The sequence below is a fragment of the Anser cygnoides genome, unplaced genomic scaffold (genome assembly GCF_040182565.1).
Source record: "Anser cygnoides isolate HZ-2024a breed goose unplaced genomic scaffold, Taihu_goose_T2T_genome scaffold_43_1, whole genome shotgun sequence".
NCBI lineage: Eukaryota > Metazoa > Chordata > Aves > Anseriformes > Anatidae > Anser > Anser cygnoides.
Genome location: NW_027103067.1, coordinates 834,405 through 1,074,512, shown reverse-complemented (window position 1 = coordinate 1,074,512; position 240,108 = coordinate 834,405). Strand labels below are relative to the sequence as shown.

The following is a 240,108-nucleotide window of genomic DNA, read 5'->3' as shown; positions in this document are numbered from 1 at the left end:
GTTTCTCCCCCTCCCCGCTCTCCACCGAGGCAGGATCGCAGCGACCCAAAACGGCCTCAAAACGGCCCAGAGAGGACAAATTGCTAAAAATGACTAAAAATTTAGAAAACGGGAACCAAAACCAAAAAAAAAGGCACAAAAAAAAAAGCCTAAAACCAAAAAAAAAATACGAAAGGCAGAAAAAAACCCAAGTGAGAGGAGTAAGTACCCGCGGCGCGGTCACGCAGCGCCGGCCCGACCCAAAACTCCGCTTTCTGAGCCCATTCCCGCGCCGGGGGTCGGGAGCCTGCCCCCAAAATCCCGCTTTCTGAGCCCGTTTCGCGACGGGCGAGCGCGGCGCCGGCCCCAAAAAGCCGTTTTCTGAGCTCGTTTTGCGCTGGGGGAGCATGCCGGACCCGAAAAAACCCGCTTTCCCGCGCCTGTTCAGCGCCGGGGACGCGTGCCGGACCCCAAAAACCCCTTTTCTCAACCCATTTGACGCTGGCGACGCGTGCCTGACCCAAAAAGCCGCTTTCGGAGCTCGTTTTGCGCCGGGACGCGTGGCTGCCCCCAAAATCCCGCTTTCTGAGCCCGTTTTGCCCCGGGGGAAGCGGGCCCGACCCCAAACCCCGTTTTCCGAGCCCGTTTTTGCGCTGGGGGCGTGAGCCTGACCCCAAATCCCGCTTTCTGAGCCCGTTTAGCGCCGGGGAAGCACGCCGGACCCAAAATCCCGCTTTCCGAGCCCGTTTTGCGCTGCGGACACGAGCGCGAACCCCAAAATCCCGCCTTCCGAGCCCGTTTTGCGCCGGGGACGCCGCGCCACCGGAACCCCCCCCCCCCCCCAAAAAATCCCCCAAAACCCCTAAAGCGCCCCAAAACACGCGGGGCGGGGGCGGGGCGCGCGCCTCTTCCCGTGCGGCCGTAGGTACCGAAATCGGCGATTTTCCACCCAAAAAAAAACCCTCCAAAAGCACCCCAAAGCGCGCACCGCCTCGGAGCACCGCCAGCGACGCCGCCAGGTAGATTTTTTGGGGCAGTTTCTCCGGTATTTGGGTACTTCGGGGGCCTCGCCCCCCCCCTTACGGTGGTGTAGGGAAACTGTCGGTTTTTGGTTTTGCCGGAAACCCCCGTTTTTCGGGGCGGTTTTTGGGGTGTGGGGGGGGTGGTGTCGCGATTGCCTTCCAGGGAGCGGCGCGACGCGGCCGGACCCGCGGCGGAGCCAGCAGGTGACTTACGCTTTTCTTGACCCCCCCCTTCTCCCAAAACCTCACAGATTCACCCCAAAACGACATTGGAGCTCAAACGCCCCCCCCCAAAATCGAACCAAAACCCACGAAATCGCCCAAAAAGACCCAAAACCGTGGGGTTTTTGCCTCCCCACTGTCAAAAACCCCACAAAAATGGGGTTGCGGGGCCCCCCCCGGCTTCACGCCGCGCCCCCCCCCCCCCCCCCCTCGATTTATAAATCCACAAATCGGGTGAAAACGCAGCAAAAAGCGGGTCGGGGCCGAGGGGGGGGGGACCCCGCTGCGATGCCCGGGGGGGCCCAAAATCGCCTGAAATTGCCCCAAAATCCATCTCCCCGCCCCCCCCCCGGGCCAGGTTTTCTTTTCCCTGAGAGAACGCCGTTGTCTCAGGTTTTGCTTTTCTCCTGCGGCCCCCCCCCCCCCAAAAAAAAAAGTGAAAAAAAGGACAAAACGGCCAAAAAAAAAAGCAAAAGGCGCCGGTGGCGGCACTCCCGACGGACGGGGTTCGAGTCCCCGCGGCGCCTGCTGCTGGCCGGGGCGCGTCGCGACGGGGGGGGCTTCGGGTCCCGCTGCCCCCCCCCCACGCACACACGGGGCTCTGCGCCTCCTCCCTTTCCGCACGACCCTAATCCTAAACCCCGCAATCCCAATCCTGACCCCTCAATCCCAATCCTAAACCCCCCAATCCCAATTCTGATGCCCTAAATCCCAATCCTAAACCCCGCAATCCCAATCCTGACCCCCTAAACCCCGATCCTGACCCCCGAATCCCAATCCTAAATCCCCCAATCCCAATCCTGACCCCCCCAATCCCAATCCTAAACCCCCCAATCCCAATTCTGACCCCCGCAATCCCAATCCTAAACCCCCCAATCCCAATTCTGACGCCCTAAATCCCAATCCTGACCCCCCAATCCTAAACCCCGCAATCCCAATCCTGACCCCCTAAACCCGGATCCTGACCCCCCCCAATCCCAATCCTGACCCCCCCCATCCCAATCCTGACCCCCCAATCCCAATCCTAAACCCCCCAATCCCAATCCTAAACCCCCCAATCCCAATTCTGACCCCCCCCAATCCCAATCCTGACCCCCCAATTCCAGTCGTAAACCCCCCAATCCTAAACCCCACAATCCCAATCCTGACCTCCTAAACCCCAATCCTAAATCCCCCCAATCCCAATCCTGACCCCCCAATTCCAATCCTAAACCCCGAATCCTAAACCCCCCAATCCCAATTCTGACCCCCTAAACTCCAATCCTAACCCCCCCAATCCCAATCCTGACCCCCTCAATCCCAATCCTGACCCCCGAATCCCAATCCTGACCCCCCCAATCCCAATCCTGACCCCCCAATTCCAGTCGTAAACCCCCAATCCTAAACCCCGCAATCCCAATCCTAAACCCCACAATCCCAATCCTGACCTCCTAAACCCCAATCCTAAATCCCCCAATCCCAATCCTGACCCCCCCAATTCTAATCCTAAACCCCCCAATCCTAAACGCCGCAATCCCAATTCTGACCCCCTAAACTCCAATCCTAAACCCCCCAATCCCAATCCTGACCCCCCCAATCCCAATCCTGACCCCCCCCAATCCCAATTCTGACCCCCGCAATCCCAATCCTAAACCCCCCAATCCCAATTCTGACCCCCGCAATCCCAATCCTAAACCCCCCAATTCCAATCGTAAACCCCCCAATCCTAAACCCGCAATCCCAATCCTAAACCCCACAATCCCAATCCTGACCTCCTAAACCCCAATCCTAAATCCCCCAATCCCAATCCTGACCCCCCAATTCCAATCCTAAACCCCCCAATCCTAAACGCCGCAATCCCAATTCTGACCCCCTAAACTCCAATCCTAAACCCCCCAATCCCAATCCTAAAACCCCCCAATCCTAAACCCCCCAATCCCAATCCTAAACCCCCCAATCCCAATCCTAAACCCCCCAATCCCAATCCTAAACCCCCCCAAACCCCAATCCTGACCCCCCTCAATCCCAATCCTGACCCCCCTCAATCCCAATCCTGACCCCCGCAATCCCAATCCTGACCCCCTAAACCCCAATCCTAAATCCCCCAATCCCAATCCTGACCCCCCCTAAACACCAATCCTGACCCCCCAATCCCAATCCTAAACCCCCGAATCCCAATCCTAAACCCCCACTCCCAGTTCTGACCCCCTAAACTCCAATCCTAAACCCCCCAATCCCAATCCTAAACCCCAATCCCAATCCTAAACCCCCAATCCCAATCCTGACCCCCTAAACCCCGATCCTGACCCCCGAATCCCAATCCTAAACCCCCCACTCCCAATTCTGACCCCCTAAACCCCAATCCTAAACCCCAATCCCAATCCTAAACCCCCCAATCCCAATCCTGACCCCCTAAATCCCAATCCTAAACCCCCCACTCCCAATTCTGATCTCCTAAACTCCAATATTAAACCCCCCAATCCTAAACCCCCCAATCCCAATTCTGACCCCCCTAAATCCCAATCCTGACCCCCAAACCCTAATCCTAAACCCCCCAATCCCAATCCTAGCCCCCGAAACTCCAATCCTGACCCCCCTAAACCCCAATCCTAAGCCCCCTAAACCTAATCCTCACCCCCCAACCCCTCAACCCCAATCCCAACCCCCTAAACTCATCCTAAACCCCCTAAACCTGATCCCAACCCCCTCAACCCCAATCCTAACCTCCTAATCCCAACCCTAATCCCCCTAAACTCACCCTAACCCCCCAACCCTATTAAGCAATAGCGTATTTTTCATCCTCTATTACCAACAGTTTGACCCGGTTCCCGGGGTCTGAGGGGCCCCAGATATCTGGGCTTTCTTTTAATTAAATTAAAAAATTCTTTAATGTAATTTAAAAAATTCTTTTATTTTAAAAATTCTTTAATGTAATTTTAAAAATTATTTAATTTAAAAATTATTTAATATAAAAAATTCCTTAATGTAATTTAAAAAATTCTTTATTTTAAACATTCTTTAATTTAAACATTCTTTAAATTCTTTTATTTTAAAAATTCTTTAATGTAATTTTAAAAAATCTTTTAAAAAATCTTTTAAAAATTCTTTAATGTAATTTTAAAATTCTTTAAAAAATTCTTTAATGTAATTTTTAAAAATCTTTAAAAATTCTTTAATGTAATTTAAAAAAATCTTTATTTTAAACATTATTTTTAAAAATTATTTTGAAAATTCTTTAATTTAAAAAATTCTTTAATGTAATTTTTAAAATTCTTTAAATTAAATTTGGCGTTCTTTTAGTCTTTAATTTAAAAAATCTTTAATTTAATTTAAAGAATTCTTTAAATTAATTTTAAAAAATCTTTAATTTTAAAAAATCTTTAATTTAAAAAAATCTTTAATGTAATTTAAAAAATTCTTTTAAAATTCTTTAATGTAATTTAAAAAATTCTTTTAAAATTCTTTAATGTAATTTTAAAAATTCTTTAAAAATTCTTTAATGTAATTTTAAAAAATTCTTTTAAAAATTCTTTAATGTAATTTAAAGAAGTCTTTAATTGAATTAAAACGTTAGGGGAAGGTAGGGCGGGGGGGCTCCCTATAGCGCCCGCCCGCCACCGGGAGCGCGAAGAACGCAGCCCCGCGGGACGCCCCCTGCGAAGGGCGGGATTGGGGATTTTTCGCGGGGGGCCTGGGGGGGTTGGGGGTTCCGAGGGTCGGGGGGGGGGGCGCGGAGCCCCTGGGATCGTGCCCCGAAACGGCCCTTTGGGGGGGGAGAGGAGGATTTGGGAGAAAAAACAACCCGGAAAATGGGGGAAAAGATTGAAAAATAAATAAATGAAGAAATAAATCGATAAGCGGTTCGATGGCGTGTCATTGTTCTTGGATTTGGGGAAAAAACAACCCGAAAAACAGGGAAAAAGATTTTTAAATAAATAATTGGTTTGAAAGCGTGCAATTGTCTGGGATTTGGGGGGAAAAAATTTAAAAAAACCTAGGGAAAAAAGATTGAAAAATAAATGAATGAATGAATAAATAAATAAGTGGTTTGATGGCGTGTGATCGTCTGGGATTTGAGGAAAAAACAACCCGAAAACTGGGGGAAAAGATTTATAAATAAATAAGTGAATAAATAAATAAATAAGTGGTTTGATGGCGTGTAATTGCCTAGGATTTGGGGGGGGGGGGAACTAGGGAAAAAGATTAATAAATAAATAAATAAATGAATGAATAAATAAGTGGTTTGATGTCGTGTAATCGTCTGGGATTTGGGGAAAAAACAACCCGAAAACTGGGGGAAAAGATTGAAAAATAAATAAATAAATGAACAAATAAATAGATAAGTGGTATGATGGCGTGTGATCGTCTGGGATGTGGGGGAAAAAAAAACAATCCGAAAACTAGGGAAAAAGATTTAAAAATAAACGAATGAATAAATAAATAAGTGGTTTGATAGCATGCGATCGCCTGGGATTTGGGGAAAAACAACCCGAAAAACAGGGAAAAAAGATTTTTAAAGTAAATAAATAATTGGTTTGATAGCGTGCAATTGTCCGGGATTTGGGAAAAAAAAAAAAAGAAAAGAAAACTAGGGAAAATGATTGAAAAATAAATGAATGAATGAATAAATAGATAAGTGGTTTGATGTTGTGTAATCACCTGGGATTTGGGGAAAAATCAACCCGAAAACTGGGGGAAAAGATTTAAAAATAAATAAATGAATGAATAAATAAATAAGTGGTTTGATGTCGTGTAATCGTCTGGGATTTGGGGAAAAAACAACCCGAAAAACAAGGAAAAAGATTTTTAAAGTAAATAAATAATTGGTTTGATAGCGTGTAATTGTCCAGGATTTGGGGGAAAAAAAAAACAACAAAAAAATGAAAACTAGGGAAAATTATTGAAAAATAAATAAATGAATGAATAAATAAATAAGTGGTTTGATGTCGTGTAATTGTCTGGGATTTGGGGAAAAAACAACCCCAAAATAAATAAATAAATAAATGAATAAGCGGTTTGATATCGTGTAATCATCTGGGATGTGGGGGAAAAAAAACAAAAACAACCCGAAAACTAGGGAAAAAGATTTAAAAATAAACGAATGAATAAATAAATAAGTGGTTTGATGTCGTGTGATCGTCTGGGATTTGGGGAAAAATCAACCCAAAAACTGGGGAAAGAGATTTATAAATAAATAAATAAATAAATACGTGGTTTGATATCGTGTGACCGTCTGGGATTTGAGGAAGAAAAAAAAAAAAAAACAAAAAACAACCCAAAAACTAGGGAAAAAGATTTAAAAATAAATAAAGGATTTGGGGGAAAAAAATAGGGAAAAGGTAAATAAATAAATAAATAAGTGGTTTGATGTTGTGCAATCGTCTGGGGGAGAACGAGAAGGATTTGGGGAAAAAAAAAAACTAGGGGAAAAGATTTATAAACAAACAAATAAATAAATAGATAAATAAATAAATAACCGGTTTGATATCGTGAATTCGTCTCGCCTAAGAAGCCCAGAAAAGGACCTTGGGTATTTTGGCCCAAATATGGGTCTGATGAAAATTGGGGGGCGGTCGTCCTTTGGGGGAGAACGAGAAGGATTTGGGGAAAAAGAAAAAAAAAATATAGGGAAAAAGATTTATAAATAAATAAATAAATAAAAAGTGGTTTGAAAGCGTGTAAATCATCTGGGATTTGGGAAAAAAAAATAGGGAAAAAGATAAATAAATAAATAAATAAATAAGTGGTTTGATGTCGTGTAATCGTCTGGGATTTGGGGAAAAAATCAACCCAAAAACTGGGGAAAAAGATTTATAAATAAATAAATAAATAAATAAGTGGTTTGAAAGCGTGTAATCGTCTGGGATTTGGGAAGGAAAAAAAAAGAAAAACAACCCCAAAACTAGGGAAAAAGATAAATAAATAAGTGGTTTGATATCATGTAATCGTCTGGGATTTGGGAAAAAAAAACGACCCAAAAACTGGGGAAAAAGATTTATAAATAAATAGATAGATAGATAAATAAATAAATAACCGGTTTGATATCGTGAATTTGTCTGGCCTAAGAAGAAAATTGAGGGGGGGTCATCTTTTGGGGGAGAACGAGAAGGATTTGGGGAAAAAGAAAAAAAAATAGGGAAAAAGCTTTATAAATAAATAAATAAATAAATAAATAAATAAATGGTGGTTTGAAAGCGTGTAATCGTCTGGGATTTGGGGGAAAAAAACTGGGGAAAAAAACTGGGGAAAAAGATAAATAAATAAATAAGTGGTTTGATGTCGTGTAATCATCCGGGATTTGGGGAAAAATCAACCCAAAAACTGGGGAAAGAGATTTATAAATAAATGAATAGACAGATAGGTAGATAGATAGATAAATAAATAAATAGATAAATAAATAACTGGTTTGATATAGTGCAGGGGGAGAACGAGAAGGATTTGGGGAAAAAAAAACCTAGGGGAAAAGATTTATAAACAAACAAGCAAATAAATAAATAGATAGATAAATTGATAGATAGATAGATTAAATTAATTAATTAATTAATTAATTAATAACCGGTTTGATGTCGTTAACTCGTCTGGCCTAAGAAGCCCAGAAAAGGACCTTGGGTATTTCGGCCCAAATACGGGCCTGATGAAGATTTACCTAACTTTTATGTACCAATACGGGGCTGGTGAAGATTTACGTAAGGTTTTATGCGAAAAATAAACCAAAATAAGTCTTTTTTTTTGGGGGGGGGGAGGAACGGAGCCGCGCTCCCTGTGAGCCCCAACGCCGCGCCGGGGGCCGGGGCTGGAACCGAGGCTGAGCCTGAGGCAAAAAATTAGAATAATGTGGAGGAAATATTGGGAATTTCGCCCCCTTTTCATAATAATTGTACTTATAATTAATAATAATTAATGATTAATAATAACAGCACTAGCTGTGTGTCCTCTCGGGGAGGTTTTAGGGGGACAAACGCTTTATTTGAACGTGCGTTAGGTGACGAACACGTTTTGTGACCTCCCCCTTACCAGCAGACACGGAATTTTATTTATTTTTTTAAATTATTTTTATTTTTTTAAGAAATAAAGCCTCGCTGGGGGCCCCGCAGGCCCTCAGCTCCGTTTCGGGGGCTCAGCGTGTGTTTCAGAGGGGGGGGGGGGGAATGTCAAAAACCACTGGGGGGCGGCTCCTGAGGGCCCGGCAGCCCTTAAAAGTTTATTTTTTTTTTGGTAATTAAAACCTCGGCAGGCCGCAGCCCCCCCCCCCCCCCCTCCCGGAAGCGGCCCCTCCGCGCCGCGCCACGTCACATCCGCTCCGCTGGCCCCCACGTGACGCCGCTGACGCGCTCAGCTCCCCCCTCCCCTCCCCTTCCGCTCGCCCCGCCCACCGCCACCCTCAGAGCCCCGCCCACCACCCTTAACCCCGCCCACCACCCTTAACCCCGCCCACCACCCCCTTAACCCCGCCCACCACCCTCGGAGGCCCCGCCCACAACCCCGTAACCACGCCCACAACCCCTTAACCCCGCCCACTCCAGCCCCAAGCCACGCCCACACCCCCATTAACCCCGCCCCTAACCCCGCCCACCCCCGGCCCCTCCCGCAGCCACGCCGCCGCTCTCGGGCCACGCCCACCCCAGGCCACGCCCACCCCCAGGCCACGCCCACCCCAGGCCACGCCCACCCCAGGCCACGCCCACCCCAGGCCACGCCCACCACCAGGCCACGCCCACCCCCGAAGCCCCGCCCCCTCCCGGTGCCCGCCGCGGCCCCTCCGCTCCGCTCCCGCTCCCGGCGCCCCCCCGGTGCCCCCCCGGTGCCCCCGGTGCCCCCCGGTGCCCCCCCCGCCCCCCGCCCCCCCCCCCCCCGCGCCCCCCGGCCCTCCCTGCCCCCCCCGCCCCTCCGGTCCCCCCCTCGGCCCCCCCCAGCCCCTCTCGCCCCCCCCCCGGTGCCCCCCGGTGCCCCCCCCCCCCCCCGCCATGTGGCTCTTCTCCCGCGACCCCGTCCGGGATTTCCCCTTCGAGCTCGGCCCCCCGAGCCCGGCCCCGACCCCGAGCAGGGCCCGGCCCCGCTCTGGAAGCTGCTGAGGGGGCGCCGCAAGGTAACGGGGGGGGGGGGGGGCGCCGGGGAGGGGGCACCGGCGGGGGGAGGGGGAGGGGAAGGGGGAGGGGGAACCGGGAGGGGGAGGGGGGCGCTGGGGGGAGCGGGGCGGGCCCTGGGTTCCCCTCCCCCCCCCCGGTCTCTCTGGCCCTGAACCGCTCCGCTGCCCCCCCATGTCCCCAAATCCCCCATCCCCAAATCCCCGTCCCCCCTGACCCCAAATCCCCGTCCCCAAATCCCCATCCCCATGTCCCCCCGTCCCCTTATCCCCCTGTCCCCCTGTCCCCATATCCCCATGTCCCCCTGACCCCAAATCCCCCCGTCCCCAAATCCCCCCGTCCCCCTGTCCCCATATCCCCCTGTCCCCCTGACCCCAAATCCCCGTCCCCAAATCCCCATCCCCATGTCCCCCCGTCCCCTTATCCCCATGTCCCCCTATCCCCATATCCCCTGTCCCCCTGACCCCAAATCCCCCCTGACCCCAAATCCCCCCGTCCCCCTGTCCCCATGTCCCCAAATCCCCCCGTCCCCAAATCCCCCCGTCCCCCTGACCCCCTGTCCCCCTGTCCCCATATCCCCAAGTACCCCCGTCCCCATATCCCTGTGTCCCCAAATCCCTGTCCCCCTGTCCCCATCTCCCCCGTCCCCAAATACCCCATCCCCATGTCCCCCTGTCCCCATGTCCCCATATCCCCCTGTCCCCCCGTCCCCATATCCCTATGTCCCCATCTCCCCCATCCCCAAATCCCCCATCCCCATATCCCCCTGTCCCCCCATCCCCAAATCCCCCCGTCCCCAAATCCCCGTCCCCATAACCCCATATCCCCCGTCCCCCCATCCCCAAATCCCCCCATCCCCAAATCCCCCCGTCCCCCTGACCCCCTGTCCCCCCGTCCCCAAACCCCCCATCCCCAAATCCCCCTGTCCCCAAATCCCCGTCCCCATGTCCCCATATCCCCGTCCCCGTATCCCTGCCCCCATATCCCCCTGTCCCCCTGACCCCCTGTCCCCATATCCCCCGTCCCCAAATCCCCCATCCCCATCCCCCCGTCCCCACATCCCCCCGTCCCCACATCCCCCCATCCCCATCCCCCCGTCCCCACATCCCCCCGTCCCCGTGTCCCCGTCCCCACATCCCCGTATGCCCTCATATCCCCCGGATGTCCCCACACCCCATGCCGTGTCCCCACGTCCCCCTGTCCCCACATCCCCATGACCCCGTGCCCCACGTCCCCCCGATGTCCCCCCGTGTCCCCATATTTCCCTGTCCCCGTGCCCCACGTCCCCCCGCTGTCCCCACGTCCCCATAGCCCCGTGTCCCCATATTTCCCTGTCCCCATGTCCCATATCCCCCCAATGTCCCCGTGTCCCCCCGATGTCCCCTCATCCCCCAACGCCCCCCAATGTCCCTATACCCCATATCCCCCCAATATCCCCATATCCCCCCAATGTCCCCGTGTCCCCCAATGTCCCCACATCCCCCCGATGTCCTGACACCCCCCAATGTCCCGACGCCCCCCGATGTCCCCGTGTCCCCCAGATGCCCCCCGATGTCCCCCAGTGATGTCCCCATGTCCCATATCCCCCCGATGTCCCCCGATGTCCCCCTGTCCCATATCCCCCCAATGTCCTGACACCCCCCGATGTCCCCGTGTCCCCCCGCTGTCCCCATGTCCCGTATCCCCCCGATGTCCCCTCATCCCCCGACGCCCCCATATCCCCCCAATGTCCCCACGCCCCCCAATGTCCCCATGTCCCGTATCCCCCCGATGTCCCCCAATGTCCCTCCGCCCCCCGATGTCCCGACACCCCCTGACGCCCCCGTGTCCCCCGCTGTCCCCGATGTCCCCCCGCTGTCCCCATGTCCCCCTGATGTCCCGACGCCCCCGTGTCCCCCCGATGTCCCAACGCCCCCTGACGCCCCAGTGTCCCCCCGCTGTCCCCATGTCCCATATCCCCCAATGTCCCCCCATCCCCCGATGTCCCCCCATGTCCCCATGTCCCGTATCCCCCCAATGCCCCCCGCTGTCCCCATGTCCCCCCGATGTCCCGATGCCCCCTGACGCCCCAGTGTCCCCCCGCTGTCCCCATGTCCCGTATCCCCCCAATGCCCCCCGCTGTCCCCACGTCCCCCCGACGTCCCCATGTCCCATATCCCCCCGATGTCCCCCAATGTCCCCGTGTCCCACGCTGTCCCCATGTCCCGTATCCCCCCAATGTCCCCCGCTGTCCCGACGCCCCGACGTCCCCGTGTCCCCCCGACGTCCCCGTGTCCCCCCGACGTCCCCGTGTCCCCCCGCTGTCCCCATGTCCCGTTTCCCCCATATCCCCCAATGTCCCCATGCCCTCCAATGTCCCGATGTCCCGTATCCCCCTGTGTCCCCCGCTGTCCCCGTGTCCCCCTGATGTCCCCATATCCCCCCAATGTCCCCCCATCCCCCGTGTCCCCCCGCTGTCCCCGTGTCCCCCCGCTGTCCCCGTGTCCCCCCAATGTCCCCATATCCCCCCAATGTCCCCCCATCCCGCGACGCCCCCCAATGTCCCTATACCCCATATCCCCCCGATGTCCCCATATCCCCCCGATGTCCCCCCATCCCCCAATGCCCCCCGCCGTCCCCGTGTCCCCCCGCCATCCCCGTGTCCCCCCGACGTCCCCGTGTCCCCGTGCCCCCAGGCGGACGGGCAGCCGGTGTCGGTGTTCGTGCACGCGCTGGGGGCCGGCGACCCCGAGGGCAGCGCCCGCGCCCGCTGCGCCCTGCGGCGCCTGCGCACCCTGCGGCACCCCAACGTGCTGGCCTACCTCGACAGCCTCGAGGTGGGGGCGCGGGGGGGATTGGGGTCGGGGGGTATTGGGGTCAGGGGGGGACACGGGGGGTATTGGGATTGGGGGGTGAATGGGGATCAGGGCGGGTATTGGGATTGGGGGGTGAGTGGGGGGATATGGGCACTGGGGGGTATTGGGATCGGGGGGGACATGGGGACGGGGGGTATTGGGATTGGGGGGCTGAATGGGGATCGGGGGGGACATGGGGACTTGGGGGGTATTGGGATTGGGGGGTATTGGGGTCGGGGGGGGACATGGGGACTTGGGGGTATTGGGATCGGGGGGATGGGGATGGGGGGACATGGGGACAGAGGGGGGACATGGGAGTATTTGGATTGGGGGGTATTGGGATTGGGGGGTGAATGGGGATCGGGGGGACAGGGGGACTTGGGGGGTATTGGGATCGGGGGTATTGGGATTGGGGGGTATTGGGATCGGGGCGGGGACATGGGGATGGGGGGGACACGGGGACTTGGGGGGTATTGGGATTGGGGGGTATTGGGGTCGGGGGGGACATGGGGGGGTATTGGGATTGGGGGGTATTGGGATTGGGGGGGACATGGGGATCGGGGGGACATGGGGACGGGGTGGGTATTTGGATTGGGGGGTATGGGATTGGGGGGGTATTGGGATCGGGGGGGACATGGGGGTATTGGGATCGGGGGGTATTGGGATTGGGGGGGACATGGGGATCAGGGGGGAGATGGGGGGGTATGGGATTGGGGGGCTATTGGGGTCGGGGGGGACACGGGGATTTGGGGGGTATGGGGATCGGGGGGACATGGGGATCGGGGGGGACATGGGGGGGTATTGGGATTGGGGGGTATTGGGATTGGGGGGGGACATGGGGTCAGGGGGGACATGGGGATCGGGGGGAGATGGGGGTATTGGGATGGGGGGTATAGGGATTGGGGGGTATTGGGATTGGGGGGACACGGGGATCGGGGGGTATTGGGATTGGGGGGGACATGGGGATCAGGGGGGGATACGGGGGGTATTGGGATTGGGGGGGATGGGGACGGGGGGACATGGGGATCAGAGGGGGGATATTTGGATTGGGGGGTATTGGGATTGGGGGGTGAGTGGGGGGATATGGGCACGGGGGGTATTGGGATCGGGTGGGGTATTGGGGCTGGGGGGGACATGGGGAGGTATTGGGATTGGGGGGTATTGGGATCAGGGGGGACATGGGGTCGGGGGGGACATGGGGGGTATTGGGATTGGGGGGTGAATGGGGGGATATGGGATTGAGGGGGATCTGGGGGGGGGGTCATGGGCATGGGGGGGTAAATGGGGGGCACAAGAATGGGGGGTAAATGGGGGGTCAGGGGGGTGGGGGGGACATGGGGGGGGACACGGGGGGACAGAAGGCAGTGGGTGAACTTTGGGGGATGGGGGGTCACGGGGGGGGGGCACAAGGGGATGGGGGGGGGACATGAAGGGATGGGGGGGCCACGGGGGGATGGGGGGGGCCACGGGGGGGCCACGGGGACGTGTTGGGGCCGCCTCCATGGGACGGGGCCATGGGGCTGGGGGCACGCGGCGGGGGGGGGGCATGCGGTGAAGGGGGGCTGAGGGGTGGTCCCGGGGGGGGGGTCATCCGCCGCCCCCCCCCCCCCAGACGGAGCAGTGCCTGTACCTGGTGACCGAGGCGGTGACGCCGCTGCGCTGCCGCCTGCGTGACCCCGGGGGGGCCGAGCGAGGACGAGGTGGCCTGGGGGCTGCACCAGCTGCTGGTGAGGGGGGGGGGCACAAAATGGGGGGGCACAGGGTTGGGGTGGGCACAAAATGGGGGGGCGGGGCACAAAATAGGGGGGGCACAGGGTTGGGGGGGTCCACAGGATTTGGGGGGCCCACAGGGTTGGGGGGGGCACAGGGTTGGGGGGGCCCACAGGGGTTGGGGGGCACAAAATGGGGGGGGGCACAAAATGGGGGGGCACAGGGTTGGGGGGGGTCCACAGGATTTGGGGGACCCACAGGGTTGGGGGGCACAGGGTTGGGGGGGCCCACAGGGTTGGGGGGGCACAAAAGGGGGTCCACAGGGTTGGGGGGTCCACAGGGTTGGGGGGGGGCACAAAATGGGGGGGGGCACAAAATGGGGGGCACAGGGTTGGGGGGGGTCCACAGGATTTGGGGGGCCCACAGGGTTGGGGGGGCACAGGGTTGGGGGGGGCACAAAATGGGGGGCACAGGGTTGGGGGGGCACAAAATGGGGGGGGGGCACAAAATGGGGGGGCACAGGGTTGGGGGGGTCCACAGGGTTGGGGGGGCACAAAATGGGGGAGCACAGGGTTGGGGGGGCACAGGATTTGGGGGGGCACAGGGTTGGGGGTCCATGGGTCCTGGAGGGGGACCCAAGTGATGGGGGGGGGGGTCCCAGTAATATGGGGGGGAATTGATGGGGGGTCCCAATGATGAGTGGGGTCCAAGTAATATGGGGGGTCCCATTAATGGGGGGGTCCCTGTGATGGGTGGGGGTCCCAATTAAGGGGGGGGGGCAACTAATTGCGGGGGGGGATCCCAGTAATGTGGGGGGTCCCAGTGGTGGTGGTGGGGTCCCAGTAATATGGGGGGGGGGCAATTGATTGGGGGGGGTCCCAGTAATATGGGGGGTCCCAGTGGGGGGGGGTCCCAATAATATGGGGGGGTCCCAGTGGGGTGGGGGTCCCAGTTATGGCGGGGGGGCATTAATTGAGGGGGGGGGGGTGTTCCCCATGCGGGCAGGATCCCAGCTCTGGGGGGGGTCTCCCCGTAGTTACGAGGGGTCCCAGCGATCTGGGGGGGGGGGGTCTCTGCGTTATTTGGGGGGGGGGGGGTCCCAGAATTGTGTCCCCCCCCCCGCAGACGGCGCTGGCCTTCCTGTACCGCTCGGGGCTGGTGCACGGCGCCCTGGGGCTCGACGCCGTCTTCGTCGACCCGGGGGGAGTGGAAGCTGGGGGGCTCGAGCGGGTGGCGGCCAGCGGCGAGGAGCCCCCGCCCCCCCGGGGAGCCCCCAGCCCCAGGACCCCCCGAGCTCAGCGGGGGCGGGCACGGCCGCGGGGAGCCCTGGTGAGTTTGGGGGGGGGGGGGGGGATTTGGGGGGGCTGGGGGGGGGGTACTGGGGGGGATATTTGGGGGCTGGGGGGGGGCGTGGGGGGTATTGGGGGGTATTGGGGGGCTGGGGGGGCTTGGGGGGTATTGGGGGGCTGGGGGGTGTGGGGGGTATTGGGGGGGAACTTGGGGGGGTGTTGGGGGGGTATTGGGGGGCTGGGTGGGACTTGGGGGGGTATTGGGGGGGAACTTGGGGGGGGTGTTGGGGGGGGTATTGGGGGGCTGGGGGGGACTTGGGGGGGGGGTGTTGGGGGGGGGTATTGGGGGGCTGGGGGGTATTGGGGGGCTGGGGGGCTTGGGGGGTATTGGGGGGCTGGGGGGGGTTTTGGGGGGCTGGGGGGTGTGGGGGGTGTTGGGGGGGTATTGGGGTGATATTGGGGGGCTGGGGGGGGTTGGGGGGTATTGGGGGGCGGGGGGACGTGAGGGATGTTGGGGGGATATTGGGATATTAAGGGGGGTGGGGGGGGTATTGGGATATTGGGGGACTGGGGGGTATTGGGGGGCTGGGGGGGTCGCGGGGGATATTGGGGGGCTGGGGGGGGACGTGGGAATATTGGGGCAATACTGGGGGGTATTGGGGCTGGGGGGGCTTGGGGGGATATTGGGGGGTGGGGGGGGGGGACGTGGGAATATTGGGGGGGCTGGAGGGGTCGGGGTTATTGGGGGGCTGGGGGGGGATTTGGGGGGGCTGGCGAGGACACGGGGACACTGGGGGGACATGGGGGGATATTGAGGGACCGTGGAGGGGGGGGGTCCGGGAGCCGTGTCCCCGTGCCCCCCCCCGCTGCCACCGGTGTCCCCAGGGCGGGGGACATGTGGCGCCTGGGCTGCCTCATCTGGGAGCTCTTCAACGGGCCCCTGCCCCGGCCCGGCGCCCTGCGCAGCTTCGGCAAGGTGGGGGCGGCACCGCGACCCCCCCCCGGCACCGGGACCCCCCCCGGGCACCGGGACCCCCCCGGGCACCGAGATCCCCCCAAGTCACTGGGACCCCTCCCCCAGGCACCAGGACCCCCCCCTCGGCACCGAGATCCCCCCAAGTCACTGGGAGCCCCCCCGGCACCGGGACCCCCCCCCGGGCACCGAGATCCCCCCCCCCGGGCACCGAGATCCCCCCTCGGGCACCGAGATCCCCCCAAGTCATTGGGACCCCCCAGCACCGAGATCCCCCCCAAGTCACTGGGACCCCCCTAAGTCACCGGGAGCCCCCCTCGGGCACCGAGATCCCCCTCGGGCACCGGGACACCCCCCCCCCCGGGCACTGAGATCCCCCCCCGGGCACCGAGATCCCCCCGGGCACTAGGACCCCCCTCGGGCACCGAGATTCCCCCCCAGTCACCGGGACCCCCCTCCCAGGGCACCGGGAACCCCCCTGGCATCAGGACTCCCCCAATACCTGGGGTCCCCCCAAACACCTGGGTCTCCCCCCCCCCCAACACCTGGGTTCCCCTTGGCCCCCTGGGGTTCCCTCTGCCCCATAACCCCCCCATAACCCCTCATAACCCCCCATATAACCCCCCCCATAACCACCCATAACTAATTCCCCCTAATTCCCCCATTTCCCCCCATAACCCCCCGTACCCCCCCATAACCCCCCATAACACCCCTATACCCCCATAACCTTCTATAACCCCCTATACCCCCCCATAACCCCATATACCCCCCCGTACCCCCCCCCCCATATAACCTCCCCATACCCCCCATAACCCCATATAACCCCCTATACCCCCCTATACCCCCTCATAACCCCCATACCCCCTTATAACCCCTATACCCCCATAACCCCCATATAACCCCCCTATGCCCCCTATAACCCCCTATAACCCCCATATACCCCCATATACCCCCCATAACCCCATATAACCCCCCATACCCCCCCATAACCCCCTATACCCCCCCATACCCCCCATATACCCCCCATAACCCCCCTATACCCCCCATAACCCTCCTATACCCCCCATACCCCCCATAACCCCTCATAACCCCTCATAACCCCTCATAACCCCCCATAACCCCTCATAACCCCCCATAACCCCCATATAACCCCCATAACCCCCCTATACCCCCCATAACCCCCCTATACCCCCCATACCCCCATATAACCCCCCATAACACCCCTATACCCCCCTATAACCCCCCATATACCCCCATAACCCCCTATAACCCCCCCATAACCCCATATAACCCTCCCATAACCCCCCATAACACCCCCATAACCCCATATAACCTCCCTCATAACCCCCATAACCCCTCATACCCCCCCATACTCCCCTATAACCCCCCATAACCCCCCCATACCCCCCCATACCCCCCATAACCCCTATAACCTCTCATAACCCCCATAACCCCCATATAACCCCCATAACCCCCTATAACCCCCCCATAACCCCCCATAACCCCCCCATACCCCCCTATACCCCCATACCCCCATATAACCCCCCATAACCCCTCCGTAACCCCCCATAACCCCCCCATAACCCCATATAACCCCCCATACCCCCATATAACCCCTCCATAACCCCCATATAACCCCCCATACCCCCCCCCATAACCCCCCCATAACCCCATATAACCCCCCCATACCCCCCAATAACACCCCCGTGCCCCCCCAGATCCCCCGGCGCTGGTGGCCCCGTACTGCGAGCTGGTGGCCGCCGACCCCGGGGCGCGGCCGGGCCCCGAGCAGCTGCTGGCGCGGGGCGCAGCCCCGGGGGCTTCCTCGCCTGCGGGCTGGTGGACACCGCGCTCTTCCTCGAGCAGCTCCAGGTGCGTGGCCACGGGGTCCCCGGGGTCCCCAGTGTCCCCAGTGTCCCCAGTCCCAGTGTCCCCAGTGTCCCCAGTGTCCCCAGTCCCAGTGTCCCCAGTGTCCCCAGTGTCCCCAGTCCCATTGTCCCCATCCCCGCAGTCCTGGGCCCTTCCCTGGCCTCGTCCCGTCCCCGACCCTATAAGTTCCCATCCCGTCCCTGTGCCCGTCCCTGTGCCCGTCCCTAACCCTATAAGTTCCCATCCCATCCCATCCCCATCCCCGACCCTATATAAGTTCCCATCCCGTCCTATCCCCGTCCCTGACCCTATATGTTCCCATTCCGTCCCTGACCCTATATGTTCCCATCCCATCCCTGTTCTTTCCCATCCCCAGTGTCCCCAGTGTCCCCAGTCCCATTGTCCCTTTCCCCGCTGTCCTGGGCCCTTTCCTGGCCCCATCCTGTCCCTGACCCTATATAAGTTCCCATCCCATCCCCGTCCCATCCCCGACCCTATATAAGTCCCCATCCCATCCCTGTCCCCATCCCTGACCCTATATAAGTCCCCATCCCATCCCCGTCCCGTCCCCGACCCTATATAAGTCCCCATCCCATCCCTGTCCCTATCCCTGACCCTATAAGTTCCCATCCCGTCCCCGTCCCGTCCCCCGACCCTATATAAGTCCCCATCCCGTCCCTGTCCCTATCCTGTCCCCATCCCTGTCCGTGTCCCCATACCCCCCCTCACCCCCCCCCATATCCCCCCCTTACTTCCCCATATCCCCTCCCAAACCCCCTCTGACCCCCCCCGTGCCCCCCCAGGTGCAGGACCCCCCGCGTGCCCCCCCCCATCCCAATTCCCCCCATACCCTCCTCTCCCATCCCCATTTCCTACCCGTTACCCCCCATATCCCCCCAGACCCCCCAATCCCCACGTAGCCCCCCCTCTGACACCCCCCGTGCCCCCCCCCCAGGTGCAGGACCCCCCCGCGCACCCCCGCACCCTAATTCCCCCCCATATCCCCCCCCATACCCCCCTTCCCACCCCATATCCCCTCCCATACCCCCCCATATCCCCCCCAGCCCCCCAATCCCCACGTAGCCCCCCGTCTGACCCCCCCGTGCCCCCCCCAGGTGCAGGACCCCCCTGCGCACCCCCCACCCCAATTCCCCCCCGATTTCCCCCCTTACTCCCCCCATACCCCCCAGACCCCCCCCCAATCCCCATGTAGCCCCCCGTCTGACCCCCCCCCGTGCCCCCCCGTGCCCCCCCCCCAGGTGCAGGACCCCCCCGCGCGCCCCCCCCCCCACCCCAATTCCCCCCATACCCTCCTCTCCCATCCCCATTTCCCCCCTTACCCCCCATATCCCCCCAGACCCCCCCATATCCCCCAGACCCCCCCAATCCCCACGTAGCCCCCCCCCCCCCGGACCCCCCCGTGCCCCCCCCCAGGTGCAGGACCCCCCCGCCCGCCGCACCTTCCTGCAGGAGCTGCCCCCCCGCCTGGAGGCGCCTGCCCCCCCCCTTCCAGCGCCACAAGCTGCTGCCGCGCCTCCTCGACGCCCTCCGCTGGCAGCGCCGACGCCGCCGCCCTCGCCCCCTGCTCAAGGTGCGACCCCCCCCTCCCCAAACACAGACCCCCCGGACGCCCCCCCCACCCAGACACCCCTTCTGACCCCCCCGCAGGTGGCCAAGGCTCTGGACCCCCCGAGTACCAGGAGCGCGTGGTGCCCGTCCTCGTCCGCCTCTTCGCCGCCCCCGACCGGGCGCTGCGCATGCGGCTGCTGCAGCAGGTGGGGCTGGGGGGGTCCTGGGGGGGTCCTGAGGGTCCCTGGGGGGTCCTGAGGGTCCCTGGGGGTCCTAGAGGGGTCCTGGGGGGTCCTGGGGGTCCCTGGGGGGTCCTGGGGCGCCCTGGGGGTCCTGAGAGTACTTGGGGGGTCCTAGAGGGGTCCGGGGGGTCTGGGGGTCCTGGAGGGGTCCTGAGGGTACTTGGGGGGTCCTGAGGGTCTCTGGGGGTCCTAGAGGGGTCCTGGGGGTTCCTGGGGGTCCTGAGGGTACTTGGGGGTCCGGGGGGTCCTGGGGGGTCCTGAGGGTCCTGGAGGGGTCCTGAGGGTACTTGGGGGTCCTAGAGGGTCCCTGGGGGGTCCTAGAGGGTCCCTGGGAGGGTCCGGGGGTCCTGAGGGTCCCTGGGGGGTCCTGGGGGGTCCTAGAGGGGTCCTGGGGGTCCTGAGGGTCCCTGGGGAGGTCCTGGGGGCGCCCTGGGGGTCCTGAGGGTCCCGGAGGGGTCCTGGGGGGTCCTGAGGGTCCCTGGGGGGTCCTGAGGGTCCTGGGGGGTCCTGAGGGGTCCTGGGGGGGTCCTGAGGGGTCCTGGAGGGTTACTGAGGGTCCTGGGGGTCCTGAGGGTCCCTGGGGCGTCCTGGGGGTCCCTGGGGGTCCTGAGGGTACTTGGGGGGTCCTGGGGGTCCTGGGGGGTCCTGAGGGGTCCTGGAGGGGTCCCTGGGGGTCCCTGGGGGTCCCTGGTGGGTCCTGGGGGTCCCTGGGGGGTCCTGGGGGATCCTGAGGGTCCCTGAGGGGTCCTGGGGGGTCCTCTCATCATCTGGGGGTCCCTGGGGGGCACCTGCGGTGTCCTCTTATCACCTGGGGGTCCCTGGAGATCTCCTGGGGGTCCTGGGGGGTCCTTAGGGTCTCTGGGGGTCTCTGGGGGCACCTGGGGTGTCCTGGGGGGTCCTGGAGGGGTCCTGAGGGTCCCTGGGGAGTCCTGCAGGAGTCCTGAGAGTACTTGGGGGGCCCTGGGGGGTCCTGAGGGTCCCTGGGGGGTCCTGGGGGGTCCGGGGGGGGGGTCCTGAGGGTCCCTGGGGGGTCCTAGAGGGGCCCTGGGCAAGTCTGGGGGTCCTGGAGGGGTCCTGAGGGTCCCTGGGGGGTCCTGGGAGGGTCCTGAGGGTCCTGGGGGGTCCTCTCATCATCTGGGGAGCACCTGGGGGTCCCTGGGGGTCCTGGAGGGGTCCTGGGGGGGACCTGAGGGTCCCTGGGGGGGTCCTGGGGGTACTTGGGGGGTCCTGGGGGGTCCTGGGGGGCACCCGGGGGTCTCCTCATCTCCTGGGGGGTCCTGAGGGTCCCTGGGGGTTCCTGGGGAGCACCTGGGGGCCCCCCTCACCACCTTCAGGTCCCCTGGGGGTCTCCTGGGTGGTCCTGGGGGGGTCCGGGGGGTCCGCTGGAGGCCACCGGTGTCCCCATGCGCCCCCCCTCCCCGTGCCCCTCCCCGTGCCCCCCCCCCGTGCCCCCCCCCAGCTGGAGGACTACGTCGAGTTCCTGCCCGAGGCCACGGTGAGCGCCCAGATCTTCCCCCACGTCGCCCACGGCTTCCTCGACACCAACCCGGCCATCCGCGAGCAGACCGTCAAGGTGCGCCCCCCCGGCACGGGGACCCCCCCGGGGACGAGACCCCCCGGGGACAGAGACCCCCGGGTCACCTCCCCCCCCCCAAATAACACCCGGGTACCCCCTTGGCTGCCTGGGAGCTACCCCAAGACCTGGGTCCCCCCGCCTCAAACACCTGGGACCCCCCCCCAAAAAAAATTTGGACCCCCCCGAACATCTCAGACCCCCCGAACATCTCAGACCCCCCGAACATCTCAGACCCCCCCGAACATCTCAGACCCCCCCCAAAACCTCAGAGCCCCCCAGCACCTCAGAACCCCCCCCAAAAACACCTGCCCCCCTCCCCAGCCACCTGGGACCTCCCCCCCCCAAAACACCCGGGTTCTCCCCCTAAATATCTGGGACCCCCCCCAAATTTTGGACCCCCCAATATTTTGGCCCCCCCCCCTTATTTTTTTGCCCCCCCCAGCCCATGGTGCTGCTGGCCCCCAAGCACACATCCCCCCACCCTGACCCCTTTCCCCTGTGTCTCCCCCAATACTTTGCCCCCCCCCAATATTTTAACTCCCCCCCCCAAATATTTTGACCCCCCCATATTCTGACCCCCCCCCTTATTTTTCTGCCCCCCAGCCCATGGTGCTGCTGGCCCCAAGCACACATCCCCCCACCCTGACCCCTTTCCCATGCCCCCCAATATTTTAACTCCCCCCCAATATTTTAACTCCCCCAATACTTTGACCCCCCAATATTTTGACCCCCCCAATATCTGACCCCCCTTATTTTTTTGCCCCCCCAGCCCATGGTGCTGCTGGCCCCAAGCACACATCCCCCCCCAACCCCTTTCCCCTGTGTCTCCCCCAATATTTTGACCCCCCAATATTTTAACTCCCCCAATATTTTGACCCCCCCCAAATATTTTGCCCCCCCCCCCCATATTCTGACCCCCCTTATTTTTCTGCCCCCCCAGCCCATGGTGCTGCTTGCCCCAAGCACACATCCCCCCACCCTGACCCCTTTCCCGTGTCTCCCCCAATATCTTGACCCCCCAATATTTTAACTCCTCCCCCAATATTTTGACCCCCCAATATTTTGACCCCCCCATATTCTGACCCCCCTTATTTTTCTGCCCCCCCCCCAGCCCATGGTGCTGCTGGCCCCAAGCACACATCCCCCCCCCCGACCCCTTTCCCCTGTGTCTCCCCCAATATTTTGACCCCCAATATTTTAACCCCCCCCAATGACCCCCCCCCAATATTTTGACCCCCCAATATCTGACCCCCCTTATTTTCTGCCCCCCCAGCCCATGGTGCTGCTGGCCCCCAAGCACACATCCCCCCATCCCCCACACCCCCCACCCCTGCCCCCTCTCCACTGGCCCTCTCCCATCCCGGTGCCCCCCCAATATTTTGACCCCCCCCCCAAATTCTGACCCCCCCCTTATTTTCTGCCCCCCCCCCCAGTCCATGGTGCTGCTGGCCCCCAAGCTGCCGGAGGCGACGCGGGGCCGGGAGCTGCCGCGGTTGCTGTGCCGGGTGCAGGGGGGACGCCCTGGGCCCCCTGCGCTGCAACGCCACCCTCTGCCTGGGGCGCCTCGCCCCCTGCTGCCCCCCAGGTGAGCCCCCGCAGGACCCCCCCCCCGCACCCACGGGACCCCCCCCACCCCTGGGACCCCCCTGGAGGTGCTCACCCCCACCCCCCCAGTGAGCACCCATGGGACCCCCCGCACCCACGGGATCCCCCCCCACCCCTGGGAACCCCCCTGGAGGTGCTCACCCCCCCCCCAGTGAGCACCCATGGGACCCCCCGCACCCACGGGACCCCACCCCCACCCCTGGGAACCCCCCGAGATGCTCACCCCCCCCCCCCCCAGTGAGCACCCCTGGGACCCCCCACCCCCACCCCTGGGACCCCCGAGGTGCTCATCCCCCCCTGCTGCCCCCTGCCCCCCCCCCCCCCACCCCTGGGATCCCCCCAACCCCCCTGGAGGTTCTCACCCCCCCCCCCATGAGCACCCATGGGACTCCCCCGCACCCATGGGACCCCCGCTGGAGGTGCTCCCCCCAGCCCTGGGACCCCCCGGAGGTGCTCATGCCCCCCGCTGCCCCCGGGTGAGCACCCATGGGACCCCCCGCACCCATGGGACCCCTCCCACCCCTGGGACCCCCCAACCCCCCTGGAGGTTCTCACCCCTCCCCTGGTGAGCACCCAAGGGACCCCCCCACACCCCTGGGACCCCCCAGAGGTGCTCACCCCCTCCCCTGCTGCCCCCTCCCAGGTGAGCACCCACGGGACCCCCTGCACCCATGGGACCCCCCAACCCCCTTGAGGTGCTCACCCCCCCCCCCAGTGAGCACCCATGGGACGCCCCCCGCACCCCTGCACCCCCCCACACCCCTGGGACCCCCCCCCGAGGTTCTTACCCCCGCCACCACCCCTGGGACCCCCCAACCCCTCTGGAGGTGCTCACCCCCCCGGTGAGCACCCATGGGACCCCCGCACCCATGGGACCCCCCTGGAGGTGCTCATCCCACCCCCCAGTGAGCACCCATGGGACCCCCCCACACCCTTGGGACCCCCCCCGAGGTGTTCACCCCCTCCCCTGCTGCCCCCCCAGGTGAGCACCCATGGGACCCCCCGCACCCCTGGGCCCCCCCACCCAAGTGCTCACCCCCCCCCCCCATAGGTGCGGCAGCGGGTGCTGGCCCCCGCCCTGGCGCGGGCGACGCGGGACCCCTTCGCCCCGGCGCGGGCGGCCGCCGTCGCCGCCTTCGCCGCCACCCATGGGTGCTACTCGGCCCAGGAGTGCGCCGGCAGGGGTGCTGCCCGCCCTCTGCGCCCTCACCGTCGACCCCGACCGGGGGGTCAGGGAGCAGGTGGGGGGGGGGGTGGGTGCTGGGGGGGGGTGGGCACGGGGGTTGGGGGTCCCGCTGCAATGGGTGCTGGGGTCTGGGGGTCCCGCTGCAATGGGTGCTGGGGTCCCATTGCATTGGGTGCTGGGGGGTCTGGGGTCCTGGTCCCATCACAGTGGGTGCTGGGGGGGGCTGGGGGGTCCCACTGCAATGGGTGCTGGGGTCCCATTGTAATGGGTGCTGGGGGGTCTGGGGGTCCTGGTCCCATTGCAGTGGGTGCTGGGGGGGTCCCATTAAAGTGGGTGCTGGGGGTGGGTGCTGGGGTGGGGGGCCTTGGGTCCCACGGCAGTGGGTGCTGGGGTCCCATTGTAATGGGTGCTGGGGGGAGGGGACTGGGGTCCCATTGCAGTGGGTGCTGGGGGGTCTGGGGTCCTGGTCCCATCACAGTGGGGGCTGGGGGGAAGGGGGCTGGGGTCCCATTGGAATGGGTGCTGGGGGGTCTGGGGTCCTGGTCCCATCACAGTGGGTGCTGGGGGGGGGTCCCATTAAAGTGGGTGCTGGGGGTGGGTGCTGGGGTGGGGGGCCTTGGGTCCCACTGCAATGGGTGCTGGGGGGGGGTCTGGGGGTCCCATTATAATGGGGTGGGGGGCTGGGGTCCTATTGCAGTGGGTGCTGGGGGGGGGTCGGGGGTCCCATTGCAGTGGGTGCTGGGGGTGGGTGCTGGGGTGGGGGGCCTTGGGTCCCACGGCAGTGGGTGCTGGGGGTCCTGGTCCCATTGTAATGGGTGTTGGGGGGTCTGGGGGTCCTGATCCCATTATGGGGGGCTTGGGGGGTCCCACGGCAGTGGGTGCTGGGGTCCCATTGCATTGGGTGCTGGGGGGGGGGTCGGGGGTCCCGTTGCAATGGGTGCTGGGGGTCCTGGTCCCATTACAGTGGGTGCTAGGGGGGTCGGGGGTCCCATTATAACGGGGTGGGGGCTGGGGTCCCATTGCATTGGGTGCTGGGGGGGGCGTTGGGGGTCCCATTGCAATGGGTGCTGGGGGAGCTGGTCCTGTTACAATGGGTGCTGGGGGGGGGGGTCCCCTCATTGTCCTGCTTTGCCCCCTCCCCGAATTGTGCCCCCCCTTTCTTCCCCCCCCCCCCAGGCGTTCCGGGCGATCCGCAGCTTCCTGGAGCAGCTGGAGGCGGCCGCCGAGAGCGGGGGGGCACGGAGGGGTGAGAAAATGGGGGGGGCACGAAGGGGGGGTGAGAAAATTGGGGGAGTGAGAAAATTGGGGGGGGCACGGAGGGGGGTGAGAAAATGGGGAAATTGGGGGGGGGCATGAAGGGGGGTGAGAAAATGGGGGGTGAGAAAATTGGGGGGGAAATGGGGGGTGATAAAATGGGGGGTGAGAAAATTGGGGGGGCACGGGGGGGAGAAAATTGGGGGGGGGGGTCCTAAGGGTGGGGGAGGGGTCTGGGGGGGGGGGAGAAAATGGGGAGAGGGAAGGAATGGGGGGGGTCCAGGGGGGTTGGAAGACACGGGGGGGCACAGAGGACTCAGGGTCCCAGCCCCCCCCCCCGCTGCTCCCTCCCCAGCCCCCCCGGTGCAGCCGAACCCCCCGAGGCCGGGGGGGGGGCCGGGGGGCGGGCTGGGGGCGGCCGTGTCCTGGGCCGTCACCGGCGTCACCTCCCTGACGGCGCGGCTCATGGGCGCCGAGGCCGGGACCCCCCGGGACCCCCAGGAGACCCCCCCGGAGACCCCAGCGCCCCCCCCGCAGGGTGAGTGCCCCCCCCGACCCCCCCCCGGGACACCCCCAAAAAAGCTCTGGGGGGGGGTCCCCAACCCCTCCCCCTGCTCTCCCTGACCCCCCCCCCTTGACTCCCCCCCTTGTGCCCCCCCCCTTGTGCCCCCCCCAGCAGAGCCCCCCCCAACAGAGCCCCCCCCGAGCCGACCCCCAGACGACTTCGACCGCTGGGACGATGACTGGGGCAGCCTGGAGGTGAGGTTTTTTTTTTTTTGGGGGGGGGGGGGCATTACTTTGGGGGAGGGGGGGTCACGGAGTGAGCTCCCCCCCAACCTAATGCCCCCCCCCCCAATATTCCCCCCCCTCCCCCAGGACGTGGAGCCCCCGCGGCCCCCCGCAAGCAACCAGGACAGAGGAGGGGGGCCCCCGGCCGGGCTCTCCCCCCCCGGCGGCCCCCCCGCGCCCCCCCGGCCCAGGAGGGGGACGGGGACGAGGGGTGGGGGGCGGGCACCGAGTGGGGCACCGACGACGCCTGGGAGGCGCTGCCCAGCCAGCGGGGTGAGACCCCCCCCGAGACCCCCCCCCGAGACCCCCCCCCATCTCCCCCCCCCCAAAAAAAAACCCCTGGGGCATCCCCCTGCCCCCCAGGACCCCCATCCCCCCCCCCCCCCCCATTCGTCTCATTTACTCCCCAGACCCCCCAGCCACCCCCCCGAACCACCCTGACCCCCCCCAGGACCCCTCCAGCCCCCCCCCGACCCCCCCAGGACCCTTCCAGCCCCCCCGCCCTCCCCCAGCACCCTCTGACCCCCCCCCTAGAGCCCCCCGACAGCCCCCAAGACCCCCCTGACCCCCCCCGACCCCCCCCCCTTATAACCCCCTGACCCCCTAGGACTCCTCCAGCCCCCCTGGCACCCCCCCGACCCACCCAGCGCCCCTCTGCCCCCCCGACCCCACTTGTCTCCCCAGGCCCCCCGTTCCCCCCCTTGCCCCCCCCCCCCCCCCCAGGCCCCCCCGGTCCCTCCCTTGCCCCCCCTAGCCCCCCTGACCCCCCCCTTGTGATCCCAGGCCCCCCCCGGTCCCTCCCTTGCCCCTCCCAGTCCCCCCAGCCCCCAGCCCCCTTGCCCCCCTCCTTGTCTCCCCAGGCCCCCCCCGCCCCCCCTTGCCCCCCCCAGTCCCTCCCTTGTCTCCCCAGGCCCCCCCTTGCCCCCCCCAGCCCCCCTGACCCCCCCCCTTGTCTTCCCAGGCCCCCCCGGTCCCCCCCTTGCCCCCCAGTCCCCCCTGACCCCCCCCTTGTCTCCCCAGGCCCCCCCTTGCCCCCCCCAGCCCCCCCTGACCCCCCCCTTGTCTCCCCAGGCCCCCCCCCGAACGCCGCCCGGCGGCAGCGGGAGCAGCAGCGGCGCCGGGAGCTGGAGGCCCGGCGGGCCGAGCGCCGGGGGGCCCAGGGCCCCCCGAAATTGGGCACCCGCAAACTCGACTGAACCTTGGGGGGGGGGGGGGGGGGGAACACAATAAAAGCGCATCGAGAACTACAACTCCCATCGGGCCGCGCGGCTGGCCACGTGGCGCGGCGGGTCACGTGGTGGCGCGGGGGGGGGGAGGAGCGGTCACGTGGCGGCGCATGGCGGCGCGCGGCGGCGGGCGGCGGCGGCGGGCAGAGGTGAACGGGAGGGGGGCGGGGGCGTGGCCGGCACGTGGCCGGCACGTGACAGGCACGTGACCGCCTGGCCCCGCCCCCCCCGCAGGCCCCCACGTGCGGCTGTCGAAGGCGCTGAGCTGGGCGCTGCGGCACGGGGCGGGGGAGCTGGGGCTGCCCATGGGGGCGGGTACGTGACCCCCCCCCCCCATGGAACCCCCCCCCCGGACACCCCCCCCCAACCCCTCGGATTCCCCCCCCCCCGGACCCCCCAGGTGCCCCTTGGGGTCCCCCAGCCCCCCCCCAATCCCCCTCCCCCATGGACACCCCCAAATGTTCCTGGGACCCCCCCCCAATTTGCCCTCCCCCCCTTTGATCTCCCCCCCCCGGGCCCCCCAACTGATCCTGGGAGCCCCAAATGTCCCCAGAACCGCCCCCCCCCCGAAATCCCCCCCAACTTCCCGCTGCCCCCTGGCCCTCCCCAGGTACACCCAGGATCCCCTGCCCCCCCAGGACACCCCCCACACCCCCAAGTACCCCCAAGCCCCCCAACTGCCCCCTGGGACCCCCCCCCACATAGCCCAGGACCCCTCCAATTGCCCCCAAGACCCCCACCCCCACCCCCTGGGTCCTTCCCCGGGACCCCCAAGCCCCCCCAAATAGCCCCAGGACCCCCCCCCCCCAGTTGCCCCCAAGCCCCCCAACTGCCCCCTGGGACCCCCCTAAGTCCTCCCAGGTGCCCCTTGGGACCCCCAGGCCCCCCCAACTGCCCCTTGCCCCCCCCCCCAAATACCTCCAGGATACCCCCCCCCCAGTTGCCCCCAATTTCCCCCAATCCCCCCCCCCAACTGCCCCCTGGGACCCTCCTGAAGCCCCCCCCCCCAGCTGGCCTCCAGACCCCCAAGCCCCCACATACCCCCAGGACCCCCCTCCCCAGTTGCCCCCAATTTCCCCCAATCCCCCCCCAACTGCCCCCTGGGACTTTATCTGGGACCCCCCCCAAGCCCCCCAAATGGCCTCTGGGACCCCCAAGCCCCCCAAATGCCCCCAGGACCCCTCCAATTGTCCCCAATTGCCCCCAATCCCCCCAACCGCCCCCTGGGACCCCCCCTGAAGCCCCCCCCCCCAACTGGCCTCCAGACCCCCAAGCCCCCCAAATACCCCCAGGACCCCCTCCCCAGTTGCCCCCAATTTCCCCCAATCCCCCCCCCCCCAACTGCCCCCTGGAACTTTACCTGGGATCCCCAAGCCCCCAGATACCCCCAGGACCCCTCCAGTTGCCCCCAATTTCCCCCAATCCCCCCCCCCCAACTGCCCCCTGGGACTTTACCTGGGACCCCCAAATACCCCCAGGACCCCTCCAATTGCCCCCAATCCCCCCCCAACCGCCCCCTGGGACCCCCCCCCCCAAGCCCCCCCAACAGGCCTCCGGACCCCCAAGCCCCCCCAGATACCCCCAGGACCCCTCCAATTGCCCCCAATTGCCCCCAATCCCCCCCCCCAACTGCCCCCTGGAACTCTACCTGGGATCCCCAAGCCCCCCAAATACCCCCAAGACCCCTCCAATTGCCCTCAATCCCCCCAACTGCCCCCTGGGACCCCCCCCCCAAGCCCCCCCCCACTGGCCTCTGGGACCCCCAAGCCCCCCAAATACCCCCAGGACCCCTCCAGTTGCCCCCAATTTCCCCCAATCCCCCCCCCAACCACCCCCTGGGACTTTACCTGGGACCCCCAAGCCCCCCCAGATACCCCCAGGACCCCTCCAATTGCCCCCATTGACCCCATTTCCCCTCCCCCCCCCCCCAAATGCCCCCTGGGACTTTACCTGGGACCCCCGCCAAGCCCCCCTAACTGGCCTCTGGGACCCCCAAGCCCCCAGATACCCCCAGGACCCCTCCAGTTGCCCCCAATTTCCCCCAATCCCCCCCCCCCAACTGCCCCCTGGGACTTTACCTGGGACCCCCAAATACCCCCAGGACCCCTCCAATTGCCCCCAATCCCCCCCCCCAACCGCCCCCTGGGACCCCCCCAAGCCCCCCCCCCCAACAGGCCTCCGGACCCCCAAGCCCCCCAAATACCCCCAGGACCCCTCCAATTGCCCCCAATCCCCCCCAACCGCCCCCAGGACCCCCAAGTCCCCCCAGGTGCCCCCGAGACCCCCCCAGTGACGGCTTTGGGGGGGGGGGCCGGGGGGTTCCCAGACGGCTTCGTGGAGGTGGGGGCCCTGCTGCGGCTGCCGCCCTTCGCGGGGGTCTCGGAGGAGGACGTGCGGCGCGTGGTGGCCGCGGACCCCAAGGGGCGCTTCGCGCTGCGCCCCCACCCCCTCTGCATCCGCGCCAACCAGGGCCACTCGCTGCAGGTCCCGGGGGCTTCGGGGGCTGGGGGGGGGGTCCAGGAGGGATTTGGGGGGTCCAGGGGGATTTGAGGGGCCCTGAGGTGCTCCAGAGAGGGCTCTTGGGGGGTCGGGGGGGTTTGGGGGGCCCTGGGGTTGGCAAGAGGGGGATTTGGGGGTCCCCGGGGATCTGGGGGGCTTGGGGTGGTCTAGAGGGGGATTTGGGGGGGTCCCCGGGGATCTGGGGGGGTTTGGGGTGGTCTAGAGGGGATTTGGGGGTCCCCGGGGATCTGAGGGGGCTTGGGGTGGTCTAGAGGGGGATTTGGGGGTCCCGAGGGGATTTGGGAGGGGCTTGGGGTGGTCTAGAGGGGGATTTGGGGGTCCCCGGGGATCTGAGGGGGCTTGGGGTGGTCTAGAGGGGGATTTGGGGGTCCCCGGGGATCTGAGGGGGGGCTTGGGGGTGGTCTAGAGGGGATTTGGGGGTCCCGAGGGGATTTGGGAGGGGCTTGGGGTGGTCTAGAGGGGGATTTGGGGGTCCCCGGGGATCTGGGGGGCTTGGGGTGGTCTAGAGGGGATTTGGGGGTCCCGAGGGGATTTGGGAGGGGCTTGGGGTGGTCTAGAGGGGATTTGGGGGTCCCCGGGGGTCTGAGGGGGGCTTGGGGTGGTCTAGAGGGGATTTGGGGGTCCCGAGGGGATTTGGGGGGAGTTTGGGGTGGTCTAGAGGGGGATTTGGGGGTCCCGAGGGGATCTGGGGGGGCTTGGGGTGGTCTAGAGGGGATTTGGGGGTCCCGAGGGGATTTGGGGGGGCTTGGGGTGGTCTAGAGGGGATTTGGGGGTTCCCAGGGGATCTGGGGGGGGGCTTGGGGTGCTCCCTGGGTTAATAATTGGGGTTTTGAGGGGGGTTATTTGGGGTTTCAGGGAGGATTTTGGGGGTCCTGGGTTAATATTTGGGGTCCCTGGGGTGAACATTTGGGGTCCCTGAGGGAGGGGATGTTTGGGGTCCCGGCAGGATTTGGGGGTCCCGGGGAGGATTTTGGGGTCCCAGCAGGATTTGGGGGTCCCGGATAGGAAGATTTTGGGGTCCCGGCAGGATTTGGGGGTCCCAGCAGGGTTTGGGGTCCCGGCAGGATTTGGGGGTCCCGGGGAGGATTTTGGGGTCCCGGCAGGATTTGGGGTCCCAGCAGGATTTGGGGTCCCGGGGAGGATTTGGGGGTCCCGGCAGGATTTGGGGGGGTCCCGGCAGGATTTGGGGTCCCAGCAGGGTTTGGGGTCCCGGCAGGATTTGGGGGTCCCGGGGAGGATTTTGGGGTCCCAGCAGGATTTGGGGGTCCCGGCAGGATTTGGGGTCCCAGCTCACGGCGGGGGGGGGGCTGTGTCCGCAGGTGCCGGCGCTGGAGCTGACCCCCCTGCGGAGCGCGGGGGCGCTGCCCCCACCCTGGCCCACGGCACCCGGCGCCGCTGCTGGGGGCCCATCCGCGCGGGGGGCTGTCGCCCATGGGGCGGACCCACATCCACCTGGCCCCCGGGCTGCCCGGGGACCCCGGCGTGCGCAGCGGTGAGGACCCCCCAAATAAATATCCCATGGGACCCCCCCCCAAATAAATATCCCATGGGACCCCCCCAAATAAATATCCCTTGGGACCCCCCCCAAATAAATATCCCATGGGACACCCCCAAATAAATATCCCTTGGGACCCCCCCATATGACACCCCCCCCCCCCAAAATAAATATCCCATGGGAACCCCCAAATAAATATCCCTTGGGACCCCCCCCAAATAAATATCCCATGGGACCCCCCCCAAATAAATATCCCATGGATCCCCCCCAAATAAATATCCCATGGGACCCTCCCCCATATGACACCCCCCCAAATAAATATCCCTTGGGACCCCCCCCCAAATAAATATCCCTTGGGACCCCCCCCCAAATAAATATCCCATGGGACACCCCCCAATGACCCCCCCCCAAATAAATATCCCTTGGGACCCCCCCCCCAAATAAATATCCCATGGGACCCACCCCCCAAATGACCCCCCCCAAATAAATATCCCATGGGACCCCCCCCCCCCCATATGACACCCCCCAATAAATATCCCATGGGACACCCCTCCACACCCAAATAAATATCCCTTGGGACCCCCACCCCATATGACACCCCCCCCAAATAAATATCCCTTGGGACCCCCCCCCAAATAAATATCCCATGGGACACCCCCCAAATAAATATCCCTTGGGACCCCCCCCATATGACACCCCCCCCCAAAATAAATATCCCATGGGAACCCCCAAATAAATATCCCTTGGGACCCCCCCCCCAAATAAATATCCCATGGGACCCCCAAATAAATATCCCATGGATCCCCCCCCCAAATAAATATCCCATGGGACCCTCCCCCATATGACACCCCCCAAATAAATATCCCATGGGACCCCCCCCCCATATGACACCCCAATAAATATCCCATGGGACACCCCTCCACACCCAAATAAATATCCCTTGGGACCCCCACCCCATATGACACCCCCCCAAATAAATATCCCATGGGACCCTCTCCCTCCATATAACCCCCCCCCCAAATAAATATCCCATTGACCCCCCCCCCCAGCACAGCCTGGGGACCCCCAGAATCAGCCCATGCCCCCAACCCCCCCCCCCCCCCAAAACTCCCTTCCCAGGGCCCCCTCTGACCCCCCCCAGCACCCCCACCTCCCCCTGACCCCCCCCGCCCCCCCAATCCCCACCCCCCCCCCCAGTAAATATCCCATGCCCAAACCCCCCCCCCCCCCCGGGGACACCCAGTATCAGCCCATCCCCAACCCCCCCCCCAGAAACCCCCTCCCAGGGACCCCCCCCAACACCCCCCAGCCCCCCCCGACCCCCCCAACCCCCTTCCCCCCCCAGGCCCCCCCCCAACCCCAAAATCCCCCCCCCGCCAAGGGATGCGTCCGGACTCGGAAATCGCCATCCTCATCGACGGACCCCGGGCGCTGGCGGGTGAGCGGGGACCCCAATATTTGGGGGGGGGGGGGGGGGGCAACCCCCATATTGTGGGGGGGGGGGGTCCCACTGACGCCCCCCCCCAAAAAAAACCAGACGGGATCCCCTTCTTCCGCTCGGCCAACGGCGTCATCCTGACCCCAGGGGGACGCGGGGGCGCCTGCCCCCGTTACTTCCTGCGGGTGCTGCAGCTGCGCCCCGTCCGTAAGCACCCCCCCCTTTTTTTTGGGGGGGTCCCCAACATCACACAGGGACACGGGGGGGGCAGGGCACGAGCTGTTTATTTCCTTCCCCCCCCCCCAAGGGTGTCTGCTGCCGCTGGAGGGACCCGCGCACGAGGACACGAGCCCCTCGCACGAGGATGGGGGGGGGGCACGAGCCCCTCGCACGAGGATGGGGGGCACGAGCCCTCGCACGGGGGGGCCCCCTCCTGCCCCCAGCCATTAAACCGTTAGCGCGCGAGCGTTGCACGAGGACCTTGCACGAGGATTTGGGGGGGGGGCACGGGCCCTTTGCACGAGGACATGAGCTCCTCGCACAAGGATTGGGGGCACAAGCCCCTTGCACGGGGGGGGCTCCTGACCCCAGCTGTTAAACCGTTAGCACACGAGCGTTGCACGAGGACCTTGCACGAGGATTTGGGGGGGGGGGGGGGGCACTGAGCCCTTGCACGAGGACATGAGCTCCTCGCACAAGGATTTGGGGAGGGGGGCACAAGCCCCTTGCACAAGGACACGAGCCCCTCGCACAAGGATTGGGGGGGGCACAAGCCCCTTGCACTGGGGGGGCTCCTGACCCCAGCTGTTAAACTGTTAGCGCACGAGTGTTGCACGAGGACCTTGCACGAAGATTGGGGGGGGGCACGAGCCCCTTGCACAAGGATTGGGGGGGGGGGGGGGGCTCCTGACCCCAGCCATTAAACCATTAGTGCACAAGCATTGCACGAGGATTGGGGGGGGGCACGAGCCCCTTGCACGAGGACACAAGCCCCTCGCACAAGGATGGGGGCACAAGCCCTTGTACGCCCCCTCCCCCCCCAACCCCAGCCATTAAACCGTTAGCACACGAGTGTTGCACGAGGACCTTGCACGAAGATTTGGGGGGGGAGGGGGCACGAGCCCCTTGCACGAGGACAAGACCCCTTGCACAAGGATTGGGGGGGGCCCCTGACCCCAGCCATTAAACCGTTAGCGCACGAGCGTCACACGAGGGGGCGGTTGCACAAGTGCGGGTGGGGGGCACAAAGCTGGTGCTGGTGTCACACGAGGATTTTTTTTTTTTGGGGGGGGGGGGCGCTCAGGGCTCCTCGTGCCCCCCGTGAGCTTGTAGAAGAGGTCGAGGTCGAGGGGCTGCCCCTGGCGGCGCCCCCCAGGCAGATGTACCCCCAGGTACTCGTGCACCGTCTGGCACGAGGCCGACACCACGCTGAAGGCCACGTTCACCTGCTCCTCGAACTCGATCGCCACCTGCGGGGGGGGCAAATTTTGGGGGGGGGGGTAAATTTTGGGGGGTGGGGGCAAATTTTGGGGGGCAGGGGGGGGTTGGGGGGGCGGGGGGGAAATTGGGGGGGGGGGGTGGAGTGCGGGGGAATTTGGGGGGAATTGGGAGTGGGGGGGCAAATTTGGGGGGGGGGGGTGGGGGGGGGAAAATTGGGAAAATTAAATTGGGGGGGGGGGCAAATTGGGGCAAATTGGGGTGGGGGGCAAATTGGGGGGGGGAATTTGGGGGGGGGCAAATTGGGAAAATTAAATTGGGGGGGGCAAATTGGTGGGGGGCAAATTGGGGTGGGGGGGCAAATTGCGGGGGGAATTGGGGGCAAATTGGAGTGGGGGGCAAAAGGGGGAAAGTTTGGGGGCAGGCAAATTGGAGTGGGGGGGAAAATGGGGGGGGCAAATTGGGGGGGCAAATTGGGGGCAAATTGGGGGGCAGGGGGCAAATCGGAGTGGGGGGCAAATTGGGGGGGGCAAATTTGGGGGGGGGGTGGAGTGGGGGGGCAAATTAGGGGGAATTGGGGGGCAAATTGGGGGGCAAATTTGGGGGGCAAATTGGGGGGCAAATTGGGGGGTAAATTGGAGTGGGGGGCAAGGGGGGCAAATTCGGGGGGGGCAAATTGGAGTGGGGGGCAAATTGGGGGGGGGCAAATTGGGGGCAAATTGGGGGGCAGGGGGCAAATTGGAGTGGGGGGGCAATTTGGGGGGCAAATTTGGGGGGGGGGTGGGTGGGGGGGCAAATTGGGGGGGGGCAAATTGGGGGGGGGGGGTGGAGTGGGGGGGCAAATTGGGGGGGGGGAAATTGGAGTGGGGGGCAAATTGGGGGGGGGGGACTGGGGGGCAAATTTGGGGGGCAAATTTTGGGGGGGGGCAAATTGGAGTGGGGGGCAAAGGGGGAAATTTGGGGGGCAAATTGGAGTGGGGGGCAAATTGGAGTGGGGGGGGCAAATTGGAGTGGGGTGGGCAAATTTGGGGGCAAATTGGAGGGGGCAAATTGGAGTGGGGGGGCAAAGGGGGGGGAAATTCGGGGGCAAATTGGAGTGCGGGGGCAAATTGGAGGGGGCAAATTTGGGGGGGCAAATTGGAGTTGGGGGGCACGCAGGGGAACCCCAACCCCACCCAGTCCCTTCCCAGTAACCCCCAGTGCCCTCCCAGTAACCCCCAGCACCTCCCAGTAAGACTTAGCCCCTTCCCAGTGTCTCCCAGCACCCCCCAGCCCTCTCCCAGTGCTCCCAGTAACCCCCAGCGCCCTCCCAGTGCTCCCAGTGCCCACCTGCTGGCTGGCCCAGTTGACGTTCCACTGGCGCACGGAGCTGTAGCGCCCCCCAGTAACCCCCCAGTGCCCCCCAGCCCCCTCCCAGCGCCCCCAAAGCCCCCTCCCAGTGCCCCCATCCCCCTCCCAGTGCCTCCCAGTGCCTCCCAGTGCTCCCAGTGCCCACCTGCTGGCTGTCCCAGTTGACGTTCCACTGGCGCACGGAGCTGTAGCGCCCCCAGTAACCCCCAGTGCCCCCCAGCCCCCTCCCAGCGCCCCCAAAGCCCCCTCCCAGTGCCTCCCAGTGCCTCCCAGTGCTCCCAGTGCCCACCTGCTGGCTGTCCCAGTTGACGTTCCACTGGCGCACGGAGCTGTAGCGCCCCCAGTAACCCCCCAGTGCCCCCCAGCCCCCTCCCAGCGCCCCCAAAGCCCCCTCCCAGTGCCTCCCAGTGCTCCCAGTGCCCACCTGCTGGCTGTCCCAGTTGACGTTCCACTGGCGCACGGAGCTGTAGCGCCCCCAGTAACCCCCCAGTGCCCCCCAGCCCCCTCCCAGCCCCCCAAAGCCCCCTCCCAGTGCCTCTATCCCCCTCCCAGTGCCTCCCAGTGCCTCCCAGTGCTCCCAGTGCCCACCTGCTGGCTGTCCCAGTTGACGTTCCACTGGCGCACGGAGTTGTAGCGCCCCCAGTAACCCCCAGTGCCCCCCAGCCCCCTCCCAGCGCCCCCAAAGCCCCCTCCCAGTGCCCCTATCCCCCTCCCAGTGCCTCCCAGTGCCTCCCAGTGCCTCCCAGTGCTCCCAGTGCCCACCTGCTGGCTGTCCCAGTTGACGTTCCACTGGCGCACGGAGCTGTAGCGCCCCCAGTAACCCCCCAGTGCCCCCCAGCCCCCTCCCAGCGCCCCCAAAGCCCCCTCCCAGTGCCTCCCAGTGCTCCCAGTGCCCACCTGCTGGCTGTCCCAGTTGACGTTCCACTGGCGCACGGAGCTGTAGCGCCCCCAGTAACCCCCAGTGCCCCCCAGCCCCCCAAAGCCCCCTCCCAGTGCCTCTATCCCCCTCCCAGTGCCTCCCAGTGCCTCCCAGTGCTCTCAGTGCCCACCTGCTGGCTGGCCCAGTTGACGTTCCACTGGCGCACGGAGCTGTAGCGCCCCCAGTAACCCCCCAGTGCCCCCCAGCCCCCTCCCAGCGCCCCCAAAGCCCCCTCCCAGTGCCTCCCAGTGCCTCCCAGTGCCTCCCAGTGCTCCCAGTGCCCACCTGCTGGCTGTCCCAGTTGACGTTCCACTGGCGCACGGAGCTGTAGCGCCCCCAGTAACCCCCCAGTGCCCCACCAGCCCCCTCCCAGCGCCCCCAAAGCCCCCTCCCAGTGCCTCCCAGTGCCTCCCAGTGCTCCCAGTGCCCACCTGCTGGCTGTCCCAGTTGACGTTCCACTGGCGCACGGAGCTGTAGCGCCACGTGCGGGTGACGGCGCCGGTGGCGGGCTCCGAGGCGCACCAGGCGGGTGGCGCCGATGCCCAGCACCTCGTCCCGGCGGCTGCCCTTGAACCTGGCGGGACCCCCCCACGCCCCCCCTCGGGGTCACGGAGGGGGACGAAAATAGGGGGACCCCCCACCACCCTCCTCAAAGCAGAGGGGACCCCCTAAAAAAACACCCCCCCGGGGACCCCTCCCCTAAAGAGCCGGCATCCTCCTGGATGTTTAGGACCCCTCCCAAAACACCTGGGACCCCCCCCCCCAAAAAAAAACTTGGACCCCCCCGAACCCCAAAGACCCCCCAAACCCCCCCACCTCCCCTCCCAGCCACCAGGGTCCCCCCATCCCCCCATTATCCCCCCCATACCCCCCATTATCCCCCCCCCAGCCCCCCAACCCCCCATCCCGGGTCTGCCCCCCCCAAAAAGAACCTTAGACCCCCCAGACCCCCCAGACCCCCAAAGCCCCCCCGCGCCCCCCAATCTCCCCTCCCAGCCACCAGGGTCCCCCCATCCCCCCATTATCCCCCCCATACCCCCCATTATCACCCCCATACCCCCCATTATCACCCCCCCCAGCCCCCCAGCCGCCCCCCCCGGGTCAGTGCCCCCCCCAGCGCCCCCCGCGCCCCCCCCTCACCGCACGAGGAAGCAGGCGAGGCCGAAGCCGGGCAGGGCCCTCCAGGCCTGCAGGAAGCGGAGCCGAGCCTCGGCCGCCGGCAGCGCCGCCACGTGCTGGTGGGCCTCCAGGATGCGGGGCACCAGCTGGGGGGGGGGGCATCAGAAAATGGGGGGGGGCATTAGAAAATGGGGGCAAAAGGAAATGGGGGGCATCAGGAAATGGGGGGGCAACAGGAAATGGGGGGTGGGAGGGGGGCATGGGGGAGCAAGGCACGAGGGCCCCAGGATGCGGGGCACCAGCTGGGGGGGGGCATCAGAAAATGGGGGGGGGGGCATTGGAAAATGGGGGGGCAAAAGGAAATGGGGGGCACCAGGAAATGGGGGGGGGCACCAGGAAATGGGGCATGGGGGGGGGGGTCATGGGGGAGCACGGCACGAGGGCCTCAGGATGCGGGGCACCAGCTGGGGGGGGGGCATCAGAAAATGGGGGGGGGCAAAAGGAAATGGGGGGGGCATCAGAAAATGGGGGGGGCATCAGAAAATGGGGGGGGCAAAAGGAAATGGGGGGGCATCAGAAAATGGGGGGCACCAGGAAATGGGGGGGGGCATCAGAAAATGGGGGGGCACCAGGAAATGTGGGGGGCACCAGGGCACAAGGGCCCCAGGATGCGGGGCACCAGCTGGGGGGGGGGCATCAGAAAATGGGGGGGGGCATTAGAAAATGGGGGGGCAAAAGGAAATGGGGGGGGCAACAGGAAATGGGGGGGCACCAGGAAATGGGGGGGGGGCATCAGAAAATGGGGGGGGCACCAGGGCAATTAAGGGGCCCCCAGGGATGGGGGCGGGCAATTAGGGGGGGTCCCTACAGATGGGGGCAACTAGGGGGTCCCCATGGATGGGGGGGGCAATTAGAGAGTCCCTATAGATGGGGAGGGCAATTAGAGGGTCCCCATCGATGGGGGGCATTAGGGGGGGGTCCCCATTGATGGGGGGGCAATTAGGGGGTCCCTACAGATGGGGGGGGGCAATTAGAGGGTCCCCGTTGATTGGGGGGGCAATTAGGGGGTCCCTATAGACGGGGGGGGATTAGAGGGTCCCCATCGATGGGGGGGGTAATTAGAGGGTCCCCATGGATTAGGGGCAATTATGGGGTCCCCAGGGATGGGGGGGGGTGCAATTAGAGAGTCCTCATTGATTGGGGGGGGCATTAGAGGGTCCCTACAGATGGGGGGTGCAATTAGAGAGTCCTCATTGATTGGGGGGGCATTAGAGGGTCCCTACAGATGGGGGGGCAATTAGAGGGTCCTCATTGATTGGGGGGGCATTAGAGGGTCCCTACAGATGGGGGGGCAATTAGAGGGTCCCCATTGATTGGGGGGGCAATTAGGGGTCCCTATAGATGGGGGGCAATTAGGGGGTCCTCATGGATTGGGGGGGGCAATTACAGGGTCCCCGTTGATTGGGGGGCAATTACGGGGGTCCCCGTAGAATGAGGGGGCATTAGGGGGTCCCTACAGATTGGGGGGGCAATTAGGGGTCCCCATAGACGGGGGGGCAATTAGGGGGTCCCTATAGACGGGGGCGGGCAATTAGGGGGGGGGTCCCGATCGATGGGGGTAATTAGGGGTCCCCATTGATTGGAGGGGGCAATTACGGGGGTCCCCATGGATTGGGGGGGGGGCATTAGAGGGTCCCCATCTATGGGGGGTAATTAGAGGGTCCCTATAGACCGGGGGGGCAATTAGGGGTCCCCATCGATTGGGGGGCAATTAGGGGGTCCCTATAGATTGGGGGGGGGGCAATTTGGGGGGGGGCAATTTTGGGGGGGGGGGGGATCCCTTCACCTGCTTGGCCTTGAACTTGCGCTGGAAGCGGGGGCGAGCAGCAGCCGGGGGTCCGGGGGCGGCGCGGGGGCCGGCGGCGGCGGCGACCGGGGGGGGTTTTGGGGGGCGTCGGCTTGGGGGGGGGGGCACGGGCGCGGCCCCCCCGGCTGCAGCCCCAGCACCCCCAGCACCCCCCGCGCCTCGGCCCCGAAGCGGCGTCGGCCAGGGAGCGCCCGCGGGACGCCAGGCGGCAGCCGGCCACCCAGCGGGCGTACTGGGGGGCCTGGTTTTTTGGGGGGGGGGGGCAAAGTCAGGGACCCCCACACACCACGGAATAGGTGGGGTGGGTCTGGGGGGGCCCTGACACCCCCCACCCCCGTGATTTTCCTCCTCCTTTTCTCCTAAATGGCTCCTTGGGGATCCCCCCCCCAAAAAAATGGGGTGGGGGGGGGGATATATGGGGGGGTGTGGTTCTGGGACCCCCCCCAGACCCCCAAAAGTCCCCCCCACACACACACTCTGTGACACCCCCCCCCCCCCCCCAGTAAAGGCCCCAGGACCCCCCCTAAATCCCCCCCCCCGACTGCAAAAGCCCCCCAGGGCCGGCCCCCCCAAAGTCACTGGACCACCCCCCCCCCCCAAAAAACTTACTGGGACCCCCCAGCCCCCCCCCGAAACTATGGGGATATATTGAGGGGACCCCCCCCAAAGCCCTAAGCCCCCCCCCAACCCCTCTCTCCATCACCCCCATGTCCCAAGGAGGACCTGCAGGACCCCCCAGACCCCCCGGGACCCCCCGGGACCCCCGGGACCCCCGAACCCCCCAGGACCCCCCCCCGGTGCTCCCCGCCCCCCCCGGGCCCCCCCAGCCCTGTCCCCCCAGAGCCCCCCCAGGCCCCCTAACCCCCCCCCCCCTTTCTCCATCACCCCATATCCCAAAGAGGACCTGCAGGACCCCCCAGGACCCCCCGGGACCCCCCAGGACCCCCGGGACCCCCCAGGACCCCCCCGGTGCTCCCCGCCCCCCCCGGGACCCCCCCAGTGCTCCCTGCCCCCCAGTACAGCCCCCCCCAGAGCACCCCCCACCCCCTTTCTCCATCACCCCATATCCCAAAGAGGAGCTGCAGGACCCCTCGGGACCCCCAGGACCCCCCGGGACCCCCCCGAACCCCCGGGACCCCCCGGTGCTCCCCGCCCCCCCGGGACCCCCAGCCCTGTCCCCCCCAGAGCCCCCCAAACCCCCTAAACCCCCCCCCCAACCCCCCCTTTCTCCATCACCCCATATCCCAAAGAGGACCTGCAGGACCCCCCAGGACCCCCAGGACCCCCCGGGACCCCACCAGAACCCCCAGGGACCCCCCCCAAGTACTCTCTGCCCCCCCCCGGCCCCCCCCAGCCCTGTCCCCCCCAGAGCCCCCCCCGCCCCCTAACCCCTCCCCCCCCAACCCCCTTTCTCCATCACCCCATATCCCAAAGAGGACCTGCAGGAACCCCCAGGACCCCCGGGACCCCCCCAAGACCCCCAGGGACCCCCAGGACCCCCCCCCGGTGCTCCCCGCCCCCCCCGCCCCCCCCCCGGCGCTGCCCCCCCCCCCACTCACGTCTCGGCACCGCAGCTGCACCTCGCTCATGCCCTCGGGGGCCGCCACCAGGAGGCGGATGCAGAATTTCTGCGCCCCCACGTTGACGTCGGGGGTCACCTCGCAGCCTGGGGGGGGGCAAGGTTGGGGGGGGGGGGGGGTGGGGGGGGGGGGGGGGGGGCAAGTGGGGGGGGGGGCTGGGGACCCCCCGGGGGTCCCCACGTGTAGGGGATTTGCGATTATCCCCCAAAAATGGGGTGTTTGGGGGGGGGTGGGGAGGGGGTTTTGGGGGGTGGGGAGGGGTTGGGGGGGGGTAGGAAGGGGGGCGTTATGGGGGTCTTTGGGGGGGTCGTGGGGGCATTTAGGGGGCTGGGGGGGGGTCAAGGGGGGTCATGGGGTATTTAGGGGCCGGGGGGGGGCCTTGGGGGGGTTCAGGGGCATTTAGGGGGCTGGGGGCGGTGTTATGGGGGTCTTTGGGGGGGGGGGGTCGTGGGGGTGTTTATGGGGTTTGGGGGGGCTGTGGGGGCATTTAGGGGGCTGGGGGGGTCATAAGGGGGGGAGTCATGGGGCATTTGGGGGCCGGGGGGGGGGGGTCTTGGGGGGGGTTCAGGGGCATTTAGGGGGCTGGGGGGGGGGCGTTATGGGGTCTTGGGGGGGTCGTGGGGTGTTTATGGGGTTGGGGGGCTATGGGGGCACTTAGGGGGCTGGGGGGTTATAGGGGGCATCTATGGGGTTTGGGGGGGGGCTATGGGGGCATTTAGGGAGCTGGGGGGGGGGGTCATAAGGGGGAGTAATGGGGCATTTGGGGGCCGGGGGGGGTTCCTGGGGGGATTCAGGGGCATTTAGGGGGCTGGGGGGGGGTCATAAGGGGGAGTCATGGGGTATTTAGGGGCCGGGGGGGGGGCCTTGGGGGGGGGGGGGTTCAGGGGGCATTTAGGGGGCTGGGGGGTTATGGGGGTCTTGGGGGGGGGGGGGGTCGTGGGGTGTTTATGGGGTTGGGGGGCTATGGGGGCATTTAGGGGGCTGGGGGTTATAGGGGGCATCTATGGGGTTTGGGGGGGGGTATGGGGGCATTTAGGGGGCTGGAGGGGTCATAAGGGGGGAGTCATGGGGCATTTGGGGGGCGGGGGGGCTTGGGGGCTATGGGGGCATTTAGGGGGCTGGGGGGTTATAGGGGGCATCTATGGGGTTTGGGGGGGGGGCTATGGGGGCATTTAGGGAGCTGGGGGGGGGGTCATAAGGGGGGGGAGTCACGGGGCATTTGGGGGCCGGGGGGGTTCCTGGGGGGATTCAGGGGCATTTAGGGGGCTGGGGGGTCATAAGGGGGGAGTCATGGGGTATTTAGGGGCCGGGGGGGGGGGGGGCCTTGGGGGGGGTTCAGGGGCATTTAGGGGGCTGGGGGGGGTTATGGGGGTCTTTGGGGGGGGGGGGTCGTGGGGTGTTTATGGGGTTGGGGGGCTGTGGGGACATTTAGGGGGCTGGGGGGGTCATAAGGGGGGAGTCATGGGGTATTTAGGGGCCGGGGGGGGGGCCTTGGGGGGGGGGTTCAGGGGCATTTAGGGGGCTGGGGGCGTTATGGGGGGGTCTTTGGGGGGGCTGTGGGGGCATTTAGGGGGCTGGGGGTTACAGGGGGCATCTATGGGGTTTGGGGGGCTATGGGGGCATTTAGGGAGCTGGGGGGGGGGTCATAAGGGGGGGTCATGGGGTATTTAGGGGCCGGGGGGGGCCTTAGGGGGGGGGGTTCCAGGGGCATTTAGGGGGCTGGGGGGCGTTATGGGGGGGTCTTTGGGGGGGCTATGGGGGCATTTAGGGGGCTGGGGGGGGGTTATGGGGGTCTTGGGGGGGGTCGTGGGGTGTTTATGGGGTTGGGGGGGCTATGGGGGCATTTAGGGGGCTGGGGGGGTCAAAGGGGGGTCATGGGGTAGTTAGGGGCCAGGGGGGGGGGCCTTGGGGGGTTCAGGGGCATTTAGGGGGCTGGGGGGGTCATAAGGGAGGAGTCATGGGGCATTTGGGGGCGGGGGGGGGGTCTTGGGGGGGATTCAGGGGCATTTAGGGGGAAGGGGGGCGTTATGGGGTCTTGGGGGGGGGGTCATGGGGTGTTTATGGGGTTGGGGGGGGGCTATGGGGGGGTCGGAGGGCATTTATGGGGTTTGGGGGGGGGGGGTTCAGGGGGGATTTGGGGGCATTTAGGGGGCTGGGGGTTATGGGGGTCTTGGGGGGTTAATGCGGATTTTGGGGTCTGGGGGAGTCTTGGGGGGTTCAGGGGAATTTAGGGGTGTGGGGGGTGTACTTTGGGGAGAAAAGGGAAGGATTTGGGGCTAACAGGGGGGTCGGGGGGGGGGCGGGTTGAGGAGGGGTCCGGGGTGAATTTGGGGGGGGAATTTGGGGGGGGGGATTTAGGAGGGGGAATTTGGGGGGGGATTTAGGAGGGGGAATTTGGGGGGGGGGGATTTGGGGAGGGGGGGGGATTTGGGGGTCCCTCAGTGTTGGGCGGGGGGAGGAACAAGGGGGTTGGGAGCAACTTGGGGGGGGAGGATTGGGGGGGGGGTTATGAGGAGGGGGGGGGGTCCCGGGGGGGGGGGGTCCCGGGGGGGGGGGTCCCGGGGGGGGGTCTCACCCTTGAGGCTGAGCTGCTGCAGGGGCTCCCCGCGCCCCCGGCCCCCCCCCCCCCCGCCTTGTAGCAGGCCAGGGTGGTCCCGCTCAGCACGGCCCAGTGGGGGCGGAAGCCGCGCAGCGCCAGCCTGCGGGGCCTGGGGGGGCACAAACGGGGCCGGGGGGGGCCCGCCGTTAGCCGGGGGGGGCCCCGCCAGGGCCGGGGGGGCCCGAAAGGACCCCGCTATAGGGGGCGGGGGACCCCCCCCCGGTTATCCCCCCCCCCCCACCTGTAGATCTCCAGCTCCTCTGCCAGCTCGGGGATGGCCGCCAGGTCCTCCTATGGGGGGGGGGTCCAGTATGGCCCAGTATGGCCCAGTATGGCCCAGTATGGTCCAGTATGGCCCAGTATGGTCCAGTATGGCCCAGTATGGCCCAGTATGGTCCAGTATGGCCCAGTATGGCCCAGTATGGCCCAGTTTCACCAGACCCCCTCCAGTCTCCCCAGTGACACCAGGGGAGCCCCCCAGTACCTCTCAGTGCCCCCCAGTACCTCCCAGTGCAGCCAGGAAAGCCCCTGAGTTTCTCCCAGTGTCCCCCAGTACCTCCCAGTACCCCCCAGTACGGCAAGAAGACCCCCCAGTACACCCTGATGGGTCCAGAAGACTCCCCCAGGTACGTCCCAGTGCCCCCAAGTACCTCCCAGTACCCCCCAGTCCCTCCCAGTATGGCAAGAAGACCCCCCCCCCCAGTACCTCCCAGTGTCCCCCAGTACCTCCCAGTACCCCCCAGTACGGCAAGAAGACCCCTCCCAGTACCTCCCAGTACCCCCCCCAATACCTCCCAGTATGGCAAGAAGACCCCTCCCAGTACCTCCCAGTACACCCCAATGGGTCCAGAAGACTCCCCCAGGTACCTCCCAGTGTCCCCCAGTACCTCCCAGTGCCCCCCTATACCTCCCAGTATGGCAAGAAAGACCCCCCAGTACCTCCCAGTGTCCCCCAGTACTTCCCAGTGCCCCCCAGTACCTCCCAGTATGGCAAGAAGTCCCCCCAGTACCTCCCAGTGCCCCCCAATACCTCCCAGTATGGCAAGAAGACCCCCCCAGGTACCTCCCAGTGTCCCTCAGTACCTCCCAGTACCCCCCAGTACCTCCCAGTGCCCCCAGTACCTCCCAGTATGGCAAGAAGACCCCCCCAGTACCTCCCAGTGCCCCCCAGTACACCCCCATGGGTCCAGAAGACCCCCCAGGTACCTCCCAGTGTCCCCCAGTACCTCCCAGTGCCCCCCAATACCTCCCAGTATGGCAAGAAGACCCTCCCAGTACCTCCCAGTGCCTCCCAGTACACCCCGATGGGTCCAGAAGACCCCCCCAGTACCTCCCAGTGTCCCCCAGTACCTCCCAGTATGGCAAGAAGACCCCCCCCCAGTACCTCCCAGTGCCTCCCAGTACACCCCAATGGGTCCAGAAGACCCCCCCCAGTACCTCCCAGTGTCCCCCAGTACCTCCCAGTACCCCCCAATACCTCCCAGTATGGCAAGAAGACCCTCCCAGTACCTCCCAGTACACCCCGATGGGTCCAGAAGACCCCCCCAGTACCTCCCAGTGCCCCCCAGTACCTCCCAGTACCCCCCAATACCTCCCAGTATGGCAAGAAGACCCTCCCAGTACTTCCCAGTACACCCCGATGGGTCCAGAAGACCCCCCCCAGCACCTCCCACTGTCCCCCAGTACCTCCCAGTACACCCCAATACCTCCCAGTATGGCAAGAAGACCCTCCCAGTACCTCCCAGTATGGCAAGAAGACCCTCCCCAGTACCTCCCAGTGTCCCCCAGTACCTCCCAGTACACCCCGATGGGTCCAGAAGACTCCCCCAGGTACCTCCCAGTGCCCCCAAGTACCTCCCAGTACCCCCCAGTCCCTCCCAGTATGGCAAGAAGACCCCCAGTACCTCCCAGTACACCCCGATGGGTCCAGAAGACCCCCCCAGTACCTCCCAGTGTCCCCCAGTACGGCAAGAAGACCCCCAGTACCTCCCAGTGCCTCCCATTACACCCTGACAGGCCCAGAAGACCCCCCAGTACCTCCCAGTGCCCCCCAGTACACCCCCATGGGTCCAGAAGACCCCCCAGGTACCTCCCAGTGCCCCCCAATACCTCCCAGTATGGCAAAAAGCCCCCTCCCAGTACTTCCCAGTGCCCCCCAGTACACCCCGATGGGTCCAGAAGACCCCCGGACCACCTCCCAGTGTCCCCCAGTAGCTCCCAGTGCCCTCCCAGTCTCACCAGCGGGCTGGGGGTGCCGCCGGGGTCCCCCCCCCAGTTTCACCTCCAGGTTGTTGAGGGCGGCGTCGAGGTCGTCCAGGGCGGGGTCGCCCCCCCGGGCTCCGACAGCTCCCCCGCCCCCAGCTCGTCAATGTGGTACTGGGGGGGGGGGGTGTCAAAATTGGGGGGGTCAGAACGGGGGGGGGGTCGGGGAGGGGCCCCCAAAGCGGCTGGGGGTCTGGGGGGGGGGCGGGGGGTATTAGGGGGTCGTGGAAGGGGGATTTGGGGGGCAGGATTTTGGGGGGGGGGGGTTTGGGGGTGGGGGGGTCCTGGGGGGCAGGGTTTTTTGGGGGGGGGATTTGGGGCCCCCAAACCAGCTGGGGGGGTTGGGGGGGCAGGGGTATTAGGGGTTGGGGCAGGGGGGATTTGGGGACTGGGGGGTCCTGGGGGCAGGTTTTTTTTTGAGGGGGGGGGGGGGATTTGGGGGCCCCCAAACCAGCTGGGGGGTTGGGGGGGCAGGGGGTATTAGGGGGTTGGGGCAGGGGGGGATTTGGGGACTGGGGGGTCCTGGGGGCAGGTTTTTTTTTTGAGGGGGGGGATTTGGGGCCCCCAAACCAGCTGGGGGTTGGGGGGGCAGGGGGTATTAGGGGGTTGGGGCAGGGGGGGATTTGGGGACTGGGGGGTCCTGGGGGGCAGGTTTTTTTTTGAGGGGGGGGATTTGGGGGCCCCCCAAACCAGCTGCAGGGTCTGGGGGGCAGGGGTTGGGGGGGCAGGGGGTATTAGGGGGTGGCGGAAGGGGGGATTTGGGGGGGGGGGTCCTGGGGGGCAGGTTTGGGGGTATTTTGGGCTGGGGGGGATTTGGGGACCCCCAAACCAGCTGGGGGGGTTGGGGGGGGCAGGGGGTATTAAGGGGTTGTGGAAGGGGGGGGATTTGGGGGCTGGGGGGAGGTGCTGAGGGGCAGTTTTTTTTGGGGGGGGGATTTGGGGGCACCCCAAACCAGCTGGGGGTTTGGGGGGGGGGGGGCAGGGGGTATTAGGGGGTCGTGGAAGGGGGTTTTGGGGGCTGGGGGGTCCTGGGGGGCAGGGTTTGGGGGTATTTTGTGGTGGGGGGGGATTGGGGGTATTCTGGGGGGATTATGGGGGTACATTTGGGGTCTCTGCAGCACTTCGGGAGCATTTTGGGGTATATTTAGGGACTTTTGGGGGGAAAACCGGGGAATTTCGGGGGGGGGGGGGGGGCTGGGGGAGATGAGGCTGGGGGGGGCAGCATCTCAGTACAGTTTTGGGGCATTTCAGGGCAGTTTCAGGGCAGTTTCGGGGCATTTCAGGGCATTTTGGGACATTTCAGGGCAGTTTTGTGGTATTTTGGGGCAGTTTTGGGGTGTTTCGGGGCATTTCAGGGCAGTTTTGGGGTATTTTGGGGCATTTCGGGGCATTTCAGGGCAGTTTCGGGGTATTTTGGGGCATTTCAGGGCAGTTTCAGGGCAGTTTTGGGGTATTTTGGGGCAGTTTTGGGGCATTTCAGGGCAGTTTCAGGGTGTTTCAGGGCATTTCACATAAATTTTGGGGTGTTTCAGGGCAGTTTGGGGGTGTTTCAGGGCATTTCAGGGAAATTTTGGGGTGTTTCGGGGCAGTTTGGGGGTGTTTCGGGGCATTTCAGGGCAGTTTCAGGGTGTTTGGGCATTTCAGGGCAGTTTCGGGGCGTTTTGGGGCATTTCAGGGCAGTTTTGGGGCATTTCAGGGCAGTTTCGGGGCGTTTTGGGGCATTTCAGGGCAGTTTCGGGGCGTTTTGGGGCATTTTAGGGCAGTTTCAGGGCATTTCAGGGCAGTTTCGGGGCATTTCAGGGCAGTTTAGGGGCGTTTTGAGGCATTTCAGGGCAGTTTCGGGGCAGTTTTGGGGCATTTCAGGGCAGTTTCGGGGTGTTTTGGGGCATTTCAGGGCAGTTTCGGGGCGTTTTGGGGCATTTCACGGCATTTTTGGGGCATTTCAGGGCAATTTCGGGGCGTTTCAGGGCATTTCACAGCATTTTTGGGGTATTTTGGGACATTTCAGGGCAGTTTTGGGGCATTTCAGGGCATTTCACAGCATTTTTCGGGTATTTTGGGGCATTTCTGGGTAGTTTTGGGGCATTTTGGGGGTCTTTTGGGCCACCTGCAGCGCGGCGAAGAGCATCATCTCCTCCTCGGTGCAGTCGATCTCCTCCAGCAGCAGCGACCAGCGCGCCTGCTCGTACAGCTGGGCCACGCGCACCGCGTCCACCTGGGGGGGGGCACGGGGGGGGGACAGGGGGTTATCGGGGGGGGGGCACGGGGGGACGAGGGGGACACCGGGGGGGGTAAAACGTGCCAGGGGCATGGGGATGACACGCTAAGGGGGTGCCGGAGGGGTTTTGGGGGGGCCATGGGGGATTTTGGGGGGGCTATGGGGGGGTTTGGGGGGCTATGGGGCGATATCAAGGAAGTGGGGGGGGGGGGCAGGTTTTGGGGGTGCCACGGGGGGGGGGGAGGGCATTTTGGGGAGATTTGGGGCTGTTTTGGGGGTGACGATAACGAAGCAGCGGCGCCAGAGGTGAAGGTTTTTGGGGGGGCTATAGGGGGCGTTGGGGGGGGGCTATGGGGGGGGGGATATCAAGGAAGCAGCAGCGGGGGGGGGGGATGAGGTTTTGGGGTGCAGCGGGGGGGTGGGCGAGGTTTTGGGGTGCCATTTTGGGGAGATTTGGGGCTTTTTAGGGGGCGCCGGTAAGGAAGCAGCGAGGTTGAGGAAGGGGCTTGGGGGGGGGGGGGGGGTCAGGGCGGTTTTGGGGGGCTCTGGGGGGGGGGGGGGGCAGGGGGGTTTTGGGGTGCCCTGGGGTTTTGGGGTGCCGGGGGGGGGTTTTGGGGTGCCGGGGGGGGGTTTGGGGTGCCGGGGGGGGCACCTGGGGGTCGATGTCGAGGAAGCAGTAGTACTTGAAGCGCAGCAGCAGCTCCTCGTCGTCGGCCACGTCCTGCTGCATCAGCGAGCGCGACGACACCAGCCACCTGGGGGGGGGCACCCCAAAATTAGGGGACCCCCCCCAGAAAAAATTGGGACCCCCCCCCCCCCCAAAAATTAACCCCCTCCAGACCTCCGCCCCCAAAACCCGCAGCTCAAAGCTGGGCCCCCAAAACTGACCCCCCCCCCCCAAAAGCGGAGCCCAGCAGCCCCCACACGGCCCCCCCCCCCCCAAACACCCCCCCAATTTGCCCCATTGCCCCCCCCAAATACCCCAATCCCCCTCGAGACCCCCCCCCAATCCACCCCAATCCCCCCCAATCCCTTAATCTGCCCCCCCCAAGCCACCCTAAACCACCCCAATCCCCCCCAAGTTGCCCCCCAGCCCCCCCACCCACCCCATTGCCCCCCCAATCCCCTAATTTGCCCCCCCAGCCCCCCAATCCACCCCACTGCCCCTCCCAATCCCCTAATCTGTCCCCCCAGCCCCCCAAACCACCCCAATCCCCCCAGTTGCCCCCCAATCCCCTAATCCCCCCCAATTCCCCCCGCCCCCCAATCGACCCCATTGCCCCCCAATCCCCTAATCCGCCCTCCAGCCCCCCAAACCATCCCAATCCCCCCAAACTGCCCCTCCATCGCCCTCCCCAATCCCTAATCTGCCCCCCCCCAGCGCCCCTAAACCACTCCAATCCCCCCAGTTGCCCCCCAGCCCCCCAATCCACCCCATTACCCCCCAATCCACCCCAAACCACATCCCAATTGCCCCCCAGCCCCCCAATCCACCCCAAACCACATCCCAATTGCCCCCTAGCCCCCCAATCCACCCCACTGCCCCCCAATCCCTAATCTGACCCCCCCCAGCCCCCCAAACCACCCTAATCCACCCTACTGCTTCCCCAATCCCGTAATCTGCCCCCCAGTCCCCCCAAACCACCCCAATCCCCCCCAACCTGCCCCCAATTGCCCCTCAGCCCCCCCAATCCACCCCATTGCCCCCCCAATCCACCCCAATCCCAAAAATCTGCCCCCCAGCCCCCCTAAACCACCCCGATCCCCCCCAAACCGTCCCCCATTGCCCCCCAATCTCCTAATCTGCCCCCCAATCCACCCCAATCTCCCCCAAACTGCCCCCAATTGCCCCTCAGCCCCCCAATCCACCCCATTGCCCCCCAATCCACCCCAATCCCAAAAATCTGCCCCCCAGCCCCCCTAAACCACCTCGATCCCCCCCAAACCGTCCCCCATTGCCCCCCAATCTCCTAATCTGCTCCCCAATCCACCCCAATCTCCCCCAAACTGCCCCCCAATAGCCCCCTTGCCCCCCAATCCCCTAATCTGCCCCCCAAGGCCCCCAATCCACCCCATTGCCCCCCCCAATCTCCTAATCTGCCCCCCAATCCACCCCCAATCTCCCCCAAACTGCCCCCCTGCCCCCCAATCCCCTAATCTGCCCCCCAAGGCCCCCAATCCACCCCATTGCCCCCCTCAAGCCCCCCAATCTGCCCCCAGCCCCCCAAATCCCCCCCCTTACCTCGCATTGATCCGGGTGCGGTGCAGCAGGGGGTTCCCGCGGGGGGGGGCCGGGGGGGGGGCGCAGGGCCCCAGCCCCCCCCGGGGGGGCCACCAGCATCTGGTAGCAGTTGGGGGTGCCCGGGGGCCCCCCGGCGGGGGGAGCAGGTGAGGGGGACCCCGCCATGGCCCCTCCTGGCCTAAATAACAGGGGGGGGGGGTGTGTCACATTGGGGGGGGGTTCCCCTATTTTTGGGGGTCCCAATTTTTTGGTGGGGGGTCCCATTCTTTTTAGGGGGGTCCCCCATTCTTGGGGGTCCCCATTTTTCATTGGGGGGGGGGTCCCACTTTTTTGGGGGTCCGATTTTTCAGTGGGGGGTCCTCCATTTTTTGGGGGTCCCAATTTTTCGACTGGGGGTCCCATTTTTTGGGGGGGGGTCCCCCATTTTTGGTTGGGGGTCCCCCATTTTTGGGGTCCCAATTTTTGTGGTGGGGGTCCCCAATTTTTGGGGGGGGGGTCCCCTTTTAATTTTTTTTTTTTTTGGGGGGGTGGGCACTCACCGGGGGCAGCACAACAGAGCTGAGGTCGAAGTCGACCCCTCCTCCCGGGGGGGGTCGCCGCGCTTCTTGCCCCCCCTTCCTCCTCCTCCTCGTCCTCGGGGGCCGCAGCAGCGACAGCTCCTCAGGGTGCCGGATGCCTGCGCCCCAAAACCACGGTGAGGGTGCCCCAAAGCCCCCCGGAGCCCCCCCCAGACCCCTCCAAGACCCCCCAACCCCCCCAGCCCCTCTAATCCCCTCCAGACCCCCCAGACCCCCCCAAGCCCCTTCTAACATCCCCAAGCCCCCCTCAGACCCATCTAACACCCCCCCACGCTCCCCGAACCCCCCCGTGACCCCTCTAATACCCCCCAGACCCCCCCAGCTCCCCCTAGCCCCCCAAACACACCCTCAGACCCCTCTTAGACCCCCCCAGCTCCCCCCAGCCCCCTCTAACACCCCCATAGCCCCCCCAGCCCCCTCTAACACCTCCCCTATCCCCCCCAGCCCCCCAGCCCCCTCTAACCCCCCCCAGCACCCCTCACCCCCCAGCTCCTCCCTAGCCCCCTCTAACACCCCCTAGCCCCCCAGCCCCCTCTAACACCCCCAGGCCCCCTCTAACACTCCCCTAGCCCCCTCTAACCCCCCCCCCCAGGCACCCTCTAACCCCCCACAGCTCCCCCCTAGCCCCCTCTAACACCCCCCCCCCAGCCCCCTCTAACACCCCCCCCAGCTCCCCCCAACACCCCCCAGCTCCCCCCTAGCCCCCTCTAACAACCCCCAGACCCCCCCAGCTCCCCCCTAGCCCCCTCTAACCCCCCCAACACCCCCCAGCTCTCCCCAGCCCCCTCTAACACCCCCTAGCCCCTCCAGCCCCCTCTAACACTCCCCTAGCCCCACCAACACCCCCCATCTCCCCCCTAACCCCCCCCAACACCCCCCAGCTCCCCCTAGCCCCCTCTAACAACCCCCAGACCCCCCAGCTCCTCCCTAGCCCCTCTAACACCACCCCAGCTCCCCCTAGCCCCCCCAGCCCCCTCTAACACCCCCAGTTCCCCCTAACACCCCCCAGGCCCCCCAGCCCCCTCTAACCCCCCCAGCTCCCCCCTAACATCCCCTAGCCCCCTCTAACCCCCCCAACACCCCCAGCCCCCTCTAACACCCTCCCAGCCCCCTCTAACACCCCCCAGCTCCCCCTAACATCCCCCAGCCCCCTCTAACCCCCCCAACACCCCCCAGCACCCCCTAGTCCCCTCTAAACCCCCCCAGCCCCCCCAGCCCCCCTAACCCCCTCTAACACCCCCCAGCTCCTCCCTAATCCCCTCTAACACCCCCTAGCCCCCCCAGCCCCCTCTAACACCCCCCAGCTCCCCCTAACATCCCCCAGCCCCTCTAACACCCCCCAGCCCCCCTAACCCCCCCATACCCCCCCTGGGACGCACCCAGCAGGCGGCAGGCCTCGGCCACCACCCTGCAGAGGGGCTCGGCGAAGGAGAGGCGCAGGCGCAGGCGGCGGCGGTTGGGCAGGCGGAGGCGCAGGGCCCGGTGCTGGGGGGCGAAGCGGAGCTGCGCGTCCGCCCCCACCCCCAGGGCGTCCAGCGTGCGCCCGGGCCGCAGCAGCCACTGCCGCCGCTGCGCCCACCACAGCGCGTGGTCCGACCAGTCCCGCTGCACCCCTGGGTGGGGGGGGGGCACGGGGGGGGTCAGGGGGGGTCGGGGGGGGGGTATGGTGAGGTATTGGGGGTCCTCCACCCCCCCGTCACCTGTAAATCCCCTAATAGAGACCCTACCCCCCACACATCTCCCCGAACTCCCCCCGTGCTGCACCCCTGGGGGGAAGGGACATGGGGGGGGGGTCAGGGACATGGGGGGGTCAGGGACATGGGGGGGGTCAGGGACATGGGGGGGTCAGGAGGAGGTATGGGGTGGTATTGGGGGTCCTCCGCCCCCCATCATCTGTAAATCCGCTAATAAAGACCCTACCCCCCCCACATCTCCCCGAACTCCCCCCGAGCTGCACCCCTGGGGGGGGGGGGGGGGGGGGGGGGGGTCGGGGGGGGGTCAGGGGGGGTCGGGGGGGGGGGTATGGGGTGGTATTGGGGGTCCTCCACGCCCCCGTCATCCGTAAACCCCCTAATAGAGACCCTACCCCCCACCTCCCCAAAATCCCCCCTTGACCCCCATCGCCCAATATCCCCCCCCAATAGCAACCCTAACCCCCCCATGCCCCCCCATCGCCCAATCCCCCCCAATAGCAACCCTAACCCCCCCAAATGCCCCCCACTCCCCTCATTCCCCCCACCCAATAACCCCCCCAATATCCCCCCAGCCCTTCCATGTCCCCCCCATCACCCGTAACCCCCCCGAAGGCAACCCTAACCCCCCCCAACTGCCCCCCATCACCCCTAACCCCCCCAACTGCCCCCCATCACCCCTAACCCCCCCAACTCCGCACCCAGCCCCCCCACGCTCCCCCATCACCCATCACCCCCCACCCCCCCAAATACCCCCCACCACCCCAACCTCCCCCCAATACCCCCCATCACCCTAAACCCCCCCCAATACTCCCCCATCACCCCAAACCCCCCCCAAAATACCCCCATCACCCTAAACCCCCCCAAACACCCCCCATCACCCTAACCCCCCCCCATGGCACCCCTTGACCCCCCAAATAATCCCCCAGCCCTTCTACGCCCCCCCCCCCACCCTAAAGCCCCCAATGGCACCCCAGAGCCCCCCAACACCCCTCCCCTGCCCCCCCCCCGTACCCCCCAACCCCCAAATTGGGGGGGGGGCAGAGAGAGGCTGGGGGGTTTTGGGGGTCCGGGACAATGGGGGGGGGTCATTGGGTGGCTGGGGGCAATGGGGGTTAGGGGTGATGGGGGGCACAGAGGGGGTGGGGGGGATATTGGGGGGTTATGGGGGGTTAGAGAAGAAGGGGGGGCACAGAGGGGTATTGGGGGTTAGGGGTGCCGGGGGGGTATTGGGGGTGCTATGGGGGGGTAGGGGTGATGGGGGTTATTGGGGGTGAAGTAGAGGGGCTGAAAGGGATTATAGGGTGCTGGGGGGGGCAGGATGGCTGGGGGGCAGGACGGCTGGGGGGGCAGGATGGCTGGGGGGAGGCCTGGGGGTGCCACGGAGGAATTTGGGGGTGCTGGGGGGGCTACAAGGTGCTGCTGGGGGTTAGGGGCACTATGGGGGGGCTGCGAGGTGTTACGGGGGGGCTACGAGGGCCCTGCTGCCCCCCTAAACCGCGGGGTGGGGGGGGGACACGAGGGGGGGCCCTGGGGGTATTTATAGCCCGCGGTTTCCTTATCGCCCCGGCCAGGGGGTGACACGGAAACGGGGGGGGGTTGCGGGGGGGCCCTGGGACCCCCGATAAGGGCTGGGCCCCCCCCGGCCACATCCTGCCCCTCCCCCCCCCCCAGCAGCAGCCACTCAGCACCGCGTGATGGAGGGAAGGACGGGGTGGGGGGGGGGAAACCCTTTCCGACGGGGCGGGGGGGGTCAGGGGGTGCCCCCACATTTCGCTATGGGTCAGAGGGACCCTAAAAGGGTGGGGGGGGGGCCAAATTTGCCCCCCACCCCCACCCCCAGACCCCCCCGGGGGCGCTCACCGACGGTCTCCACGATGAGCAGCATGAGGCCGCCGACGTGCAGGTCCCCGGTGACGCGGAGGGCGACGGTGCGGGTGGGGGTGCCCCCTGCCGCCCCCGGGATGGAGGGGGGGTCTCCGGGGGAGTCGGGGCCCCCCCCGGCCCCCTCCACCTCCACCTGCAGCTCGAAGGAGCCGTCGATGGCCTCCCCCGTGGCCGTCTTCAGCCCCGCCATGGCGCCGGGTGCCACCGCGCCACCCCTGGGTGTCAGGGCCCCCCCCGGCCCCCCCCCCCCACGTAGAGGAAGTGGAGCAGGGGAGGGGACAGCGCCGTGATGTCACCCCCCCCCCAAAAAAGGCCACGCCCAGGTCCCCATTTCCCCCCCCCTCCAATCTTTGGGGTGCCCCCAATATCCCTGCCCCCCCCCCCCATGGATTTGTAACCGTTACATTCAGGGTGACCCCCCCCCAAAAAAAATTTAGGGTCCTTTTTGTCCCCAAAATCGAGGGGGGGGGGCACAGCCTTCCGGGGCCGGGCAGGAAGCGGAAGCCAAGGCCCCGCTTTGGGAGCCACGGCCCCAATTTGGGGACCCCCCCCAAAAAAAGGCAGGATTTGGATGCGTGTTGTCCCCCCCCCCAAAATCCCCCCGATCAGAATAGGTCCCACGATAGCGGCGCCCCCCACCATTAAACCCCATTACCCCCCTGCAGCATCCCAAAATCCCCCCCCCAAAAATAGACCCATCCCCCCCCAAAACCCAAGCACCCCCTTTTTACCCCCCCCCCGTGCCCCCCCCCATTTGACCACGGTGCCTGCCCCCCCCCGCCCCCAAATCCCCCCCCCCCTCGCCCCACAAGAGGCTGGGCCTGGGCAACTGCTCCGCTCTTTATTGGGGCCGCGGCGACCCAAAACCGAGACAATTTGAGTGGGGGGGGGGGCGGTGGGGGGGCAGCACCCCACGACCCCCCCCCCCCCAGGGACCCCAAACACCCTCTGGGGGTACCCTGAGACCCCCGGCCACTCTCCGCCCCCCCCACGGGGCTGCAGCATCTCCGGTGTCCCCACGGCCTCGCGATGTGTGTGGGGGGGGTCCCTGCTTCCCCCCCCCCCGGGGCAGGGGGGGGGTGGGAGGCGAGCAGGGCCCTCCAACGCCCCCCCCCCTTAAATTTTAAAGGGGGGGGTCCCCAGGGGGTGTCGGGGGGGGACACGGGGTCGGTGACATCACCGGATGGCAATCAGCCCAACGTCCATCAGCTTCTGGATCTTCTGGGCGATGACGGGGTTCTTGAGGTGCCTGGGGGGGACAAGAAGGTTGGGGGGGGGCACGGGGACCCCCGGGCACCCCCCCATGCCCCCAGACCCCCCCCCCCCGCCCCCCTCGTGGCCCCAAGGGAGGTGGTGACGGGGAGGGGCCTCAGGGACCCCGGGACTTCACGCAACAGCAGGGCAGGGGGACAAGCGTGGGTGTTATGGGGGGGGTGGCTGGGGACCCGGTGACATGTTGGGGACCCTGGGGGGCCCCCACAAGGTGCTGGGGGCACCCGGTGACACCCCAGGGACATGCTGGGACACCCTGGGGACACCTCCACGAGGTTTGGGGGACCCTCCCCACGACCCCCCCGAAGCAGCTGCGGGCAACGCCAGGGTGACCAGAGCGCAGCGTGGGGCACTGGGGACACACGGGGACACCTTGGGGACCCCCTGTGGCACCTCGGGGACCCCCTGTGACACCTCGGGGACATGTGGGGACACTTTGGGGACCCTTGGTGACACCTTGGGGACGCCCAGGGGTGCCCCACGAGGTTCTGGGGACCCTCCCCATGACCCCCAACCAGCTCTGAGCAACACCAGTATGGCCAGAGCACAGCGTGGGGCACCCCGTGGAGCACCGGGGCCACCCAGTAACACCCTGTGACACCTCGGGGACCCCCTGTGACACCTCAGGGACACATGGGGACACTTTGGGGACCCCCAGGGGCACCCCAAAATGTTCTGGGGACCCTCCCCACCACCTCAAAGCAACACCACCGTGGCCCCCCGTGGAGCACCGGCGGGGCCACCCGGTGCCGCCTCGGGGCCACCTGGGGACCCCGGTGTGACACTTTGGGGACACCTGGGGACCCCCTGTGACACCTCGGGGACATGTGGGGACACTTTGGGGACCCCCTGTGACACCCCACGAGGTTCTGGGGACCCTCTCCATGACCCCCCAGCAGCTCTGAGCAACACCAGGACAACCAGAGCACAGCACGACAACCCCCATGGACCACTGGGGACCCGCCTGTGACACCTCGGGGACCCCTGTGACACCTCAGGGACATGTGGGGACACTTTGGGGACCTCTGGTGACACCTTGGGGACCCCCAGGGGCGCCCCACGAGGTTCTGGGGACCCTCCCCACGACCCCCCACCAGCTCCGAGCAACACCAGCATGACCAGAGCACAGCGTAGGGCACCCCGTGGAGCACTGGGGACACCCTGTGACACCTCAGGGACACCCTAGGGCCCCCCTGTGACACCTCAGGTACCCCCTGTGACACCTCAGAGCCCCGTGGGGACACTCTGGGGACCCCTGGTGACACCTTGGGGACCCCCAGGGACACCCCACGAGATTCTGGGGACCCTCCCCACCACCTCCAAGCAACAGCAGCGTGACCAAAGCACAGCGTGGGGCACCCCATGGACCACTGGGGACCCCCTGTGACACCTCAGGGACCCCCTGTGACACCTCAGGGACGTTGGGGGACACTTTGGGGACCCCCAGGGGCACCCCACGAGGTTCTGGGGACCCTCCCCACCACCCCCCACCAGCTCCGAGCAACACCAGGACGACCAGAGCACAGCGTGGGGCACCCCATGGAGCACTGGGGACCCCCTGTGACACCTCAGGGACCCCCTGTGACACCTCGGGGACGTGTGGGGACACTTTGGGGACCCTTGGTGACACCTTGGGGACCCCCAGGGACACCCCAAGAGGTTCTGGGGACCCTCCCCACAACCCCCAGCAGCTCCAAGCAACACCAGGACAACCAGAGCACAGTGTGGGGCACCCTGTGGAGCACCGGGGACACCCAGTAACACCCTGTGACACCTCGGGGACATGTGGGGACACTTTGGGGACCCCTGGTGACACCTTGGGGACACCCAGGGACACTTTGGGGACCCCCTGTGACACCCCACGAGGTTCTGGGGACCCTCCCCACGACCCCCCACCAGCTCCGAGCAACACCAGGACAACCAGAGCACAGTGTGGGGCACCCTGTGGAGCACTGGGGACCCCCTGTGACACCTCAGGGCCACCTCGGGGACCCCTGTGACACCTCGGGGACATGGGGGGACACTTTGGGGACCCCCAGGGGCACCCCACGAGATTCTGGGGACCCTCCCCACAACCCCCACCAGCTCCGAGCAACACCAGGACAACCAGAGCACAGCGTGGGGCACCCCGTGGAGCACCGGGGCCACCCGGTGCCGCCTCAGGGCCACCCGGGGACCCTGGTGTGACACTTTGGGGACACGTGGGGACCCCCGGGGGGCGCAGGGGGGGCGGGGGGTCCGCACTCACTCGCTGAGGGCCTGGGGGTCCTTCTGCATCTGCTCGAGGATGAGGCGCATGGCGGGGTCGCTCATGATCTGCTGCACCTCGGGGTCGGCCATGGCGCGCCGCTTCACCTCCTCGGGGTTGTCGTTGCGGTTGTACTGGGCCAGCAGGCAGCGCTGGTAGCCCTCGGCGGCCTCCTGGGGGGGGGGAAACGGGCATAAAAACGACGGGGGGGTCACCGTCAAGCCCCCCCGGGACAATTTGGGGGGTCCCCGGGGCTGGGGGCAGGGGGTCTCACCTTACAGGCGGCGTCGAGGTCGAGGGCGCGCTGGTAGACGTCCATGGCTTTGCTGTAGTCCTTCATCGCCTCCAGCGCCGCCGCCTTGCGGGTGTAGCCCTTGACTGGGGGGGGGCACGTAAATTGGGGGGGTCAGCACCCCAAAAAGCCCCCCCCGGCTGGATAAGCCCCCCCACACGCACTCACTCCAGCTCAACCCCCGCCCCCCCCCAACCCAGGGTGCAACTCACTGAAGGTGGGCTCCAGGCGGATGCATTCCTCGCAGTCCTGGGGGAGGGAGGGAAAAATGGGGGGGGGCACCGCAAAAATCGTGGGGGGCACCCCAGAATTTCATGGGGGCACCCCAAAAATTCGTGGGGGGCACCCCAAAAATTCGTGGGGGGCATCAAAGCCCTCAGGCACCTGCTAGGGTGAGCCCAGAGTGGCCAAGGGCACCCCAAGACCCTGAGCTGAACCCCAAAACACATCCCCAAACCCCTTGGGTGACCCCTGAACCCCAAAACCAGGCCCTCAGACCCCCTTGGGTGACCCCTGAACCCCCAAACCAGGTCCTCAGACCCCCTTGGGTGACCCCTGGACCCCAAAACCAGGTCCTCAGACCCCCTTGGGTGACCCCTGCACCCCAAAACCAGGCCCTCAGACCCCCGTGGGTGACCCCCGAACCCCAAAACACACCCCCAAACCCCTTGTGTGACCCCTGAACCCCCAAACCAGGTCCTCAGACCCCTTTGGGTGACCCCCAAACCCCAAAACCAGGTCCTCAGACCCCCAAACCCCAAAACACATCCCCAAACCCTTTGGATGACCCCCAAAGCCCCCAAACCAGGCCCCCAAACTCCTTGGGTGACTCCTGAACCCCAAAACCAGGTCCTCAGACCCCTTGGGTGACCCCTGAATCCCAAAACACATCCCCAAACCCTTTGGATGACCCCCAAACCCCCCAAACCAGGCCCCCAGACCCCTTGGGTGACCCCCGAAGCCCCCCAAAAGGAGCTCGTGGTGCCCCCCAGCCCCCCGGCACCCCCAGCACCCCCAAACCCCCCCCGGCGCCCCCCACCTTCAGCGCCAGGGGGAACTCGAGCAGCTTGGTGTAGCAGGCGGCGCGGTTGCTGTACAGCTTGGCGTCGTGCGGGTTGCGCCGGATCGCCTCGCTGTAGTGCTTCATGGCGCGGGGATAATCCCCTGGGGGTGAGGGGGGGACACCAGGGGTCAGCCCTGCGTTTTGGGGACCCCCGGCCCCCAAAACCCCCCCAACTCACCTTTCTGGAAGCATTCGTTACCCTTGTTCTTCTCCTCCAGCGCCAGGTCGGGGTCGATGTACGCCAGCCGCTCCTGCTCCTTTAGGATCTTCTCCGCCTGCACGACGCGAGGAAGGGGGGTTCGAGGGGGGGCCCGCGCCCTATTTAACCCCCCCCCAAGCCCCCGAGACCCCCAGGGGTACCTGCTGGCACTTCTTGAGCACGTCGGGCGTGCGGTGCTCGGCCAGGGACTTGTTGTAGAAGTGGACGGCGTCCTTGTAGCGCTCCTCCTTGAAGTACGAGTTGCCGATGCGGGCGTACGCCCTGCGGTTGGGGGGGGGGGTGGGGTGGGGGCACGGCGACGTTTTGGGGGTGCCGAGGGTCTCCAAAAACGCCCCCCCGCCTCGTTAAAAAAAAAAAAAAGCAGAGGGCTCCCCACTCACTTAGCGATCTGCCTGTAGTCCTCTCTGTTCTCCCTGCCCACCTCGATGGCCTTCTCGCACAGCTCGCGGCACCGGTCGTAGTCGCCCTTCTCGAAATAAACGGCTGCGGGGGGGGGAAATTAGGGTGTGGGGGGGATTTGGGGTCCCAAAGCCCCCCCGGGGCGGCACTCACCCGCCTGGTTGGTGATGTAGGTCATGTTGGTGGGGTCCAGCTCCTGGGCGCGGTCGTAGTGCGCCAGGGCGGCGGCGAAGTCCTTGCGCTTGTAGGCGGCGTTGCCCTGCTCCTTCTCCTGCTGCGCCTGCGGGTGGGGGCGGTGGGTACGCAGCCCCCCCCCCCAAATTAATTTGGGGGATTTTGGGGGGTCCTGACCTGCTTCTTGTTCTCCGGGAGGTCCTGCTGCATGGGTTCGGGGCGCGGGTCGGGCCGGGGGCTGCGGGGGGCGGGGGGGACATGGCTTCCTCCTCTTCCTCGGCCCCGCTCAGGTCCACCCCCAGCAGCACGCTCAGCGTCGTCATCACCCGCGGGTCCTGCAGCTTCCTGGGGGGTGGGGGGAAATGTGGGTGGGACCCCCCAAAAACCCCCTCGGGTCCTGCGGCACACCCCCTCCGGCACCCCCCCCAGACTGCTCGGGGTCTCGGGGAGGGGGCCGATCCCCACCGCGGCAGCCCAGCCCCAAAAACCTGCCCCAAACCCCACGTCAACAGCCCCAAAACTGTTCCAAATTCCGTGTTAATCCCCCCAAACCTACCCCAAATCCCCCCAAACCCACCCCAAATCCCCCTTGGCACCCCCAAAACCTGCCCCAACCCCCCCAAAACCTGCCCCAGCTCCTCCTTGGCACCACAAAACTTAGCAAAACCCCCCAAAAACCTGCCCCAAATCCTACCCCAACTCCCCCCAGCCCCCAAAATCTCCCCCAAACCCCATCCTAACCCCCAATCCCCCCAAACCCCACCCTAACACCCCCAGTTCCCCTCCAACGCCACCATAGCACCCCAAATCATCCCCTAACACCCCCAGCTCCCACCCTAACCCCACCCCAACTCCCCCAACCCCACCCCAACTCCCCCCAATCCCCCCAAACCCCATCCAAACCCACCCCCAATTCCCCCCAATCCACCCCCCAAACTCCCCCTAACACTCCCCAACGGCCCCAAATCCCCCAAATCTCCTCTAAACCCCCCCAATGCCCCCCAAACCCCACCCCAACTCCCCAAATCCCCCCAATACCCCCCAACTCCCCCAATCCCCCCCCAACGCCCCCCCACTGCCACTCCAACTCCCCCAATCCCCCACCGAACACCCCCAAAACCCCCCCAATCCCCCCCCAACTCCCCTAATCCCCCCCAATGCCACCGCAACTCCCCCAATCCCCCAACTCACCCCCGAACGCCCCCAAACCCCCCCCCAAATGCCCCCAAATCCCCCCAACCACCCCCCAACTCCCCCAAACCCCATCCAAACAACCCCAACTCCCCCCAACCCCCCCCGCCCCAACCACCCCCGCCCCGATTCCCCCCGAACGCCCCCGAATCCCCCAACCCCCATCCAAACACCCCCCAATACCCCCCCAACACCCCCCAACTCCCCCCGAACGCCCCCAAACCCCCCCCGGCCCCCCAACCCCCCAGCTCCCTCTCTCCGGCCCCCCACGCACGTGCCGAGCTCGGCGGGCTGGGTGCGCAGCTGCTCCAGCAGCTCCCGGTAGCTGGGGTCCCCCAGCAGCGCCCGCGTCCGGGGGTCCGCCTCCAGCTTGGCGTACAGGTTGGGCACGCTGAAGGGGTTCAGCAGCTTCCGCTCTGGGGGGCACGGGGGGGCACATCAGGGGACGGGACCCCCAAAACCCCCCAACAGATCCCACTCTGGGACCGGAGTCCTCCGTTCAGGATCCGTCAGCCCCGCTCTGGGACCCCAAAACCTCATTTTGGGACCCCAAAACCCTTCCCTGGGACCTCCCCAAAACCTCATTTTGGAACCCAAAACCCCGCTCTGGGACCCCCCAAAAACCTCATTTTGGGACCCCAAAACCCTGCCCCGGGACCCCCCAAAACCTCATTTGGGACCCCAAAACCCCGCCCTAGGACCCCCCCCCCCAAAACCCTGCTCTGGGACCTCCCCAAAATCCCATTTTGGGACCCAAAACCCTGCTCTGGGATGACCCCAAAACCTCATTCAGGGACCTCAAAACCCCACTCTGGAACCTTCCCAAAACCCCATTTTGGGACCCCAAAACCCCACTCTGAGACCCCAAAACCTCATTTCAGGACCCAAAACCCTGCCCTGGGACCCCCTCAAAACCCTATTTTGGGACCCAAAACCCCGCTCTGGGACCCCCAAAAACCTCATTTGGGACCCCAAAACCCTGCTGCTGGGACTCTAGGACCCCCCCCCCAAAACCCCGCTCTGGGACCTCAAAACCCCATTTTGGGACCCCAAAACTTGGCCCTGGGACCTCCCCCCCCCCCCCCAAAACCCCATTTTGGGACCCCCCCCAAAACCCCGCTCTGGGACCCCCCAAAGCTCCTCACGGAGCCCCCAGCCTCATTCTAGAACCCTAAGGTGTCCCAAAGTTCCCTCTGACCCGCTCTGGGACCCCAAAACCCCCTCAGGGTGCCCCCAGACCCACTCTGCGACCCCCAACCCCCCCCCAGCCCACTCTAGCACCCCAAAACCCCTCAGGGAACCCCCCAATCCCGCTCTGGGACCCCCAAACCGTCTCAGAACCCCCCCCGTCCCATTCTAGGACCCCCAGACCTGCTCAGGACGCCCCCAGCCCCATTCCAGGACCCCCAAAGCCCCTCAGGACACCCCCATCCCTACTCTAGGACCTCCAAACCCCCTCAGGAACCCCAAAATCCACCCAGAACCCGCAAACATCCTCGGGTGCCCCCAACCCCACAATGGGACCCCGAAATCCACTCAGAACCCCCCCAAGCCCTCTGATGGGACCCCAAAACCCCCTCGGGAAACCCCATTTTGGGACCCACTCCAGGACCTCCCCCCAAACCCCCTCAGAACCCCCCCAACCCCACAATGGCACCCCCAGACCCCTCAGGGTGCCCCCAGCCCCACAACGGGACCCCCCAAACCCCCTCAGAACACCCCCAACCCCTCTCTAGAACCCCAAAACCCCCTCAGGACACCCCCAGCCCCACAATGGGACCCCCAAACCCCACTCCAGGGCCCCCAAACCCCCTCAGGGTGCCCCCACCCCCACTCTAGAACCCCGAAATCCCCTCAGGATGCCCCCAGCCCCACTCCACGACCCCCAAACCCCCCCAGAACACCCCCACCCCCACTCCATGACTTCCCAAACCCCTTCCAGCCCCCCCCACTCCAGGACCCCCAAGACTCCCCAGAACCCCCCAGCCCCACTCCAGAACCCCCAAACCCCCTGAGAACCCCCCCCAGCCCCACTCCAGGGCCCCCAAACTCCCTCAGAACCCCCCACCTCCACTCCAGGACCCCCCAAACCCCCTCAGAACCCCCCACCTCCACTCCAGGACTCCCCAAACCCCCTCAGGGTGCCCCCAGCCCCGCTCTAGGACCCCCAAACACCCTCAGAACCCCCCAGCCTCGCTCTAGAACCCCGAAATCCCCTCAGGGTGCCCCGGCCCCACTCCAGGACCCCCAAACCCCCTCAGAACCCCCCACCCCCACTCCAGGACCCCCAAACCCCCTCAGAACCCCCACCCCCACTCCAGGACTCCCCAAACCCCCTCAGAACCCCCCCAGCCCTGCTCTAGGACCCCAAACCCCCTCAGAACCCCCCAGCCCTGCTCTAGGACCCCCAAACCCCCTCAGGGTGCCCCCAGCCCCACTCCAGGACCCCAAACCCCCTCAGGGTCCCCCCCCCACTCCAGGACCCCCAAACCCCCTCAGAACCCCCCACCCCCACTCCAGGACCCCCGAAACCCCCTCAGGGTGCCCCGGCCCCACTCCAGGACCCCCCAACCCCCCCCCAGAACCCCCCATAGCCCCTCCCCGAGCCCCCCAGCCCCCTCACCGGCCAGCCTGGCCTCCATGTTGTGCAGCCCCTCGCGCAGCTGCGCGTTGCCCGGCTCGTGCTTCAGCCCCTCCTCGTACGTGGCCTTGGCCTCCTCGAAGCGGTTCAGGAACTCCAGCGCCGCCGCCTTGCGCGAGTAGCCCTGCGCGGGGGCGACACCGGCGTTACAAAAACCCCCCCCGAAACCCCCAAACCCCCGAAACCCCCAAAACGGGCTCACCTTGGCCCAGTCGGGGCGCAGCTCGACGGTGCGGCAGGCGTCGGCCAGCGCCCGGCCGTAGTCGCCCTGGCGCGCGTAGGCGGCCGGCGCGGTTGCTGTAGAGGACGTGGTTGCGGCCGTCCAGGGCGATGGCGGCCGTGTAGTGCCGCACGGCCCCCCGATGTCCCCGCCGCCAGCGCCCGGTTGCCCCGCTCCTTCAGCGCCTGCGCCTGGCGGGGGAGGAGGAGGAGGAGGAGGAAGGGGAGGAGGAGGAGGGGGGAAGGAGGAAGGGGAGGGAGGAGCGAGGAAGAGGATGGGGAGAAGGAGGAAGAAGAGGAGGGAGTGAGGATGAAGAGGGCAGGGTGAGGGAGGAGGGGAGGAAGGGGATGGGGAGAAGGGGAGGAGGAAGAGGAGGAGTGGGGATGAAGAGTACAGGGTGAGGGAGGAGGGGAGGGAGGAGTGAGGAAGAGATGGGGAGAAGGGGAGGAAGAAGAGGAGGGAGTGAGAATGAAGAGGGCAGGGTGAGGGAGGAGGGGAGGAAGGAGTGAGGAAACGATGAAGAGGACAGGGTGAGAGAGGAGGAGTGAGGAAGAGCACGGTGAGGGGGAAGATGGAGTGAGGAAGAGGAGGAAGGAGTGGGGATGAAGAGGACAGGGTGAGGGAGGATGAGGAAGGGGAGGAAGGAATGAGGAAGAGATGGGGAGAAGGGGAGGAAGAAGAGGAGGGAGTGGGGATGAAGAGGGCAGGGTGAGGGGGGAGGAAGGGCAGTGAGGAAGAGGATGGGGAGAGGATAGGGAGGAAGAGGAAGAGGAGGGAGTGGGGATGAAAAGAGCACAGGGTGAGGGAGGAGGGGAGGAAGGAGTGAGGAAGAGGATGGGAAAAAGCAACAGGCGAGGAAACGAGGATGAAGAGGACAGGGTGAGAGAGGAGGTGAGGAAGAGCACGGGGAGGGGAAAGATGGAGTGAGGAAGAGGATGGGGAAAAGGCGAGGAAGAGGAGGAAGGAGTGAGGATGAAGAGAGCAGAGTGAGGAAGGAGAGGAGGAAGGGCATAAGAAAGTAAAATGAGCGAGGAAGAGTATGGAAAGAAGGGGAGGAAGAAGAGCATGGAGTAAGCATGAAGAGCACAGGGTGAAGGAGGAGGAGAGGAAGAGCATGAGGAGGTAGAAGATGGAGTGAGGAAGAGTATGAGCAGAAAATGAGGAAGAAAAGGAAAGCGAGAATGAAGAACGCAAGGTGAGGGAGGAGGTGAGGAAGGGCGTGAGGAAGTAAAAGGAGTGAGGAAGAGTATTGAGAAAAGGGGAGGAAGAGAACAAGATGAGGAAGGAGATGAGCAAGAAGCGAGGAAGAGAATGGGGAGAAAGTGAGGAAGAAGAAGGGAGGATGAAGAGCACAGGGTGAGGGAGGAGGTGAGGAAGGGCATGGGGAGGTGGAAGGAATGAACAAGAGTATGGGAGGAAGGAGGAGGGGAGGAAGAAGAGAAGCAAGCGAGGAAGAAGAGGAGTGAGCGAGGAAGGGCACGGGGAAGTGGAAGAAGGAATAAGGAAGAGTATGGGGAGAAAGAGTAATGGGGAGAAGAGGAGGGGATGAGGATGAAGAGCATGGGGAAGTGAGGAAGGGCACCATAAGAAGACAAAAAGGAGTGAGGAAGAGTATGGGGACAAGGAGGAGGTGAGGAGGAAGAGGAGGGGATGAGGATGAAGAGAGCAGGGTGAGGGAGGAGGTGAGGAAGGGCGTGGGGAGGTGCAGGGAGTGAGGAAGAGTATAGAGAGACGGTGAGGAAGAAAAAAGAAGGGAGAATGAAGAGCATGAGGTGAGGGAAAAGATGAGGAAGGACGTGGAAAAAGGAAAAGGAGTGAGGAAGAGTATGGGGAGAAATATTAAATGGGGGAGAAAAATGAAATGAAAAAGAAAAATAAGAAGCAAAGATGAAAACCACGTAAAGAACAATGAAATAAAAATAATAAAAAAAAATATAAAAAGTTAAAAAAAAAGGAGAAAAAGCAAAATAAAAAGTGATGAAATAGAAAAAAAAACAGAGAAAAACAGAATGAAAAATGGCAGAAAAGGAAAAATAAAATAAAGGGGAAAGAGCCCAGGGAGAGGATTGGGAAAAGGAGCAGGCCGACGGCGAGGTGAGGAAGAGGAGGCAGCGAGGATGAGGAGCGGGGAAAAACAGAAATATGGGGAAAAAATGGTGAAAACCAAGAAAAACGCAGCGTAAACGTAAGGCACGGGGAGGGACCCTCCCAGTGCCCCCAACAACCCCCGGCCCCACTCAGGGACCCCAGACGCCTCAGGACCCCCTTCAGGACCCCCCACAACACCCCCAGACCCCTCAAACCCCCCAGCCCCGCTCTGTGGCCCCCAACCCCCCCCCCCCAGGACCCTTTTCAGCAGCCCCCAGGCCCCCCAGATCCACTCTGGGACCCCGAACCTCCCCAGGACCCCTTTACAAAGCCCACCAAGACCCCAGACCCGCCTCAGGACACCCCCAGACCCGTTCTAGGACCCCAAACCCCCTCAAACCCGTTCTGGGACCCCAAAACCCCCTCGGGACACCCCCAGACCCGTTCTAGGACCCCAAACCCCCTCCTCCCGGACCCCTCCGATCCCTCCCTGCCCCACTGCCTGGCCGCAGGACCCCGGAAGCCCCCTCAGAAGCCCCCAAAGCCGCCCCCAGCCCCTCAGACCCCCCCCCCCCCGGACCCCCAAAGACCCCCCAGGACCTTCTTAGGATCCCTCAAGACCCCTCGAACGCCCCCCGGGCCGTCCCAAGACCCCCGGAGCCCCCTCAGGACCCCCCGAAGGCCCCTCAGATCCGCCTCAAAACCTCCAGATCCCCCCAGAACCGCCCCAGGACCCCTCTAAGCCCCCCAGGCCCCCTCAGGGCCCCCCAGGATCCGCGGAGAGCCCCACTGCTTCTTTAAGGCCCCTTAGTAGCCCCCGAAGCCCTTCCAGAACCCCCATGGCCCCCGAAGCCCCCCCCCGAAGCCCCCAGGGCCCCTCAGAACGCCCCGGAGCCCCCCAGAACCACCCCAGGACCCCCAAAGCCCCCTCAGGACCCTCCGAAGCCCCCAGCCACCCTCAGAGACGCCCCTGGACCCCCAGAGCCCCCTTAGGACCCCCTGAAGCCCTCCAGGCCCCCTCGGAACCTCCCCCCGGGCCCCTCAGAACCCCCGAAGCCCCCCAGAGCCACCCCAGGACCCCCACGTCCCCCTCAGGCCCCCCAGCCCTCTCAGGACCCCTCACAGCCACCTCAGGACCCCTAGAGCCCCCCGGAGCCCCAAGGACCCCTTCAGGACCCCCCGAAGCCTTCCCCCGGCTTCCTCACGACCCCTCGGAGCCCCCCGAAGCCCCCCAGGCCCCCTCAGAACCGCCCCAGGACCCCAGAATCCCGTCAGGACGCCCCGAAGCCCTCAAGACCCCCTCAGAACCCCCCAGGCCCCTCAAGACCCCCCGAAGCCCCCCAGAACCCCCGCAGCCCCCTCAGGACTCCTCAGAGCGCCTCGCAGCCCCCCAGAGCCGCCCCAGGGTCCCCAGAGCCCCCCAGGGCCCCCTCGGACGCCCCCCGCCCCCACCTCCTCCATGGCGGCGCCGGTTCCGCTCCGCTCCGCGCCCGCCGCCTCGCGCCGCCTTCTGGAAGCTGCTAGAAGCCTCGCGCCCCGCCCCCCGCCGCCCATTGGCCGCCGGCCCCGCCCGCCCGCGCCCACGCGCCCTCCCATTGGCCGCCGCCGAGGAGCGCGCCCCGCCATTGGCTGAGCCCGGGAGCGGCGCCCGCCCCTCCGCGCCCCGCCTCCTCGCCGGAAGCCGGCGGCGAAGGCCCGCCCCGCGCGCTGATTGGCCGCGGCGGGCGGCGGCTCGCCGCCCCATTGGCGAGAGCCCTGCCTGGCCTTCTGGAATTTTCCACCCCTCCCATTGGCTGCGAGCGGTGCCAATCAGAAGGGAGGGGGGCGGGGCTGGGGCGCGAGGGCGCCGCCCCGCGGCGGGGCGGCCTCGGGGAGGGGGGCGGGGCTTAAACAAGGGGCGGGGCTTGAGCCCAACGGGGGCGGGGCTTGCACGAGGGGGCGGGGCTTGCACCAGGGGGGCGGGGCTTGCCCGCCAGGGGGGCTTGCACACGGGGGGGGGGGGGGGGGATTTAAAGGTGTCTCTCCCCCCCCGCCCGGGCCTTCCCTGCCCCTTTTTTGGGGGGGCAGGATGGGGGGGGTGTCACGTGACCATCACATGACCGTCACGTGACCCCTCGTGTAACACAACTGTGCCCCCCCCCCCGTGTCCGCCCCCCCCGCCCCCCCCCCCCCCCCCAAGACCCATCCCCAAAAACCTACGGACCCCCCCCGCCCCTCGTGCACCCCCCCAATTGTGCAAGCCCCGCCCCTCGTGCAAGCCCCGCCCCCTGCCTTCACACCCCCTTGCACGCGCGTGTGCCCCCCCCCCCCCAATAGCCCAGGAAGGAGGCACCGCAGGGAAAAGGAGCCGCCGCTTTTATTTGGGGGGGGGGCCCGGCCCCTCGGGGCGCTTTTGCCCATTTTCGTCCTTTTCGCCCCAAAATTTCCCCGCCGGCCCCTGGGGGGGGGGGGGGTGAAGGCACCTCGGGGGGGGGGGGCACTTTGGTAGGCGCGGATCTGGTTCGGGGGGGGGCCTGTCCTGTGTGTGTCCCCCCCCCCAGCCCCGCACCAAAATCCGCCTTTTTACCCCCAAAGCGGCGTCGAAAAAAAACTAAAATCAACCCAAAAGCTGCTTAAAAAAAGTCAAACTGCCCCAAAAAGGGAGGTTGGGGGGAGGACCCCACAAATGTCCTTGGCGGGGTGGGGGGCAGCCCCAAATGTCCTTGAAGTGGGGGGGGGGGGGGCGTGGGGGTCCCCAAGGGGGGGCCACAAAGGGGGAGGGCCCAAAGTGTCCTCGTGGGGGACCCCAATGGGGGGGGGCAAAGCATCCTTATGGGACCCCCCCCCAAAATGCCCCTTAAGGGGGGGTCCCCAAAATATCCCCTAAAAGGGGGTCCCCTAAGTGTTCCTTAAGGGGGGGGCCCGAATTGTCCCCTAAAGGGGGGGGTCCCCAAAATGTCCCCTAAAGGGGGGCCCCAAATTGTCCCCCAAAGGGGGGGCCCCAAAGGGTTCCTTAAGGGGGGGTCCCCAAAATGTCCCCTAAACGGGGGGCCCAAAGTGTTCCTTAATGGGAAGGTCCCCAAATTGTCCCCTAAAAGGGGGGTCCCCAAAATGTCCCCTAAAGGAGGACGCCCCCAAAGTGTTCCTTGAGGGGGGTCCCCAAATGTGTCCCAAGCAGGGGGGGGACCCCAACGCGCCCCAAACTGGGGGGGGGGGGTCCCCAGATATCCCCTAAGGGGGTCCCCGAAGCGGGGCAGTCCCCGAAACGCGGGGGCGGGGGCGCCAAGGCCCCCCCTCCCCCCCCCCTTTCACGACCCCCCCGCCGCCGCCGTGGGGCACCCGCCCCCCCCCCGGTGCCCCCTGGCCCCGGGGGGGGGCGGCGGCGGGGGGGGGCGGCGGCGGCGGCGGCGGGGGGGGAAGACGGTGCGGATGCCGCCCTCGTCGGGGGGGCCCGGAGGGGTCGCAGCGCCAGCCCCCCCCCGCCTCCCCCTATTTTAGCAGCCCCCCCCGGTGCGTGGGGGGGGGCCCCCCGCGCCCCCACCTCCTCCTCCGCCTCCTCTGCCAGCACCCCCCAGCACCCCCAGGGCCAAAACCGCCGCCGCCGCCGCTCCCCCGCCGCCGCCCGGGGCAAACCCGGGGGTTGGCACGGGGCGGGGGGGCCCTCGGGGTCCCCCCGGCCCGAGCTTGGGCGCAGAGCGGGGGCGCCCCGGGGCGTCCAGGGCCGAGAGGCAGACGCGGTAAGCGGCGTGGGGCTGCAGCGCCGTCACCACGTACTCCCCCTCTCGCCTCGCACCAGGGTCTCGGTCACCGCGCCCCCCGGGCCGAAGCCAGCTGAGCCGTAAGGAAGCGCCGGGGGGGGCCGGCGGCCATCGCACCTTCAGGGCCCCCCGGGGGCCGACTGCACCCAGAGCCCCGCCGCCAGCCCCGGCGACGCCGCCGCGGCCCCCGGCGATGCCCCCGAGCCCCCGGCGCCTCCGCCGCCCCCGGCACCGCCGCGGCCCCCGCCGGCGACGCCGCCGCCACCCCCGGCGCGGGGGTCCCGCAGGCGTCCATCTCCCCCTCAGCTCCCCCACCGGCAGCCCCCGCAGGCGGGCGGGCGCCTGGCACAGCAAACCCCGCACCTCCAGCCCCGGCGGCGCCCGGCGCCGCAGCCAGTCCCGCAGCCAGGCCAGGTTGCAGCCGCAGAACCAGGGGTTGTTGCGCAGCCCCAGGTGGCTCAGGCTCCCCAGGTCGTCGAAGAGGCCCCGCGGCAGGGTGCTGAGGTTGTTGTCCGAGAGGTCGAGGCGCTCGAGGGCCCTCATGCGCGCCAGGGCGCCGGCGGGCACGTGGCTGATGGCGTTGGCCGCCAGCGAGAGGCGGCGCAGGCGGGCGCGGGGCAGGTTGGCCGGCGGCGCCGCCAGGGCGTTGCGGCCCAGCGAGAGCTCGCTGAGGTTGTGCAGGCGGCTGAAGGTGTCGTCGGCCATCCGCTGGTTGGCCAGCAGGTTGCCGTCCAGCACCAGGCGCCGCAGGGCCGGCAGGCCCTCGAAGGCCCGCAGCGGGATGGTGTGGATGCGGTTGTCGTCCAGCCGCAGCTCCTCCAGCGCCGGCGGCAGCCCCGGCGGCACGCTGCTCAGGTGGTTGCGCGAGAGGAAGAGGAGGCGCAGGCGGCGGCTCTCGGCGAAGGCGTCCTCCTCGATGCCCGCCGCCGACACCGAGTTGTCGTCCAGGTGCAGGCGCTCCAGGAGAGGGGCGCGGGCCAGGGCCCGCCGCCCGAGCCCCCGCACGTTGTTGTCCTGCAGGTGCAGCTCGCGCAGCGCCGGCGGCAGGTGGGCCGGGAGCTGCTCCAAGGCGTTGGCGTAGAGGTAGAGCACCCGCAGCGCCGGCAGGCGGCCCAGCCGCGGCGGGATGCCGGCGTCGCCGATGCGGTTGTTTTGGAGGAAGAGGGTGGTGGCCCCCGGGGGGAGGCCCTCCGGGACGGCCGTCAGCCCCCGGTCGTTGCAGTAGACTCGCCCGCCGGCGCAGCGGCACACCGAGGGGCAAGGGGCGCAGCCCCCCAAAGGGAGGCCAGCAGAGCCAGCGCCCAGGCCGGGGGGCCCCGCGGGGAGGGGGGCCATGGGGGGGCCTGGAGGGAAAAAGGGGAAAAGGGGGGCGGGGGAAAAAGGGGTGGGAGCGGCACCCCCCACCCCGAGCTGTAGACACACGTCGGGTTCCTGGAGGGGTTTTTGGGAGGGGGGCACTCTAAGGGACCCCCACCATAGGGGACCCCACCGTCGCCCCCCCACACTGTAGGGACCCCGGTGTTGTCCCCATAATAGGGGACCCCAGTGCTACCCCGTAATATGGGACCCCACCGTCACCCCCACACTCTAGGGGACCCCAGCGTCACCCCCATAATAAGGGAACCCAGTGTCACCCCCTAATACGGGACCCCAAAATCATCCCCATAATAAGGGACCCCAATGTCACCCCCGTAACACAGGACCCCAATGTCACCCCCATAATAAGGGACCCCGATGTCACCCCCATAATAAAGGACCCCAATGTCACCCCCATAATAAGGGACCCCAATGTCACCCCGTAATATGAGACCCCAATGTCACCCCTGTAATACAGGACCCCAATGTCACCCCCATAATAAAGGACCCCAATGTCACCCCCATAATAAAGCACCCCAATGTCACCCCCATAATAAGGGGCCCCAATGTCACCCCGTAATATGAGACCCCCGATGTCACCCCCACCATAAGGGACCCCCCACCCTAGGGGACCCCAGTGTCACCCCATAATATGGGACCCCGATGTCGCCCCCACAATAAGGGACCCCACTGTCACCCCCATAAGATGGGACCTCAGCGTCACCCCCCCCTCACTACAGGGGACCCCAATGTCCCCCCATAATGGGGGCCCCCAGTGCCACCCCCATAATACGGGACCCCAATGTCACCCCCATAATATGGGACCCCAAAATCACCCCCTCACTATAGGGGACCCCACTGTCACCCCCATAATAAGGGACCCCATTGCCACTCCCCTCCCCCCAGGACCCGGCAGCCCCCCCCCATACCGTGCACCCCAATGTGCCCCCCCGTCCCATCCCAGGTGTCCTGGTGCCCCCCCGATGTCACCCTAAGGACCCCTGGGGACCCAAACACCCCCATAGGTGTCCCCAGGGCCCCCCCCCAACAAAAGGTGACCCCAGTGGTGCCCCCCCCCCCCACAATAATTGGGCCCCCCCCCCCCAGCAGCCCCTACCTCGGTCCTCAGGGTGCTCCCGGTGCGCGATGTCCCCGTGCGACGTCCCCGTCCCCGTGCCCCGCTACCGGCTCCGGGGCCCCATGGCGGCGCCGCGCGGCCGCTCCCGGGGGGGGCCGGGGGGGGCCGGGGCCGCTGTAGAGGGGGGAGGGGTGTGTGTGAACAGGGCGGGGCTTGCACGGCCTCGTGCAACACCCACGCTCGTGCAATGCACGTGCTCGTGCAGACGCTTGCATGCAGTAACCACCCTTGTGCGAGGAGCACGCTTGCGCAGCACTATCGTGCAATGCGCACCCTTGTGCAACGCACTCTTGTGCAGTGCACACCCTTGTGCAACGCACTCCCGTGCAACGCACACCCTCGTGCAACACAGTCTCGTGCAATGCACGCCCTCGTGCAGCACATTATTGTGCAAAGCGCACCCTTGTGCAGCACACTCTTGTGCAGCGCAAACCCTTGTGCAGTGCACTCTTGTGCAAAGCACGCCCTTGTGCAGCACACTCTTGTGCAGTGCAAACCCTTGTGCAGTGCACTCTTGTGCAAAGCACGCCCTTGTGCAACGCACTCTTGTGCAATGCAAACCCTCGTGCAATGCATTCTTGTGCAATGCACACCCTCGCGCAGCAACCTCCCTCGTGCAATGCACACCCTCGTGCTACACAAGCCCTCTGCGACGCTTGCGGTCATGCAACAACTGCCCTCGTGCAACACGCTCCCTCGTGCAATGCACACTCCCTCTGCAATACCCATTATCCTGCAAAAAACACCCTCGTGCAATGCACGCCTTTGTGCAACACACGCTTGTGCAAGCACCATTCCCGTGCAACAGTCACACGTGCAACAACCGCCGTTGTGCAACACACACTCTCGTGCGACGTGCGCCCCTTGTGCAATGCACACCCTCGTGCAACACGCATGCCCCTGCGCAACACGAGTGTCCTCGTGCAACGTGCGCCCTCGTGCAACGCATGTCCTCGTGCAACGCGTGCAACACGCATGCCCTCGTGCAACGCGTGCCCTCGCGCAGCCCCGGCCTTGCACTCCCCCCCCCCCCCCAGTGCCCCATGCTCCCTTCCCCGGGGGGCTAATTAGCAGCAGCGCTAACGAACCTCTCGTCCCGTGCACTAACGAGCCCCCCGAGACCCCCCCCGGCCCAGCGTCCCCCGGGAGGGGGGGGGGGCTGTGACTTTGCACGAGGACGCTCGTGCGAGGCCCCTGGTGGGGTGAGGGGGGGGGGGGGGCAGGTGCTAATTAGCAGCAGCTCGTTAGGGATCTCCCCCCCCCCCAGCCCAGGGCCTTTGTGCCCCCCCTCCCCCCCAGGGACCCCTTGCGTCAGCCGCAGCCTCGCACGAGGACTCACGGGGGGGGGGGGAAACTGAGGCACGCCCTCCCTGCCCCCCCCCATCTCAGCGCCCACCCCCCAATATCAGGACCCCCCCCCCAAATGTCGGGACCCCCCCCCCCTCAATGTTGGGACCCTCTCCTTAATTTTGGGACCCCCCCAATATCAGGACCCCCCCCCAGTGTCAGGACCCTCCCCTTAATAATGGGACCCCCCTCAGTGTCAGGACCCCCCTTAATACGGGACCCCCCCAATCTCAGGACCCCCCAATCTCAGGACCCTCCCCTTAATATCAGGACCCCCCCCCAATATAAGGACCCCCCAATCTCGGGACCCTCCCCCAATATAGGAACCCCCCCCCAATATCAGGACCCCCTCAATATAAGGACCCCCCCCCCTCAGTTTCAGGACCCCCCCCCCTTAATATGGGGACCCCCCTCAATCTCGGGAACCCCCTCCAATGTCAGGACCCCCCTCAATATAAGGACCCCCCCCAGTTTCAGGACCCCCCTTAATATAAGGACCCCCTCTTAATATCAGCCCCCCCCCATTAAAGCCCCCATACCCTGGAGGGGGGGTCCCTTCCCTGCCCCCCCCCCAGCTCCCTGGAGCATCCCTATGAGATGGGGGGGTCCTGGGGGGTCCTGGGCCTTTCTGGGGGGGGGTCCTGAAGGTTTTTTTGGGGGGGGGCTGTTTTTTTCTGGGGGGGGGTCCAAGGGGGGACCTGGGGGGCTCTCCGGTGGCTGGAGCCGGGGGGGGGGCGGGCCCTGCTGTCCCCCCGGTGCTGGGGGGGGGGGGGGGGGGGGGGGGGGGGCTACCGGTGGGGGGGGGGGCTGAAGGGGGGGGTCCGGGGGGGTCCGGGATGGGGGGGCGGGGAAGGGTAGAGGAAGGGGGGGGGGCGCTGGGTCCTTGGAGCATCACTGGGGGGGGGGCGGGGGGGGCTCAGGGGGGTCCGGGGGGGGTCCGGGGGGTCCGGGGGGGGGGTCTGGGGGGGGGGGTCCCCGATGCTACCGGGGGGGGGGGCCGGTTCCCGTCCATCCCCGCGGCCGGAGCATTCCTGGGGGGGGGGGGGGAGGAAGGAGGGGGGCGATGGGAGGCGGGGGAGGAGGTGGAGGGGGGGGGGGTCCGGGGGTTGGGGGGGGGGGGGGGTCCGGGGGGCCTTTACCGGGCTCGGGGCCGGGCGGCGCGGTCCGGGCCCGGTGCTGGCGGCGGCGGCTGCGGGCGTGGGAAGGCGGCGGGGCGGGGAGGGGGGGGGGGCAGCGCCGCCTCCCCGGTGCGCGGGGGGGGCCCGGGGGGGGGGGGAGGCCCGGGGGGGGGGGCCCTGGGGGCTGGGGGGGGGTGTGGAGGGGGGCAGGGAGGGGGAGGGGAGGGGATGGGGGGGGGAACACCCAACGGGCAGCGGCACCGGGCGGGGGGCGGGGGGGGCGGGGGGGGGCGGGGCTTGCACGGGGGGTGCAAGGGGGGTGCAAGGGGGTGCACGGGGCTTGCACCTGCTTTGCACGGGGGTTGCACGGGGCTTGCACCTGCTTTGCACGGGGGCTGCATTGGGGTTTGCACGGGGCTTGCACGGCGCTTGCATCTCCTTTGCACGGGGCTTGCACGGGGCTTGCACGGTGTTTGCACGGGGCTTGCACCTGCTTTGCACGGGGGTTGCATTGGGGTTTGCACGGGGCTTGCACGGCGCTTGCATCTCCTTTGCATGGGGCTTGCACCTGCTTTGCACGGGGTTTGCATCTCCTTTGCACAGGGCTTGCACGGGGCTTGCACGGGGCTTGCACGGCGCTTGCATCTCCTTTGCACGGGGCTTGCACGGGGCTTGCACGGTGTTTGCACGGGGCCTTGCACCTGCTTTGCACGGGGGTTGCATTGGGGTTTGCACGGGGCTTGCATCTCCTTTGCACGGGGCTTGCACCTGCTTTGCACGGGGTTTGCATCTCCTTTGCATGGGGCTTGCACGGGGCTTGCACCTGCTTTGCACGGGGTTTGCATCTCCTTTGCACGGGGCTTGCACGGGGTTTGCACGGGGCTTGCATGGGGGCTGCATCGCCTTTGCACGGGGTTTGCACAGCGCTTGCACAGGGCTTGCATCTCTTTTGCACGAGGCTTGCGTGGGGCTCGCACGGCGTTTGCATGCCCTCGCTTGCATCTCCTTTGCACGGGGTTTGCACAGGGCTTGCACCTTCTTTGCACGGGGCTTGCACCTGCTTTGCACGAGGCTTGCACAAGGTTTGCAGGGGTGCACAGGGCTTGCAGGGTTTGAACGGGGCTTGCATCTCCTTTGCACGGGGTTTGCACAGGGCTTGCACGTGACTTGCGCCTGTTTGTGCAGAGTTTGCACGGGGCTTGCATGGGGCTTTCATCTCCTTTGCATGGGGCTTGCACGGGGCTTTGCACGGGGTTTGCACGGGGCTTTCATCTTCTTTGCACGGGGCTTGCATTGGGCTTGCAAGGGCTTTGCACAGGGCTTGCACAAGGAGCTGTGCAGGGCTTGCACGAGGACTCACGTGTCCACATGGGGCACTGCAGGGGCGTGCACGGGGCCCCACAGGGCTTGCACGAGTGCTTGCACAAGGGCTGCTGCTCCTCTGCTCCCTGGGGGGCGCTCTGGGGGCTCCCGGGGGCAGTTTTGGGGCTGGGGGGGGGCAGTCGGGGGTCCCGGGAGGCAGAGGCATGTGTGCAAGGGCTGTGCACAGGTGTGCAAGGACTGCACATGGGCAGGGCATGCTCACACAAGGACGTCTTGCACGAGGACCACATCTTGCACGAGGACCACATCTTGCACGAGGACGTCTTGCAGAGCTCTCCTGGCACGAGGGCTGTCCCCCGTGCGTGCCCTCTTGCACACGCGTGTGGCAGGCGGAGCAGGCTCCCCACAGCCCCCCTCAGTCCCGCCCCCCCCCCCCCAATAAAAACGTGCAAGGAGTGTGGGCCGCGTCTTTATTCAGGAACCGGGGGGGGAGGGAGGGGCGTGCAAGGCTGCACGAGGAGGGGGGCTGGGAGCCTCGTGGGACTTGTGCAAGGCCGCACGAGGGCCGTGCAAGACCAGAGGGGACTGCAGCGGCGGCAACGCCGCACGAGGCCCTCGTGCACCCACCGGAGGCCCCGCAGGTACTCGTGCGAGGCTGTGCAAAAGCCCCCAAGGAGGGGAGGCTCACACGAGGCTGGTGCGAGGCTCACAAGAAGCTGGTGCGAGGCTCACACGAAGCTTGTACGATGCTCACACGAGGCTGGTGCAAGGCTCCCACAAGGCTGGTGCAAGGGTACTATGAGGTTCACACGAGACTGGTGCGAGGCTCCCACGAGGCTCGTGCGAGGCTCCCACGAGGCTGGTGCGAGCCCCCTCCCGAGGAGGGGAAGCTCCCACGAGGCTGGTGCAAGGCTCCCACGAGGCTCCCACGAGGCTGGTGCAAGGCTCCCACGAGGCTCGTACGATGCACACACGAGGCTGGTGCAAGGCTCCCCACGAGGCTCGTGCGAGGCTCCCACGAGGCTCGTGCGAGGCCCCCAGGGAGGGGAGGCTCCCACAAGGCTCCCCCCCGAAGCTGACGCGAGGCTCCCCCGAGGCTCACGGGGGGCTCCCCACGAGGCTCGTGCGAGGCCCACGAGGCTCGTGCGAGGCCCGTGCGAGGGCCGGCTCACTTGTAGAGGATGTCGTAGTGGCCGGGGGCGGTAGAGGAGGCAGACGCGGGGCTGCGAGCCCTCGGGGAAGACGTGCGGGTTGGTGGCGCCGCCCCTCGCCCCGGTCCATGTACTCCACCAGCACCGGCACCTGCAGGCGCCCGCGCCAGCGCGATGATGTGGATGTGGTCGCTCTCCTTGCACATGGGCTCCACCTCCTGCACGGGGGGGGGGGTGGGGGGCACACGGGGAGATGGCGTGCGAGGCCGTGCGAGGCCGTGCGAGGGGTATGGGGGGGGGGGTTGGGGGGTCGCGAGGGCGGGACAAGGGGAGGGGAGGCTGTGAAAGGCGGGGGGAAGGCGTGGAAGAGCAGCGCGAGGGGCGCTGGGGGACGTGCAAGGCTGTGCAAGGGCGTGCAAAGCTGGGCAAGGGCAGTGCAGGGGCCATGTAAGGCTGTGCAAAGCTGTGCAAGGGCGTGCAAAGCTGTGCAAGGGCAGTGCAAGGGCCATCGGGGCCACGTAAGGCTGTGCAAAGCTGTGCAAGGGCGTGCAAAGCTGGGCAAGGGCAGTGCAGGGGCCATGTAAGGCTGTGCAAAGCTGTGCAAGGGCGTGCAAAGCTGGGCAAGGGCAGTGCAGGGGCCATGTAAGGCTGTGCAAAGCTGTGCAAGGGCCATTGGGGGATGTGCAAGGCTGTGCAAAGCTGTGCAAGAGCAGTGCAATGGCCACTGGTGGGCGTGCAAGGCTGTGCAAAGCCACGCACGGCCGTTTAGGGGCCGTGTGAGGCTGTGCGAAGCTGTGCAAGGGCCACTTCGGAGCCGTACAAAGCCGCAGAAAGCCATGCAAGGGCCGTGTAAGAATGCAGAAAGCTGTGCAAGGGTTGTGTAAGGGCCGTGCAAGGCCATTTAGGGGCCGTGCAAGGTTGCAGGAAGCCGTGCAAGGGCCGTGCAAAGGCGTGCAAGGCCATTTAGGGGCCACGCAAGGTTGCAGAAAGCCGTGCAAGGGCGGTGCAAAGCCATGCAAGGCTATTTAGGGGCTGTGTAAGGCTGCAGAAAGCCGTGCAAGGGCCGTGCAAAGCCGTGCAAGGGCCGTGCAAATCCCTGCAAGGCCATTTAGGGGCCATGCAAGGTTGCAGAAAGCCGTGCAAGGGCCGTGCGAGGCTGCAGAAAGCCACGTAGGGGCCACGCAAGGCCGGAGAAAGCCTTGCAAAGGCCGTGCAAGGGCCGTGCAAAGCCGTGCAAAGCCGTGCAAGGGCCGTGCAAAGCCGTGCAAGGCTATTTAGGGGCTGTGTAAGGCTGCAGAAAGCCGTGCAAGGGCCGTGCAAAGCCCTGCAAGGCCATTTAGGGGCCGTGTAAGGCTGCAGAAAGCCGCTTAGGGGCCACGCAAGGCTGGAGAAAGCCTTGCAAAGGCCGTGCAAGGGCCGTGCAAAGCCGTGCAAAGCCGTGCAAGGGCCGTGCAAAGCCGTGCAAGGCTATTTAGGGGCTGTGTAAGGCTGCAGAAAGCCGTGCAAGGGCCGTGCAAAGCCCTGCAAGGCCATTTAGGGAGGCCGTATAAGGCTGCAGAAAGCCGCTTAGGGGCCACGCAAGGCTGAAGAAAGCCTTGCAAAGAGCCGTGCAAAGCCGTGCAAAGCCGTGCAAAGGGCCGTGCAAAGCCGTGCAAGGCTATTTAGGGGCTGTGTAAGGCTGCAGAAAGCCGTGCAAGGGCTGTGCAAAGCCCTGCAAGGCCATTTAGGGCCAGTGTAAGGCTGCAGAAAGCCGCTTAGGGGCCATGCAAGGCCGGAGAAAGCCTTGCAAAGGCCATGCAAGGGCCGTGCAAAGCCGTGCAAGGGCCGTGCAAAGGGCCGTGCAAAGGCGTGCAAGGGCCGTGCAAAGGCGTGCAAGGGCCCCGCGGGGCGCCCACCTGCTGGCAGAACTCCTTGATGCTGCGGCCGCCCTCGAGGAACTGCTCGAAGAAGCGGCGGTGGCGCTGCAGGCAGCCCGAGGTGAGCAGGCGCAGGTAGACCACCAGGTAGTCCGACGTGCCCGGCTCGTTGAAGGCCGCCAGCAGCTCGGGCAGCGGCACGCGGCGCTCCACGCGCTCGATCAGCTCCATGAACTGCGGGGGGACCGGGTTATGGGGTCAGACAGGGGGGTATGGGGTCACACGGGGGTTATGGGGTCACACAGTGGGTTATGGGGTCACACGCTCCACGCGCTCGATCAGCTCCATGAACTGCGGGGGGACCGGGTTATGGGGTCACGCGGGGGGTTATGGGGTCACGCGGGGGGTTATGGGGTCAGACACACCGTTAGGGGGTCAGACAGGGGCTATGGGGTCACACACACCGTTACGGGGTCACACGCTCCACGCGCTCGATCAGCTCCATGAACTGCGGGGGGGACCGGGTTATGGGGTCACGCGGGGGTTATGGGGTCACACAGGGGGTTATGGGGTCAGACAGGAGTTATGGGGTCACACACACCATTAGGGGGTCACACAGGGGGTTATGGGGTCACACGGGGGGTTATGGGGTCAGACAGGAGTTATGGGGTCACACACACCGTTAGGGGTCAGACAGGGGGCTATGGGGTCACACGGGGGGTTATGGGGTCACACGCTCCACGCGCTCGATCAGCTCCATGAACTGCGGGGGGACCGGGTTATGGGGTCACGCGGGGGTTATGGGGTCACGCGGGGGGTTATGGGGTCACACACACCGTTATGGGGTCACACACACCATTAGGGGGTCACACAGGGGGTTATGGGGGTCACGCAGGGGGTTATGGGGTCACACAGGGGGTTATGGGGTCACACGCTCCACGCGCTCGATCAGCTCCATGAACTGCGGGGGGACCGGGTTATGGGGTCACGCGGGGGGTTATGGGGTCACGCGGGGGTTATGGGGTCACACACACCGTTAGGGGGTCACACAGGGGGTTATGGGGTCACACACACCGTTAGGGGATCAGACAGGGGGCTATGGGGTCACACACATCGTTATGGGGTCACACGCTCACACGCGCTCGATCAGCTCCATGAACTGCGGGGGGACCGGGTTATGGGGTCACGCGCGGGGGTTATGGGGTCACACGGGGGGTTATGGGGTCAGACAGGGGGTTATGGGGTCACACACACCATTATGGGGTCACATGGAGGGTTATGGGGTCACACACACCATTAGGGGATCACACAGGGGGCTATGGGGTCACACACACCGTTATGGGGTCACACGCTCCACGCGCTCGATCAGCTCCATGAACTGTGGGGGGACCGGGTTATGGGGTCAGACGGGGGGTTATGGGGTCACACACACCATTATGGGGTCACATGGAGGGTTATGGGGTCACACACACCATTATGGGGTCACATGGAGGGTTATGGGGTCACACACACCGTTATGGGGTCACACGCTCCACGCGCTCGATCAGCTCCATGAACTGTGGGGGGACCGGGTTATGGGGTCAGACGGGGGGTTATGGGGTCACACGGGGGGTTATGGGGTCACACACACCATTATGGGGTCACATGGAGGGTTATGGGGTCACACACACCATTAGGGGGTCACACAGGGGGTTATGGGGTCACACACACCGTTATGGGGTCACACAGGAGGTTATGGGGTCACACACACCATTATGGGGTCAGACACGGGGTTGTGGGGTCACACGGGGCATTATGGGGTCAGACGGGGGGTGACACACACCGTTATGGGATCACACAGGGGGTTACGGGGTCACACGCTCCACCAGCTCCATGAACTGTGGGGGACGGGGTTATGGGGTCACGCGGGGGGTTATGGGGTCAGACAGAGGGTTATGGGGTCACACGCACCGTTATGGGGTCACACGGGGGGTCATGGGGTCACACGCACCATTGTGGGGTCACACAGGGGGTCATGGGGTCACACACACCATTATGGGGTCACACACACCATTATGGGGTCGCACACGGGGTTATGGGGTCACGCACACCGTTATGGGGTCACACACGGGGTCACACGTGCCATTATGAGGTCATGGGGGGGTCACACGTGCCGTTATAGGGTCGTACACACCATTATGGGGTCGCACACACCATTATGGGGTCACACACACCATTATGGGGTCACACACACCATTATGGGGTCACAGAGGGGGTTATGGGGTCACACACACTGTTATGGGGTCACACGGGGTCACACGTGCCATTATGAGGTCATGGGGGGTCACACGTGCCGTTATAGGGTCGTACGCACCATTATGGGGTCACACATGTCGTTATGGGGTCGGGGTCACGCACACCGTTATGGGGTCACACGCCCCAGTGTCCCCCCAGTGTCTCCCCCATATCCCCAGTGTCCTCCCAGTGTCCCCAATGTCCCCCCAGTGTCCCCTGCCATGTCCCCAGTGCCCTCCCAGTGCCCCCCCGCGTCCTCCCGGTGTCCCCCAGGTGTCCCCCCAGCGTCCCCCAGGTGTCCCCCCATGTCCCCAGTGTCCCCAGTGCCCTCCCAGTGTCCCCAGTGCCCTCCCAGCGTCCCCCCGTTCCCCCAGTGTCCCCCACCAAGTCCCCACTGTTCCCCTTGCCCTCCCAGTGTCCTCCCAGTGTCCCCAATGTCCCCCCAGTGTCCCCTCTATGTCCCCACTGTCCCCCCATATCCCCCAGTGTCTCCCAGTCCGCCCAGTGTCCCCACAGCGTCTCCCCAGTGTCTCCCAGTTGCCCCAGTGTCCCTGCAGCATCTACCCAGTGTCTCCCCAGTGTCTCCCAGTCCGCCCAGTGTCCCCACAGTGTCTCCCCAGCGTCTCCCCAGTATCTCCCAGTCCACCCGGTGTCCCAGCTGTGTCTCCCCAGTATCTCCCAGTCCCCCCAGCATCCCTGCAGGGTCTCCCCAGTATCTCCCAGTCCCCCAAGTGTCCCCGCAGTGTCTCCCCATTATCTCCCAGTCCCCCCAGCATCTCCCCAGTATCTCCCAGTCCCCCCAGCGTCCCTGCAGCATCTCCCCAGTGTCTCCCAGTCCCCACACTGTCCCCCCAGCGTCCCAACTGTCTCCCCAGTATCTCCCAGTCCCCGAGTGTCCCCGCAGTGTCCCCCCAGTGTCTCCCAGTCCCCCCAGCGTCTCCCCAGTGTCTCCCAGTCCCCCCAGCGTCCCTGCAGCATCTCCCCAGTGTCTCCCGGTGTCTCCCCAGTGCCTCCCAGTTCCCCCCAGCGCCTCCCAGTTCCCCCAGCATCCCTGCAGCATCTCCCCAGTGTCTCCCGGTGTCTCCCCAGTGCCTCCCAGTTCCCCCCAGCGTCCCTGCAGCATCTCCCCAGTGTCTCCCAGTCCCCCCAGCGTCCCCGCACTGTCTCCCCAGTATCTCCCAGTCCCCCCAGTGTCTCCCCAGCGCCTCCCAGTTCCCCCCAGGGTCCATGCAGCATCTCCCCAGTGTCTCCCGGTGTCTCCCCAGTGCCTCCCAGTTCCCCCCAGCATCTCCCCAGTGCCTCCCAGTCCCCCCAGCGTCCCCGCACTGTCTCCCCAGTATCTCCCAGTCCCCCCAGCGCCTCCCAGTCCCCCCAGTATCCCCCACCGTGTTGTGGAAGTCCTCGATCGTGAACTCGGTGAAGCCCTGCGCCACCAGCTCGTCCTTGCTGCGCGCCGAGATCTCCTTGAACCTGGGGGGGGGGGGGGGGGACACAAAGCGGGTGGCACCGCGGAAGGGGGGCTTTGGGGACACCGGGGGGGTCCCGGGGAGGGGACGGGGGCCACGGGGGGGCCACGCACCGCTGCAGCTCCTGGCCGTCCTCCAGCAGGGCCTCGAGGTGCGCGAAGCCGAAGGCGCGGTAGAAGCAGTTCCCGTCCGGCCGCGTCTTGCGGATGTAGGAGTACTTCTGGAGCAGGTCCTGGGGGGGCGGGGGGGACAAAAGGGACGTTTGGGGACATTTGGGGACACCTGGGGACGTCTGGGGACACCTGGGGACGTTTGGGGACGCGGCAAGGGCGTGGGGACATGGGGGTAGCACGGGGCAGGGGGACAGGGGGACACGGTGGGGATGTTGGGGGGATGTCAAAGGGATGAGCTGAAAGGAGGTGGCCCTAAGGGACAGCCTGGGGACATTTGGGGACACCTGGGGACATTTGGGGACAGCCTGGGGACGCGGCAGGGACGTGGGGACACGGGGCAGGGGGTACGGGGGTGGCACGGGGCAGGGGGACACGGTGGGGATGTTGGGGGAGGTCAAAGGGATGAGCTGAAGGGAGGTGGCCTTAAGGGACAGCCTGGGGACACTTGGGGACACCTGGGGACGTCTGGGGACACCTGGGGACATTTGGGGACACCTGGGGACACGGCAGGGACGTGGGGACACGGGGCAGGGGGCACGGGGGTGGCGTTGAGGGGATGTCAAAGGGATGAGCTGAAGGGAGGTGGCCCCAAAGGACAGCCTGGGGACACTTGGGGACACCTGGGGACACTTGGGGACACCTGGGGGGACGTGGGGACACCCCAAAGGGACAGCAGGGACACGCCGAGGGGACGTGGGGACACCCCGAAGGGACACAGGGACACCCCGAGGGGACACGAGGGAGGTGCCAAGGGGTTGTGGGGACACCCCGGGGGACACGGGGACACCCCAAAGCCTCCCAGCCCTACAACGGTGCTCCTAAAAGGCTCCCAGTGCCCCCCAAAGGCTCCCAGTGCCAAACCAGTAACCCCAACACCTTCCCAGTACCAAACCAGTAACCCCAAAAGCCTCCCAGTATCAAATTGGTCGTCCTAAAAGGCTCCCACTGCCCCCCAAAGCCTCCCAGTGCCCCCCAAAGCCACCCAGTGACATCCTGGTGGCCTTAAAAGCCTGCCAGTGCCCCCTAAAGCCTCCCAGTGCTGTACTGGTGGCCCTAAAAGCCTCCCAGTGCCAAACCAGTAGCCCCAAATCCTCCCCATCCTACAACAGTGCTCTTAAAAGGCTCCCCAGTGCCAAACTGGTTTCTCTTGAGGCTTCCCAGTGCCAAACCAGTAACCCCCAAAGCCTCCCAGTGCCAAACTGGTGCCCCCAGAGCCTCCCAGTGCCATACTGGGCGCCCCCTTCAGAGTCCCCAGCACCATACTGGCGCCCCCAGAGCCTCCCAACCCTACAACGGTGTTCCTAAAAGGCTCCCAGTGCCAAACCGGTTTCTCTTGAGGCTTCCTAATTAACCAAACCAGTAACCCCCAAAGCTTCCCAGTGCCAAACCAGTAACCCCCAAACCTTCCCAGTGCCAAACCAGTAACCCCAAAAGCCTCCCCAGGGCCCCCTAAAGCCTCCCAGTGCCTTACTGGTGGCTCCCAGAGTCCCCCAGAGCCCTACTGGCGCCCCCAGAGCCATACTGGTGTCCCTCAAAGCCTCCCAACCCTACAACGGTGCTCCTAAAAGGCTCCCAGTGCCAAACTGGTTTCTCTTGAGGCTTCCTAGTGCCAAACCAGTAACCCTCAAACCTTCCCAGTGCCAAACCAGTAACCCCAAAAGCCTCCCAGAGCCTCCCACTGCCCCCTAAAGCCTCCCAGAGCCCTACTGGTGGCCCCCAGAGCCCCCCAGAGCCTCCCAGTGCCATACTGGTGCCCCCCAGAGCCTCCCAGTGCCATACTGGCGCCCCCCAGAGCCTCCCAGTGCCATACTGGTGCCCACCTTGATCTTCTGCTGGTAGACGTGGTCGTCCTGCGCGTACTCCTTGTAGAGCACGGCCAGCTCCAGCCGCTCCGACACCAGCGGGTTCTGCACCGCAATCTGGGACGGGGGGTTAATGTAACGGGGGGGTTAATTAACAAGGGGGGGTTAATTAACAAGGGGGAGGGTGTTAATGAGCCCCCCCCCCCCCCAATTAAGGGGGGCGCTCACCTCCTGCTGGATGCGGTCCTGCTGCGCCATGATGGCCTCGTCGTAGGCCAGGCAGTTCACGCCTGGGGGGGACGCGTTTAGGGGACCCCCCCCCCAAAAATATTGGGGGTGGTGGGTGAGACCCCCCACGGCCATGGGGGAGGGGGGGGGGGCTGGGGGGGGGGTGGGGGACTTTTTTTTGGGGGGGGGGGGTTGGGGGGTCTGGGGGAGACTTTTGGGGGGCTGGAGGGGTTGGGGGCTTTTTTGGGGGGGGGGTTGGGGGGGTTTTGTGGGGGGTATTGGGGGGCATTTTTAGGGGGCTGGGGGGTATTGGGGGGGGTTGGGGGGTATTGGGGGGTATTGGGGGCTGGGGGACTGGGGGGGTTGGGGGGGTGTTGGGGGGACTTGGGGGTTGGGGGGCTTTTTGGGGGGGTTTTTGGGGGGTTGGGGGGACTGGGGGGGCTTGGGGGCTTTTTGGGGGGTTTTGGGGGGTCTGGGGGAGACTTTGGGGGGGTTGGGGAGGTATTGGGAGGACTGGGGGTGTTGGGGGGCTTTTTTGGGGGGGTTGGGGGTTTTGGGGGGGGTTTGGGGGGTCTGGGGGAAACTTTTTTGGGAGGTATTGGGGGGGCTAGGGGGGTTGGGGGGACTTTTGGGGGGGGTTGGGGGGTATTGGGGGGGCTGGGGGGCTTTGGGGGATGTTTGGGGGGTATTGGGGGGATATTGGGGGGTATTGGGGGCTGGGGGGACTTTTTGGGGGTATTGGGGGGAGACTGGGGGGTTTAGGGGGTTTTGGGGGGTATTGGGGTGACGGGGGGGGGTTGGGGCTTTTTTTTGGGGGGTTGGGGGGTATTGGGGGGAGACTTTGGGGGGTTTGGGGGGGGGACTTTTGGGGGGGTTTGGAGGGGTACTGGGGGTTTTGGGGGGGGTTGGGGGGGGACTGGGGGGTTGGGGGTTTTTTTGGGGGGGTGGGGGGACTTTGGGGGATTTTGGGGGTTTGGGGGCATATTAGGGGCCTGGGGGGGGGCTTGGGGTTGCGGGGGGACTTTTTTGGGGGGGGGGCCTGGGGGCCTGGGGGCTTTCTTGGGGAGTGTTGGGGTGTGGTTTGAGGAGGGGACCTGGGGGGGGGGTTGAGGGTGTTGAGGGGGCTTTTGGGGGGTATTGGGGATTGGGAGGACTGGGGGATTTGGGGGCTTTTATGGGGATTTGGGGGGACATTTTTGGGGGAGGCTTTGGGGGGCTATGGGGGTGTTGGGGGCTTTTTGGGGCCTTTTTGGGGGGGTGGGGGGCCCTTGGGGGGTATTACGGGTCTGGGGGGGCTTGGGGGGGGCTTTTTGGGGTTGTTGGGGGCCTGGGGGGCTTTTGGGGTGTTGGGGGGCATTGGGGGGCCGGGGAGGGGGTTGGGGGGTATTTGGGGTCGAGGGGGGGCATTGGGGGGTTTTTGGGGGGATTTGGGGGGTATTACAGGTCCGGGGGGAGCTTTGGGGGTGTGGGGGGCTTTTTTGGGGGGGAATTGGGGGGGGGGGCTTTGGGGGGGCATTAGGGGGGCTTTGAGGGTTACGGGGGGATTATAGGGGGCTATAGGGGGCTGCAGAGGTCTACAGGGGGGCACTACAACGCCACGGGGGGGGGGGCTGGGGGGGGGTCGCAGGGGGGCTATAGGGGGCTTTGGGGGTCCACAGCGGTTATATAGGAGCCTATAAGGGTTTTGGGGTGGGGTCCACAGGAGGCTTGGGGGGGCTATAGAACGCTTTAGGGGGGTCCATAGGGGCTTGGGGGGGCTTTTAGGTAGGCTTAGGGAGCCTGTAGGTGCTTTAGGGGATCTATAGGGGCTTGGGGGGGTGTCTATAGGGGCTTTAGGGGATCTGTGGGGATATATGAGGGTCTATAGGGGCTTTGGGGGGCTCATACAGAGACTTAGGGGTTCTATAGGTGCTTTAGGAAATGTATAGGGGGCTTTGGGGGAGCTTATAGGGCGGTCTGAGGGTCTATAGGGGCTTTGGGGGGGTTCATGGGGGCCTTTAGGGAGCCTGTAGGTGCTTTAGGGGATCTATAGGGAGCCTTGGGGGAATCTATAGGAGGCTTTGGGGGATCTATAGGGGGATCTGGGGGTCTGTGGGGGCTTTGGGGGGTTCACAGGGAGACTTATGGATTCTATAGGGTCTTTAGGGGGCCTATAGAGAGCTTTGGGGGGGGGGCTATGGGGCTTCGGGGGGTTCATAGTGAAATTTAGGGACTCTGTAGGTGCTTTAGGGGATCTGTAGGGGGGCTTTAGGGGGCCTATAGGGGCTCTGGGGGGTTCATAGTGAGATTTAGGGACTCTGTAGGTGCTTTAGGGGGCCTATAGAGAGCTTTGGGGGGCCTATGGGGGCTATGGGGGGTTCACAGTGAGATTTAGGGGATCTATAGGGAGCTTTAGGGGCCTATAGGGGCTTTGGGGGTCCATATGCAGATTTAGGGACTCTATAGGTGCTTTAAGGCGCCTATAGGGGGCTTTAGAGGGCCTATAGGGGGCTTTGGGGGCCTATAGGGGCTCCGCGGGGCCTATGGGGGGTTCCATAGGGTCCTCAGGGGCCAGTAGGGGGCTGTGGGGGGTTCCTCGCCACCCCCGGACCCCTCCTCCCGCCCTCCGCCGGGGCCGGGCGCTGCGGGCGGCTCGGGGCCCGCCGGTCCGGGCGCTCCGTTACCGTCCGCGTCGCCGCCGAGCGGCTCCGGCTTCTGCTGAGGCTCCTCCGCCGCCATCTTCCGCCGCAGCCCCGCCCCGCGCACCGCTTCCGGGGCACCGGCGGCAGCCGCAAGCGCTTCCGGGGCACCGGCCGCCCCGCCGGAAGCCAGGCCGCGGCAACGGCTCCCGCACCGGGGGCCCGCCCCCTAGCAACCGCGCGGGGGAGTGGCCCCGCCCCTAGCAGGCCCCGCCCCCGGCGACAGGCCACACCCCTAGCAACCATCCTGGATGCGGGGTCGCCACGCCCCTAGCAACAGGCCCCTCCCCTTAGCAGGCTTGGAGGCGGGATGGCCCCGCCCCTAGCGACTGGAAAGGGTCGGTGGGAACGGCCCCGCCCCTACAGCTGGCCCCGCCCCCGGCAACCAGCCCTCCCCTAGCAACCAGGCCACGCCCCCTAGCAACCAGGCCACGCCCCCCAGCAATCAGGCCAGTCCCTAGCAACCAGCCCGCGCCTCCTAGCAACCGGGTCACTCCCTCCCCAGCAACCAGGCCACACCCCTTAGCAACAAGGCCCTCCTCCCCTAGCAACCGGAACCGCCCCTAGCAACCAGGGGCTCCTCCCCCTAGCAACCGGATCCGACCCGTAGCAACCGGGGCTCCATCAGCCCCCAAGCAACGAGCAGGTAAGCTGGCCGTGACGTCACCTGATGACCTCATCGACCCCCGAGCCCCCCGGTGCCCCCCGAGCCCCCCCCCCCCAGCCTCCCGCTGCTCCCCCGCACCCTCCGGTGCCCCCCGAGCCCTCAGGTTCTCCCCCAATCCCCCCCGGTCCCCCCTGCCCCTCCCCGTGCCCCCCGTTATCCCGCACGAGCTCCCCTGTGTCCACCCTGAACCCAGCGGTGCCACCCCCCGGTCCCTCCGGTGCTCCCCCGAGCCCCAAGGTGCCCCCCTGGTCCCTCAGGGCCCCCCCCCGAGCCTCTCGGTGCCCCCCCGTGACGGACGGAGGCGGGGAGAGCATCAACGGCCTTTATTGGGGCGCGGGTCCCGGGGGCCCGGGGGCGCTGGTCCCGTTCGTGGTCCCGTTCCTGGTCCCCTTCGTGGTCCCGGTGCTGGTCCCGTTCGTGGTCCCGGTGCAGGCCCCGGCTCACTCCCGCTGCTTGTAGTCCTCCAGGTGCGCCAGCACCCAGGCGGCGGGGCCCAGGCACACGGCGAACATGGCGGCGAAGCCGGCGGCGGTCTCCTACGGGCACAGCGGCGTCAGCGGACGGCAAGGTCACCCCGCCCGGTCCCCCCAAGCCCCGAGCCGCTGCCCCCGCGCTCACCGCGGGGCCCAAGGGATCCTGCGGAGGCCCCGTGACGAGGCCGCGCCGGGCCGGGCCGGGCCGGGCCGCGGGGCGCAGCAGGGCGCGGGCCAGGCGAACTGCGAGCGACATGGCGGCGGCGGCGGGGACGCAGCGGAAGTGACGCCCTGCCTCACTTCCGGGGGAGGAGTCGGGAGACCACGCCCCCAGCCCTGACAGGTCCGCGGGAGGCCCCGCCCCTCGGGGCCAGCCCTATGGCCCCCGCGGTGCATGCCGGGAGCTTTCTTTCATTGCTCAAAGCGCGGCCGCGGGGGCTGCTGGGAAATGTAGTCCTGCACACCCCCACACCCCCCGGGAACTGGTGCGAACTGGTGCGAATTGGGGGGGGGGGGTCACCCCATCCAGACCAGGCTCCGTTTATTTCTCGTGAACGATTTATTTGTGATGTACAAACCGAAGCGATCAAAAAAGGGGAGTCCGTGGCTGCCCGGAGGCACTAGAAACAGCACCGGAAACATCCAAAACGGGCAAAAACCCTCATTGTGCCCCAAAAATATGAGCCCTGCCCCCCAGCGCGGGACACCCCCGCTGCAGGGAGGGGACCAGAACCCTCCCTGACAGCACCCAAAACTCCGGGGGTCACAGTAGGGCGACAAGGGGGGGCACAGCCGGGCCGGACACCCGTACACGGCACAGAGCGACGAGCCCGTTTTGGGGTAAAAACCTTCAGATTTGGGTAAATCTGCGTCGGGGGGGGGGGTGGGCTCAGTGGCAGCAGCCCCCGCAGTGCCCCCGGGGTGCGCGTGCTGGCTCTCGCCGAACTTGGTGCGCCGGCTGAGGATCTCGTAGGAGCAGTCGTCGCCGCAGCAGCCCGAGACGCTGGGCGAGGTGTCGTCGATGTCGAACCTGGGGGGCGGGGAGGGGGTAAAAAAATAAATAAAAATGGGGCGGGGGTCAAAAATAGGGTGGGGGGGTCAGCGCCACCCCCCGACCCCGATATAGGGGAATATGGGGGGTGAGCTGCCTGCCACACAAGGGGGGGGGGGTGGAGAGGTGACCCCGACAGGCACAAGGAGGGGGGATGGTGCTGGGCGAGGCGGGGGGTCAAAACACCCGGGGAAAATTCGGGGGGGGGGGGGAATAAAAGGTGGGGGGGGGAAACGGGGGGGCTGCGGGGGCACCCGGACACCCACCTCCGGCAGCCGGGCGAGCACCAAACCCTTCCCCGCCTGCCCCGTCACGTCGCCAGCGCGCTGCAAGAGGGGGCGTGAGCGGCGGGTTACGGAACCACCGCCCCCCACAAAAGAGAGGGGGTTCCCCCCTCCCCCCGTGCCCCCACCCCCCCCGGGGGGGGGAAAAGGGTGGGAAACGGGGTGAAAAACGAGGGGTTTGGGGTTTTGACTTACTGTAAGGCGTCCCGGAAGAAGTGGTAGGCGCCGTGGTTGTGTTTGAACACCGTCAGCATCACCTTCTTCATCTGGGTGCTGGGGGGGGGGGGCAGGAAAAAGGGGTGAGGGGGGGAAAAAAGCCCCGAAAACCCCCGCTTTTGCCCCGAAAAAGGCGCCGTCACCTGTTGGCCACCAGCTGTAGGATCTGCAGGAGGAATTTGCCCAGCCCTCGCCGGCGCACCCGGCTCTCCAGCTGCACCTCGTAGCTGCGGGGGACAGGAACCCCAAATCACCGCGGCCCCGTTCCCAGGGCTTTTGCCCCATTCCCAGGACCCCCTTTTCGCCCCTATTTCGAGACCCTTTTGGCCCCCCATTCCCAGCCCCCTTCCGCCCCCATTCCCAGACCCCTTTCTGCCCCATTCCCAGGACCCTTTTGGCCCCCCATTCCCCAGCCCCTTTCCGCCCCATTCCCCGGACCCTTCTCGCCCCATTTCCAAGCCCTTTTTGCCCCATTCCCAGCCCCTTTCACCCCATTTCCAAGCCCTTTTTGCCCCATGCTCCATCCCCTTTCCGCCCCCATTCCCAGACCCATCTCACCCCATTCCCAGAACCCTTGCTGCCCCCATTCCCAGGGCCCTTTTGGCCCCCCATTCCCCAGCCCCCTTTCCACCCCCGTTCCCAGACCCCTTTCACCCCACCCCCAGCCCCTTTTGCCCCCATTCCCGACCCCCTTTCTGCCCCCATTCCCAGACCCCTTTCACCCCATTTCCAAGCCCTTTTTGCCCCATTCCCAGACCCCTTTCTGCCCCATTCTCCAGACCCCTTCTCGCCCCATTCCGACCCCTTTTTGCCCCATTCCCAGCCCCCTTTCACTTCATTTCCAAGCCCTTTTTGCCCCATTCCCCAGCACCCTTCTCACTCCATTCCCAGCCCCTTTCACCCCCATTTCCGGACCCCTTTCACCCCATTTCCAAGCCCTTTTTGCCCCATTCCCAGCCCCTTTCCACCCCCCATTCCCCAGCCCCCTTCTTGCCACATTCCCCAGCCCCTTCCCACCCCCATTCCCCGGACCCCTTCTCACCCCATTCCCAAGCCCTTTTTGCCCCATTCCCAGCCCCTTTCCGCCCCCATTCCCCAGCCCCTTTCACCCCATTCCCAAGCCCTTTTGCCCCATTCCCAGCCCCTTTCGCCCCATTTCCAAGCCGTTTTTTACCCCATTCTCACAGCCCCTTTTGCCCCCCATTCCCCAGCCCTTTTTGCCCCATTCCCAGCCCCCTTTCCGCCCCCATTCCCGGACCCCTTTCGCCCCAGCCCCTTTCACCCCATTCCCAGCCCCTTTCCGCCCCATTTTGAGCCCTTTCCGCCCCCAGTTTTTCCACCCACCAGTAGAGAACCTCGTCGCCGCACTCGACGTCGAAGCGGAAATGGGAGAAGGCGACGGGGCCGGCGGCGGCGTCGCGGGCGATGAGGTACCAGGCGCGGTCGTCCGCCAGCTCCTCCCGCTTCTCCCGCTCCTTCCAGCCCCACTCGCTCTGCTCGTACCTGCGGGGAAACACCCCCCGGGGGGTTCGTCCCCCCCCCAGCCCCGTCCTCGTTTTTAGGGCAAAACACGGGGGTTTCGGGGCTCGCAGGGGCGCACTTACAGCGTCTGCATGTTGCTCTTGGTCAGCTCGAAAGCCCACTCGAGGGTGGCTGGCTCCAGGCCGGCGCCGCGCCGGCACTCGATGGCAACATCGAGGCTGGGGGGAGAAAAGGGAAGGCGACGGCACCGTTGGCCCCCCCGGGACCGGCAGCGCCACGGTTTTACCGCGCCGGGGGCGGGGGGCAGGCACTCACCCGTTGCGGTCGTATTTCTTGAACACCGGGAAGGCTTCGAGGGGATCTTCGAGCTGGGAGGAAGCAAACATCGCCCCCAAAAAATTAAGAAGGGGGTGGGATTTGCCCCCCCCCCCCCCCCACGGGGCCAATTTTGCCCTTTTTGGCCCCGTTTTGAGGCTGGGGCGCTCACCTTGTTGGCTGCCTCCACCTTGGCGCAGACGGCATCCATCGCCGCCCGCTCCTCCAGGCGCTTCTGCTTCTTCTCCTTGGCCTTGCTCGATTTCCTCTGCAGGAAGAGCAGAATGGGGTGATTTTGCGCTAAATCCGCGATTTTTTTTTTTTTACATGAAAATCCCTGCCCAGCAGGGACGCAAGATTCCCAACGAGAGATAAAAAAAATAAAACGGCCCCCAGGGAAAGAAAAATAAGCGGCTAACAGCGGGCTGCCAAAGCTGAGCTCACCCAAACCCCCTCACAAAAAAAAAAAAGTGGGTTTTGGGGGAGAAAAGTGTGGTTTTTTGATAAAAACACGGGCAGAGGGGGGACGTAGCGGCTCCTTGAACCCCACCGGTCACCTCGGAGCAGGACAAGAACTTTTTCTGTGTCCCAATCCCTGCCCGATGGGAAATTCGTGGAGTTTTCCCCCAAATCTTTGGTTGTGTGGCGAAGCGTGCGGTAGAACACGGCTTCTCCACATCCACACGGAATTATCCCTTTTTATTTCTATTTCTTTTATTTCTGTTTTCATTTCTGCTGCTGGTTAAAAGCCCCCTGTTGAAGATAACCCAAAACCAGGCCATTTTCCCCCAAAACCCTGGCAATTTCCCCCCAAACCCTGCCGGCATCCCCTCAGGATCCCCAAATGACAACAAATTTACGTGGGAAAAAGCTTCGCTTCCACAAAAACTACACAAAAAAAGGGCAAACACACGATTTTACAACGCTCTGCCTGCGCCCTTCCCCTAAATAACACTCTCCCCCCTCCCCCCCAAGTTTGGGGAACTTCAGGTGGTTTCAGTGTTTTTCCCCAGCGCTCGCTGCCGGCTGGGACAGGGACTCCAAAAGCTCTGGTATTGGCTCATTTTGGGGAGAAAGGCGCGCTTTTCCACCGCCAGGGAGAAAATCACCCCGTTTCCCAGCAGTTTGCACACGCATTTGGGTAAAATAGGGGGGACAATGTCACCAAGGGTCCCCGAAGCACCCCAGAGGGCCCCCAAATCCCTTCAGAGATCCTCTAAAGCCCCTCAAAGACCCCAAATCCCCTCAAAGATGCCCCAAAACCCCTCGAAAGGACCCAAATCCCCTTAAAGGGACTACAAACACCCCAGAGAGCCCCAAGTCCCCTCAGAGAAGCCCCCTAAGCCCCCGAAAGACCCCAAATCCCCTCAGAGCTGCCCCAAAATCCCTCAAAAGGCCTCAAATCCCCTCAGAGATGTCCCAGAGCCCTTCAAAGGGACCCCAATTCCTCAGGAAACATCCCCAAGCCCCTTCAAAAAGCCCCAAATCCCCTCAGAGATACCTTAAGTACCCCGAATCCCCTAAGAAATGCCCCAAATGCTCTCAAAAGCCCCAAAGTCCCTCAGAGATGCCCCAACCCCTCTCAAAAGGCCCCAAATCCCCTCAGGGATGCCCCCAAAGCTCCTCAAAGGCCTCAAATACCCCCAGGAATGCCCCAGAGCCCCTCAAAAGGCCCTCAATCCCCTCAGAGATACCTTAAGTGCCCCGAATCCCCTCAGACATACCCCAAATCCTCTCAAAAGGTCCCAAATCCCCTCAGAGGCGCCCCCAAAGCTCTTCAAAGGCCCCAAGCCCCCTCAGTGATGCCCCAGAGCCCCTCAAAAGGGCCCCAATCCCCTCAGAGATGCCCCAAATCCCCTTAAAGGGACTACACACATCCTCAGACAGTCCCAAATCCCCTCAGAGAAGCTCCAAACTCCTCCAAAGGCCCCCATTTCCCTCAGAGACGCCTTAACCCCCCTCAAAAGGCCCCAAATCCCCTCAGAGAAGCACCCGAAACCCCTTACGGGCACCAAATCCCCCTCAGGAACGCCCCGGGGTCCCTCGAGAAGCCCCCAATCCCCTCAGAAATACCCCGAATCCTCTCAAAAGGCCCCAAATCCCTTCAGAGGCACCCCCAAAGCTCCTCAAAGGCCCCAAACCCCCTCAGGGATGCCCCAGAGCCCCTCGAAAAGCCCCCAATCACCTCAGAAACGCCCCCAAAGCCCTCAAAGGCCCCTAAACCCCTCAAAAGGCCCCCAAAGCCCTCAAAGGCCCCCAAACACCCCCGCCTCCCCGCTCCAGGCTCCCCCGCCTCCCCACTCACCCCCATGGCGGCGCCGAGCGCGGCCGCGGCAGCTCCTGGCGGCGCGGGGGCGCGGGGGGCTCTGAGGGGCCGCGCGGGGAGCGCGCCCTATTTATAGGGGGGGAGGGGCGCGGGGCGCGCGAGCCTGCGGCCGCCCGGGGACACTGCGCCTGCGCAGAGCCCGCGCTGGGCGGGGGAGGGCCGAGCGGGAGCGAACGGAGCGCATGCGCGTTGTCAACGGAGGCGCCCGGCCTCGTCGTGCGCATGCGCGGATGGAGAGGCGGAAGCGGGGGGAGGGCGGTGCCGACCGTCGTGCGCGTGGCGGCGCCGCGAGGCGCGAAGGCAGGCGGGCGCTGATTGGCTGAGGGGGCCTTGGGCGGGAAGGCGGCGAGGCCACACCCTGCGCTGAGGGGAGCCTGCCTCAGAGCGGCCCCAGAGCGGGCCCGAGGCGCTGGCCCCCCCGCGCTGCCCCGCGGTCGCCTCACGGCGGCCTCGTAGCGACCTCACAGCGCTGCCCCACGGCGATGGGCTCCAGCCGGACCCCCCGCCTGCCCCCCGTGTCCCCCACGGCGGTGAGCGGCCCCCACAGCAGGGGGATGGGAGGTACGGGGCAGGCCCACGGTGTGGCCTGTGGTGAGAGGGGCCCCCGTGGCTGCCCTCCAGCCCCACAGCAGCCCCCCCCCAGTGGGACCCCCAGCCCCACACCTCTCCTGCCCCACAGCAAGCCCTGGGGAGGCCCTTTTGCCCCCCCCCGCTGCCCCCCAGCCCTTTGCCACACTGGGGGGGGACACCCAGCCCTGCATTCCCCCCCCCCCGTAATGCTGTGGGGCCCAGCCCCAGACACCCCATGGCAGGGCTGGGACCCCCGTGCCCCCCCCCCATGTCCCTGTGTCCCCTCCCATGCCCCCCCATGTCCCTGTGCCTCCCCATGACCCCCCATATCCCCGTGTCCCCCCCATATCTCCCCCACGTCCCTGTGCCCCCCCATGTCCCCCTAAATCCCTTGTGCCCCCCAATGTCCCCATACCCCCCATGTCCCTCTCCCCCCATGTCCAGGTGTCCCCCCCATATCCCTGTGCCCCTCCCTTGTCCCCCCAAGTTCCTGCCCCCCCATGTCCCCGTGTCCCCCCTGTTTCCCCCCACGTCCCCGTGTCTCCCCATGTCCCTGTTTCCCCCACGTCCCCATGTCCCCCCATGTCCATGTCCCCCCGTATCGCCTCGTGTCCCTGTGCCCCCCATGTCCCCTCCACATCCCCATGTCCCCCCCACATCCCCATGTCCCCCCCCGTGTCCCTCCCCATATCCCCGTGCCCCCCCACGTCCCCGTGCCCCCCCACATCCCCATGTCCCCCCCACATCCCCATTTCCCCCCGTGTCCCTCCCCATATCCCCGTGCCCCCCACGTCCCCGTGCCCCCCGCATCCCCACGTCCCCCCGTGTCCCCCGTCCCCATCCCCTTCACGCCCCCCTTTGCGTCCCCACGTCACCCCCATCCCCTCCCGCTTCCACCCCCCACGCCCCCCCGCCCCCCCAGCGCCCCCACCCCCCACCCTTGCACACCCCTTACACTCCCCCTCCCCCATACCCCCCGTCCCCCCCCCCCCGTTCTCCCGCGTCCCCACGTCACCCGTGCCCCCCCCCGCCCCCCCCCCCGCCCCCGGCCTGCCCCCGCCCTCCCGCCGTGCCCCCGCGGCCGCCCCCCGCGCCGGCGGAGGGGTACGCTCGGGGGGGGGGGCCGTGCTGAGGCCGGGGGAGCTGGAACTACTTTGGCACCGGCGGGCGGCGGGAGCGGCCGGCGGCGCTTTGTGTGGGCGCGGGGTGGGCTCCGGGACCCCCGCCCCCCCCCCCCCACTTCCCTTTGCCCCCCCCCCTTCCTTCACCCCTTCACCCACCCCGCGCACAGCGCCGCCGCGCCCCCCCCCCCCCCAAAAAAAAAATAATTAAAGGGGCTGGATCCTGCGGGCATGGGGTGCCGGTGCTGAGCACCCCGGGGTGCTGGGGGGGGGGGCACGCCGTGCGCCCCCCCCCTCGGGGCCGGCGATGCCCTCGGTGATGGAGAAACCCTCGGGGATCCTGTCCCGCAGCCGCGCCAAGTCGGCCGCCGGCGGCCCCCTCGGAGGACGAGGGCAGCGAGGACGAGCACGCGCACGGTGAGTGCCCCCCCCCCCCCAAATACACGTGCGGCCCCGGGGGGGGGGGGGGCCGCCCGGCGGGGGGGGGGGGGGGGGGAACAAAGCCCCGTCCCCCGGCCGCGGCCCCATTGTCCCCGGCCGCCGCCGCGTGTGCGCCGGCCTCCGGCTTTGTTCGCCCGCGCCCCCCCCCGGTGTCACCCCGCCGCTGACCCCCCCCCCCCCCATTTTCCTATTTTTTATCCCCCCCCCCAAACAGACAGCATGATCCGCGTGGGGGCCGACTACCAGGCGGTGATCCCCGACTGCAAACCAGGTAGGGCAGGGTGGGCGCGGGGGGGGGGGGGGTGGGCGGGGGCCCATTTGTGTGTGTCCCCCCCCCCCCCAAACACCCTCACCCCCCCCCCCCCCCCCGTGTCGCCCCAGAGAGCCCCGCGCGCTACAGCAACAAGGAGCTGAAGGGGATGCTGGTGTGGGCGCCCAACCACTGCGTCTCCGACGCCAAACGTGAGCGACACCCCCCCGGAAGGGATGGGACCCCCACCGCCACCTTTGGCCCCCCCCGGGGTTTGCCCCCCCCTGACACCGCTTTCCTCCCCCCCCCCGCAGTGGATAAATACATCGCCATGGCGGGGAAGGACAAGCACGGCTACAACATCGAGCAGGTACCGCCGGGGCGCTCCGGGTGCCCCCCGGCGCCCGGTACCCGCTGAATCCCCCCCCCGCGCCTTTCCCCGTGCCCCCCCCCGCTCTATGTCCCCCCCCCCCGCAGGCGCTGGGCATGCTGCTGTGGCACAAGCACGACGTGGAGAAGTCGCTGGCCGACCTGGCCAACTTCACGCCCTTCCCGGACGAGTGGACGGTGGAGGACAAGGTGCTCTTCGAGCAGGCCTTCAGCTTCCACGGCAAGAGCTTCGCCCGCATCCAGCAGATGGTCAGCCCCCCCCGCGCCCCCCCCCCCATTGTCCCCCCCCGGCACCCCAAAACGCCCCCCCGGGGGGACTCCCCCCGCCCCCAACCCAGGCAGGAGCCGCCTGAACCCCAACCCCCCTTAAGGCCATGGGACGCGCCAGCCCCTGCTCCCCCCCCCGCAGCAGATGGCCCCCCCCAGGAAGTTGTGCCCCCCCCCCCCAGCAGATGGTACAAACACCCCCCTCACCCCCCCCCATAGGCCATGGGATGTGCCCCCCACCTGTCCCCTGCAGGTGGCACCCCCCATCACCTCCCAGTCCTCCTTTTTTGGGGTGACCCCCCACTTTTGGGGTGCCCTCTGTTTTTGGGGTGCCCCCCCCGGTTTTGGGGTGCCCCACTCTCATTTTACACCCCCTCTGCTTTAGGGGTGCCCCCCCCCTTTAGGGGTGCCCCCCTTTAGTGTTGCCCCCACTTATTTAGGGTGCCCCCCAGTTTTATGGGTTCCCTCCCCATTTTGCGTTGCCCCCATTTTATGTCCGTCCCCCAGTTTTATCGGTTGCGCCCCATTTTATGGTGGCCCCCCATTTTATAACGCCCCCCCCATTTTATGGTGCCCCCCGTTTTACACCTGCTCCCCCCCATTTTATGTCCGTCCCCCAGTTTTATCGGTTGCCCCCATTTTACGGTGGCCCCCCCATTTTATAACCCCCCATTTTATGGCGCCCCCCGTTTTACACCTGCACCCCCCCCCCATTTTACACCTGCCCCCCCCTTCCAGCGCCACCCCCAGCAGCCCCACTGCTCCCCCCATCCCCGCTCCTGCAGCCAGGGGGGCCCCAAACCCCCTCCAAGCTCCCCCAAACCCCTCCAACGCCCCCCAAACCCCCTCCAACGCCCCCCAACCCCCCCCCAGCGCCCCCCCCCACGCCCCGTGCCCCCCCCCCCCGCTCACCCTTTCCCCCCCCCAGCTGCCCGACAAGCTGATCCCCAGCCTGGTCAAGTACTACTACTCCTGGAAGAAGACGCGCAGCCGCACCAGCGTCATGGACCGCCAGGCCCGGCGCCTGCTGGGGCGCAAGGAGCGGGACGACAGGTGCCCCCCCCAACCCCCCCGGACCCCCCCCCCCCAAATCCCCCAGCCCCCCCCTCCCTCCATTGACCCCCCCCCCCCCTTCCAATTTCACAGCAACGACGAGATGGAGGAGCACCGCCCCGCCAGCGAAGGGGAACTGGAAGCGGCCGACCCCAAAAAAGACCCTTTTTACCCCAAAAGCGGCTTGGGGGGCGCAAGGAGGCGCAGTACCGGCACCACCCCCGGCAGCGCCGGCGGCCCCCCGCGGCATGCACCTGAGCCGCGAGGACGTGGCCGGCGTCACCGCCAACCCCGACCTGGGCGCCCTGGCGCTGCGGCAGCTCGACTGCCAGCTCGTCTCCCTCAAGCGCCAGGTAGCCGCGCCCCGAAGGGATGGGGTGGGGGGGACGAGGAGCCCCCCGAAACGTCGGGGAGCCCCCCAAACGTCGGGGAGCCCCCCAAACGTCGGGGACCCCCCCGATCGATGTGTCCCCCCCCCCCCCATGCCGCAGGTGCAGTGCATCAAGCAGATCAACAGCGGGCTGAGGCAGGCGCTGGAGGGCGGCGTGGAGGCGTTGCGGCCGCCCGAGGTGTGTGTGGGGGGGGTCGGGGGGGGGCTTTTCTGTCCTTCTGTCCGTCCCTCTGTCCGTCCCGCTGTCCCCTGGGTCCTCGGGGTGTCCCCAGCGGCGGGGGTGAGGCCCCCCGGTGGCAGCGCGTGCCCCTTTGTGTCCCAGCGCGTCCCCGTACGCCCCGTTGCGCCCCCATACACCCCATCGCCTTGCGTCCCCAGTGCCGCAGCGTGTCCCCGCGCGTCCCCTCGTGTCCCCGCACGTCCCCTCGTGTCCCCGTGCGTCCCCTCATGTCCCCGTACACCCCATCGTGTCCTCTCGTGTCCCTGGTGTCACCCCGCGTTGCTCCGTGTCCCCGCGTGGCCCACGGTGTCACCGTGTCCCCATACGCCCCGTTGTGTCCCGCGGCGTCACGCTGTGCTCCACGGTGTCCCCCCGGTGTCCCATGGTCCCATAGCGTCCCCCAGTGTCCCCTCCAGTGTTCCCTCACCCCATAACATCCCCCGGTGTCCCCCAGTGTCCCCCAGTCCTGCAGCATCCCCCTGGTGTCCCACAGTCCCATAATGTCCCCCCGGTGTCCCCTGCCCCTGTGGTGTCCCCGTGGTGTCCCATGGTCCCATAGCATCCCCCGGTGTCCCCTTGGTGTCCCATGACCCCGCAGCATCCCCTGGTATCCCCTGGCCCCATAGCATCCTCCAGCGTCCCCCCAGTGTCCCGTGACCCCATAGCGTCCCCTGGTGTCCCCCAATGTCCCCTGGTGTCCCCCAGTGTCCCCCGGTCCCATAACATCCCCTGGTGTCCCCCCAGTGTCCCACGACCCCGTAACATCCCCTGGTGTCCCCCAATGTCCCCTGGTGTCCCCCGGTGTCCCCCAGTGTCCCATGACCCCATAGCACCCCTGGTGTCCCCCAATGTCCCCCGGTGTCCCCCAGTCCCATAGCATCCCCTGGTGTCCCCCCAGTGTCTCACAACCCCGTAACATCCCCTGGTGTCCCCCAGTGTCCCATGACCCCATAGCGTCCCCCGGTGTCCCCCAATGTCCCCCGGTGTCCCCCAATGTCCCCCAATGTCCCCCGGTCCCATAGCATCCCCTGGTGTCCCCCTAGTGTCCCACGACCCCGTAACATCCCCTGGTGTCCCCCCAGTGTCCCATGACCCCATAGCGTCCCCCGGTGTCCCCCCGTGTCCCCCGGTGTCCCCCAGTGTCCCCCAATGTCCCCCGGTCCCATAGCATCCCCTGGTGTCCCCCTAGTGTCCCACAACCCTGTAACATCCCCCGGTGTCCCCCAGTGTCCCCCCAGTGTCCCATGACCCCATAGCGTCCCCTGGTGTCCCCCAGTGTCCCCCCGTGTCCCCTGGTGTCCCCGGTGTCCCACGACCCCATAGCGCCCCCCGGTGTCCCCCGGTGTCCCACGCCGTCCCCTCTCCCCGCAGGCCACCAGCAAATTCAGCTCCCGCTGGACCACGGACGAGCAGCTGCTGGCGGTGCAGGGTGAGTGCAGGATGAGGCCGCAATGTGGGGGGGGACGACACCCCCGGAGGGGGGACAACACCCCGTTGGGGGGGGGGGGGGGCCTCCCGTTAACCCCGCGCCCCCCCCCCCCGGCAGCCCTGCGGCGCTACGGCCGCGACTTCCCGGCGGTGGCGGCGGTGCTGGGCACCAAGACGGCGGCGCAGGTGCGGAGCTTCGTGGCCAGCGCCCGCCGCCGCTACGGCCTCGACCGGGTGCTGCGCGAGTGGGAGGCCGAGCGGGGCGGCGGCGGCGGCGGCGGCCCCCCCGCCGCCGCCGCCGCCCCCCCGAGGAAGAGGAGGAGGAAGACGAGGAGGAAGAAGAGGTGAGCGCCCCCCCCCGCCCGCTCCCCCCCCCCCGCCGCCGCCGCCGACCCGCCGCCTCTCCCCGCAGGTGCAGATCACGGCGGTGTCGGCGCCCCCCCCGCCGCCGCCGCCGTCGCCCTCGCGGCCCCCGCAGCCCCCGCTGCTGCGCCCGGCCCTGCCCCAGCCGCCCCCCGGGACCGCCGCAAGCCCCGGGGCTGCCCCGGCCGCCCCCCCCCTGCAGCCCGGCCGCGCGCTGCCGCCGCGCCCCGCCCCGCCCCCGCTCGTCCGCCCCGGCCACGCCCACGCCGCCAGGCCACGCCCACCCGCCGCCGGACACGCCCCGCCCCTCTGAGCGGCGGGGCCACGCCCCCCTCCGGGGAAGCCACGCCCCCCAGAGACCACGCCTCCTCCCGCGGAAGGCTCGGCCTCAGAGGCCCCGCCCCTCATTCAAGAGGCCCCGCCCACCCCCGGAGGCCACGCCCACCCCCGGAGGCCACGCCCCCCGCTGGGTGGGGGAGAGGCGGCCCCGGGGGGGGGGGGGGGGGGGGGTCCGGCCGCGTTTGCAATAAAGGTATTTTACTAGAGAGGCTGCGTGCTGGGGGGGGGGGACGGACTGGGGGCACTGGGCTGTACTGGGAGGGTGCTGGGGGGGGGGGGGTTACTGGGTTGTACTGGTTCATACTGGGAGCACTGGCGCGGAGGCGGCGGCTCTTTGTGGAAAGATTTTAATCTAGAACCTGGAAAATCGACAGCGAGCGCCGGCCGGGGGGCAGAGGGCGGGGGGCCGGCGGTGCTGCGGCCCCGCCCCCCCTCCCCAAAATCCCCCCCCCCCTTTCAAAGCCCCCTCCCCAGGCAGCAGCACCCCAGGGTGCCCCCCCCCGGGGGTGCCGCCCCGCCCCTTGCTGGGGGGAGGTGGGGGGGTTCAGCAGGTCAAAGGGGGCGACCCCCCCCGGGTGGGGGGCTGAGGAGGGGGGGGAACCGCCCCCGGCAGCAGCAGAGCCCCCCCCCCCACGCGGCGGGGCCCTTCCTGAGTGAGGGGCGGGGGCGCGGGGACGGCTCCGCGACCCCCTGGTGGCCCTGAGGGGGGGTGGGGGGGACACGGGGACACCCCCGCGACCCCCAAGGTCACGGGGTGCCACCCCAAGGTCATGGGGTGTCCCCGTGTCCCCATAAGGCCACAGGGTGCCACCACGGGGCGTCCCCACGGGCCCGGGGCGCCCCCGTAAGGCTTGGGGACACCCCCCCCCCCCGCTGTCCCCCTGTCCCCGTAAGGCTCCGCGTCCCCAAAAGGATGGAAAGGCCCCAAAGTGTCCCCACAGGGTGTGGGGGGGACACGGTCGGGGTGTCCCTGTGTCACCGCAGGGACAGGAAGGCCACCACCACCGTGTCCCTTCGTGACCTGGGGACCCCCCAGGACGTCCCCGTAAGGCTCTGGGATGTCCCCGCCTGACCCCGCGGGTCTCGGGGGACGTCCCCTGTCCCCAGAGGGTTCGGGGGCCGTCCCCAGGTCCCTGCAGATCTGGGGGTGACGCCGCAGGTCTCGGGGCCGCGTCCCTGGCCGCAGAGGGTTTGGGGCCGTCCCCGGAGGTTTTGGGGCCGTCCCTGGAGGTTTTGGGGCCGTCCCCAGAAGTTTTGGGGCCAACCCCAGAAGTTTTGGGGCTATCCCCGGAGGTTTTGGGGCCACCCCCAAGAGCTTTCAGGGCCGTCCCCAAGTCCTCTCTTTTAGGGCCGTCCCCACGTCCTGCACCGACCCCACACCGCCAGGGGTCCGACCCCCCTCAGCTCCATCCCCCACAGGTCCCGGGGTTCGGGGGCGTCCCCGCAGCAGGTCCCCAGCCTGACGCCGCCCCCCACAGCATCCTGGGGCCCCCAGGGGGAGCGGGACCGGAGGCGTCGGCGGGGGGGGGGGCAACAGGGGGGCTGAGTCCGTGCCCCCCCCTCCACGGGAGAAGCCCCCCGCCAAGGGGAGGAACCCCCAAACGGGAGGAGCCCCTGCTAAGGGCAGCAGCCCCCCCAAACAGGAGCAGCCCCCTGCTAAGGGGGAGCAGCCCCCGCTAGGGGGAGAAGCGCCCCTGCCAAACAGGAACAGCCCCCCTCCCCAACAGCCCCCCACACACGGGAGAAGCCCCCTGCCGAGGGGAGAAGCACCCCTGCTCAAACGGGAGGAGCCCCCCGCCAAACGGGAAGAGTCCCCCCCCCCAACTGGGAGGAGCCCCCGCCAAACAGGAGGAGCCCCCCACCAAGGGGAGAAGTGCCCTGCTAAGGGGAGAAGCCCCCCCCAAACAGGAGCAGCCCCCTGCCGAAGAGGAGGAGGCCCCCAAAACAGGAGCAGCCCCCCCCGGGGAAGGGGGGGGCGGTTTCCGCGCTCAGAGCTTGAGCTCGTTGGCCACCTTGGAGGCAATGTTCTTGAAGGCCATGGAGGTGCCGGCGATGCGCTTGAAGCGGACGCCGTTGAGCGAGAGGCGCGGCAGCTTGCACACCTCCATCTCCCACTGCACGAAGGAGTCGTGGCCGGGGCGCCGTGGGCGCAGAGCAGCACGAAGCGCTCCTGCAGCTCGCAGCGGCAGCTGTTGGCGTCCAGCACCTTGCGGATCTCCCGCATCATCTCGCCCGGCTCCAGGGCGCTCGTCGTCTTCATGCTCCACGTGAAGCGCAGCGAGCGCGGCTTCGCCTCCCGGCCGCCGCCGACACCGCCCACGACGCCCCCGACGCCCATGTCCTCGCGATCCTTCTCTAGGCCCACCGGCGGCCTGCGGGGGGGATACGGGGGTTACTGGGGGGTTACTGGGAGGGGAGTGGGGAGAGGGGGTGGGGGTTACTGGGGGGTTACTGGGTGGGGACAGGGGGGTTACTGGGCAGGGAAGGAGGGTTACTGGGGGGTTACTGGGGTTACTGGGCAGGGAAGGAGGAGAGGGGTGGGGGTTACTGGGCAGGGAAGGAGGGTTACTGGGGTGTTACTGGGCAGGGAAGGAGGGTTACTGGGGGGTTACTGGGGTGTTACTGGGCAGGGAAGGAGGGTTACTGGAGTGTTACTGGGGTTACTGGGCAGGGAAGGAGGGTTACTGGGGGTTACTGGGCAGGGAAGGAGGGTTACTGGGGGTTACTGGGCGGGGAAGGAGGGTTACTGGGGGTTACTGGGGTTACTGGGCAGGGAAGGAGGGTTACTGGGGGTTGCCGTGCGGGGAAGGGGAGTTACTGGGGTGGAAAGCTACTGGGAGGGGAATGGGGAGAGGGGTGGGGGTTACTGGGATTACTACTGGTCAGGGTAAGAGGGTTACTGGGGTTACTGGGCAGGGAAGGAGGGTTACTGGGGGGTTACTGGGCAGGGAAGGAGGGTTACTGGGGGGTTGCCGTGGGAGGAAGGGAAGCTACTGGGAGGGGAATGGGAGAGGGAAGGGGGTTACTGGGGGGACTGGGGGCTTACTGGGGAGGAAGCTGCTGGGAGGGGGGGGTTACTGGGGGGTCACTGGGGTTACTGGACAGTTAACGGGGGGTTGCTGGGGAGGAAGGGGGGTACTGGGGGGTAAGGGGGAATGGGAGAGGGAGTGGGGAGAGAGGGAGGGGGTTACTGGGGAGGAAGCTACTGGGAGGGGAATAGGGAGAGGGGAGGGAGGGAACGGGGTTACTGGGGGGGGCAGGGAGGTTACTGGGGGGGCAGGGGAGGTTACTGGGGGGGCAGGGAGGTTACTGGGGGGCAGGGAGGAGGGTTACTGGGGGAAATGGGGGGGCACAGGGGTAGGGGGGCTTCTGGGGGGAGGGGAACAGGACCCCCAGGGAGGGCACTGGGGTGCTGCAGGGGATGGGGGGGGGGGGGGGAGCATCTTGGGGACCCCACAGACGGGGCTGGGGGGTGGGGGGGGGGACACCGCGACCCCACGGACACCGCGGGGATGGGGTGGGGGTCCCGAGTGTCCTGGGGGGGGGGGGTCACAGCCGCCCCCCGCACTCACCGCAGCGTCTCCACGCGCTCCTTGCTCTCGGGCTCGTGCGGGTTCCTCGAGAAACAGAAGGGGCAGAGGTCAGCGGGGGGGGGGCCGGGGGGGGGCACGCAGCCCCCTCCACGCCCTACGCCCCCCCCCCCCCCCCCCCCCCCAGAGACCCAGGCGGACAGACAGCACGGGGACAGGGGGACACGGGGACAGCGGGGTGGGGGCCATGCCGAGGCTTTTTTATTTGGGGGGGGGGGGGGGTGGGGGGGGGTAAAAGGGGTAACGGGGGGGCCGGGGGGGCCGGGGGGGGGGGGGGCAGCCGCGGCGCCTACCTTCTGGCAAACCTGAAAGACAGATTTCTACAAAGACAAACAGAAGAGAAGGGCGGCGTTGGGAGGGGGGGGGGGCACAGGGCGGCGCAGCCCCTCCCCGCCCCCGGGACCCCTGGATGCGGGGGGGTGTCCGTCCGTCCGTCCCCCCCCCCCAAAAAAAAAAAAAAAACCATGGCACCCCAAGCGGGGACGGGCTCGGCGGGAGGACCTTGGGGGGTGGGGAGGGGAGAAGCGGGAGCCCCCCCCCGGACACTGCTGCGCCCCCCCCCCCAGCCCTGCGGCAGCACACAGAGGGAGGGGGGCACGGGACAACGGGGGGGGGGCAAAAGGGGGGGGGACAGGAGGAGACGCAAGGGGGGGAGAAGGGACACTGAGGGGACAGGAAGAGCCCCGGGGGGGCACGGGGGGGGGGGACAAGAGGGGCACCTGAGGAGCCCTGGGGGGGGGGGGCAAGGAGGGGACACAGAGAGGACACGGGGGGGGGGGGCACAAGTGGCTGGAGGGCACAGAGGGACCCCCAGAGGGATAAGAAGGGGGGCACAAAGGGGGGGGGGGGACACAAGGCGGGGGGACAGAAGCGGGGGGGACAGAAGGGGGACAAGGGACCCCAAAAGGATGAGGGGGGGGACAGGGGGGGACACAGAAGGAAGTGGAGGAGCCCCAAAGGGACGGGGGGGGGGGGGGGGGGGGACAACACAGAAGGGGATGGGGAGGCCCCTAAGGGACAAATGGGGGGGGGCACAGCAGGGGGACGAGGGGGGGGACACAGAAAGGGGACGAGGGGAGGGGGGAGACACAGAAGGGGGACACAGAAGGGGGGGGGGGACACAGAAAGGGGACGGGGGGGGACACAGAAGGGGGATGAGGGGCTGGGGGGGGACACAAAGGGGGGACGAGGGGCTGGGGGGGACACAGAAAGGGGGACGAGGGGCTGGGGGGACAAAGAAGGGGGACGAGGGGGGGCCACACAGCAGGGGGACACAGAAGGGGGGACGAGGAGGGGGGGGGACACGGAGGATCCCGAGGCAGCGCTGTGGGGCCACACAGGAGGACGCAGACGCCCCCAGATTTGGGGCCGGGGGGGGGGAAGGAAAAAAAGAGGCTTTTTTTCGTGGGGGGGGGGGGAGGCCGCGGAGGCTCACCTGCGGACGAACTTGGAGGTGAACTTGCTGAAGAGGCTGGCGGAGGGCCCGCGGCGGCCGCCGCCGCCTGGCTGGCGCCCGAGGGGGAGGCCGGAGGTGGGTGGTGGTGGTGGTGGGGGGGCGGCGGTGGCGGGGGGGCACGGCGTAGGGCAGGGGGCCTGGTCGCGCGCCTGCCGCAGCTGCCCGGCGTGGAAGGTGCTGCGGCTCTGGACGCCGCGGGGGAAGCTGGGCCGCTCGCACAGCCCCTGGCTGATGTTGTGCGCCGACGGCGACGCCACCGGCACCCGCGCCGGGGCCGCGCTGTTGGGGGGGGGACACAAAAGGGACGGGGGGGGGCGGGAGCCCCGGCGTTAGTCGAGGTGGGAGAGGCGGGTGACCCCCCTCCCAACGCTGACCCACCCGCCCGCCTCCTTGGGGACCGCGGGGGTGAGCCGGGGCACCCAAGGGAGCTGCCGGGATCCCCCATCATCCCCAGGACTGCAGGGTGACCCGGGGCACCCAAGGGACCTGCTGGGGTCCCCCCATCACCCCTCCCATCACCCTGGGGACTGCAGGGTGACCTGTGGCACCCAAGGGACCTGCCGGGGTCCCCCATCACCCCCGAGACTGCGGGGTGAGCCGGGGCACCCAAGGGAGCTGCGGCACCCAAGGGACCTGCCAGGGTCCCCCCTCACCCTGGGGACCACAGGGTGACCCAGGACACCTTGGGGACCTGTGGCATCCAAGGGACCTGCCGGTGTCCCCCATCACCCTGGGGACCACAGGGTGACCCAGGGCACCTTGGGGACCTGGGGCACCCAAGGGACCTGCCGGGGTCCCCCCATCACCCCGGGGACTGCAGGGTGACCTGGGGCACCTTGGGGACCTGTGGCACCCAAGGGACTTGCCGGGATCCCCCATCACCCCTGGGACTGCGGGGTGAGCTGGGGCACCCAAGGGAGCTGCAGCACCCAAGGGACCTGCTGGGGTCCCCCATCACCCCTGGGACTGCGGGGTGAGCCAGAGCACCCAAAGGACCCATGGCACCCAAGGGACCTGCCGGGATCCCCCATCACCCCTGGGACTGCAGGGTGAGCCGGGGCACCCAAGGGACCTGCCGGGGTCCCCCCATCACCCTGGGTACTGCAGGGTGACCCATGGCACCCAAGGGACCTGCCGGGGTCCCCCCTCCCCCTGGGGACTGCAGGGTGACCCATGGCACCCAAGGGACCTGCCGGGGTCCCCCCATCACCCCGGGGTGACCAATGGCACCCTAGGGACCCGCCGGGGCCACCAGCACCCTGTGGGACCAGTGTGGGACCTAGGGGTGTGCGGGGCCACTGGCACCCCAATGGCACCCAAGGGACACGCAGGGGTCACCAGCACCCCAATGGCACCCATGGGACCTGTCAGCACCCAAAGGACATGCAAGGGGTCACCAGCACCCAAAGGACCTGCTGGCACCCAGGGGACCACCAGCACCCCAATGGCACCCAGGGGACCGCCAGCACCCAAGGGACATGCAAGGGGTCACCCAATGGCACCCAGGGGACCTGGCAGTGTCCCTCGTCACTCCCCGCCACCCCAAGCACCCAGTGGGGGCCACCGGTGCCCCCCGCCACCCTACAACACCCTGGGGGGACCCATTGGGGTCACCCCCACCCCACCCCACCCCCTGGCACCCTGGGGTGCCCCGCAGGACCCCGAATCTTCCCCGTCCCCAACTGGGGGGGGGGCAGGGACACCCCCACCCCCAGGGACCCCCCCCCCTTTTCTCCCACCCCCCCACAGGTGTGGGCCCCGCGCCGGGGGTTGGGGGACGGGGGGGGGCAGCGCGGCCGCGGGGCCTTGCCTGGGTCGGGGCCCCTCGCAGTTGGCGTCGGCGGGGGCCGCGGCGGGTTTCGGGTGCTGCCGGGGCCGCGGGGGGCCCCCGGGGCCGGGGGGCGGCGGGCGAGGGTCGGCAGCCCGGGGCAGGCAGGCTAAGGAGAGAAAAGCGGGGGCGCGGGGGGGTTAGGGGGCGCGGGGGGTGGTTAGGGGGTGCAGGGGGCAGTTAAGGGGTGCAAGGGGGTGCAGGGGGCGGTTATGGGAGGTTAGAGGGTGCGGGGGGGTGGTTAGGGGGTGCAAGGGGGCAGTTAAGGGGTGCAAAGGTGTGCAGGGGGGCAGTTAGGGGTGGTTAGGGGGTGCAGGGGGGCGGTTAGGGGAGGTTAGAGGGTGCGGGGGGTGGTTAGGGGGTGCAAGGGGGCAGTTAGGGGAGGTTAGGGGGTGCAAGGGGGCATTTAGGGGGTGTAAGGGGCGGTTAGGGGAGGTTAGGGGGCGCAAGGGGTTGCAAGGGGGCAGTTAGGGGGTGCAAGGGGCGCAAGGGGTTGCAAGGGGGCGGTTAGGGGGTGCAAGGGGGCGGTTAGGGGGTGCAAGGGGCGGTTAGGGGGCAGTTAGGGGAGGTTAGGGGTGCAAGGGGGCAGTTAGGGGGTGCAAGGGGGTGCAAGGGGGCGGTTAGGGGAGGTTAGGGGGTGCAAGGGGGCAGTTAGGGGGTGCGGGGGGGCAGTTAGGGAGGTTAGGGGCGGTTAGGCAGTGCAAGGGGGTGCAAGGGGGCAGTTAGGGGGTGCAGGGGGGCAGTTAGGGGAGGTTAGCGGGTGTTAGGGGCGGTTAGGGGGTGCAAGGGAGCAGTTAGGGGAGGTTAGGGGGTGCAGGGGGGCAGTTAGGGGGTGCGGGGGGCAGTTAGAGGAGGTTAGGGGGTGCGGGGGGGCAGTTAGGGGAGGTTAGGGGGCGGTTAGGCAGTGCAAGGGGGTGCAAGGGGGCAGTTAGGGGGTGCAAGGGGGCAGTTAGGGGGTGCAAGGGGGCAGTTAGGGGGTGCAAGGGGGCAGTTAGGGGGTGCAAGGGGGTGTTAGGGGCGGTTAGGGGGTGCAAGGGAGCAGTTAGGGGAGGTTAGGGGCGGTTAGGCAGTGCAAGGGGGTGCAAGGGGGCAGTTAGGGGGTGCAGGGGGCGGTTAGGCAGTGCAAGGGGGTGCAAGGGGGCAGTTAGGGGGTGCAAGGGGGCAGTTAGGGGGTGCAAGGGGGCAGTTAGGGGGTGCAAGGGGGCAGTTAGGGGAGGTTAGGGGTGTTAGGGGGCAGTTAGGGGAGGTTAGGGGGCGGTTAGGCAGTGCAAGGGGGTGCAAGGGGGCAGTTAGGGGGTGCAGGGGGGCAGTTAGGGGAGGTTAGGGGTGCAAGGGGGTGGTTAGGGAGTGCAAGGGGGCGGTTAGGGGAGGTTAGGGGGTGCAGGGGGGCAGTTAGGGGGTGCAGGGGGGCAGTTAGGGGAGGTTAGGGGGTGCAGGGGGGCAGTTAGGGGAGGTTAGGGGGTGGGTTAGGCAGTGCAAGAGGGTGCAAGGGGGCAGTTAGGGGGTGCAGGGGGCAGTTAGGGGGGACAGGGGGTGCCGGGGGGTGGTTTGGGGGGTCCCCACCTGTCCTTGCCGTTCTGCAGCGAGCTCTGGCCCAGGCTGGCGCGGTCGAGCAGGGGGAGTTCCGGCTGCGCGTGGTGCCCGTGGAGAGGACGCTGTTCTGTGGGGCGGGGGTTAGTTGGGGGGGGGGGCACGGGGGGGGGGAGCCCCGCGGTCACCCCGAGATCGGGGGGGGGGGAAGGGGGTCCTGGCACCCCAAGGTTGTTCTGGGGAGCGGGGTCGGGTGCCCGAAGCACGCCAAAATGGGGGAAAGGGGGCTCTGGTACCCCAAAAGCAACCCAAAATGGGGCGAAGGGGGCTCTGGAACCCCAAAATGGGGGAAAGGGGGGCTCTGGAACCCCAAAAGCAACCCAAAATGGGGGAAAGGGGGGCTCTGGAACCCCAAAAGCAACCCAAAATGGGGGAAGGGGGGCTCTGGAACCCTAAAAGCATCCTGAAATGGGGGAAAGGGGGGCTCTGGAACCCCAAAAGCAACCCAAAATGGGGAAAGGGGGCTCTGGAACCCCAAAACCATCCCAAAATAGGGGAAAGGGGGGCTCTGGAACCCCAAAAGCAACCCAAAATGGGGGAAAGGGGCGCTCTGGAACCCCAAAACACCCCAAAATAGGGGAAAAGGGGGCTCTGGAACCCGAAACCACCCAAAAATAGAGGAAACAGGGGTTCTGGCACCAAAAAACACCCCAAAAATGCAGGGACCAGATGGCCCGGCCCCCAAACCCACCCCAAACGGGGGACTCAGGCACCCCAGTCCCCCAAACCCACCCCAAAAATGCAGGTACCAGGCCCCCAGCCCCCAAACCCACCCCAAAAGGTAGGTGCCAGGACGCCCAGACCCCAAACCCACCCCAAAACCCCCCCCCGCCCCCCAGGCCCCCCAAACCCACCCCAAACCCGCCCCCCCCCCGGCCCCCAAACCAACCCCTCTGACCCCCAAACCCACCTCAAAACCCCCCCGACCCCCAACCCCCCCCCAGCCACCCCCAGGTCCCCCAAACCCACCCCAACCCCCCCTCCGCCCCCCCCAGGCCCCCAAACCCACCCCACCCCCCCCGCCGCCCCCCCCCGGCCCCATAAACCCACCTGCCACCCCCCAGCCCCCCCAAACCCACCCCAAAACACAGCTGCCGCCCCCGGCCCCATAAACCCCCCCCACCGCCCCCCGGCCCCCAAACCCACCCCAAAACACAGCTGCTGCCCCCCCTGGCCCCCTAAACCCACACGCCGCCCCCCCGGCCCCCAAAACCCGCCCCAAAACCCCCCTGACCCCCCAAACCCACCCCAAACCCCCCCGGGACCGTGCCCCCCCCCCCCCACCCCGAGCACCCCGCGCTGACCGTGGAGGGCGAGGGGGTGCCCTTGGCGCGCTCGAGGCCGGGCAGGGGGCTGGGGGGACCTTGGCAGTGCTGCCCGCTCGCCGCCCCCCCTCCTCGTCCGCTGCCGCCGCCGCCCGCTTGTTCTCGGCGTTGGCCGCCTGCGTCTTCTTTGAGTAGGACGACGAGGTGGGGATGGAGAGGCCGGCTGCGGGGGGGAAATTCAGCGTCACCCCCCCAGAAGGAAATCAGCGTCACCCCTCCTTAAACCCCCTTCTGTGCCCCCCCCCCTCCCCGCCAGGGGCGTCCCCAAGCCGTGCAGGGGGCCCATCCCCGCTGCCCCCCCCCACCCCGCAGGGCTCACCCTGGTCACTGATGGGGGGGGGAAAATCAGCGTCACCCCCCCCCAAAACCCCCTTCTGTGCCCCCCCGGGATGTCCCCAAGCTGTTGGAGGGGGGGGGCCCTTCCCCGCTGCCCTACCCTGCAGGGCTCACCCTGGTTGCTGATGGGGGGAATCAGCATCACCCCCCCGCAAAACCCCTTCTGTGCCCCCCGGGATGTCCCCAAGCCGTGGTGGGGGTCCCAACCCCAAGCTGTTGGGGGGCCCATCCATGCTGCCCCCCACGCCGCAGGGCTCACCCTGGTCGCTGATGGGGGCGGGGGGGAAATCAGCATCACCCCCCCGAAACCCCCTTCTGTGCCCCCCAGGATGTCCCCAAGCTTGGGGGGGGGTCCCATCCCCAAGCTGTGGGGGGGCCCATCCATGCTGCCCCCCCCCACGCCGCAGGGCTCACCCTGGTCGCTGACGCGGCGCTTGGGGTTGGTGGAGACGCTGCGCTGCACCTTGTGCGCCGGCGAGGGTGCTGAGCTGTTGGCCAGGTCCGGGGCCGCCCGCGGCTTCAGCGCCAGGCTCTCGTCCAGCTGGGGGGTGGGGGGGGGACACACGGGGTGAGAGGGGACCGAGGGGACGGGGGGGGGACAGGGGACAAGGTTGGGGGGGGGACACACGAGGGGGAGCGTGGACGCCGGGGCACGGGGACGCAGCCGGTGCACGAGGACGCGGAGATGGGGACGTGGTGGCACGGGGGGGGGGTGGGGGGGGGCAGCGGGGGACACGGTGACACGGCCTGGGGGGGGTCACAGGCTCAGGGTGTGACGTGGGGACACCCCCGGGGGAGGACGGTGACCCCCGCGTCCCTTCCCTCTCCTCCCCTTGGTGGCCCCGCTCCCTGCTGTGTCCCCCCCGGGCTTTGTGTCCCCATTTCCCCACCCCGCGGTGTCCCCCCCCCCCGCAGCGGTGTCCCCTCCTGTCCCCAAGGTCCCCGCACCTCCGAGCTCTTGTGGTCCAGCAGCAGGTAGGTGGCCATCACCTCGTTGTACTTCTGCCCCACCAGCGACTCCTGGATCTCCTCCCGCGTGTACCCCATGGACACCATCAGCTCTGGGGGACAGCCAGGCTCGTTAGGGGACCCGGGGGGGCACCCCAAATCCCCCAAGGGGATATAGGGCACCCCACGGCCCCACCTGTCCGCCGGGGGTCCTTGTAGTCTGGCACGGGCTCCATGTAGGGCTTCAGCTCGTCGTCCTCGTGGCCCACGTTCATCCAGCGGTCTTTCATGATTTGCTGCGGGGGGGGGGTGACAACGAGGGAAAAGGGGGGGGGTCAGGGGGTTTCTAGGGTGACATTCGGGGTCCCAGGGGGCACCCTGAGGTCTCTGGGGGCTGATGTTTGGGGTCTCTGGGGTATGCAAGGCCATTTGGGGGGGGCGAGGGATGCTCCAGGGGCACCTGGGGCTGTGCTGGGGGTGTTCAGAGCTTTTTGGGGTGCCCCAGGAGCACTCCGGGGGTACCCAGAACCACGCTGGGGGGCCTGGGGGTCTTCGGGGTGCTCAGGAGCAAGCTGGGGTTGTACAGGGGTGCCCTAGGAGCACACTGGGGCTCTCTGGGGGTCTTTGGGGTGCCCGAGACCACAATGGGGGTGTCCAGAACCATGCTGGGGGGTATCTGGGGGTCTTTGGGGTGCCCAGGAACACCCTGGGGGTGTCCGAGGTTGCCCCAGGAGCACGCTGGGGGTACCCAGAACCATGCTGGGGGTGTCTGGGGGTCTTTGGGATGCCCAAGAACACACTGAGGGGCCCCAAGGGTGCCCTAAAAGCACGCTGGGGGTACCCAGAACCATGCTGGGGGGTATCTGGGGGTCTTTGGGGTGCCCAGGAACACCCTGGGGGTGTCCGAGGTTGCCCCAGGAGCATGCTGGGGGTACCCAGAACCATGCTGGGGGTGTCTGGGGTTTCTTTGGGGGTGCCCAGAAACACCCTGGGGACGCACAGGAGAATGGTGGGGGGTCTTGGGGGCACTCAGGACAACGCTGGGGGTCTCCAAGGGGCGCCCGCCCCCTCACCTCCAGGGTGCCCCGCTTGGTGGGGTTGAGGATGAGGAACTTCTTCAGCAGGTTCTCGCAGTCGGTCGACATGTAGAAGGGGATGCGGTACTTGCCCCGCAGCACCCGCTCCCGCAGCTCCTGCAGGCGGGGGGGGCAACACCCGTCAGAGGAGACGTGGGGGGGACAAAACCAGCCCCCGGAGACCCCCAATGACTCGGGGGGTCGTTACCTTGAGGTTCTGCCCGTCGAAGGGCAGGGAGCCGCTGACCAGGGTGTAGAGGATGACGCCCAGGGCTCCAGACGTCGACCTCGGGGCCGTCGTACTTCTTGCCCTGGAAGAGCTCGGGGCGGCGTAGGGGGGGACCCGCAGAAGGTGTCCAGCTTGTTCCCGAACGTGAACTCGTTGCTGAACCCGAAGTCGGCGATCTTGATGTTCATGTCGGCGTCCAGCAGCAGGTTCTCCGCCTGCCGGAGAGGGGGGTGGGAGACGGGGGTCAGCGCCGCGGGGGGGGGTTGGGGGCTGCTGGGGCATCCGAACGCAGCCCTGGGGGTGCCAAACGCAGCCCTGGGGGTGCCAAACGCAGCCCTGGGGGTGCCAAATGTGACCCTGGGGGTCCCAAACGTGACCCTGGGGGTCCCAAACGTGACCCTGGGGGTGTCCGGGTGATGGCCCGGGGGTCCCCGGGTGTTTCCAGGGGCCTGGGGGTGTCTGGGTGCTGTCCCGGGAGTCCTGTGGGGTGTCCGGGTGACGCCCTGGGGGTCCCCGGGTGTTTCTGGGGGTCCCCGGGTGTTTCTGGGTGCTGCCCCGGGGTCCCCGGGTGTTTCCAGGGGGCCTGGGGGTGTCCGGCTGCTGTCCCGGGGGTGCCCCCAAAGGACCTGGGGGTCCCTGGGTGCTGCCCTGGGGGTCCCAAGGTGTTTCTAGGGGGCCTGGGGGTGTCCAGGTGCCACCCCAGGGGTCCCCAGGTGTACCCGGGGGTGTCCCTGAAGGACCTGGGGGTGTCTGGGTGCTGCCCTGGGGGTCCCCGGGTGGTTCCAGGGGGCCTGGGGGGTCCAGGTGCCACCCCAGGGGTCTCCAGGTGTACCCGGGGGTGTCCGGGTGATGCCCTGGGGGTCCCCGGGTGTTTCTGGGGAGGCTGGGGGTGTCCAGGTGACAACTCGGGGGTCCCCAGGTGTTTCTGGGGGACCTGGGGGTGTCCCCGAAGGACCTTGGGGGTGTACCCAGGTGCCACCCCAGGGGTCCCCAGATCTTTCTGGGGGTGTCCCCAAAGGACTCGGGGGGGTCCCCGGGTGCCACCCCAGGGGTCCCGGGTGCTGCCCTGAGGCTGGGGACGGGCAGGGGCCTGACGCTGTGACCCTGGGGGGGGGGGGGTGTTCAGGAGGGTTGTGGGGGCAGAAGTGGGGCACCCAAGGAGCACCGCAGGGGGCTGGGGGGTGCTCCCGGGGGTCCCGGGTGCCAAGAAGCCCCCCCACACCCCCCCCCAGGGCTCCTCACCTTCAGGTCTCTATGTACAATGAACTTCTGGTGACAGTACTGCACGGCAGACACTATCTGCAAGAGACGGGGGGTGTCACAGGGGGGGGCCCCCCCGCCCCCAGGGGCGTCACACGGGGGTCCCCCGGGGTCGCGGTGTCCCCCCCGGGGGTCCCTAGGGGGTGTCCGTCCCCCCCCCTCCCCACCTGTCGGAACTTGGCCCGGGCCTCCTTCTCCTTCATGCGCCCGTGGGCCACCAGGTAGTCGAAGACCTCGCCTGGGGGAGAGGGAGGGGGTGAGAGGTGGCCTTGTCCCTGTCCCCTGCCCTCTCCCTGTCCCTGTCCTTGTATTTCGTCCTTGTCCCCATCCCTCTGTTCAAGTCCTTGTCCCCTGTCCTGTCCCCGTCCCCATCCTTGTCCCCATCCCCCTGTCCCCGTCCTCATCCCCCCATCTCCATCCTTGTCCCCTGCCCTGTCCCCATCCCCAACCTTGTCCCTATCCCCCTGTCCCCATCCTTGCCATCATCCTCGTCCTCTTCCTCGTCCCCCAGCCCTGTCCCCATCCCCGTCCCCCATCCTTGTCCCCTGCCCTGTCCCCATCCTTGTCCCGTCCCAATCCTTGTCCCCTGCCCTGTCCCCATCCCCAATCCTCATCCCCTGCCCTGTCCCCGTCCCCATCCTTGTCCCCGTCGCCCCGTCCCCTTCCTTGTCCCCCAGCCCTGTCCCCGTCCTCATCCCCCAGCCTTGTCCCCTGCCCTGTCCCCATCCCCAATCCTCATCCCCTGCCCTGTCCCAGTCCCCATCCCCTGTCCCCAACCTTGTCCCTGTCACCCTGTCCCCCCTCCCTGTCCCCTTCCTTGTCCCCTGCCCTGTCCCCTTCCTTGTCCCCCATCCTTGTCCCCGTCCCTGTCCCCACTCCCTGTCCCCGTCCCCATCCCCAATCTTCATCCCCTGCCCTGTCCCCGCCCCCGTCCCCCTGTCCCCATCACCCTGCCCCCCCATCCCCTTCCGTGTCCCCTGCCCCGTCCCCCTGTCCCCATCCCCGTCCCCCTGTCCCCACCCTTGCCCCCCGTCCCCGTCCCGCGGCTCACCCCCGCTGGCGTACTCCATGACGAGGTAGAGCGTCTTCTCCGTCTCGATCACCTCAAAGAGCTTCACTGCAAGAGGCCGAGCGGGGCTGGGGGGTGCGCCCGGGACCCCCCGCACCTCTGCAGCCCCCACCCCATCCCCAAGGAGAAGGGGGGCACAAAGCCCCTGCACGGCACCGGGGGGGGGCTCACCTATGTTGGGGTGGTTCCAGGACCTTCATTATTCGCACTTCCCGAAAGAGCTGCGGGGACATGGGGGGGTCAGACACCGTGCGCGTGTCCCCCCTCGTCCCCGTCCCCAAATCGGCACCCCGATGGTCCCTGGGGGACTGGGGGGGGGGACACGGGGGGTTGAGGGGGGTCCTCACCTTCTGTAGGCTGGAGGAGTTGAGCTGCGTCTTGTCGATGATTTTCACGGCCACCTGCAGGGACGGGGCGGGGGGGAGGCGGGTGAGGGACGGGATTGTCCCCACGGGTGTCCCCAGGGCTGTCCCTGCCCCACGGTGGCACTCAGGGGGGGGGTGGGGGTGGGGAAATGGGGGGGGCCCGGGCTGTCCCCACGCCACGGTGGGGGCTCACGCGGCGAGGACGAGAGCCTGGGGCCGTCCCCGTGTCCGCCTCCGTCCCGCAGCGTCGCCCACGGGGGGAGCACCCAGAGCCTGTCCCCACGGTGGCACCCACGGGGTGAGCACCCAGAGCCCGTCCCCACGGCGGTGGCACCCACGGGGCGAGCGCCAGGAGCCCGTCCCCATGGTGTCACCCAGAGGGCAAACTCCAAGAGCCCGTCCCCACGGCGGTGACACCCACGGGGTGAGCACCAGGAACTTGTCCCCACGGTGTCACCCCTGGGGCGAGCACCAGGAGCCTGTCCCCACGGTGGTGGCACCCACAGGGTGAGCACCAGGAGCCTGTCCCCATGGCCGTGTCACCCACAGGGTGAGCACCCGGAGCCCATCCCCATGGGGCAAGCACCCAGAGCCCGTCCCCACAGCGGTGTCACCCCCAGGACAAGCACCAGGAGCCTGTCCCCATGGAGCGAGCACCCAGAGCCTGTCCCCATGGGGGTGTCACCCCCAGGACGAGCACCCAGAGCCCGTCCACATGGGGCGAGCACCAAGACCCCATCCCCACAGCGGTGTCACCCCCAGGACAAGTACCCAGACCCCGTCCCCATGGTGGTGTCACCCCCAGGATGAGGACCCAGACCCCGTCCCCATGGGGTGAGCACCCAGACCCCGTCCCCACAGCAGTGTCAGCCCCAGGACCAACACCCAGAGCCCGTCCCCATGGGGCGAGCACCCAGACCCTGTCCCCACGGTGGTGTCACCCCCAGGGCGAGCACCCAGACCCCATCCCCACAGGGCGAGCACCCAGTCCCCACGGGACAAACTCCAAGACCCCGTCCCCACAGTGTCACTCCCAGGATGAGCACCCAGACCCCGTCCCCATGGGGTGAACACCAAGACCCCGTCCCCACAGCAGTGTCACCCCCAGGGCGAGCACCCGGAGCCCATCCCCATGGGGTGAGCACCCAGACCCCGTCCCCACGGTGTCACCCCCAGGGCGAGCACCCAGACCCTGTCCCCATGGTGGTGTCACCCCCAGGGTGAGCACCAAGAGGCTGTCCCCATGGTGGTGTCACCCCCAGGACAAGCACCCAGACCCCGTCCCTATGGGGTGAGCACCAAGACCGCGTCCCCACGGTGGTGTCACCCCCAGGACGAGCACCCAGAGCCCATCCCCACAGCGGTGTCACCCCCAGGACGAGCACCCAGACCCCATCCCCACGGGGCGAGCACCCAGTCCCCACGGGACAAACTCCAAGACCCTGTCCCCACAGCGGTGTCACCCCCAGGGTGAGCACCCAGACCCCGTCCCCATGGGGCGAGCACCCAGACCCCATCCCCACAGCAGTGTCACCCCCAGGACGAGCACCCAGACCCCATCCCCACGGGGTGAGCACCCAGTCCCCACGGGACAAACTCCAAGCCCCCGTCCCCACGGTGGTGTCACCCCCAGGGGAGCACCCAGACCCCATCCCCATGGGGCGAGCACCCAGGATGAGCACCCGGAGCCCGTCCCCATGGGGCGAGCACCAAGACCCCGTCCCCACGGCGGCGTCACCCCCAGAGTGACCACCAAGACCCCGTCCCCACGGTGTCACCCCCAGGACGAGCACCCAGAGCCCATTCCCACAGCGGTGTCACCCCCAGGGGGAGCACCCAGACCCCGTCCCCACGGTGGTGTCACCCCCAGGGCGAGCACCCAGACCCCGTCCCCACGGGACAAACTCCAAGCCCCCGTCTCCGCGGCGGTGCCACCCCCCGGGGGGGGGGGGAAGACCTCCCCCCGGAACCCCGTCCCCGTGCCACCCACCTCCTTGCCGGTGAGGACGTGGCGGGCCAGCTTGACCTTGGCGAAGTTGCCCTTGCCGATGGTTTTCAGCAGGCGGTAGTTGCCGACGTGGGGCTGCTCCTCGGCGGACGGGGCCGAGCCGCGGCCCCGCAGCATGGTGGGCTTCCCGCCCCCCTTGCCCTCCGCGTGGCCCAGCGCCGGCTGCGGGGGAAAATTTGGGGGGGTGAAAAAAAAGGGGGGATACGGTGCCCCCCCACCCCCTTATTTTTTTTTGGGGGGGGGGGGGGCTCGGCGGGGCGGGGAGCAAAGTCCGGGTGCGCCCAGCCGCGCCCCGGGCGGGCCGGGAGCCGCCCCCGATACCTGACGCAAGCGCCGCGGTTTCGGGCTCCCCCGGAGGGGGGGGACGGGGATGAGGTGTGGGGGGGGACGGTTCCGGCGGAAACCGTCCCTGGGGGGGAGACATAGGGCAGGGGCCCCGGGGGCCCCCCGAACCCCGATTTGCAGTGGGATTAGGGTGGGATGGGGCCCGGAGGAGCCGGAAACGGGGCAGCCGGGTACCGGGATCCGGCCCCAAAATGGGGGGTGGGAGGGGGCAATAAAAACGGGGGGGTGACCCGAAACCGGGGAGTTTGGATGCCGGGGGTCCCGCTGGATCAGGAAGCTCAAACGCCTCGCGTTTGGCCCCAAATCTCTGAGCCCAAACCCCCATGTTCAACCCCAAATCCGTGAGCCCAAAACTCCACACGTTCAGCCCCAAATCTCCGAGCCCAAACTCCACACAGTTCAGCCCCAAAACTCCAAGCCCAAACCCTCATGTTTGACCCCAAATCCGTGACCCCAAACTCCACAATTTCAGCTCCAAATCTCTGTGCCCAAACCTGACACATTTGGCCCCAAATCTCCAAGCCCAAACCCCACAATTTCAGCCCCAAATCTCCAAGCCCAAACCCCCCACATTTGGCCCCAAATCTCTGAGCCCAAATCCCCACGTTTGACCCCAAATCCGTGAGCCCAAACCCCACAATTTCAGCCCCAAATCTCCGAGCCCAAACCCCCACATTCGGCCCCAAATCCGTGAGCCCAAACTCCACAACTTCGCCCCCAAATCCGTGAGCCCGAACCTGACACAATCGGCCCCAAATCTCCCAGCCCGAACCCCAAACATCCAGCCCCAAATCCCGCGCCCCCCTCCCCGCAGCCGGTCACCCGGAAACACGGATTCTCCCCCAAAACGAGCAGCCCCCCCCCCCCAAACTGGGGGAAGCTCCAAACACCGCAGGATTTTGGGGCCCTGGGGCCGGTTTTAGGGGGCCGCGTCCCCCCACCCCCCCCAGCTTACAAAAAGGGCACCCCCGGAGGGGAAAAGCTCTAATTAACGCTCAGGCGGTTAATTAGGAAGGAGGGGGTGTCGGGGGGGCCCCTCCCCGCCAGGAGGAAGCCGCCGGCGGAAGCTTTCGTTTCTCACCCGCCGATGGCGCAACCGCCGCGGGGCGCTCCCATGGGTGGGGGGCTTCACGGTCCCCCCCCCGACCCCAAAACGGTGGGATTTGGAGTAAAAAACCCCGTTTTCCTCCCCCTCCTTCTAAAACCGGGGCCTTCGTGCCGCCTCCCAACCCCCCGGGGATCGGAAGGTGAAGAAAACGGCGGTTTTCTGCCAAAAAACTGCTGTGGCAACGGGGCGGGAGGCGCCGCTCGCCATATGGCCGAGCCGCCGGGGAGATTTGGGGGGGATTTGGGGGATTTTGGGGAAACCGGCGCCCGCATCGCGACCCCCCTGCTCGGCGGGCGAGGGTGAAGGCGGGGCAGAGCCGCCGTCCGAAAACTGGGGTGAAAACCGCCCGGAACGGCGAAAGCGGCGTGGGTTTACGCCGGTTTTCCCGGCTGCGCGAGGGGGAAGGAGCCGCGGCGGGGCGGAAAGACCCAAAAAGGGATTTTTTGCCCCGTTCGGAGGGGCTCCCGTCGCCCCCCCCCCCCCATCCCCCGCCGTGCCAAATGCCTGGCATTTCTCTCGCCCCTCTTATCGGCGGCGCTCGAGGGCCCCGGGCGCCGCCGGCTTCCCAAGGTCGTGCCTTGGGGGGGGGGCAGGGGAAAGGGGGGGGTCCCCGGGTTCATTTTTGGGTTGATTTGGGGGTTTTATGGGGACGCTTTTGCTCCCAAGAACCCGGGCTCGCGTGGGACCGAATCGGCCCCCGCGGGCGGCGGCGATCCCGGGCTGGCGCCGTCCCCTGCGGCTACCAAGAGCACGGCTCCTCGTCAGCGCCCCGTGCTCGTTAGCTTAACGAACCTGGCGGAGTGGGTGTGTGTGGGGGGGGGGCACAACACCCCTGGGTGCTGCTTTTGGGGTGTTGGTGCGGGCCGGCATTTTGGGGACGGGGTGTGGGGGAGGGAAGACCCCAAAGGGACAAAGCTGCCCCAAAACGGCCCCAAGGAACCCAAAAGGGCCCCAAATGGACCCAAAAATGGGGCCGGGGAACCCAAGGAGGAGACCGGGGAACCCGAAAAGGGCCCCAAATAACCGAAAATGGCCCCGAGGAACCCAAAAATGGGGCCGGGAACCCAAAAGTGGCCCTGGTGAACCCAAAATGGGGCCCGAGGAACCCAAAAGGGCCCCGGTGAACCCAAAAATGGGCTCCAAATAACCGAAAATGGCCCCGGTGAACCCAAAACGGGGCCTAGGGACCCCAAAAACGGCCCCAAGGAACCGCAAACGGCCCCAAGGAACCCAAAAACGCCCCCGAGGAACACAAAACGGGGCCTGGGGACCCCAAAAACATCCCCGAGGAACACAAAAATGGACCTGGGGAACCCAAAAATGGATCCCAAATAACCGAAAACGGCCCCAATGAACCCAAAACGGGGTGTGTGGACCCCAAAAACGCCCCTGAGGAACCGGAAACGGCCCCGAGGAACCCAAAAATGGACCCCAAATAACCGAAAACGGCCCCGGTGAACCCAAAACGGAGAGTGGAGACCCCAGAAACGCCCCGAGGACCAGAAAAGGGCCCCGGGGAACCCAAAAATGGCCCCAAGGAACTGAAAATGGCCCCAAGGAACCCAAAACGGGGCCTGGGGACCCCAAAAACGCCCCCGAGGACCAGAAAAGGGCCCCTGGGAACCCAAAAATGCCCCCAAGGAACCCAAAAATGGATCCCAAATAACCGAAAACGGCCCCAATGAACCCAAAACGGGGCGTGGGGACCCCAAAACGCCCTGAGGAACAGAAAAGGGCCCCGGGGAACCCAAAAATGGCCCCAAGGAACTGAAAATGGCCCCAAGGAACCCAAAAACGCCCCCGAGGACCAGAAAAGCGCCCCGGGGACCCCAAAAACGCCCCCAGGAACTGAAAATGGCCCCAAGGACCCCAAAATGGGGCCTGGGGACCCCAAAACGCCCCCGAGGACCCCCAAAACGGCCCCGGGGCCAGCTCAAGGGTCTCTCCCCACCCCTCGACCCCCCCCCCCCCGTGTGTCCCCCCCCCACCCCGGTACCGGGGGTCCGGCGGCGCTGGCTCCGTCGGGGCGCTGGGCGGTGGCGGCTGCGCTCCCGGACCGGCTCGACCGGCTCCCGCCGGCGCCGCGGGGGGGGGGACGGGTTGGGGCCCCCCAAACAGGGGGGGGGGGTAAAGGAGACCTGGGAGCCCCCCCCCTCGAGTCGCCGGGGTCAGAAATTTGGGGGGAGAAAAGGGGGAAACGGCGAAAGCGCGGGGGATGCCGGGACGGGACGGGGGCGGCCGCCGGCGGTTGGCGTCAGCGGGCGAGGCGTGACGTCACCGCGCGCCCGATGATGTCACCACGTCCCCGGCGACGTCACCGCGCGCCCGACGACGTCACCGTGCCCCCGACGACGTCGCCAACAAGGCCTAAACCACCCCAAAACGCCTCCGGCGCCCTTAAGGAGGCGAAACCCCCCCCCAAAAAAAGAGCCCGGCCCCACCGCGTGCCGGGCCTACCTGGACGCCCGCCGGAAAAAAATCCCTAAAAAATTTAAAAAAAAAGAAATGGCCAAAAAGGGATAAAACGGCCCAAAAGGGACGGCCTCGCACGGGATGGGACCCCCCCTCAGCCCCCCCCCCCCACGGTTTCCCTCCTCCCTCGGCAGCTGAAGGGAGCCGGGGAAGCAGCTTCGGCGCTTTAAATGTCAGCCAAATTTAGGTATTTTTGACGGTTTTTCCTTTTTTTAAAAAAAAGGAGTTAAAAAAAAAAAGAAAAACCACACCACGGCAGATCAAAGCCACGTGACGCGGCCGCTCCGCAGGAACGGGGGAAGACTCCCCGATTTTGGGGCTTTTTTTTTAGGGGGGGGGGGAAAGGACGGCGACGCCGAGGCGCCCGCGCGTTTTGGTGCCGAAAACGGGGGAAAAAAAGGGGAAAAAAATGATAAAAACCGGAGGTTCTCAGCACCGGCGGACCCCAAAGCGGAGACGCGCCCCCAAAAGGCGGCGCCCCCCCCCCCCGCCCCCTCCCCAGCTCGCTCCCAGCAGCAGAACCCATGAATAATCCCCCCCCCCCCCTTACATAACCCGCCGGAAAAAAGCAGAAATCCACCCAAAACGGCGAGCCCCCCAGGGGCGGGGGGGGGGCCCTGCTGTGTCCCCCCCCCAAAAAAAGACACCCGAGGGGTCCGGGGCAGCCCCCGCGGTGTCCCCGGTGTTGGGGACACGAGGACACGTGGGTGTCCCCCCCCCCCGGGGGGGTCGCATCCTTCCTGATGGTGTCCCCCAAAGGGGGGGTGTAGAAAATAGGGGTGCCCCCCCCAAAAGAAAACAGGACCCCCCTAAAAAAAACCAGGACCCCCCCCAAAAAAAAACAGGACCCCCCCCCAAAAAAACAGGACCCCCCCCCCAAAAAAAACAGGACCCCCCCCCCCCAAAAAAAAAAACAGGACCCCCCCCCCCAAAAAAAACAGGACCCCCCAAGAGGGGGACATGGGGACGGCACCGTGGGACACAGCCGCTGAGCCCCCCCCAAACACCAGGGGGTGTCGTGGCCCCCCCCTTAAAAAAAATCTCTCATAAGGGGTGGCATCGAGGTGACCCCCCCCCCCAAAAAAAAGAATCTCCCAAAAAGAAGAAACGGCCCCAAAACGGGGGTGTAAGCCGCCCCCCCCCCCATCAGCCACCCCCTCACCCCATATGGGGGGGGTCCCATGCCAAAACGCAGCCTGCGCCCCCCCCAAATGGACACCCATTTTTTTTGGGGGGGGGGCTCCAAACACCCCCCCCACCCCCATAACCCCCCACCCCCAGCAGGTTGGAGGGGGGTCGCAGCCCACCCCCGCGGGGAAGGGGTGGGCGCACGCCCCCACACGCAGGCACCGAGGTGGATTTTGGGGGGGGGGGGACACCGCAGCCCCCTCCCACGCGCCTCACAGCCCCCCGAAGCCGTAGCCCCCCCAAAAAGCTCAGCCCCCCCCTTCCCCTACAGCCCCCCATTACAGCCCCCCATTCCATCAGGGCCCCCGGGGGGGGGTCTGGATATGGCCCCCACGGGGGGCTCTGACCTAAAAGTGGGGGGGGCAGCTCCTGTCACAGCCCCCCCAAAAGCTGGGATCCTCTCAGAGCCCCCCAAATCCTTCCTTTTTCCCCCAATAAAGGCCCCAGCCCCCCCGCTAAAGACACCAGGACCCCCCAGCCCCCCCCAAAGGCCCCAGGACCCCCCAGCCCCCTCTTTCCCCCCGTTAAAGGGCTCAGGACCCCCCAGCCCCCTCTTTTCCCCCGTTAAAGGGCTCAGGACCCCCCCAGCCCCCCTTTTCCCCCCATTAAAGGCCCCAGGACCCCCCCACCCCCCCTTTCCCCCGTTAAAGGGCTCAGGACCCCCCAGCCCCCCCTTTTACAGGCGGTAAAGGGCTCAGGACCCTTTTGGGTCCCCTTTTCCCCTCGTTTTCCTCTCAAACCCCATTTTTCCCCTCAATAAAAGGCTCAGGACCCTCTCAGCCCCCTTTTCACCCCACTAAAGGGCTCAGGACCCTCTCAGCCCCCTTTTCCCTCGCTGAAGAGCTCAGAACCCTCTCAGCCCCCCCTTATCTTCATATCCATGGTCTCAGGACCCCCTCAGCCCCCCTTTTCCCTCAGTAAAGGGCTCAGGACCCCCCCCCCCTTTATCCCTCATTTGACAGCTCAGGACCCTCTCAGCCCCCTTTTTCCTCATATCCATGGGTTCAGGACCCTCTCAGCACCCCTTTCCCCTCTCTAAAGGGCTCAGGACCCTCTCAGCCCCCCTTTTCCTCATATCCATGGGTTCGGGACCCTCTCAGCACCCCTTTTCCCCTCATCCAAGTGCTCAGGACCCTCTCAGGCCCCCTTTTCCCTCGCTAAAGGGCTCAGGACCCTCTCAGCCCCCTCTTTTCCTCTCATCCAAGGGCTCAGGACCCCCTCAGGCCCCCCTTTTCCTACCGTTAAAGGCCCCAGGACCCCCTCAGCCCCCTTTTTCCTCATACCCATGGTTTCAGGACCCTCTCAGCCCCCCTTTTCCCCTCATCCAAGGGTTCAGGACCCCCTCAGGCCCCCCTTTTCCCCCTTTAAAGGCCCCAGGACCCTCTCAGCCCCCCTTTTCCCTCACTAAAGGGCTCAGGACCCCCCTTTTTCCCTCAGTAAAGGGCTCAGGACCCCCTTTTTCCCTCAGTAAAGGGCTCAGGACCCCCTTTTTCCCTCACCCAACGGCTCAGGACCCCCTCAGCCCCCCCTTCTCCCCCCACTAAAGCCCCCAACGCCCCCCCCCCCCCCCCAGAGCGACCCCTTCCCTTCCCCCAGCCCCAGCCCCAGCCCCTACCTGCTCCGCGTCCCTCTCGTTGACGGTGGGCAGAGGGCTGCGGCCGCTGCTCGACATGGCGGCCCCCCTTCCCCTGGCGACTATCGCGATAGGGCTCTCTGCGTGGGGGGGGGGGGGGGGGGCGATAGGGAGCCCCGGGCCGCTCTCAGGGGGCGGGGGGGGGCCAAGCCACCGGCATGGGGGAGGCCGGCGAGGGGCACGGCACAGGAGAAGGGGGGGGGAGCGGGGGCGCCTCCTCCGCCCGGCCCGGCCCGGCCCGGCCGCCGCCGCCTCACGCCCGCGCCTCCTCAGCGCCCAGCGGCTCCCAACATGGCCGCCGCCGCCGGCCCTCGGCCATTTCCGCCGCCGCGCCGGAAACACCCGACACGCCTCCCGCTCCGCTTCGGCTCTTTCCGGACGCCTTCGCTCCGGCGCCGCTTCCGAGCTTCGGGATTTTCCGGCGGCTCTCCGGAGACGCCCGATGTAAGGGCTCGGCTTCCCCGGGAGGCGGCGGAAAGAGCCGAAGCCGCGCTCGGCTGTTTCCGCCCAGGCGGGCGGAAAGGGCCGAAGCCCCGAGCGGAGCCGGAAACACCCGAACGGCCCCGCTAGGCCCTCGGGCGTTTCCGAGCCCCGACGGAAACAGCCGAGCGGAGCCGAAGCTGCTGGTGGCGACCCCGAGGAGAAGGGGGGGGGGGCGGGTTGGGGGAAGGGGGGGTTTTGGGAGGGGGGATTTGGGGAGGAGGGGGGAAGGGGGGGGACACCCCGGGGTGTTCCCCCCGATTTGGGGTTTCAGGAGGAGTTTGGGCCCCCGGCTGCTCCTGCAGGCTGTGGGAGGGGGACCAGGCCCACTGGGACCCCCTGGGTGGGGAGGAGGGGGGGCACTGGGAGCACTGGGAGGGGCGGGACACGGTTATGGGCCGGCCCTGAAGGGTGCGGAGCTCGAGACGGGGGCGGAGCCAGGAGGAGAAAAGCCACGCCCCCACCAGGGGTGGGCGTGGCATCGCACCGAAGCCACGCCCCCTTTGGTCCAAAGGGGCGGGGCCAGCTCGGGGCGCGGGGGGGGGGGCGGCGGCTGCTCGGGTGCCCCACGCGCCAGGGGACCCCGGGGGGATGCTGCGGGCTGGGGGGGGCTGCGGGGGGAGGGGAGCACCCCCCCCACCACCACCACCATGGGGCCCCCTCCCCAGATTTTGGCTTGGGGGGGGCTTTTTTAAAGAGGGACGAGCCGAGACCTGGCGGCACCTCATCGCCCCCCTCCTCCTGAAGCCCCCACTGCCGGAGGGGAGGCGATGGGGGGGGGGAGGGGAAAGGCGGCGTGCGGCCCCTTTAAATTTACCCAGGAGCCCTTAAAGGAGCCCCAGGGGCCCCACGGCAGCGTCCCCACCCCGGCCGGCCCCCGCCCGCCGCCGCCGCCGCCGCCCCGGGCCCCGCCATGGAGCCCCCGCAGCTGCTCCCGCAACCGGACCGCGCAGGTGAGCACCGACACGGCGGGGGGGGGGCAGGCAGTGCGGCCCCTTTAAGGAGCCCCCCCCCAAACAGAGGGGGGGGGGGGGCTGGGTCCCCCTTGGCGCACAATGGGAACGATGCTGGCCCTTTAAGGCGCCCCCTGGCCCTAGCGGCACCCCCGGCGCTTTGCCATCCCCTGGGCTCCTCTGGTGTGCCCCCGGCCCTTTAAGATGCCCCCGTCCTATTTGGGTGCCCCCCATCCCTGTAGGGTGCCCCCATCCCTTTCAGCTGCCCCTGTCCCTTTAAGGTGTCCCCCATCCCTTTAGGATGCCCCCCATCCCTTTAGGGTGCCCCCGACCCTTTAAGGTGCCCCCCGACCCTTTAGGGTGCTCCCATCCCTTTAGGGTGCCCCCATCCCTTTAAGTTGCCCCCCTCCCTTTAGGATGCCCCCCATCCCTTTGAGGTGCCCCCCATCCCTTTAGGGTGCCCCCATAGCTTTAAGACACCCCCATCCCCTTCAGCGGACCCTGTCCCTTTAAGACGCCCCCTTCCTCTTTCAGACGCCCCCTCCCCTTTAAGATGCCCCTCCCCTTCACCGCCCCCAGCCCCATTACCGTGCCCCTGCCCCTTTAAGGGCCCCTCCCCTTTTGGGCGCCCTGCCCCTTTTAAGTACCCCCACCCCTTTCCCAAGCCCCGCCCCTTGCAGTGCGCTGCCCCTTTAAGAGCCCCCTGGCCCTTTAAGAGCCTCCCCGGCCCTTTAAAAGGCCCCTGGCCCTTTAAGAGCCCTCGCACACCTTGCCCGTGCCGCCCCCCCCCCCCCGCTTTTGCCACCCCTCCCCCTTTAAGACCCTCACCCCTTTGACCCCCTTTGCCCCCCTGCTCTGGGATCCCCAAGACCCCCCCATCCCCAGCAGCCCCCAGACCCCCCCCCTATTTGTGCCCCCCATCCCCGAGGACCCCCACAGCCCCTCTCCATATGTGGGGCCCCCAGGATCCCCCCCATGCCCAGCAACCCCCATAGACCCCTCCATAGGCTCACCCCCCAAGCCCCTGCCATCCCTGCCGCCCCTATAACCCCGCCACCCCACAAATCCCCCCTAAAACCCCCTCCCTCCGTCTCCTGCCCCCCTCCCTGACCCCATAACCACCCCAACCCCCCCCCCCGCAGCCTCGCCGCCGGGCCCGGGGCCGCGGGGGGCGGCGGAGCGCGGACCACTGCGAGGCGCGGGCGTCGCGGCCGGGCCGCAGCCGCATCCCGGGTCGGGACCACCGGCGGTATTACCACGAGCGCTGGCGGGCCGAGTACCTGATGGAGTTCAACGCGGCGCGGCACGGGATGCTCTGCATGGTCTGCGGCAGCGCCCTCGCCACCCTCAAGCTCAGCACCATCAAGCGCCACATCCGCCAGAAGCACCCCTACTCCGGTGCCTGGGGGCCCCGCGAGAAGCAGCTCGTCCTCCGCTCCTGGGACGCCCACCTGGGACCCCCCGCTCACCCCGACGGGGGGCCCGGCGGCGGCCGCGGGCCAGGTACAGCTGCTGGGGAGGGTGCCCATGTCTGGGGGTCCTTCATGTGGGGGTCCCCTTTTAGCTGCCCCGTTGCCCCTTTAAGGTGGGACCCCTTTAACGTGGGACCCGCTATAGGACTCCATTGCCCCTTTAACTTGGGAGCCCTTTAAGGTGGGGCCCACCATTTCTACCCCATTGCCCCTTTAAGGTGGGACCCCTTTAAGGTTGGACCCCATTAAGGTGGGACCCACCATTCCTGCCCCATTGCCCCTTTAAGGTGGGAACCCTTTAAAGTGGGACCCACCATTGCTACCCCATTGCCCCTTTAACGTGGGACCCCCTTACTGTGGGACCCACCATAGCTGCCCCATTGCCCCTTTAACCTGGGACCCCCTTACTGTGGGACCCACCATAGCTGCCCCATTGCCCCTTTAAGCTGAGCCATTGCCCCCTTAAATATGCCCCCCCCGAGGGCCCTGACTCCTTTAAGCCAGGCCGTGCCCCCTTTTTGTGGGCCCCGCCCGCTCCCCGTTGAGCCCCGCCCCCTTTAAATTGCCCGGTGCCCCTTTAAGACAAGCCACGCCCCGAGGCTCGCCCACCACGCCCAGCTGCGCAGACCACGCCCACTTTTCCCAGCCACGCCTCGCCGAAGCCCCGCCCCCGAGGCAGACTGGGTTAAGCCCCGCCCCCCAGCGCTGGGTCTCCCCCTATGGGCCCCGCCCCGGCTGTTTGGCCCCGCCCCCTTTCCCATTTGGCTCCGCCCACGAGGGGCGGTCCCGCCACAGGCTCCGCCCCCAGCCTGTGTCCCCCTGGGCTCTCCCAGCCCTGCTGCCCCCGAGCCAACGTCCCCGGGGGTCCCCAAGGTGTCCCCGGGGGGGTCCCCAAATTGTCCCCATTGCCTCCAGCCCGTGTCCCCGGGGGGTCCCCAGGGGTCCCCAGGGGTCCCCAAGGTGCCCCCCATGTCCCCAAAGTGCCCCCAAGGTGCCCCCATTGCCCCCGACCCACGTCCCCATGTCCCCGAGGTGCCCCCCATGTCCCCAAGGTGCCCCCCATGTCCCCAGGGTGTCCCCAAGGTATCCCCATTGCCCCCAGCCCATGTCCCCAGGTCCCCAGTTTGCCCCCACATCCCCGAGGTGTCCCCAGGGTGACCCCAAGGTGTCCCCATTGCCCCCAACCCATGTCCCCAGGGTGTCCCCAAGGTGTCCCCAAGGTGTCCCCCATGTCCCCAGGGTGTCCCCAAGGTGTCCCCAAGGTGTCCCCAAGGTGTCCCCCATGTCCCCAGGGTGTCCCCAGGGTGTCCCCAAGGTGCCCCCATATGTCCCCAGGGTGTCCCCAAGGTGTCCCCATTGCCCCCAGCCCATGTCCCTATGCCGCCCCCCATGTCCCCAGGGTGTCCCCAAGGTGCCCCCAAGGTGCCCCCCATGTCCCCAGGGTGTCCCCAAGGTGTCCCCAAGGTGTCCCCATTGCCCCCAGCCCATGTCCCCATGCCGCCCCCCATGTCCTCAGGGTGTCCCCAAGGTGTCCCCAAGGTGCCCCCATGTCCCCAGGGTGTCCCCAAGGTGTCCCCATTGCCCCCAGCCCATGTCCCCAAGGCGCCTCCCATGTCCCTGAGGTGCCCCCAACGTGCCCCCATTGCCCCCAGCCCATATCCCCCCGTCCCCAAAATGTCCCCAAGGCGTCCCCGCTGCCCCCAACCCATTCCCCCACGGTGCCCCCCCCCCATGTCCCCAACGCCCCCCCACCCCTTCCCCCCTCCTAACACCCCCCTCTCCCCCCTCCCCCCTCCCCCCCCCGCAGGCTGCCCACCCCCCGCCGCCACCGCCACGGCCGTCCCCGTGGCCCCCCGTCCCCACGGGGCCGCAAGGGGCCGGGGGGGCCGGGGGGGGACTCGCTGCGGGGGTGGCTGCGGGCAGAGCTGCTGCTGGACCTGGAGGCGGGGGGCAGCCGCCTGCGCTGCCTCCTCTGCGCCCGCGCCCTGCCCTCGCTGCACCTCGGGGACATCCGGCGGCACGCGCTGGCCGCGCACCCCGCGTCCCTCGCCCTGGGCCCCGCCGAGCGCGGGCGCTGCTGCGGGCCTGCGGGGACGAGGAGGAGGAGGAGGAGGAGGAGGAAGAGGAGGAGGAGGAGGAAGAGGAGGAGGAGGAGGAGGAGGAGGAAGAGCGTGGTGGCGGCGGTGGTGGTGGTGAGGCGGCGGGGAGTGACGGCCCGAGGGACGGAGAGGAGGAGGATGGTGAGATGGGGGGGGGGGGCATGGGGACGATGGGGGTGATGGGGACAATGGGGACATGGGGGTGATGGGGGTGATGGGGACAATGGGGACATGGGGACAATGGGGACGTTGAGGACATGGGGGTGATGGGGACATGGGGGTATGGGGACAATGGGGACATGGGGACAATGGGGACATGGGGGTGATGGGGACAATGGGGACATGGGGACAATGGGGACATGGGGGTGATGGGGACAATGGGGACATGGGGACAATGGGGACATGGGGGTGATGGGGACAATGGGGACATGGGGGTGATGGGGAGAATGGGGACATGGGGGTGATGGGGACAATGGGGACATGGGGGTGATGGGGACAGGGGGACGATGGGGATATGGGGACGATGGGGACATGGGGACGATGGGGACATGGGAGGTGATGGGGACATGGGGGTGATGGGGACAATGGGGACATGGGAGGTGACAGGGACAGGGGGATATGGGGGGTGATGAGGATGCTGGAGACATGGGGGCAGTGGGGACATTGGGGACATGGGGTCAAGGGGGACACGGGGGTGATGGGGACAATAGGGAGGGTGTGGGGACATGGGGGTGCTGGGGACGATGGGGACATGGGGGGTGATGGGGACACGAGGAGGGTGTGGGGACATGGCGGTGACGGGGACAATGGGGACATGGGGGTGGTGGGGACATGGGGACATGGGGACAATGGGACTTGGGGACTTGGCCCAGGCATGGGGGCGCTGGGGACATGGGGTGACCAAGGGGACGCTGGGGGGGGGGGGCGCTGGGGACTTGGGGTGGCCGTGGGGACACCGTGGGGACGCTGGGGGGGGGGCACACGAGCGGGTCCCCAGCTGGGGACAGGACAAGGGACCCGTCTGTCCCCCCCCCCCCGCAGCCCCAGCGCCCCCCAGCCCCGCCGAGGAGGAGGAGGAGGAGGAGGCCGAGGCCGAAGCAGCGGGGGCGGGGGGCCCCCCGGGGGCTGTGGCACAGGCGGGGGGGACGCGGGGGTCACCCCCCCCGCAGGGCCCCCCTGACCCCCCTGCACCACCTGAGCCGTGAATGTGGGGGGGACGTGGGGACAGAGGGGACATTTTGGGGGTCCCCCCCCCAGGTGTCCCTGGTCCCCTGTGGGTCCCCTCACGGTGTCACCGGTCCCCAGGGGGTCCCCTACTGGGGTCACCAGTCCCCAGGGGGTCCCTTACTGGTGTCACTGGTCCCCAGGGGGTCCCCAACTGGTGTCACCGGTCCCCAGGGGGTCCCCTTGCGGTGTCACCGGTCCCCAGGGGGTCCCCAGGGGTCCCCTACTGGTGTCACCGGTCCCCAGGGGGCCCCCAACTGGCGTCACCGGTCCCCAGGGGTTCCCCAGGGGGTCCCCAACTGGTGTCACCAGTCCCCAGGGGGTCCCCTCGTGGTGTCACCGGTCCCCAGGGGGTCCCCAGGGGGTCCCCAACTGGTGTCACCGGTCCCCAAGGGGTCCCCAACTGGTGTCACCAGTCCCCAGGGGGTCCCCAACTGGTGTCACCAGTCCCCAGGGGGTCCCCACTGGGTCCCCTACTGGGGTCACCAGTCCCCAGGGGTCCCCTCGCAGTGTCACCAGTCCCCAGGGGGTCCCCTACTGGTGTCACCAGTCCCCAGGGGGTCCCCAGTGGGTCCCCAACCGGTGTCACCAGTCCCCAGGGGGTCCCCTCAGGTCCCCAGGGGTCCCCCCGCGGTGCCACCAGCCCCCAGAGGGTCCCCTCCATGGTGCCACCGGTCCCCAACCGCCCCCCGTCCCCCCGCGCCATCACCAGTCCCCTCCGTGTCCCCCAAAAGCCCCCCCCCGCGGTGCCACCCTATTTATGCGCCCCCCCCTCCCCGCACCCCGTTTTTGTTTTTTTACGCCCCGTTTTGTACGCGAATCCCCTCAATAAACCCTCGATAAGGCCCTGGGGAGCGGCAGATGGGGGGGGGACACACGTCTGGGGGGGGACACATGGCGCGGGGGGGACATTTGGCCTGGGGGGGGATATTTGATATTTGGCCTGGGGGGGGGCACGCACCAAGGAAAGGGGTCGGAGGCGTCCGTCCGTCGCGGTGTTTTATTGAGCCCCCCCCCACGCCAAGACCGGCTCACGTCACCGGGGGGGGGGGGACACACGACACGCCATTTGGGGGGGGGGGGGGGGGCACCCCCCGGGTGCCCGTTTTTTTTGGGGGGGCGCACAGAGCTGACAGCGGGGGTCACACACAGACACGGAGCCTTTTTTTTGGGGGGGGGGGGGGGCATGGGGGGGGGGGGTTGAGCCCCCCCCCCGCACACACCGGGCGTGGTGGGGGTGCCCCCCCCAATTTACAGCAGTTACAGACATTTCACCTCGTTAACGTTAAAAAAAATTAACCGGGGGGGGGGGGGGGAACGAGCGGGGGACGGGGGGAGCCCCCCCAGGTGGAGTGGAGGAAGGGGGGGGGCTGGGTTTTTACCCCCCCCCAAAAAAAAAAAAAGGGGAGGCCAAGTCCAAGGCTGGGGTGGAAGGGACAGACGGACGCCGCCCCGAGACGGCCGGGGGGTCGTGGGTGGCGAGGGGGGCACCCCGATATTCCCCCCCGAGTTCTGGGTTTATTCCGGCTTCTTCTTGGCCATGCCCGGGACCTTCGCTTGGACCCTGCGGGGAGAGGAGAGACGGCGCGGTGATGGGGGGGGGGGGCACACGGGGGGGTCCTGGTGACATGGGGGGGGGGTCACACGGTGACGAGGGGGGTCACGGTGACAAGGGGGGTCACACAGTGACCTGGGGGGGCCACGGTGACCTGGGGGGGGTCACACGGTGAAAAGGGGTCATGGTGACAAGGGGGTCACACAGTGACCTGGGAGGGTCATGGTGACAAGGGGGAGTCACACGGTGACAAGGGGGTGTCATGGTGACCCGGGGGTCACAGTGACCCAGGGGGGTCACACGGTGACAAGGGGGGTCCCAGTGACAAGGGGGGTCACATGGTGACCCGGGGCGGTCACACAGTGACAAGGGGGGGGTCACACGGTGACCCGGGGGTCACAGTGACCCGGGGAGGGCACACAGTGAAAAGGGGGGTCACAGTCACCCGGGGGGGTCCCGGTGACAAGGGGGGTCCCGGTGACATGGGGGGGTCCCGGTGACAAGGGGGTGTCACACGGTGACAAGGGGGGGGGCCACGGTGACAAGGGGGTCACACAGCGACCTTGGGGGTCACGGTGACAAGGGGGGGTCACAGGGTGACCCAGGGTGGGGGCACACGGTGACAGGGGGTCCCAGTGACACGGGGGGTCATGGTGACAAGGGGGTCACACGGTGACACAGGGGGTGTCACGGTGACCCGGGGGTCACACGGTGACAAGGGGGCCACGGTGACACAGGGGGGTCACACAGTGACCTGGGGGGTCACGGTGACACAGGGGGGTCATGGTGACACTTGGGGGTCATGGTGACAAGGGGGGGGTCACGCGCATCTGGGGGTCACACAGTGACAAGGGGGTCCCAGTGACATTGGGAGGGGGTCACATAGTGACCTCTAGGGGTCCCAGTGACATGGGGGTCACGGTGACCTGGGGGGGGGTCACACGGTGACAAGGGGGTCCCAGTGACACGGGGGGGGGTCACACAGTGACCTGGGGGTCCTGGTGACAAGGGGGTCCCGGTGACACGGGGGGGGTTACACAGTGACCTGGGGGGCCACGGTGAGCTGGGGGGGTCACACGGTGACAAGGGGGGCCACAGTGACAAGGGGGGGTCACACGGTGACAAGGGGGGCCACGGTGACCCGGGGGGTCACACGGTGACAAGGGGGGCCACGGTGACACAGGGGGTCACGGTGACACAGGGGGTCACACAGTGACCTGGGGGGCCACGGTGACCTGGGGGGTCATGGTGACAAGGGGGGGTCACGTGGTGACACGGGGGAGTCCCGGTGACAAGGGGGGGTCCCGGTGACCCGGGGGGTCCCGGTGCCACTCACTTCGCGACGAGGGACCTGGTCTGCTCGCGGGCCATGTTCACGTAGTGGTCGATCTGCGCCTGGGGGGGGACACACAACAAAACGGGGGGGTCAGGGGGTCCCCGATTCCGCCCCCCATCCCATTGCGTGTGGGGGGGATCCCCGGTGCCCCCCCCCCAGCAACATTTTGGGGTGCTCACCTTGTACTTCTCGTAGACGGGCGGGACGGTGAAGGCGAGCAGGTCGGCTTGGGGGGGGGGGATAAAAAGGGGTCAGCGCCCGCCCCGGGGGGGGGGCACAGCCCCCTAACGAGGCTCAGCTCGTTAATTTGGGGGGGGAACCCCCATTATTTTTTTTTTTGGGGGGGGGATTTACCGAGGATGAGGAGGGTGATGCCGTTGAAGACGGCTCCCACGTAGGTCAGGAGCCACATGGCCACGGCCAGCTGGGGGGGGGGGGGGTGACATCGTGGGGGGGTATTTTTGGGGTTGGGGGGGTTATTTTTTTTTTGGGGGGGGGGTATTTTTTGAAAGGGGGGGCTTCACCTTCAGGGAATCCACCAGGTCCTCGACCAGGAAGAGGCGGAGGAGGAGCCGCAGGGCGCGGTTGACGTGGACCATGGCGGCGGCGGCGTGGCTCTGGAAGGCCTCGGGGGACAGCGCCACGTCCAGCTCCAGGTAGGCCCTGGGGGGGGGACACGGGGGGGGACACGGCGGGGGGGGGGGACACGGAGAGAGGGGGGTGTGGGGGACATGGGGACGCGGGGTGGGGCGGGGGGGGCACGCCGATGTGGGGGGAGTCCCTGAACGACCTCCCCCCTCTCTCTTCCCTGGGGGGGGGGGCTGGGGGTGGCAGCGATGGGTGCGGGGGGGGGCTGTCCCTATGGGTGCCACCAGCAGCCCCCTATGGGTCCCGTCACCACCCCATGGGTCCTGTCACCGCCCTATAGGCCCCACCACCACCCTACGGGTCCCACTGTCACCCTATGGGTCCCACCCCCACCCTATGGGTCCCGTCACCACCCTATAGGTGCCACCACCCCCTACGGGTCCCACCACCATCCTATGGGTCCCACCATGACCCTACAGATCCCACCACCACCCTACGGATCCCGTCACCCCCTATGAGTCCTGTCAACCCCCTATGGGTCCCACCACCACCCTATAGATCCCACCACCCCCCTATGGGTCCCGTCACCACCCTATAGCTCCCACCACCACCCTACAGATCCCAACACCACCCTACAGATCCCACCATGACCCTACAGATCCCACCACCCCCCTATAGGTCCCACCACCACCCTATAGAACCAACCACCACCCTATAGATCCCACCACCACCCTATAGGTCTCACCAGCACCCTATGGGTCCCGTCACCCTCCTATAGATCCCACCACCCCCCTATGGGTCCCATCACCCTCCTATGCGTCCCACCACCCCCCTATGGGTCCCACCACGACCCTATAGATCCCACCACCACCCTATGGGTCCCGTCACCCCTATGGGTCCCATCACCACCCTATGGGTCCCGTCACCTCCCTATGGGTCCCATCACCCTCCTATGGGTCCCACCACCCTACAGATCCCACCACCACCCTATAGCTCCCACCACCACCCTACAGATCCCACCATGATCCTAAAGATCCCACCACTCCCCTATGGGTCCCACCACCACCCTATGAGTCCCATCACCCCCTATGGGTCCTGTCACCTTCCTACGGGTCCCACCACCACCCTACGCATCCAACCACCCTCCCTATGGGCTCTATGGGTCCCACCACCACCCTATGGGTCCCACCATTACCCTACAGATCCCACCACCCCCTACGGGTCCCATCACCCCCCTACGTGTCCCACCACCACCCTATAGATCCCACCACCACCTCTATGGGTCCCACCACCACCCTACGGGTCCCGTCACCCTCCTATGGGTACCACCACCCTCCTATGGGTCCCACCACCACCCTATGGGTCCCGTCACCACCCTATAGCTCCCACCACCACCCTATAGATCCCACCACCCCCCTACGTGTCCCACCACCCCCCTATGGGTCCCACCACCCCCTACGGGTCCCACCACCACCCTACGCACCCAACCACCGCCCCTATGGCCTCTACGGGTCCCCCCACCCTCCTATGGCCCTCCCCACCCCCCACCCCCTCCCCTCCTCCCCCCCACCCTCCTACGGCCCCCCCCCCACCCTCCTATGGGCCCCCCACCCCCACGTGTCCCCCCCCCCGTCGCCCACCTGAAGGGGTGCCCCTCGTCGGCCTTCCGCAGGGCGGCGAGGACGGCGCGGTAGACGCGGTAGCCGAGGTGCCGCAGAGCAGGGCCAGGGCGGCGTGCGCCGCCACGCTCACCGCGCTGCACGCCGCCAGCGCCAGCAGCAGCGCCAGGCTGCCCCCGAACAGCGCCCCGCTGCGCCGCGCGTCCCGCCACAGCACCAGGTCCCGCGCTGCCGGGGGGGGGGACACGGGGGGGGGTCACGGGGGGGACAGGGGCACGAAACCCGCGACCCCCCCCCATGCCCTCCTGTGGCCCCTGTTTTGGCCATGAGTCTTTCAGCCATTCATTAAGGCTAGCAGTAATTAGTAGGGGGGGCATCATTGGTTATTTGGGGGGGGGGCACATCGATGTGTTATTTGGGGGGGGGGGCACATCCGTGGGTTATTTGGGGGGGGGCACACCGGCGAAGCTGTCAGTGAGGGGGCCGTGTTCTCCCCCCCCCCAACCCCATTCGGCCCCAAAAAGTGGTTTTTTTCCCCCAAAAAATGAGGCAGAGGAGGTGAGAGATGGGGGAGGGTGAGATATCTTTTTGGGGGGGGGGTGAGATTTTTTGGGGGGGGGCGGAGATTTTTTTGGGGGGGGATTTGGGGGGGGGGGGCATTTTGGGGGTGGCTGCCCCCGAACAGCGCCCCGCTGCGCCGCGCGTCCCGCCACAGCACCAGGTCCCGCGCTGCGGGGGGGACACCGGGGGGTCACGGGGGGGACAGGGGCACGAAACCGCGACCCCCCCCCCTCCGCCCTCCTGTGGCCCCCGGTTCAACCACGAGTCTTTCAGCCCTTCGTTAAGGCAATGGGTAATTAGTTGGGGGGGGGGCATCAATTTGTTATTTGGGGGGGGGACATCAACGTGTCATGGGGGGACATCGATCTGTTTTGGGGGGGGCACATCCGTGGGTTATTTGGGGGGGGGCACATCGGCGAAGCTGTCAGTGAGGGGGCCGTGTTCTCCCCCCGCCCCGACCCCATTCGGCCCCAAAAAGTGCGTTTTTTTCCCCCAAAAAAATTGAGGCAGAGGAGGTGACCCCCTCTGGGGGGGCTGGAGAGATGGGGGGGGGGAGATTTTGGGGTGGGGGGGATTTTGGGGCTGGGGCAAATATTTTGGGGCTGGGGGTGCTATTTTGGGGGCGATATTTCATGGGGGGTAAGATTTTGGGGGTGGGGGCAATATTTTGGGGGTGAGAAATATTTATGGGGTGGGGGGGTATTTTGGGGTGGGGGCGAGATTTTGGGGGCAATATTTTGGGGTGGGGGCAAGATTTTGGAGGGCAAGATTTTGGGGTGGGGGCAAAATTTTGGGGTCGGGGGCGATATTTCGGGGACAAGCGCGGTATTTTGGGAACGACACAATATTTTGGGGGCGATATTTTTTTTTTTTTTGGGGGGGGGGGGGGGGCGGCGTTACCTGCGAGGGGCGGCAGCAGCAGGCGGGCTGGGGGGCCGCAGGGGGGGCTCCTCGGTCACCCCCCGCAGCCGCTCCGGCTCTGCCTCGGGGAGCCGGGGGGCGGCGATTTTGGGGCCCCCGGGGCGGCGATTTCAGGCGGGGGGGGGGCAGATTTCGGCGGCGAGGGGGGGGGCGACGACTCGCGGCGGCGGCGAGGAGGAGGATTTTGGGGGGGGGGGGAGGCCCCCGCCGACGTCGTCTTCGATAACGGTGGCGTCGGAGTCTCCGGAGCTGTCGGCGTCGCCGAGGGGGGGGCGCCGGCGTCGCGGGGGGGTCCCGTCGTCGAGGGGGGTTCCCGTCGCGGGGGGGGTCCCGTCGTCGCGGGGGGGTCCCGTCGTCGCGGGGGGGGCCCCTTGGCCCCGTTCCACCCAGTCCCAGCTGAGCATCTCGCTGGTGAAGCTGCGCATCTCCCGCACGCATTTGGAAACCTCCTCCAGCGTCGTCCGGGCTTTGGTCCCGCTCATACTGGTCATACTGGTCATACTGGGGATGCTGGGGGTACTGGTGCCGCGGGGGGCTTGGCTGGGAAGTCGCAGACGCGGTCCTCGGGGATCTGGCTGAGCGCCCCCGCTCGCCCAGCGCCGCCGCGTACTCGCGCTCCGGCACCAGCTCGAAGGGGGACCCGGGGAGTCCTTGGGGGGCTCCCCCCGCCGCCCCCCCGAGGAGGAGGAGGAGGAGAGGGGGACGAAGGCTTCCCACGACGAAGGTTTGGGGGCGCTCCCCTGGGCGGCCCCCGAAATGGCTGGAATTTGGGGGGGGCGGCACTTAGGGCGCGGTTAGGACAAGCGGCATGCGGGGGGGGGGCGAACCCCCAAATCCCCCCCCAAATTCACCCCCCAAAATTCACCCCCCCCCCCAAAATTCACCTCCCCCCAGGGCAGCATTTTGGGGGGACCCCCCAGGGCAGCTTTTTGGGGACCCCCCCCAGGGCAGCTTTTTGGGGAACCCCCCCAGAGCAGCGTTTTGGGGGCCCCCCAGGGCAGCTTTTGGGGGGGACCCCCCCTAAAAAAAAATAACAGACCCCAACATCAGCGCAGCCATGCGAGCGGACAACGCGGGGCTGAGGGGGGGGGCAAAGCTGCAGCGGTTTCGGCGCCGTCTTCGTTTCGGGGCTAAAACGCCCGGATTGGGTCAGAAGCGAGGAAGCCCGGTTGCCAGGGCAGGATGCGGCCCCAAAAGCGGGGTTTTTTTGCGTGGTTTTGGGTTTTTTGACCATTTTGTTTATTTGTTTTTAACATTTTTCACCATCCGAGCCCCCCCCCCCAGCGGAGAGTTTTGGGTCAAGAACGAGCGGTTTTGGGTCAAGAACGAGCGGTTTTGGGGCTCGGCGAGGTTTCGGGGGCGTCGTCCCCGGTCGGCGGGGTGCGGCCGTTTGTCCCCCCCCCCCCGCGACGGACGGACAGACGGACGGACGGGGGGGGCGTGCAAAGCAAGGAGGGGGGGGGCGGCAGCAGCAAGGCACAGCAGCGGCGAAGCTCCGAAACGGGCAGGTTTTGGTTAAAAAAGAGAGCGAGGAGCGGAAGAAAAACGTCTATTTTTTGTCATTTCTGGAAAAAAGGAGGAACCCCGCACGTCCCCGCCCCCCCCCCGAGCTCTGAGCGCCGTGGGGGGGGCGCCCCGTGTTTGGGGACCCCCAACGGTCCCAACGTCCTCAACCCCCCCCCCGTTAATAAAAATTTAACGTTTTTCTTCCGCAAAAAGAGGCAGAAAAGGAGAAACTTGCCTGGTGAAGCCGCAAAGAGAGAGACAGGCTGGGAGGAGGAAACAAGGGGATCTGCAAGAAAATACACACGGTGAGAAACCCCAAAAGCGCCCCAAATTTAGCTGCCCCCCCCACCCCCCCACCGGGGTTGGCACCGCATGGGGGGGGTCCCCAAAAAGGGGGAGGGGGGTCACCGTGAGGGCGCGACGGACGCGGCTGCGGCACGGAAAGGGTTAATCGCGGCGCCAAAGCCCCCCGGTTTCGTTTTGGGGCGAATCCGCCCGGATTTGGGGCAGGAAGGACCTCACGGGGAGGGGGACGCGCCCTGTCCCCCCCCCTCACACACCCCCTTTTTGGGGCCGGTCCCCGCTTCGGGGCACGGCGCTTCCCGGGCCTTCCTCCTCCTCCTCCTCCTCTTCCTCGGCCGTTTTGGGGTCCGGTGCCCGTTTTGGGGGCTGCCCCCCCAATCTTCCTCTTCCTCGTTTTGGGGTCTGCTCCCCACCTTCCTCCTCCTCCTCCTCCTTCCTCTTCCTCCTCCTCCTCCTCTTCCTCAGGCCTTTTGGGGTCCGGCCCCGTATCAGGGCACGGCAGCCACGGCCTTCCTCCTCCTCCTCCAACGATTTTGGGGTCCGGTCCCCGTATCGGGGTTCAGCGCCGCCCCCCAATTCCTCCTCCTCCTCCTCGGGTGTCCATTTTGGGGTCTGGTCCCCATATCGGGGTACAGCGTTGCCCCCAAATTCCTCCTCCTTGGGTCCCATTTTGGGGTCCGGTCCCCGTATCGGGGTTCAGCGCCGCCCCCAATTCCTCCTCCTCTTCCTCGGGTACCATTTTGGGGTCTCGCCCCCATATCGGGGTACAGCGCTGTCCCCAAATTCTCCCTCCTCCTCCTCGGGTACCATTTTGGGGTCCTCTCCCCAATATCGGGGTACAGCGCTGTCCCCAAATTCTTCCTCTTCATCGGCGTCCGTTTTAGGGTCCTGTCCCCATATCGGGGTTCAGCGCCGCCCCCAAATCCTCCTCCTCTTCCTCAGGTGCCATTTTGGGGTCTGGTCCCTGTATTGGGGTACAGCATTGCCCCCAAATTCCTCCTCCTCCTCCTCGGTGTACCATTTTGGGGTCTCACCCCCATATCGGGGTACAACGTTGCCCCCAAATTCTTCCTCCTCTTCCTCAGGTGCCGTTTTGGGGTCCTGTCCCCATATCGGGGTTCAGCGCCACCCCCAAATCCTCCTCCTCTTCCTCGGGTACCATTTTGGGGTCCAGTCCCCATATCAGGGTACGGCGCTGTCCCCAAATTCTTCCTCCTCCTCCTCGGGGTCCATTTCGGGGTCCTGTCCCCAATATCGGGGTACAGCGCTGTCCCCAAATTCTTCCTTCTCCTCCTTGGTGTCTGTTTTGGGGTCTCGCCCCCATATCGGGGTTCAGCGCCGCCCCCAAATCCTCCTCCTCTTCCTCGGGTACCATTTTGGGGTCTGGTCCCTGTATCGGGGTACAACGTTGCCCCCAAATTCCTCCTCCTCCTCCCTGGGTACCATTTTGGGGTCCGGTCCCCGTATCGGGGTTCAGCGCCGCCCCCAAATCCTCCTCCTCCTCCTCTTCGGTGTCCATTTTGGGGTCTGGTCCCCATATCGGGGTACAACGTTGCCCCCAAATTCTTCCTCCCCTTCCGTGTCCGTTTTGGGGTCCTGTCCCCATATCGGGGTTCAGCGCCACCCCCAAATCCTCATCCTCCTCCTCGGGTACCATTTTGGGGTCTGGTCCCCATATTGGGGTACAGCGTTGCCCCCAAATTCCTCCTCCTCTTCCGTGTCCGTTTTGGGGTCCTGTCCCCGTATCGGGGTTCAGCGCCGCCCCCAATTCCTCCTCCTCGGGTACCATTTTGGGGTCCTGTCCCCAATATCGGGGTACAGCGCTGTCCCCAAATTCTTCCTCTTCATCGGCGTCCGTTTTAGGGTCCGGTCCTCATATCGGGGTACAGCGCTGTCCGCAAATTCCTCCTCCTCCTCCTCGGGGTCCATTTCGGGGTCCTGTCCCCATATCGGGGTTCAGCGCCGCCCCCAAATCCTCTTCCTCCTCCCCGCAGCCATTTTGGGGTCCTGCCCCCATATTGGGGTGCGGCGCCACCCCCAAATCATCCTCCTTTTCCTCGGGTGCCATTTTGGGGTCTCGCCCCCATATCGGGGTTCAGCGCCGCCCCCAAATCCTCCCCGCCGCCCCCAGCCCATGCCGAGGAGGGCAAAAACGACCTCATTTTGCCCCAAAACCCCGGTTTTTTACACGGGTTTCCCCCTTTTCGGGGTGACCCCGGGCGGGATTGCGTCACAGCCAGCTGGGTGACGCAGCCGGGGTTGGTTTTTTGGGGGAAAAGAATGGGATTTAGGGTGCTGCGAGGGGCTGGGGGGAGAGCCCCCACGAGGGATCTGCTGGGAGAAATTGGGGGAAAAAGGAGCGATTTGGACATTTTCCCCGCTCCTGATGCTGACGGGGGGACAGCAGGGGGGCAGCCACCTCTGCCAGGGTCGTTTTTTGGGGGAAAAGAATGGGATTTAGGGTGCTGTGAGGGGCTGGGGGGGAGAGCCCCCCACGAGGGATGTGCTGGGAGAAATTGGGGGAAAAAGGAGCGATGGACATTTTCCCCGCTCCTGATGCTGGAAGGGGGCGGTCATCACTGCCAGGGTCGTTTTTTGGCGGAAAATAATGGGATTTGGGGTGCTGTGTGGTGCTGGAGGGAGAGCCCCCACAAGGGATCTGGTGGGAGAATTTGGGGAAAAAGGAGCGATTTGGACATTTTCCCCACTCCTAATGCTGGGAGGGGGACAGCAGGGGGCGGCCACCTCTGCCAGGGTCATTTTTGGGGGAAAAGAATGGGATTTGGGGTGTTGTGAGGGGCTGGGGGGGGAGAGCCCCCACAGGGGATCTGGTGGGAGAATTGGGGGAAAAAGGAGTGATTTGGACATTTTCCCCGCTCCTGATGCTGACGGGGGACAGCAGGGGCGGCTACCTCTGCCAGGGTCATTTTTTGGGGGAAAAGAATGGGATTTGGGGTGTTGTGAGGGGCTGGGGGGGGAGAGCCCCCCCACAGGGGGATCTGCTGGGAGAATTGGGGGAAAAGGAGTGATTTGGACATTTTCCCCGCTCCTGATGCTGACGGGGGGACAGCAGGGGGGCGGCCACCTCTGCCAGGGTCATTTTTTGGGGGAAAAGAATGGGATTTAGGGTGCTGTGAGGAAGAAGAGCCCCCCACGAGGGATCTGCTGGGAGAAATTGGGGGAAAAAGGAGCGATTTGGACATTTTCCCTGCTCCTGATGCTGACGGGGGACAGCAGGGGGCGGCCACCTCTGCCATGGCCGTTTTTAGGGAAAAAAACGGGATTTAGGGTGCTGTGAGGAGGAAGAGCCCCCCCACGAGGGATCTGCTGGGAGAAACTGGGGGAAAAAGGAGCGATTTGGACATTTTCCCTGCTCCTGATGCTGGGAGGGGGACAGCAGGGGGCGGCCACCTCTGCCATGGCCGTTTTGGGGGAAAAGAACGGGATTTAGGGTGCTGTGAGGGGCTAGGGGGGAGGGAGAGCCCCCCACGAGGGATCTGCTGGGAGAAATTGGGGGAAAAAAGGAGCGATTTGGCCATTTTCCCCGCTCCTGATACCGGGAACGGGGCGGCCACGCGCTGGGATCCGGGGGGGGGGGGGATTCCCTGCCCCCGGCGCCCCCGGGATCCCTTTTGTGCTGTTTTTCCCCCATTTCCACCCCCCCCCCCCAGCCACGCGCCCGGCAGCATCTGCAGTGCGTCGCCGCCGGGGACAATGGCAGCGCCCGGCGCCTCTTTGTCCCCTTCTGTCCCCCCCCAGCCAGGGGGACACGGGGGGGGCACCCGGACACCCCCACAGTGTGGGGGGGGGGGGCTCGGGTTCGCCCCCTTCGCTCCCCCCCCAAATCCGTGCCCCAAAGGACGGCGTTGCCATCGCTACGAGCCTAAACCTCAGCTCTGAGGCCCCAAAAATAACCTCCCCCCCCCCCCCCCAAAAAGCACCCCAAATCCCCTCGTTCCCCCCCCCGGCTGCACCCCAAAGGCGCAGCGGGGCCCCAAAAGCCCCAAATCCCACAGGTGAGCCCCCCCCAAAAGCTTCGTCCCCTTCCTCTGAGCCCCCCCACCCCCCAAAGCCTCATCCCCCTCGTTTGACCCCCCAAACCCGCTGCCTGCACCCCAAAAGGCCCCCAGCACGGCCCCAAAGGGCTCGCCCTCCTCCCCTGCACCCCAAACCCCACGTTTACACCCCAAAACCACCTCAGCCCACCCATCCACGCCCCAAAAGGCCTCGTCATTCTTTATCGGGGCCCCCAAAAGGCCTCGACCGCACCCCAAATCCCCCATCTTTGCCCCCCAAAAAGGCCCCATCTACCTCACAGGAGCCCCAAAAGGCCTCGTTCTCCTCACCTGCACCCCAAATCCCACATTTATACCCCTAAATGCTTCCTCCCCATCCGTCTACACCCCAAAAAGGCCTCATTCCCCTATATAGGGGTCCCAAAAGGCCTAATCACATCCCAAACCCCATGTTTTTGCCCCTAAATACGTCATTCTCTCCATCTACACCCCAAAAACGCCTCGTTCCCCTTTATCGGGGCCCCAAAAGGCCTCACCCTATTCACCCGCACCCCAAATCCCGCATTTACACCCCTAAATGCTTCCTCCCCGTCCGTCTACGCCCCAAAAAGGCCTCGATCTCCTTTACTGGAGCCCCAAAAGGCCTCATCCTCTCCACCCGCACCCCAAACCCCACGTTTACACCCCAAAACGCCTCCTTTCTCTCACAGGACCCCCAAGAGGCCTCCTCGCACCCCGAATCCCGCATTTATGCCCCTCAACGCTTCCTCCTCTCCGCCTACACCCCAAAAAAGGCCTCGTCCTCCTCCCCCGCCCCCCAAATCCCACGTTTACACCCCAAAACACCTCACCCCACCCGTCTACGCCCCAAAAAGGCCTCGTCCCCCTTTACTGGGGCCCCAAAAGGCCTCACCCCGCTTACCTGAACCCCAAAAAGGCCTCGTCCTCCTCCCCCGCACCCCGACCCCCCCCATTTACACCCCGAATCCCCTATTTACACCCCAAAACGCCCCATTCCCCTCACAGCACCCCCAGAGCCGCCCCCCCCCCCGGGCCCTTACCGACGCAGGACACGGCTCCGGCCCCCTGCAGGCCGGGCCGGCGGGCTCGGGGCGTGCTGAGGAAGAGGAGGAGGAGACGAAGGGGGACTGCGCGGCGGGGTCGGCCATGGCGGCGGCGGCTGCGGCGGGCCCGGAGCCGGGGCGCGGAGCGTCCGTCGCGGGCGGCGGCCACGCACCGACTGCGGCCGGGGCGGGGCGGGGCGGCGGCGCCGAGGCACCGCGCATGCGCCGAAGCCGGCCGCGCGGCTTCGCGGCGATCGCTGCGCATGCGTCGTTCCCCCCCCCGTCTCCCCGCTCCTGAGCTTCTGCGCGTGCGCGGAGCGTTGCCGTGGCGGCCGGCGCGAGGGCTGATGGGAGTTGTAGTTCCCTAACGCCCCAATCCATAGAGGCTTGGGCTATAGGGTGTGTTCTATAGGGTGAGGGCCTGTACTCCCTATATATAGCGGGAATATATCTCTCAGGACCTTGTGGTTTGCCCAGGGTGTAGCTCAGTCCCTGATTGTCCCCTATAGGGAGGTGGAACCTACAGCGATCCATACATAGAAGGCTGTCCATATGGTTTTCTATAGGGGAAAGGACATTATAGGGTCTTTAGGTGCCTTTAGGCTACCCCTTACGTGGAAGCAGGATAGTCGTAGGGCTCTATAGAGGTCAGACGGGGCGACAGAGCGCGTCCTATAAGGGAAAGAGCCCTAAAGTGGCCTGCTGAAGGAGAGGGCGCTATAGGACGCTCCCCATAAGGGCTGGGGCTGCCCCTAAGGGATCTATAGGGCCAGGAGCTGCCCCCTATAGGGGGCCGGGGCCGCAGAGCGCCCCCGGGGGTGCAGGGGGTCCGGGAGGCCCCGCGGAGCGCCCCTCCCCCCCCGGGAGGACCCCAGAGGTCAGCCGGGGCCGGCCGGGGGCGGGGCCAGGCGGGTCACGTGCCCGCCGCATGAATGAGTCACGCGGGCCCCGCCTCCCCCTCGGCCCCGCCCCCGGCCAATCGCCGCCCGCTGTGGGAAGGAGGCGGGGCCTGCCGCCGGGATTGGCGGCGCTGCCGGCCAATGGGCGGGCGAGCGCGGAGGGGGCGGGCCAATGGGGAGCGGCCGCTGCCCGCCGGCGGGAGGCGGGGCTCGGCGGCGAGGGGGCGTGGCGGAGGCTGGCCAATGGGGGGCGGGGGGGGCGGGGCTAGCGGGCCGGGCCGGGACGCGGGGGAAGCGGCGCCGGCGGTCGCGGAGCGGTGAGTGGGGAGGGAGGGGGGGGGCGTGACCACGTGACCTGCGCCCCCTCCCCTATATGGCCGGCCCCACGTGACCCCGGCCTGCCCGCTGCCTATATGGCCCGGCCCCCACGTGACCCTATAGGCCGGGGTCCCCTATAGGGGCCGGCCCCCCACGTGACCTGTCCCCCATGTTCCCCGGGCCCTATGGCGCCCGCTCGGCCCCTATGGATCCCAGGACCCCCCCCCCGGGGGGCTGCGGCCCCCTATAGAGCCGGCCCCGCTATAGGACCAGGACCCCTATGGGGTCTTCACGTGTCCTCTATATGGGCTGGGGTGACCCTATAGGGTCCGGGAACCCCCCACTGGGTACCCTATAGGGGTCTGGACCCACCTGTGGGGTACCCTATAGGGCCCGGGGACCCCCCGTGGGGTACCCTATAGGGCCCGGGACCCCTATGGGGCCCCTGTAGTGCCTGGGACCCTCCTATGGGATAACCTATAGGGCCCAGGGCACCCCCTACTGGGTACCATATAGGGCCCAGGATCCCCCTATGGGGTACCCTATAGGGGCTGGGACCCCCTGTGGGGCCCCTATATGGCCTGGGACCCCCCTACAGTTCAGAGTCCCCTATAGAGCTCCCCTTGCAACGGCTGCGAGCGCTTATACGGCTCCCTATCTACACAGCCCCCAGCATCCTATAGGGGACAGGATCTATAGGGGCCGGCTGCATGGCTTAGCTCAGCCTCCGAGAGCTTCTACAGGGCTTGGCCCCAGTATGGACCAGTGCCCGCAGTTTGACCCTGGGGTGTCTGGGGCTATAGGGGCCGTATGGGGCTATAGGGGCCGTAGGGGGCTATAGAGGCCGTATGGGGCTACACGGGCCGTATGGGGCTACAGGGGCCGTATGGGGCTATAGGGGCTGTATGGGGCCGTACAGGGCTATAGGGGCGGTACGGGGCTATAGGAGCCATACGGGGCTATAGGGGCCGTATGGGGCTATAGGGGCCGTATGGGGCCATACGGGGCTATAGGGGCCATATGGGGCCGTATGGGCCCTGCGGGGGCAGTGCCGCGTGGGCCCGGACTTTGCCCTCCCCGGGGGTCAATGATTCACCCGGGGCCGGGGGGGGGGCGGGGGCACGTGCGAGGGCGGGAGGAGAGGCGCTCGTGCAAGGAAGGAGCTCGTGCAAGGAAGGAGCTCGTGCAAGAGGTGCTTGTGCAAGAGGTGCTTGTGCAAGGAAGGAGCTCGTGCAAGGAAGGAGCTCGTGCAAGAGGTGCTTGTGCAAGAGGTGCTTGTGCAAGGGAGGTGCTCATACAAAGGGGTGCTCGTGCAAGGGAGGTGCTCGTGCAAGGGGTGCTCGTGCAAGTTGCTCGTGCAAGAAAGGTGCTTGTGCAAAGGGGGGTTTGTGGAAGCAGGGAGCTTGTGCAAGGGGGGCTCGAGGAGTGCTTGTGCAAGGGGGGGCTCGTGCAAGAGGTGCTAGTGCAAGAGAGGTGCTTGCGCAAGAGGTGCTCGTGCAAGGGAGATGCTTGTGCAAGAGGCGCTCGTGCAAGGAAGGGCTCGTGGAAGCGGGGAGCTTGTGCAAGGGGGGCTCGAGGAGGAGAGGGGCTCGTGCAAGGGGGTGCTCGTGCAAGGCACACATGTGCAAGGGGGTCCTCGTGCAAGGGGGGCCTCGTGCAAGGGGGGTGCTCGTGCAAGGCACACGTGTGCAAGGGGGTGCTCGTGCAAGGGGGGGCTCGTGCAAGGGGGCTTGTGCAATGGGGGTGCTCGTGCAAAGGGGGGGTGCTTGTGCAAGGGGGGGGGGCCTCGTGCAAGAGCCGTGGGCGCGTTCACACGCGTGTGCCCTGGGCGCGCCCCCCCCGTTCCCCTCCCCAGCCTCATTAATCAGCCTCCGCACGCCGCCTGCTAATTAATCCAGGCCGGCGCTAATTGGCCGCGGGGGGGAGGGGGGGGGCTGAAGGGGTGGGGGTGGGGATTCTCTGGTGTCTCGTATTGGGGTTGTGCATGGGGGGGGGATTCTCCAGGGTCTCGTATAGGGTTGTGCTTCTCGGGGGGGGGGGCGTGGGGGGGGCACCGGGGCCCCCTTTTATGAATGGAGGTTGGGGGGCGGGGGGGAGATTCTCTGGTGTCTCGTATTGGGGTTGTGCATGGGGGAGTGGGGGGGGCGGGGGGAGGGATTCTCCAGGGTCTCGTATAGGGTTGTGCTCCTCTTGGGGGGGGCACCGGGGGCCCCTTTTATGAATGGGGGGGGGGGGGGGTGAGAGATTCTCTGGTGTCTCGTATTGGGGTTGTGCACGGGGGTGGGGAGGTGGGGGACCGGGGGGGGGGGATTCTCCATGGTCTCGTATTGAGGTTGTGCTTGTTTTGGGGGGGTCAGAGGCCACTGGGGGGCACAGAGCCCCCTTCCCATTGCAGGAGGGGATTCTCCGCTGGCTCGTATTGGGGTTGTGCTTGTTTGGGGGGGGTCAGAGGGGCACTGAGCCCCCTTTCAGCGGGAGGATGGGATTCTCTGCTGGCTCGTACAGGGTTGTGCTTTTTTAAGGGGGGGGGGGGGTCAGAGGGCTTTGGGGGGCACCGAAGCCCCTTCCCATGGGGGGGAGATTCTCCACTGGCTCGTATAGGGTTGTGCTTGTTTTTTGGGGGGGGGGGGAGGGGTGGGTCAGAGGGCACCTGGGCCCCTTCTGGGAATGGAGGAGGGGGGGGGCGAGATTCTCTGGTGGCTCCTATAGGGGTTGGGCACGTTTTGGGGCAGGGGTCACTGGGGGAAAGGTGGGCGCCCGGCTCCCTTCTGGGAAGAGGGAGGGGGTTGGGGGGGGGGCGCGACCCCGCCGGCCCATATAGGGCCGGACTCGTTGGGGGCAGGGGCACTGGGGCAAAGGTGGGTGCCTGGCGGCGGGGGATTCTCCGCTGGCTCGTACGGGGTTGTGCTCACCCCCGATCCGTGTGTGTGTGTCCCATTTCCCTGTGTCCCCCCCCCGTTTCCGTGTGTCCCCCCCGTTTCTGTGTGTCTGTCCCCCCACCCCCCCCAGATGTTGCAGCTGTGCGTCCCCCGCGGGGGCCGGGCCCTCCTGGGGGCTTGGCGGCTCCGGTTGATGCGGGGCCCCCGGGGCCGCCCGCTCCGTCAGCTGCCAGCCCATCCGCAAGGTCCTGGTGGCCAACCGGGGTGAGTGGCGTCCCCTGGGGTCCCCCTGTGTCCCCTGGGGTCCCCTTCCATCCCCCGGGGTCCCCCTTATCCCTTGGGTCCCCCTCTTTGTCCCTTCCGTCCCCCTTATGTCCCCTGGGGTCCCCCTGTGTCCCCTGGGGTCCCCTTCCCCCCCCGGGGTCCCCCTTATCCCTTGGGTCCCCTCCTTTGTCCCTTATGTCCCCCTTATGTCCCCTGGGGTCCCCCTGTGTCCCCTGGGGTCCCCTTCCACCCCCTGGGGTCCCCCTTATCCCTTGGGTCCCCCCTTTGTCCCTTATGTCCCCTGGGGTCCCCTTATGTCCCTTGGGTCCCCCCTTTGTCCCTTATGTCCCCCTTGCGTCCCTTGGGTCCCCCCTTTGTTCCTTCCATCCCCCTTATGTCCCCTGGGGTCACCCTGTGTCCCCTGGGGTCCCCCTTCTCCCCCCGAGGTCCCCTTATGTCCCTTGGGTGCCCCCCTTTGTCCCTTCCGTCCCCTTTATGTCCTCCTGGGGTCCCCCTGTGTCCCCTAGGGTCCCCTTCCATCCCCTGGGGTCCCCCATATCCCTTGGGTCCCCCCTTTGTCCCTTATATCCCCCTTATGTCCCCTGGGGTCCCCCCTTTGTCCCTTCCATCCCCCTTATGTCCCCTGGGGTCCCCCTGTGTCCCCTGGGGTCCCCTTCGCCCCCCCGGGGTCCCCCATATCCTTGGGTCCCCCCTTTGTCCCTTATGTCCGTCCCCTGGGGTCCCCTTATGTCCCTTGGGTGCCCCCTTTGTCCCTTATGTCCCCCTTATGTCCTCCTGGGGTCCCCTTCTGTCCCCTGGGGTCCCCCCATGTCCCCTGGGTCCCCCCTTTGCCCCCTTCCATCCCCGCTTTGTCCCTCAGGGTCTTCCCGTGTCCCCTGGGGGTCCCTGTTGTCCCCGTGTCCCCAGGTGGGGGCTTCCCCAGGCTGTCCCCGTGGCCCCAGCCCTAATGGGGTGTCCCCTTCCCGGTGTCCCCAAGTCCCCACGTTGGGCATCCCCAGGTTGTCCCCATCCCCCTGTACCCCCCAGGCGGGGTGTCCCCGTCCCCATGTCCCCATTCCCATGTCCCCAAGCTGTCCCCATCCCAGGCAGGATGTCCCCATCCCCGTGTCCCCATCCCTGGTGGGGTGTCCCCAAGCCCTCCCCATTCCCATGTCCCCATCCCAAGTGGGGTGTCCCCAAGCTGTCCCCATCCCAGGTGGGGTGTCCCCATCCCCACATCCCCATCCCAGACACGGTGTCCCCAAGCCCTCCCCATCCCCATGTCCCCATCCCCGTGCCCCCAAGCTGTCCCCATCCCTGGTGGGGTGTCCCTAAGCCCTCCCTGTGTCCCCAAGCCCTCCCCATCCCCACGTCCCCGTCCCCATGTCCCCAAGCCCTCCCCATCCCCACGTCGCCATCCCCGTGCCCCCAAGCCCACCCCATCCCCATGTCCCCATCCCTGGTGGGGTGCCCCCAAGCCCACCCCATCCCCGTGTCCCCATCCCCATGTCCCCATCCCCATGTCCCCAAGCCCTCCCCGTCCCCATGTCCCCATCCCCGTGCCCCCAAGCCCACCCCATCCCCATGTCCCCATCCCTGGTGGGGTGTCCCCAAGCCCTCCCCATCCCCACGTCCCCATCCCCATGCCCCCAAGCCCTCCCCATCCCTGTGTCCCCGTCCCTGTGCCCCCAAGCCCTCCCCATCCCCGTGTCCCCATCCCTGTGTCCCCGTCCCTGTGTCCCCAAGCCCTCCCCATCCCCATGTCCCCATCCCCACGTCCCCGTCCCCATGCCCCCAAGCCCTCCCCATCCCCGTGTCCCCATCCCCACATCCCCATCGTTGTGTCCCCAAGCCCACCCCATCCCCACGTCCCCGTCCCCATGTCCCCAAGCCCTCCCCATCCCCACGTCGCCATCCCCGTGTCCCCAAGCCCACCCCATCCCCATGTCCCCATCCCTGGTGGGGTGCCCCCAAGCCCACCCCATCCCCGTGTCCCCATCCCTGGTGGGGTGTCCCCAAGCCCTCCCCATCCCCACGTCCCCATCCCCATGCCCCCAAGCCCTCCCCATCCCTGTGTCCCCGTCCCCGTGCCCCCAAGCCCTCCCCATCCCCATGTCCCCATCCCTGTGTCCCCGTCCCTGTGTCCCCAAGCCCTCCCCATCCCCATGTCCCCATCCCCGTCCCCGTCCCCATGCCCCCAAGCCCTCCCCATCCCCGTGTCCCCATCCCCACATCCCCATCGTTGTGTCCCCCAAGCCCACCCCATCCCCACGTCCCCGTCCCCATGTCCCCAAGCCCTCCCCATCCCCACGTCGCCATCCCCGTGTCCCCAAGCCCACCCCCATCCCCATGTCCCCATCCCTGGTGGGGTGCCCCCAAGCCCACCCCATCCCCGTGTCCCCATCCCCATGTCCCCATCCCTGGTGGGGTGTCCCCAAGCCCTCCCCATCCCCACGTCCCCATCCCCATGCCCCCAAGCCCTCCCCATCCCGGTGTCCCCGTCCCTGTGTCCCCAAGCCCTCCCCATCCCCATGTCCCTGTCCCCATGTCCCCAAGCCCTCCCCATCCCCGTGTCCCCATCCCCGTGTCCCCAAGCCCTCCCTGTCCCCATGTCCCTATCCCTGTGCCCCCAAGCCCTCCCCATCCCCGTGTCCCCATCCCCGTGTCCCCATCCCCGTGTCCCCATCCCTGTGCCCCCAAGCCCTCCCCATCCCCATGTCCCCGTCCCCATGTCCCCATCCCCGACACGGTGTCCCCAAGCCCTCCCCATCCCCACGTCCCCATCCCAAGTGGGGTGTCCCCAAGCTGTCCCCATCCCAGGTGGGGTGTCCCCATCCCCACATCCCCATCCCAGACACGGTGTCCCCAAGCCCTCCCCATCCCCATGTCCCCATCCCCGTGCCCCCAAGCTGTCCCCATCCCAGGTGGGGCGTCCCCCTCCCCGTGTCCCCGTCCCCGTGTCCCCATCCCCATGTCCCCATCCCCATGCCCCCAAGCTCTCCCCATCCCCATGTCCCCATCCCCGTGCCCCCAAGCCCTCCCCATCCCTGTGTCCCTGTCCTCGTGTCCCCGTCCCCATGTCCCTGTCCCTGTGTCCCCAAGCCCTCCCCGTCCCCGTGTCCCCGTCCCCATGTCCCCGTCCCTGTGCCCCCAAGCCCTCCCCATCCCCATGTCCCCGTCCCCATGTCCCCATCCCCGTGTCCCCATCCCTGGTGGGGTGCCCCCAAGCCGTCCCCGTGTCCCCCCCCCCAGGCGAGATCGCCATCCGGGTGTTCCGGGCGTGCACGGAGCTGGGGATCCGCACGGTGGCCGTGTACTCGGAGCAGGACACGGGGCAGATGCACCGGCAGAAGGCGGACGAGGCCTACCTGGTGGGCCGCGGCCTGCCCCCGTGCAGGCCTACCTGCACGTCCCCGACATCATCCGCGTGGCCAGGGTGGGCACCGGGCCGGGGGGGCACCTGGGGCCGGGGGGCACCTGGGGTTGGGGGGGGCACCTGGGGCCAGGGGGGTATGGGGTGGGGGGTCCCAAATGGCTGCGTCTCCCTATAGGGGGCATTTGGGTTGGAGAGGGACATTTGGGGTGGGGGGGCACATGGGGCTGGGGGGGGCACCTGGGGTTGGGGGGGGCACCTGGGGCCGGGGGGGGCACATGGGGTGGGGGGAGCACATGGGGACGGGAGGGGACAGGGTGGGGGCTCCCAAGTGGCTGTGTCCCCCTATAGGGGACATTTGGGGCTACGGGAGACATTTGGGGGGGGGGGCACCTGGGATGGGGGGGGTACCTGGGGCCGGGGGGGCACCTGGGGCCGGGGCGGTATGGGGTTGGGGGATCCCAAGTGGCTGCATCCCCTATAGGGGGCATTTGGGGCTAGGGGAGACATTTGGGGGGGGGGGCACCTGGGGGTGGGGGGGGGCACCTGGGGTTTGGGGGGGGCACCTGGGGTTGGGGGGGCACCTGGGGCCAGGGGGGTATGGGGTGGGGGCTCCCAAGTGGCTGCATCCCCTATAGGGGGACGTTTGGGTTGGGGGGGGCACTTGGGATTGGGGGGGACATTTGGGTTGGAGAGGGACATTTGGGATGGGGGGGATGACAGGGCTGGGGGGCACCTGGGGCTGGGGGGGCACCTGGGGCCTGGGGGGTATGGGGTGGGGGTCCCAAGTGGCTGCATCCCCTATAGGGGGACGTTTGGGTTGGGGGGGGCACTTGGGATTGGGGGGACATTTGGGTTGGAGAGGGACATTTGGGATGGGGGGGATGACAGGGCCGGGGGGCACCTGGGGCCAAGGGAGGGGTAACTGGGGCCAGGGGGGTATGGGGTGGGGGGTCCCAAGTGGCTGCATCCCCCTATAGGGGGACATTTGGGTTGGGGGGAACTGGGGGGGCACCTGGGGCTGGGGGGCACCTGGGGCCTGGGGGTTATGGGGTGGGGGGTCCCAAGTGGCTGCATCCCCCTATAGGGGGACGTTTGGGTTGGGGGGGCACTTGGGATTGGGGGGGGAATGACAGGGCTGGGGGGGGGGGCACCTGGGGTGGGGGGGGACAGGGTGGGGGTCCCAAGTGGCTGTGTCCCCCTATAGGGGGACATTTGGGGCTGGGGGGGCTACTTGGGGCTGGGGGGGTATGGGATGGGGGGTCCCAGGTGGCTGGGTCCCTTGGGGGGGGGGAGCAATGGGATCCCTATGGGGGGACATTGGGGTTTGGGGGGACGTTGGGGTTGGGGGGCACATTGGGGTTTGGGGGGGACATTGGGGTTGGGGGGACATTGGGGTTCGGGGGGACGTTGGGGTTGGGGGGGGACGTTGGGGTTGGGGGGGACGTTGGGGTTGGGGGGGACGTTGGGGTTTGGGGGGGACGTTGGGGTTGGGGGGGACGTTGGGGTTGGGGGGGACATTGGGGTTTGGGGGGTGGACGTTGGGGTTCGGGGGGGACATTGGGGTTGGGGGGGACATTGGGGTTTGGGGGGGAAAATGGGGTTGGGGGGGACATTGGGGGTTTGGGGGGGTGGACGTTGGGGTTCGGGGGGGACATTGGGGTTCGGGGGGGGACATTGGGGTTGGGGGGGACATTGGGGTTTGGGGGGGGAAAATGGGGTTGGGGGGGACATTGGGGTTTGGGGGGGTGGACGTTGGGGTTCGGGGGGGACATTGGGGTTCGGGGGGGGCATTGGGGTTGGGGGGGACATTGGGGTTTGGGGGGGGAAAATGGGGTTGGGGGGGACATTGGGGGTTTGGGGGGGTCATTGGGGTTTGGGGGGGGACATTGGGGTTGGTGGGGGACGTTGGGGTTTGGGGGGGACATTTGGGGTTTGGGGGGGACATTGGGGTTGGGGGGGACATTGGGGTTTGGGGGGGGAAAATGGGGTTTGGGGGGGGAAAATGGGGTTGGGGGGGACGTTGGGATTGGGGGGGGACGTTGGGGGTTTGGGGGGGACATTGGGGTTGGGGGGGACATTGGGGGTTTGGGGGGGTGGACATTGGGGGTTGGGGGGGGACATTGGGGTTGGTGGGGGACACTGGGGGTTCGGGGGGGGTCTGACGCCGTGTCCCCCCCCCCCCCCCCCCAGGAGAACGGGGTGGACGCCATCCACCCCGGCTACGGGTTCCTGTCGGAGCGCGCCGACTTCGCCCAGGCCTGTGTGGACGCGGGGGGGTGCGCTTCGTGGGGCCCCCCCCGGACGTGGTCCGCAAGATGGGCGACAAAGTGGAGGCGAGGGGCATCGCCGTCGCCGCCGGTGGGGGCCCGGGGGGGGGGCCGGGGGGGTTATGGGGTTATGGGGGGGGGAGAATGGGGGGGTTATGGGGTTACGGGACGGGGCATGGGGGTTTATGGGGTTATGGGGGGGCGCTACGTGGGGTTATGGGGGGGCATGGGGGGGTTATGGGGTGGTTGGGGGGGGAGAATGGGGGGTTATGGGGGGGAGAATGGAGGGTGATGGGGTTATGGGGGGGGGTTATGGGGTTATGGGGGGGCTGCATGGGGTTGCGGGGTGGGGCATGGGGGTTTATGGAGGTTATGGGGTTATGGGGGGGGGAGAATGGGGGGTTATGGGGTTATGGGGGGGGCGTGGGGGTTATGGGGGGGGCTGCATGGGGTTACGGGGTGTGGCATGGGGGTTATGGGGTTATGGGGGGGGGTCGTGGGGGTTATGGGGGGGGCTGCATGGGGTTATGGGGGGGGGCATGGGGGTTTATGGTGTTATGGGGGGGCCTGGGGGGGCTATGGGGTGGTTGGGGGGGGCTTGGGGGGTTATTGGGGGGGGGAGAATTGGGGGTTATGGGGTTACGGGGCGGGGCATGGGGGTTTTTGGGGGTTTATGGGGTTATGGGGGGGCGCTATGTGGGGTTATGGGGGGGCCTGGGGGGGTTATGGGGTGTTTGGGGGGGGCTTGGGGGGTTATGGGGGGGGGAGAATTGGGGGTTATGGGGTTACAGGGTGGGGCATGGGGGTTTATGGGGTTATGGGGGGGCGCTACGTGGGGTTATGGGGGGTCTGGGGGGGTTATGGGGTGGTTATGGGGTTATGGGAGGGGCTGTGGGGGCTTATGGGGTGGTTACGGGGTTCTTTAGGGCTTGGGGGGGGTTATGAGGAGGATGGGAAGGACTCGGGGGGGGGAAAGGGGGGTTTGGGGGGAGATTATGGGGGTCCTGAGGTGGTTATGGGGAGAGTTATGGGGTCGGGGGGGGGGGCTTGGGGGGTTAAGGGTGTTATGGGGGGGGTTGAGGGGGTTGGGGGGGGGTTAAGGGTGTTATGGGGGGGGTTATGGGGGGGTTAAAGGGTTATGGGGGGGTTAAAGGGTTATGGGGGGGGGTAAGGGGGTTATGGGGGGGTTATGGGGGGGTAAGGGGGTTATGGGGGGGTTATGGGGGGGGTAAGGGGGTTATGGGGGGGTTATGGGGGGGTTATGGGGGGATTAAAGGGTTATGGGGGGGTAAGGGGGTTATGGGGGGTTAAGGGGGTTATGGGGGGGTTATGGGGGGGGTATGGGGGGGGTTATGGGGGGGGGTAAGGGGGGCTGCAAGGACATGGGAAGGGTTTGGAGCTATTGGAGGGGTTTGGGGGGGCTGGGGGGGGGGTGGGGGGGGGGGATTTTTAGGGGGGGGGGGACACAGACCGTGTCCCGTCGCGGCCGCGCTGACCGGGGGCACCCAGGGGTGCCGGTGGTCCCGGGGACGGCGGCGCCGGTGGCGGATCTGGCCGAGGCTCGGGACTTCGCCCTCCGGGTGGGCTTCCCCGTCATCTTCAAGGCCGCCCACGGCGGGGGGGGGCGCGGCATGCGCGTCGTCCGCGCCCCTGAGGTACCCCCCCCCACCCATAACCCCCCCCCCCACCCCATGGGGACACCTCCGGGACCCCCCCCCCCCCCCTCCTGTGGTCCTGGTGTAGGGAGGGGATTCGGGGGGGTGGGGGGGGGGGGGGGGGGCATGAAGTCCTTGGGGGGGGGGGGGCACCCAAGTGGGTGGGGGGCACCCAGGTGGCTGGGGGGGGGCCTTAATGGGGGGGGCAACCAGGTGGCTGGGGAGGGGGACACCTTGATGGGGGGGGACCTTAATGGGGGGGGACCTTAATGGGGGGGGCACCCAGGTGGCTGGGGGGGGGGGGGGGGGGGGGGGGCACCAGATGTCCAGGAGGGACCTGAGTGGGTGGGTGGGGGGCACCCAGGTGGCTGGGGGGGTGTCTGGGGGGGGGGCCTGGTTGGGGGGGGGGGGGGCTCCCAGGTGGCCCCAAACCTTGGGGGGGGGGGGGGGGGGCACCCAGGGGTGACACCCAAGGTGGGGGGCACCCAAATATCCAGGTGGCACCCAAGTGTCTGGGGGGGGGGCACCCAGGTATCCAGGAGGGACCCAGGTGGGTGGGGGGGCACCCAGGTGGCCCCAAACCTTGGGGGGGGGGGCACCCAGGGGTGACACCTGGGGGGGGGGCACCCAAATATCCAGGGGGGGGGGCACCCAAGTGTCTGGGGGGGGGCACCCAAGTGTCCAGGAGGGACCCAGGTGTGTGTGGGGGGGGCGGCACCCAGGTGGCCCCAAACCTTAGAGGGGGGGCACCCAGGGGTGACACCCAAGGGGGGGGGCACCCAAATATCCAGGGGGGCACCCAAGTGTCAGGGGGGGGGCACCCGAGTGTCCAGGGGGGCACCCGGTTGGTTGGTGGCTGGGGGCACCGAAGCACCCCGGGGTGGGGAGGGGATTTTGGGGGGGGCGCCCCCCCCCCACCCTCGGCGGGGGGGGGCACCCATGGGTGCCGTTGGGCGCAGGAGCTGGAGGAGAGCTTCACCCGCGCCTCGTCGGAAGCCCTGGCGGCCTTCGGGGACGGGGCGCTCTTCGTGGAGAAGCTGATCGAGCGCCCCCGCCACATCGAGGTCCAGATCCTGGGTACGGGGGGGGGGGGGGCACGGGGGGGGGCACGGGACCCTCAGCCCTCGGTGCTGAGCCCCCTGGGTGCTGGGGGGGGGGCAAAAAAGTCTGGGGTGGGGGGGCACAGGGGCAAGGGTGGGGGGCTTGGGGGGGTTATGGGGGGCTTGGGGGGGGGCTTGGGGGGTTATGGGGTTATGGGGGGGGCCTGGGGGGGTTATGGGGGGGCCATGGGGGTTTATGAGGGGGTTATGGGGGGGGCCATGGGGGTTTTTTGGGTTGGGGGGGGCACAGGACCCTCACCCTCGGTGCTGAGCCCCCTGGGTGCTCGGGGGGGCGGGGGGGGGGGGCGAAAAGTCCGGGGTGGGGGGGCGCAGGGGCAAGGGTGGGGGGCCTGGGGGGTTATGGGGGGGGGGGGGGGGGCCTGGGGGGGTTATGGGGTGGTTGGGGGGGGGCTTGGGGGGTTATGGGGGGGGTCTGGGGGGTTATGGGGTGATTGGGGGGGACCTGGGGGGGTTATGGGGGGGTTGGGGGGGGCTTGGGGGGTTATGGGGGGGTTATGGGGGGGCTGGGTGGGGTTATGGGGTGCATGGGACCCCTCATCCCTCGGTGCTGACCCCCTGCGTGTAGGGGGGGGTCCGGGGGGGGGCACGGGACCCTCAGCCCTCAGTGCTGAGCCCCCTGGGTGCTGGGGGGGGCGGGGGGGGGGGGCGAAAAGTCTGGGGGGGGGGGGGGGCGCAGGGGCAAGGGTGGGGGGGCCTGGGGGTTATGGGGGGGGGCTGGGGGGTTATGGGGGGGGCCTGGGGGGGTTATGGGGTGGTTGGGGGGGGGGCTGGGGGGTTATGGGGGGGGTTGGGGGGGGGCATGGGGGTTTATGGGGTTGGGGGGGGGGCACAGGGGGTGGGGTTGTGAGGTGGGGAGGGGCCATGGGGGGGTTATGGGGGGGCTATGGGGGGGGGGCCATGGGGGTTTACGGGGGGGCTGTGGGGGGGGGCCATGGGGGCTTTACGGGGCGCGTGGGCCCCCTCCTCCCTCGGTGCTGACCCCCTGGGTACTGGGGGGGGGGGCCGAAACAGTCCAGCTTGGGGTGGTGGGGGGGTGTTACGGGGACCGGTTCCTGGATGCTGACCGCCCCCCCCCCCCCCCCCCAATTTTTTTTATTTGCCCCCCCCCCCAGGGGACCAGCACGGGAACGTGGTGCACCTCTACGAGCGCGACTGCTCCATCCAGCGCCGCCACCAGAAGGTCGTCGAGATCGCCCCCGCCGCCCGCCTCGCCCCCCAGCTCCGCGCCCGCCTGGCCGACGACGCCGTCCGCATCGCCCGGCAGGTCCGGGGGGGGGGCCCGGGGGGGGCCAGGGGGCTGGGGGGGTCCAGGGTCCGGGGAATTGGGGGGGGGCTGCGGCCATCCCACTGATAGAGAGGGGTTGGTCGAGGATGCTGTCTGCGTTGCTGGGGGGGTCTGGGGGGGTTTGGGGGGTCTGGGGGGGTCCTGGGGGGGGGTTAGGGGTCTGGGGGGGTCCGGGGGGGGGGGGCTGAGGGGGTCTGGGGGGGGGTCCAGGGGGTTGGGGGGGTCTGGGGGGGTCCAGGGATGCAGGGGGGGCTGCGTCCATCCCACCGGTAGAGAGGGGTTGGTCGAGGATGCTGTCTGTGTTGCTGGGGGGTCCTGGGGGGGTTTGGGGGGTCTGGGGGGGTCCTGGGGGGGGGTTAGGGGGCTGGGGGGGTCAGGGGGGGGGTGTTGGGGGTCGGGGGGGGGGCAGGGGGCTGGGGGGGGCCGGGGGGGGCCAGGGGTTTGGGGGGATTAGGGGGGCTGCGGCCATCCCACCGGTAGAGAGGGGTTGGTCGAGGATGCTGTCTGTGTTGCCTGGGGGGTCCTGGGGGGGGCTGGGGGGGGGGGGCTGAGGGGGTCCGGGGGGGTTGGGGAGGTCGGGGGGGGGTCTGGGGGGTTTGGGGGGTTGGGGGGGTCCGGGGGGACTAGGGGGGGCTGCGGCCATCCCACCGGTAGAGAGGGGTTGGTCGAGGATGCTGTCTGCGTTGCCTGGGGGGTCTGGGGGGGCTTTGGGGGTCTGGGGGGGTCCGGGGGGGGTCCGGGGGGGGGGTTTGGGGGTCCGGGGGGGTCCAGGGGGTTGGGGGGGGTCCAGGGGGTCGGGGAATTAAGGGGGGGCTGTGGCCATCCCACCGGTAGAGAGGGGTTGGTCGAGGACGCTGTCTGTGTCGCCTGGGGGGTCCTGGGGGGGTTTGGGGGGCTCTGGGGGGGTCTGAGGGGGTCCGGGGGGGTTGGGGAGGTCGGGGGGGGTCTGGGGGGGTTTGGGGGGTTGGGGGGGTCTGGGGGGGTCCAGGGGTCCGGGGGGATTAGGGGGGGCTGCGTCCATCCCACCCATAGAGAGGGGTTGAGGGGTTCGGGGGTTTGGAATTGGGGGTCCTGGGGGGGTTTGGGGGGGAAGGGGTCGGAAGTGGGGGTCTTGGGGGTTTTTTTTTTGGGGGGGGGGATTTGGGATTTGGGGGGGAGGTAGGAGTTGAGGGGGGATTCGGGGATGGGGGGGGATGTAGGATTTGGGGGGGGATTTGGGATTTGGGGGGGAGGTAGGAGTTGAGGGGGGGATTCGGGGATGGGGGGGGATGTGGGATTTGGGGGGGGATTCAGAATTTGGGGAAGAATTCGGGATTTGGGGGGGGTGTAGGATTTCGGGGGGGGTTTAGGATTTGGGGGGGGGGATTCAGGAATCGGGGTGCTCCGTGGGACCCTGGCACTGGGGGAGACCCCAGTGGGGGGGGTCCCTGGGGTTTTGGGATCCTGGGTGGTTTGGGGGGGGGGTCCTTGGGGTTTTGGGATCCTGGGTGGTTTGGGGGGGGGTCCTTGGGGTTTTGGGATCCTGGGTGGTTTGGGGGGGGGTCCTTGGGGTTTTGGGATCCTGGGTGGTTTGGGGGGGGGGGTCCCTGGGGTTTTGGGATCCTGGGTGGTTTGGGGGGGGGTCCTTGGGGTTTTGGGATCCTGGGTGGTTTGGGGGGGGGTCCTTGGGGTTTTGGGATCCTGGGTGGTTTGGGGGGGGGTCCTTGGGGTTTTGGGATCCTGGGTGGTTTGGGGGGGGGGTCCTTGGGGTTTTGGGATCCTGGGTGGTTTGGGGGGGGGTCCTTGGGGTTTTGGGATCCTGGGTGGTTTGGGGGGGGGTCCTTGGGGTTTTGGGATCCTGGGTGGTTTGGGGGGGGGGTTCTCCCGGGGATGGGGGAGGATGGGATCGACCTGTGGGATTTTTTTTTTTGGGGGGGGGGGGGGGGGTCCCCAAGTCGCTTATGGGGTCGCGCAGGTGGGCTACGAGAACGCGGGGACGGTGGAGTTCCTGGTGGACCGGGCTGGGGGGCACTACTTCATCGAGGTCAACTCGCGGCTGCAGGTGGAGCACACGGTGACCGAGGAGATCACGGGGTGAGCGCGGGGGGGGGCACCGGGGGGGGGCACCGGGGGGCGGGGGTCCCCAGGGAGGGGCGGGGTGGGGTCGGGGAGCACGGGGGGTTGGGGTTTTTGGGGGGGATGGGGGGATAAAAGGGGGGAAATGGGGTCTTTGGGGGGGGGGGTTGGGGGGGCGCGTGGATTTTGGGGGCTATGGGGGGGGTTGGGGGGGCACCCAGGTTTTGGGGTCTCCAGGAGGGTGGGGGTTTTAGGGGGGGCACCCAGATTTTGGGGTCTTCAGGGGGGAGCGGGGTGGGGTCGGGGAGCACGGGGGGTTGGGGTTTTTGGGGGGTATGGGGGGGATATGGGGGGGAAATGGGGTCTTTGGGGTGGGGGGGGTTGGAGGGGGGGGAAGGGTTTGGGGGCTATGGGGGGGGTTGGGGGGGGCACCCAGGTTTTGGGGTCTTTAAGGGGGAGAGGGTGGGGTTGGGGAGCACAGGGGGTTGGGGTTTTTTGGGGGGTATGGGGGGGATAAGGGGGGGAAATGGGGTCTTTGGGGGGGGTTTGGGGGGGTGTTGGGGGGGGAAGGGTTTTGGGGGCTATGGGGGGGTTGGGGGGGTCACCCAGGTTTTGGGGTCTTTAAGGGGGAGAGGGTGGGGTTGGGGAGCACAGGGGGTTGGGGTTTTTTGGGGGGTATGGGGGGGATAAGGGGGGGAAATGGGGTCTTTGGGAGGTGTGGGGGGGGGTTGGGGGGGGGCGCACGGGTTTTGGGGGCTGTGGGGGGGTTGGGGGGGGCACCCAGATTTTGGGGTCCCCAGGGAGGGGCGGGGTGGGGTTGGGGAGCACGGGGGGTTGGGGTTTTTGGGGGGTATGGGGGGGATAAGGGGGGGAAATGGGGTCTTTGGGAGGTGGGGGGGGTTGGGGGGGCGCACAGGTGTTGGGGGTTTTGGGGGGGGCACCCAGATTTTGGGGTCTTTAAGGGGGAGAGGGTGGGGTTGGGGAGCACGGGGGGTTGGGGTTTTTGGGGGGGTATGGGGGGGATAAAAGGGGGAAATGGGGTCTTTGGGGGGGGGTTGGGGGGGTGTTGGGGGGGGAAAGAGTTTTGGGGGCTTTGGGGGGGTTTAGGGGGGGGCACCCAGATTTTGGGGTCTTCAGGGGGGAGCGGGGTGGGGTCGGGGAGCACGGGGGGTTGGGGTTTTTTGGGGGGTACGGGGGGGATATGGGGGGGAAATGGGGTCTTTGGGGTGGGGGGGGGTTGGAGGGGGGGGAAGGGTTTGGGGGGCTATGGGGGGGGTTGGGGGGGGGCACCCAGATTTTGGGGTGTCTGAGAGGATGGGGGTTTTTAGGGGGGGCACCCAGATTTTGGGGTCCCCAGGGAGGGGCGGGGTGGGGTCGGGGAGCACGGGGGGTTGGGGTTTTTGGGGGGGATGGGGGGATAAAAGGGGGAAATGGGGTCTTTGGGGGGGGGGTTGGGGGGGGCGCATGGGTTTTGGGGGCTTTGGGGGGGTTGGGGGGGGGCACCCAGATTTTGGGGTCTTCAGGGGGGAGCGGGGTGGGGTCGGGGAGCACGGGGGGTTGGGGTTTTTGGGGGGGTATGGGGGGGATAAGGGGGGGAAATGGGGTCTTTGGGAGGTGTGGGGGGTTGGGGGGGGGAAGGGTTTTGGGGGCTATGGGGGGGGTTGGGGGGGGGCACCCAGATTTTGGGGTCTTTAAGGGGGAGAGGGTGGGGTTGGGGAGCACGGGGGGGTGGGGTTTTGGGGGGTATGGGGGGGATAAGGGGGGAAATGGGGTCTTTGGGGGGGGGGTTGGGGGGGGGTTGGGGGGGAAGGGTTTGGGGGGCTATGGGGGGGGTTGGGGGGGCACCCAGGTTTTGGGGTCTTTAAGGGGGAGAGGGTGGGGTTGGGGAGCACGGGGGGTTGGGGGTTTTTTTGGGGTATGGGGGGATAAAAGGGGGGGAAATGGGGTCTTTGGGAGGTGGGGGGGGTTGGGGGGGCGCACGGGTTTTGGGGGCTATGGTGGGGTTTAGCGGGGCACCCAGGTTTTGGGGTCTTCAGGAGGGTGGGGGGTTTAGGGGGGGCACCCAGATTTTGGGGTCTTCAAGGGGGAGCGGGGTGGGGTCAGGGAGCACGGGGGGTTGGGGTTTTGGGGGGTATGGGGGGGATAAAAGGGGGGAATGGGGTCTTTGGGAGGTGTGGGGGGGGGTTGGAGGGGGGGGGAAGGGTTTGGGGGGCTATGGGGGGGGTTGGGGGGGGCACCCAGATTTTGGGGTCTTTAGGGGGGAGCAGGGTGGGGTCGGGGAGCACGGGGGGTTGGGGTTTTTTGGGGGGTATGGGGGGGATATGGGGGGGAAATGGGGTCTTTGGGTGGTGTGGGGGGGGTTTGGGGGGGGCGCACGGGTTTTGGGGGCTTTGGGGGGGTTGGGGGGGGCACCCAGATTTTGGGGTCTTTAAGGGGGAGGGGGGGGGTTGGGGAGCACGGGGGGTTGGGGTTTTTGGGGGGGTATGGGGGGATAAAGGGGGGAAATGGGGTCTTTGGGGTGGGGGGGGTTGGGGGGGGCGCACAGGTTTGGGGCGCTGGGGGGGGCACCCAGATTTTGGGGTCTCCAGGAGGATGGGGGATTTAAGGGGAATTTAAGGGCCCCCCCTCACCTGTGACCCCCCCCCCCGACCCCTTTATACTGGGGTCCCCACAATTATGGGGGGGGGCAGGTCAGGGAGCGCAGAGAGGGGGTCCCCAGGACGCTTTTGGGGTTCCCATGAGGGTCGCAGGCGCTCCCCGCCCCGGCTGTCCGGGGCCATATAGGGTCGGGGGGGTGGGTTCACGCGACGTGCCCCCCCCCCCCCCCCCCCGTGTGCCCCCCCCCCCCCCCCGCAGGGTGGACCTGGTGCAGGCTCAGCTGCTGGTGGCGGCCGGGCGCTCGCTGCCCGAGCTGGGGCTGCGGCAGGAGAGCGTGCGGGTGCACGGCTGCGCCATCCAGTGCCGCGTCACCACCGAGGACCCCGCCCGCGCCTTCCAGCCCGACACCGGCCGCATCGAGGTACCCTCTGGGACCCTATATGGGGCCCTATGGGGTCCTATGGGACCCTCTGTGGGACCCTAATCCTATGGGATACTATGGGACCCTATATGGGACCCTATGTGGGACCCTAATCCTATGGGGTCCTATGGGATCCTATATGGGACCCTACGGGGATCCTATATGGGATCCTATATGGGACCCTATATGGGATCCTATGGGACCCTATGGGACTGTATATGGGACCCTATGGGACCCTCTATGGGACCCTATGGGACCCTATGGGGTCCTATGGGGTCCTATGGGACCCTATATGGGACCCTAATCCTATGGGATACTATGGGACCCTATGTGGGACCCTAATCCTATGGGATACTATGGGACCCTATATGGGACCATATGGGACCCTATGGACCCTATGGGATCCTATATGGGACCCTACGGGATCCTATGGGACCCTATGGGACTGTATATGGGACCCTCTATGGGACCCTATGGGATCCTATATGGGATCCTATGGGACCATATATGGGACCCTATATGGGATCCTATGGGGTCCTATGGGATCCTAATCCTATGGGACCCTATATGGGACCCTATATGGGACCCTCTATGGGATCCTAGGGGATCCTAGGGGACCCTCTATGGGATTCTATGGGACCCTATGGGACCCTATATGGGACCCTAATCCTATGGGATACTATGAGACCCTATATGGGACCCTATATGGGACCCTAATCCGATGGGATACTATGGGACCCTATATGGGACCCTATGGGACCCTATGGGATCCTATATGGGACCCTACGGGATCCTATGGGACCCTCTATGGGACCCTATGGGATCCTAGGGGACCCTATATGGGATCCTAGGGGACCCTAGGGGATCCTAGGGGACCCTATATGGGACCCTAATCCTATGGGATACTATGGGACCCTATATGGGACCTATGGGACCCTATGGGACCCTATATGGGACCCTATATGGGACCCTATGGGACCCTCTATGGGATCCCCCTATATGGGACCCTATGGGATCCTATGGACCCCCTATATGGGATCCTATGGGACCCTATATGGGACCTATATGGGACCCTAATATGGGACCCTATATGGGACCCTATGGGATCCTATGGGACCCTATATGGGACCCTATATGGGACCCTATATGGGACCCCTATGGGACCCTATATGGGACCCTATGGGACCCTATATGAGACCCTATGGGATCCTATGGGACCCTATCCTATGGGACCCTCTATGGGACCCTATATGGGATCCTATGGGACCCCTATATGACCCTATATGGGGACCCTATATGGGACCCTCCTATATGGGACCCTCTATGGGATCCTATGGGACCCTAGGGGACCCTATATGGGACCCTATGGGACCCTATGGGATCCCTATATGGGACCCTATGGGACCCTATGGGATCCTATGGGACCCTATATGGGACCCTATGGGACCTTATAGGGGCGTTCGGGGCCCTATAGGGGCTTATAGCCGCGTGGGAAGGGGGGGGGGAGAGCACGGGGGAGGATGCGGGTGAGAGCACAAAAAGCTATAGGGGAACTGCAGGACCACCTATACAGTCATGTAAAGGACGCCACTATATATGCAAACCCCTGTATCACACGTATAATGAACGTAGGTGCATGTACAGAACCAGTTAGGGCCCCCTAAAAGCCATAGGGGCGCAGGCGAGGCTGTGAAGGGGCCCTATAGGAGCCATAGGGGCGTGTGCGAGCAATGTAGGGTCCATACACAAACTCCAGAGATACACCTAAGGTCCTATAGGTGCTGTGTAAGAGCGTTACAGGGTCCATACGCGAGCCACAAGGGCGCATTTGAGGTTCTATAGGTGCTGTGGAGATGTGTATGAAGCCGTATAGGTGCCGTAGTTGGAAGTGTAGGTCCTTGGAGGAGTGTGGGTGCTTGTATAAGGCTGAACAGGGACCATATAGAATCATAACCGTATGTGTAAGGGCACATAAAGCCGTATAGGCATGATGTAGAGCCATATAAAGCCAAATAGAGATATTTAGAAAATGTATAATGGTTGTAGATACCACACAAGACTATATAGGGCCCTATAGAGGACCGTATAAGACCTATAGGTGCTCCTAAGAGGCCTTATAGGGCCCTACAGAGGCCATGTGGGACAGTATAGGCTTAACAGGTGCTTTTGGAGGGTGTGCGGGGGACACCTACGGGCTGTATGGGGCTGTGTAGGGTCTAGGGGCACCTATATGAGGCTACAGGGGGGCTGTATGGGACCGTATAGAGGTATAAGCGCTTCCACCAGGCTTGTAGGGTAACACAGGGGTGACGGGGTCTGCAGGTGCCCATGAAAATCCACGAGGGTGCCCTTTGGGGCTATATAGGGTCTAGGGGCACCCATATGAGGCTATAGGGGGGCTGTGTGGGACCATATAGAGGCTATAAGCGCTTCCACCAGGCTTTTCAGGGTGGCACAGGGGCGACATGGTCTGCAGGTACCATGAAAATCCACGAGGGTGCCCTTTGGGGCTATATAGGGTCTAGGGGCACCTATATGAGGCTATAGGGGGGCTGTGTGGGACCATATAGAGGCTATAAGTGCCTCCACCAGGCTTTTTAGGGTGGCGTAGGGGTGACACAGGGTCTGCAGGTACCCGTGCAAATCCACGAGGACACCCTTTGGGGCCATATAGGGTCTAGGGGCACCTATATGAGGCTATAGGGGGGCTGTATGGCACCGTATAGGGGCTATAAGTGCCTCCACCAGGCTTTTTAGGGTGGCGTAGGGGTGACGCACGGTCTGCAGGTGCCCGTGCAAATCCATGAGGGCACTCTTTGGGGCTACATAGGGTCTAGCGGCACCTATATGAGGCTATAGGGGGGCGGTATGGCATCGTATAGGGGCTATAAGTGCCTCCACCAGGCTTTTTAGGGTGGCACAGGGGTGACGCAGGGTCTGCAGGTGCCCGTGAAAATCCACGAGGGCGCCCTTTGGGGCTACATAGGGTCTAGGGGCACCCATATGAGGCTATAGGGGGGCTGTATGGCACCCTATAGAGGCTATAAGTGCCTCCACCAGGCTTTATAGGGTGGCGTAGGGGTGACGCACGGTCTGCAGGTGCCCGTGAAAATCCACGAGGGCGCCCTTTGGGGCTACATAGGGTCTAGGGGCTCTTATATGAGGCTATAGGGGGGCTGTATGGGACCGTATAGAGGCTATAAGTGCCTCCACCAGGCTTTTTAGGGTGGCGTAGGGGTGACGCAGGGTCTGCAGGTGCCCATGCAAATCCACGAGGGCGCCCTTTGGGGGCCATACGGAGCCGTAGGGGCGCCGTATGGAATCCGTAGGGGCGCCGTATGGAATCCATAGGGGACCCTATACGTTCCGCAGGTGTTCCGGAGCGGCGAGGGGATGGGGATCCGCCTGGACGGGGCCTCGGCGTTCCAGGGCGCCCTGATCTCGCCCCACTACGACTCGCTGCTGGTCAAGGTGGTGGCGCACGGCCCCGACCAGCCCGCCGCCGCCGCCAAGATGAGGAGGGCGCTGGCCGAGTTCCGCATCCGCGGCGTCAAGGTGGGGGGGGGGGGGGGGGGTGGTGAGCATGGGGGGGGGGGTCCTGGTGCGACGCACGATGAGGTGGGGTGGGCCTGGGGGGGTCCCGGTGCGATGCACGGTGGTGTTGGGGGGTCATGGTGCAATGCAGGATGAGGTGGGGGGGGGATCCTGGTGGGATGCACGGGGGGCAGGGGGGGACTCTGGGAGGGGTGGGGGGGTCCTGGTGCAATGCACGATGGAGTGGGGGGGTCCTGGTGCAATGCACAATGGGGTGGGGGGGCTTTGCGAGGGGGGGGCTCTCATGCAATGCACAGGGGAGCTGGGGGGGCTCTCGTGCAATGCACGGGGGAGCTGGGGGGGCTCTCGTGCAGTGGACAGGGGAACTGAGGGTCCTCGTGCAATGCCCAGGGGAGCTGGGGGGGTCCTCGTGCAATGCCCAGGGGAGCTGGGGGGGCTCTTGTGCAACGCCCAAGGGAGCTGGGGGTCCTTGTGCAATACACGGGGGAACTGGGGGGGCTCTCGTGCAATGCACAGGGGAACCGGGGGAGCTCTCGTGCAATGCACAGGGGAGCTGGGGGTCCTCATGCAATGCACAGGTGAACTGGGGGTCCTCGTGCAATGCACGGGGGAACTGGGGGTCCTTGTGCAATACACAGGGGAACTGGGGGTGGGTCTCGTGCAACGCACAGGGGAGCTGGGGGTCCTCGTGCAATGCACAGGTGAACCGGGGGGGCTCTCGTGCAATGCCCAGGGGAGCTGGGGGTCCTCGTGCAATGCATGGGGGAACTGGGGGGGCTCTCGTGCAATGTGTGATGGGGCTGGGGGGGCTCTCGTGCAATGCACGGGGGAGCTGGGGGGGCTCTCGTGCAATGCACGGGGGAGCTGGGGGTCCTCGTGCAATGCACGGGGGAACTGGAGGGGCTCTCGTGCAATGCACAGGGGAGCTGGGGGCTCTCGTGCAATGCATGGGGGAACCGGGGGGGGGAACTCTCGTGCAATGCACAGGGGAGCTGGGGGGGCTCTCGTGCAACGCACAGGGGAGCTGGGGGAGCTGCTCAGCACCCCGTGCGTTGCACAAGGGGGGGGTGGGGGGTGTTGCTCGGCCCGTGGTGCGTTGCACGAGGGTCCGCTCACGCCGGCGGCGCCGTCTCTGGCAGACGAACATCCCGTTCCTGCAGAACGTCCTGGCGCACCCCCAGTTCCTGGGCGGCGCCGTCGACACCCAGTTCATCGACGAGAACCCCGAGCTCTTCCACCTGCAGCCCAGCCAGAACCGGGCCCAGAAATTGCTCCACTACCTGGGTGGGGGTCCCGGGGGGGGGGGGTCCGGGGGGGGTCCTGAGGGGGTCTGGGGAGGATCTGGGGGGGCCCGAGGGGGTTTGGGGGGGTTCTGAGGGGGTCTGGGGAGGTTCTGGGGGGTCTGGGGGGGTGGGGGGGGCCCGAGGGGGTTTAGGGGGGTTCTAGGGGGGGTCTGTGGGGGTCTGGGGGGGTTCTGAGGGGGCCCGAGGGGGTCTGGGGGGGTTCTGAGGGGGTCTGGGGAGGTTCTGAGGGGGTCTGGGGGGGTCTGGGGGGGTTCTGAGGGGGTCTCTGAGGGGGTTTGGGGGGGTTCTGAGGGGGTCTGGGGAGGTTCTGAGGGGGTCTGGGGGGGCCAGAGGGGGCCCGAGGGGGCCTGGGGGGGTTCTGAGGGGGTCTGGGGGGGCCTGGGGGGGGGGCCGAGGGGGTTTGGGGGGGTTCTGAGGGGGTCTGGGGGGGTTCTGAGGGGGTTTGGGGGGGTTCTGAGGGGGTCTGGGGAGGGAGGGGGTTGGGGGGGGTTTGGGGGGGTTCTGAGGGGGGTTTGGGGGGGTTCTGAGGGGGTCTGGGGAGGTTCTGAGGGGGTCTGGGGGGGCCTGGGGGGGGCCCGAGGGGGCCTGGGGGGGTTCTGAGGGGGTCTGGGGGGCCTGGGGGGGGGCCGAGGGGGTTCTGAGGGGGTCTGAGGGGGTTTGGGGGGTTTCTGGGGGGTCTGCTGAGGGGGTCCTGAGGGGGGGGGGGGGGGCGAGGGGGTTTGGGGGGGTTCTGAGGGGGTCTGGGGAGGTTCTGAGAGGGGTCTGAGGGGGCCTGGGGGGGTTCTGAGGGGGTCTGGGGGGGCCTGGGGGGGGGCGAGGGGGTTTGGGGGGGTTCTGAGGGGGTCTGGGGAGGTTCTGAGGGGGTCTGGGGGGGCCTGGGGGGGGGCCGAGGGGGTTTGGGGGGGTTCTGAGAGGGTCTGGGGAGGTTTGGGGGGGTTCTGAGGGGGTCTGGGGGGGCCTCGGGGGGGGGCCTGAGGGGGTTTGGGGGGGTTCTGGGTGGGTTTCGGGGGGCCTGGGGGGGGTCCTGAGGAAGTCTGGGGGGGTCCTGGGGGAGGGTCTCTTGGGGGGGGGGGTCCCTTAAGAGTCCTGACCAGGTGCCCCCCCCCAGGCCACGTGATGGTGAACGGCCCCAGCACCCCCCTGCCCGTCAAGGCCAAAGCGGCGCTGGTGGAGCCCGTGCCCCCCCCCGTGCCCATGGGTGAGTGGGGACGGGGGGGGCTGAGGGTCCCATAGGGTCTTCGTGGGGGGGGGGTCCCATAGGGGTCCTTATTGGGGGGGGGGGGCACAGAGGGGAGATTTTCGGGGGGGGAGTCCCACAGGGGTCCTCCGGGTGGGGGGGGGTGCATTTGGGTTCCGTGGGACCCTCCTGGTTTGAGGGGGGGGGGCATAAGGGGGGTGTGATTTTTGGGGGGGGGGGGGCATGCACGCCTCACGCCCGCGCCATGCACACGCTCAGCACCACAAAGCGGGTCCACGGGCGCTCTGTGGGTTGGGGTGTCCCCCCCCCCCAAAAAACAAATCCCCAGGGAGACCCTCCCCATTATAATCCCCATGGTGACCCCCCCCCAGTACCATCCCCATGGTGACCCCCCCATTATAATTCCTATGGTGACCCCCCCCAGTACAATCCCCATAGTGACCCCCCCCATGGTGACACCCCCCCCCATTATAATCCCCACGGTGACCCCCTCCCCATGGTGACCCCCCCATTATAATCCCCATGGTGACCCCCTCCCCATTGTGACCCCCCCTCCAGTACCATCCCCATGTTGATCCCCCCAATGGTGACCCCCCCCAGTACAATCCCCATGGTGACCCCCCCATGGTGACCCCCCCCCCCAGAAAAAAATCCCCATGGTGACCTCCGCCTTGGGGTGCCCCCCCCCAAAAGAAAACAAATCCCCATGGTGACCCCCCATGGTGACCCCCCCCCATTATAATCCCCATGGTGACCCTCTCTCCATGGTGACCCCCCCCCAGTACCAACCCCATGATGACCCCCCCCAGTACCATCCCTATGGTGACCCCCCCCATTATAATCCCCATGGTGACCCCCTCCCCATGGTGACCCCCCCCAGTACAATCCCCATAGTGACCCCTCCCATGGTGACCCCCCCCCATTATAATCCCCATGGTGACCCCCTCCCCAGTATCATCCCCATGTTGATCCCCCCCATGGTGACCCCCCCTAGTACAATCCCCATGGTGACCCCCTCCCCATGGTGACCCCCCCCAGTATCATCCCCATAGTGACCCCCCATTATAATCCCCATGGTGACCCCCCCCCCATGGTGACCCCCCCATTATAATCCCCATGGTGACCCCCCCCCAGTACCATCCCCATGGTGACCTCCCCATTATAATTCCTATGGTGACCCCCCCCAGTACAATCCCCATGGTGACCCCCTCCCCATGATGACCCCCCCCCATTATAATCCCCATGGTGACCCCCTCCCCATGATGACCCCCCCCCCCAATATAATCCCCATGGTGACCCCCCCCCCCAGTACCATCCCCATGGTGACCCCCCCCCCAGTACAATCCCCATGGTGACCCCCCCATTATAAGCCCCATGGTGACCCCCCCCCCCCCCAGTATCATCCCCATGGTGACCCCCCTCCCATGGTGACCCCCCCCATTATAATCCCCGTGGTGACCCCCCCCCATTATAATCCCCATGGTGACCCCCTCCCCATGGTGACCCCCCCCCAGTACCATCCCCATGGTGACCCCCCCATTATAATCCCCATGGTGACCCCCTCCCCATGGTGACCCCCCCAGTACAATCCCCATGGTGACCCCCTCCCCATGGTGACCCCCCCCATTATAATCCCCATGGTGACCCCCTCCCCATGGTGACCCCCCCCCATTATAATCCCCATGGTGACCCCCTCCCCATGGGGTGACCCCCCCCCAGTAAAACCAAATCCCCATGGTGACCCCCCCATTATGACCCCCCCCCCAGTACAATCTCCCTATGGTGACCCCCCCCATTACAATCCCCATGGTGACCCCCCCATGGTGACCCCCCCCCCCCCAGTGACCTCCGCCTTGGGGTGACCCCCCCCCCATAGTGAACGCCCCCACGGTGACCCCCAATGTGACCCCCCCCCCATGTCCCCGCCCCCAGGGCCGCCCCCGGCGGGGCTGCGGGAGGTGCTGTCCCGCGAGGGGCCGGGGGGCTTCGCGCGGGCGCTGCGGGCGCACCGGGGGCTGCTGCTGACGGACACGACGTTCCGCGACGCCCACCAGTCCCTGCTGGCCACCCGCGTCCGCACCCGCGACCTGGCGCGCGTCGCCCCCTTCGTGGCGCACGCCCTCGGCCCCCTCTGCAGCATGGAGACCTGGGGAGGTCGGGGGGGGCGGGGCCTGGTGGGAGGGGGGCCTGGGGCCTGGTGGGAGGGGGGCGGGGCCTGGTGGGAAGAGGGGGCGGGGCCTGGTGGGAGGGGGGGGAGGGGCGGGGGAGGGGGGCGGGGTCTGGGAAGGGGGCGGGGCCTGGGAGGGGGGCGGGGCCTGGGAGGGGGCGGGGCCCTGGGAAGGGGGCGGGGCCTGGGAGGACAAAAGGGGGCAGGGGAGAAGGGGCCTGTGGGAGGGGGGGGCGGGGCTGGGTGGGGTCTGGGAGGGGGGGCAGGGGGGGCGTGGCCTGGGAGGAAGGGGGGCGTGGCCTGGGAGGAGGGGGGTGGGGCGGGGCTGGGAGGAGGGGGGCGGGGCCTGGGAGGAGGGGGCGGGGCCTGGGAGGAGGGGGGCGGGGCCTGGGAGGAGGGGGGGGCGGGGGCTGGGGGAGGGGTGGGCTGGGGGGGTGGGCGGGGCTGGGGGTGGGGCATGGAAGGGGCCTGGGAGGAGGGGGGCGGGGCCTGGGAGGAGGGGGGCGGGGCCTGGGAGGGGGGGCGTGGCCTGGGAGGGGTGGGCGTGGCCTGGGAGGGGTGGGCGGGGCCTGGAAAGAGGGGGGCGGGGCCTGGGAGGAGGGGGGCGGGGCCTGGGAGTGGGGGGTGGGGTCTGAGAGGGGCGGGGCATCAAGTGGAGGGAGGGGAGGGGCGGCAGTGCTTGGCTGGGAGCCCTGCTGGGGGTGCAAGTGGGCGGGGCTCTGAGGGGGGTGTGGCCTATAGGGGCGGGGCTGCAGCAGCGCACGTGGCTGGGGGCTGGCCCTGCTGGGGGTGCACCAGGGGGGCGGGGCTCTGAGGGGGGTGTGGCCTATAGGGGCGGGGCTTCTGCAGGGGGCGGGGCTGCAGCGGCACGTGGCTGATGGGCTGGCCCTGCTGGGGGTGCACCAGGGGGCGGGGCTTTTGAAGGGGGTGTGGTCTCTGGGGGCGGGGCTTTAAGGGGGTGTGGCCTCTGGGGGCGGGGCTTTAAGGGGGTGTGGTCTCTGGGGCGGGGCTTTAAGGGGGTGTGGTCTCTGTGGGGCGGGGCTTTAAGGGGGTGTGGTCTCTGGGGGGCGGGGCTTTAAGGGGGTGTGGTCTCTGGGGGCGGGGCTTTAAGGGGGGTGTGGTCTCTGGGGGGCGGGGCTTTAAGGGGGTGTGTGGGGGCCTCTGGCCATCTATGGGTGCCAAGGGGCGGGGCTTAATGGAGGGGGCGGAGCTTCCCGGGGCAGGCCTTACTGGGTAGGGCTTCACCGGGGGGGCGGGGCTTAAAGGGGGCGGGGTCCCCCTTCGCCGGGGGCGGGGCTTAAAGGGGGCAGGGGGCGGGGCCTCGCACAGCACAGTGAGCACATGAGCTGTGCACAAGAGGCGGGGCGTGCAAGGGGATTGGTGCAAGGGGGCGGGGCTTGGGTCAGGGGGCGGGGCTTGGGCCAGGGGGCGGGGCTTGGGTCAGGGGGCGGGGCTCTCCGAGGCCCCTCCCCCTGTCCCCAGCAGGCCGTCCGTCCTCCCCCCGCAGGCGCCACCTTCGACGTGGCCATGCGCTTCCTGCACGAGTGCCCCTGGGAGCGGCTGCGGGAGCTGCGGCGCCTGGTCCCCAACATCCCCTTCCAGATGCTGCTGCGCGGCGCAACGCCGTCGGCTACACCAACTACCCCGACAACGTCATCTACCGGTACGGGGCTGGGGGGTCCCTGGGGTCGTGGGGGGTCATGGGGGATTTGGGGGTACATGGGGAGCTGGGGCATATAAAGGGATATGGGGTACATGGGGAGATGGGGTCATACGGGGACATGGGGGTACGAGGGGATGTGGGGGTGAATGGGGACATATAGGGGCATGGGGGGTCATGGGGGATTTGGGGGTGCACGAGGAGATGGGGCACGTTGGGGGTATGGGGGTACATGGGGAGATGGGGGAGATGGGGTCATATGGGGGGTCGGGGGGGATGTGGGGGTCCCTGGGGTCATATGGGGCCATGGGGGATTTGGGGACGCAGAGGGAGATTGGGCACACGGGGGGATTTGAGGGGTAGGGGGTTATACGGGGAGATGGGGTCGTATGGGGACATTGGGGTACAAGGGGATGTGGGGGTGAATGGGGACATATGGGGCCATGGGGGGTCATGGGGGATTTGGGGGTGCACGTGGAGATGGGGCACGTTGGGGGTATGGGGGTACATGGGGAGATGGGGGAGATGGGGTCATATGGGGGGTTGGGGGGGGATGTGGGGGTCCCTGGGGTCATATGGGGCCATGGGGGATTTGGGGGCGCAGAGGGAGATTGGGCACACGGGGGGATTTGGGGGGTAGGGGGTTATACGGGGAGATGGGGTCGTATGGGGACATTGGGGTACAAGGGGATGTGGGGGTGAATGGGGACATATGGGGCCATGGGGGGTCATGGGGGATTTGGGGGTGCATGGGAAGATGGAGCACGTGGGGGGATTTGGGGGATAGGGGGGTAGACAGGGAGATGGGGTCATATGGGGACATTGGGGTACAAGGGGATGTGGGGGTGAATGGGGACATATAGGGACATGGGGGGTCATTGGGGATTTGGGGGCACACAGGGAGATTGGGCACACGGGGGGATGTGGGGGGTAGGGGGGTAGAGGGGGAGATGGGGTCATATGGGGACATGGGGGTACGAGGGGATGTGGGGGTGAATGGGGATGTATGGGGCCATGGGGGGTCATGGGGGATTTGGGGGTGCACAGGGAGTTAGGGCACGGGGGGGGTATAGAGGTACATGGGGAGATGGGGGAGATGGGGTCATATGGGGACATGGGGGGTCAGGGGGGATGTGGGGGTCCCTGGGGACATATAGGGACATGGGGGGTCAGGGGGGATTTGGGGGGTGCATGGGGAGATGGGACACAGGTGGGTATGGGGGTACGCGGGAGATGGGGGAGTTGGGGACATGGGGGTACGAGGGGATGTGGGGGTGAATGGGGTCATATGGGGACATGGGGGGCTGGAGGGGATTTGGGGGTCCCTGGGGACATATGAGGGCATGGGGGGTCATGGGGGATTTGGGGGTACATGGGGAGCTGGGGCATATAAAGGGATATGGGAATGTAAGGTGTGCAAGTACATAGGGAGATGGGGTCATACGGGGACATGGGGTGTTGAAGGGGATGTGGGGGTCCCCGGGGTCATGGGGGGTCATGGGGATTTGGGGGTACATGGGGAGCTGGGGCCTATAAAGGGATATGGGGATATAGGGGAGATGGGGGTACCTGGGGAGACACGGGGACACGGGGACCTGGAGGATGAGGAGGGACACGGGGCCACCGCGGGCTGGCGGGACTTATTGGGGGGGGGGTCCTCACGGCACCCCCTGACGCCCCCCCCCCCACCCCCCAAGCTTCTGCGAGGTGGCGGCGGCCAACGGCATGGACATCTTCCGGGTGTTCGACGCCCTCAACTACCTCCCCAACCTCCTGCTGGGGGTGGAGGCCGTGGGGAGGGCGGGCGCCGTGGTGGAGGCCGCGCTCTCCTACACGGGGGACGTGGCCGACCCCACGCGCACCAAGTACGGCCTCGACTACTACCTGGGGCTGGCCCGCGAGCTGGTGGCCGCCGGCACCCACATCCTCTGCATCAAGGTGAGGGGGGGGGTCGTGGGGGGGCTGGGGGTCCCCGGGGTATGGGGAAGGGGCTTGGGGTGAGGTTCTGGGGGGCTGGGAGGGGGAATTTGGGGTCCTGAGGGGCTTGGGGTGAGGTTCTGGGGGGCTGGGAGGGGGAGTTAGGGGTCGTGGGGGGGTGGAGAAGGGATCTGGGGGGGGCTCAGAGGGTTCTGGGAGGATGGAAGGGGGTCTCGGGGGTCCCTAGAGTTTAGGGAGGGGGAATTTGGGGTCCTGAGGGGCTTGGGATGTGGTTCTGGGGGGCTGGGAGGGGGAGTTAGGGCTCATGGGGGGGTGGAGAAGGGATCTGGGGGGGGTTCAGAGGGTTCTGGGAGGATGGAGGGGGTCTCGGGGGGTTCTGGGGAGGCTTGGGATGGGTATGGGGAGGGCAGAAGGGGGAATTGGGGATCCTGGGGGGTTTGGGATGGGTACAGGGGGGGCAGAAGGGGGAATTGGGGTTCCTGAGGCGTTGGGGATGGGTATGGGGGGCTTGGGATGGGTCCTGGGGGGCTTGGGATGGGTATAGGGGTCTAGAAGCAGGAACACGGCATCCCCGCGCCCTCAGGACACCTCGGAAGGCGGGGGGGGGGGGCAGGATGGGTTTTGGGGTCCCTCCCCCCGTCACCCCAAAATCCCGTCCCCAGGACATGGCGGGGCTGCTGACCCCGGCGGCCGCCCGCTTGCTGGTGGGGGCCCTGCGCGAGCGCTTCCCCGACGTGCCCCTGCACATCCACACCCACGACACCGCCGGGGCCGCCGTCGCCTCCATGCTGGCGGCCGCCAACGCCGGCGCCGACGTGGTGGACGTGGCCGTGGACGCCATGGCCGGGATGACCTCGCAGCCCAGCATGGGCGCCCTGGTGGCCTGCACCCGCGGTACCCCACTGGACACAGGTAACGGGGTGGCCCCTGAGGTGGTGGGGGGGGTCGCGGAGGGGGCGCCGTGGTGGTTGGGGGGGTGGTGTCGTGGTCGTGGTGGTGGTGTCGTGGTCGTGGTGGTGGTGGCGTGGTCGTGGAGGTGGTGTCGTGGTCGTGGCGGTGGTATCATGGTCGTGGCGGTGGTATCATGGTCGTGGTGGTGGTATCGTGGTCATGGAGGTGGTATCATGGTTGTGGTGGTGGCACCGTGGTTGTGGTGGTGGTATCATGGTCGCGGTGGTGGTATCATGGTCCTGGTGGTGGTGGTATCGTGGTCCTGGTGGTTGGTATCGTGGTCGTGGTGGTGGTGTCATGGTCGTGGTTGTGGTGTCGTGGTCATGGTGGTGGTGTCATGGTCGTGGTTGTGGTGTCGTGGTCGTGGTGGTGGTTTCGTGGTCGTGGTGGTGGTGTCGTGGTCGTGGTTGTGATGTCGTGGTGGTGGTGTCATGGTCGTGGTTGTGGTGTCGTGGTCGTGGTGGTGGTATCGTGGTCGTGGTGGTGGTATCGTAGTCGTGGTGGTGGTATCGTGGTCGTGGTGGTGGTGTCGTGGTCGTGGTGGTGGTATTGTGCTCCTGGTGATGGCATCGTGCTCATGGTGACGACATCGTGGTCGTGGTGGTGGTATCGTGGTCGTGGTGGTGGTGTCGTGGTTGTGGTGGTGATGTCGTGGTGGTGGTGGTGATGTCGTGGTGGTGGTGTCGTGGTCGTGGTGGTGGTGTCGTGGTTGTGGTGGTGATGTCGTGGTGGTGGTGGTGATGTCGTGGTGGTGGTATCGTGGTCGTGGTGGTGGTATTGTGGTCGTGGAGGTGGCACCGTGGTCATGGAGATGCTACCGTGGTCGTGGTGGTGGCACCATGGTCACGGTGGTGGCACCGTGGTCATGTTGGTGGTATTGTGCTCATGGTGGTGGTATCACGGTCATGGAGATGCTATCATGGTCATGGTGGTACCGAAGTCATGGAGATGCTACCAAAATCATGGTGGTGGCACTGTGGTTGTGGAGATGCTGCCATGGTCGTGGTGGTGGCACCGTGGTCATGGAGATGCTACCATGGTCATGGTGGTTGCACCATGGTCGTGGAGGTGCTACCCCGGTCATGGTGGTGGCACCGTGGTCATGCTACCGTGGTCACGGTGGTGGCACAGTGGTTGTGGAGATGCTACCGTGGTCACGGTGGTGGCACCGTGGTCATGGAGATGCTACCAAGGTCATGGTGGTTGCACCATGGTCGTGGAGGTGCTACCCCGGTCATGGTGGTGGCACCGTGGTCATGGCAACGCCGCTGCGGTGATGGCACTGCCACCGCGATCCCGGCAATTCTCCCATGGCCGTAGTGACGCCACCGCGATCCTGGTGATGCCACCAGGGCCACGGCAACGCCACCACGATCCTGGCAACGCCACCACGGCCATTCTGATGCCACCACAGCCCCGTCATCGTGCCCAACCCATTGGACCCCCCATCCATGGCTTCTCCCAACCCTGGTGGCCCCCAACCTTGGCGTCCCGTGGTCCCCAACACCCACGTGTCCCCCTCCCCGCACCCAGGCATCGCGCTGGAGCGGGTGTTCGAGTACAGCGAGTACTGGGAGGCGGCGCGGGCGCTCTACGCCGCCTTCGACTGCACGGCCACCATGAAGTCGGGCAACGCGGACGTCTACGAGAACGAGATCCCGGGGGGCCAGTACACCAACCTCCACTTCCAGGCCCACGCCATGGGGCTGGGCCACAAGTTCAAGGAGGTGAAGAAGGCCTACGCCGAGGCCAACAAGCTCCTCGGGGACCTCATTAAGGTGAGGCTGGGGCTGGGCTCCATGGGGTTTCTCCGTGGGTTGGGTGCTCTCCGTGGGTTGGGTGCTCTCCATGGGGTGGGGTGAGCTCTATGGGATGGGTGGTCTTCATGGGGTGGGTGGTCTTCGTGGGATGGTCTCCACGGGATAGATGCTCTCCATGGGGTGGGTGGTCTTCATGAGATCGGTAACGTTCATGGGATGATCTCCATGGGGTGGGTGGTGTTTGTGGGACGGTCTCCATGGGGTGGTCTTCATGGGGTGGGTGATCTCCATGGGATGGGTGGTCTTCACAGGGTGGGTGGTCTCCATGAGATGGATGGTATTCGTGGGATGCTCTCCATGGGGTGGGTGACCTCCATGGGGTGGGTGGTCTCAATGGGATGGTCTCCATGGGTTGGGTGTTCTCCATGGGTTGGGTTTTCTCCATGGGGTGGGTGATCTTTATGGGATGGGTGCTCGCCATGGGGTGGGTGTTCTCCATGGGGTGGTTGGTCTTCATGAAACGGGTGGTCTTCATGGGATGGTCTTCTTGGGGTGGGCGCTCTCTGTGGGGTGGGATGGTTTTGTGGAGCGGGTGATCTCTGTGGGATGGGTGGTCTTCATGGGATGGCCTCCATGGGGTGGGTGCTCTCCATGGGGTGGGTGGTCTTCGTGGGATCCTCTCTGTGGGATGGGTGATCTCCGTGGAGTGGGTGGTCTCAATGGGGTGAGTGGTCTCAATGGGGTGGGTGCTCTCCATGGGGTGGGTGGTCTCAATGGGGTGGGTGCTCTCCATGGGGTGGATGCCCTCCATGGGGTGGGTGCCCCCCCACGGGTTTTCCTTATGGGATGCTCCCGCTAGGAACAGCAGCATGGTGACCTCCCCTGGCAGGGTGACACCCTTGGGTGACACCAAGCGGGGGTGACGCCTGGGGGGGGGGCGGGGTCTCTGTCGGGGGCAGGTGACGCCGTCGTCGAAGGTGGTGGGGGACCTGGCGCAGTTCATGGTGCAGAACGGGCTGTCGCGCGAGGAGGTGGAGGCGCGGGCGGACGAGCTCTCCTTCCCCGTCTCCGTCGTGGAGTTCCTGCAGGGCTACATCGGCACCCCCCCGGGGGGCTTCCCCGAGCCCTTCCGCTCCCGGGTGCGTGGGGGGGGGACAGGGGGACTGGGAAGGGGGGCTGGGAGGGAAATTGGGAGCGCTGGGAGGGATCTGGGATGGACTGGAGGGTGACTGGGAAGGGTTTGGGGGGCGCTGGGAGGGACTGGGGAACACTGGGAGGGTTTTGGGGGGGGGTGGAAGGGACTGGGAGGCGCTGGGAGAGTGCTGGGGGGGGGTGTGGAAGGGACTGGGAGGTACTGGGAAGGAACTGGAGGGCACTGGGAGGGGACGAGGGAGGACTGGGGGGCACTGGAAGGGACTGGGAGGCACTGGGAGGCTTTGCTGGAGGTGCCAGGCAGGGCTCGTTGCCATGACGACGGTCCCAGCATAGCAACGGGTACCAGCGCTGTTTGCCATGGCAACAACCCTTAGCAACGGGTCCTACAGCCGGTTGCCAAGACAACAGCCCCAGCAACAGGTCCTAGTGCCTGGTTGCCATGGCAGCAGCCCTTAGCAACGGGTCCTACATCCAGTTGCCATGGCAGCAGCCCCAACCACGGGTCCTAGTGCCCGGTTGTCATGACAACAGCCCTTAGCAACGGATCCTGCATCCGGTTGCCATGGCAGCAGCCCTTAGCAATGGGTCCCAGTGCCTGGTTGCCATGACAACAGCCCTTAGCAATGGGTCCTACAGCCGGTTGCCATGGCAGCAGCCCCAGCAACGGGTCCCAGTGCCCAGTTGCCATGACAACAGCCCTTAGCAATGGGTTCTACAGCCGGTTGCCATGGCAGCACCCCCAGCAACGGGTCCTAGTGCCCGGTTGTCATGACAACAGCCCTTAGCAACGGGTCCTACAGCCGGTTGCCATGGCAGCAGCCCCAGCAACAGGTCCTAGTGCCCGGTTGCCGTGACAACAGCCCTTACAAACGGGTCCTACAGCCGGTTGTCATGGCAGCAGCCCCAGCAACGGGTCCCAGTGCCCGGTTGCCATGACAACAGCCCTTAGCAACAGGTCCTACAGCCGGTTGCCATGGCAGCAGCCCTTAGCAATGAGTCCCAGTGCCCAGTTGCCACGGCTCGGTTGCCGTGACATCGGTCGCCATGGCAACACCGGCATCCTTCCCCCCCATCCAGGTGCTGGAAGGACCTGCCGCGGGTGGAGGGGCGCCCGGGGGCCTCGCTGCCCCCCTGGACTTCGAGGCGCTGGGCCAGGAGCTGGGGGCGCGGGACGGGGCCCCCCAGCGCCGAGGAGCTGCTGTCGGCCGCGCTGTACCCCAAGGTGTACGGCGACTTCCGCGCCTTCGCCTCCACCTTCGGCCCCGTCTCCTGCCTGGGCACCCGCCTCTTCCTGGAGGGGCCCACCATCGCCGAGGAGTTCGAGGTGGGCGGGGCTTCGGGGGGTGGGCGGGGCTTCGGGGGGTGGGCGGGGCTTTGGGTGGGCGGGGCTTCGGGTGGGAGGGGCTTGGAGGTGGGAGGGGCTTGGAAGTGGGAGGGGGCTGGGGTGGAGCAGGGCTTGATGTGGGTGAGGTAGGGGTATGGGGCTTTGGGGGTGGGCGGGGCTTCGGGGGAGTGGGCGGGGCTTCGGGGGAGTGGGCGGGGCTTTTGGAGTGGGAGGGGCTTGGGAGTGGGAGGGGCTTGTGGGTGGGCGGGGCTTAGGGGTGGTGCCATGCATGGGGAGGGGGAGGCATGGTGGGGTGGGCGGGGCTTTGGGAGTGGGCGGGGCTTTGGGAGTGGGCGGGGTTTAGGTGGGAGTGGGCGGGGCTTTGGGAGTGGGCGGGGTTTGGGTGGGAGTGGCTTAACGTAGGCGGGAGCTTTGGGGTGGGCGGGGCTTGTGGGTGGGAGGGGCTTGAGTGGGGCGGGGCTGGGGTGGTGCAAGGCATAGGGGCACGGATGGGATGGGCGGGGCTTCCGGGTGGGCGGGGCTTCCGGTGGGCGTGGCTTGAGTGTGGGCGTGGCTTGAGGGTGGGAGGAGCTTGGGGTGGGGCGTGGCATGGGGAGGGGGGGAGGCGCGGGTGGGGTGGGCGGGGCTTGGCACACCTCGCACGCCCTCTCACACCCTTGCACGCTCTCGCACACCTTGCACACTCCTCCTGCACGCCCTCGCACGCTCTCGCACACCTTGCACGCCCTCTCACACACCTTGCACTCTCTCGTACGCCTTGCACACTCCCGCACACCTCGCACGCTCTCGCACTCTTACACCTCACATGATCTTGCACGCCCTCAAATGCTCCCGCACGCCTTGCACGCTCTTGCACGCCTTGCACGCTCCTTCACACCCCTGCACGCGCTCGCACACCTTGCACACTCTCACACACCTTGCACACTCTCGCACGCTCTTACACCTCACACGCTCTTGCACGCCCTCGCACGCTCTCTCTCACACCTCGCACACTCTCTCGTGCCTTGCACGCTCCCACACACCCTTGCACACTCCCACACACCCGTGCATGCTCCCTCACACCCTTGCACGCTCACACACACCCTTGCACACTCCTTCACACCCTTGCACCCTCCCTCACACCCTTGCACGCTCCTGCATACCCTCACGCTCCCGCACACCTTGCACACTCCCACACACCTTGCGCGCCCTCTCGCACCCTTGCACGCTTCTGCATGCCCTTGCACGCCCTCGCACGCTCTCTCTCACTCCTCTCACACTCTCTCATGCCTTGCACGCTCCCACACACCCTTGCACGCTCCCTCACACCCTTGCACGCTCCTGCATACCCTCACGCTCCTGCACACCTTGCGCACTCCCACGCACCTCGCGCGCCCTCTCGCACCCTTGCACGCTTCTGCACGCCCTTGCACGCCCTTGCACGCTCTCACACGCCCTCGCACACTCCCTCACACCCTTGCACGCTCCTGCATACTCTCACGCTCCTGCATACCCTCACGCTCCCACACACCTCGCGCGCCCTCTCGCACCCTTGCACGCTTCTGCATGCCCTTGCACGCCCTCGCACGCCCTCGCACGCCCTCGCACGCCCTCGCACGCCCTTGCACGCTCGTTCTGAGGCTCCGCCCGCGCAGGTGGAGCTGGAGCGGGGCAAGACGCTGCACATCAAGGCGCTGGCGCTGGGCGACCTGGAACGCGGCGGGGCAGCGCGAGGTCTTCTTCGAGCTCAACGGGCAGCTGCGCTCCATCCTCGTGCGCGACACCCAGGCCTTGAAGGTGAGGGGGGGGGGCCCGGGGGGCTGGGGGGGGGGTGGGGGAGTCGGGGGGGGGGGATTGGAGGGGCGGGGAGGGGTCTGGGGGCATCCAGGGGGGACGTGGGGGTGGGCGCGGGGGATGCGGGAAGGGTCCTGGGGTGCGTGGGGGGGGCTGGGGGTAGGGGGGTGGTACTGGGGGGGGCTGGGAGCAGGGTGGGGGGTAGTGGGGGCCATAGGGGGGTCCTGAGGGATGGGGGGGGGGGGGCTTGGGGATGGGGGGGGGCTGTGTTTTATGGGGAGGGGGTTATAGGGGCTGCAGGAGAGTCCAAGGGGGATGGGGGGGTCCTAAAGGGGGGAAAGGGGGAGGGGAACTGGAATTATGGGGGGAGTCTTGGGGGATATGGGGGGGGTCCTGGGAGACATGGGTGGGGGGTCCCAGGGGAGATGGGGGGGGGGCCTGGGGGACATGGGGGATCCTGGGGCACATTGAGGGGGAGGTTCTAGGGAACATGGTGGGGGTCCTAGGAGACAAGGGGGGCCCTGGGGGAGATGGGGGGTCCTGGGAGACAAGGGGAGGTCCTAGGAGCTATGGGGGGTCCTGGGGGACATGGGGGGGTCCAGGAGGACATGGGGGGGGTCCTGGGGGACATGGGGAGGGGTCTTGGGGACATGGAGGGACCACAGGGAAGATGGGGGGGGGTCCTGGGAGACATGGGGGGGTCCTGGGGGACAGGGGGGGTCCTGGTCCTGGGGGGTCTAGGACATGGGGGGGTCCTGGAGGACATGGGGGGTCCTAGGAGCTATGGGGGGGTCCTGGGGGACATGGGGAGGGGTCTTGTGGACATGGGGGTCCTGGGAGACATGGGGGGTCCTAGGGGACATGGGGGGATTCCAGGGGACAAGGGGGGGTCCAGGAGGACATGGGGGGGGGGGTCCTGGGGGACATGGGGAGGGGTTTTGGGGACATGGAGGGACCACAGGGAAATGGGGGGGGGTCCTGGGAGACATGGGGGCATCCTGGGAGACATGGGGGGGTGCTGGGGGACATGGGGGGGTCCTGGAGGACATGGGGGGGTCCTAGGAGCTATGGGGGGTCCTGGGGGACATGGGGGGGTGTCATGGGGGATATGGGGTGGGGGTTCCTAGGAGACATGGGGGGTCCTGGGAGACACGGGGGCATCCTGGGAGACATGAGGGGGGGTCCTCACAAAACGGGGTGCCCAGAACGGACCCCCCAACCTCCCCCTTATATTTTCGTTCCCCCCCCCCCCCCCCAGGAGATGCACGTGCACCCCAAGGCGGACCGGGGGCCAAGGGGCAGGTGGGGGCCCCCATGCCGGGGGAGGTGGTGGAGGTGCGGGGTGGAGGCGGGGGCGCGGGTGGAGAAGGGGCCCCCCTCTGCGTGCTCAGCGCCATGAAGATGGAGACCGTGGTCACCGCCCCCTGGGGGGCACCGTCGCCCGCCTCCACGTGCGCCCCGGCATGAGCCTGGAGTGGCGACGACCTCATCGTGGAGATCGAGTAGTTTCGGGGGGGGGGGGGGGGGCCACCCCAAAAAAAAATCCCACCCCCCCCCCCCAAAAAAATTCCGACCCCCCAAAAAATACTCCCCTCGAGATCGGGTAGGAAGGGGGGGTACACCCCAAAAAAAAACTCCTTTCCCTCCCTCGAGATCGAGTAAGGGGGGACACCCCCCAAAAAAAATCCCCCCCCCAAAAAAAATACCGACCCCCCCCCCCAAAAATACCTACCCCCCAAAAAATACCTACCCCCAAAAAACTGCTCTTGAGATCGGATAGAAAGTGGGGGGGGGACACCCCAAAAAAACCCTCCTTCCCCTCCCTCGAGATGGAGTAAGGGGGGGGACACCCCCCAAAAATAATCCCCCCCCCGAAAAAATACCGACCCCCCCAAAAAAAATACCGACCCCCCAAAAAAAACTCCCCTTGAGATTGGGTAGGAAGGGGGACACGCCGAAAAACCCTCCTTCTCCTCCCTCGAGATTGAGTAAGGGGGGACACCCCCCAAAAATCCCACCCCACCCCCCCCCAAAAAAATCCCCACCCCCCAAAAAACACTGACCCCCCCAGAAAAACTCCCCTTGAGATTGGGTAGGAAGGGGGACACCCCAAAAAACTGCCCCCCCCCAAAAAAATGCATCCCTCCCCCCGAGATCGAGTTGGGGGGACGACACCCCCCCCAAAAAAAAATCCCCCCCCCCCAAAAAACCTCCCCTCGAGATTGAGTGGGGAGGGGGGACACCCCCCCAAAAGCGTCCCCCCCCCAAAAAAACTCCCCCCCAAGCACTTTAAGAGCCCCCCCCTTTCTGGGGAGGCGATGCGGCTTTTGGGGTGCCCCCCCCCCCAAAAAAAAAAGGGGGGGTCAGGCCTTGGGGGGGCTTACCCCCGCTCAAGGGGGGGGCGTCCTGTTTTGGGGGGGCAGCCTCTTTTGGGGGGGGGCACCCTGTTTTTGGGGGCGGTACCTTCTTTGGGGGGGGGGGCACCTTGTTTTGGGGGGGGGGGCTTGGTGCATTTCGGGTGGTCCCCCCCCCTCTGGGGGGCCTCTCACCCCCCATTTTTTGAGCATTTCACCCCATTTTTGCTCATTTCACCCCATTTTTTGAGCATTTCACCCCATTTTTTGAGCATTTCACCCCATTTTTTGAGCATTTCACCCCATTTTTTGAGGATTTCACCCCGTTTTTTGAGCATTTCTCCCCATTTTTGCTCATTTCACCCCATTTTTGAGCATTTCACCCCATTTTTGAGCATTTCACCCCATTTTTTGAGCATTTCTCCCCATTTTTGCTCATTTCACCCCATTTTTGCTCATTTCACCCCATTTTTGAGCATTTCACCCCATTTTTTGAGCATTTCTCCCCATTTTTGCTCATTTCACCCCATTTTTGCTCATTTCACCCCATTTTTTTGAGCATTTCTCCCCATTTTTGCTCATTTCACCCCATTTTGAGCATTTCACCCCGGTTTTGAGAGCATTTCATCCCCTTTTTTTTGGGGGGGGGTCTCCCCCATTTCTGGGGGGGCTTCGCCCCATTTTGGGGGTTCACCCCCATTTTTGGGGGGGTCTCCTTTTTGGGGGTGCCCACCCATTTTCGGGGGGGTCCACCCCATTTTGGGGGGTCGCCCCATTTCGGGGGCCCTTTCCCCCTTTTGGGCTCATTTCATCCCTTTTGGGGCACATCGACCCCTGTTTTTTTTTTTTGGGGGGGGGGGATCCCTTTTTGTGCCATTTTCAGCCCCTTTCGGGGCACCTTGAGCCTTTTTTTGGGCTGAATTCATCCCTTTTGGGGCAACCCAACCCCTGGGGGGGGGGGCACACCTATTTTGGGGGCCTCGATGCTTTTTTTTTTGGGGGGGGGGGCTTGCCTTTTTTTTGGGGGGGGGGGGGGCTCCTAGCACACTAGGGGGGCCCAGACTGGGTCCCCTCTAACCTTAGTTTGGGGGTTTAGACCCCCCCCCCCCTTTTTACATTAACCCTGCCCTGGAATTTTTTTTTGGGGGGGGGGGGGGGGCGACACCCCCATCCCCCCCCCGGGGGGGCCATGCCCTGCCATGCTGCCTTAGGGGGGCTCAGAATTTGGGGTGGGGGGTCCTGGGAGCCCCCCCCCCCCCAGCTGCTGCTGCCCCAGATGTTGATGCCAAACGCCCCCCCCCCCCCCCCCCAGATTTTGGGGTGGGGGGGGGGTCCTCACCCTGGGGGTCCCCCCCGGGGGGGAGGGGGGAGGGGGCACGTACGGAGTCTGTGACCAAAGGCCGGGAAAAACTGGAATTTGGGGGGGGGAGAAGGGGGGGGCGCCCCCCCCCCATGGGAACAAACCTGGAAGGGGAGGGGCGGGGGCCCCCCCCCCACCCTTGTCTGCTGCCCCCGGCCCCCCCCCGCCGAGGAGGGCGGGCCCGGGCAATAAAGACTGGACTAACCGTGCTGCCTGCGTCCCTATAGAGCCTATAGGGTCCCCGTCGTCCCCCCCGCCTGGGGGTCCTTTTCTATAGGGTGCCCCCCCCCCCTTATAGCCAGGTCCCTTGCGGGCCCCCACCTCTCTGATTCCGCTCTTGGGGGGGGGGGGGCTGCCCTATATGCCCCGAGGCACGTGGCCCCTATAGGGCACCCCAGGATCCAGCCCCAACTGTGGCGGGGTGGGCTATAGGCGGCCCCTGGTGCTATAGGGGAGGGGGCGGGCGCAGTGGGGGCCCTGCAACCTCTTCAGGGGATTCAGAGGGGGAACGCAGGAGCCTATAGGTGAGCACGGGAGCCTATAGGTGAATGGGAGAGCTTATAGGTGAATATGAGTCTATAGGTGAGCGCAGGAGCCTGTAGGTGAGCACGAGAGCCTATAGATGAATACGAGAGCCCATAGGTGAACGCGAAACCTATAAGGTGAGCACAAGAACCTATAGGTGAATATGAGAGTCTATAGGTGAATACAGGAGCCTATAGGTGAATATGAGAGACTATAGATGAATACAGGACCCTATAGGTGAACATAGGACCCTATAGGTGAACTCAGGGCCCTATAGGTGAGCACAGGACCCTATAGGTGATCACAGGACCCTATAGGTGAACACAGGGCCCTATAGGTGAATACAGGACCCTATAGGTGAACTCAGGGCCCTATAGGTGAGCACAGGACCCTATAGGTGAGCACAGGGCCCTATAGATGAACACAGGACCCTATAGGTAAATACAGAACCCTATAGATTAACACAGGACCCTATAGGTGAGCACAGGACCCTATAGGTTAACACAGGGCCCTATAGATGAACACAGGGCCCTATAGGTGAACACAGGACCCTATAGGTGAATACAGGACCCTATAGATGGGCACAGGACCCTATAGGTGAGCACAGGAGCCTATAGATGAGCACAGGACCCTATAGGTGAATACAGGACCCTATAGGTGGGCACAGGACCCTATAGGTGAGCACAGGAGCCTATAGATTGAGCACAGGACCCTATAGGTGATCGCAGGACCCTATAGATGAGCACAGGACCCTGTAGATGAGCACAGGACCCTATAGGTGAGCACAGGGCCCTATAGATGGGCACAGGACCCTATAGGTGAATACAGGACCCTATAGATGGGCACAGGACCCTATAGGTGAACACAGGAGCCTATAGGTGATCGCAGGACCCTATAGATGAGCACAGGACCCTATAGGTGAGCACAGGGCCCTATAGATGAGCACAGGACCCTATAGGTGAACACAGGACCCTATAGATGAGCACAGGACCCTATAGGTGAATACAGGACCCTATAGATGGGCACAGGACCCTATAGGTGAACACAGGAGCCTATAGGTGATCGCAGGACCCTATAGATGAGCACAGGACCCTATAGGTGAGCACAGGGCCCTATAGGTGAGCACAGGACCCTATAGGTGAGCACAGGGCCCTATAGATGAACACAGGACCCTATAGATTAACATAGGAGCCTATAGGGTGAGCACAGAACCCTATAGGTGAACACAGGACCCTATAGGTGAGCACAGGGCCCTATAGGTGATCGCAGGACCCTATAGATGGGTGCAGGCCCCTATAGGCGAGCACAGGACCCTATAGATGGGCGCAGGCCCCTATAGATGAGCACAGGGCCCTATAGGTGATCGCAGGACCCTATAGATGGGTGCAGGCCCCTATAGGCGAGCACAGGACCCTATAGATGGGCGCAGGCCCCTATAGATGAGCACAGGAGCCTATAGGTGAACGCATCGAGCTTTATGGACGCTCCCTCCTCCCCTGCCCACAGCGCCATGGGGGGGGGGGGGGGGGCAGCTGGGGGCGGGGCCAGCCCGGGGGCGTGGCGTGTGCCCGGGGGCGGGGCCTGCCCGAGGGGCGGGGTCTGGGGAGGGGGCGGGGCCAAGCGGCGGGGGCGGGGCCTATTGCAGGAGGCAGGTGCCTGATGTTCATTGGGGGGAGTCCCAAAGGGGGCGTGGCTTGTGCGCGGTAGGGGGTGGAGCCAGTGCCCAGAGGGGGCGTGGCCTGTTCCCCAAGGGGCGGGGCCTGCCTCTTAAAGGGGCACAGCCGGTGCCTCTAAGGGAGCAGAGCTGTGGCCCCCAAAGGGGAGGGGGTGGGGCTTAACCCCAAAGGGGCGGGGCTACTTCAACAAGGGGGCGTGGCCTAGTCCCGAATGGGCGTGGCCAGTGCATCAAAGGGCGTGGTCAGGGCTTTAAGAGGGGCGTGGCCTGCGCTTTAAAGAGGCGTGGCCTGAGCTTTAAAGGGGCGTGGCCAGTGCTCTAAAGGGGCGTGGCCAGTGCTTTAATGGGGGCGTGGTCAATGCTTTTAAGGGGCGTGGCCTGTGATTTAATGGGGGCGTGGTCATTGCTTTAAAGGGGGCGTGGCCTGTGTTTTAAAGGGGCGTGGCCGGTGCCTCTGATGGAGCAGGGCTGCTGCCCCGATGGGGGGTGGGGTTAATTCCCCGGTGGGCGTGGCCTGGTCCCAAGGGGGCGTGGCCTGATCCCAAAGGGGCGTGGCCTGATCCCAAAGGGGGCGTGGCCTGATCCCAAGGGGGCGTGGCCTGACCCCAAAGGGGGCGTGGCCTGACCCCCCAAAGGGGCACGTCCCAGCCCTAGGGGGCGGCAGGAGGCGGGGGGGGGGACGGCGGCGGGGGGTCCGCGGGGTGGGGGCGGCGGCGGCGGCGGCGGCGGCGGCGGCGGCTTTGCGGGCCAGCTTGGCGAGCAGGGGGCTGTGGGGGTGGCGCTGGCGCAGGTGGGCCAGGTGGGCGTCCTGGCTGTCGGCCGTGCCCCCGCACTCCTCGCAGACGAGAGCTTGGCGCGCCGCTCCTTGTAGGCATAGCGCTGGGCCACGCCGTGGATCTTCTTCAGGTGGGACTCGAGCGAGCAGCGCTGCGTGAAGGCCTTCTCGCACAGGCTGCACTTGTAGGGGCGCACGCCTTTGGGGGTTGGGGTTGGGGAGGGGGGGTAAAGGGGGTGGCGAGGGGTGAGGGGGGCGTCCCCAGCCCCGGCTCCTTCCCCCATCCCGTTCTCTTTCTCCAGCCCCATCCCACCTCCAGCCCCGTCGCCATCCCCAGCCCCTTCCCCGTTCCCTTCTCTCCCCCATCCCCGCCCCACCTCCGTCCCCTTCCCCGTCCCCTGCCCCGTTCTTTTCCCTGTCCCCATCCCCTTCCCTGTCCCCTTCCCCATCCCCTTCCCATCCCAAGCCCCTTCCCTCATTTCCTTCCTTTTTCCCATCCCCTTCCCCTTTCCCTGTCCCTTTCCCCTTCCCTGACCCCTTTCCCTTCCCCATCCCCTTCCCCACCCCATCCCCTTCCCTTCCCCTTCCCCACCCCATCCCTTTCCCTTCCCCATCCCCTTCCCCACCCCATCCCCTTCCCTTCCCCATCCCTTTCCTTCCCCCATCCCCTTCCCCACCCCATCCCTTTCCCTTCCCTTCCCTTCCCCACCCTATCCCCTTCCCTTCCCCACCCCATCCCATCCCCTTCCCCTCCCCATCCCCTTCCCTTCCCCATCCCCTTCCCCTCCCCATCCACTTCCCCCACCCCATCCCCTCCCCTTCCCCACCCCATCCCCTTCCCTTCCCCACCCCATCCCCTTCCCTTCCCCATCCCCTTCCCCTCCCCATCCACTTCCCCACCCCATCCCCTCCCCTTCCCCACCCCATCCCCTTCCCTTCCCCATCCCCTCCCCTTCCCCACCCCATCCCCTTCCCTTCCCCATCCCTTCCCCACCCCATCCCCATCCCCATCCCCCTTCCCTTCCCCATCCCCTTCCCCCACCCCATCCCCTTCCCCTTCCCCATCCCCTTCTTCCCCACCCCATCCCTTCCCCCACCCCATCCCCTTCCCTTCCCCATCCCCTTCCCCACCCCATCCCTTCCCCACCCCATCCCCTTCCCCACCCCATCTTCCCCACCCCATCCCCTTCCCCACCCCATTCCCTTCCCTTCCCCACCCCATCACCTTCCCTTCCCCATCCCCTTCCCTCCCCCATCCCCTTCCCCATCCCCTTCCCTTCCCCATCCCTTCCCCACCCCATCCCCTCCCCTTCCCCACCCCACCCCATCCCCTTCCCTTCCCCATCCGTGGGTCCCGCTGACCAGTGTGGGTGCGGACGTGGCGCTTGAGGTCGAAGGTGTCGTTGAAGCCCTTGCCGCAGTAGGGGCAGAGGTGCCGCTTCACCTCGCTGTGGCACTTCAGGTGCCGGTTCAGCATCCGCTGGAACCCGAAGCTCTTCTGGCACACGGGGCAGGAGAACAGCTCGCCCCCCGGGGACCCCCCGGGGACGGGGACCCCTCCGGGGATGGGGACGCCTGTGGGGACCGGGCCTCCGACGGGACCTGATGGCACCTGGCAATACAAAGGGAGGGGGGGGGTCAGGGTGTGGACCCCCTCTTAGGGAGCTGCTGTCGTGGGGACCCCCCAATCAGGGGACCCCCCCATGGGAGCATGGGAGACCCCCCCCCCCATCACCTGGACCCCCTCCAACCATGGAGATCCTCCCAATTACAGAGCCCCCCCAGGTCATGAAGATTCCCCCCCCAGGTATGGCAGGTATGAAGCCCCCGGTCATGGAGACCCCCCCAGTTACGGAGTGCCCCTAATTATGAGGATCTCTCCATTTATGGAGCTCCCCCCTCCCCCCCAGTTATGGACCCCCCTCTGTCATGGAGATCCCCCAGTAATTGAGAACTCCCCAATCAAAGAGAACCCCCAATCAAAGAGAACCCCCAATTATAGAGAACCCCTAATTATCGAGCCCACCCCCCCATCACAAGGACCGCCCCCAAATCACGAGGATCCCCCAGTTATGCCCCCCCCCCAAGTTATGAAGCCCCCCCAGCCATGGAGATCCCCCATTAATTGCGAACTCCCCCAATCAAAGAGAACCCCCAGCCATAGAAAACCCCAATTATAGAAAAACCCCAATTATAGAAAAACCCCAATTATAGAAAAACCCCAATTATAGAAACCCCAATTATAGAAAAACCCCAATTATAGAGAACCCCCAATTATAGCCCCCCCATCACAACGCCCACCCCCAATCGTGAAGACCCCCCAGTTCCACCTCCCCCCCCCCAATTACAGTGACCTCCCCCATTACTGAGACCCCATTCTTAAAAGCCCCCACCCCTGGGACCCCCCATTCTGGGGATCTCCCCTCCCTCCCCCCCCCCAGCTCCAGGACCCCCCCCCCAAAAAAAAAAAAAAAAAATAAACTTACTTTTCCCTTGGGGTGCAGGGAAGGAGCCGTGGGGGGCGCGGGAGGGCGTGGGGGGCAGCGGGGCTGGCCCAAAGCCGGCCCCCCGCAGCGTCATGTCCGAGGGGGGACACGGGGGACGCGGGCGCCTCCGCCACCGCCGGCTCGGGGTCCCTGCGTAGGGCGCAGCCCCCAGGCAGACTGGGGGGGGAGATCAGTCGGGGGGGGGTCCTGAACCCCCGACACGGCCCCCCCTCAACCAAAACGGGCACCCCGGAATGGGGGAGCCCCTGATGGGGATCCCAAAGTGGGCACCGTGATTGGGGTCCCCGGTGAGACCCTGCAAATGGGGACCCCCACATATGGGAACCCCCCCCCCAATGGGGACCCCAAAGTGGGCACCCCGATTGGGGTCCCCCGTGAGACCCTGCAAATGGGGACCCCCACATATGGGAACCCCCCCACAATGGGGACCCCAAAGTGGGTACCCCGATTGGGGTCTCCAATGAGACTCCCCAAAAAAGGGGACCCCTAAGTGGGCACCCGATTGGGGTCCCCAGTGAGACCCTGCAAATGGGGACCCCCACATATGGGAACCTCCCCCAATGGGGACCGCAAAGTGGGTACCTGATTGGGGTCCCCAATTAGACACCCCCCCAAATGGGGACCCCCAAGTGGGCACCGCGATTGGGGTCCCCAATTAGACACCCCCCAAATGGGGACCCCAAAGTGGGCACCGCGATTGGGGTCCCCGTGAGACCCTGCAAATGGGGACCCCCACATATGGGAACCTCCCCCCAATGGGGACCCCAAAGTGGGTACTGATTGGGGTCCCCATCAGACACCCCCCCAAATGGGGACCCCAAAGTGGGCACCGCTGATTGGGGTCCCCAGTGAGACCCCCCACAATGGGGACCCCAAAGTGGGCACCGCGTTTGGGGTCCCCAGTGAGACTCCCCCAAAAAGGGGACCCCCAAGTGGGCACCCTGATTGGGGTCCCCCATGAGACCCTGCAAATGGGGACCCCCACATATGGGAACCCCCCCAATGGGGACCCGAAAGTGGGTACCCCGATTGGGGTCCCCAATTAGACACCCCAAATGGGGACCCCAAAGTGGGCACTGCGATTGGGGTCCCCAATGAGACTCCCCAAAAAAGGGGACCCCTAAGTGGGCACCCCTGATTGGGGTCCCCAATGAGACTCCCCAAAAAGGGGACCCCCAAAGTGGGCACCCCGATTGGGGTCCCCAATTAGACACCCCCCCAAATGGGGACCCCAAAGTGGGCACCGCGATTGGGGTCCCCAATTAGACACCCCCCCCAAATGGGGACCCCAAAGTGGGCACCGCGTTTGGGGTCCCCAGTGAGACTCCCCCAAAAAGGGGACCCCTAAGTGGGCACCCCGATTGGGGTCCCCCGTGAGACCCTGCAAATGGGGACCCCCACATATGGGAACCCCCCAATAGGGACCCCAAAGTGGGCACCGCGATTGGGGTCCCCAATGAGACTCCCCCAAAAGGGGACCCCCAAGTGGGCACCGTGATTGGGGTCCCCAATGAGACTCCCCAAAAGGGGACCCCTAAGTGGGCACCGCGATTGGGATCCCCAGTGAGACACCCCCCCCCAAAAAGGGGACCCCCAAGTGGGCACCCCGAGTGGGGTCCCCCGTGAGACCCTGCAAATGGGGACCCCCACATATGGGAACCCCCCACAATGGGGACCCCAAAGTGGGTACCCCGATTGGGGTCTCCAATGAGACTCCCCAAAAAAGGGGACCCCTAAGTGGGCACCCTGATTGGGGTCCCCAGTGAGACCCCCCACAATGGGGACCCCAAAGTGGGCACCGTGATTGGGGTCCCCAATGAGACCCCCCCACACAATGGGGACACCCTAATGGAGACCCCCTAAATGGGGACCCTCTTAGGGGCACTCCAAATGGGGGCCCTCAATGAAGACCCCTAAATGGGGACCCCCAAAATGTGGGCCCCAAATGCCCCCCCCCCCCCCCAATTAGGACCCCCCACAAACAGCACCCTCCCGATCAGGACCCCCAAATGGGGACCCCCCCCCATAGGGACACCCTAACGGACCCCCCCAGATGTGCTCCCCTGAATGAGGACCCCCAAATGGAGCCCCCCCAATTAGCCCCCCAATGGGATTCCCACAAATAGGCCCTCCAATTAGGGATCCCCTAATCGCAACCCCATAAATTACGACCCTACAATCGACACCCCCCCCCCAAAAAAAAAATGGGAACCCCCTGAGCAAGCCTGACCCCCCAAACCCCATCCAGGGCCTGTCCCCCCCCTCGTTTACCCCAGCAGGCCGGGCCCCCCCATCCGCCCCCGCTCTCCCGGGGTCCCCCAACCGGTCGGGGCGGCCCGGCCGCGGCGCCCCAAATTACGGGGTTCCGGCGGGTGTCGCCCGCGTGGGCCCGGGGGCGACGCCAGCACCCGCCCGCACCCCCCCCCCCGGGCCTGGCTGGGACCCAGGCGTCCGGGCGGGCCTCGTGTAACCCCCCCCACACCCCCCCCAAGGGCCCTGGGTGTCCCTTGTCCTCCCCCCCCAAGGGACCCAAGTGTCCCATATACCCTAAAGGACCCAGGTGTTTGGGGGACCCCATATCCCCCCCCAGGTGCCTGGGGACCCCATAACCCCCCCAGGAGTCTGGGGACCCCATAACCCCCCCCCCAGGTGCCTGGGGACCCCATAACCCCCCCCAGGTGCCTGGGGACCCCATGCCCCCCCCCCAGGAGTCTGGGGACCCCATATCACCCCCTCCAGGTGCCTGGGGACCCCATGCCCCCCCCCCCAGGTGCCTGGGGACCCCATAACCCCCCGTGTCCCCTGTCCCCTAAAGGACCCAGGTACCTGGAGACCCCATAACACCCCCCCAGGAGTCTGGGGACCCCATATCCCCCCCCCAGGAGTCTGGGGACCCCATAACCCCCCCCCCCCCAGATGCCTGGGGACCCCATTGCCCCCCCCCTTGTCCCCTGTCCCCTAAAGGACCCAGGTGTTTGGGGGACCCCATATCCCCCCCCGGTGCCTGGAGACTCCATAACCCCCCCCCCAGGAGTCTGGGGACCCCATAACCCCCCCCAGGAGTCTGGGGACCCCATAACCCCCCCACCCCCCCACTGTCCCCTGTCCCCTAAAGGACCCAGGTGTTTGGGGGACCCCATATCCCCCCCCCCGGTGCCTGGAGACTCCATATCCCCCCCCCCAGGTGCCTGGAGACCCCATAACCCCCCCCCCCAGGAGTCTGGGGACCCCATAACCCCCCCCCCCACTGTCCCCTGTCCCCTAAAGGACCCAGGTACCTGGAGACCCCATAACACCCCCCCCGAGGAGTCTGGGGACCCCATATCCCCCCCCCCCCCAGATGCCTGGGGACCCCATTGCCCCCCCCCCGTGTCCCCTGTCCCCTAAAGGACCCAGGAGTCTGGGGACCCCATATCACCCCCCACCCCCCCCACATGCCTGTGGACCCCATGCCCCCCCCCAAGAGTCTGGGGACCCCATATCCCTCCCCCCCGGAGTCTGGGGACCCCATGTCCCCCCCCCCCAAATGCCTGGGGACCCCATTTCTGCCCCCCCATGTCCCCCTCAGGGTCCTGCCCCCCCCCATCGCCCCGGTACCCCACGCCCCCCCCCCAGGACCCATCGGGCTGCCCCAGATCCACCAAGGCCCCCCCCCCCGGGGGGGGTGGGGGTGGGGGGGAACGGGTGGGCGGCGGCCGCGTGGCTTCAGCCCCCACCCGGGAGGGGCCGTGCCCGGGGCCTGTCATTAGGGGGTTAATCACGGCCTGGCGCCGGGGGCGGGGGGCAGGGTCAAAAAGGGCCCCCCCCAAAAAAAAAAGCCTGCACACTCCCCCCCCCTTGGGTCACCTGGGTTCCCCCTCCCCAATCACCTGGGTGTCCCCCCAACCTTGACCCCCCCAACCCTAATCCCCCCCCCCCCCCACATGGATTTCCCCCCCCAAGCCTTGATTCCCCCCCCCCAATACCTGGGTCCCCCCCAAACCCCAACCCCCCCCCCCCCAAACACCTGGGTCCACCCCATCAACTGGGTCCCCCCAAACCCTAATCCCCCCCATCACCTGGGTCCCCCCCAGCCCTGACACTCCCCCAGCCCTGACCCCCCCCCCCCCCCCAATACCTGGGTCCCCCCCCAATACCTGGGTCCCCCCCCCAGCACCTGGGTCCCCCCCAAACCTGCCCCCCCCCCCCAACACCTGGGTGCCCCCTCATCACCTGGGTCCCCCCCCCAACCCTAATCCCCTCCCAAACACCTGCCCCCCCCCCTCATTAACTGGGTCCCCCTACCCTGACACCCCCCCCCCCAACCCTAATCCTCCCCCAAACACCTGGGACCCCCCAAAATACCTGACACACCCCCCCCCCGCCAACCCTGACCCCCCCCCCCCATCACCTGGGTCCCCCCCACCCGGCGTGTGCCCCCCCCCCCGGCCCCCCCCCCCACGTACTGGGGACGTAGATCTCTGCCCGCTGCTCGTCCGGGAGCTCGCTCCAGTTGCGCTTGGCCGTGGCCACGCACGGCTTCTTCACCAGGAAGGCGCGGGGCATGGTGGGCGCCCGATCCCCGGCGGATCCCCGGCGGATCCCCGACAGATCCCCGACGGATCCCTGGAGCCCTCGGCCGCTGCCGGAGCCCGGAGCCCCGCTTGGTTTCGGCACCAGATCGCAGATCCCCAGGCAGTCACAGTCCCGGGGCGCCGGTACCGGGTCACTTGCAGCAATGGATCCCAGATCCCTGGTCACTTTCGGTGGAAGATCCCAGCTCCCCGGCCAGTTTCAGCACCAGATCCCAGATCCTTTGTCAGTTTCGGCCCCAGATCCCAAGTATTTGGTCGGTTTCTGCACCAGATCCCTGTTGTTTCAGCAGTAGATCCCCGATCCCCGGTCACTTCTCAGCTATAGATCCCAGATCCCTGGTCGGTCCCAGTGGTAGATCCCAGGTTTCTGGTCAGTGTCAGCTGTAGATCCCGGATCCTCGGTCAGTTTCGGCACTGTATTTCAGATTCGCCAGACGGTTCCAGCAGTGGATCCCAGGCCCTTGGTCACTTTCGGTCCCAGATCACTCGCGGTCGGCCAATTCCACCACCAGATCCCAGGTCCCCGCTCGGCTTCGGTGCCAGATCCCGGATCCCCCAGTCGGTTTCAGCACCAGATCCCAGGTCCCCGGTCAGCTTCGGTGCCAGATCTGGGATCCCCCGGGTCGGCTTCAGCACCAGATCCCCGCCCCAGATCCCAGCGCCCGATCCTGGATCCGGCACCACCGGGAGCCGGCGAGCTTCGCCGCCGCCGCCACCCAGCCCTGTGTCCCGGCACCGTCCCACTACCAGCGCCCGGCGGCGTCACCGTCACCGGCCGCCGGTCACCACCGCCGAGCCACGCGCTGCCGCCGGTCGAGCCCTGTGCCGGTTGCGCGCCGACGGTCGGTGCCGGTTGTGCGCCGATGGTTGGCGCCGGTTGCGTGCCGCCGGTTGTGCTCTGATCCTTGGTACCAGTTGTACGCTACCGGTTGTGCGCCGCCGGTTGGCGCCGGTTGCGTGCCGCCGGTTGTGCGCCGCCGGTTGTGTGCAATGCCGGTTGGTGCCGGTTGTGCTCCGATGGTCGGTGCCAGTTGCACGCTACTGGTTGCGTGCCACCGGTTGTGCTCTGGCGGTCGGTGCCGGTTGTACTCCAATGGTCAGTGCCGGTTGTGCGCCGATGGTCGGGGCCGGTTGTACTCCACCGGTTCCGTGCCGCTGCTTCTGTGCCGCCGGTTGATGCCAGTTGCGTGCCGCCGGTTGTACTCTTCCAGCTGCGTGCCACCGGTTGTGCGCCGATGGTTAGTGCCGGTTGTACTCCAACGGTCGGTGTTGGTTGTACTCTACCGGTTGCGTGCCGCCGGTTGATGCCAGTTGCGTGCCGCCGGTTGGTGCTGGTTGTACTCTACCAGTCGCGTGCCACCAGTTGCGTGCCACCAGTTGGTGCCGGTTGTACTCTACCGGTCGCGTGCCGCCGGTCTTTGCCGGTTGTCCAACGCCGGTTGGTGCCGGCTGTTCTCCGACGGCCGGTGCCGGTTGTACTCCACCAGTCGCCGCGCGCCGCCGGTCGTTGCCGGTTGCTCAACGCCAGTCGTCCAACGCCAGCTGCTCTCCAACGGTCAGCGCCGGTTGTACTCTACCGGTCGCGTGCCGCCGGTTGCGTGCCGCCGGTTGCTGGCGGGGCTGGCGGCTGTGCATCGCCGGGCGGCCGGTGGCGGCTGTGCGGTGCCGGGCGCGCGGTGCCGGCTGAGCGCCGCCCGTCGCGGGCCCGCCCCGGGAGGTGTCACCTGCGACCGGTGTTACCGGTCGGGCCGGGCCGGCGTCGGGAGCCGGTCGGGCGGGCGCCGCGTTGGGAAATAACGGGGAGCCCCCGCCCCGGCCCCCGGGGACGCGAGGGGACACGGGGACAGCGGGGTGGTGGCGGGGGGGTGGGGGGGTGGACATGGGGGGACATGGTGGGGACACGAGGACTGGCGGGGACACCGGGGGGGACATGGGGTATGGGGGATATTTGGGGGGGAGTTGGGATATGGGGGCATTCGGGGGGCATGGGGGGGACAAGGGGGGGGCATGGGGGGACATTGGGAGGGGACTTGGAGGATGGGGGGATAGGGGTATGGGGGGGACATGGGGGACATTGGGGGGACATTGGGGGACATGGGGTATGGGGGGACATGGGGGGGACATTGAGGGGACATGGGGTATGGGGGGACATGGGGGGACATGGTGGGGACACAAGGACTGGGGGGGACATGGGGGATATGGGGGACATGGGGTATGGGGGGGCATTGGGGGGGACTTGGGGTGTGGGGGGACATGGGGGGACATTGGGGGGACATTGGGGGGACTTGGGGAGGGGGATGGGGGGATATGGGGGATGGGGGGAACATGGGGGGGACATAGGGACGTGGGGGGGGCATGGGGACAGTAATGGGGACACAGGGGGTGACGGCGACAGAGGGACACGGGGCCAATACGGGGCGATACGGGGACGTGGGGACACCGGGGGACGTGGGGATGGGGGGGGGTCACGGGGACAGCGGGGTTTGGGGACACCCCCCCCCCATCCCCTTATGTCCCTGTTTCCCCCCCCCCTGCCCCCCCCAGGTACGTGCGGCCTCGCGGGGTGGCCCGGTGCCCCCAGCCAGGGCGGTGTCACCCGCGGGGACCCGGCCGTCCCCTCCCGCCCTTCCGGCCCCGCTGGCCCGGGGGGGGCCGGGGGGGGGGGACGCGGGGGAACCGGCCTGGCCGGCCCTGAGTCACCCGCACCGCGCCCGGCACCGGCACCGGGACGGGGCCCAGCCACCCCCAGCACCCGGTGTCACCCCCCGGTACTCGGTGTCGCCCCTGGTACCCGGTGTCACCCCTGGTACCTGCACCGGTGTCACCCCTGGTACCCGGTGTCACCCCTGCACCCGGTGTCACCCCCGGTACCCCACGTCACCCCTGGGGACCCCCAGGGGCTGTGGGGGTCTTTGAGGGAGCTGGGGGGGGGGAATAGGGCCTATAGGGGAGACATATGGGGCTATAGGGGCCTATAGGGGAGCTATAGGGGAGCTACATGGGGCTATAGGGGCCCATAGGGGAGCCATATGGGGCTATAGGGGAGCCATATGGGGCTATAGGGGGCTATAGGGGAGCCATATGGGGCTATAGGGGGGCTATAGGGTGCCATAGGGGGCTTTAGGGGAGACATATGGGCTATAGGGGGCTATAGGGGTGCCATATGGGGCTTTAGGGGAGACATATGGGCTATAGGGGGGCTATAGGGGAGCCTTATGGGGCTTTAGGGGAGACATATGGGCTATAGGGGGGCTATAGGGGAGCCTTATGGGGCTATAGGGGAGACATATGGGCTATAGGGGGGCTATAGGGGAGCCATATGGGGCTATAGGGGAGCCATATGGGGCTATAAGGGAGACATATGGGCTATAGGGGGCTATAGGGGTGCCATATGGGGCTATAGGGGAGCCATATGGGGCTATAGGGGAGACATATGGGTTATAGGGGGGCTATGGGGGTGCCATATGGGGCTATAGGGGAGCCATATGGGGCTACAGGGGAGACATATGGGGTTATAGGGGAACTATAGGGGAGACTTATGGGGCTATAGGGGAGACATATAGGGTCTATAGGAGCTCTAAGGGGACTGTAGGGGGAGTATGGGGTCTATAGGGGGGCTACAGGGTCTACGGGGGAGTTGTGGGGTCTATAGGGGGCTGTGGGGTCTATGGAGGGGCTGTGGGGGTCTATAGGACAACTGTGGGTTCTATGGGGGGGCTATGGGGTCTATAGGGGGCTGTGGGGTCTATAGGGGAGCTATGGGGTCTATAGGGGAGCTATGGGGGTCTATAGTGGGCTGCGGGGTCTATAGGGGGCTCTATGGGGTCTATGGGGGCTCTATAGGGTCCACAGGGGGCTGTGGGGGCAATGGGGGGCTCTATAGGGTCTATGGGGGTTCTATAAGGCCCACAGGGGGCTCTATAGGGTCCATAGGGGGCTCTATAGGGCCTATAGGGGGCTCTATAGGGTCCACAGGGGGCTCTATAGGGTCCATAGGGGCTCTATAGGGCCTATAGGGGGCTCTATAGGCTCTATAGGGTCCACAGGAGGGCGGGGCCACGCGGCGCGTGACGTCACCCCCCGCGGCTTGGGGGCGGAGCTTGCCCGCCGAGGTCCTCCCGCATCCCGGCGTGCCCCGCGGCAGCACCCCCCCCCCCCCCCCCCCCCACCCCCGCCCCTCCCGGTATCCCGGCGTGCCCCGCGGCGCCTCCGCCATGGCGGGGCCCTGGGCGCAGCTGGCGGCGGCCCTGACCCCCCCGGCGGCCGCGACCCCCCCGCGCTGCGCGCCCTGCGCCGGCCCCGCCCCGCGCTACGTCACCAGGTGCGCCCGACGACGGTTTCCATGGCAACGGGAAGCCCTCCCCCTCCCCCCCTCCTTCCCCGGCAACCGGGTTCCCCCCCCCCTCCCTCCAGGCCCCGTCGATGTGTCCGTCAGGAAATGGGTCCCCCCACGGGAGCGGGTCCCTCACACTTGGGTGTCCCCCCCGGCAACGCGTGCCGCACACCCGGGTTCCGCCCACACTTGGGTTCCGCCCCCCTGGGTTCCGCCCCCCCCGGGTTCCCCCCCACCTTGTCCCCCCCTCTTGTCCCCCCCCCGGGACCCCCCCCCACCTTGTCCCCCCCTCTTGTCCCCTCCCTCTTGTCCCCCCCCCCGGGACCCCCCCCACCTGGGTTCCCCCCCCGCCTTGTCCCCCCTCTTGACCCTTCCCCCTTGTCTCCCCCCCCCCCCCACCTGGGTCCCCCCCCACCTTGCCCCCCCACACTTGTGTCCCCCCCCCCTACTTTGCCCCCCCCCCACTTTGTCATCACCCCCCCCCCCCTTGTCCCCTCCCACCTGGGTCTCCCCCACCTTGTGCCCCTCCCCCTGGGTTCCCCCCCCCCACCTGGGTCCTCCCCCCACTTTGTCCCTCCCTTTTCCCTCCCCCCACCTTGCCCCCCCCACCTGATCCCCCCTTGCCCCCCTCCCCCATTGTCTTCCCCCCTTACCCCCCCTTGGGTTCCCCCCTCCTTGTCCCTCCCCCTACCTGGGTCCCCCCCACCTGGTGCCCCCCCCCCACCTGGGTTCCCCCACTTAGCCCCTCCCACCCTTGCCCCCCCCCTTGGCCTCCCCTTGCCCCCAGTTGCCCCCCCCCCCAGCTCCCTGTGTCCCCCAGGGTGGGGGGGGACACGGCAGCTGCATCCCCCGGGGGGGTGACACTGGGGGTCCGGGGGTGACAGCCGTGTCCCCAGAGTGGGTGGTGGCACGGGGGGGGGTGACAGCATGGGACCCCAAGGGAGTCCCCTGCGTCCCCCCCCCCCCGTTATCTCCCCCCCCGTGACCCCCCGACCCCCCCCCGCAGGTGGAGGCGTTGCTGCTGCTGCTGGAGTTCCCCCGGGAGCTCTGCGGGGGCCCCGGGGGGCGAGGCGGTGGGGGGGCCCTGCTGGCCCTTCTGGCGCTGCCCCCGCCGCGCCCCCCCAGCCACCGCCGCCGCCGCCGCCTCCCCCCCGGGCCCTGCTGCTGCTGGCCACCGCCACCGTCCTGGTAGCCACGGGGGCGGCGGGGGGGGGGGTCGCCGCCTTCGTGGCCCTGCTGCTGCAAGAGGAGGGCGGCGGGGGGGCGCGGGGGGCCCCGGCGGCGGCGGCCGAGTGCCTGCGGGAGCTGCTGAGGGCCCGGGGGCCCGGGGCCCCCCGCGCCCGTTGCCCCCCGGCGCCCGGGGGTCCCTGCGGCGACGCTCGGCCGCGGCCCCCGCCCTGCAGCCCCTGGTCCTGCTGCTGGCGGAGGCGGGGGGGGTGAGTGGGGGGTGGGGGGGGATCCTGGGGGATCCAGGAGGGATCCAGGGGGGTTCTGGAAGGGGCTGGGGGGGGTCTGGGGTCCCAGGGGAGATCCTTGGGGATCCAGGAGGGATCCAGGGGGCTCTGGAAGGGGCTGGGGGGGTCCGGGGGTCCCGGGAGTCTGGGGGGATCCAGGAGGGATCCAGGGGTCTCCGGAAGGGCCTGGGGGAGGGGGATCCTTGGGGATCCAAGGAGGGATCTAGGGGGTCTTCATAATGGGGCTGGGAGGGGTCTGGGGGGTCTGGGGGTCCCGGGGGAGTGTGGGGGGATCCTGGGGGATCGAGGAGGGATCCACGGGATCTCCATAATGGGACTGGGAGGATCAAGGGGATCCCCATAATGGGGCTGGGGGGATCCGAGGGATCTCCATAATTGGGCTGGAAGGGATCGAGGGGATCCCCATAACGAGGTTGGGAGGGATCCAGGGAATCCCCATAATGGGGCTGGGAGGGATCCTGGGGATCTGCATCATGGGGCTGGGAGGGATCTGAGGGGACCCCACAAAGGGACTGGGACAGATCCAGGGGATCTCCACAGTGGGACTGGGAAGGATCCAGGGGATCTCCACAGTGGGACTGGGAGGGATCCAGGGGATCTCCGTAATGGGGCTGGGACGGATCCCGGGGAAACCCCGCTCCAAGGGACCGGGAGGGATCCCGGGGGATCTCGCGGTCCCGCTGTGCTGCCTCCCGGCGAGCCCCACCTCGCTCTCGCGCCAGATCCCGAGGAATCCTGCAGCGCCGCCGGGGCAGATCCCAGGGAACCCCCAGCGCCGCGGGTGAGTCCCCTCGCGCCGGAGCACCGGATCCCACCAGATCCCAGCGGCTCCGCCGTACCGGATCCCACTAAGCCTTGCGTTACCCTCGCAGGACCGACCCCCACCGGATCCCACCGCGCCACCGCCCCGGATCCAGCGGATCCCCACGGCACCGCGCCACCGGCCCCCGGGATCCCCGGGGCACAGCACCGCCGGATCCCAGCGCCCCCGCCGCCGCCGCCCCGCCGGATCCCCGGGCGCGGCGCCGCCAGATCCCGGGGATCTCCTCCCCGCCGCCTCGCCGGATCCCGGGGATCCCCTTCCCGCTGCGGGCCCCCCCCACCCCCCCCCCCGCCGCCTCCTGGCCGACCCCTTCCTGCTCACCCCCGCGGCCCAGGGCTCAGCTCCTGTGGGCGCTGGGGGCTCCGGGGGGTCCCCCCAACCCCCGCGCCCCCCCGCGGGCTGGCTGCTGGGGACGGCGGAGCCGGCGTTGCTCCACGCTGCCCTGGGGGGGGCCCGGGGGGCTGGGGGGCCCGACCCCCCCCCCCCCAACCCCCACCCCCCCGCCCTCCAACGCCGCCTGGCCGCCCTGGCCCAGCACCCGGCCCTGGCCCCCCCCCTGCGCCTCTTCTTCCTCCTCTGCCTCGGCGCCCCCCCGCGCCCCCCCGCCCCCCCCGCCTGGCCGCCGGCCTCTTCCCCAGCCTCCCTCGCCGACCCCCCCGAGCTGCTGCTGCCCCGCCGAGCTGGCGGCCGCCGCCTGCTCCGCCGCCGGGGGGCCGAAAAACGGGGGGGTCGCTGGCTCCGGGGCCTGGCGGTGGCTTTGGCCGGGGGGCGCCCCCCGGGGGCGTTCTGCAGGGCGGCCGTGGCTTTGGCCCGGCACCTGGGGGACGCCGGGGACCCCCCGGGGAACTGGCGGCGGCCGCCACCGCTTTGCTCCTTCGCTGCCCCCGCTTGGCCCCCAAATTTTGGAGGCGGCGGCGGGGGGGGAGCAGCGGGCCGGGGGGGCCCTGGGGGCCGCCTTGCGCCAAGGGGTGCTGGGGGCTCCCCCCCGGCCACCGAGGGGGGCTGCGGGGCTACCTGCGGGTGCTGGCCCGAGCCCCCGGCCCCCGAGGCCGAAGGCTTGCGGCCGCTACCTGCGGCGCTTGGTGGCCGCTGGCGGCCCGGGGGGCAGCTGGGGGGGGGCCAGGGGGTGCTGAGCGCCGCCGCCCTCCTGCCCCACGGAGCCCCCCCTTTGCCCCCCAAAGCTCTGGGGGGACCCAGACGTCGGTGACCGGGCCGGGCTTCACGGGGCTTTGGCGACCGCTTTGGGCCCCCCAAATTGGCCGCCGTCTTGGCCGCCCCCCCTCCACGTGCCCCCCCCGGGTGGTGGCGGAAGGGGGGGCGCTGCCCTCAGCCTCCGCCCCGCCGCCCCCCTTTCCGCCTCCGCTGCCTGCCCGAGCCCCCCCCGCCGGTGCCCCCCCAGGGAGCCCCCCGCGGACCCCCGGGGGTACGGGCGGGCGGTGGCGCGGGGGGGCAAAGGGGGGCTGCGGCTGCGCTTACGCCTCGAGCCCCCCCCCCCCCCGATATTTCGCAGCCCCCCCCCCCAGCTCCCCGGCGGGTCCTGGCCCTGCTGCTGCGGGTCGGGGGGCCCAGGGGCGCCTGGCGGGGTTGGGGCCGGGGGGGCCGAGCTGGGGCTCACCCTGCGCCCCCCCGCGCCCCCTCGGCCCTCCCCGTCAGCGCCGTTTTCAGCCTGGGGGGGGGCGCGGCGGCCACCGCCTCGCTGCCCCCCCTGGCCTTGCCCTTGGAGGCTCAGCTGCGACCTTTGACCGTGCCCCCCCCCCTGGGGACCCCTCGGCGGCGCCGCATGTTCCGGGCCATGTGGGAGGCGCTGGGGGGCCCCCGAAACCAGGGTGGCTTGGAAGGGGGGCCCCCCCCGCCGCCCTCGCCCCCTTCGTGCTGGATGAGGGGGACGACGGGGACGAAGCCGGGGGGGGGACGACGGGGACGGCGGGGGGGGGTGGGTGGCGGCGGCCGCGTTGCCCCCCCGCGGCCTGGCCTTGCTGTGGGGCCGGGGGGCGCGTGGAGGTGCGCTGCCAGCGCTGGGGGCCCTGGCCCCCCTGGCCCAGTTGTTGCGGGGGGGAAGCTTGACGGACCCCCCCCCGAAATTGTCCCCCAGTGTACACCCCCCCCCCCCCAAACAAGAGAGGTGCACAGAGCTGGTGTCTGCCGTTCTGATTTTTTTTTGGGGGGGGGGGGCACATTGGGGGGTCCCATGGGGATGGGGGGGGGTGTGGGAGTATAAATGAGGCTTGGGGGTGGGGTGGGGGGGGGGGCTCAGTTGGGTTGAAATGCAGCTGGGGGGGGTTCCAGTGGAGGGGGTTGCATTGGGTATAAAAGGAGGGGGGGTCCCAATGGGTGTAAATGGGGGGTCCCAATGGGCATAAATGGGGGGGGGGTCCCCTTGGGTATAAAGGGTGGGGTCTCAATGGGTATAAATGGGGGGGGTCCCAATGGGTATAAATGGGGGGTAGTCCCCTTGGGTATAAATGGGGGTCCCAATGGGTATAAATGGGGGGGGGGTCCCCTTGGGTATAAATGGGGGGGGTCCCAATGGGTATAAATGGGGGGGGGTTCCCCTTGGGTATAAATGGGGGGTCCCCGTGGGTACAAATGGGGGGGTTCCCACTGGGTATAAATGGGAGAGGGGTCCCAATGGGTATAAAATGGGGGGGGGTCCCAATGGGTATAAATGGGGGTCCCCTTGGGTATAAATGGGGGGTCCCAATGGGTATAAATGGGGGGGTGGTCCCCTTGGGTATAAATGGGGGTCCCAATGGGTATAAATGGGGGAGGGGGGTCCCACTGGGTATAAATGGGAGAGGGGGTCCCTTGGGTATAAATGGGGGGGGGGGGGTCCCCTTGGGTATAAATGGGGGGTCCCAATGGGTATAAATGGGGGGGGTCCCACTGGGCATAAATGGGGGTCCCAATGGGTATAAATGGGAGAGGGGGTCCCCTTGGGTATAAATGGGGGGGGGTTCCCCTTGGGTATAAATGGGGGTCCCAATGGGTATAACTGGGGGTCCCATAAATGGGGGGTCCCAATGGTTATAAATGGGGGGGGGTCCCACTGGGTATAAATGTGGGGGTCCCAATGGGTATAAATGGGGGGTCCCAATGGGTATAAATGGGGGGGTCCCAATGGGTATAAAGTTTGGGGGGGTCCCAATGGGTATAATTTGGGGGGTGTTCCATGGGGTGACTCCACATCCACCCCAGATCCCCCGCAGGTCTCCCAGGGCACCCCCCAGTGCCCTCCAGGATGCCCCAGAAAGCCTCCTCTCAGTGACCCTAGCCAGTTCCTCCAGGATGGCCTCTGGAGGCCTCGCAGGGCACTCCAGGGATGCCCTGCGAGCCTCCTCTCATACCCTAGAGGCAAAATAAGGCCAATTCCTGGAATTTTGTGGCCTCTGGAGGCCTCGCAGGGCTCTCTAGGGCACGACACCGCACATTTTATGCCATCACTCTCACCCTAAACCCATGCACTGTAGAAGGCCTTATTGTTGCCATCCCTTTTTTAGGTTCAATTCCATTTTTTCCTTCAGCTTTCTTGGTCCCATCCCTGCTTAGTCAACATCTCTGCACCCCTCCGGGGCCATCTGTCCTCGCTTCCAATCGGTGCAGGCCTTTTTATTTTGTATTTTTTTTCTGTTTCAGCCTCATTTTCCCCAGATTGTTGGCGAGAACGAGGGCCTCGCCGCGCTGGCTCCTGTATCGCTCGGAGAAGGAAGTTTGGGGGATTTCTCCGCAAGTCCTCAGAAAGGGCGTGGAGGCCTCAAAACGGGCGTTGAGGCTTAAAAATGGGGCGTGGAGGCCTCAAAACGGGCGTTGAGCCTTAAAAACGGGCGTTGAGGCCTCAAAACGGGCATTGAGGCCTCAAAACAGGGTGTTGAGGCCTCAAAATAGGTGCATTGAGCCCTAAAAATGGGTGTTTGACGCGTCAAAATGGGGTGTTGAGGCCTCAAAACAGTCGTTGAGCCCTCAAATGGCGGTGAGGCCTCAAAACAGGTGTTGAGGCCCTAAAAATGGGTGTTTGAGGCGTCAAAAATGGGTGTTGAGGCTTCAAAATGGGCATTGAGTCCTCAAAATGGGTGTTGAGGCCTCAAAATGGGGCATTGAGCCCTAAAAATGGGCGTTGGACGCCTCAAAATGGGCATTGAGTCCTCAAAATGGGTGTTGAGGCCTCAAAATGGGTGTTGAGGCCTCAAAATGGGCGTTGAGCCCTCAAAATGGGGTGCTGAGGCCTCGAACAGGGGCACTGAGACCACAAAACAGGTGTTGAGGCCTCAAAATCGGCGTTGAGCCCTAAAAATGGGGCATGGAGGCCTCAAAACAGGGCAATAAGCCCTAAAAATGGGCATCGAGGCCTCAAAATGGGCATTAGGCCCTCAAAATGGGTGTTGAGGCCTCAAAATGGGTGTTGAGGCCTCAAAATGGGCATTGAGCCCCAAAAATGGGGCGTGGAGGCATCAAAATGGGTGTTTAGACCTCAAAACGGGTGTTGAGGCCTGAAAATGGGCATTAGATCCTCAAAATGGGGCATTTAGGCCTCAAAACGGGCGTTGAGCCCTCAAAACGGGTGTTGAGGCCTCAAAATGGCCTCCCCCCCCCCCCCCCCCCCCACGCACCCCCCCCCCCCCGACCCCCTTTAACCCCCCCCAGCACCCTCACCGCCCCTCACCCCCACAGACACCCCCTTACCCCCCCCGACACCCCCCTTACCCCTCTGACACCCTCGACGCCCCTTAACCACCTCCCCCCCCCCCCCCAGACACCCCCTCGACACTCTTACCCCTCCAACCCCCCTTTACCCCCCCGACACCCCCTTACCTCCCCGACACCCCTTTAACCGCCCCCGATACCCCTTTACTCCCCCGACACCCCTTTACCCCCCCCCACACCCCCCCCAACACTCTTACCCCTCCAACCCCCCCCTTACCCCTCCCCCAGACACCCCCTTACCCCCACTTACCCCCCCCCGACACCCCTTTACCCCCCCCACCCCCCAACACTCTTACCCCTCCAACCCCCCCCCTTTACCCCCCCCAGACACCCCTTACCCCCACTTACCCCCCGACACCCCTTTACCCCCCCCACACACACCCCCCAACACTCTTACCCCTCCAACCCCCCCCCCCCCCTTTACCCCTCCGCCCAGACACCCCCTTACCCCCGAACACCCCTTTACCCCCCCAACACCCTCCTACCCCCCCCGACACCCCTTTACCCCCTCCCCAACACCCCCCCCCCCACACTCTTACCCCTCCAACCCCCCCCCCAGACACCCCCTTACCCCCTCCAACACCCCCTTTACCCCCCCCCCCAGACACCCCCTTACCCCCTCCAACACCCCCTTTACCCCCCCCCCAGACACCCCCTTACCCCTCCAACACCCCCTTTACCCCCCCCCCAGACACCCCCTTACCCCCTCCAACACCCCCTTTACCCCCCCCCCCCCCCAGACACCCCCTTATCCCCCCCCAGCCCCAACTCCCATGAATTGGGGGGGGGGGGGGGGGGGGGGAAGTGTTACACCCCCCCACCCCCCCACCCCCCGCCGACCTCCCTCCTGCTCCCAGGGTTCGGCCTCCACCCCTGCCCCCCCCCCCCCCCCGGGACAGGCGTTCCCGCCCCCCCACCCACTGACTCACCAGGGCCGCACCCTGACCTGTCCCCCCCCGTCCCCCCCCCCGTCCCCCCCCCACCCCACCCCACATCTGGATCCATTCAACAGCTGGGGGGGGGGGAGGGAGGTTCAGCACCGGCCCTTTATTGCCCTCCTTTGCCCCCCCCCCCCCCCAAAAAAAAAATAAAAAAAAAAAAATTTGGGGGTGCCCTGCGTAGTTTTGGGGGGATGGGGGGCGGGGGGGGGGCAATCCCAGTTTGGGCCTCCCATCCCAGTTTGGAAAGGGGGGACCCACATTTTAGAGCCAGTTTTGGGGGGGGGAGGCGGGGGGAAGGGGGGTGTTCCTTACCCCCCACACCCCCACCCACCCCCAAGACGTTCACATCTGGGGGTCCGGGGGCCCTGGGCCCGGGGGGCAGCCTCAGCCCTCCCAGTGCTCCCAGTGCCACCAGTGCCCCCCCCAGGGCCACCGGCAGGGCCACCAGCAGCCCTCCCCGCACGGATCCCGGCAGCTGGGGGCTGGGGGGGCCACTGGGGGGATTTGGGGGGGTCCTGCCTGCGGGGGGGGCGATTTGGGGTTCCCCTGGCTTCTGGGGGGGCGATGGGGGTGGATTGGGGGGTCCCTGGTTGCCGGGGGCAGTTGGGGCTGCCGGGGGGCAACGGGGGGCTCCTGGGCCCGGGGGGGGCGTGGGGGCGGCAACTGGGGGATCTCTGGGGGTGGGGGCCACGGGGGGGATTGGGGGGTCCCCGGCCTTTGGGGGGCGCTGGGGGGGGCAGCCGGTGGGTCTCTGGTGGGGGGAGGGCGTGGGGGGAAGCTGGGGGGTCCCCGGTGGCGGGGGGGGCAGTTGGGGGGGCGGCGGGGGTGGAGAGGGCGGTTTGGGGGTCCCTATAGGGTCCTGAGGAGGGTCCGGCTCTGTGGGGGTCCCCGGTGTCGTTCTGGGGGTCCCGGGATCTATAGGGGGCCCTGGCATCAGTGAGGGGGGGCGAGCCTATAGGGGTCCATGGGGGTGGTCTGGGGGTCCCCAAGCCTATAGGGGTCCATGGGGTCAGTCTGGGGGTCCTGGGATCTATAGGGGTCCATGGGGTCAGTCTGGGGGTCCTGGGATCTATAGGGGTCCATGGGGTCTGTCTGGGGGACCTGGGATGTGTAGGGGTCCGTGGGGTCACTATGGGGGTCCCCAAGTCTATAGGGGTCCATGGGGTCAGTATGGGGGTCCCCAAGTCTATAGGGGTGCATGGGTTCGGTCTGGAGGTCCTGGGATCTATAGGGGTCCCCGGCACCAGTAGTGGAGCCCCCAAGCCTATAGGGGTCCTTGGGGTCAGCCTGGGGGTCCTGGGCCCTATGGAGGTCCCTATATGCAGTCTGGGGGTCCTGGGATCTATAGGGGTCCCCAGCATCGGTAGGGGGATCCCCAAGCCTATAGGGGTCCTTGGGGTTGGCCTGGGGGTCCTGGGCCCCATAGGGTTCCCTATACACAGGCTGGGGGTCCTGGGATCTATAGGGGTCCCCAGCATCAGTAGTGGAGTCCCCAAGTCTATAGGGGTCCTTGGGGTCAGCCTGGGGGTCCTGGGCCCCATAGGGGTCCCTATACGCAGGCTGGGCGTCCTGGGATCTATAGGGTTCCCTATATGCAGTCAGAGGGTCCTGGGATCTATAGGGGTCCCCAGCATCAGTAGGGGGATCCCCAAGCCTATAGGGTTCCCTGGGGTTGGTCTGGGGGTCCCAGGCCCCATAGGGGTCCCCATACTCAGGCTGAGGGTCCTGGGCTCTATAGGGTTCCCTATAGTGCAGTCTGGGGGTCCTGGGATCCATAGGGGTCCCCAGCATCAGTAGGGGGATCCCCAAGCCTATAGGGTTCCCTGGGGTTGGTCTGGAGGTCCTGGGATCTATAGGGTTCCCTATAGAGAGGCTGGGGGTCCTGGGATCTATAGGGGTCCCTATATGCAGTCTGGGGGTCCTGGGATCCATAGGGGTCCCCAGCATCAGTAGGGGGATCCCCAAGCCTATAGGGTTCCCTGGGGTTGGCCTGGGGGTCCCAGGCCCTATAGGGGTCCCTATACTCAGGCTGGGTGTCCTGGGCTCTGTAGGGGTCCCTGACTTCAGTCTGGGGGCCCCCATCCCCATGGGGGTCCCAGGGCTCGCTCTGGGGGTCCCCGTTACCATAGGGGTCCCTGGGGTCAGTCTGGGGGTCCCACGGCCTATAGGGGTCCCCGGCATCAGTCTGGGGACCCCCATCCCTATAGGGGTCGGTGTCGGGGTCCCCATAGGGCTCCCAGGGCCTGGTTTGGGGGTCCCTGCCCCTGCGGAGGCTCCCCGGGCTCTGGGTCCTCGGCCCCATAGGGGTCCGACGGGGCCATATAGGGGTCCCAGGGCCCCCTCACGGGGTCCTCATCCCTATAGGGGTCCATATAGGGGTCGCCGTAAGAGTCGGGGTCCCAGGTCTCTGTGTCAGCGTCTTCATCCCTATAGGGGCGGCCGGGTCCGCGTAGGGGTCCCCATAGGCGTCGGGGTCCCCATAGGGGTCGGGGTCCTCCAGGTCCGTGTAGGGGTCCCCATAGGCGCTGGGGTCCCATGGGTGGGCGGGGGGGGCGGGGAGGTGGCCTCGTGCAAGCCGCGCTGGTGCAAAGCCCGGTGCGAATCCTCGTGCGAATCCTCGTGCGAATCCTCGTGCGAGTCCTGGTGCAAAGCCTGCTGTGGATCCTGGTGCAAAGCCCGGTGCGGATCCTCGTGCAAAGCCCGGTGCGGATCCTGGTGCAAAGCCCGGTGCGAATCCTCGTGCAAATCCTCGTGCAAATCCTTGTGCAAAGCCCGGTGCAAATCCCTGTGCGAATCTGGGCGCAACCCCTGGTGCAAATCCTCGCGCGAATCCCCGCGCGGGTCCTCGCGGCGCAGGCCCTCGTGCAAATCCTCGTGCGACCCTGCCGCAACCCCGCGGCGCAGGCCCCCGTGCGAGTCCTCGTGCAAATCCTCGTGCGAGCCCCGCCGCCGCTCCCCGCGCGCGTCCTGCTGCCGAGCCCGGCCCGCGGCTCGGTTCCAATCCTCGTGCAAGCCCCGGCGCCAATCCTCACGTGCGCCCTGGCGCGGGTCCCGGCGCAAACCCTCGTGCAAATCCTCGTGCGAGCCCCGGCGCGACGCCTCGTGCGAGCCCCGCGGCAACTCCTCCCGCAGGCCGCGCCGCGAATCCCGGCGCCACCCCTGGCGCGGCTCCTCGTGCGAGCCCCGGTGCGGCTCCCGGCGCGGCTCCTCGTGCGAGCCCCGGCGCACGTCCCGGTGCAAATCCTCGTGCCTCGGCCTCCCGGAGGCCGCCGGGGCCGGCACGTGGCGCCGTCGGGCTGCAGGACGAAGCCGCGGCGGCAGTGGCAGGCGAAGCCGCCCTCGTGGTTGAGGCACATGTGGTGGCACACGGCGGCCGTGCGGCACTCGTCGCGGTCCCCGCAGCGCCCCGGGGCCCCCGGCACCGGCCCGAAGCCCAGCGGGCACGGGGGCACCGGGGACACCGCCGCCGCCGCCGCCGCCGCCAGCAGGGCCAGCAGGGCCAGCATCGTCCCTCCTCGGCCTCCTCTTCCTCTTCTTCCTCGGCCTCCTCCTCCTCCTCCTCCTCGGCCTCCCCCTGCTCCTTCGCCTCCTCCTCGGTCTCCTTCCCCTCGGCCTCCTCCTCCTCCTGCTGCTCCTCGGCCTCCTCCTCGGCCTCTTTGGCCTCCTCCTCCTCCTCCTCCTCCTCGACCTCCTCCTCGGCCTCCTCCTCCTCCTCCTCCTCCTCCTCGACCTCCTCCTTGGCCTCCTTCTCCTCCTCCTTGTCCTCCTCCTCCTCCTCCTCCTCTTGGCCTTCCTCCCCCTCCTCCCAGCCTTCCTCCTCCTCCTCCTCCTCCTCCTCCCTCCTTGGCCTCCCCCCCCCCCCCCAGTCCCGGCCTCCCCCACCCAAGCGGCCTCCGCCCGAGGCCGCACCCAGGGACCCGAGGGAGGAGGGGGGGTGAGGGGAGGGGGGGCGGCCCAGTGCTCCCAGTAACCCCAGTACATGCGGCCCAGTGCTCCCAGTAACCCCAGTATGTGTGGCCCAGTGCTCCCAGTACGTCCCAGTGCTCCCAGTAACCCCAGTGTGTTTGGCCCAGTGCTCCCAGTACGGCCCAGTGCTCCCAGTAACCCCAGTATGTGTGGCCCAGTGCTCCCAGTATGGCCCAGTGCTCCCAGTAACCCCAGTGTGTGTGAGCAGTAACCCCAGTATGTGTGGCCCAGTGCTCCCAGTACAGCCCAGTGCTCCCAGTAACCCCAGTATGTGGGGCCCAATGCGCCCAGTATGGTCCGGTGCTCCCAGTAACCCCAGTATGTGTGGCCCAGTGCTCCCAGTACAGCCCAGTGCTCCCAGTAACCCCCAGTATGTGCGGCCCAGTGCTCCCAGTAACCCCAGTATGTGTGGCCCAGTGCTCCCAGTATGGGCCAGTGCTCCCAGTAACCCCAGTATGTGTGGCCCAGTGCTCCCAGTAACCCCAGTATGTGTGGCCCAATGCTCCCAGTAACCCCAGTATGTGGGGCCCAGTGCTCCCAGTACGGTCCAGTGCTCCCAGTAACCCCAGTGTGTTTGGCCCAGTGCTCCCAGTATGGCCCAGTGCTCCCAGTAACCCCAGTGTGTGTGAGCAGTAACCCCAGTATGTGTGGCCCAGTGCTCCCAGTACAGCCCAGTGCTCCCAGTAACCCCAGTATGTGGGGCCCAATGCTCCCAGTATGGTCCGGTGCTCCCAGTAACCCCAGTGTGTGTGGCCCAATGCTCCCAGTAACCCCAGTATGTGTGGCCCAGTGCTCCCAGTATGGTCTGGTGCTCCCAGTAACCCCAGTATGTGTGGCCCAGTGCTCCCAGTAACCCCAGTATGTGTGGCCCAGTGCTCCCAGTACGTCCCAGTGCTCCCAGTAACCCCAGTGTGTTTGGCCCAGTGCTCCCAGTATGGCCCAGGTGCTCCCAGTAACCCCAGTATGTGTGGCCCAATGCTCCCAGTAACCCCAGTATGTGTGGCCCAGTGCTCCCAGTAACCCCAGTATGTGTGGCCCAGTGCTCCCAGTAACCCCAGTATGTGGGGCCCAATGCTCCCAGTATGGTCCGGTGCTCCCAGTAACCCCAGTGTGTGTGGCCCAATGCTCCCAGTAACCCCAGTATGTGTGGCCCAGTGCTCCCAGTATGGTCTGGTGCTCCCAGTAACCCCAGTATGTGTGGCCCAGTGCTCCCAGTAACCCCAGTATGTGTGGCCCAGTGCTCCCAGTACGTCCCAGTGCTCCCAGTAACCCCAGTGTGTTTGGCCCAGTGCTCCCAGTATGGCCCAGTGCTCCCAGTAACCCCAGTGTGTGTGAGCAGTAACCCCAGTATGTGTGGCCCAGTGCTCCCAGTACGGCCCAGTGCTCCCAGTAACCCCAGTACGTGCGGCCCAGTGCTCCCAGTAACCCCAGTATGTGTGGCCCAATGCTCCCAGTAACCCCAGTATGTGTGGCCCAGTGCTCCCAGTACAGCCCAGTGCTCCCAGTAACCCCAGTATGTGGGGCCCAATGCTCCCAGTAACCCCAGTATGTGGGGCCCAATGCTCCCAGTATGGTCCAGTGCTCCCAGTAACCCCAGTATGTGGGGCCCAGTGCTCCCAGTACGGCCCAGTGCTCCCAGTAACCCCAGTATGTGCGGCCCAGTGCTCCCAGTAACCCCAGTATGTGCGGCCCAGTGCTCCCAGTAACCCCAGTATGTGTGGCCCAATGCTCCCAGTACGGCCCGGTGCTCCCAGTAACCCCAGTATGTGTGGCCCAGTGCTCCCAGTACAGCCCAGTGCTCCCAGTAACCCCAGTATGTGCGGCCCAGTGCTCCCAGTAACCCCAGTATGTGTGGCCCAGTGCTCCCAGTAACCCCAGTATGTGGGGCCCAATGCTCCCAGTATGGTCCGGTGCTCCCAGTAACCCCGGTGTGTGTGGCCCAATGCTCCCAGTAACCCCAGTATGTGTGGCCCAGTGCTCCCAGTATGGCCCAGAGCTCCCAGTAACCCCAGTATGTGTGGCCCAGTGCTCCCAGTACGGTCCCGTGCTCCCAATAACCCCAGTGTGTTTGGCCCAGTGCTCCCAGTATGGTCCAGTGCTCCCAGTATGGTCCAGTATGTGTGGCCCAGTGCTCCCAGTACTCCCAGCACGTGTGACCCAGTGCTCCCAGTAACCCCAGTATGTGTGACCCAGTGCCCCCCCGTACATGTGGCCCAGTGCTCCCAGTACGTGTGGCCCTGTGCTCTCACCACTCCCAGTGCCCCCCAGTACACATGTCCCAGTGTTCCCAGTGCTCCCAGTTCCAAGGAGCCCAGTGCTCCCAGTACCAAGGAGCCCAGTGCTCCCAGTGCCCACCCCTCCCAGTGCCCCCAGCACCACAGCGAGCCTCTTACTGGTGCCACTGGTCTTTATTGAGCCGCAGCGGGGGAGGGGCGGCCGACAGAGCCCCAGCGCGGGGCTGTACTGGGAGGGGGGAGGCCACTGGGCCGTACTGGGAGGCCCCGCCGCCCCCGGCCCGGCCCCGGGGGGTCCCAGCGCCCCCCGCCGGGGTCTCGGTGGCATCTCCGAGGTGGGGGGGGCCTCAGAAGCTCACCAGTGTGTACACCATACTGGGGAGAAGGGGGGCCCAGTGCTGCCCAGTGCCTCCCAGTGCCACCCAGTGCCTCCCAGTGCCTCCCCAGCGCCGCCCAGAACCCCCCAGCGCCATCCCCGCGGGTCCCAGTGTCACCCAGTGTCACCCAGTCACACCCCCAGGGCGCTTTGGTTCCTCCCAGTACCCTCGTTCCTGCCCAGTTCTTCCCAGTAGCACCCCAGTTCCATCCCAGTAGCACCCCAGTTCCATCCCAGTCCCATCCCCGTGTCCCCCAGTTCCCTCCCAGTGCCCCCAGTACCATCCCAGTCCCTCCCAGTGCCCTCCCAGTCCTTCCCAGTGCCCCCCAGTCCCCTCCCAGTCCTCCTCAGTCCCCTCCCAGTCCTTCCCAGTGCCCCCCAGTCCCCTCCCAGTCCTTCCCAGTCCCCTCCCAGTCCCCCCAGTCACCTCCCAGTCACCTCTCAGCCTTTCCCAGTCCCTCCCCAGTCCTTCCCAGTGTCCCCCAGTCCCCTCCCAGTCCTTCCCAGTGCCCCCCCAGTCCCCTCCCAGTCCTCCCCAGTGCCCCCCAGTCCCCTCCCAGTCCTTCCCAGTGCCCCCCAGTCCCCCCCCAGTCCTCCCCCCAGTCCCTTCCCAGTCCTTCCCAGTCCCCTCCCAGTGTGCCCCAGTCCCCTCCCAGTCCTTCCAAGCCCCCTCCCAGTCCCCCCCCAGTCCTCTCCCCAGTCCTTCCCAGTGTGCCCCAGCTCCCCCCAGCCCCCTCCCCGCCCCCCCCCCAGCCCCCTCCCAGCCCCTCCCCGCCCCCCCAGCCCCTCCCCACCCCCCAGCCCCCCCCCCAACCCCCCTCCCCGTCCCCCCCAGCTCCCCCCCAGCCCCTCCCTGCCCCCCCCCAGCTCCCCCCCCCAGCCCCCCCAGCCCCCTCCCAGTCGCTCCCAGTGTTCCCAGCCGCCCCCACCTGTACAGGTAGTAGAAGAAGGACAGCAGGTAGAAGGCCAGCTTGCACCAGGCCTCCTTCTGGCAGTAGCCCAGGATGTCGGCGTCCATGATGGAGACGGCGTCGAACAGCCCCTCGGAGCCGTCGGCCGGGCGGTGGAAGTACCTGGGGGGGGGCACCGTGTCACCGCGCCCCCATATCCCCCCGTCCCCATGTCCCCCCGTCCCCATGTCCCCCCGTCCCCATGTCCCCCTGTCCCCATGTCCCCCTGTCCCCATGTTCCCAAATCCCCCTGTCCCCAAATCCCCCTGCCCCCATATCCCCCTCACTGCCCCCCCACGCCCCCCGTTGCCCCCCTTACCCCCCCCCCAAAGCCCCCCCCCCACCCCCCCACGTCCCCAATACCCCCCCCACCCCCCCATACCCTCACACCCCCTAATGCCCCCCCACACCCCATACCCCAGTGCCCCCCCACACCCCCTGTGCCCCCCAATATTCCCCCATACCCCTGTGCCCCCACACCCCCCATCCCCCTTACCCCCTGTGACCCCAATGTCCCCCCATACCCCTGTGCCCCCCATACCCCCCACATCCCCAATACCCCCCCACACCCCCATACCCCCCACCCCCTAATGCCCCCCCACCGCCCCACAATCCCCCAATCCCCCCCATCCCCCCTTACCCCCCATACCCCTGTGCCCCCATACCTCCTCCTCACCAATACCCCCCCACCCCCACACACCCCCACACACCCCCACCCCCGCCATTCCCCCCAATACCCCCCAATACCCCCCACCCTCCCTTACCCCCCCACACCCCCTGTGCCCCCTAATGTGCCCCCCATACCCCTGTGCCCCCCCATACCCCCCAAACCCCCCAATACCCCCCACACCCCCTAATGCCCCCCACGCCCCCATATCCCCCCACCCCCCCCATCCCTCCCAATACCCCCCCAAACCCCCTTACCCCCCATACCCTCCTGTGCCCCCCAATGTCCCCCCATACCCCTGTGGCCCCCATACCCCCCCCACCCCCCCCCCCAACCCCAATACCCCCCACCCCCCACCCCCCCCCCCAATACCCCCTGATACCCCCCAATACCCCCCAATACCCCCCCCCCATCCCCCTTACCCCCATACCCCCCTGTGCCCCCCAATGTCCCCCCCACCCCCCCCACCCCCCACCGCCCCCCCCACCCCCCGTTGCCCCCCCACCTCCAGAGGTGGTAGAGCAGCAGGGGCAGGTTGAGGCCCAGCGTCACCCACTCGGCGGCGCACAGGAACATGAGGCAGAACAGCCCGTGGATGCAGTACTCGGGCACCACCAGCTGGGGGCGCCCCCGCCGCGCCGTTAAGGGACGGGGCCACGCCCCCGCCGCGCCATTAAAGGGCAAGGCCACGCCCCCGCCGCGCCATTAAAGGGCAACACCACACCATTAAAGGGCAAGGCCACGCCCCCGCCGCGCCATTAAAGGGCAAGGCCACGCCCCCGCTGCGCCATTAAAGGACAAGGCCACGCCCCCGCCGCGCCATTAAAGGACAAGGCCACGCCCCCACCTCGCCATTAAAGGGCAAGGCCACGCCCCCACCGCGCCATTAAAGGGCAAGGCCACGCCCCCGCCGCGCCGTTAAAGGGCAAGGCCACGCCCCCGCCGCGCCATTAAAGGGCAAGGCCACGCCCCTGCCGCTCCCCCAATGGGCACCACCACGCCATTAAAGGGCAAGGCCACGCCCCCCGACACGACCACGCCCCCATAGCCACGCCTCCCCGCCAGCCGCGCTCCCGCTCAGGCCACGCCCCCTTCGCCGAGGCCACGCCCCCTGCCTCATAGACCACGCCCCCTGCCCATCTCTACAGCCCCCGGACACGCCCCTTCTCCTTAGCCACGCCCCCCCCCACACGCCCCATTCTCATTGGCCGTGCCCCCTCTCATTGACCACGCCCCCTTTTCATTGGCCACGCCCCCTTTTCATTGGCCACGCCCCCTCGAGGGACGCTCGGGGCAATTGTGGGGGTTTGGGGGGGGGGGGGGGGGGGGGGGTCCCATTTTTTGGGGGGGTGTTTTTAATTTTATATTTTTTAATTTTATATTTTTTTAATTTTTTTTAAGGGGGCGGCCATTGGGGGGGGGGGGGGGAAGGGTATTTGGGGGTTCCCAGGGGTATTTGGGGGGGGAAGGGTTATTTGGGGGGCACCAGGGGTATTTAGGGGTGGGACAGGGTTATTTGGGGTGGGGGCAGGGGCATTGGGGGGGGGCAAGGATATTTGGGGGAGGGGCAGGGGTATTTGGGGGATCCCAGAGGTATTGGGGGGAGGCAAGGGTATTGGGGGGGGGGGGCAGGGGAATTTGGGGGGGCAGGGGTATTTGGGGGGACCCAGGGGTATTTGGGAGGGCCCCAGGGTACTGGGGGGGGGCATAGGGTATTGGGGGGGGGGGCAGGGGAATTTGGGGGGGGGCAAGGGGTATTTGGGGGGGCAAAGGGTATTTGGGGGGGCCTCAGGGGGTATTTGGGGGTCTCAGGGGGTATTTGGGGGGGAATATGGTTATTTGAGGGGGGCAAGGGGTATTTGGGGGGGGCAAGGGGTATTTGGGGGGTCTCAGGGGGTATTGGGAGGGTCCCAGGGGTATTTTGGGGGGCAAGGGTATTTGGGGTCCCAGTGGGTATTTGGGGGTCTCGGGGTATTTGGGGTCCCAGTGGGTATTTGGGGGTCCCAGTGGGTATTTGGGGGGTCTCAGGGGGTATTTGGGGTCTCAGGGGGTATTGGGGGGAATATGGTTATTTGAGGGGGGGCAAGGGGTATTTGAGGGGGGGCAAGGGGTATTTGGGGGGGGGGGGCAAGGGTATTTGGGTGGTCCCAGTGGGTATTTGGGGGGGTTCCAGGGGAATTTGGGGTCCCGGGGGACAGTGTTAGGGACCCCCCCCGGTGCCGGTGTGGGGGGTCCCGGGGGTCCCACCTTGCGCAGCAGGCAGCAGATCCGCTCGATGTTCTTGGTCCGCTCGCGCTGGGGGGGGGGGGGGGGGGCAAAAATCAGCGCGGGGGGGACACCCTAAATGTGCCCCCCCCGACACTCAGGGAGGGGGAGGGGCAGGGAGCGGGAATGGGGGCAGGGGGAGGGGCAGGGCACTGGGCCCCCCCGTGTCCTGGTTTGGGGGCTATAAATAGGCGGCGGCCTCGATTCTCACCCCCCTCCCCCCCCACGTGCCCCCCCCAAATTGGGGTCAAGGGCATCTGGGGTGGGGGGTTATAGGGTTGGGGGGTTATAGGGGGTGTTATGGGGTTGGGGGGCACTATGGGGTATAACGGGGGGAGTTATGGGGTTGGGGTTGTATAGGGGGTGTTACGGGGGTTGGGGGGCACTATGGGGTATAATGGGGGGGGTTATGGGGTTGGGGGGGTTACGGGAGGGTTATAGGGTTGGAGGGGTTATAGGGGGTGTTATGGGGTTGGGGGGCACTATGGGGTGTAATGGGGGGGTTATGGGGATGGGAGGGGTTATAGAGGGGGGTTATGGGGTTGGGGGGTACTATGGGGTGTAATGGGGGGTTTATGGGGTTGGGGGGTACTATGGGATGTAATGGGGGGTTATGGGGTTGGGGGGGTTGTAGGGTGTAATGGGGGCGGGTTATGGGGTGTAATGGGGGGGTGTTATGGGGTTGGGGGGTACTATGGGATGTAATGGGGGGGTTATGGGGTTGGGGGAGGGTTGGTGGGATGTAATGGGGGGTTATGGGATGTAATGGGGGGGGTTATGGGGTCGGGGGGGTTATGGGATGTAATGGGGGGTTATGGAGTCGGGGGGTTATGGGATGTAATGGGGGTTATGGGGTTGGGGGAGGATTATGGGATCGGGGGGGTTATGGGATGTAATGGGGGTTATGGGATGTAATGGGGGGGTTGTTAAGGGGGGCCCGCTCACCGCCCGCGCGGGTTGCCCTGGTCGATGGGGTTCTTGAAGTCGGTGCGGAGCTCATCAAAGGCGATGATCTGGGGGGGGGGGCGCGTGAGGGGGTTCCCCCAAATTAACCCCCCTCCCAATTACCCCCTTCAAATTAACCCCCCTTCAAACTACCCCCTAAAATTAACCCTTCAAATTACCGCCCCCAACCCAACCCCCCCTCATTAATTCACTTCCCTAAATGACCCCCCTAATTAAGGCCCCCCCCCCCCAATTAACCCCCCTCAATTAACCACCCCCCACCCCATTTACACCCATCCCCACCAGGGGGCGCCCTCGGCCGAAGCCGGGGGGGCCGCCCGCTGCGGCCCGTTGCCATGGCGACGGCGGCTGCCCGGCAACCGCCCTGGAGACGGCGCCCCCCGTCCCCCCTCCCCCCCTTTCACCCCCACCGCCCCCGTTGCCACGCAACCGCCCCCGCAGCGCGCCGCCGTTGCCGGGGCGACCGGCCCTTCCCGCCACCCCCGCCGCCCCCCGCTGCCGCCGTTGCTAGGCAACACCCGCGGTACCCCACTCACCCCCTTCACCCCCCCCCCCCGCCGCTGCCCGCGGGGTCGCGGGTTCGAGCCCCGGCCCGGCCGCCGCCCCTCTCACATGCCAGATGACGAAGAAGATGAGCGAGGCGCACAGCACCAGGGTCAGCATGTAGCAGAAGGCGGCGAACGTGAACGCCATGGCGGTTTTTTGGGGGTGGGGGGGGGGTGGGGGCTCAGCCCCTCGGCCCGGCCATGAGTGGGGGAAGGGGGGGGGGGACGCTGGGGTGAGGGTCGCGGGGCCCTAGCGCCGCCCGGGGGCCGCCGCCGCCGCCCGCCATGGCCCCGCTGTGGGGGCGGCCCAGGCCCGCTGTCGGCTCCGCGCTCGGCTCCCGCGCGCGTGCACGCGGAGGGGGCGGGGGCGGGGACCGCGGCGCGTGCGCGCGCGCGGCTCCCCCGCCCCCTCCCCTCGCCCTCCCCCTCCCCTCGCCCTCCTTCTCCCCCTCCCTCTCCCCTCCCATCCTCTTCCCGAGCCCCCGGCCCGCCGCCGAGGCGCATGCGCGCCCGCCGCCCGCGCCGCGTCGCCCCGGCAACGGCCGCGTCGCCCCGGCAACGGCCGCGTCGCCCCGGCGACGGCCGCCTCGCGGCGTCACTTCCGCCCTCCCGCCGCTGGGGCTCACGGGAAAGCGAGTCCGGCGCCGCGCAACCCGCGCTGCGCGCATGCGCAGTGCCTGCTAACCCCCCCATCCCAGCACCCATGGGTGCCCCCCCCCAGGACCCTGTGCCCCCCTCGACCCCCCCCCAACACCACCCCCCAAAAGGACCACGCGGCTTCCACGTGCACGGAGTCTTTTATTGGCACCCATGGGTGACGCTGGGGGGGGGGCAGTGGGTGCTGGGCCCCCACACCCCTTTGGCACATGGGGGCGTTTGGCACTGAGGGGGCTGCGGGGCACCCATGGGTGCTGGGGGGCTGGGGGGCACCCATGGGGTCTGAGGGGGCGGGGGGGCACCCATGGGTGCTGGGGGAGCTGGGGGCACCCATGGGTGCTGGGGGCCTGGGAGGGGGACTCATGGGTGCTGGGGGAGTTGGGGGCACCCATGGGTGCTAGGGGGCACCCCAGGGTGATCACAAGGTGCAGAGGGGGTTGGCACATATAGGTGCTGGGGGGGGATGGATGACACCCCAGGGTGCAAGGGGTGGCACCCATGGGTGCTGGGGGCGGGGGCGGACGACACCCCAGGGTGCTCACAAGGTGCATGGGGAGTGACGCCCATGGGTGCTGGGGGGCGGCTGGGAGGGGAGGCACCCATGGGTGCTGGGGGGTACAGGGTGCTCACAAGGTGCATGGGGGTGGCACCCATGGGTGCTGGGGGGGGGATGGACGACACCCCAGGGTGCTCACAAGGTGCATGGCGGGGGGAGGGGGGCACCCCAGGGTGTTCGCAAGGTGCATGGGGTGGGGGTGGGGGTGGCACCCATGGGTGCTGGGGGGGGTGGACACCCCAAGGTGCTTTTTGAAGGGGCGCAGCGTGCACGGGGTAGCTGGGGGAGGGGGGTCCCGGCCCCTTTGGGTGCTGGCGGAGGGGGGGGGGCGGCATGGCTGTGGGGGTGGGGGCTGTCTTGGCACCCATGGGTGCTGGGGGGGGCTCAGGTGGGCTTGGTGCTGAAGAGGCCGACGGGGAAGTGCTTGGCGTGGGGGGGCCCTGCGCCGACAGCTGGAAGAACTTGATGGCGTCCCACGGCGTCCCGTCCACCGACACTGCGGTGGGGGGGGGGCACCCATGGGACCCCCACCCGTGGGACCCCCACCCACGGGACCCCCTCCCCCCATTAGGGGCACACACTGGGCACCGCCCCAGCCCTGCGGCACCCCGCACCCCCCCCCAATTCCTCCCCCAAACCCCCAAATCTGGGCACACCCCCCCCCCAGCACCCATGGGTGCCCCCCACCCACTCCCCCCACCCATCAGGGGCACCCACCGGGCACCACACCCTGTTCCCCCCCACCCCCATTCCTCCCCCAGACCCCCAAATCTGGGTACCCCCCGCCCCACCCCCACCCCCAACCCCCACCCCCAGCACCCATGGGTGCCCCCCACCCACTCCCACCCCCCTCCCCCATCAGGGGCACCCACCGGGCACCACACCAATTGCCTCCCCCCCCCCCCCAAATTCCTCCCCAAAACCCCCAAATCTGGGTACCCCTGCCCCACCCCCACCCGACCCCCAACCCCCCCACCCCCCCAGCACCCATGGGTGCCCCCTACCCACTCCCCCCACCCATCAGGGGCACCCACCGGGCACCAGACCCTGTTCCCTCACCCCCCCCAATTCCTCACCAAAACCCCCAAATCTGGGTACCCCTGCCCCACCCCCCACCCCACCCCCACCCCCCCCACCCCCCCAGCACCCATGGGTGCCCCCCACCCACCGGTGAGCAGGGCCGGGGGGGCCGGGGGGAGCAGATGAGGCGGGTGATGCCGTCCACCACCAGGCTCTTGGGGTCCGGCTCCTGCGGGCGCTTCCCCAGGAACAGGGTGGGACCCACTGCGGGCACCCATGGGTGGGGGTGGGGGGGATGAGCACCCATGGGTGGGGGGGGCACCCATTGGGGGAGGGGGCCCATGGGTGGGGGGTGAGCACCCACGGTGGGGGGCACCCATGGGTGTGGGGAGGTGGGGGTGAGCACCCACGTGGGGGGGGGCACCCATGGGTGGGTGGGGTGAGCACCCAAGTGGGGGGGCACCCTAGGTGGGGGGAACCAAGGGTGGGGATGGGGGGTGAGCACCCATGGGGGGGCACCCATGGGTGGGTGGGGGGATGAGCACCCATGGGGGAGGGGAGTGAGCACCCATGGGTGCTCAATACCCCCCAATACCCCCCAACACCCCCCCCACGCCCCCCAATACCCCCCCTCCCCCCCATTACCCCCCAACTCCCCCCCAATACCCCCATGCCCCCCCCCCCCCAACCCCCCCACCCCCCCCAACACCCCCCCCCCATGCCCCCCCCAATACCCCAAAACCGCCCCAAACCCCCCCAAGCCCCCATTACCCCCCCAATCCCCCCCCCCAGCCCCCCCCCCCCCCCCAACACCCCCCCCAATACCCCCCCCCAGTGCCCCCCCGGCCCCCAATACCCCCCCCAATACCCCCCCCATGCCCCCCCCCCCAACCCCCCCATGCCCCCCCCAACACCCCCCCCATACCCCCCAACGCCCCCCCCCCCGGCCCCCCATTACCCCCCCCCAACACCCCCCCCCACCCCCCATACCCCCCCCCATACCCCCCCCACCCCCCCACACCCCTCACCCCCCCAACACCCCCCCCAACCCCCCCCAATACCCCCCCCCCCCAATACCCCCCCATGCCCCCCCCCAACACCCCCCCATGCCCCCCCAACACCCCCCCCCAACTCCCCCCACACCCCCCCCAATACCCCTCTATTCCCCCAATACCCCCCCAAATCCCCCCCAATACCCCCCCCCCATGCACCCCCCAACCCCCCCCATGCCCCCCCCCCCCAACACCCCCCATACCCCCCCAACGCCCCCCCCCGGCCCCCCATTACCCCCCAACACCCCCCCGTTACCCCCCATACCCCCCCCCCATACCCCCCCCCCCCCCCCCCAATACCCCTCAATTCCCCCAATACCCCCCCAACCCCCCCCCATGCCCCCCCAACACCCCCCCCATGCCCCCCTCACCCCCCCCCCCCCGCCCCCCCCCCCCCCCCCCCCCGCCCCCCCCCCCCCCCCCCCCCCCCGCACCCTTCTTGTTCTTCTCCCGCGGCACCAGGGTCATGGCCAGGGTGGGCGCGGAGCCCCTCCCCGGGGGGGGGCAGCCGGGAGACGTGCAGGGAGCGGAAGGTGCCCCGCACGCTGCTCTTGGCCCCCCCCCCTCGCGGGGGGGCCCCCAGTAATCCACCTGCAGCCCCACCGCGTCCCCCCGACGAGCTGCGGGGGGGGGTCCGGGAGGGGGGTTATTTTTGTGGTGTCCCCCCCCCCCTCCAGGCACCCCCACGTGCACCCAGGACCCTGCACCCGATGGGGGGGGCACAGGGCATTGCCCCCCCCCCCCCCGCCTCCCCCAAGGGACCTAGGGCCCTGCGCCCCCCCCCCAGGACGTTGTGACCCCCATATGACCCCGAGACCCCCCCAGGACCCCAGGACCCCCCCCCCCCATATGACCTCGTGACCCCCCCAGGACCCTGAGACCCCCCCAAAGGACACCGAGACCCCCCGCAGGACCTTGTGACCCCCCCCCCAGGACCCTGACACCTCCCCCATAGGGCCCCGAGACCCCCCATAAGACCCCGAGACCTCCCCCAGGACCTTGTGACCCCCCATATGACCTCGTGACCCCCTCAGGACCCTGAGACCCACCCCCTAGGGCCCCGAGACCCCCAGGACCCTAGACCCCCCCCCCCGGGACACCGAGACCCCCCCCCCCCCCCCAGGACACCGAGACCCCCCCAGGACCCCGAGACCCCCCATAAGACCCCAAGACCCCCCCCCAGAACCTTGTGACCCCCCATAAGACCCTGAGACCCCCCCCCAGGACCCCTGAGACCCCCATATGACCCCAAGACCCCCCCACAGGACCCCGAGACCCCCAGTAAGACCCCAAGACCCCCCCCCAGGACCTTGTGACCCCCCCCATAGGACCCCGAGACCCCCCAGGACCCCGAGATCCCCCCATAGGACCCCGAGACCCCCCCCAGGACCCCGAGACCCCCCATATGACCTCGTGACCCCCCCAGGACCCTGACACCCCCCCCCCAAAGGACCCCAAGACCCCCCACAGGACCCCGAGACCCCCTCAGGACCCCAAGACCCCCCCATATGACCCTGGAGACCCCCCGATAGGACCCCGACACCCCCCCCATAAGACCCCGAGACCCCCCAGGACCTTGTGACCCCCCCATAGGACCCCGAGACCCCCAGGACCCCGAGATCCCCCCATAGGACCCTGGAGACCCCCCAGGACCCTGAGACCCCCCATATGACCCCAAGACCCCCCACAGGACCCCGAGACCCCCCCAGTAAGACCCCGAGACCCCCCCCCAGGACCTTGTGACCCCCCCCCCCATAGGACCCCGAGACCCCCAGGACCCCGAGATCCCCCATAGGACCCCGAGACCCCCCCCAGGACCCCGAGACCCCCCCCCATATGACCTCGTGACCCCCCCCCCAGGACCCTGACACCCCCCCCCAAAGGACCCCAAGACCCCCCAGGACCCTGAGACCCCCCCCATAGGGCCCCGAGACCCCCCCACAGGACCCTGAGACCCCCCAGGACCTTGTGACCCCCCCCAGGACCCCGAGACCCCCCCATAAGACCCCGAGACCCCCCAGGACCTTGTAACCCCCCCATAGGACCCCGAGACCCCCCCAGGACCTTGTGACCCCCCCAGGACCCTGAGACCCCCAGGACCTTGTGACCCCCCCAGGACCCGGAGACCCCCCATAAGACCCCGAGACCCCCCCCCCAGAACCTTGTGACCCCCCCCCATAAGACCCTGAGACCCCCCCCAGGACCCTGAGACCCCCCATATGACCCCAAGACCCCCTCAGGACCCCGAGACCCCCCCACTCAGGACCCCGAGACCTCCCCCATAGGACCCCGAGACCCCCCCAGGACCCGGAGACCCCCCCATAAGACCCCGAGACCCCCCCAGGACCCTGAGACCCCCCATATGACCCTGAGACCCCCCCATACCCCCCCCCCCCCCCCCCCCCCCCAGCACCCCAGCACTTGGGGCCATTGGGGTCTGCCCCCCCCCCCATTAACACCCCCCTCCCCGAGACCCCCCCCCCGTAACTCACCCGGGGCCGGCGGCGGCCATGGAGGGCGATGCTGGGGGGTGGCGGCGGCCTCGCGGGGGGGGACGTGGAGGGCACGGCCAGGCTGGGGGGGGCGCCTCGTCCCCGTCACCTGGGGGGGGGGGGGGGGACACCGCGTGGGGACACTGGGGGGGGGAAGGGGGGGGTCCCCGCGCCCCCACCTACCTGCGGCCAAGGGGGGGTCCTCGTCCAGCCCCACCTTCACCACCTGCGGGGGGGGCACAGGTGGGGGCAGCTGGGGGATGCCCCCTGTCACCCCCCCCGAAGTGTCACCCCCCCCAAAGTGTCCCCCCCCGAGTGTCACCCCCCAAAGTGTCACCCCCCTCAATGTCCCCCCCCAAACTGTCACCCCCAAAGTGTCACCCCCCAAAGTGTCACCCCCCAACTGCCACTCCCCCAGTGTCACCCCCCCCCAAAGTGTCACCCCCCAAAGTGCCACCCCCCAAAGTGTCACCCCCCCAACTGCCACCCCCCCAAGTGTCACCCCCCAAAGTGCCACCCCCCAAAGTGTCACCCCCCAACTGCCACCCCCCAGTGTCACCCCCCAGTGCCCCCCCAGTGCCCCCCCCGCCTCACTCCCCACGAAGGGCACAAACTTCTGGCACGAGTCCTCGTCCGGGCTGGGGACAGAGGGGACACATTTTGGGGGGGGGGCGGGGGGCCAGCGCCGTCCTGTCCCCGCGTCCCCACTGATGTCCCCCCCCGTCCCCCCCCAGTGCCCCCCCACTGACGTCCCTCCCGAAGCCCCCCACTGATGTCCCCCCCACGTCCCCCCCACCCCGACACCCCCCCACTGATGCCCCCCAATGCCCCCCCCCATTCATGTCCCCCCCCCGTCCCCTCCCCACTGACACCCCCCCCATTGATGTCCCTCCCCCAATGCCCCCCCACCCTCATTGACGTCCCCTCCCCCCACTGACGCCCCCCATGGATGTCCCCCCCCCACTGTCCCCCCACCCCCATTGGTCCCCCCCCACTGACCCCCTCCCGATGCCCCCCCCAATGTCCCCCCCACCCCCACTGATGCCCCCCCATTGATGTCGCCCCCCAATGCCCCCCCCACTGACATCCCCCCCCAATGCCCCCCACCCCAAATGATGCCCCCCCATTGATGCCCCCCCCCAATGCCCCCCACCCCCACTGACATCCCCCCCCAATGTCCCCCCCATTGATGTTCCCCCCCAATGACCCCCACCCCCATTGATGTCCCCCCCACTGATGCCCCCCCCATTGATGTCCCCCCCATGTCCCCCACCCCCACTGATGCCCCCCCCAATGCCCCCCCCACTGATGCCCCCCCATTGATGTCCCCCCCAATGTCCCCCCCATTGACGTCCCCCCCAATGCCCCCCTTTGATGCCCCCCCAATGCCCCCCACCCCCACTGATGTCCCCCCAATGCCCCCCACCCCCACTGATGCCCCCCCACTGATGCTCCCCCAATGTCCCCCATTGACAGGACCCCCCAATGCCCCCCCCACTGATGTCCCCCCCCAATGCCCCCCCAATCCCATTGATGTCCCCCCCCAATGCCCCCCCACTGATGCCCCCCCCCATGTCCCCCCCCAGTCCTCCCCAATGCCCCCCACCCCCACTGATGCCCCCCAATGCCCCCCCCATTCATGTCCCCCCCATGTCCCCCCACCCCCGATGTCCCCCCCCAATGCCCCCCACCCCCACTGACGCCCCCCCATTGATGCCCCCCCATTGATGTCCCCCCCAATGTCCCCCCCATTGACGTCCCCCCCAATGCCCCCCCCTTTGATGCCTCCTCCAATGCCCCCACCCCCACTGATGTCCCCCCCACTGATGTCCCCCCCACTGTCACCCCCCATTGACGGGACCCCCCAATGCCCCCCCCCCCACTGATGTCCCCCCCCAATGCCCCCCACCCCCACTGATGTCCCCCCCCCCACTGTCCCCCCCCACTGATGCCCCCCCAATGCCCTCCCCCACTGATGCCCCCCCACTGATGTCCCCCCCCACTGTCCCCCCCACTGATGCCCCCCCATTCATGTCCCCCCCCATGTCCCCCACCCCCGATGTCCCCCCCCAATGCCCCCCACCCCCACTGACGCCCCCCCCCCGGCCCCCCCCCCCTCACAAGGGGTGCCCGCAGGTCAGCATGGCCTCGGCCACCGGCAGCGCGTGGGTGGCCCCCGCCCCCGCCGCGAAGGCCAGGATGCGGCCGGCCACGTCGAAGGGCTCTGGGGACACGGGGGGGACACACGTCACGGGGGGGGGACACACGTCACGGGGGGGGGGGGGCGGGACACGCACATCACGGGGGGGGGACACCCCAACCGGGGGGGCCGGGGGGCGCCGTTGACCCCAGCGGCCGTACTGCCCCTATAACCCACCCCACCTCGGTGTCCCCAAGGGTCCCCGTTGACCTCGGTGGCCCTTGACCCCCCCCCAGGTGTCTCCAACTTGTCCCCAAGGGTCCCCGTTGACCTCGATGACCCTTGACCCCCCCCAGGTGTCCCCAAATTGTCCCCAAGGGTCCCCGTTGACCTCGATGACCCCAGACCCCCCCGAAGTGACCCCAACTTGTCCCCAAGGGTCCCCATTGACCCCATTGACCCTATTACCCCTATAAACCACCCCAAGGTCAATGTCCCCAAGTGTCCCCGTTGCCCCCGGTGACCCTAATACCCCTATAACCCACCCCACCTCAGTGTCCCCAAGGGTCCCCGTTGACCTCGATGGCCCTAGACCCCACCCCCAAGTGACCCCAACTTGTCCCCAACTGTCCCCATTGACCTCGGTGGCCCTATGACCCCCCAAAGTGACCCCAACTTGTCCCCAAGTGTCCCCCTTGACCCCGGTGACCCTAATACCCCTATAAACCACCCCAACTTGTCCCCAAGGGTCCCCGTTGACCTTGATGACCCTAGACCCTCCCAAGTGTCCCCAACTTGTCCCCAAAGGTCCCCATTGTCCCCGGTGACCCTAATACCCCTATAAACCACCCCACCTCAGTGTCCCCCAAGGTCCCCATTGACCTCGGTGGCCCTTGACCCCCCCCAAGTGACCCCAACCTGTCCCCAAGTGTCCCCATTGACCCTGGTGACCCTATTACCCCTATAAACCACCCCAATGTCGGTGTCCCCAAAGGTCCCCATTGACCTCGGTGGCCCTTGACCCCCCAAAGTGACCCCAACTTGTCCCCAAGGGTTCCCATTGACCTCGATGGCCCTTGGACCCCCCAAAGTGTCCCCAACTTGTCCCCAAGTGTCCCCACTGACCCTGGTGACCCTATTGCCCCTATAAACCACCCCAACGTCGATGTCCCCAAGGGTCCCCGTTGACCCCGGTGGCCATAGCCCCCCCAGTTGACCCCAGTGTTGGTGTCCCCAAGGGTCCCCGTTGACCCTAGACCCCCCAAGTGACCCCAACTTGTCCCCAAGGGTCCCCATTGACCCCATTGACCCTATTACCCCTATAAACCACCCCAAGGTCAATGTCCCCAAGTGTCCCCACTGACCCCGGTGACCCTATTACCCCTATAACCCACCCCAACTTGTCCCCAAAGGTCCCTGTTGACCTCGATGACCCTTGACCCCCCCAAGTGACCCCAACTTGTCCCCAAGGGTCCCTATTGGCCCCGATGGCCATAGCCCCCCCCCCCAGTTGACCCCAGTGTTGGTGTCCCCAAGTGTCCCCGTTGACCCTGGTGACCCTAATACCCCTATAGCCCACCCCAACTTGTCCCCAAGGGTCCCCGTTGACCTCGATGGCCCTAGACCCCACCCCCAAGTGACCCCAACTTGTCCCCAAGCATCCCCATTGACCCCGGAGACCCTATTACCCCTATAACCCACCCCAACTTGTCCCCAAAGGTCCCTGTTGACCTCGATGACCCTAGACCCCCTCCCAAGTGTCCCCAACTTGTCCCCAAAGGTCCCCATTGTCCCCGGTGACCCTAATACCCCTATAACCCACCCCACCTCAGTGTCCCCCAAGGTCCCCATTGACCTCGGTGGCCCTAGACCCCACCCCCAAGTGACCCCAACTTGTCCCCAAGGGTCCCCGTTGACCTCGATGACCCTTGACCCCCCCCAAGTGACCCCAACCTGTCCCCAAGTGTCCCCATTGACCCTGGTGACCCTATTACCCCTATAAACCACCCCAATGTCGGTGTCCCCAAAGGTCCCCATTGACCTCGGTGGCCCTTGACCCCCCCAAGTGACCCCAACTTGTCCCCAAGTGTCCCCATTGACCTCGATGACCCTAGACCCCCCCCCAAGTGTCCCCAACTTGTCCCCAAATGTCCCCATTGACCTCGATGACCCTAGACCCCACCCCCAAGTGACCCCAACTTGTCCCCAAGGGTCCCCATTGACCTCGATGACCCTAGACACCCCCAAGTGACCCCAACTTGTCCCCAAGGGTCCCCATTGACCTCGATGACCCTAGACCCCCCCCCCAAGTGTCCCCAACTTGTCCCCAAATGTCCCTGGTGCCCCCATTACCCCCTACAAACCACCCAACCACGGCGTCCCCCCCCCCTCACCCCCCCCCCCCCTCTTCCCAACCACCCCCCCCACCTTTGGGTGCCCCCCCACCTTTGGGTGCCCCCTCCCACCCCCCCCCCTCACCCTCCGGGGGGCCTCGCTGCGCCCGAAGAGCTCCCTCCAGGGGGGTCGAGGAAGGCGGCCCCGTAGCGCCCATCCAGCGCGCCCAGGTACTGCGCCACCGGGTGGGGGCCTGCGGGGACACCCCACATGTCACCAGGGGGTGGGGGGGTGGTCCCGTCACCCCCCCACCCACCCACCCCACCTCGCCCCCCCCCCCCCACGCACCCAAGGGCACGAGGAGGAAGCGCAGGGAGCGCAGCCAGGGGGGCCGGGGGCGCCCGGTGGCGGACGAAGCAGCGCAGGAGGGCGCCCTGGAACCCGGCGCCACCCACGGCCACCACCTTCAGCACCCGCGGGGACACCGAGCGGCTGCAGCTGGGGGGGGGGACACACGGGGGGGGGGGACACACGTGAGACACCCCCCAACCCCCGCCGCCGCCGCATGCGCGCGTCCCCGCACGTCGCCCAGCGGCACCCCGTGGCGCCCAGCGGCACCCCACGTCATCCCACGGCACCCAGTGTCACCCCGTGGCACCCAACGTCACCCCGTGGCACCCAGTGGCACCCCACATCATCCCATGGCACCCAGTGTCACCCCCGTGGCACCCAACGTCACCCCGTGGCACCCAGTGGCACCCCACATCATCCCATGGCACCCAGTGGCACCCCATGTCACCCAGTGGCACCCCACATCATCCCACGGCACCCAGTGCCACCCCATGTCGCCCAGTGCCACCCCATGGCACCCAGTGGCACCCCACATCATCCCATGGCACCCAGTGGCACCCCACGTCGCCTAGTGGCACCCCACATCACCCCGTGTCACCCAGTGCCACCCCGTGTCACCCAACGTCACCCAGTGGCACCCCACATCACCCAGCGGCACCCCATGGCACCCAGTGGCACCCCACGTCATCCCATGGCACCCAGTGTCACCCCATGGCACCCAGTGGCACCCCACATCGCCCAGTGTCACCCCCGTGGCACCCAACGTCACCCAGTGGCACCCCACATCACCCCATGGCACCCAGTGGCACCCCACATCATCCCACGGCACCCAGTGCCACCCCCACGTCGCCCCAGTGCCACCCCATGGCACCCAGTGGCACCCCACATCACCCCGTGTCACCCAGTGCCACCCCGTGTCACCCAACGTGACCCAGTGGCACCCCACATCACCCAGCGGCACCCCATGGCACCCAGTGGCACCCGACATCATCCCATGGCACCCAGTGGCACCCCACATTGCCCAGCAGCACCCCATGGCACCCAACGTCACCCAACGTCACCCAGTGGCACCCCACATCATCCAGTGGCACCCAGTGGCACCCCACATCACCTAGTGTCACCCCATGGCACCCCGTGTCACCCAGTGTCACCCCATGGCACCCAAAGTCACCCAGTGGCACCCCACATTGCCCAGTGCCACCCCCATGGCGCCCAGTGCCACCCCGTGGCACCCAACATCACCCAGTGGCACCCCACATCAGCCAGTGGCACCCAGTGTCACCCCATGGCACCCAAAGTCACCCCACATCACCCAGTGTCACCCCACAGCACCCCACAGCACGCAGTGTCACCCAGTGTCACCCAGTGCCACCCCATGGCACTCGGTGACACCCCCACATCGCCCAGTGTCACCCCAGAGCACCCCACAGCACCCAGTGCCACCCCATGGCACCCAGTGTCACCCCACGGCACCCCACGGCACCCAGTGTCACCCACTGTCACCCAGTGCCACCCCACATCGCCCAGTGTCACCCCATGGCACCCCACAGCACCCAGTGTCACCCAGAGCCACCCCATGGCACCCGGTGACACCCCACGTCACCCAGTATCACCCCACAGCACCCAGTGTCACCCAGTGCCACCCGGTGCCACCCACAGCCCACAGCCAGGGTCCCCCTGAGGTGGTGGGGGGTCCCGGGGGGTCCCAAGGAGGGTCCCAGGAGGGGGGGCCCAGGGCAGGAACCTGGGGGGGTCCCAGGGAGTGTCCTGGGGGGTCCCCGGGGGGTCCTGGAGGGGGTCCTGGGGCAGGGAGGTCCCGGGGGGTCCCAAGGAGGGTCCTGGGAGGGGGGCCGGGGACAGGAACCTGGGGGGGTCCCAGGGAGTGTCCTGGGGGGTCTGGGGGCATGTCCCGGGGGGGGGGGTCCCGGGGTCGTGAAGGGGGTCCCAGGGCAGCGGGGTCCTGGGGTCCGGGGGGTCCCATGGAAGGTCCCAGGAGGGGGGGCCCGGGGCAGGAATACTGGGGGGGTCCCAGGGAGTGTCCTGGGGGGGGGGTCTGGGGGCATGTCCCGGGGGGGGGTCCCGGGGTCGTGAAGGGGGTCCTGGGGTGGGGAGGTCCCAGGGGGGTCCAGGAGGGGGTCCCGGGGGGGTCCCAAGGAGGATCCCAGAAACAGGGGGTCCCAGGGAGTGTCTGGGGGGGTCTGGGGGCATGTCCCGGGGGTCCCGGGGGGTCCCGGGGGGCTCTCACTGGCGCTGGAGGCGGCCGAGCAGCCCCGCCATGGCCGCTCAGCTGCAAGCTCCGCCGCCGTCCCGGTGCCCACCAGCGGCTGCCCCCGGGCCTGCAGCAGCTCCGCCACCCACTGCGGGGACAGCGGGGGTGGCACCGCCGGGACCCCCCCCACGGCCCCCCCCGGCACCCCCGGCACCCCCCCCCACGGCCCTGCCGCCCCCCGAGGCCTTGTGTCCCCCCCCCCCCGAGGCCTTGCCGCCCACCCACCCGCAGGCCCCATCGCCCCCCCCCGGCCCCCCGGGACCCCCTGGGACCCCCCCCTCAGCCCTAACACCCCCCCCCCCATGGCCCCACCCCCCCCAACCCCATCGCACCCCCATAACCCCCCAGCCCCATTACCCCCCCCCACCCCGTCACCCCCCCCAAAAGCCCCGTTGCCCCCCCAGCCCCATCACAGCCCAACACCCCCAACCACCCCCCACCCCAATACCCCCCCGACCCCATAAACCCCCCCCGACCCCATAACCCCCCCAACACCCCCCCCCCACCCCTGCCACCCCCCCCAACCCCATAACCACCCCCCGACCCCATAACCCCCCCCCCCAACCCCATAACCACCCCCGACCCCATAACCCCCCCCCAACTCCATCACACCCCCCCAACACCCCCATAACCCCCCTCGGCCCCCCCATTCCCCTGCCACCCCCCCCCAATCCCTCCCTGACCCCATAACCCCCCCCTGCAGCCCCATCATCCCCATAACCCCCCCGGCCCCCCCATACCCCTGCCACCCCCCACCCCATAACCCCCCGACCCCATAACCCCCCAGCCCCATAACCCCCCCCCCCGCAGCCCCATCACACCCCCATAACCGCCCCCATCACCCCCATAACCCCCCCTGGCCCCCCCATAACCCCCCCCCCGGCCCCCCCCATACCCCTGCCACCCCCCACCCCAATACCCCCCCGACCCCATAACCCCCCAGCCCCATAACCCCCCCCCGCAGCCCCATCACACCCCCATAACCCCCCCCATCACCCCCATAACCCCCCCCGGCCCCCCCATACCCCTGCCACCCCCCCACCCCAATACACCCCCGACCCCATAACCCCCCCCAGCCCCATAACCCCCCCAGCCCCATAACCCCCCCCCCCCCGCAGTCCCATCACACCCCCATAACCCCCCCCAAACCCCTGCCACCCCCCCATCCCAATACCCCCCTGACCCCCTAACCCCCCACCCCATAACCACCCCCCGACCCCATAACCCCCCCTGGCCCCCCCATAACCCCCCCGGCCCCCCCATAACCCCCCCCCCGACCCCATCATACCCCTGCCACCCCCCCACCCTGATACCCCCCCCGACCCTATAACCCCCCCCAGCCCCATAACCCCCCCCGCAGCCCCATCACACCCCCATAACCCCCCCCATCACCCCCATAACCCCCCCCCTGGCCCCCCCATAACCCCCCCCCCGGCCCCCCCATACCCCTGCCACCCCCCCACCCCAATACCCCCTGACCCCATAACCCCCCCCAGCCCCATAACCCCCCCCGACCCCATAACCCCCCCCCAGCCCCATAACCCCCCCTGCAGCCCCATCACACCCCCATAACCCCCCCCACCCCATAACCCCTGACTCCATAACCCCCTGACCCCATAACCCCCCCCCAGCCCCATCACACCCCCATAACCCCCCCCATCACCCCCATAACCCCCCCCCGGCCCCCCATAACCCCCCCCCCGGCCCCCCCATACCCCTGCCACCCCCCACCCCAATACCCCCCTGACCCCATAACCCCCCCCACCCCATAACCCCCCCGACCCCATAACCCCCCCCCCACCCCATAACCCCCCCCCCCCCGACCCCATAACCCCCCCACTCCCTCCCAATCCCCCCAATCCCCCTTTAGCCCCCCCCCCCCGCCCCGTTACCGCTGCAGTTATTAAACCCTTCCCTTCTGGCTAATTAGCCGATTGCCCCTAATTAGGGCCGCTGAGGGCTAATTGCCCCCCCGGCACCCACCTGCCCCTGCCAGTCCCCGGTGCCCACCAGCACCACGCTCTCCGGCAGCGCCCCTCCGGCCCCAGCGCCCGGCTCAGCTGCTCCTGCCCCGCACCCACACGTCGGGGGGGGGGGCCGAGACCCCCCCGCACCCCATAACACCCCCCCACCCCAATAATTCCCCCCAGACCCCAATAATTCCCACCCCCACCCCAATAATTCCCTCCCGCGCCCCATAATTGCCCCTATCCCATAATTGCCCCCATCCCAATAATTGCCCCCCACCCCAATAATGTCCCCCCAGACCCCAATGATTGCCCCCCACCCCATAACAACCCCCCCCACCCCAATAATTCCCCCCAGACCCCAATAACTGCCCCCCACCCCAATAATTGCCCCCATCCCAATAATTGCCCCCCACCCACAACAACCCCCCCACCCCAATAATTCCCACCCCTACCCCAATAACTCCCCCACACACCCCATAATTGCCCCCATCCCAATAATTGCACCCCCACCCCCATAACACCCCCCCCCACCCCAATAATGTCCCCCCAGACCCCAATAATTGCCACCCCCACCCCAATAATTGCCCCCCACCCCATAACACCCCCCACCCCCGATAATTCCCCCCCAGACCCCAATAATTGCCCCCCATCCCAATAATTGCCCCCGACCCCATAACAACCCCCCCACCCCAATAATTCCCCCCAGACCCCAATAATTCCCACCCCACCCCAATAATTGCCCCCATCCCAAAAATTGCCCCCCACCCCAATAATTGCCCCCCACCCACAACAACTCCCCCACCCCAATAATTCCCCCTAGACCCCAATAACTGCCCCCCCACCCCAATAATTGCTACCCCCACCCCAATAATTGCCCCCCATCCCAATAATTCCCTCCTGCGCCCCATAATTACCCCCATCCCATAATTGCCCCCATCCCACAATTGCCCCCCATCCCAATAATTGCCCCCCACCCCTTAAAACCCCCCCACCCCAATAATTCCCCCTGCCCCATAATTGCCCCCCACCCCATTAATCGCCCCCCAATAACTGCCCCCCATCCCCAAAACACCCCCCATCCCATTAATTGCCCCCACCCCCATAACTGCCCCCCACCCCATAACACCCGCACCCCAATAATTGCCCCCACCCCATTAATTGCCACCCCAATAACTGCCCCCCACCCCATAACACCCCCCACCCCATTAATCGCCCCCCCAATAATTGCCCCCACCCCCATAACTGCCCCCCACCCCATAACGCCCCCCCACCCCAATAATTGCCCCCCACCCCATTAATTGCCCCCCCACCCCATTAATTGCCCCCCCCCACCTGGGTGCCCGGGGCCGCCTCGCTGTCGGGGCCGGGGGGCCGTCCCCCGGGGCTCGGGGCGGGGGGGGCCGCTCCCGTCGGGGGGTGCCCCTGCGCCCCCCCCCCGCCCCCCGCGTCCGGCCCGCAGGGAGGGAGGGCTGGGAGCGGTGCCCCCCCCCCCCCCCCCAAAAAAAAAAAGGGGAGAGCCTGAGGGGCCCCCCCCCCCACCCCAACCCCCCTCCCCAGGGACCCCAAATGCCCCCCCCCGGGACCCCAACCCCCCCCCCCCCAAAGACCCCAAAACCCCCCAGGGACCCCCAAAACCCCCCCCCCCGGACCCCCAAAAGCCCCCCAGGGACCCCCAAAAGCCCCCCCTCGCCCCCCCCAAAGGCCCCCAAACCCCCAGGGACCCCCCTCACCCCCCCAAAGCCCCCCCAAGGGCCCCCAAAGCCCCCCAGACCCCCAAAGACCCCCCCCAGACCCCCAACCCCCCCCCAAGGGACCCCCAAAGCCCCCCCCAGACCCCAAAGCCCCCCCAGGGACCCCCCCCTCACCCCCCCCAAAGCCCCCCAAGGGCCCCCCCAGACCCCCAAAACCCCCCCCCCAGACCTCCCTCACCCCCCCCAGACCCCCAAAGCCCCCCCCCGAGACCCCCAAAGGCCCCCCAGACCCCAAAAGCCCCCCCCCAGGGACCCCCAAAACCCCCCCAGGGACCCCCAGACCCCCAAAGCCCCCCCCCGAGACCCCCAAAGGCCCCCCCAGACCCCAAAAGCCCCCCCCCAGGGACCCCCAAAACCCCCCTCACCCCCCTAGGCCCCACTCACCCCCCCCAGACCCCCAAAAGCCCCCCCAGACCCCCAAATCCCCCCAAGGGACCCCCAAAGGCCCCCCCAGACCCCAAAGCCCCCAGGGACCCCCCTCACCCCCCCCAAAGCCCCCCCCCAAGGGCCCCCCCAGACCCCCAAAGCCCCCCCCGAGACCCCCAAAGGCCCCCCCAGACCCCCAAAGCCCCCCCCCCCAGACCTCCCTCACCCCCCCCAGACCCCCAAAGCCCCCCCCCGAGACCCCCAAAGGCCCCCCCAGACCCCAAAAGCCCCCCCCCCAGGGACCCCCAAAACCCCCCAGGGACCCCCAGACCCCACTCACCCCCCCCCCCAGACCCCCAAAAGCACCCCCAGACCCCAAAAGCCCCCCCCGGGGACCCCCAAAGCCCCCTCAGACCCCCCCCCCAGACCCCTAAAGCCCCCCCAGACCCCCCACCCCCCCCCCGAGACCCCCAAATGTTCCCCAGTCCCCCCCCCCCAGTGCCCCCCCACCCCAGCACCCTTGGGTGCCCCCACCTGGGTGACGCCGCCTCTCCCTTGCTGCCCTTCCGGGGGGCGCAGCCGGGGCCCCCCCCGGCTCCCCGGGGTCCCCCTGCGGGTCCTGCATGGGGGGGGGGGGCAGGCACCCCAAAAACGCGGGGGGGTGCGGGGGGTGGGGGCACCCTTGGGGCCCCCGGGGTGTTGGTTTTTTTGGGGGGGGGGGGGCGGGGGGCGCTCACCAGCCCCTCGGGGTCCGGCCCCGCGTCCTCAGGGGGTCTGCGGGCACCCTTGGGTGCTGCCTCCGCCTGCGGGGGGAGGGGCGCGCTCTGCACGTGCACCCCCCACACCCCCCCCCAGACCCCCCCAGTGCCCCCCATGTCCCCCATAACCCCCCCAGCACCCCCATAAACCCCCCCAGTGCCCCCCATAACCCCCCCCAGTGCCCCCCATAACCCCCCCAATGTCCCCCAGACCCCCCCATAAACCCCCCAGTGCCCCCATAACCCCCCCCAGTGCCCCCCATAACCCCCCCCAGTGCCCCCCATAACCCCCACAAACCCCCCCCAGCTTCCCCTATAACCCCCCCAGTGCCCCCCATAAACCCCCCAGTGCCCCCATAACCCCCCATAAACCCCCAGCTTCCCCCTATAACCCCCCCAGTGCCCCCCATAAACCCCCCAGTGCCCCCATAACCCCCCATAAACCCCCCCAGCTTCCCCCTATAACCCCCCAGTGCCCCCCATAAACCCCCCCAGTGCCCCCCCAAAACCCTCGCAGCGCCCCCCAAAACCCCCCAGTGCCCCCCCAAACCTCCCCAGTGCCCCCCATAACCCCCCAGTGCCCCCATAACCCCCCCAGCAACCCCATAAACCCCCAGTGCCCCCCATAACCCCCCCCCCAGTGCCCCCATAACCCCCCCAATGTCCCCCATAACCCCCCATACAACCCCCAGTGCCCCCAAGACCCCCCAGTGCCCCAGTGCCCCCCCAACCCCCTCAGTGCCCCCCCCCAAACCCCCCAGTGCCCCCCAAACCCCCAGTGCCCCCCATAACCCCCCCAGCTTCCCCTATAACCCCCCAGTGCCCCCCATAAACCCCCCCCAGTGCCCCCCAAAACCCCCAGTGCCCCCCAAAACCCCCCAGTGCCCCCCTCAAACCTCCCCAGTGCCCCCCATAACCCCCCCCAGTGCCCCCCATAACACCCCCAGCGCCCCCATAACCCCCCCCCCACCCCCATAACCATCCCAGTGCCCCCCAAGACCCCCCAGTGCCCCCAAGACCCCCCAGTGCCCCCCAACCCCCCCCCAGTGCCCCCCCCCCAAAACCCCCCAGTGCCCCCCCCAAACCCCCAGTGCCCCCCCAACCCCCCCCAGCTTCCCCTATAACCCCCCAGTGCCCCCCATAAACCCCCCAGTGCCCCCCCCAAACCCCCCAGTGCCCCCCCCAAAACCCCCCAGTGCCCCCT

General features: G+C 66.8%; 15 protein-coding genes, 1 long non-coding RNA gene and 1 pseudogene across 16 annotated transcripts; 5 read left to right on the top strand and 12 right to left on the bottom strand.

Moving 5' to 3' along the window:
- The first annotated feature begins 9,166 nt into the window (after nucleotides 1-9,166).
- Nucleotides 9,167-27,379, top strand: LOC136789218 (N-terminal kinase-like protein). The gene is given in 24 exon segments (XM_066989196.1): nucleotides 9,167-9,229; nucleotides 9,232-9,288; nucleotides 11,962-12,102; nucleotides 13,733-13,806; nucleotides 13,808-13,847; nucleotides 14,956-15,080; nucleotides 15,082-15,159; nucleotides 16,005-16,114; nucleotides 17,820-17,900; nucleotides 17,903-17,964; nucleotides 19,396-19,455; nucleotides 19,457-19,512; nucleotides 19,514-19,554; nucleotides 19,630-19,736; nucleotides 21,232-21,345; nucleotides 22,782-22,859; nucleotides 22,861-22,933; nucleotides 23,781-23,935; nucleotides 24,005-24,136; nucleotides 24,138-24,194; nucleotides 25,316-25,385; nucleotides 26,299-26,347; nucleotides 26,349-26,455; nucleotides 27,254-27,379. Coding segments are annotated over 24 exon segments (2,055 nt in total). The 3' UTR covers nucleotide 27,379.
- Nucleotides 27,380-27,649: 270 nt separating this feature from the next.
- LOC136789217 (tRNA 2'-phosphotransferase 1-like) lies at nucleotides 27,650-33,311 on the top strand. Its single transcript, XM_066989195.1, is given in 8 exon segments — nucleotides 27,650-27,723; nucleotides 29,735-29,892; nucleotides 31,248-31,296; nucleotides 31,299-31,337; nucleotides 31,340-31,420; nucleotides 32,805-32,861; nucleotides 32,961-33,068; nucleotides 33,169-33,311. Coding segments are annotated over 8 exon segments (645 nt in total). The 5' UTR covers nucleotides 27,650-27,713.
- Nucleotides 33,312-33,896: 585 nt separating this feature from the next.
- Nucleotides 33,897-54,854, bottom strand: LOC136789216 (fermitin family homolog 3-like). The gene is given in 19 exon segments (XM_066989194.1): nucleotides 33,897-34,330; nucleotides 36,999-37,079; nucleotides 37,081-37,141; nucleotides 37,708-37,832; nucleotides 39,533-39,623; nucleotides 39,688-39,794; nucleotides 41,113-41,219; nucleotides 43,709-43,763; nucleotides 43,766-43,841; nucleotides 43,974-44,023; nucleotides 44,557-44,633; nucleotides 45,971-46,054; nucleotides 46,057-46,108; nucleotides 48,102-48,209; nucleotides 48,865-48,967; nucleotides 50,455-50,627; nucleotides 50,988-51,130; nucleotides 52,412-52,645; nucleotides 54,587-54,854. Coding segments are annotated over 19 exon segments (2,220 nt in total). The 5' UTR covers nucleotides 54,801-54,854; the 3' UTR covers nucleotides 33,897-34,051.
- Nucleotides 54,855-55,599: 745 nt separating this feature from the next.
- Nucleotides 55,600-68,177, bottom strand: LOC136789255 (stress-induced-phosphoprotein 1-like). The gene is given in 15 exon segments (XM_066989287.1): nucleotides 55,600-55,859; nucleotides 58,131-58,303; nucleotides 58,405-58,508; nucleotides 58,635-58,671; nucleotides 59,462-59,586; nucleotides 59,664-59,760; nucleotides 59,846-59,966; nucleotides 60,086-60,188; nucleotides 60,258-60,384; nucleotides 60,456-60,520; nucleotides 60,523-60,623; nucleotides 61,744-61,885; nucleotides 64,093-64,234; nucleotides 64,313-64,521; nucleotides 67,871-68,177. Coding segments are annotated over 15 exon segments (1,911 nt in total). The 5' UTR covers nucleotides 68,163-68,177; the 3' UTR covers nucleotides 55,600-55,786.
- Nucleotides 68,178-69,891: 1,714 nt separating this feature from the next.
- Nucleotides 69,892-71,514, bottom strand: LOC125181660 (leucine-rich repeat transmembrane protein FLRT1-like). The gene is given in 3 exon segments (XM_048056541.2): nucleotides 69,892-70,175; nucleotides 70,178-70,212; nucleotides 70,214-71,514. Coding segments are annotated over 3 exon segments (1,596 nt in total). The 5' UTR covers nucleotides 71,491-71,514.
- A 5,873-nt stretch (nucleotides 71,515-77,387) lies between these two features.
- LOC125181662 (ubiquitin thioesterase OTUB1) lies at nucleotides 77,388-88,210 on the bottom strand. Its single transcript, XM_066989297.1, is given in 10 exon segments — nucleotides 77,388-77,635; nucleotides 77,637-77,702; nucleotides 77,704-77,745; nucleotides 77,747-77,806; nucleotides 79,484-79,678; nucleotides 83,104-83,188; nucleotides 83,298-83,416; nucleotides 85,178-85,276; nucleotides 85,388-85,449; nucleotides 88,051-88,210. Coding segments are annotated over 10 exon segments (813 nt in total). The 5' UTR covers nucleotides 88,106-88,210; the 3' UTR covers nucleotides 77,388-77,605.
- Nucleotides 88,211-89,958: 1,748 nt separating this feature from the next.
- LOC136789263 (N-alpha-acetyltransferase 40-like) lies at nucleotides 89,959-95,017 on the bottom strand. Its single transcript, XM_066989298.1, is given in 9 exon segments — nucleotides 89,959-90,123; nucleotides 90,126-90,235; nucleotides 90,736-90,813; nucleotides 90,900-90,983; nucleotides 92,101-92,259; nucleotides 92,361-92,456; nucleotides 92,554-92,606; nucleotides 92,726-92,821; nucleotides 94,859-95,017. Coding segments are annotated over 9 exon segments (711 nt in total). The 5' UTR covers nucleotides 94,865-95,017; the 3' UTR covers nucleotides 89,959-90,094.
- Nucleotides 95,018-96,775: 1,758 nt separating this feature from the next.
- Nucleotides 96,776-101,812, top strand: LOC136789275 (REST corepressor 2-like). The gene is given in 14 exon segments (XM_066989312.1): nucleotides 96,776-96,946; nucleotides 96,948-96,987; nucleotides 97,226-97,282; nucleotides 97,393-97,473; nucleotides 97,576-97,631; nucleotides 97,739-97,900; nucleotides 98,847-98,971; nucleotides 99,065-99,150; nucleotides 99,153-99,212; nucleotides 99,215-99,324; nucleotides 99,463-99,540; nucleotides 100,954-101,011; nucleotides 101,129-101,196; nucleotides 101,423-101,812. Coding segments are annotated over 14 exon segments (1,314 nt in total). The 5' UTR covers nucleotides 96,776-96,877; the 3' UTR covers nucleotides 101,687-101,812.
- Nucleotides 101,813-103,571: 1,759 nt separating this feature from the next.
- On the bottom strand, nucleotides 103,572-125,844 carry LOC125181694 (serine/threonine-protein kinase MARK2-like). The gene is given in 23 exon segments (XM_066989310.1): nucleotides 103,572-103,852; nucleotides 103,855-104,084; nucleotides 105,285-105,329; nucleotides 106,738-107,037; nucleotides 110,150-110,207; nucleotides 110,210-110,246; nucleotides 111,481-111,533; nucleotides 111,536-111,664; nucleotides 112,252-112,378; nucleotides 112,786-112,898; nucleotides 112,982-113,081; nucleotides 113,859-113,978; nucleotides 114,070-114,132; nucleotides 114,134-114,194; nucleotides 114,196-114,305; nucleotides 115,333-115,389; nucleotides 115,518-115,588; nucleotides 116,402-116,467; nucleotides 116,591-116,606; nucleotides 116,608-116,640; nucleotides 116,767-116,820; nucleotides 118,775-118,954; nucleotides 125,521-125,844. Coding segments are annotated over 23 exon segments (2,232 nt in total). The 5' UTR covers nucleotides 125,578-125,844; the 3' UTR covers nucleotides 103,572-103,700.
- On the bottom strand, nucleotides 114,335-115,303 carry LOC136789252 (splicing factor 3A subunit 2-like; the record flags this gene model as incomplete). Its single annotated transcript, XM_066989282.1, has 1 exon — nucleotides 114,335-115,303. A coding segment is annotated over one exon (969 nt), but the record flags the coding sequence as incomplete, so codon positions are not given.
- Nucleotides 125,845-126,683: 839 nt separating the features above from the next.
- On the top strand, nucleotides 126,684-131,747 carry LOC136789215 (zinc finger translocation-associated protein-like). The gene is given in 6 exon segments (XM_066989193.1): nucleotides 126,684-126,971; nucleotides 128,114-128,474; nucleotides 130,251-130,327; nucleotides 130,330-130,492; nucleotides 130,495-130,683; nucleotides 131,584-131,747. Coding segments are annotated over 6 exon segments (1,137 nt in total). The 5' UTR covers nucleotides 126,684-126,788.
- Nucleotides 131,748-133,067: 1,320 nt separating this feature from the next.
- On the bottom strand, nucleotides 133,068-145,340 carry LOC136789279 (reticulon-3-like; annotated as a pseudogene).
- A 4,121-nt stretch (nucleotides 145,341-149,461) lies between these two features.
- On the top strand, nucleotides 149,462-184,685 carry LOC136789272 (pyruvate carboxylase, mitochondrial-like). Its single transcript, XM_066989308.1, is given in 30 exon segments — nucleotides 149,462-149,529; nucleotides 149,531-149,595; nucleotides 152,848-152,985; nucleotides 152,988-153,031; nucleotides 155,162-155,242; nucleotides 155,245-155,329; nucleotides 156,748-156,893; nucleotides 157,853-157,970; nucleotides 159,127-159,278; nucleotides 161,254-161,372; nucleotides 164,211-164,373; nucleotides 167,746-167,928; nucleotides 169,068-169,212; nucleotides 170,341-170,430; nucleotides 172,363-172,584; nucleotides 174,105-174,212; nucleotides 174,215-174,260; nucleotides 175,955-176,195; nucleotides 176,858-177,107; nucleotides 178,680-178,924; nucleotides 179,866-180,047; nucleotides 181,139-181,191; nucleotides 181,194-181,236; nucleotides 181,238-181,385; nucleotides 183,041-183,097; nucleotides 183,099-183,182; nucleotides 184,438-184,465; nucleotides 184,468-184,602; nucleotides 184,605-184,654; nucleotides 184,656-184,685. Coding segments are annotated over 30 exon segments (3,519 nt in total).
- Nucleotides 184,686-188,987: 4,302 nt separating this feature from the next.
- Nucleotides 188,988-198,805, bottom strand: LOC136789278 (putative transcription factor Ovo-like 1). Its single transcript, XM_066989316.1, is given in 6 exon segments — nucleotides 188,988-189,939; nucleotides 189,942-190,067; nucleotides 191,231-191,480; nucleotides 192,355-192,404; nucleotides 192,446-192,531; nucleotides 196,817-198,805. Coding segments are annotated over 6 exon segments (1,062 nt in total). The 5' UTR covers nucleotides 196,921-198,805; the 3' UTR covers nucleotides 188,988-189,493.
- Nucleotides 198,806-209,997: 11,192 nt separating this feature from the next.
- LOC136789259 (uncharacterized) lies at nucleotides 209,998-212,901 on the bottom strand. Its single transcript, XM_066989291.1, has one exon. The coding sequence runs from the start codon at nucleotides 212,723-212,725 to the stop codon at nucleotides 211,421-211,423; it is 1,305 nt and encodes a 434-aa protein (XP_066845392.1). The 5' UTR covers nucleotides 212,726-212,901; the 3' UTR covers nucleotides 209,998-211,420.
- A 2,673-nt stretch (nucleotides 212,902-215,574) lies between these two features.
- Nucleotides 215,575-221,351, bottom strand: LOC136789214 (protein cornichon homolog 2). Its single transcript, XM_066989192.1, has 7 exons — nucleotides 221,256-221,351; nucleotides 220,623-220,690; nucleotides 220,270-220,369; nucleotides 219,660-219,752; nucleotides 217,918-218,030; nucleotides 216,725-216,868; nucleotides 215,575-215,794 (listed from the first exon to the last, which is right to left on the bottom strand). The coding sequence occupies exons 1-7, from the start codon at nucleotides 221,334-221,336 to the stop codon at nucleotides 215,767-215,769; spliced, it is 627 nt and encodes a 208-aa protein (XP_066845293.1). The 5' UTR covers nucleotides 221,337-221,351; the 3' UTR covers nucleotides 215,575-215,766.
- A 10,227-nt stretch (nucleotides 221,352-231,578) lies between these two features.
- LOC136789285 (uncharacterized) lies at nucleotides 231,579-237,497 on the bottom strand. Its single transcript, XR_010828125.1, has 4 exons — nucleotides 237,362-237,497; nucleotides 236,043-236,125; nucleotides 231,788-231,937; nucleotides 231,579-231,692 (listed from the first exon to the last, which is right to left on the bottom strand). It is a non-coding gene; the product is annotated as an uncharacterized lncRNA (long non-coding RNA).
- Between the last annotated feature and the right edge of the window lie 2,611 nt (nucleotides 237,498-240,108).

What these genes read in the sequence shown, in the direction of transcription:
- LOC136789259 (XM_066989291.1), bottom strand. Translation starts at nt 212,725, where the DNA reads ATGCTGGCCCTGCTGGCCCTGCTGGCGGCGGCGGCGGCGGCGGCGGTG.
- LOC136789214 (XM_066989192.1), bottom strand. Translation starts at nt 221,336, where the DNA reads ATGGCGTTCACGTTCGCCGCCTTCTGCTACATGCTGACCCTGGTGCTG. An exon ending in ACCCCCCATTACATCCCATA is followed by an intron (nt 219,753 to 220,269) that starts GTACCCCCCAAC and finishes GGGCACATTTAG; the next exon opens with GGTGTCCCCCCCGCGCTGAT. An exon ending in TCTGCTGCCTGCTGCGCAAG is followed by an intron (nt 218,031 to 219,659) that starts GTGGGACCCCCG and finishes GGGCGCCCCCAG; the next exon opens with CTGGTGGTGCCCGAGTACTG.